This window comes from Harpia harpyja, chromosome 22, assembly GCF_026419915.1.
Source record: "Harpia harpyja isolate bHarHar1 chromosome 22, bHarHar1 primary haplotype, whole genome shotgun sequence".
Lineage (NCBI taxonomy): Eukaryota > Metazoa > Chordata > Aves > Accipitriformes > Accipitridae > Harpia > Harpia harpyja.
In genome coordinates, this window is record NC_068961.1 from 6,394,691 (window position 1) to 6,683,048 (window position 288,358).

General features: G+C 37.1%; 1 protein-coding gene across 8 annotated transcripts; it reads left to right on the top strand.

Moving 5' to 3' along the window:
* Nucleotides 1–29,724: 29,724 nt before the first annotated feature.
* On the top strand, nt 29,725–214,105 carry NLGN4X (neuroligin 4 X-linked). Of its 8 annotated transcripts, none has more exons than XM_052773956.1 (10): nt 33,223–33,533; nt 37,750–37,957; nt 58,666–58,827; nt 60,571–60,654; nt 85,848–86,693; nt 130,397–130,456; nt 134,040–134,192; nt 199,606–199,791; nt 201,694–202,483; nt 210,371–214,105. In XM_052773956.1, the coding sequence occupies exons 5-10, from the start codon at nt 86,222–86,224 to the stop codon at nt 211,218–211,220; spliced, it is 2,511 nt and encodes an 836-aa protein (XP_052629916.1). In that variant the 5' UTR covers nt 33,223–33,533; nt 37,750–37,957; nt 58,666–58,827; nt 60,571–60,654; nt 85,848–86,221; the 3' UTR covers nt 211,221–214,105. The 8 variants fall into 8 exon arrangements, with proteins under 8 accessions (XP_052629915.1, XP_052629914.1, XP_052629920.1 ...); XM_052773961.1 differs by lacking the exon at nt 37,750–37,957 and having other exon boundaries at nt 85,848–86,051; nt 86,149–86,693; XM_052773955.1 differs by lacking the exons at nt 33,223–33,533; nt 37,750–37,957 and adding an exon at nt 29,725–30,102.
* Nucleotides 214,106–288,358: the final 74,253 nt, after the last annotated feature.

The window sequence follows — 288,358 nt, forward strand, 5'->3', positions numbered from 1 at the left end:
TGAGTTTTGTAATGTTTTATTAAATATGGTTAATTCAGAGTCCTGTATGTTAGCATGCAAGATTAATTATGCAATGGCGACTGGACAAAAAAAAAGAAAAAAAAGGAAAAGAAGCAATTTTTCTGTGAGATCAGTCTTTGCAGAAAATTACAATGAACAATTACTGTAATGCAGATTTCTTGCAAATTCCTCACAGCAGGGAGTTAGTTTCTGAAAGGATACCAAAGTGGATAATGGAATCAAGACTGTGGAGAAAGAACTGCATTGTGTATTTTTACAGTTATCCCTTTTTATTTTGGCTTTTTTTCTAGCACCTAACTAAATATAGACACGTTTAGCTTGTGACAAACTTTTTCTCTACAGTGACTGCTCTAGCTGATCACAATATTCCACTTTCTTTCCTGAAGAGAAATTTGTCATCTATTTGAGGCAAGAACTTTAACATGAAATGTATCCTGCCGTAGAAATTTCCCTTCTATATTTCTATTTGACATCTAACATCCTCACTAGATAAGTGTGAAATCAATCCATCCTTCACTGTGGTTAGTATACCCCTCTTCCATCCACTAAAAGTTTTCCCTGATGTTAATGATTGTTTCAGCTTGTGATCATTTGCTTGATGGTGAACAGAGATGTATCTCCATTACTGTTATTTTTGCAGAGTAATTAAACTGTTGTCATGGTTTAACCCCAGCCAGCAACTAAGCACCACGCAGCCACTCACTCACTTACCCCCCACCCAGTAAGGAAGGGGGAGAGAATCGGGAAAAAAAAGTAAACTCGTGGTAAACTCGTGCGTTGAAATAAGAACAGTTTAATGGAACAGAAAGGAAGAAAATAATAATGATAAAAATAACAATAATAAAATGACAATAGTAATAAAAGAATTGGAATATACAAAACAAGTGATGCACAATGCAATTGCTCACCACTCACTGACCGATGCCCAGTTAGTTCCCGAGCAGCAATCCACCCCTAGGCCAACTCCCCCCAGTTTCTATACTGGACATGACGTCACATGGTATGGAATATCTCTTTGGCCAGTTTGGGTCAGCTGCCCTGGCTGTGTCCCCTCCCAACTTGTTGTGCCCCTCCAGCCTTCTTGCTGGCTGGGCAGGAGAAGCTGAAAAGTCCTTGACTTAGTCTAAACACTGCTTAGCAACACCTGAAAACATCAGTGTGTTATCAGCATTCTTCTCATACTAAATCCAAAACATAACACTATACCAGCTACTAGGAAGAAAATTCTCTCTATCCCAGCCAAAACCAGGACAACTGTCCACATTGGAAGGGAAAATCACACTAAACTGATGTCTTCACTATAAATCATCCCCATGCAGTCAAAAGAGCAGGAATATGCTCTTAAAATTCAGTGGGGTGGAGGGGGGGAATAGGGAGGAAGAGCCCTTCAATTTACCTATGATTTACAGTAAAACCTAATTCTATTTATAGAATCACGTTCTGGAAGTTAGAAGGGCTTACAATATTTTTTTTTGCTTTCCTATACAAGCCATCAGCCTCTGCCACCCAGTACACTAAAGAAAAGTACTAAAACCTGCTTGTAACATTCCTAGTGTTTCTTCAAATTCTGTCAAAAAGTCTAGGACTGCTTTTGCAGTTTCTACCAACGCTATTCACACCCCCCTAAAAATTTGTGGGTTGGTGTTTTATTTTCTTGAAGAGTGAGTTTTCAATGAGATTAACTATCAGGAACCTCTAAAGAGATTTTTGAAAGCTCTTGTTATGAGGACAGAATTCTGTTCACCTGTGATCCCTGATTGTGTCACTCACATTTTGCTTTTCTAGCTCAGATTTCTCAGGAAGGTGACTATAGGTGGTGAACAGAAGTTGGCTTCCCTCCCCCTATATTGTATAGTAACTTTGGTGTGCATATTTATGTGCATAAAAAATAAACCAAAATATATATTATACTAATATACACTTCTCAATTTTCTTGCTGTATACACATAGGTATAAAAAGAAAGAAGATATAGGGTTATTCACTTTTATGACACTGTTGTCTGTAATTGCTTATCTTGGTTCTCTGCCACGGTTTAATTGCATTATTGGTTTAACATCCCAAAAGAGAATATTCCCTAGTTGCTTGACATCAAATTTGTGTTTGCATAACATTTCAATTTAAGTTACTGTTTAAGCACATAATGAGCTCTGCATGTTTTAAGATATAAAACAATAAGATAAAAAAATATAACAATGTGCCTGTTTTGAATACTTTGCATAAGGAAGGAGGGTATGTACTTTGAGTTAATTTCCACAAGGTATACAGAGTATAAGACATACTAAAATGACCCTTTTGGTCTATATGAAAAAGCCACTGTTTTCTTGAAAGTGCCATAACCTCAAGCACATCTACAAACCTTTGAAAGGTCTCTTGTGGAATATAGGCATGAAGAAATTGTATTTATGTTGCATCTTCAAAGTTATCTTTGCTACAGAGACAATTGCAAATGGGTGAGTTGTTTTATTTCTAAATTGAAAGAGTAATTTTAGCTCCTTTTATGTATTGAAACAGCTGGAGACAATAACAAACAAAAATAGCAGAGGCTAACACCCATAGCTTTGCACTGCCCAGCAAGGCCTGATCAGAAGAGAAATCGTGAGGGCTGTGAGGTCTGCTCTTTGCAAAAACCAGGAGTTTGGAGCTGTTTGGTAAACTGCGTGAAGAAGATGTGCAGCAGAATTGCTTAGGTACAGAATATTTTGGAGAAATAGACTCAAAAATACAAATGAGGGAAGTGCCTGCTTTTGATAATTGTATATCTAGGGAAGCAGGGTTTATGTGTATGTTTTTTGCATGAGGTACTTTATCAGTTTCCCCTATTAGAACAATCCTGCTAGATGCCAAATACTGCTAATCATTATGGACAAAGGAACAGTCACGTGCAAAGGGTAAGTTAAAAAGGGCATTGGTAGTGGATGCCTTTTACTGCCCACTTTGCCATGCTAGCAGTGACATTAAACTGTTACAATAACAAACATGATACATTTGTATTGTAATCTGCCATTAGACGGTGATTGATTTCCTTATCCCTCTATGTATATGGCTTCTAGTGCAGTAGAGTCCTTACAAGCACTAGTAAGAACCTCTGTGAAAAGAATAACTATTGTCAATCTGTAGCTGACCTGAATGGCCGTTCATGAGCCTGATCCAGAACTCTTGTATATGATGGAGGCCGCCAGCTTCTCCTGTACCCATGTGATTAAGGACTCCAAGGTTCTTCTTGCATTTTCAACCTTTGATACAGGTAAAAGTTTGATCTCAGATATTGGCTTTATCTATTTCATGTACTATTTAGGAAAGAAAGGAAAATATTTAAAACTTTGTAAGTATATTTTAGAACATGTATGTTGAGAAACAGGCAGATTTAAAGCCTCCTGGGTACGCCTGGGGGCATAGCTGGAGCACTGTCTTCATGTTTTCCTTTTAGTAGCCTTTAAAACTAGGGCTGCTGACACATCATAAGACATTCATTCAGAGCAAACCCTCTTTATGTGTGGCTGATCAAGAATACACTATATGACATTAATAATAAGCTTGTGTAGGAATACTGTTCCTGGGCTTGTGAATCTGGTTATCCCAGCAAAAATTAGGGGAAAATAAATTATGACTTTCTTTAAGCACAGTTTTCATCTGACACTTAGGTCAGATAAACTAGCTGATTTTTGCTGGAGAAAATCTAGTGGTTTATTTACTTTTTCTTCAAGGATTTTATATGATTTAATATAGCTCTTAGGACAAAAAGAAACTGGCATGCTGTGTCACAGAGTGGCAAACTCTTTGAGCAATGCTTGGTAACTCACCAAATGCTTCATAATAAGTCATAAACCTCATCCCAAAATAGTAGTAGAGAAAGAATTAATAACTCTCTGCCTATCTCACTTTTCAATGAAAAAGAAGAAAAAAGATTGTAGGTCACTGCAGAACGTTTAATGTATGTGGCATTATTAACAAGTATTCTGTTAGGTTCAGAATTTATGGGGCAGGGGGGAGGGGGAGTAAAGCTGTGGAGCAAATACCTGCAAAAAGCATGAAGAGCAGGAATGAACTTTCAGAATGGGAATGAACTTTCAGGAGAAGCTGACTTGTATGCAGACTTCCCTTTGGCAGGATTTACGGATGAGCACTGAACAGGAGGACAAAATCAATCTGATTCCCAAAGAAAGCTCTACATAAAAAAATATCAGTTGCTCAATAAAGAAAAGGGAGAGAGTGATGGGGAGGAGTGGGGAGGGAAGCACTCTGCTATTCCTGTCAGTATCTCAAAAATCAGCTTTTATTTCTTCATTGTACCTTACGCTGACATGGGTAAAGGAAGCAAAAATCATCACGGCAAAGATTTCAAGAAACAGTCTACATCATTCAGCCTTCCTGTGAACAGGAACATGGACAGAATATTAAGAAGAAAAAATGCTGTCATTAATAAGCTACAAGGAAGTACATGCATACAGAGTACTTCTACATTCACTCTCCGACCATGAGGATGTAAAGACTTAAGTTACAATATTAAGGACGAAAGAATCTGTCCATAGAAGCTGCTCAGGAAGCATGAGACTCAACGGGGGAGGGAAGAGAGGAGAGGGTGATTTCTCTTGGGCGGGGGGTGGTGGTGGTGGTGGTGATAGTGTTAAGTTTTCAAGGCTGTTACAGCTTCATAACTGTGATCGGCGCTTTGAAAATATACCTGCTAATAACACAGTGTAATACTCAGGTGGATCTGTGGTGTCCCTAAGCTAATTGGTATGAAAAATAATACACATTTTGAGCCTGGAAGAATGAAGAAGTAGTGTAATGGCATAAATCATGTCACAGCAAGCCACCAAAATCATCTACTGTGAGCACAACTTAGAGTTTATTAACTTGAATACGAGTTTCATTTGGTTCCTGTGTCTGACTCCTAATACTAAGAAAAAATAGTCTTAAAAAAGAAAAAAACCCAAACCGCTTTTGGGCAGAGTTTGTCTGGAATTACTCAATTTGACAAGCTTAGCACCAGGTGACAACAGAGGAGCTACCTTGTAGCCATATGAACACCTAAACAAAGCTTACAGTAGCATGCCCCTGAGAGGAAGAAAATGGAGTTGCCTTGTTTTTTCTCCTGATTTTTTTTTCCCCTGTTTTGCTACATCTAGCTAAAAGATTAAATAAAAGAATTTTTAATATAATAAGGCCAATCATTGCAGTTTTAACAACATGGTCATGTGGAGAAAGATCTTTGAAGACATTTTTGTGATGAGTTTCAGAAATCTGTTCTTACTTTCTGAAGAAACAACACTAGTGTTAAGCATCCTGAACACTTTAGATTTTGTAGTAAAAATTATGTGACCTTAAATGGGTTCCCTCGTTGTATTAAAAAAGTGATAGCCTTTTCCCCTGGGGAGACTCTTTTAATTCACATGCAATTACTCTTATACCTGTTTATGTTACAGACTTAAAATGTTCACTGTGAAATCTGTATCAGCAAGGAAACCATTCTGGATTTACTGAACAGACACTAGTAATCCCACACTGCTTGTAAAATTGCTGTATCTGGCCAAAACCATTACAGCTGGCAAGATCAATGAATAGCATTTAGGCCAGACATAACTTAAGACTTTTTAAAGTAATAAATTCCTATTGTGTTTTCTAGCAGAGAAATTCAGGCCTATTGTTAAAGAAAAATCTGATGTATTTCTTATGTTTCTTCAATAGAGACATTGGTCTACGTGTTTAAGTGTTTGTCAGCACTATTCCCTGCTCTGTTGTGGTATGTCACTTAATTTTCTTTACACTCTTTTGCTTCAGTTCTCATAAGAGGCAATTCTCCTAAAAGAGCTGAATGAAATCCCTTGGTATGGCTCCCTGCTGATATTGATACTCTAATAGTCTAAAAGATGCTCTTCCCACATTACCACAGCTGGTGACAGGTCAGGGACTTGCCTTGCTTTTTACTGCTTTCAACAGAAGTCTAAGGCTGTCTCCAACCTGTCTCTTCCATTTTCTTATATTTCTTACATTCCAGTAAGAATGTGATTTATTTATTTACCTACTTAGTGAGTGGGGGAGGGAGGGAAAACGAGCATTCCTTGTGGAAAGAAAAAAAGTTTGGCCTTGAAGAAGATCTGTCTGTTTCACACTTTTCTCATGAACACTCCTTGAATGAAAGGCAATAGATCCACAAAACATTAATGGCCATTCTGGGGGCTTTGTTTCATCCCAGCCAAGCTGCCATGGAAAGACCTGAAGAGGAAATAACTCAGAGTTGTTATTTAGATGTATTTGTTGGGTTTTCACATGTAAGGGAAATGAGAAGAGATACTGCGGTAGGAGCTTAATGATATCTCATGTACCTGTTGATGAATACAACTCTCATGGGAAAATATTTTATCTTCTCTCTTCCTAGTGGAAAAAAAGAAAAAAGTTCAGGTTTTGTGGCTGCTAAAGAGGAAGTTTAGATACACATTTTGAACTGAATGAGACAGGAGAAGTATATATAAAATGTTGTCTTGTATGGGCATATTTTTAAACTTCATTTTCTCAGCCTAAGCAAGAGTAGGAAAGCAAAAAGGTGTGGTAGATAATATTTATGTTATTCATTTCACACATTTAGGGGATAACCTTTACTTGAAACCAAGGAAGCGGTAGGGTATGGTAAAACCTGTATTGATTTCCTTTGGCACTATTATATTGATATCTGATATGTCTGTTTAAATAGCCACACTCCTTGTACCCATACATTTGTTGTAAAGAAATCCAATAATGAAATTTTTTAATCAGTGCTTAGCATATCTTATGAAACAAAATGTGCTTTAATGCAAATTAATTTTATGTTCCACATAATGAGTTTCAAAGATAATAAGATATTAACATGGTTAGAGGACTTCAATGAGATTTACTTGTCAGTTAGAGTTTTCTGAATTTGCCTTATCATGGTATGGACCGGCTCTAGAAACGGTTTAGAAAACCCTGCCTGGATAACATTGGGTTGTTTCCGGATTTTCTTTCTATTAACAGTCTGTGAATAGGAAACATGACTCTAAAGTAAAACAAAGTACTGTGAGAATCTCAGAGCATCCATTGTCACTACAAACTCTAACTTTTAGGGTCTAGCACTGGGTTGGAGGAAAGGTCTGGATTTAAACAGCATTTTAGTCATAAAAATGTACTTTTCCAGATGTTTATTATCATCTCAGGACAATGAAATGAAGTAGCAGATGCTCTGCAAAGTCTCGTTTTGTGTCTGTTTAGATGAGGAAGCTGATGGTCTCAACTGGGAGACAGAGTTAATTCATTTTGCTAACTATAGCCTATGTAGCAGACAAAGTGCTGTAAACCTAGAAGAAACAAGGAAAGAAAAAAGAATGCATATCAGAGGTAACTTTTGTTGTTTATATATAGAAAATATCTCTATGAACATAACTGATGTTTATACTGTGATTTGTCTCTGCTGCTGATAAGAGCAGAGAAGCGACACAATATAAGGGAACCTCCAAATTTTTTTCTGTTTTTTTCTTCAGTTGCATTTGAAAGATTCATTACACAATCCTAGGTAAGCTGTAACAGAAGTGAGTATCTTCTTTCTTAATGCTGCAAATAACAAAACGGTGTGTTATGTGCGTCATCATCCTTTTAGAACTAAATACGCAGAAGAAACTGTTGAGTATATAAAGGCAGCATCAGAAAATGAAATATAATTGTATCGCAAATTGTTTGAAAGGAGGAAGAGTGAGTGGTGAATAGCTTCATCCTGAAAGTCTGTTACTTAGACTAAAACAAATAAAAAAGAAACCCTCACTTCCCAAAACAACCAAACACAAATTGACACATCTTTTATTTTGCTATGCCTGAAATTGCTGACCAGGAGGCAGTGTGGTGACCTCTGCTCTCAGCCGTGATCATGGCATTGAAAAGTGTCATTGTGAGAAATTGGAAAAGCACAGAAATTCCATCAATGACTGAGTGGACACACACAATACAGGATGTGCCTGTTATGGAAAAAATTGACATATTACTTATAAGATAAATGCAACAACAAGGCTGCCACCTGGTACCCTGCTTTTTTAGTTATAACTTTTTTTCTTTTTTTCTTCTGTTCAGATGTTGTATAACTTCTAGTCACCAAAATTTGAACAGTTTTAAACACTGAAAAGAATATATATATATATAAGCTAACACATATGAAGAAGCTAGCTGTATGTGCACTGCTAAGACAATGGCTTGTGGGCTGCACTGGGGTTGTGTAGCACTGTTGTTCATTTATTATTGGATAGTGTGCTGTAACAACAACTTAATTTACAAAGAATAACATATCAGGGACAGCCAGTGGTGGTACTGATAGTGGTGCACAAAGATTTCATTTACAACATTAAGACACAGTATAAATTGTTCATGTATTCCAGGAAAAAGGGTTGGACACATTCTTGTTTAGAACTACCTAAGAAAACCCAAGGGTTTTGAAATGGCATTTTTCAGTCCACATTAAGCTAATATTTGTCTTTTATTTCTGTTATACAACCACAACATTTTTAGATGATATCTAAATAAGAATAAGAATATCCTATTCTTTTTATCATTCATGTCTTGAATATTCTCTCTCAAAATGATAAATATGTTTGCGGTAGTGGTCTTTAATGATAATTACAGAAGACAGATGTTAAGTTTTTGAGATAGGATTATAAAATATGCTTTTCTTAAGAATGAAAGTATAACAAAAACACTTAAAGTACTCTAATCCCTATTAGAAGTAGTTTTCACTGCATCTCTACCTCTTATGGTCTGACACCACTTTTCTTAAGCCTTATAAGAAGTATAAGCTGACTTACTTTTTTACTAGTAGTGCATTTGAGGTGTGTAAGTACATTAAAAGCATGTGTATCTCAGAAGAGTGCTAGATGAGCTCACTTGTCACTCGCTGGTGAAACTCTTGTTCTGCAGCTTAAACCAGTGCTTAAGCAGCACTGCCAAGACTGAACCTCTCCAGTCACATATAATACAGGACAAGAAAATACTGAGGTCTACTTTTTGCAGATGTACCTCAGGCCGCTATCGCTCTGGTTAACTAGTAAAACCAAAGTGATTATAGCCGATTGAATAAAAACCTGACAGTTGTTCAGAACATCTTTCAGTTTATAAAAAGGTAGGAAAATACATGTTCCAGTGTATGGGAAGTCCTTAAAGAAAGGATCAGAGGTACTGATATCATGAATACTCTTTATCTGCCTTATTTTATAGAACTATATTACATGGTGTTTTGGGTTTCTGTGGCGGGGTTTTGGTATGGGGTGAGGGTCCGCAGGGCCGGCTCCTGTGAGAAGCTGCTGGAAGCTTCCCCGGCTCCAAGCCGGACCCGCCGCTGGCCCAGGCTGAGCCCCTCAGAGAACGGAGTTCAGAGGGGAAACCTGCGGTGAGCCTGGTGAGGCAGCAGGCTGTGTCCCCCCAGCCACGGAGGGGAGCGGGGGAGCAGAGGCCCCCAAGATGGCCGCCACTCCATGGAAAGCCCGCGCTGGAGCAGGCTGGGACTGAAGGACTGCAGCCCGCGGAAAGGACCCACGCCAGGGAAGATTGGGAAGAACTGCAGCCCGCGGGAAGGACCCACGTTGGAGAAGTTGGTGGAGGAAGAGTGTGCGGAGTCCTCCTCCCCCTGAGGAGGAAGGAGCGGCAGAGACAAGGTGTGGCGAGCTGACCCCAGCCCCCATTGCCGGGGGGAGGAGGGAGAGAGAACCGGGAGTGGGGCTGAGCCGGGCAGGAGGGAGGGATGGGGGGAAGGTGTTCTAAGATCTGGTTTTACTTCTCAGTATCCTTGTTTTGGTCTGATTGGTAGTAAGTTAAATTGATTATTTTTTCCCCAAGTTGAGTCAGTTTTTTGCTTGTGCCCGTAATTGGTGAGTGATCCCTCCCTGTCCTTGTCTTGACCCACAAGCATTTCTTTATATTTTCTCCTCATCCCACTGTGGCCGCGGGCAAGGAGTGAGCGAGCGGCTGCGTGGTGCTTTGTTACCGGCTGGGCTTAAACCATGATACATGGAGATACTTGGGAGAGCAGCATACCACACCACATACATGAGACAGATTTGGACCTTCAGTCATATTTGCAGGTCATCTCAATACAAGTGTACACAAATACGGTGTAGAAATGGCTTCAGTTCACAACATTGTGTTACTGTAGTCACTGTGCTCAGTTTCTGGAAAATTAATTGGACAGGGTTTGCTGTTATTTGATATGTTTAGTAGTATGAGAGAAATTGGAATACTTACCAAGGGAGGCACCATCCAGTCTGATGTAACATACATCCAGTGTATCATAACATATCATTTGCATTTGGATTCAAGATATCCTGTCTGTAATAACTTCAACTATCAGCTTCATGTTCCTATTCAATTTACTTGTCCTTTCTATTGTCCTACACACGTGGGAAGGTGATGAAAGTCTCTTGATGGAGAAGATACAGTTTAACTTGTCAGATTTCTGATAGGACATTAGTTGGAGGGGCATCACCAAGGAATTTTCCGATCTTGGTAACTCCGATATTGCAGAAATATTATTCCATCTAAAGAGAGGGAAAGCTTCCGACTGACTTGACGGATAATTTATTTCCAAATTGTTCCATTCAAGAGAATATGATTTCTAAAGATTACTTTCAGAGTGAAATATTACTCATTGTAGATTACAGCATGGGAATTTGGCCTATATTCTTAATATTTCTCCATTTTGAAGGGAGGGCGGGAAAGGCTGTAAAAATGGTAAACCTGACCACACCACTGTGATATGTCTCCCAGGAAATACTTTCTACAGACATGAATGTCTAAATGGTGAATCTAAAAAATTTCATTTTTCCTACCCAAACTTTTCAGCATTTGAGTGAGATACGATGCTGTTTGTCATATTTTGATGTATAATGTGACTTATTACACACTTAAATAGCTACATAGTCTGCCTTCAGGGCTCTATTTCACTCACATCAGGTGTTATGTCAAGTGATTCCAGAAGCAGTGAAATAAAAAGTACTAGAAAAAAAGCAGAAAGCTAGTCTGTTCCTCTGTTTTTTTTATAATCACGCACTAAATCTTTTTTGTAGTCAGATATACAAGAGAGCTATTGCTTCCATAGAAAAGCAGTGGAAGCTGAAGTACACACTGGGACAAGTGAGTGCTAGTCATCCACTTATCACTCTCTTGCTCTGTGACCTGAGGAACCCCCGTTCTGTACTTTTAATCTGCTGAATGAAAACCGTTTAACAGCTGATGACAGCTGTTCTGTGCTTCATCCTTGCACTTAAACAGTGAGAAATGCAACACTTCTGTTGTGGTTGCATGTTCTGGATATGAGTGTATAAAACCAAAACAAAGCAAAACAAAACAAAAAGTTTAAAAAGCCTCTGAGTGAACTGGCAAGAACTGATTATATTGTAAAACTGAAGTTTTCCTGCAAAACAAATTTAACTGTACTGGGAACTTCCATCAGAAGATTAAGTGATCCCTGAAAAGATAAAACTGGAATTAATCTGGGGTGAGCTAGTCAGATGGTTAGGCAGTAGCTTATTAAAGTTGTCAGATGACTAGAGATCAACATGTTGTGATGTCACACTCGGAAATACAGAAGAACATGCAGTGTTGGAAGTAACAATTTATTCCCAAATTTGTTGATATTTGCCTTTAAATAACATTGGTTTTGAAGTGGGATAGTTGTTTCAGGACAGATGTAATTTATCATTCCCCTCAGAGCTTCATATGCATAAATACTACCCCGCATGCCAGCCCAAATGGAGGTTCGTTTTTTTAATAACACTGATGTTTTGCAAAGGCAAGTTTCTGGAGAGACTTGGATTGAAACTCCGCAAAATTGAGGATAAGGATATTCCCATTAGTGAGCAAAGAAATTCAGATATTGAAGTTTCTGGACTCATGATGTTGACAATTGCTAGAATTGCCAGTGTAGTTTGTCAGGCATTATCTTGTGTTACAGGTGTGTCAAATATCTGACTAACAGATCTTAGTAGCAAACAGACTAGGAAGCTTCTAAACAGGAAAGTACAGGCATCTGGGATAGGATAGGTCACCAGCACCCTTATAAGTGTGCGACTGCAATTCTCAACCTTTTCAAACTATATTAGTCATCTAATTGTGTGTCCAAATTTAGTTGGTGCATTTTGCATGCATAATTAATTGATTTCCTGAAGATCTCTCCTAATTTTTAATTACTGCTGAAGCTAGCGTTAAATATGGAGCGAGCCAGTCTGCACACCAATTTCCTTTAGAAACTGGATGCAGACAGCTTGTGACAAGCATGAGTATTCGTGGAATACAGAAACTGGCTGCTGTCTAGGCTGGGATGTGTGAACTTGACCACGGGTTCAGGTTAATTCACTTACTGTCTGACTGAAGTGAAGTCATTCGGTCTTAATTGGTTCCTGAGGCATTGCTCAAATATTGGCATAGGAAGGTAACTTTTTACATTTGAAGAAACTCTTCTGAAGCTCTTGCCGTTTATACCTGTAATTATACGAAAATGAAAAAGGATAATACAGAGTGACAGAAACTCTTATCTAATCTGATTTTTGGTGCTGAAATCAGAAACTGGATGACAGTGTATATGCCTTGTTCTGGTGTATATTTCCGTACCTTGTTAATCAGATGAAAATCTTTGCATGCAACAATTATCTGAGCAGCAATACCACTGAGACAAACAGGAGCTTTGCCCAAGTAAGGACTTAGTGATTTGGCCCACCTCTTCCCTTTAATCCATGCTGCTTTGTGAATATGAGGAATTTTTCCTTTAGGTGTACATCCCAAAGCTCCACAGTTCAGTCAACACGCACTGAAAACATTAGTAGCACTAAACTGATGCTCTTTGTGAAAGAGCTTTGCATTTTGCTAACAAAAAGGTCACAAATTTGCTGAATATGTCCCTATTAGCAACACTCTATTTCATACCCCTTTCTCCATTGTCTAACAACAAATGGCTTTAATAATAGCTTTGCTGCTGTGTTCCAATTTTCATCTCAGTCTCTGTTCTTCTGTAGAGCAAATCTTAACAAACCAAAAATGGAGGTCCTACCTCTTTTGTTCTTTTTTGCCTTGTTAAGTTAAACTCTTAGTGCGTAAATTAACTTGAATACCTTCCACTAGCCTTTTCCAAAGCAAAGGAGTAGTGTTGGTCAAACAGGAGACCACAGGAAATAATATTTTTCACTTGTATGGCTGCTGCTTCTTTAACATCCCAAAGCGCTTCACAAAGTTTGACTGCTTTAAAGCTCCTGCATTGTAGGGGGTGAATGTTCAAATCCCAAGGAAGTAAAAATATGGAAAAGGAATAACTGATCTCATCATCTGCAGGAGAGCTGTAGGTAAGGTTTAGTCCATATAATTACCAAATTATTTACATATATTGTATATTCCCAAGACTGAGATTTCTGTACTGGGATGTACTTAAAACAGGCTTTTCTGTTATGCATTTTCTCACTATAATCAAACATGCATTTTGTTTTTCACCACTGTGGTGGTAGATGTTATCAGCAGGGTCATAAAGGGGCTAGACAAATTTGTGTGTAACAGATCAATAAATGGACATTGAAAGGACCAGTCTGGGGTGTCCTGTCTAGCTTTTCTAATATAACAGGTACAGATATTGGGTGAGTACAAAGGGAACGAAACACAGAAAGTGACCAAGCTCATGTGTTTAAATATGGTTTCCTATTGCTACTGCCAGACACAAATATTTGGCCACAGAGACTATTGGGCTGACCCAGTAAGGCATTTCCTCTGTTTTTATGGATAGTTTCTTCCTGATGATATGCCCAGCACCAATCCTTCTCTTCTAAGTAAAAAATCTGACTTAGGTATTACAAAAAGTATTAAAGGAATTTTCTTTCCATCTTCTTTCATGAATGTACCACATATGCTTGTCCTTTAAACTTATCAAATGTTCTAATTTGAACTTTGTTTTTAAAGAAACCATGAAAAGTGTTGAAACAAAAAGTTCAGTAAAGGCTTACACATTTTGTTTTGTTGTGGTTTTGTTTTTTAAACTACATCAGGTCTTCAACTGAAAGAAAATCCCAAGCTTTAAACTGAAAACTGATTCTGTTTTTTAGATGAATGCCTCATCATGGCTTAAAATGATTTTCTGTTCATACAGATGTGGCTAGTAAGTCTTTCCTTCCACTGATCTCTTGTGCTGGTCTGTTGTTTTCACTCTGCACCTCACTTGTACACTCTCCTGTCTTTAAAGAAAATCATATCCATTCACAGTTAATTATATTCTTCTAATAGAAGCCAACCTTTAAAACAATGGAGACTTCCTTTGAGCCACTTTTAACTTGTTCTTCAAACTGTTAAATCTCCTTTGTCCTCCCATGGAGTTTCAAAATTGCAGTAACAATTATTAACATACTCTTCTATAATTCAACCCTTACTCATGTGCACATTATCACATCTTTCTTTTTGATCTTCATTTTGTCGATTATTTACTATATTCAGCTACCATATCTATGCATTTGTTAATAATTTAGCAGAAAACACGTACAGGGTGTTATGTGCCCTTCTATGTTGTACCGATATTCCTCAGTTTTCCAGTACGACCAAGAATATTTACTATGCTATTAAGACCTGCAGTGTCAATTCTAACTGACATAAGAGTAAGACTGTTAATATATCTAGAGGATAGCATAGCAGTAGCTCCATTAGAAGAAGCTCAGTTAGTTCAATGTTAATAGTTTATTTAATAAATGCCTTAAGTAACGAAGTGTAAAAAGTCAGTTTCCTTGTGTCAAAAACCAATAGTATGACATGATTTTGATTGAACTTTCCAAATATTGTAGTAGAACTAACTTGAGAAAAGTTCATGAAGTCAAACTTTGCCTGCAAGGGTTGAAAGACTTTCCACATGTATAATAGATACAGCCATACTAATTTCATCATTGGCTTTAGATATTTGACTTTAACTGTGTAAGAATAGGGACTTGTCCAGGTGTTTTATGTGACTGTGGGGTTGTATGCTACAGACAATAAAGTTTGTCTTGCTGTCTTGTCTGACTTGCTCTCTTAAATTCCAGACAAATTCTAGTGCCATTTTTCACACGAAATACAATTTTACACCCAGCAGCATGTGAAATTTAAGTTGATGGGTCCATTTGGGCTTCCGCTCAGTGCAGTGATGAGATTTGGGATGTAGATCTCTATGATGACCAAAGAAAGGATACTGCATAAGAACCACCATTCTTCCGCATAACTATCTGTTACAATTTTCAAATATACAACCCTTGTTCCGAGTTTGCAGAGAATCCTTCTGGAATGAGATCATGTCTGACTGTTTCTGCTGCAATAAATACCATGCAATGTAAAAAGTAGGGAAATGTGATCGTTTTTAAACAGTTTTCAGTTATAATTTTTCTTTTTGTCTTCTAATTTCTGTTTCTAGCATATAAATCCATTAGTGTAGCATCATGGAAATGTTACTGAAGCGAAGTTTCAGAAACTAATTGCAAGATTTTCTTAACAGCTGCTGCTGGTTACACAACTCTGATTCTGCCAAATTAGGAGACAATTATATGTCCTGCTAATAATGCATCCCCAACCAGCTCTTTCCACATAGATTGGACCACCAGTTGCACACTGTGGTTGTGACAGGGTAAGGCATGAGGAGAGACTTACTTGGATACATTCCATGTCGTATTGGAATCTATAATATATGACAAAGATTTCTGAAATCAGATTCTGAAATCCTACTTAAAGTTTCTGAAAGCAGATTACTCTTCCTCCTCACTCAAGCACATCCATGAACAGAGGTTTCATGTCCTTAAGAAAAAATGCTGTATTGTACAACTGGGATGGCACATTTTGGACCCCCTGAAATTCCTTACTAGATATAAAATATAATTTCAGAATGAAAACCAATAGACATCATGTGCAAAATCAGTATTCAAAAGAACAGCTATTTAAAGACTGGAAGAAACATACTGCCCTTGCTATAGCTACGCTTTGTTCTTTTTTTGTGTGTGTGAAAAATATAAACTTAAGTGATCAATGGCAAACATATACCCACTGTTCAGGGTGAAATTACTACTCCACCTCCTAGACCCTCTCTCTCCTCAGCCAATAAGCATTAATTGTTTTTTTGTCTGGTTGATTTTCTGCAGCCATTTCTAATCCTTGAACACCAGGTAATCGAATTAAGTGACACAGACACAGCACTGTAAGAACTGATTCAGAATAGTTAGATTATCTTACAATCAAAAATTTAAACAAAATTTGGTGTGATTGTGAGTTCGTGTACATGTCCACACACACTCCTGCATATCTGTAACATGTATATAATTCCTTTTAATTATAGGACAATAGGTCACAAAGAAAAACTTTAAAATATTATTTTCATTTGAATTTCCTATCTTAATACTACTAAAATGTTAGATCTGTTCTTCGTATGAGATATAGAACAGTAAGAACAGGGACTACAAGTGTCCGTAATATTACTGGCACATAAGATTCATCAACAAGTATATGTGTATGTGTATATACACGCATATTTGTCTACACTTTTGCTTGTTCAATGCAGTAATAGAACATCTTTATGGGCAGAATCTGCTTGTTCTTAACCTAGCATGTTAAGGACTTCATTTTTGAGCTGGGTCCTCCTTGTGATAATGCAATATAACTAGGTGCAGTCTTGTCCCAAATAATGTTTTTCTTTACTTTCCACAATATTCTATCCATTATTTTGAGGGCTGGGCAGTATCAAGCCAACCTGTGCTGAACAAATGTGACTAAGAGAGAAGCCTCTGCTCTAAAGAGCTAGCTTATAATGTACATAGAGAAACAAAGAATATGTTCTGTTACCAAATAATGCAATGACTCACAAACATAGTATTTATTTCAGATGCATGACCTTAAAGAAGTCATTTGACTTCACAAAGATGTTTCCACGTACTTAAGCTGATGTGTCGGAGTGGAGGATTCACACTGACAGGAGGTTGCTGGCAACTTTAGGTTGATATTTCTGAATTAGGAATCAGAAACATGTTACGGATTCTCTAATCCATTTGGCAAATTGAAAAGTCAGCATTTTATCTTCTGATACACCTGTAAAAGAGAGAGAATGGAAACTGTCTTGTGTTTGCTTTTAATTTCTGCACATTCTAAACATTAACAATGTCCTGTACACTCTATGTAATAGGGAAGTATTGCAGTAAATGAGATTCTTTCATCGGTGAAAAACATCTATATTTGTCAAACAACTTCTGAAAGCTTCTAAGTGTTATGATTAGAAATGCAAATATTTCAGAGGATTTTATTTTTAATACAGTGTAAATATTTTTACACACACACAATTGTATACATATATATGATGCTGGATGATCATACACAAACAGTGCAACATTTTAATTTTAAGAAGAAATGTAGTACAGCCCTCTGATAATAAGCAGGCCAAATAACTGGAATTTTATTTTGTCTCAGTGTTTTAGAGACATGCACTGTGCTTTCGTCTGGAATGCCAGGGGTACTACAGAGATCAAAATTCTCAGTATCTAGTCAGCTAAAAAGGTCATTTGTATTTGCTTCAAGACTAAGATTAGGTGATGAAATATGTTTATTGGTTAAATCTGGACTCCAGAAGCATTTAGAGAAGGACATCACAAAATTCCCCATGGGTATATTTTGGCAATGAAAGCCTGCAGTATCGGAAACATATGTTGAATACTAGTAACAGTCATGAACCTTTCTCTATAATTTCCTCAATTTTAAGTATGTTGGCCAATTAGCAGAGACCAATCGCCAAAATTAAAGAAAGAAAAAAAAAAAGTATGTTTCTACAGCAGAAGGCAGTGGAAGACAGTACCTTGGTGATTTTTGATATTAAATTCGTGACAATCATTGGCCACAGCTGGGACCTACTGAATAGATCTGACCATGCTACTGTTTGTCTTCCTTTGTCAATACTTTATCTGAGCTTTTGGAAACTTCTCAGGAAAAGAGTACACCTGAAAACTAAAAGACTAAACTTGCTTTATATGAACAATAATTATAGAATTACCTTAGACTGATTAGAGGAACATCCCACAGAAAAGACCTATGGATCTGGGGACATATTTAGTTTCAGTATCACTGAATCCCAATTATGAATATTAGTTGATCATTATTGCTTTCAATTTTTATAAAATGAGTGATTCCCAAAATAAAAGGTTTTTTCAAAAGGTACGGAAATATGCCTGGTGGAAAATCATTTATTACATCCAGAATGAATGATAGTGCATTACAGATACTCATTTGTATATTGTTCCCCCCCCCCTTTTTTTTTGTGTAAAGAACTATTATATTTTTTGACAGTCACAACAAAAGAACAAGTGACAATATTTGAAGTGTTATAATTATTCATGACTTAGGAAGAAGAAAGCCCTCTTTCTCCCTCCATGTTCACAGGCCCTCCAAAGCATGCACGTTAAATGATCAAACATTCCAGTCATACTTAGGGAACAACTTAATGCGTTCTAAAGTCAATGGGAATCTTTCCACTACTCTTTGCATTAGCTTGTTAGATCATAGAGTTTTTAGGATAGGGATTGTCTTTTCATTAGGCACAAACCATGCAAAGCAAATATGATCTCAGTCTTGATTACTTAGTACAGATACAATTATCATACAAAATAGTAGCGGTTTTTCAATCCAATGTGTCAATGTGAGGCCTATGTAAGGGAAAAAAAAAAGAAATAGTAATCCTTTAAAATATTTCTTTTTTTTCTTCCTCTTTTCTGTGCTAGGTGAAATCCCAGCCTCCTTTACACTAACTTGCCTTTGGTACTGGCTTTAATAGTGCCAAGATTTTTCCCAAAATACCAGTTTAACAGATAATCCTACATGATTTTAAGGTAATTTCATACTATAACATATGACTATATATAACTATAACATATAGTTATATCTATATAACATGTAACTATAACTATAAACAGTCTTTGCTAATTGATTCCCAATGGCTGCTTCCTAACAAATATCTGACTAAAACACAATAATATAAATGTTAAATATTGAAACATAGATGAAATTAGATAAAGTCTTTTACAATACTTCAGACTTGCAAATAATCCATAGGATTCCTATAGGCTGGAGCTTGTTTACTGGCTAGCACCAAATGTTTACCATAAGGTATATTGTTAGTTTTCTTTTTTTTCCATACTCAGAAGAAGTATAACCTATCAAAAGAATATGCCTTTTGCCTGTAAGTCTAAATATTTTAGGTCAATTGATTCACACCTATTGCTTACTGTGTGTTATTAGGTTAGTCAGCTACTGACAAATGTAACACAGATTCCAAATAAGATTATTTTTATATCACTGTTTACAAATCTGAGTTCTCAGCTGGGATTAGGGAGATTAGAAAGCACAAACCATTAAAAAAAAATCATGAAGATGTGTTAGCTTGTGGCAAACCAGCAAATCTGTTATCATCTTTGGTTATCTTGTCTGTGTTTTGAACAGAAAAGTTGCCTATGGCTGAAATTACTCAGTGGAGACAAACAGTAGAGACACATGGCACGTCCATACCATGCACAATGTTCAACATACATAAAAATTGGATTTTGGGTGCTAGCTGGATCCAGCTGGCCTCTAGCACAGCCTTAGGACTTATGTCATCTGCACTGACAGACAGAAATGCCCAAGGAGCTGCTCTGCCAGAAAGAATCACTCAGTGCCCACTGCTCAAGTCCCTTCCGCCTCTGACATACCATCATGATGCCTGGAGTTGGCAAAAAGTCAATGTTTGCTTGCATCAGGGTACTCGTGCCTGAAGATATCGTTTAATTCCTTTATGTTGCCAGACTGATGCAAGTTGCATTTGTGAGGGGCAAAGCCTGGATTCCAAATGATTTAAAACATATCTACAATAAGAATGTAATGCTCCCCCAGCTAACTGAGTCAAGTCCAAAGGGATCCATAAATGGGACGTTTTTGCCTTATTCACTCACAGCCCGATGTATAAAGGTAAACTGTTGTTATAACAAAATTTGCCACTTATAATAGTGAATGCTAGTCTCAGTTAACAGAAAAATGGCAAACTCGGAAAATGGAGGAGCAGACGTGCTACCCATTCTGTTGACCTTTCTATGATACGGCAGCACCTCACAGAGTGGCAGGACAGACAGCTGTATGTAATAACCTCCTGAATAATCAGATCTTGTAAGCCAGAACACTTTGGAACCACCTTCTGAAGAGACCTAAACAGCTGCTTGTATTGTTCAAACGTATATCAGCTGCTATTTGAAAACTTTCTTCCTCCAAACCAAACTTGCAAGGAAACGCACATTCTTTTCAGTTTTCTGTGACCTTATCAAGTCACACCTCACTTCATGTAACCTCAGGGCTTCAACTTGACTGGGTTTGCTTATTTATTTATTTATTACCCCTATAGATACCTAAAAACTCAGCTACGCTGACTTCACTGCAGGTTAAGTAGGAGTAACAATGCAGTCCACTGAGAGCTAAGCCAGGGCTTTCTGTGGAGTCCTCTCAAATTATTTGATGATAATACCTATGCTAATGTAGAGTGCCACTACAGTATTACCGTATTCACTATGATCTCCCAAACTGCAAAGGTCAACCCATGTGCAGCCACAGCAGCAACAGTGTCAATGCTAGCTGTTATTTTACATTTCAAGGAATCCAAGTTTAAGAAAATATTTAGCTAAGTTACCATCTTTAAAAACAGCCATCCAAAAAAGCAGGAGACAAGCTTTTTAAAGTATTGAACCAACAATTATTCAAAATGTGTAGGAAAATTACATGCGCATTCTGTTAACTTTTGCCAGAATACAGCATTTCTTTCCCAGCCTGCTAGCTTAACTGAGTTGAAGTAAAGAGGCAAACTGCAATTTTTTCCACCTTTGTTCTTGATGAGTGCACTTTTAGAGGCAGGTTATAAAGTGTTTTGTGAGTCATGTCAAATAGCGATAAAAATCCACCACCTTCACCTTCCTTTTTTGAGTCAAGTGAGTGATCAAGGGGTGCTGAGAGACAGTAACTGCATTTGATCATAGCAGATTGTTTTCACTCACCCTGCCGGCTGCATGGAATTACTGACAACCACACGAGGAAATAATAAGTGCTAAAAGGGGCAATGGTATGTTGGGAGAAAGGAAAAGAGAGCGCCATAAATCACTCTTTCGTTAAAAATAAATTTGTAGGTGATGGTTGTGATAGTTGCTTACCACTTCTCAAAAGTGTTTTTACTGTAATCTTATGCAACTCTGCTTCTGCACCCGCCTGTTGCATCCTATACGAAATACATGTAATAAGGGCTTCAGGGTAGACATTGCCTGTTTTATGTAATTGTACTAAGCCTCATGGGATGAAACTGCAATAAATATAATTGTTAATGCAAATAAGATATCAATTAGTATTCAATTTTATTAACAGTATGAGGTCAGGAAGGGCAGGTCATGACCAGTTAAGCCTGTCATTAGGGATGGCATTTTTGACAGGTCACCTTTTTTAACAACATAATACAATGCATCTTTTTTTACAGTCCTGTAGAGCACACTGTCTGTGTTGCTGTTTGACAAAGAATTTGGAGACTTTTTTAGATTGTCTAGTCTTAGATGTATCCTTCCCCTTCCCTTTCCAGGGTGTCACATGTGTGTAGACATGTAAGACAAAGAAACTAAGAAGCCTGACTTTTCATTACTTGTCATGAATTCAACACAGCTTTAAGTCAAAGCAAGCAGCAGAGCCATAAATCTAATGCAACATATGGTTAAATAAGTGTGCTTAGTTCCATTTATTGCATATAGCCATATTAGTTTTAAACGTGTACTGTGTCCGAGGACCCCTTTCAAAGTTAGGACCTGAGTGGTGATAAGAAAATATCTCTCCCAGAGAGTTTATATTCTAAATGTCACACAAGATGAAGGCTGAAAAGGATATGACCTATAAATAAATGAACATGATGATGACTGACACAGTTTTATTTATTAAATATGTTTGTTGTTGCTGCTTTTCCCTAGACAACTCATCCTGAGGAATTATCTTACAAACTTGCTGAAAATAATTAGCAGAAAAAATACCCATGGCAGATGAGGCTTTGAAAGCTTTTGATAGATCCTGTCTAGGTCAGTGGAATATTTTGCCAATGAGGACTTTGATAGCGCTAATGGAAGTCCACCTGAGCCCCTACTGATGATAATACTACCAGCAGACACACTGATAAATTATAATGGGCACAGAAGCAGCAGCAGCCATTCCAGAAACATCCTTAAAGTGAATTTCCTTTAATGGCTGGGAAGACAAATGGCTCACATTTTATCATTGGATTCCTCCTCTTTCAGAAAATTGCCAATAAACTTCCTGTTCTTAGCTGAAGATTTGGCAGCAACTTGGACATAACAAATTTAACCCATTCAGTGGCTTTCATCTGTTTATTTATGTCAGTTGTTTGTTCAAACTGTTCTTCTTAAGCCAACCGATCTTCAGTCTTTTCATATCTGAAATTAAGATAATTTGTTTTTTAAATGGCTCACAAATGGACGTAGTGTTTCTGAGGTCAGACTCCTGTAAAGTTGTTATTCAGAAGTGATTGCCTGTACTGTAAGTACCTAAATTCATGAGGTACTTCCCATTTAGGTTTGGGAGTTTCTTCCTGGTCTTCCCAGACCCGCTTAGCATGAACAGCTTGTACCTGACTCTTCCTAAACCCAGCCAGAACCCCAGCGCATTAACTGTGGGCACACAAACAAATGTCACCAAATTTCCGTGGCTTAATGAGCTACCCCGCATTGGCTGCGCTTGTGTGCTCTGTTAGCACTCCGATTTTCTTTCACTTAGCAAACAGTTGCAACAGCCACAGTTTGAGACGTTCCCCCATCCCAAGTTGTTTGCCCTTGTTCTGCTGCTGAAGACTGTCCTTGCAGAACAAATATTCCTTTTCTTTTACAGGCTAAACTCCTATTCACTGCTCATTTAATCTAGTCTGTTGCCTTACACTAAGTGGTTAACACATATGCAAACTTTTCGTCTGATGATTTAATTTCAGGGAATGATGATCTCTGGCAGAGGTATGGTGCTAAAGCTGGAGCTAGTTTCACTAGTGCTTCACTATAAATGCCTTTAGCTCTTTTAATTACAAAGTAAAACACGTTACTTGGAATCTGTGTGAAGGAAATTGCCCCACATTTGGGATGGTCTGACAACGTGCTGATGAATAACTGGCTCAGCTGACAGGCAGAACTTGACAGTGTTCTCATAGCTTGGGGATCTCACACCCAGGTCTGGTAAGTGACTTGATACTTGAGGCATTTCAAAAAATATTTATGCATACCCAGATCTTCTTATGCAAGTCACTGTCACAGACACTAATGCGTCCGGAATTGCCTGGTCACTATATAACAGCTCTTTTTGCTCAAGCATTCAGTGAGAGAAGTTAGGAGACTTGGATTCAATGCCTTCATCAGTCTGCAGAGTTTCAAAAATATATTCTCAAAAGACTGCAGTACAATAAAGGTTAGTTTAGGTAGAAAGCACTCTCCACATTCAAGTTGAAACTGTATTTTGGGTAGCAAAAGAAACAGGATTATTTTGGCCAGGAAAGCATGAATGATATAATCCAGTGAGAAGGGCATTTGGAAATAGATATCGCTACCTACTACCGAGACCGTCTTTTATGTAATTATTTTGCAAAGAGGAAAATAATTCCAACACTTCTCATCTTCTAATTGTCTCTCTTTGTAGTCCAAAAGCAGGAGATTTTCTAACAACTTCCAGGAATGATTTTTGCAGAAAACTTGCTTGCCATTTGAAGCTTGCAGCTATAGTGTTCTTTTGAAGTCCACAGGTCTGTGAGCAACATCTTACAGACCACCAGTTGTCAAAAGAGTTACCTGCAGAGCTATTATGTTTGGTTTTGAACATCCAGACCCTTAACATTGTAGCTGTAGATGAAACCTGAGTTGCTGAAGAGAGCTGACTTGCGAATGAATGCGAGCTGTGACATTAGCATTAGGTATTTAGGGACTGCATTTCATTTCTCTTTGCTTTCATTTAATGATACCTCTGCTCTCCTTCCTGTGCTATTCAAGTGCAGTTAAAGATGCACATACATACTGGTAAACTGGTTTTTGTTTCTTGTGCGGTGTTAGGCATATGCTTTTCTGTAGTCCTTAAATTATGCTATAAATAATTCTTTCTAATATTAACAACTTACCAGCCTGCATAGCACTTTAAAATTTTACACAGAGCTTGTAAGATCTGACTCCAAGGCACTTTGTGTCTTTCTAATCTGAAAGAGAATGGAAGCAGGGGTGGATAACTAGCTTCTGGTTAGCTCAATCTTTCATATCAATGAAAGTTACAGACCACATTTGTCCAGATCAAATCAAGATTTCTATAGGTATGTAGGGCAAATTGCACTTTCAGCTTTTATGTGAATGGTACATGGATTTTCCCCAAAAGTATTAATCTGAATCAAAATCTAACCATATAAACCCTTAAAAATGGGCTGACCATATAGCACAGGGAATAATTAGGCCTGTTATTGAAGAAGACACAGTTTTGTCTGTTTGCCTGCGGTAGGAGCTTTTTTAATGCTATTAATCATATTAACTACTGTAGCACTCAAGGAGCCTGACTGCACTGTACCTGTATAGTGCCTAATACAGAAGATATAAGGGTCCATTCTCCAAAGATACAAGACCTAAATGGCAATAGGGACGTAGGCTGTGAGTATGCATAGGGATTGTCTTGACTCACTGTACTTATAAATATCACCTCAGGCCTTGTGCTGTGTTGATTAGATGCTGCAGTCTCTGGGCAAAACTGCACGGGTAGAGCAAGCTTTCAACTGTCCAGAATATATTGCACAGAAATACACTGTATATCCTTTTTGCATGTTTCCAAACATGCAAAATGAAAATAACCATTAAATTAATCTCATGATTAACTCATTTGTGTCTGAGTGATACTTTGAAGATTAAAGACACTATGCTACAGAAATGCTGGTGTTGTGGTGTTGTCAGATACTGATCAGGAGTTTGACTCCTTAATTAGGTCTAGTTTCAGATAAAAGGAAGAACCTTGTTTTGAATGATCATGAACGCAAAGAGAGGGTATGCAAGAACAGGAGTCAGTTTCCAGTTCAGACGAGCACATTGATAACCGAGGGAGGGTCTTCACACAACAAGCATTAGCTTTTTTCATTGTTATTCTCTTGTGGAAAAAATCAGCAAAGGCTAAGCATATAAGATCTTAGTAAGGATCTCAGTGAAAACATCAAATAATTGCAGGAAAAGTTTGCAAATGCTATCTGTAATGAAAAATATTGATAACAACCAAACAGTTTTCCATAGTTGTTAGGACATTTCTATGCATTGTAAATTGATGGCTTTATAGAATGATATCTGTATTAAAACTGAGAACATAGGCCACACTTTAAGATGAGAGAACGCATTTTTGTAAATCAGGGAAAAAAACGTTGAAATCATGATTAGTAACCAGGAAGACAAGTTCCCAGCTCACACTGAGGCCAAGACCAAATGTGATCCTTATAAAAATAAAAATGAGAGTTCGGAGTAAAATACTGCATTAGTATGACTCCAGTGACAATTCCATATCCTATTCCAGAGTTTACACTTTTAAAAGGATATTGATAAATGGTGAAGGTTGAGAAAAGCCTTGCAAGGATGAATCATAGTCTGGAAAGCCTGCCTTGTAGTAAGAGACTAATGAAACAGAATCTAATTATCTCAACAATAAGAAGGTTAGAAGGTTGACTAATCATGATCTGTAAAGTATGTAAGTTGAAAAGAGAAGTTAATACTAAAAGGCTTTTTAATTTAATAGACAAAGCCAAAGTGAAGTTCAATTTTGTAAGACTACAAGACAGGAATGTGATTTTGACAGTGAGAGTAATTATGTACCGGTAAAATTTACTCAGATGTTGTAGTATCTGCACAAGGTGAGATACTTACCTTTCTTTTTTTTAAAGAAAAACTCACTTTAGTTCAAGACTAACTAGATGGCTTTATGAAAAAAAAAAAAAAGCAACCAAAAAACCAAACCCACAAAACCCCAAACTTCTGAAGCACTTAGCCTAAGTGATATGAAAGATCTGCGTAGATAATTATTAATGGTTTCTTCTAGCTCTGACTTTACACAAGAAGTCCGGAGCCCAGCAACTGCTTCCACTCTTCCAGGATTGAAACATTGGCTCTGTTAAAGCCAATGTCTATACTCCCCGTAGGAAGTTTAAGGTTGCATCTCAGAAGTTGTATTAACTACAGATTCCTGTATTTTGCTCTCCAAAAAAGACCTAAATAGGTGAAGTGACCTTTCTGTGCTATTATCTATGTCTACAATATTTTGGGTTTGGACCTTTCTCAGGAGAAAACAACGCTGAAAGTTTTAGTAAAAAATGCTAAGGAGAATTCAGTTAGAATGTAACTAAAAAGTCAGGCACAGACCATCACAAACATCGTATCTTTGGGAAGCTCTAGTGAGCATTAGTTCTCACAGTACACTACTCTGAAATTATCAGATTGGCAATGCAGGTGGGACTCTACAGTATATTTCTGATTTATCTGGCATGTAGCATACACAGCAGTACAGTGAGCATTTCATTTCACTATAAATGAAAGATTTTGAATTTGAAAATATATATGTGATTTTTCTGGGTGGTATTTTTGTTAACCTGTGTAATTTTCTGTGAAAATAGTTACAGGTCAACTTTTTCTTTTATCAGCAAACCATAAGAAGATAAGCCACACAGGAAACAAATTTCTTTCTTGAAACTTAGTAAACAGCATTTGGGGGCTACTCAACTAGGAAAAATTTACTATTTCTCCCAAATCTTAATCTTCCACATGTCCATTTCAAAATCATCTCTGGATTTTTCCTGTTTACTTGGTGGACCTGGGGGACTCATTCTATTTCCTTTTAATTCCTTTCTGTTCTGCAGTTTGGCAGATTTGGCAGTTTCTTCTGCAGTTCTCATTTACTTGAAGTCTTACGAAGGACTATGCCTGCTATGTATCATCACCCTGGTACCCAGCAAGTGAGCTCATCCAGTGACCTGAAGCAGGAGATTCACCGTGGATTTCAGTCCACTGCAGATGAGCCTTTTGCACCATGAAACTAGTGAAATATCCCATTCCAACCGCATAAAGGGTATTAGGACCATACTGGCTCATCCTTGCACAAAAGGGAATGGAAGTCCTTTGGCATAATGCATATTTGATTAAGAAGACCAAGCAGACAGCAGGTAGGGGTAAAGACTCCGTTGCTGTTCATGCAATTTTAGAAAGCCCCTCTTGTCCTGCTTCAAGTTCACATTTTGAATATGAATTGTTTGGAATGAATAACTCACCAAACAAACAAAATTTGAGAAGCACTTTTTCTTTTTTCTTTTTTTTTTTTTTTAAAACAGTTATACTTTCTCGCTATTAATTTGAGCATCAGTATGCAACACACTCTATCTGATTTAGAAATGAACTCGTGGAAAATTTTACAGTGATTGGACATGGGAAACCAAATCATGCCTCAGTTTGACTGACACAAAAAGAGGTTGCATGAGATGGAACCCAGCAGAGTTTGGCCTGTCTTCAGTCAGACTGTCATGTACTGTGATTTCGTTACATTTCACTGTTTACAAGTAGAGTCAAGTTGGGTTAATACTAGAATACAATGCCTCCTTGTAAGAAGCGATGGTGTTACTTAGCAAGTGGCATTCTTCCCTCTGAATGATTGCTCCTGGACTCCTGCATAATTATGCAGTGGATTGCTGCAGATACGCTCCCAAATAAGCCACAGCTTCTAACTGTATCTTTAGCTTTTTGAAAGTTGTAAGGGGAGAAAAGTGCATTCCACTGTTCTGACCGAACACCTTTTACTTAAATCCTTTGATCATGTACTTGTGTAGAGTCTACGGAAAGTTTAGCTTTATTGCTGTGTTTGAGAATATTTGGGTCATAGTTGTAAACATTATTTGCAAACATTAGAGATGATCCTTTGGTAACCTGTAATAAATTGCCTCCTGGTATTACAACACAGGTGGGAGATCATTATTCAGATTAACTAGTGCATACTTTAATATCCTCCAAATTTATCTTGGAAAATGCATGACATACTCATCAAAATAAAGACTGTCCTGCAAAATTTGGGACAGATGGCAGTGCAAGATGACATCTTTTCTAAATGTGTCAAAATGTTCACTCAGTCAAGCAATATGATTGGTTGCACATTCTGGGTGCTTTATTAAAATAACAAAAGCAGTAAAATTCACTTGCATGAACACCTGCTACTAGAGTCACTTTAAGTAAGGCAAAACATATAATTAAGTAATAGAAAAATAATTATTTCACTGACAAATAAGTTAACAGTTTAATGTAGCTATTGCATTGCTTAAAGAGCTAGTCAGTGAATTACACCTGTACTTAGATTTGCAACATTCAAAACCAAAACATGCCTTCCTAAGTGATATTGAAGGAAGTATCCTTCATACCATGTAACAAAACACTATATAAGAACAGACACCCAACAGGCCTACTGTTGTCTGCTAGGTGGTATCTTTAAATAAGATAGCATATATTCCTTTACCGCTTGAAACAGGAGAGCATAGAAGTGATTGATAAGCCCAATATCACAGCCAGAATTCAGATTTGAGAAAACAAAGCACTATCTGCTCTCTTCTGAGGATCCAATGTGGTGGTAGAAACAAAACATCTAGAAAAGAAGAGCTGCTAATTTATTTTTTTCTTTTTTTTTTTCAGCATTTGAAAATGTCAAAGACTCAGCTTGTGAAGTCTAAGTCTTGTGGCAGGAAGTCTCATCAAGGCACGAGCACGATTTTTGTCTCAAATTATGGAAAGACCTTCGAGACTCCTTTATTTTGTTCTCTGCTTTGGCCTCGGAGAACTCGGGCAATCCTCACCCGCTGTCAGTACAGGGTCTCGCACTCTGGGTAACGTTAAGTGCTGTTATTAAACCCATCAAAGGAACAGGCTGTGGAGTGAAACCAGGCGTATCTGTTGGGGGCCCGAGCACGTATGTGCCGTACCACCCTCAGTCCGAAATTCCACCGAGGAAGCGACCCGGAGCCCCTGTGTTGTAGTACTTGGCAATAACCGCAGGGCCCCCAGTTCAGCCCTTACACCTGACCTTCACAGCAGCGGTTAGCTCACGGAGATATGGCCATTAAATAGCTGGTCTGCTTATGAAAAACAAATAAAACGAAATCTGGTTAAAACCATCGGGCACCGGCCAAATGTCTGCTCTGCTATTTTTGCACGGGAGGAAGGGGAACGGGAACAGAACGCTCCCGTGGTTGGTACGCAGTTCTCCCGTTCGCTCCATGGAAATGCATATGGGCGAATACGGTAACCACAGCCTGCCGGCGAAGGAACGGCGGCTTCCAAGGGTTAACGACGACTGCGCTTGCTGGGTGCGACCCTGGAGCCGGGAGAGCGGCGGCCAGAACTGCGCGATCCCCCCGACACACACACACAGACCCAGGACCCCCCCCCGTTCAAACGCCCACCTGTTCCGCCCCCCCCGGGCCGGCTCCTCGCAAGAGGCCGAGGCTGGAGCTGGGCTTGCGGTAGCGCTGGGGCTGACTGCGGAGAGCTATTGGCTGCCGGCTTGGGAAATTTCATTCAGTTTGCTCCAATAGCAGGAGGAGAGCGCCTGGTACAGCCTGGACCTCTCCCCCCCCCTCTCCCGCTGTCCCCCCCCCTCTCCCAGCTCCCCTTGCCTTGCAGAGCAGTCTCTCCCCGGCTCGCTCTCTCTGCATAGGCAATCACAGCTCCTACTCGCAGACCCAACTCTCCCTCGCACACCGATCGCAATGCTTTTTCTGCCTGAATGTAGGTCGCTTACAACCGAGAACACGAGTTTCCTTCAAATCCAGTCTTGTTGTCTTTCTTCTTGTTATTTTTAATTTTTTTTTTAATTTTTTTTTCCCACCCCTTCGTGGTCGTTGCATTCCTTTGGAGAAGCGAATCGCGTTGGATTCCAAAAAGGAGAGCAGGAGCCCTGTGTGAATAACCCCGGCTGCATGATAGCCCGAGAGGATTTCCTGAAAGAATCTGGCTGTGTAAAAAAGACCCCTATGCTTCTGCAGCTATTCCAGTGTTAAGGTAGGAGTACTGGATTTGCCGTTTGAGTGTTCATTTTCATTTTTTCTGTTGCTTTTTTTTTTTTCCCCCCACCTTTTTTTTTTTTTTCGGCGAGGGTGGGGGAGAGAGGGAGAGGTGTTGCAGTTGGTACTCTGGCAAAGGGCGAGCAGTTTGCTGCAGTCGTCTGTGCTTCTACTTTTCCCATCGTGATAAAGCGATACTTTCTTTCTGCCATCTCCACCATCATATGCGATCCCGTTGTCACATATGCATATTTATGCAAATTTATTTCTTTTCTCTCCGCTTCGGTCTCGTCCCCTCTATCCCCCTTGCACCATAATTTGTTTGGAGGCATTTTGCTGCAATCAGCTATTTGGAAAGGCTCTGGGGTTCTGTGTGAGATGTTTACAAAGTAGCTCTGCCTTACAGCCAAATAAACACAAGAGTGTGGAGCAGAGGAGGGAAAAATATCTGCAGTACAGGCGGAGAGAGAAAGAGCGAAGCCACAGTTTCCTGCAAGCGAGGAGAGGGGCAGGAGCGGTACCTCATGCTCTGTGTGCGCCTGTGGTTTTCAGGGAAACACAAACCCAACACGTAGGTTTTTGGTTAACCACTTCCCTCGCCGCCACCACAGCCACGAAAAAGCAAAAGGGGACGGGGACGGGGCGGGGGGGAGAACAAGGGAGGCGGCTGTTCAGAGCGAATCTGGGCTCTTCTTGGATGAAGCGGTTCACCCTCTTTGGCTTTAGCTATTCCGTGGTGGGTTTTTCGTCTTCCTTCCCCCCCCCCTTTTTCTTCTTTTTCTTTCTTTCTTCTTTTTCTTTCTTTCTTCTTTTTCTTTCTTTCTTCTTTTTCTTTCTTTCTTTCTTTCTTCTTTTTCTTTCTTTCTTTCTTTCTTTTCTTCTCTGGGCTTGGGTAAAATGCCCGCTTTTGTGATGGGCATGGGTTTCCGCACGTGATGGAGCGGGGACTGGCACTGGGGAGAGCCAGCGTGCGCGGAGCGGAGGCGGGGGGGGGGGCAAGAAAAGAAAAGAAAGAGAAAAAAAAAAAAAGACACGCACCACCACCACTCCCCCCCCCCCCCAAGCTCGGCAGTAAATCGGCTTCTCCGCAAAGCTGGGGCGGGGGCGGGCGAGGCGGGCGTGAGCCGCCTCCGCGGCTTTGCCCCCTTCCCGGGGGGGGGGGGGTGGGAACGGCGGCCGGCAGCCCCCCACCGCCCCGGGGAGCGGGGCCGGCTCCCCCCCCCGCAGCCGCTCTGATGGCCGCCCGTCAGACCGGGGGCGGGGGGGGGCGAGCGGGGACGCCCGCAGCCGCCGTTCGAACCCGCCCACCCTCACAGACGTTTCCGCCGGCGCGCAGGGTCGGGGCGGGCAGGGCGCGCAGCCGCTGCGGAGGGGCGCGGGAGTGGGTCGGAGGGGGGGTGGTGGTGGTGGTGGGGGGGGGGTGTGGGGGGGGGTGTGGGGGGGTGTCCCGCCGTGGTCCGGTTTGGGCGCTGGGCGCGGAGCCGGTGGCGGCGGCGGGGGGGGGGGGGGGGGCGAGAAGTTTGCGGGCGCGGCGGTGGCGCGGCGCGGCCGCCAGGTGGCGCTGCCGGCCCTTCCAGCCGCGCCGCAGCGCCGCGCGCCTCGCCGCGGGGCCGTCCCGCGCCCGCCGGCCCTCGGCGGCCGTGAGGGGCCGTGAGGGGCCGTGAGGGGCCGTGAGGGGAGCGCGGCCCGCCTCAGAGCGCTGCGGGAGCCCGGCGGGGCTGGAGAGGGAAGTTTGTCGTTACCGGTTTTTTGGTTTGAATCCGGATTGGGGGGGGGGGGGGGGGGAACGCGCGGGGTTGGAGGGAGGGGCGCAGAACTCCGTCAGGGGCGGACTGAGGGGGGCGAAGGAGCGCCTCAGTGGGCGGTGGGGCGGGCGAGTGTGCCGGTGCGGGCTGCGATGACCTCGGTAAGGCGGCCCGCAGAGGCGGGGGTGGCCGTTTAAACTGTGCTACCGGCTGCCCGTGTTCGGCTCTCTGCATCGGTAGGGTTTGTGGAGGTGCTGCTTGGCGTAGGGAGGGCAGAAAGGCGTATGCAAGTTCGGATGGTTCGTCGTTAAAAACGAGCCACCACCAAAACGAAAAAAAGGAGAAGGAAGAGCGAGCTCTGTAGCCGCGTTTGATCAGTGTTGAAACAAACGCCTGTAAAATTCTAGACTGATGGTTGCGTTGAAATGATTAATAATGTTAAGGGTCTATAGGCACATGTTTAGAAGTAGGTGATCAGAAAGCAAAGCTTAATTGGGTGAGTTTACAAGCAGTTATGCCAAAATGGAAATCTCTTGATATTTTTCTCCTCCTAAAACATAACTGCTGATTTAGGTACCTCATAAATGGAAGGGCAATAGTCTACATCCCACGGGACACAAATTAAGTTTATTAATTATTAGATGTATCAATCCTCTGTTAGCACTGAAGACATAAACTACTTTTCTGTCACCCTAAGAAAAGAAGTAATTATTTCCACTGATTTTAATTCCTAGATAAGAACACAAGTTTGCTTTGTAAAAAAGTGAGCTGATTTCGTATGACAAATGAACCCCGCATTTTATTATCATTTTACTTACAAAATGAGCATTTGATATCCTATCTATTAATACCACCTAGGTAGGCTTCTATATAGGTAGCCCCTATATAGTTGTGCGTTAAGGCAGGACATTCCAAATATTTTTTGCTTATACTACTGAGTAGAGGGCTGCATGCATTGTCTTATGAATCATATTCCAATGAATCATTAAAGGCTGAGAACATGAAAACATGCCGTGCAGTTTCTGGTAACTCAGAACAGCAAGATCTATGATGGCATGTAATTTTCTAAGAATAATAGAAAATGAAATTTAATTTTGACCTACTCATTTTTTTATCATCTTGAAATTATTACCCCTTTGTGTATAAATACAGCTGTTATTGCTCTCTCCTCTATTCATATGCCTGTATGTCATAGAGATGCAATTATTGTTGGTATGCTGTGTGCAAGTACAACCTATTAAGTTGTAGCAGATACTAAAACTGAAATTCAGTTTGGCATCCAAAACCCCTTGGTCCTCAAGAGGATTCTAATTCAAAGATACTTTAAATCCTCCCCCCCCCCCCCCCCCCCCTTTTTTTTTTCTTTTTCCATTGCATTTAATGTCCCCTAGGTCTGGTCTCTCCTGGAAAACATTCATGTAGACAAAATACATTTTCTTCCTTCTGCATTTCTGGAGGGAGTGATTACCTGCCTAGTATTGTTTTAAAATGCAGTGCTGTATCACAAACATGTAGACTGTAAATTCAAAGACTCCCGATGTTTTTTCTTGATCAGCAAAGTGCAGTGGTCAGTGATGAAGTGTCATTTCTTTTAAAGGCATCACAATGCAAGCAAACAAAAGCAAGCCTCATAGCATGAATGAAACAGGCCAACTGGATTAAATTAGGACAAGTGACAAAACCAGTAGGTTAACTGGAGACGCCGTGCTGTCCTATATATTCTTTATTCTTACAAAGACTTTATCTTTTTAGCTGATCCCGTGTTCTTGGACAGATCATTCACCTGACAATTTTTACATTTGATAAGAATGTCAATCTTAATAGGCATCCTTCAGCTGAAGACCTGTCATGTAGAGACGAAGGCAAGAGGCAGAAAGAAAAGCTGTTTAACTGAAGCTTTGCATTAAAGATATCGTATAGAAACAAGGATTTGTTTGGCTTTTTTTAAACAAAAGAGTGATTCAAGGAACATTTACTGACTGCTGCATAGAGGTTTGCACATTTGTTTTTGACAGGTTCTCAGTACAGCCTCCTCTTGGCCTTTCAGGCACGCACGCTGCTATTTGATGGCTGAATCACATAGCTCCACCTGGGTAGGACAGGAATAAGGATCATGCTATAACCAGCATATAATTTAGTCATTCTGTCACTTGAAGACCTGTCATCGAGATTCAAGATCTCTTCTGCATGAGTAAGATTGGTTAGTTATGTGCACTGAATTATAAGGCTGTGAGTCTTTAAAAAAGATAAAAAAATCTAATAAAACCAAAACATAAACATGAGCTGCGCAAATCAATATAAGTCTCTCATGTCCAACTGCGGCTATCCTCTGTCACAGTTCAACTCAGGTGCTCTCAAGCAATGTTTGTAAAGCATTTATGCTGTGAGCCATTTCGATCCTCACACCTGATAGGATTATGTACTCAACTCTGTCACCTTTTAATAGTTCTCTACTTCTCATTGTATTTGTTTTAGTAGTCCCCAGATTGGATTTGAAAGAAAGAAGGAAAAAAAAAGCACCAATAAAAGAACCCCAAACACCAAAGAAAAAAACCCACCTTGCTCTCTAGTGGAGGAAAACCAAGTTTTATTGACAATACTCTTGGAAATTTATTTGCAGTGAGATAGGGCACAATGCTCATCAACTTTTCACAACTTGAAAATGGATATAAGGGTAGAGAAAATTGGAAAATATAGACAATTTGCAGTGATTAAATTTAAAAGGTAGGAGATTATTCTGGAGATGTTACAGGCAAACTCATCCCTCTTTAACCCATGTAAACTAACGGGAATGAATTTTGACATTAAAAATAAACTGTATATGAAATAGGGTTACTTTACGGCTTGCATGCATAGTTTGCATGAGGATCTGAATAGAAGCAGCCTTCGTGGAACAGTGGCTTTTCCTGTGAGATCTGCAGTGGGGCTTTACCAGTGGCATGGCTAATTCAAACCGAATGCACGACCACATGCTGGAACGATCCCTAGCTAGGAATGCTCAGATTTGTACAGTAATAATCTAAAAATAAATTGTAGTCACTGATGTCACAATGTATGATTCTTTCTTTCGGCTGTCTTCTGTGCTGAGCCCACACACCACTCAGTGTCATAGGACGTGTTTCGGTAAGTGTATGCCAACTGACTAGCTTCAGTAGAGAGTTAGGATTTTCCATGCTTGTCTTTCTTCTGTTATTTATGTGCTCACTGAGATTTGCAACTTGATGGGGAGGCTGAGCCTTTCAAGAGAGGTAAGCTTTGAAAATGAATGGCACTCTTATTAGAAAAAAATATTTGAGACAGTATCACAGAGGACTGATTCAGTTCGCTCTGAAAACTAGAGGAGTGCATAGCTGTCATAATTTACTGTTATTCAAGTAACTTCCTTTAAAAGAATTCTTCATCATTGCTTATAGAGGGACTATTTTTAAATATTGTACAAATTGAGACAGAATCATACTAAAGAATTATTTTTTTGTTAGATAAAATGTAATATTTTCATAATAATGTAACTACAGAAGAGATTTGTAGAATAAAATTTTTGGTTTTCTTCCTAGATTAGCCAGCAGCCGATTATAGCTAATTCTGCAGTGGCTGTTATGATTTCATGTATAGAACAAATTAGCTTATTTTTATTTACTTGTATATGAATTTATTTTTAAATAAATAAAAAAATAATTTTGAGATTTAGTTACACAAATCATTGAGACTGAGCCAGTTCAGCATTTCACCATAATAGATGACAGATGAAATAGTAGTGGCATGATTTGATGGTCTCAAACTTCCATCTAACAGTATCTTTCAGATTTGCATCTATTGAATGCAGTAGACAAAAATACAGAGCCTACTGGTTCTCAGTGCAAATGAGTCCAGAGGTAAGACCTTTCCTTTGTCCTCCAAGTGGAGGCAGTCACTGTCATTTAGGAGAGGTCTAGTACAGCCAGAAATGGAAGAGGACGATCATGAATAAGATTTCTGTCCCAAAGTGTTGCTTGAAGTGGTCTAATGGCTTGATTATTTTGAAAATGCCTATTGCTGTAGTGTCTGGGTCGGTTACAGGTCCAGTACAGACCTGGAAGGAACAGATTTTTCAAACTCTTGCAACTGTGCTCTGTAGCGTTGCTGTCAAGTTAATGGTCTTGCCAAGTAAGACTGCCCAGCCATGTTGATCAGTGCCATCATGTGGTGATCTTGTGATATTGTTGCCAGACATCTCTGGGTTGGTGATCAAGCCTCTTTACGTTTTACAGTCGGTTTGGACCCTTAGTGAAAAAATAGTTTAATGGCAGCAAGTCTTCTTTCAAAAAAACTGTTTAGAAATACTATGGAGAGGGCTCAAATAAATCAGTTATATTTTCTGTAACAGGATTTCTTTTATGCTTTTGAGCTCTGGTGGAAAGTAAGCGAACGAACCTCAATAACTCTTCTGTTTGGTGTTTTTTTATTCCAAAACAGACTGTGCAGTAATCAGCTCCAAACACCTATTTGTTCTATTCCAATAAACAAATAGTACATTGTATGTCATACTTTTGACTTCTGATACATAAAAGCCCTACTTCCTATCCATCCAAATGTAATAAAACAAGGACAAAGCTGATAGCCTCATTTTGAAATCAAGAATTTGGAATGGAACGAGATTCTTAGTGTTTAATTCTGTATCTTCATTTTGTACGGACTTTTGCAGTCCTGATTTTAGACTTGATTTTTAAGATTTCCATAAATCTTAAGCTTGCAAAGTAGATGTGCTAGCCAGTTTTTCTTCTGTTAAATAAAGTTGTTTGCAGGCACTGCACAGAACTCCACTATTAAATAGAGCAGCATATTACTCAAAAATTATCAATAGTGTAATTATACATCTAAAAATTCTTCTGAAAACAAATAAAACTTTTTTTTCCTTTCTCTCTACTACTTTACTTACTTTACTCGCCAATCTATATCACTTAGCCATGAAATATCTCTTTTGAGCACTTGGGCGTATACAGAACAAATTACCTGAAAATTATACAGGGAATATATTTATGCTTTGAGATATGATTCTATCTCTTCTGATCTGCTGTGAATGGTTTCCAGATCTGTCTTTTCAAATAAACAAAATCAGTATGTTATTCATATGGGACCATATAAGACATAAGACATATGCTGTCTAAGGTACAATAAATTTTTACTCATTTTCTTATTGGATGTAGCATAAACCATTAATATTAACAGACTTATGTAATAGGACCGAGATTAACAGACTATTGGCAGATGAGTGTCATGGGACCAGGTCTTGTTGGATTCAGTGCAAAGATTCCTGTTAATTTCAAAGGGCTTTTGGTCAGGTCCTATAATTAAGTAGCATTTGAACAGAACTATATGGAGTATTTGCATAGAAGTGGCAATGTCATACAGCTTAAAAGTTTTCTCCCAACTTCATGTTAAGTTCTGCTAATGAAATTGCCTTCAAACCTTTGTTTGAAAAGTAAAAAAGAAAGCAGTAGGCTCTGAAAAATAATGCATCTCCGTCCCTTCCTTGAAGAGCTTGTTATAGGTGTGAATGATTATGCACACTAGAGTAGTATCCTAGATGATAGAGGAGCGTCTACTGTCTCAACTCATGTTCTGTTGGTGACTGTGTTTATAAAGACAAATGATTGTGCAGACTTGTTAATATCTGTGGTTTCTTCCTCAAGTTTCTTGGATTTGCTTTTCAACAGAAGCTGGGTACGTGTTAATAACCAAACTGATGGAGAACACACATCCAGTTTGTACACCTTTCCGTGCAGTCGTCTCGTTAGCTGTGGTTGTGCTGAAGAGACAGTTTTTGCCTTATCTCCACAGTAGCATTGTAATACTGTTATGTTATCCCCCTGGATGTTCAGCTGTACTGTTTTTAGATCATAGATGTAAATATTATTTTATAGGCAATTGTGACGAAAAAGGGCAAAAATCCTCTCCTGGATTCCAGAAGAGTTGTGGAAGAAGAGGTGAAGCCCATGTGAATCTTTGGTACATCTGCCATTACCAAAACTCTCTGAAGTTTGTAAAGGAGTAGGACTGTATCTGGATTTCATGGGATGTCTCAGACAAATGAGGAAAAAAGATTCCAGCAACAACCAGAGGAAGCAGCTAGTGAGTTATTGCTGTATGAAATGTACCCTTCACCCAAACTTTAGAGCAGATGGTTCAATGCAGTGCTTCAAGACAACATTCATCAGAGTGTTGCTTCTCAGTCAGGTACATAGTCACTGATTTGTTGGCGGGCGTCTCCCGAGCCAAATATATCTCTATCACTAATGTAGTTATTATAATGTCTGCCTACTGCATTTTACATCATCTACATGAAAGCAAAGATAAGTTCTCAGTACACGATGGTGTGAGGGGAAGTAGAACTTTTTGCAAATTATGCACAGCTGGACAGATGAGCTGTGGTGCCCGAGGCTGTGAATTTGTATTAACACAGCCAGCAGTAGGTCTGCTGCCTGAATTAGAAATGTTCAGTGTGTGTAGCTTCCAACATGCAGGTGGTGAATTGGGGGACAGATGATGGAGATCCACTGGTTTTGACAGATTAAATAATAGCAATTGGCATAACTGGAAATTAATCGTGGAGCTGGAGGAGATCTCCTTAGGGAAGAGCTAGCATATTAATTTCATGCTCATTGTGATAATACTTTGCTTTAGTTCAGGTGCACAAGCTATATCGCAGGATAGGTGGACTTATTGCTTCAATCTAAACAGTTTAACAATTATTAAGGAAATACATTACTTTGTTTAATCTTACATTTGTTATGTCTTTCTTTTTCTCAAGATCCTGTAGCTGAACTGTGTTTGAATTATGGTTTTTGAAGATAAGTGCTTAGTGTGTATATTGGTTTGATGTCATCTTTACATATAGATAATGTTTCAGATACAGTGCCTTAGCAATTTGATAATGCAGACCAGCTGGCACTTATATTTAAAGAAAAGAGTAAATTAGAAGGTCCAGAAAGATTTTTATACTACTGGGCTGTGAAAGGCATGCTGCATTGATTTGTCTGCCCTAATCTTGTACAAAGGTGAAGATGTTACTGAAATGCAGTGGGTTAATGGTGCAGGTAGGATGTGCCATTATTTTACATTGAGTTGTTAGGGTCATGGAATGGCATGTAAGCACAAGCAAAAGTAGTTCCCGGCTAGAAGAGCTGGCCCATCTTCATTTGCGTTGTAGTGTCGCAAATATTTATTTCTCCTTGGAATTGTCAGTCTGTATTTTCCTTTCCCTGTTTGCTCTGGAAATAAGATGATCTAGTGAACTGTTCTGCCCAAATCTGTCTTGTCCAAGTTTTGGCTTCAGAAAACTGAAATTAGAACATGTAGTTAGGATCTTTCATCTTCTCCATTTCTGCCTTTCCTGCAAGTTTTGTTTGTTTGTTGTTTGTCTGTTTGTAACTTCGTCATTTGTCTTAGCAACCCAGATCCTGTGAAATGCTTTCTTCCATTCATGACTTATTAAAGGTGTAATACTGGTCAGTATGATGATGATGGCTTCAATAGCTAAAGCAAGATGAGGTGGTCCAGTTCCATTCTGGAAGAACATTCATGAGTTTCTTAACAGCAATGATAGCATTTGTAACACCATTTCTCTTCAGCCCTGAGAGCTAAGCACTGCGCATAATTATGTCTAAGATGAGGAGACTGCATATTCCAGTCCTTACCTTTTCCTCTGTGCAAGATGAGGATGCTTCTTAAATGACCCAACCCCTCCTTCTCTTACTCATCATTCCTAACTTGGTGTGTGGTGTTTTCCTTCTCTTACTTCTCATTGCTGCAGGATGCCCATCCTAGTCAGAGACTGTAAACAGGCAGTGAGTTGCAGACAGATCACCAGTTTCAAAGGAAGGTTAACATGATTAACTTTCACAGAAAAAGAATAATAATGGAGAAGAGTGAGTGAGATGAGGTGGGAAGTCAGTTGCAGTTTTGGTAGAGTCTCAAAACAAATACAGGGTGCTCACTAAAGAAACAATATGAGAATGTAAGAAAATGATAGGAATGCGGGGATGACACATAGGGACAGTAGACATACTAGAGCATAGGGAGCAGAGTAATAAGAGGAGTGGCAGTTCAAATACTGGATTCTGGAGAGCTTATAATAGCGACATATGAGGCAAGGCACACTTACAAGAGGAGGTGATGCTTTTGGACATGAGAATTTGGTTGAGTCTGAGGGGGTGCAGTATATTAGAAGTAAGTTCAGTATATGGCTCAAGGTAAAAATATGATTCTTAGTATCATCATCACCCTGTAGGGATCTAGATTGTACTCTTTGAAATTGACTTGCTTTTCTTCTGAATAATCTTTAAAAATATTTTTTATCCAAATGAAGCTTTTATTAAAATATCACCATTGCTTTTTAAGGAAACCATATCCGGTGGTATCGTTGCTGAATGTATTTCTGTTTAGGATTGTTTGTTGGGGTTTTTTAATCCCATTTTTCCCCAGAATTATAATAAATCATCTTTTCTGTTTCATTTCAAATACATGGCTTTTTTGGGTGTTGTTTTTTTTTCTTTTTTAGTTTGTTGGTTTGGGGTTTTTTTTCCCCCAATATGGTAAATTTTACTATTAACCTGCAGTTCCTCAGAGAAATTAGTCTCACAGAGAAGTGCATGCAGAATGTGGAGAAATTTACCTGGGATTATATAAAGGCAGGCTTAACAAACTATGTGGGTTTTGATGGTTCTGTCACTGGTACATGGGGGGTGGGGGAGAAATTAGAGTAAAATGTATTTTCATCCTACTCATATACATCACTCAAAGATGTTAATGTAATAGTTGTTGAAGAGTCTGTGCAGGGGCTGCTATACCATTACTTCACATCTAAGTTATATTCCATAGTTACAAATTTTTTCTCTGATCACTTTTTAAGACAAAATAGAATTGATGTACCTCTGCCTAGCCCAAAATGTCATCTTTTAAAATAGTAGATCTTTGTTGAGAAATAAAGCAGCCAGAAGAAACCAGTTTTTCCTCAGAGTATGCAGAGTACTAGCCTTCCTTTCACATCTTTAACGAACAAGCTTCCCCTGTACACATAAATGGACATAATGCATACATCATCACTTTTAAGAGCCATTTTGCTTCACTCGTGTCTTTAAAAGATTACAATAATGACTAAGATCTCATTAACGCTGTTTTTATGTTGGTTCATATCATTGTCTTCAGTGGCACTGTGCCTAATATTTGAGTGTAGAAGTATTAATTTAGTGCTTAAAAATAGATAGTCAGGTTCCAGGACTTTTCTCCTCCTTTTGCAGCTAACATCATTTAATGTATTAATTTGGCAGAGGTCTCTTTTCAGCTAAGAAGAACTTGTTCTCTGTGGAGTAAATTGTTTACCAGCCAGCCATATATATTTGCCCTAGTGAATGTGAGCGAAATGGTCCATCACAAATTCATGTAACTGCATTAACCTTCTTGACACTGCGACTCTGAAAAGTTAAGACAAGGATAGAGGTGAATGACAGGAGGTGGTGAAAACAAGATTCTTGAACATGATACACATTTTACTATGTGTAAATAGGCTCAGAACTTAAGCAAGTGGTTTTTAGAGATAAAACTATCTTTTAAATTTATTTGGCCCCTTTAGATGATTCTTGTTAAACAGGAGGATTTTGTTTTATCAGAATTTAAAGTCAAGTGGAAATGTTTTAAATTCTGAATCCATGTGAATTTCTAGTATGTGCTCAGTTTTTGTGTTTAGACAGGTAGAAGTTTCATGTACAGAAGGATGAAAAATCAAATGGAAAAAGAAAAAAAAATCCACTACAACCTACTTTATTACCTTATACCAATTTCTTTTTCTGCTCTGACATGCACCAGGATTGATTATTTATAGTACATACTTTCTATGAATAAATAAGCACTGAATTTTATGTAAGGAGATATCTCAGCCCAGAAGTAGTTTTCTAGAGGAGATTGATAAAAAGTTTGGCCAAAGAACTCAGGTTTTTGTACAACAATATTTTGTCTTTATTTGCAAAAACATAAGCATTTTTCCACAAGAAATAAATGGAATATATTAGGAAAAGATAAAGAATCTAGACTTTGTCTGCACTGTTACATGCTTTCCAGAGTCTTTCATATATGTTTGAGAATAGTTTTTCTGGGGGGGGGAGAAAAGAGCAAAGGAATTAATTTATTGTTGTTTGGGGGGGAGGGGGGTGTTTGTTTAGTTTTGATTTGGCTTATGTTCTGGTGGGGGGGAAATGGTTTTCAGGTTTCTAGACTGAGAAAACCCCAAACGTGCAACACCACTCAATCCTGCTTCTGAAATGCACAAGATAGCCGCTTTGGGAAGAGAGGAGGAGGTGAAAATGTGAGCCTTGCCCAAAACAGAATCAGGATATAGCTCCAGCACTCAGACTGGGAAATGCTTTGGGGTGCTCTGATCTGGATGTAATTAAAGTCATGCCAGGAGTCGCTCTGGCCTATCCACCATGATTTTGAAAGTAGTACATTGACTTCAGCTCTTTTCTTTTTCCTGGGCTGGCAGCCTAGAGACATAGGAAATTCCTAAGTCTCATTCTGGATTTTCATAAGTATTGTTACAAAAAGGGTGTTGGGACAGACTTACATACACAGAGTTTTATTAGTGTGGTCTAATGATGGATGTTACTTTAGGCAGAAAATACAAGAAAAATAGGAACTGAATGGGACAGAGGAAAGAAAAGGGCAGACTCTCCCCAGCAGCAGGCCAGGAAAAGCAGTGGCAATGGTGGGGAGTCCCTGATGAGCACTTTTCCCTACGGTATTTCTCTGGTGCAGCAGGTGAAAGCAATGAAGATGACAAGGCTGATGGTTTTTTTTGCCATGCTTCTCCCCTCACACTGTATACTGAAGACCATGTGAAAATTCCCACTGGTTGTTTCACTTCTTGATGCTATTAGGCCTGATTGGAGTACCGTAATTCTTAGGTTCAAGTGTTGCATACTGGTTATTAAGATTTATTCTTGGACAATATTTATTAAGTATTTAAATGGCTATTATCTATTTTGCTGTACACTATATTTTGGTTTTCTCTATTATAAACTAGAATCTACAAAACAAAAGTTAAGGAAAGCTGATGGGGGAGGGTAGGCAAAAGAGGGACCATTCTCACTGTAGTGGTAGTTGTTTCCACGAGTGCCTAACATAGCAAAACTATTGGGATTTGCAGTTGCAAGACTGTAAGAATAACAACACAAGGCCTAGAGTTTGAGAACATCAAGGGAAAAAGAAAAATACTGCTAGGGAGGCTCTGGAAAACACTGCTTCGGTGGCTTAGGGAAAAGCTTACAGAGCTGTGAATTGCAGACCCTTGGCATTACTAAGGCTGAGGTGCTAGCATACTCAAGGCAAAACATGCCTTACCAGCAGTCAGGAATCAAAAATTCCTATTAGATCATTTACGCTTAACATCAGAGATACGAAAATCGGGATCATGTAGGCAGAGCTTACAATTTTTTCCTGAATATTGCCTTTTCCTCAAAAAGGGAGAGTAGAGAGAATTCCAAGAGTCTTTTTGCTTGTTTAGCTTGCTCTAGGCAAAGGAATAGCATAACAGTATAATACTTTAATTTGTAAGCTATTTCATGATCTTTTAAGGCAAAAAAAGTGAATTTACTTTATGTTTTGCTATACTTACATAAGTAGAACCAGGACTTGTTTGTACACTGTTTCAAAGTGTGAGGTGACTTTGTATCCCCTTGTAACTTCTAGTATTTGGTAATGCATCCTTTGGAAGGAAGGGTGTCCTCTCTTCCTCAGACTACATCATTTATCAAACAATAATTGTGATGGTACATTTAGATGCACTATGACTTTGTAAATCACCACAAGAATTGCCTGATATCCACATTACCCGATGCCTCAAGGTATTCCAAAATACAAAATCTAGCCACAGGCATTAACAACACATACAGTGATTGCTGTCATATCTTGGTGCTATTCCCAGAAATGTCACTTTCAGAAGGCTGTACTTTGAGGAATGATGTTGCAGGATCAGATGGCTAAATTCATTAGAAGCTGAGGTACTACAACAGGGAGTACAGAGTTCCCCTTGATGATCTTGGCTTTTATTGTGGCAAACAGCAATGCCCACGGAATTTCTTGAGCTGGATACCAACTGATTCAGTCTTCCAAACTAATCCCACCAGTGGCAGATTTTTTTCATCACATCTTTAAGCCTAGCTGCAGTTTTCTTTCCTGAAAAAGCTATGCATTGAAGGAATGCAAAAGTTTCTTAATAATCTAAGTAATTACTTCAGATCATGAGATCAGTTGGCCAGTGCCTGGATGTCTCAGACTAATTATTCTTAGAGGTTGGCTGATGCAAACTGAAGAAGCTGAGAATTTGTGACTGTGTAGATTCTGGGCTGTTCTGATACAACAACTGGGGAACACCTCACCTCCCAAAACAAAACAAAACACCCCTCCCCCCCAAAAAAAATCCAATAAAAACCCCCCTTTATTTTATCATATGCCTCACACACTTATTAGCAGCTGATGAAAGATCCTTGCAGGGCTGCTACTCTGTTTCCCACTGTGAACTGTGTATGTGTTCAGTAAGGCTGTGTTTAAAAATTTTTATCAAATACATATTGAATATATTACACAAACTAGGAGAGCTAGGAAGGGATGCATTATATTTTTAGATCCATGTATTTTAGTCAGTCAATTCATTCTAACATGTGCTGAGCTGTATGACAAAAATTTCATGCTGACTTTTTTTTTCTACACTTGATTCCATGAAGATGACTGGTGTGAGACACCAACAACCTCTGGATTTCAGTGATTTCCCTACTCTTGAATGAACATCTCTCTCTCCAAGATGTCTCTGTCAGATCAGTGAGAGCTCTATCTGTCTGACAGTGCTCTTTATTTCCTAAATCAGGCTTTTATACCAGTAGTTTAACTTAGATGCCACTGAAAACCAGTACCATAGTTCTGAATCTCTTGGAAGTGCGGTGGGTTTTGGTTGTAACTTAGAAAAGCTGTAACTAAACTTAACATTTGGTACTCTTCCTTCAGTCTAGGTACGATCAGGTGCTGACTAGATTAACTGTCTAGTAGGATCATTAAAAGTGTATGCAGACGATTGGTAAGATTTTTGTAAATTTTTTAAGGAAGGACCTTGCTTAAGTCCCCTGTGTGATGGTTCATCTTGCATTCCACAGAGGTCTACTTTCAAACTGTAGACAGTTGTGTGCAAACTAGTTATTCTGGGCTCTCATTGCAATTTCTGGGAAGAAACAAGAACTTTGGGATGCAATTAACCGTTTTTAAGGTCTTCTTTAGAATGAGATTAAGCACTTGTGATTAATGTTTGTAAGTAATAAATTCGTTCGATCAGGTGAAACCTGATCAATGAATGTAAATGTGAACTTGGTCAGCTTACATTGTTCCACAGACTATATGCTGTTGGCTTTCCTGTTCTAAGGCCTTGTTTGAGACACCCGTGTTATTTCTGGAGCAAAGGTCCCTTACAATTGTGCTTTATTGTTATTTCTGTTATATAAAGTTATGGGTCTCCTTTTAACATAAAGGACTGCTCTTTTCGTGGGAATATAGTTCTTGACGTTTGACCATTTGTATCATTTTCAAAAAAAATTTCCTTATGAAGATGTGGGATTGTTGGATGTCTGATATGGTTGAATGACACTGATAGTCTAGGCTCTAGCCTTAATTTGAGGTTATTACTGCACATACTACAGGTCTGAATGATCAGACTATTGTCCTTTTTGAACTTTTGCATGCCAGCAGGTTTTTCACAGTTTGTTGTGGGTTATTGGTGTCAAGAAACTTCATTCTTCCATCCAACATTGTCATTCAGTGGTTTTAGTCATATGTGAAAACCAGAAGTTACTCAGTTATGATGGATGCAGATCGTTATGGATGAAAGAAAGAATTTTATATGCTGGTTATCTACAAGTGCATTCTGTGTGAGACATATTCTTGAAAACATGTGGAGGCGTTTCACAGGGTTTTCAATTATTCTGAATTTAAAAGGGGTGAAAAAAATCTATAGTAGGCATAACTTCTATTGGAAATAACTATAATGGATGTATTTTACTGTGGCTGAGGTTTAAGGACTCAGACTACCATCTCTTAGTCCTTTGTGAGTTTTGCTAAGCAGAAAACAGTGGAGATATAGCTGAATTTTTGGGGGGTGGCAAAGTGCAATGTAGAACACTTACATTTAGAGGACTAAGTTCACAGTATAGTCACTAGCAATTTCATAGGTATTTCAGAAGGAAAATCTCCATGTGAGTTGCCTGCCTAAATGTACTTAACTCAAGACATAAAATTTAAACTTCCAAAAGCAGGAGTAAAAACAGCAGTTTCCATTTCGAGCCAATCCTGAATGTTTTAAACCCCAAACTGTTTTTGGCATTGTGAATTAATTGCAATATGAAAATTTGGAATCAGAAGACTAGCTTCATTATTTATAATCATGGTTCAGGACATTATATAACTCTAATTAATGACAAATACTTCAATTCTATTTTAAAATTTTACCAAAGGGTACCAATCAAGGGAATAGCTAATACTGTGGTTGTTGCAGCACAGGTCTCTCAATTCAGCAGCAACAGATAATATTTCTCACATGAAAAGGGCTAAAGGATTAGACATGTTTGGATTTTTTTAAACTGAAACTCATGTTAAAAAGTTACTTTTCAAATAAAAAATTTTCAAGTTCTAATGAAAAAATAGTATGTATATGTATACGTATATGTATTCTTCAGCTCTTTTAAATGTTTGGTGGTTTTTATTGCCAAACAAAAGATTGCATGTATCCACTTGATAATCTTGAATGGGTTTTGTGAATAGCTTTTTTTTTTAAATGAGTGATTTAAAAAATAAAAATTGAAACAAATGCAAACTCAAATTCTAAAAAAAAAAATGGCCATCTGTAGTGGTTCGTTTACTGTGAACATCTGTGTCTTGAATACCAGCTAGGGAGGTTTGTTTTGTGAGGGCATACGTTCTAGTCGGATTCTTGAATGAAGCAGTAGCTTTTCTTTGTGCATAGATAATCAGATAGTGACAATTTCTGTTTACTTGTTTGCAAGTGATTACATAACAAGAACTTAATTTCAAAAGAATATGATCTGTGTTTTCTATAGATAGGATTTTTTCTCAATATCTCAAGTTCAGTTTCAACTTCTGAGAATATTAGTAAAAAAATTTAAGGTCTTCCCTAAAATGATGCAAAGTTAAGAGCTCTACTGAAAAACAACAACAAGCTTTTGTCATGATGTCCTATTGTTTCCTGAGGAGATTTAATAATTGAATTAACTAAAACCAGCTGATGACTACAACAAAATCATTTATCACTTGTCCATCTGTGAGTCTCAATTGTATCTTAGACAGGTTAATAGAAAAGAAAGAATGAAAAAGAACTGCAAACTGCAGTACTTTTATGTGTTTGTAATATAGGTTATGTATTAGTGGAAGACCTAGTGTATTTGTAAAAACTTCAAAGGATTACTTGCATGCAGAATATCTTTGTTAGCATAGTTACCTATGGTGAGAACATTTTCTACAAATAGGCAATTACTTTTTGAAAAATAACATACACAACATTTGGAGTTTGCAGTGCTCAAGACAGAGAAGGATTTTATTGCTGCAGTGGTTTGACACCAGAGGGGTCTTTTGAGGTATTAGTTTTTCAAAGCTTTTGAAAATCAGGCCACTTAGCTGCCTTACGTGAGCTTACACTTTATCATTATCCTCCATAATATTGACCTCACATGCATGTTTCTGGAGTCTGTGTGTACTCAGAGTAGTACTTCAGCAAATATTTTGCAGCACTGTGCAACGTGTAAGTCCAAGTTACTTGGAGAACTGGACTCAGTACACATATCAGCGCAGTGACATGGCAGTGCTGTTCACCCCTCCAGATGCTGGGTGCTTTGCTCGGGCAGAAGGTCCTCTGACATTCAGCTTCTGGCACCTGTTGGCTTTGCACAGCACTATGATGTATTATGTGATAAACCAGTTTGGTCAGTTAGCTTTGTTTCAGTATATAACTCAGGGTATATCATCAGTTCTTACAGTTTTTTGAGGTAAAGTTTTTCTTGTGGTTTGCAAAATGGCAGTGATTTTGCTTTTGTGCAAGAGACTTCTAAAATATGTTTCTCTTTAATGCTGTACTTGAGACCTTGTGATAGTTATTGCTGTCACAACCATGCTCTTAGGTGTGATTTATAGTTTTCCAGTAGCAGCTACCCCTGAGTATAGTTATCTATGTCCTGTCAGAATTTCCTCCCAAAATTATGTGTCCAATAGGCTGCAGCCAAGTATGAGACAGCAAATATGAGACATGGATACTTGGACTGACTTCTGCAGTCTGCTGATCTCATGAGGACTTTTATTGACTTCAGAGGGCTCTGGATCAATCTCTTAGTTTCTGCTCAAAGCAACTGTAGCCTTTCTTCAATTTTGGGAACTAAACCACTAAAAGGCCAACATATTCATAACTCATGCGCTCCTGAATATCTCTATTCTTCCAAGTAACAGCAGGGCAGAGAAAAGCAATTGGCTTCTCAACCAGATAAATGGAAAGACAGTGGAGGTATTGGACTCATGACGATCATAAATTTGTTTTTGTTATGACCTGTAATCAACAGCATATGATATAACCTATTGCTATTGCAGGCAGGAGATCTAAAGATGACTGACAGCCTTGAGCAACCAAGGTCTAGCCGAAAACAGAATGTTCTAAATACAGAACAATGACTTTATATATAGCCCTACAGTGAGAGAAATCTTTTCATTTCTCGCTCTGATGGGAGACAAGAGAGGATTTATTAGACTTTTGGGAAGCTTTAGAATCTTCAGTAAATATTCCAAGACATGGGAAACATTTTAGGCAACTTACTTGGTTCATGTAATGGAGTTTAAATAAATTTACCAACATATTGATTTCCTGCCCTGAGGAAATTTAAGGGCTTTTATTATTACTGTGTTTGTTATTAGCTTGTTCAATTAATTATTCTGCACTGTCTGGTGCTAATTTTGGAGAATTCTAAATCTAATAGGTTCAGTTAGTACATGGAGTGGTTGATTAGCTGAGGATCAAGCTAATCCAATGTCAGGGGCTCATGCTTCTCTTGTGGGTGTTCCAGGAATCTATCATCACTCTTAACCTTTATCTTACATTTGCTGCATGGTTCATTCAACACAATAAAATTATAATGAATGATTAAGTTATAATTAATGAATTTAACTTTCTCCTTTTGACTTAATTCTTAGTAGAAACATTAAACAAAATGCGTTTATTGCACAAATATCTTTTGAATATGTCAGACTTACCAAAAAGATTTAGGGCCACATTCTCACCTGTTATATATGGTCTGAAGACAGCATCAAGTCACCAAGTAAAAGGAAGACACATAAAGTTCTCTACTAAATTCTTGCCTCAGTGGTTACTTGTCTAAGATTTGTTGAAGGAACTTGTAAATCAGTTTGCTACAATAAGAATATATAAGTGGGTATACATAAGTATAGATAGGGAGATATTAGTTTTAAAAGAGAAGATAATACTCAAAACCAGGAGAGGGCTATTACACCATTGCATACGTTCAGAAGGTTGATAGGCATATAGTAAACTTTTTTTTTTCCTCTTAACAAATCCAGCAAGTTAAGAAGATAAGGTGAGAGAGAAATAATCAAAAGAATTTGCACTGTAGAGGATGTATTGCAAATGGCAATAACGAGTTGAATGGTGATATGCTTTGTTTTTCATGTTATATTAGTCTGCAAGTATAATTCAGATGAAAAAGATAAAACACTCAGAAGTTTAAAAATAGCATGTTTAAGGTTGCTTGGGAAAAACACAAATTTGTCCAGTTTGTGCATCCAGAATGTTGTTAAAAAACCCAGGTAATTTAATTTCAAATTATATCCTTTAATAATGTCACATCATAAGGGGGTCAAATTAAGATTGCTTTGGTAAATACAGTTCAGCTTTTGAATTCAAAACTTTGCAAAAATGAATAATGTTCTTTCAACTTTATGACTGTTTTTCTGTTGATTTTTTGTATGGTCTTCACAGAATATTGTCAGTTACAGGAAAAGAAAAGAAAAACAAAACCCATATGATGCTAAATACAACATTTACCACACCTGCAAAACACCTTAAAGTCAAATGTTCAACCTCAACAGGATCCCTTCTCTTTTAGTCTCCTCATGCACTCCCAATACAATAGTAATGCTGGTAGCAGCTACCATCGTTGATGTTATGTCACATTTTGGCTGGAAAAAAGGATATGCATTTTAAAATATTTGCTTTTTTATATACTATGATTTTGGTAAACTGCCAAAACTTTCCTGAAAGCAGATAGCGAGAGAAGGGAAAACTGATAGTTTCAAGTACAGCCCAGATAAGCCAGAATGGAATTTAATTAGAGGAAGAAAGTTTCCAGCAAAAGACTTTTCTCCTCATTGAATTTGAGGGAAGAGAAATGGGAACCTTAGATATAAATTCTCCATAATTTGCTGTTGTTGCTCTTTGTTACTCAAGTAAATTCTGGCTCTATTCAGACTGCAAGCTGGGGTAGGATTTGGAACAGTTGGGGCAGACTGGGCTATGGGCAGGTTGAGCCATGATCTGGAACTGCTCTGTAGTCCCTTTTACTCCTTTCTTCCTGTTTACTCCTGCTTACAGTTATTTTATCTGTTGGAAGGAAGCCCCACGTACGTAAAAAGGAAAGGAATTGTGATTTTACTAGGAGGCCTTGTAATGTAGACAACTGTGGGAATGAAGCCTAGGGGAAGGCAGTAGAAACAGATCCATTAAGCTGCAAACATAGACGGGCTCTCATAAGTCACATGAACCACGGTCTTGTGGCTTTCAAATGTGTTTGTGTTTGCTCACAAGGCTGTCGTTGCCAGATAGAGACTTAAGTGCTTTTCTCTTCTTGGCAAGGAGGCTAAAGGAGTTGTAAGGGTGCCTGCATCCTGTTTCATGTCAGAGTTCTCTGTAGGGCTGGAAGAAGATGGAGCTGTTTCTTTCCCCTTGTTCTGACTCTGTGACTTTCCATTGGTAGGCAGGTGATTCTCTATCATGATTTAAATCAAATGGGAAAGAGTTAAAATATGTTTCTTCCCTTGTCTCTTTTGAGGACAGAACAACCCCTGGAGATACAGGACTATAGCAATTCCTGTTTGACTTGACTTGAGTCATGCTTTTGCTCAGTTTTACACAAAGATGCTCACTTGAGATGTGGGAGATTATAGTTCAAGCTGGTCTTCAGTTGCTAATACCAAATGACACTACTCCATAAGGAGAAATAATGATCTGAGTAATTGATGAAATGATTCACTGGCATGAATTAGACATAACCAAACACTGAACATCTGCTATAACCTTTGCAACAAGAATCTGGCTTCTTTGAGTCAGGCAAGACTCTCATTTTGATGGCATATTCTGTCTGTCTTGAAAAAGGTACATATATTTATGGATCACAGAAGCACAGAATGACTGACCGGTTGAGATTGGAAGGGACCTCTGGAGATCATCTTGTCCAATGCCTCTGCTCAAGCAGGGAAACCTACAGCTGGTTGCCCAGGGCTATGTCCAGACAACGTTTGAATATCTCAAAGGAGGGAAACTCTACAACCTCTCAGAGCAACCTGTGCCGGTGCTCAGTCACTCTCACAGTAAAAAAGTGGTTCCTGATGTTCAGAGGGAACATGTTTCAGTTTGTGCCCATTGCCTCTGGTCCTGTCACTGGGTATCGGTGAAAAGAGCCTGGCCCTGCTCTCTTTGCACCCTCCCTTCAGGTATTTATAAACATGAATCGGATCCCCCAGAGCCTTTGTCTCCTCATCCAGCCCAGATGCCATCAGCTTCTCTATGAGGATCTTACAGGAAACAGTGTGGAAAGCCTTACTGAAGTCCAGGTGGACAATAGCCACTGCTCTGCCCTCATCTACCAAGCCAGTTACTTCATTGTAGTTTGTCAAGTTGATCATGCATGACCTGCTCTTGATGAATCCATGCTGACGTCTCTTAATGATTACCTTGTCCTCCACGTGCCTGGAAATGGATTTCGGATTAGTTGTTTCATCACCCAAAGTTTTGAATTAAGAAAAGATGTCTAGAGAAATCTATTTAGTCAATACTTGAGTGTTTCCAGCCACACTGGTTGTTTTTAAAGACTGCTAATGTGATCCTGTCAGATTGCTGTTGTACCTTGGGTTTGTTGCTCTCTACTCCCCAACCCCCTCACAAGTTATTTTTGTGATAATATTGTTCATTCTTCTTCAACAATCATTTTGAGACAAGTAAGGAGGCGGGAAAAACCAATTCCTTGCAGTTTAGATTGTGTGGGTTTTAGTCTGTAGGTCTATGTGGGATGTGATTATGTCTGCCCCTAGGTTGTGATGATAATCTCTACACAGGTAAAAACTACTTAGAAGAAATAAATTATTAAATACCTTTTGGAAGGAGAAGGGGCAAGTGATAGGGAAGGAGATAAAATGTCAAGGTAAAGGAAAGGGAATTATGTCTAAATGGTATGAGGCTGTAGTCCAGTGATGACCACCTCTGTATATTTATTCCATTTTGAGACATTTATTTTTCACTTGATGATTTAATGCAAAATGCAGAGATGGAACCAGTAACCTCATTGCCCCTTCTTTATATAATGCTTTTTACTAGGATGAAAGCCGCTCTTCTTTTATTTCAGTTTTGATTGCTCAATTTTAAGACAAGTTCTTGTGTTAAAATTTCAGTTAGGTAATCTCAAAGTTTAGCAAGGTTAGTAAAGAGAGTTAGCATCACTCATTTTACTAACAGATATACTCGGAAAAAATGATGAGGTTTTGGATGCAGAAGACCATCTCCTAAGGGGCTGAAACCAAAGCAGCAAACTTCACACTGAACACTTGCCAGCAACAAATGTTCTGAGCATTACCTCCTAAGAAGGTAATGTAGATACAACCTTTTTCACAACATAATTATCGATTAGACAATTTGAGAGGCAGCACCTCTGTAGAAGGTATAGGTGCAAAGTAGGTGGCTCAGTCATGTAAAAAACCATGAAGATAGGCTATAACAAAAAATGAGGGCTACTCTAGAGAAGAGACGTAGAGACAATAGTAAGATTCATGTCTCTGTGGAGCCTGTAATTCTGAGTACTCATTGGAATTAAGGAATTTAGTGCTTAGGTTTATCTTGGAGGTTTTAGTCTGGGTGGAGAAATAGGAAAAGTTTCAGTTATAGAGGAATACTATAAAAAAATTACGTGGTAACTAGTTGTTTCTGTTCTTGACTGATTGTGTGAGTTCATTCTGCTACAGTGTGTGGTGTGGGTTTTTGTTTGTGTGTTTGTTTGCTTTTTTTCCACATAGTTTCCATGGAGGTGGCTGGGGAAAAATATATCACGGGCTTAGGAGGTGCGGATTTTGGTGATTCTGTTATGGGTGGAATGACAGCTGCCGCAAGAAGGATGTGCTCCTCGTTTGTCTCTCATTGTGGGTCTGGTTAAAGTAGGATTTTTTTGCTGCGTGAACATTGCCCTTGCAGTTCTGATCTTGGTAATGTTGCGTCATGGCATCACAAGGGCCAGGAGCCTCCAGGGCTCCCCGGGGCTGGGGGCTGAGGGCAGGGCCCGGCAGCCAGGGCCCGTCCCACCCCCCCAGGAGCCGGGGGCACCGGGGCAGCCCCAGCCCCGGGCATCGGGCACCTCCATGGGGACGGGGACGGGACGGGGACGGAATGGGACATGGGCCCGGCTCGGAGGGGCCCATGGCCGGGCCGGGCAGGGCTGGGGGGAGCCGGAGTGTTGCTGGGGCAGGGGCTGATGGCCCCTGACATGGGGTCCTGGGCCCTGGGTGGGGTGGGGGGAGCCCCGGGGGTCCTGGGCAGGGACAGCCGGGGTTGGTGGTGCTCTCAGGGACGTGCTATGCTGAAAAGTTTTCTGTGAATATTTGTTTTGGAGATGCAGTATAGGTGGGTCGCATTCTATGATTTGGTTTACTAACATTTTAATTTCATTCTGGAGAACCGGGAAACTCCATGAAGGTGAAAATGAGTAAAAGCTCCGTTTTCAAGAGACAGAAGTCTCAGAAATTCTGGTGATGTTGCTGTCAGTCGGGGCCCTCTGCCTTGTATCCCTGGCAACTTCTCAGTTATATTGACACTGAACTGCAATAGCCTCCCTGTGCATGTCCTATCCATCGGAAAGATGTTTAGATAGTATAGGAATGGAAATTTATGCAGCTAGATAGGCAAAGGCCTAAGTGCAGGCAGATTTTGATGCGCCGATTTCAGTTTGATGGCTGGGATTGCAATTTCTCTCACCTTACACTGCATTTTCGGGGGGAGGGTGTGTGAAAAACAGCTCAGTGGCTTATATTTTGACTGTGCCTTAACCAACAGTGGTAGTATCTGACACATCATTTGTGTGAAGTAAAGATAAAAACTTTTTTACTTATGTGAGGGTTTTCATGTATGAATTTTCACTGAATGAATTTTCAGTCATTCCAGTCTTTCTGGCTATGAAAATTTTAAGGTAATTTCTTCCTGAATTACCTAGGCTCTTAAAAAAAATCATATGGGAGAAAGGCAGATGTATTTATCAGAGCTTCCTCATGCACAAAGAGGCATACATGATTTCATCAAGGGTAATTGCTTTACTAGTAATAACTTGGAAGTGACACAGATAGTCAACATTACCTCGAGCATAGCTAGAGCCTTGCTGTAATGGCTGCTTAAGTGCCTTTTGGTACATTTCTTGCTGTTAGTTTCAGAAACACAGAAATAATAGTAGAAGGCCCAAGGAGACTTAACTATATACTTGAAGTGAGGACTGAATAGATGATTTGAACTTCATGCCACTGGGTGGATTATTCTGTCTTCTATTCATCTGATTCCTTACCTACTGTCTCTGAAAGCTGTACCTTGACAGGCTTGAGGGTTATTATGTGGAACTCTTGCTGTTCCAACTGATCTTTAATTTCAGTATGTCTCAGCATGGTCTTGAAGCTGTCTGGATTCTGTTCCTTTGACTTCGGGTTTGTCCTTAATCTTTTTTTTTTTTTTTTTCCCCCCCGATTGGTCTTTTCCCCTCCCCTTTCTGCCGTCTTTCTCCTTTAGCTGTGTCTTGTCCTCCTTTTCCTCCTCCTCCTTAATCTGAGGCTTGGCCTTTCTCTTATCCCTGACTTGAGAATCAACCTTTTCTTTTGACACAGGACTGGCACTCTCTCCCCTTCTCTTTGACCTTAGACTTAGCCTTTCTTTTGCCCTTCATTTTTACTATGTCTTATTCTACATGATTTCTTGGCATTGCTACTTTCTGGCCTGGAGTTCCCCTAAGGGGATTTATCGTTCCATTTACCATTCAGAATTTCTTAACACAGCAAATCACTCTCTTCTGCATCATCAGCATTTCTCTTGTGTGTGTTGCTGTTTTGGGCTCAGGCTTCATGAGTTTAATTCTTCTTGACTTCTCAGAGGAGTTTGCAAATTCTTCAGAAGATTTCTTTTGTTTTGTTTTGTTTTGATTCAAACTGAGTCTAACATCTTTGTTTCCAGCCTGCTTGTTGTGTTTGGGGTTTTTTTTGCTTTGGTTTTGGTTTTCAGGTGGGTTTTTTTCCCCATTTTTTTTTCTGGAGCTTTCAGGTTTTTGGCCTGTAGTATTAATTATTAGGTTTTTTTTGGAACCTCATTGTACTGATATCATCATCTTTTCATCCTTCAGATATCCATTTGTTGCTGTTGCAAAAACCTTCAAATTTTCTAATGAAATGTGTATTATATGCTATTCAAATATTTACCCTCATTCATTCTTCTGATGAGGAGTTTTTAATCTGTCTTATCTGCTGTAACACACATGATATCTTTGTTTTGATAGGTAGTTCATGGTGATTCTGATGTAGCCCACATGAGAAATGAACCTGTGTTTTGCCAGTCTTATTAGCAAAGATTCATATCTAAATAGTTTTGAAGGCAAGAAGATTTTTCAGGAGATGTTGGTATTTTTTGAAAAAAATAGGGACCTCTGCAAATTCACATCACTTGTTCCTAGCTGCCATCATGCCTTACAAACTGCTTCGTTCCTCCTCCCCACTGTGCATCCTGTGGAGGTGACCTCAGCCTTTCTGTTTCTGTGTTACCGTTCCTCTGCTGCTGCAGTTGTATGTTTGGTAGCGCTGTATTTTCTCTGAAGAGCAGTCTCTGGTTGTCATAGAATCATAGAATCATTTCGGTTGGAAAAGACCTTCAAGATCATCAAGTCCAACCATTAACCATGCCCCCTAAGCCATGCCCTGGAGTACCCTGTCCACTCGCTTTCGTTTATGTTAGGCTGTTCTGCCTGCTTTCTCTGTTCATCTCTGGTCTCTGCTAGGGTTTTTCCTGACCTTGTAGACCTTGCTGCAGATTCATACATTCCTGTTCTTTATTTTTCTTGTAGTTTCTCTCTGAAGCCTCCTACCTGTTCTGTAGGATATTCTAGTTGCTTGTGGCTGAGGATACAGTCCCTCACCTCTGACTTCAGAGGAGTGTCAGTCTCTTTTTTGTGCTTTCTCTGAGTATGCTACCACAAGGGGATCCTTATGGGACAGGCAGGAATCAAGACCAGAAGCACAGGTAGGTTCATAGGTTTAACTATGTAAAGCGGAAAGAGATGAGCAGAGAATTGTGAGGAAACTACTATGTCAGAGGGAGAAAGAAGCAACACAGGTTCCACCATATCATTCTGATCTGCTTGAAGACAAGGAATACAACTCGGTAGATGTTCATTTAGAGGGAGTGTGTGGATGAGAAGCTTCCTGTCTTCTTCTGGTGTGCTGCTTTTGATTAAAGTTGAAAAATGGGTCCCCAGAATGGGAGTTTCTTCTTGGTGAATTTCCTTTCTCTATGCAAAGAGAGAATTACTGCACATTTAGCAAAGGAGAAGTTACATTTCACTGCCTTTGCATTGTTTGATACTTACTTAGATTTGTTATAAGTGAAGAAGATAAGATACCACCAGTCATTTCTTAGATATCTGTAAGTCAACAATACCTCAGTTGGTATATGTGAAGAGTGAGTTGGTTGGTTGTTTTCTTACTTAAAGCCCACACTCTTTGACTTATGGAGGCAAATAAGTCTTCTACCATTCAGGATGCCTATTTTTTCCCACTAAATACAAAGGAAGCCTGAGGTCAGATTTAGTTATTTAGCTTTCAAATACCTAAATTAGGGAAAAAGTTGATTTCATTTGCATATCTCTGATACTCCTCCAGCTGGTCTGTGTCCATTTCCTGGTGTGAGATCTACCTCTAGCTAGCTTTCTTCTTCTGAACACCTCCCTCCTCCCAAACTGCCCAGGCTATAAACAGTTGAAAAAGCATCATCTGCGCATCTGATATTCTGACTTCTGGGCTACTGATGCTGAGGGAACATCGCAGAACTGCCCACATGCATTTACCCATTGTTTAGTCAGTGATTTTCTATTTATAGTTCAAATAATTTGAAAATTTAATTGCTATGGAATGTGTTGCTATGTATGAAATTCTTGAATTTAGCAGTGGGGAGAGCTTGTTATTGAAATGTTCAAAAGAAAGAACTTGATATAAAACTGAATCAATGGGGAAAAATATGTAAACACTGTAAAAGATGCAGATTTAAAGATGTATTTAAAGGTGCTAAGATTGCATTTAAAGTGGTACATTTTCTCAGAGAGACTTCATGAACCTGTCTGCTCAAACTGAAGTTAATAACAATAGTCCAGTCATTGTGATGAATAAAATTGAGCATCAAAGAATAAACGAATACTTTTAGCCTATATCTGGGTATTGCCAAGAGCTGTCAAAGGTTTTGGGGATAGCTGGAGAGAGTGGGTCATCACATTCAAAACAAAACAAAACAAAATTGTTATGAGACAAGAGATTTTATTTCTCAGGTAAAGACTAAGATAACTGTGTAAATATAATGACAGAGCATCAGTCGTAGTTGCTTGTTGTTATATCACCTATAAAATCAGAGACTGTTGTGATAATTCTGAGAAACGAGCCAATTAACTAAGCTTAAACTGAGTAACATTAAAACTAGGGTCATTGTAGTACCATTAGATTTAAGTTACCTGTGAGTCTGTGGACTGTTTTAGACTTCAGGAAAATATTCTTAGAAGGACTGCCAGATTCCCCTAATATTTTTTTTTAAATTTTATATTTATGGGGAAATAGTTGTCACAAATATGGAGATAAAATGACACTTTAAAAAAGAAAAATATATGTAGATAATGTCTATATTTTATCTTAGAATTTGACTACTAGTTTTTTAACATGTGTGCCCATGCTTCCTGATGCAAAGGAAGTGCAGTATTTTCAGTTGTTTTTTTGAGAGCAATTGCCTATTACAGAGATAGTCTAAACATGATCTGTAAATGGACAAGGGAGGACAGTGTGGTTTACTAGAATATATAAAGTCTAAACTATAATCTAGTCATCTACAATTAAAATCAGTCTGGCAATGACAATTAGAAGATCTGTAAGACAAACTAAAGGAGAAAAGGATAAACACATAGGTACCAAGATAAACTTGGGAAACCTCGTTCACAAATAGCACTTTCTTCATTCATTTTTATGCTTTAAAGCTGAAGGCTATTTTGGTGCTATGGAGAGAGAGTAAATGTAATCCTGGTGTTTACCAGTAAGCCGAGGTGAGTTTTGTCTCTTCCTGTAGCAGGAATTAAGCTATAAAGGCTGCCAAAATAAAGAAATGCAAGTTTAAAATAACTGAGAAGGGAAGCTGTGTTAGCCTTAGTGGATTTTCACTGTCCAGCCATTCTTTAAATCCTTCCTTATTTCTTATATCCTAGGTTTAATCACCTACTACTGTTGCAGAATTGGAATGGCTGTCAAAGTCTACGTGAGCAGTGAAATCTCCAGTAAAAGTGCCACTGTCATGTGGAGAGATTTAAGACATTACCGTAGCTTGGAATAAAGATTACCCTAAACTTCAACATCTGATTCCTCAACGGGTGTGTATGAAAAGTTGCAGTATTGCCAGGTTTCCCCTGCAGCAAGTGTCCAGATGGAGACTTTCACAGTTTAGCTGGAGTGTTTCACATGTTCCTTATTCATAAGGAATTTTCCTTTGCTTCCATATTCCTGAATTTCTCCTTTTCAGACATATATTCAGATAGCCATCCACTGGTATTTATTTCCAATTTATAGAAATAATCACTGTATTTACACAGAATTGAGGCCTGTGTTTGCAGCTGTTATCATGAATTGCACTTACAGGGAGTGGTTGGGCTGTAGTGAGTCAGAGCATTAATGAGAAAGAGTTATTCGGTATGATTAAGATTGCAGAATCTGCCGGTAGCAAGTAAGTGTTAAAGCCTGATTTCATTTACACCATTGATTTTGGTCAAAAGTGAAGTCTAAAATCTGATGGTTTTTTCTTTAAATGGTATGAGAAGATTTTCTGAAATACGAGATGGAAACTCAGTGCCATGATCCTCAGGATCTTTATTGCTAAAAGCTAATTTATTTCTGAAAATACAGTATAAATACATGCACATACTTAGAGAGAATGTGTTCGTATGCATGTGTATAGATACATTGTTTGTGATGATAGTCCATACTTTATCAGTTATCTGGAACTTACGAATAACATGCAGATGGACCCTGAAAACCATATAAGTTTGTGGAACATATTTGTCAGCTTATTGCAGAAGTGTTTCTACAGTGTTAATAGGCACTATACTGTGGCCAAATGCATAGTGTGATTTTTCAGAAATGATAGGTTTGCTTGATGTATTAGCAAGCTAATAGGAATACTCGATGGCCTCACCCTTGCTCCTGTAATTTGTTTTGAAATGGTATTTTTCACACAAAGTGCTTCTCTGTGTTGATCAACTTAATGAAAATAAGAATAAATCATATGAAGTGCCTTGGTACTTTAAGAGAGATACAGAAACAAATACACAAGCAGTGAATTAATTACCCCCGCAAAATGAGTGCAGCTATAAATGCCATAAAATCAACTCTGCTGGCCTTTGAGGGAAGAGAAGTATTTCAGCTAATACAGCCTTGGAACCTATGCAAATCACCTGAAATAACTTTCTTAACACTATTCAGGTTTGAGTTTTAAATTGCAGTGCCTGAATATAGTCCTGACAGAAGAGACTGTTGGTAAATATTGGTATTTAGTCTATCTAAAATGGATAGACTGTTGGTAAATAGTCTATCCATTGAATTGTTATTTGAAGTATAAGCTACAGTTTTGAATTACCCATAGGAAAGAATAAATAATAGTCAAATGGCTTTTAAAAAATATTTGAATGTTTATATTTTAACATATTGGCATATTTGAATTTTTATATTTTAATATGTGTAATATGTGTTTACAGAAATATTTAAAACCCAAGGGCTTTGTGGTGATTTTTTTTTTTCTTCTTTTATTCTGAAGTACTTGCCTTAGCTTTTTTCCCCAAAATGTATACTTTAGTGGTATATAGGTTTAAAGACAATTCTATTTTTGTAGCAGTGATCTGCAAAGAAAAAATATTGCTAATAATTTTTATGACAGAAATCAATACACTATGATCAAGGTATTTATTCTCTGGGTAACAATATTATGATTTTTCTTTTTTTCTAATCTTGAAAAACAGCATTACAGGTGATTTAATAAGTAACTTTTTTCCACCATTTGTGATTCATAAGCATGCTTTTGTTTTCTTCATTTACTGAAGAGCACTATATATTTTTCCTAACAGGAAAAACTTCTGCTGTAACTAAAATGACATCATGCTGCCTCCTGTGGGGGAATTCTGAAGCCTTCTCAAAGATACGACACAGTGGTAAGTACTAAAAGTATGTTCAGAACAGCTCTGTTTCCTGTAAAAATATATAAAAGAAATGAGAGCAAGTCTGTTGCTGGTGTTCTTAAATGTGTTTGAAATATATCTTTGCAATATATACATCCAGTTGAAATGCTTGTTTGCCTTGTGTTCATACAATGAGACATAGAATACAATCCATTGTAAACATTACTGCTGTTTACATGCTTGTTCATGATAAGCATGAATTTTTGTTATTTTCCAGTTCTGTAAATATTAACTGACAGCAGTAAGTTTGTAGTTAAAAGACATGGGATTAAACCTGGCTATCATGACACTGCTACTCAGTAAGGTTTGGGGCTTCCAGGCTACACTGTACCAGATAAAGCTGACAGTCTTCGGTTTGCAAAACAAGGTTGGGTTCCAAAGTTCTTATGGGGCCATATAAATAAAGGGGCTTGGTTGCTGTTTCATATTGTTGCATAAAGACCTATCTTTTCTTCTCATTTTATTAGCAAAATATGAGATAACATACTTTAATACACAGTGTACATACAGACACACACACAGATAGATACGTGTATATGTATATCTATACACACATATATAAACACTTATGATATCAATATGAAACGTGACAAGGGTTTAGTTTATAAATCTATGCATAGAATATATCCTATTTATAAAACACCTTAGATTAATCTAATTACCATTCTTTCATACTGTGCCTGACACACTGATGAATGAGAAGGGAAAGACATGTACAAATGACCAGAAAAGTTTCTCTGATGCATAGTTCTTTCTTCTCACTTTATATGATCTATGAACTTTGAAGCAGAAGTGACTTTTTCTGTAATCATTGCGCTAGCTGCAGTACAATGACGTTTCAATTTAGTGTTATCATTGGGTCCTAAATTCAAGGAGAAGGAATAGTAATATATCTGATGTGATAATAAAGCTGTGAATAAGCAATAATTCAAAGTATGACAGGTTAGTTATGAGATCCGAGGGTACCATTATGTGAAGTGTAAAAATCAGACAAAGAAAATAACAGCTTTGAAAACTCCTGTGATTTTTGCATCACTGAACCATGTTTATTCTAATTTGTAGCAATTTAAATGTAATTGAATAAAACCCACTTTATGAACAGGAGCCTGTTTAATACTTTAGCATCCGTGCCGATCATGGTCATAGCTGAACTCTTACTGGTTACTATAGTGAGTAGTACACATATGCATGAATACCATACATAGGATTCAATTCTTACTCTCCTTAGAGAACTCATGACATTTTTTCAGGAAAGAGGCAAGTAACTGATATAAAGGATACAAGGCTGATATAAAGAATACAAAGCTGAAGTCAAAGTCAAAATAATCACTTAATTTCTTTGGAACTAACAATTTGTGGTAGCTTTACATTGTCTTGCACTAGAATTAGCCACAGCCATGTTCCAAAAAGGGAGAGACAGTCTCAAGATCTATCGCAGCACTGAGATAAACCACAGAAGCTGGGGAGAGGAGTCTGAAGGGAAAACTGAGGGATGGTGCAATTTTAGTTTTCGCTGTTTTCTCAGCATTTTGTTTGTTCTTATTCATAATGCACAGAGGGAAAGTCAGGGAGAAGGAGAAGAAAGGAAAGCAAACAACATTAAAACAGAAAAGTGAGATAGAGCCGATTGATGTCTGGCTTTTAACTCCCACTGCAAGTTAGTGGACATCAGAAGCCAGCTGTGCCTTTTGAAAATTTCCTTGTTCATGTGAAGTGATAATTGGACTATACTTAAAAAACACCAGGAGAGTAGAAAATGAATTTGTAAATCTACGTCAAATTTATTTCAGCTTCTCTGCTTGCTAATTTCCTGAAGTATATGTAGCCACAAACATGCATGTTCAACTGCCAACCCCAAGGTTTTCAGAAAATACACAACAGAAACATGGCAATGTATGTTAAGGCATTTGTTATTTTGTCTGGAAAAATGTTACATTCTTATGAGAAGTTTTTCAAGACACAAACTGAAATGGATCTGAAGGCTTTCAGTAAAATGTACAACTCAAGCCAAATTAACTTTGAAGATATATTTGCAGCGGACCATAGGGATCCATTTGGATGAACAGAACTCTGAGAGTGGTGTGTATATCAGTGTTGGTTCAAAAAATAACTAGATATGGTAGCTCGGGCAGATGGTAACTGTGACTTTTGCTATATTGTACTCTTACATTTAAGAGAAATACAGAAAGAAATCCCCACGCCTTGATCACTTTTACTTTTTCCTTGCTATCATTCTCATCTAGAACTCCAGCTAAAATTCTTTAACATAAACCAATGATATTTCTCAAGAAGAGAAAAATGCAATTTATGTTTAAAGCATGTAAAAAGTGCTTGCTGGCAATGCACAATATAGTAATAAAAATGAAAGCACACAAATGGCCCATGCTTTGTCCTCAGATTTTGATAGTACATCACAGGTGTAAGCTAGTTTAAATGGTGGGATTTCATTCTAAAATCCCCACCTGACAGCTGAGTGTGCAGATGGAGCCCTGTGGTAGTTTGTGGGGTGCTGTGTAGTTTCTTTGATGTAGCCACATACTGTCAGATTCTTGATCATGTTCTCAGACTCTGATCAAGCCTTCTGTCTTGTATCATTTATGATAACAAATGTGAAGGAATAATAAAGCCTTCATATTAGAAGGCAGGAATAAATAGTTCCAGCTCTAGTCTTGGGAGTTTTGGGAAATGGATCAGCTCTTAATTCTCTGAGGAAAATCAGGGCACAATATAGCTCTCATTCTTAGAGCTGTCAGCCCTCCTCAGCCTACTTTTCAGCTCTTGGGATTCGGTGTTGTTGATCACAATCTTTGCTTTGGCTCCTCTTGTCAGGGTTTAAGGCTGTAAATGGAAGTGCGTTCAGCTGAGTGGTCCAACCTCTGGTTAAGCAGTGCCTTCAACTCTTGTTTCTAGTTTTCTTTTCGGGTTCTCGCTTTATTTTACACTCTTGGAAGAAAAATACTCCCCACATTTTTTCTCTCTTGGTGAAGTATTAACATAATTATAGCATGGAAATCCATCATTTAAGTAGGCTCCTAAGACCTGTACTATGATATAGAGGCTGCGCTGGCATTGTCTATAGTGTACACTCTTCCCACCAATTCTCTTAATTTTGAAACAGAAAGAAGGAAAGAACTGAATTTTAAGTTCTTCCGTTTATAAAGATAGCAGGTGTGTTTTCCATACTGAAACATAATTGATAAGCAGGAGCAGCTAATGAAGTTATCAGCTGAACATCGCAGAACTGATGAACACGTTAATTAATTGAGGCTGATACTCAACATTTCAGTAGGTTTCCAAATTGGAAACTGCATCTTCTTCAAGAAATTCAGGTAGTGTAAATTGCGTTGATCACCTACTGTCTGGGAATTTAACCAGGATTTAACCAGAGTATGTCTAGATGTGGTTGCAGGATGTTCCACATCTTTCTATGCATCTATAAATTTCTGTCCAGGGAGAGTATTCTGAAATCCTAAATCCAGTGCAGTTAGCTGTGACTCCGTTGATCTAGAAAAAATAAATTAAGTTGCATCAGCTGCTTTGCTCTGAGATGTTACTGGTAAATCTAACCTTAGCAAATTCGTTACATCGCTGATGTTGTGGTGTGTTTGCCAGTAAAGGTAGAGACACGCAGCATTAGACCTTCTGTGAGTACTGGAATCAAAACATTCAGATTCTTTTATGAATATAAAAGATTTCTTAACCTCCATTTGAATTAGAAGTGATGTATCCATTCATTTTTTATTGCAATATTTAGTTATATGTTTCCGTATGACTGACCTAAAGTACTTAAGTGGAGGTAAGTACTTAAGTGGAGGTAAACTCTAATGATCTCCATCAATATGTGGATTTCTGAAGAACCCAAGTGAGAAATGGAAATATGATGCATTTTCAAATATTACTCAAATATGAAAAAACAAACACCAAAACTTCCCAGGTTGTTAAATTTACTTTCAGGTGGCAATGTAATTGAATAATTTTAACACTTTTACCTAAAATCATTAGATTTACTAAAAGTTTTTGGGAGATAGTTTAACAGTTTTTTAGTTATTTTTTTTTGTTAAAGTACAATTTCAGTGGTGAGGGCCATTGGAAAATAAAAGTATGAGTCATGATTGCCTTAAATTGTTAAGAAGCATAAACTATTCTTATCTAAGTAACAATTCCATGAATACAATTGATTTTGCAGAAAATTAATTTGAAAGTTGCATTACGTAAAGCATTGTACAACAATAACAAAGAACTGTTAAAATTGTGTGATTTCAATGTTGTGCAGACTGGTTGGCTAACTGAATCATAACACTGTGAGTAAGCAAGTGAAAGCGAAATAGGAAATAATCACACTGGGTTTTGCATAGGCAGCTCATTTGATTGATTAAAGGTGTTTTTTAAAGTTGAGTCACGTTCAAATTCAAAGAACTGGAGTGCAAATTTTACTACTATCTGCAATGCTTGAACTTGAAAATGTTTTATCACTGTGATTCATATAATTTAAATCTACTGTACTGAACAAGTAGCAGTGTTATATCAGTTTCTACAGGGAACTTTTAACTCCTAAAAAAAAAAAGAGTTCAAAAAACCTTAGTGTTGTTTTTTTCTTAGAGCAACAGTAAAGCTTTTGAACATAAGGTTCCAGTGTAAGTGAATGACATGTAAGCAGTTGTCCTCATCCTGTCAAGGTTCAAAATACATTGCGTCTTCATTATTAACCACAAGACTGAGATATGTTATGTTCGTTTTGTTTGGACAGCTCAGTAGTATGGCAAGGGAAGAGCATCGTTTAGTAAATTGCCCTTTACCATATCTTTTAGTAAATATACCTTTGCCTTCCCATTAGCCATTCAGCAGCTACCTTCCTCAGTATTTATATAAAAGGAATAGCTCTGTGTAAGAGCAAAATCTTGTGTCCCCCTGGAGTCCCCATGACTTAATTTGAGCTCTGCACACTGCAGTTTTCAGTTTCTTTTAGAAACAACTGACAGAAGATGATACCAGGGGTCATCAACTCCAGTTTCTAGAACAGGAGATAACCATATCACGTAATCCTTTTTATACAGCTTATAATGTAGGTTATGAAACCAAGGGCTACATTGGTTACTGGTGGAAACCAGTAATGAGTGGTGTCCCTCAAGGGTCCATACTGGAACAATACTATTTAATATGTTAATCAATGACATAGTGGGAATGAGTACACCCTCAGCAAGTCTGTGGCAGACACCAAGATGAGTGATGCAATTGATTCACTTGAGAGAAGGGATGCCATCCAGGGGGACCTTGACGGGCTTGAGAAGTGGGTCCATGAGAATGTCATGAAGTTCAACAAGGCCAAGTGCAAGGTCCTGCACCTGGGTCACGGCATACCCCAATATCAGTACAGGCTGCGTGATGAATGGATTGAGAGCAGCTTTGCAAAGAAGGACTTGGGACCACTGGTGGATGAAAAAGTGATTATGGGCCAGCAATGTGCACTTGCAGCCCAGAAAGTGAATCGTATCCCAGGCTGCATAAAAAGAAGCGTGTCCAGCAGGTTGAGGAAGGTGGTTCTCCTCCTCTACTCTGCTCTTGTGAGACTCCACCTGGAGTATTGTGTCCAGCTCTGGGGTCCCCAGCACAAGAAGGACATGGACCTGCTTGAGCAGGTCCAGAGGAGGGCCACGAAGATGATCAGGGGGCTGGAACACCTGCCCTGTAAAGAAAGGCTGAGAGAGTTGGGGTTGTTCAGCCTAGAGAAGAGAAGGCTCCAGGGAGACCTTACTGCAGCCTTTCAATGTATAAAGGGGGCTTGTAAGAAATGTGGAGAGTGCCTTTTTACCAGGGCCTGTAATGACAGGACAAGGGGCAATGGTTTTAAACTGAAAGAGGGTAGATTTAAGAGTGGATATAAGGAAGAATTTTTTTACGATGAGGGTGGTGAGGCACTGAAACAGGTTACCCAGAGAGGTTGCCCAGGATGCCCCATCCTTGGCAGTGTTCAAGGCCAGGTTGGATGGGGCTTTGAGCAACCTGGTCTAGTGGAAGGCGTCCCTGCCCATGGCAGGGGGGTTGGAACTAGATGATCTTTAAGGTCCCTTCCCACCCAAACTATTCTATGATTCTATGATTCGTCTGTCTAATATCATGCAGTGATTATCTATGCATGCTTATAAAACATGCAAGATCATTGAAGGAAATGGCCTAGTACATACATAACTGATTACTTTTAACACATCTGTAGCACTATAGGTAGCACTACAGGCAACTCAGCATTGGAATTGGAATCTGGGGATAAAACAGGTGGAAAATCAGTAATGATAGAATCACAAAGTTATTTTTATTTTTTTCTGAATTTTTAAGAAATTATATAAAGCTGAAACCCTTTTGAATAATGCTCTTGTACCTATTTTCAGCTAATTTTATGGATGTGTGCACTAGCTATGGTGTGAGGTTGTTTATCAAACAGCAAATCAGAATTAAGGTTTTTGGTTCTTTGAGAGAGATTTGGGTTCTTAAAAACAGGCTTCTAGTACAGTTTTAGGAATAAAACTTCCAGCACCACTCCAGAGGGCCTGGATACCCTGTAAGTCCTATGTCATATCTGCTAGCTCTATGTAGAAGGGTTGCATACTTAGACTTATGCGCCTGTATTTCCATGTTCTGGGTATGTTTCTGGATTGCATTAACTAAAATGTCTAGATCCCTATTGATTTGCTAGACACCTAGCTCACAGGTAGACTACTTCATTTATCAAAAAAATATGCGTCTAGTATCTACAACTGAAAGTTGCCCTGAGTTTTTGTTCTGAGAACAAATGTGTGAGATGCTGGACATCTGGGCAGGTACAGAAGTGTATTTTTGTGTGTCTAGAGAAAACTGTGGTTTCAGTGAGCTTTACAGGTGCCTAGAATATTTACTGGGATTTTGAGTGTTACATCTAAAAGTTTACCTGGAAATTACTGTGGCTCTGGACCCCAGAGAGCATTAGAATTCAAAAGAGAGGGACTCTGTGAGTTTATGCACTTCTGAGGCTAACTAGTATGTCATATGCAGGCTATTTGGATAGCATTCTGAATATAAATCTTGCATTCAATACCCAGGATTTTTTGGATTTAACCTCAACCCTCTGGAGGTGCATCTCATGGGAAGCAGAGGGCTGAAGAGGTCTTCAGAGGTCTTTTAGTCTTCTAAGTGAAGCGAATGCTGACAATATGAGACACAGTTTTTCCGTAGTGCTGAGAATGAATTGGGAATGCCAGTGTTGCAGAGAAGGCTGCAGGAGAGTAAAATAGTCTGGGTTTTGTTTTTGAGAAGCTGACTGTGTGCTTCATTTGATTTAAGTACCTTTAAAAATCCTAGTATTGCATAGCTTGGGGAAACAATGCAGCACAGTGTCCAAAGAAGAGCAATGAAGCTGGTGAGGGGCCTGGAGCACAAGTCTGATGAGGAGCGGCTGAGGGAGCTGGGGTTGTTTGGTCTGGAGAAAAGGAGGCTGAGGGGAGACCTCATCGCTCTCTACAACTACCTGAAAGGAGGTTGTAGCGAGGTGAGTGTTAGGTTTACAGTTGGACTTGATAATCTTAAAGGTCTTTTCCAACCTAAATGATTTTATGATTCTATAGTTCTTTAGTGATGAAAAATACTGAATTATTTCTGTTCTGTGCCAAATGCAAGTAATCCACCACAATTATGCTAATCACTGCCCTGAAAACAAATTGATACAGCTGTTGAGTGACTAGGGAAGATGATGGCATATTTCTTTCTTTTTTAAAAGAAAAAAATAAAGTGCTTTTGCCAGCATGAAGCCAAACTGCTTGTAAAAATGTCTTGGAATTGAAAATCACTGTTTGTTTCAGAAGGTAAATGTGCTTGTTTGTATATGTGAATATAAAATACATTTAGCTTTAACTGCATGCCAATTTAGACCCAGATACTTGGTATTGCACATTTTAGAGCAGCACTTTGTTTTGATTTTCTATTGACATTGTGCACAAAATACATATATACAGCATTTTTCTATTGAATCTTAAATACGGAAGCTGAAAGTATCTAAAATACTCTTTCTACAAGGTTCATTATCAAAAAAAATACATTTCCTTTCATATATACTGCTTTGCATGCTGTTGTTCTTTCCCAAGGAAAAAGCCAAAGAAAGGGAACACAACACAAATATGGTAATTTTGTTATCCAGTACTTGAAAAAAAGTTCAGAATTATTTGTGTGTAGGTGAAAATACTCAGGTCAAGTAAAATGCAGATTCTGTCTGTTTTCAGGCATTATAGTCTCTACTTCTCCTGAACAGGTATGAACTAAGACTATTCTCTTTTTCACCTGGTTGCAGCTGCATTGATAGTGATGGAGATTTGCCCATCTGCGCTCACAGCATGAACATGGATTTAAAGCTTACACAACTATTCACAGAATGTTAGCAAAACCAGCTTAAATTTTTATGTTTTAATATGACTTTAGCAAATAACTGTTAAAATGCTTAGTTACAATCTTAAAAATCTGCAATTTTTGTTGGTGTAAGAAATTAATAATCTGCAACCAAATATCTATTAAAATTGTGTTCTAGCTCTCCATGCTGGAAGCAAAACTCTTTTATCTGGAACTAAATCATGCATTTAATTCTAATCTAGTTTGCAGTCAGTGGAGTTAATTGTACTGAAAAATTGTGTCGCTTCTATCATTTGAGGCTTTGTGCTTTGCTTTAAAGGTACGTAGGTGGTATTTCCTATGCTATGTCATATCACTATGACTAATCTTATGGGTAGACATATGTCATGAATTTGGTTCATAAAAATAAGGTGCAAATCCTTGAAAATTATTTATGAATAATGAGCAATCTAACTGTTACGCTGATTTGCAGTCTACGCTTACTTAAATAACGTTACTAAAATAGGATGTTAGACTGAAAGACATATATTTGGACTGCTTGTAGATAGCCTTTAAGATTAATATCTTTTGCATGTAAAAGTATAGTGCAAGAGTCCTTGCAAAGAGCATAACTGTCTTAATTATGAAATATTACTAAAGTGTTTCAGTAATCTGAATTCCCTTCTTTCATTGTAGCAATTTCTAATTTAATAATTTTTTTTAATATAAAATACACAAAGCTCTGTGTAAAGCTCTAAAAACTCTTTTTCCATTTGTCATGCATCCCTCCAAAAAAGATACAGATATACATAGAATGACCTGAAATGTAAACCCAAGAAAAGGATGGAAAGAGCTCCCAGATATAACACATTAGTAGGCAAATGAAGCACACCTACTTTTAACGAGTGGCATAACAAAAAAATAACTTTTACTGTAACTAATTTCCAATTAAAGTTACCAGTAAGTTTTCACTGCGTAGAAAAACACGTGCACCATATTTATAGATTATTAATTCAAGGAGTAAAAAAGAGGGGTTTTTTAAAAGTAAAAGTTCTCTCCATGTCCAGGTTTTCTTTCTGAAGCTGATCTTAATGCTATCCAAACTCATGTAATGGCATTTCTGTCCTTTTACACTGAGATGCTTTTGTCAAGGTGAGTGGATGCACATTGCAAAAATTCTTTGGGGAAATTAAGTTGCGTGTACATACGAAATTCATGTTATTCTGATCCAACTACTTTGGTTCTGTTGATTTTAGAGAATTAAAAAACCCCCAAACCTCAGATTCAAGACTTCTGACAGAATTACGAAGAACTATTAGGATAATTATTAAAATTGGGAAAGCTATAAATATAACAAAACTTATAAAGAAATTTTTCTATTCTGCAATGCATGCTAATTAAAATCACATCACAGCACAAACTGATCATAAACTAACTTTAATTTAGCTATAATTCGGTTTTCAAAAGATTTATTTCAAATGCTGTATTTCTATGTCATTTTGTTTTAAAAATGCAAGCTATCCTTGGGGAATTATAATTCTTTTATTTTTCATTTGAATGATATTTGATTGGCTTGTTTCAATGACATTTTATTTTAAGAACTGTCTGATATTGTATTCTTGTAAGAAGATAACATATGTATTCAACAAATTGATTGGAAGGCTATTGTTTGTTAGCAAAAATATTCATGTGAATGTTGTGTCTAGTGATTATGGTACACTAATTGTGAGTGAAAAATACTATTTATTGCATATGTCCCAATCTTTTCAATATATTTACGTTTAAAGGAAGTAGTAGTTTATCTGGGTAACTGTGTTACATATTGATTTTTTTTTTTTTGTCTTGACATCAGAAGCTACTTTTTTACTGTGAGGGTGACTGAGCACTGGCACAGGTTGCCCAGAGATGTTGTGGAGTCTCCCTCCTTGGAGATACTCAAAAAAGGTCTAGACGTGGTCCTGGGCAACAATTTTTAGACGTCCCTGCTTGAGCAGAGGGGTTGGACCAGATGACCTCCAGAGGTCCCTTCCAACCTCAACCAATCTATGATCCTGTGATCTTAATTTAAGAGCAATTCAATTTTTCTTCCCATGGATTTAAAGTAACAGTATGTCCCTTTCACTTTCGTTACCTGGAAGTATCAAAAAGGAGGGAAAAACAAACAAACAAAAGGTTATATTAAGTTCATATAATGATGATTAGTCACTTGAAAAGTTAGGGGATAGATAATTAAAGACCGAGAGCCTCTATTGTTACTACAGTTCTGTTTAAAGGAAGGTGGTTGCAAGAAAAATACTTTATTTGGCCAAATGAAATGGAAATAAATATTTTACAGGCTACTGAAATAATTTTTATTTCAGATTTTTTATTAAGTGAAGTAGAACTGATTGAGTGCAATGGTGTGAGGCTACAATACAAAGCTCAACCAATGCCAGAACTAGAATCTGTTTTCCGTACACTTAGAAGCCATCACAACTGAAAACAAAAGTGTAAACAGTGAGGTAATAAGCTACATTAGGGTACAAGAAATTCAGCTCTGCTATTTTCAGCGTAAACTGTAAATTAATTTGAAAGTAGAATTAATTAAAGAACACGTATCTGAAAGACAAAGCTTTGATTCTTGATAGTGCAGAAACCAAGTAATCCGAGTTTATTAGTTTACAAAGGAAGAGTTTTCAATAGATGAGGTTGACAAAGAAAATGAATGTCTTAGAATTTCCACTATGGAAATTGGAGCTGGGACAGAGCAATCACAGCAATAACACTAAAAGATCACTGTCTTGGCAGCTTCATTGTCTTTTAGAGTGTGGACTTTTCAGTGCTTTTAAATATTAGCAAAGTATTAGTGAAACAGTGTTCTGAGCTTGTTAACTTTGAAATATTACCACAATATGTTATGAGTTAATTTTAAAAAAAGGAGTTAAAGAATTATCAAAACTTTTGTGCTTCTTCTGATTATGATGTTCTGGACTAAAACATCAGACTTTTTTTTTTTTTTTTCAAATGACCTGCAGTTAAAAACAAATTGGGGTTAATTTGGTGCAGAGTTTTTTTGTGAAAAATTATCTCATGGAGAATTTACTTTAAATCCTTAGCTGAACAATTTTTACCTATGGTTGTTCATGGTTTAGCATTTGAAATGTATTGGCAGGAAATCAGCAAAATCAGGAAAAAAAAAGAAGTAACTCAGAGTTTCTGGTAGTGCACAGCTTTTTGTTTGAAATATGAAATATGTAATCAATATTGCCAGAATATGACAAGGGCACTTAGAGTTTTTAGTATCAGCAGTGTAAATCTGATGTCCAGAAATACAACTATCTTGGTGCAAGAATTTAGGAAAGGTAATTGTTACAAATATGCTGAAATTGTTACAAGATTTCAATATGCCAGGAAATCAGAGGCAGAGAAATAATGAATCAGAACTCCTGGATGGTTATCTCCTGTGCACGTGGGAAACAATATTAAATTCTGAAAAGAAAGTGGTTAGCAACTTGCCAAGGTGATACTTATATCATCCTTTTGGGGGGCAGACTTCAAGGAGAGTAGCAGCTGTCTAAACAAAAGCAAAAAGGGTATTTGATTTTCTTGTTCTAGGAATCAGTAAAAATACTCCTGATAAAATATATGTGCACTTTCCCACCACTTTAAAAATAAATAATTATATACAGCAGCAAGCAAGACCTTTAGATGATGGATCTTTCTCTTTCATGCCAAAGAAGGCATTATGGAAGGAATTATTTTGAAGAATAAAAGTGTAAGTCAGATCAGACAGGAATTACTGACATATCTCCAATATGAGGTAGAATAATCTTCTCCTCTGTCAAAGGGATTTAATTGTCTGCCCTGACCTCCATCTGTTCTATTAATTGACTGCATTAGTTTGTGGTAGATATTTTTGGTTGGTATTATGTTTTATTAGTAAGATTTCTTAAGATGATACAATAGAAGCACACAGGAAGCCGTTACTCCTGCCATGTGACAAGGTGTATTTTTTTCAATCCTGACCTAAATCAGTTGACCGAGGGCAGGAAAAAATAGATCAGTTCTTCCCAGTTAATGTGGCAGCTGCAAATTGTCTTCTATTCTAATTTTTCTGCAATATCATCCCATATGGATATGATAAAAGGAAAAAAAAAAACCAAACAAAAAACCAGAAATCCTTTAAAAAATAAATAAATTCCCTTTACAAAATAAAAATCAATTTGACATTGATTGAATTGATGGGCATATATCTTTCTCTAAATATCTTACATAGATGTATAAAGAGACAAGGGAAGCTAGAAAGAAATGACCAGGGAGAAGAAAAGATTGTAAGAAAGAACTATGATTTGGAAAAAAGAACAAGCTAGTGGTGTGCACTCTGTGAGAAAGATTTCAGAATTAGACAGGATTGAGAAGGCCATGTGCAAAAGAGGAAGAGGATGGAAGATAGAGGACACCTTTTCAAGCAGGGGAGAACAAGAATAAGACAGGTCTTGGAAAGGTACTGAGGCATAATGTTTTTTCACGAAATCATATTGGTAAAAGTCGTTTCTCCTCATTATGAGAGGTGCTACTGTATTTGCTTACCTTCTCCTGTTCTTTTTTCAACTTTGATCAGAAATTTATACCATGTATGAATCCATAGTGCAGTTAGTGTGAGTATTGCTGTATGTATGTGTTACACAGTGAAAGAAATTTGTGAAAAATCGTATGATTCATTTCTCTATCTGTTTGCAATTTTGAAAGTGCCCATGTAGTTTTGCAGTCCTGTGAAAACAGGTAGAGTGTGCTAAATTATATGATAATAATAGTGTTGCATGCGTCCTGTTAGAAAGTCATTCATGAACTGCATTCATTGCATCAAAACAGTCATGGGAAACGTGTTTTCTGTCAAGTTGAGATACAGAAGCAAAATAGCCGTACATTTCTAACATAATACTGTTTCTCCACAAACCTATCAGTTCTATGTTAGTAAAGACTAATGTTAGGTGTAGATGGTGAAAATGGATAAACTTGTTCACTGAGATACGATTTTGCTTCAAGGAAGATACCATGCAGCAGAGTTTTCAAAATAACACAGAGATGGCTATGGGAATAATAATAATAAATTGGAGGATAAAAAGAATAGAATGGTAAGTAAGCAAATACCTGAAGTTTAGTCTAAACTCTGTATACTGAATTTCTTACCAATGGGTGCTGCATCATCTTTAATCAACCATCAGCAGAACTAATGAAGAACAGACAAAAAATATTAGAAACTTATAGCAGAATATGCTCTTCCTGATTTTAGTCATGAGGACCGGGTTCATGTATGAAACTAACAGGAAGATGACAAGTTTCTTAACTTTGTGTATCATGGTTATAGAGATAATTCTGTATATATTGGTAAGAGGTGAGAGAAGGAATCATCTTGCTGTACTTCAGCTATTGGACAGTTAGCTGTCTAATCTATGCTAATGACGTGGGCTCCTTAAACATAATCTTCAGGATGTTTTCATGGTGGCTGGCTTCAACTTACAATGTCAAATACCTATGTTACAGTGGGAAGAATTGCTGCCTGAAGTGTATGCTTCTGGTTTAGACAGAATATCTAACTTTTTCACACAAAGTTAGTGCGACAAACATGAGCTTTAGTGATGGGTCCAAAGTGGAGAAGGTACCTTTTCATTATGCTAGGCAAAGATAGAAACTTTCCAAAAATGGGAGTGGAAGGGTGAGCAGGAGGAGAAATGACAATTTCTACATTTGTTATTGACTTTCCTTTTCTAATTGGTTACCAGTTCTATACACTACAAAGCAAATACGACGTACTACGTTAGAGTCCTGAAAAGCCTTTGATGCAAGAAAATACGGTTAAGTAAGTGTGAGATGGCTTTGAAGTTATGCATGTAGTAGAATGATAGGGGCTGTCATGCAGATCATTTTTAGGAATTTATTTTATTTTTTTCACCCAAGAGAAAAGCGTTCACTTAGTAATTCTGAGATTTCTTTTGGAATTGTTAAAAAAACATGAAAGATGATCTGATTTTTATCACTTGGGGAGGGTGTGGTTGGAAATGGAGGACCCTTTTAACTGAATAGAAAATTACCTACAAAACATTTGATTTTTATACCCTTTTCTTTTCCCATCCCACTCTAGTTTTCTGTTCTTTTCCTGCTGCCCTTTTTGGCAACAAATAGATTAATCTGTAACAACAGTGATTAAAAAAAACAACCCAAAACTCAAGTAACTGATAGTGAGACATCTTTTTCAAGCTTGTGTGTGTATGGAATTATTCTTTGTAGTATATCTTCTTGCTACTTTGTGTAACAATTCTAGAATTTGCATTTCCAAAGGAATGGAAATTCAGAAGTCTGTTTCTTACATTTCTAGATCATGTTGTTGGATTCTGCTTAATATTTACTCAGCTTTTATTGTTGTTTTACAGATTAATCCCACTTTTGCTGTTGTTCTTGTTGTGTACATCCTAACATATATCTGATGTAAGATGACAGCCATATTTCATTAATTTTGGGGGGGAAACATAACCTCATTTTCTGTATTTAAGCAAAAAATGTACACTATGTAAAAGCAGGCACAGTTAACCTTGGACTTCAGGCATCCATCAGTGGGGAGGAAAGACGTGTCTGGTTCTGCCCATGAGGGTATGTCTCTTAGTAAATAAAATGGTCCAGGTCCTGTTCTCTGCCCCTGTGGCCACATAGTATAGCACAGCTTGCATCTCTCTAGTGATAATCTTTGTTATGAAAAAAAAAAAGAAAAGAAAAGAAAAATAAGAAAAATATTTGCCTTGTTTGTACTGTCTGTGGAGGAAAACCTCCGGCTTGTCCTATTCCCTGGTCATGACTGTGCCTTGGCTAGAAGGTATGAATACTGTGACAGCTCAGTGCTGGAGCCCATGCTCTAGCCCTACTCAGTTTACTGCTTAGACCCAACTTCCAGTGCTTACTGCACTGGCCTAAAAACAGACTAAGATCTGGATCCATAATGGGACTTCTCGTCATGGTTTAGGCCCAGCTGGTAACAAAGCGCCACGAATCCGCTCGCTCCCTCCCCCCTGCCCCTGGCCACGTTGGGATGAGGAGGAGGAAATGTAAAGAAACGCTCATGGGTTGACACAAAGATAGGGATTGTGGTCACGGGCAAAAACCAGACTCAACTTCAGGAAAAACCAAAATCAATTTAATTTACTACCAACCAAACCAAAACAAGGATAATGAGAAGTAAACCCCAACCTTAGAACACCTTCCCCCCATCCCTCCCTCCCGCCCGGCTCAGCCCCACTCCCGGTTCTCTCTCCCTCCTCCCCCCGGCAATGGGGGCTGGGGTCAGCTCGCCACACCTTGTCTCTGCCGCTCCTTCCTCCTCAGGGGGAGGAGGACTCCGCACACTCTTCCTCCACCAACTTCTCCAAGGTGAGTCCTTCCCGCGGGCTGCAGTTCCTCACAAACTGCTCCAGCGCAGGTCCCTCCCACAGGCTGCAGTCCTTCAGTCCCAGCCTGCTCCAGCGCGGGCTTTCCCACGGAGTGGCGGCCATCTTGGGGGCCTCCGCTCCCCGCTCCCCTCCATGGCTGGGGACACACAGCCTGCCGCCTCACCGCGGGCTGCGGGGGCATCCCCTCCTGCCCCGCTCCTCCTCCCCTCCTTCCTCCCTGACCTCGGTACCCGCAGAGGGGTTCCTCTCCCATCCCAATCCCCGACTCTCCGCAGGTTTCCCCTCTTCACTCCGCTCTCCCAGCGGCGCTACCGCCGTCGCTGAGGGGCTCGGCCTGGGCCAGCGGCGGGTCCGGCTTGGAGCCGGCTGGCACTGGCTCTGTCGGACATAGGGGAAGCTTCTAGAACCTTCTCACAGAAGCCACCTCTGTAGCCCCCCCCGCTACCAAAACCTTGCCATGCAAACCCAATATGGTTGCTGTATGGTAATATTCTGCTTAGCTTTTTGGGGTCCACAGTATATAATGTAATTCACAGCTCCCAGTACTTATGTCAACTAGAAGGTTAAGAATTTCACACTTCATTATGAATTCAGCATGACAGTAAGCAGAGTATATGACACAGACTCTCTTCTAGGCAGGCTTTTAAGCTCAGTGTTTGGTGGGGAGAGGGGAAGGCAGTAGGCAGCGTAAGAATGCCTGCCTTGTTATTGTCTCCTAAGATCTAGTGAGTGATTCAGGTGATCCTACCCTTCATAACATTTTGTGGAGACTTGTCTTGCTGAGACAAGCTCGCTCTCCTCTCAAATGTAAGGGGTTCAAGCCAATATTTAGCAGGAGAAAACCCACTAAGTTAGAAGGAGAGCAGCACAGGAACAGAAGTTGGAGGACATTCTTCCCTTCTGCTGGTGAAGCTGTCCACTTTCTAGCAAAGAAAGAAAACTTAAGGGGAAGAGTAAGTTGGAAAAAGTTCGATGATGTGATAGCATAGTAAAGATAATCCCCAGTCCCAGTTTGTATTTCGTGAAGTGATTCTCCTACAAACTGCATAAGGCTGGCTTGAAAATAAGACTACCTGTCCATGGGAGTTTCAGCTTTATGGGGCTGCAAAGCTACAGTTTTTTCGTAGTCCAAAAGTGAGAATCTTGGAGCAAAAGTCTTTCGGTTTACGATTGACGGTGCTGCACACAGTCCTTATAGCCATCCCAACCTTATTTGAAATCTAATGTTTGTAACTTGAAAGAGGGTAAGTGTGGGTTTACACTTATTCAGGTTAATGAGGGTAGTCACTCAACTCTCTGATTTCCAGGATGAGTGCATACTTGTGACATTATCATATGAATGAAGGCGGTATCACCATCTTGTAACTGAACTAGGTAATGCAATGAAAATGTCATGCCTGTGTCTCATTTGTAATTTGGTTCTTGGAATTTGTGTAATAGAGCAGCAATTGGGTTTTTTGGCCATATAATATGTTGGGGTGGGGGGGCTACATGCCCGGCTGGTTTAAATTGCTTTTCCCACCCTGTTTTTTGTTATTATAACATTTGTAATGTTTCCTCTTCTTAGACTGGAATGCCAACAGGAAGATTTCAAATTCTTATCATTAAATAGCCTCAAGAGATCAAATTGCCTAACAATCAGTCCCTCAGACAGTTTCTCAGTTGGTACAGACAAGACTTCTAGTTTCTTCCATCCTTGAGGAGGGCTTAATGGTGAAGAGAGAAAGAGAGGAATGAGATCTGTGAGTTTCCCTGTTTAATATTTAGACAAAACCTAATAGATTCCCTGAAGAATCTCCCTTTTCAGTCATTTGACCTTTCTTACTGGAGAGAAGTTAGACCCATTCCATGTTGAAATGTTTATTTTTTATGTCTTGCAGTGGTAATAGATAATGAACTTTGATATTTTTGAAGGTTTGTTCAAAGTATAAAGGTCTACTCTGCAAACCTAAAAAAATTTATAAAGTAGTGATTTTTGTTTGTGTGTTTTAATTTTTTTAATATCCATAAATTATTTTTTTACTCCAGGCATAATATAATTTTTACTATACAGGAGCTTTTGCCTTACAGAAACTCAGGGCTGAACATCCTTTTTCAGATCATAACCTCTTTTGGAGTAACACATCTGAATTTAAGAAAACAGAGATGTAGAAAAGAAATAGAGAGAGACCCAGAGAGTGTTACATTTCTTTTACAAGGTCATATCAGAAGTAAAAGCTGGAAATGAAGTCAGCAGTTGTGCTAGACTGTACTGATGCTATTTTTTGTACATTTCTCTAAAATATGTACTTGAAGAGTAGTATTTTCTTAAGACTTGGCAGGCACAGTTAAACAAAGACTATCAAATAAATGTACCTTGTGATCATTGTCCTTTTTAGGCTTTGGACTCTTTCTGAACAAAGAAGACTTAGTACCCTGTCACACTGCCTTGCCATCAAAGTTAATTGCTGCTTTATTATTTGAGAGTGTGTCATGACCACTCTTGTATTCTAGCTTCAGACATTTGAATGGCTACAGTGTCCATTCAGTCATAAGAAGATATCATGAATGGTCAAATTTTGATCTGAGTGGAACACAGCTGGCATTTTGGGATAATCAGTAATTTAAAGTTTACGTTTGTAAACAGCTTATGCCATGTTTTTCCCTCCTAATATTGACACCTCATATTTATTTGCAATCTTCATCAATTTATCTCAGGAAGCAAAAAGTATCATGAAAATTGTCTAACCACTGAAATTTTTCCATGCTTCTTATGTGCAATATCCGTTGAAATTAGAGTTCAAAGTCAGTGAGATAAGTGCAAATGTCTTAACAGAGCATTTCCAGTTAGACTTGGGTCCTCCTGGCCATAATTTCTTTTAGCATTTTAAATACAGGAAAAAAATAATGGAAACTATATCTGTGATTGTTCAACAACAGCTTTTTACAATTAGAGCCAAACACCTGATTTGTTACAGAATTCTTAAGAAGTATATTCCTTTGTTTTTTTCTTGAAAAGGAGTGATGATCACACTTTTTCTTTCCCTCCACTTGCTTTTCAAATTGTTTTCATTATTGAGAGAACTGCAGCTTTCAAAAACAATGTAGGGACCACACAGCTTTTTCTTATAATCCCATTGTTCTTTTTGATAGTGTATGAGACTGAGAAATTCAGAATAAGCGTGGTAGCTGCAGGCAAGAAGCAATGATAGGAAATAAATGTGTGTCCATTTTCTGAAAAGTAAGTGGTGATTGTAGTTTCTAACCTGAGGGACCTACTGACATTGTCCGAGCCTATCTGAGAGACTCACTGGAGAAATTTATAGGAGGGTAAATGCAGCATGTTATTTGAAAGAAAATAAAGCTGGTTAATTTAATGTTATCATATAATTTGTGTTGCTTTTCAGGCTTTATTTCCATATTTTAAAAAAAATTATATAAATTATCTACTTTTGTCCTGTTGTTTTTAACCATCTATCTTAAGACCAACTTCAAGATTCATAGGAGCATAGTGATGTTTGTGTAGTTGGCATTTATTTTCGCTTTAAGAAAGGATACATCATAGTTATTAAATTTGTGTCACTGATATTTTACTTTTCATTTCTATTTTTTAAATCTTCAAGAGGTTATTAACTGTGAATTAATGAGATACATTAGAATGTGATGTAAAAAACAAATGACAGTATTCTGAATCACTAAAAGCCCCTCCAGTCCCTATTACCTGCTGAGCTGCTGTGACTGAACAGCAGTGTACTACCACAGAAATCATACTTATGACATATATGACATGTAACTTGGTTAATCCATTAATAATGTAGATATGTAGTTCAGCTACTTATCCCTAGTGAAGTTTATAATGCTAAGTTAGGGTTATTGTACGTCTATCTGGATTTGGGTTTTGTTTGTTTGGGTTTGGGGATTTTTGTTGGTTTTGTTTCTTTTTTTAATAATTATTTAATAATACATTGTTGAAATCTATTCTTACTGGGAAAATGCTTACAAAAATCCAACAAAATAAACATACAGCTTCTATCAGGAAAAAGAGTTTCTCATAAGACTCTACTGCGTGTTAGTTTGAAGCCAGGCATTGCTATAGTTACAGTTTTGAGATTTAAAAATATCTGTGATTGGCCAATTTCAGTTAATAACCTTCCCACCAACCTTCTAAGTAATCCAGTCCAGAAGCTGCACATTAGTTCAAGATTGATGTTCCTTTGTGTTGTTCACTATGACTTTGTCTGACTTTTCTGAATGACTTTATGTAGCATTGAGGAAGAATGAAGCTTAGCTCATTTCAATGTATCAAGAAAATAGCCCTAGAAACTGGGAAAAAAATCCTAAAGAAATTATAACTGTTTTTTTATTTGAAAGATGGTAGACAAAAATAGTATGCATTTACTGATATTTGGAAGAAGTGTTCTTTTGTTATTGAGCAAACATTTTGAATACAGTGATGATTAAGAGATTGCAGTGCTGAATTTGAGGTAGAGGAGCATTTAAACCTGCTTTGGGAAGAGCTGTTACAGAAAACAACTGCATGATTAGTTTTCTGCTAAAGTCCCAAATGATATATATGTATTGCTAAAATTAATACTGTAGGCATATTCACAAATTACTATGCCTTGGGTAGTTCTCATTTACAGTCTCCTGCCACTACATTAATTTATTATAGTTTTATGTATGTTTAAAACAAGATAATATTTTTTAATTACTTCTATTAAAAAACCCTCAACAAACAACCCCCCCCCCAAAAAAACCAAACCGAAAAAACAAACCACTGTAAAACCACTTTACTTCGTAATTTTCAAAATTATATCTTTCAAGGGGAGGAAGTGAAGGGAAAGAAGAAAAGCCACAATGCATATTCTTGGTAAATGAAATATTTTTGAAATCCGCATATTCTGTGAAATGCATTAAAGGCTGTACAAAATATCACTATGAAGAGAATCTGAAGTTTTATTGATTACATTATTTGTTATTTTTGTTCTGGTGACTAGCCAGTGTCTCTTAGGGTTCAGCTAATCAAGCTGACTGTATGCTCTCAGAGCGTATGTCTGAAGAGGGGGATGTGGGTGTTTAATCCTGATTCTGTATTGAGATGAGACCTATGTACACATCAAAACCCTTGGGCCAGGGCATTTGAGCAGAAGGGAGGGATGGAGACTGAAGGTGGTCAGCGAGTGAAAGCAGAGGTGCACAGTAGTGCACTAGTTGGTTTAGATAAAGCCTGAGAAACCCTAGGAAATCTGTGCAGTCCTGAGTCTCGTGTGCTCATATAATTTAGATTTGTGTTTGGTTTTCTTGTGACCGTCCATGACCTGAACAAGCAGGTCCAAAAAACTGGATATCACTTTAGAGTTTGCTTTTCTACCCTGGAGCAAAGAGGACTTTTAAGCCATGTCTCATGTTTCCCCAGCAGGTACAGAATTAGCATAGAGCTACTGACATACTCATCTGCTCAAGTTGAAAAAGTGCTAACTGCAGATCCTGGAAACCATCAGGTTAGTCCTGAAGGCCTCATTCATAGACTATTTGAGCATCTCGAAGTGTGGCTCAGGGCATAGATTTATAATAGAGTACAAGTGGTGGTTCTAGTAGATGCACATCTGTGTTAACTTCAATCTGCATTTACTTCAAAGGCCATTAATGTCCCATTAGCCTCAAATTATACTCCTCTGCCAATAAAGAAGTCATGTATGAATGTATGTGATTTCAGATCTTCTTTGACTTCTCTTTGTGTGTTGTGTTGCCAGAAGTTGCCATTTTAATCTGAATATTTTGATTTGGATTGATTGTTTTTGATTGTTTGAGTGGGTGGTGCTGCCAACTAGCAAGTTTTTGCAAGAAAGTTTGTACACATTTTTCTAAAACTTAAGCAGTTAAAAAAAAAGTCGTGGAAAAAATATAACACTATTAGTGATAATAAATACACATGGCAAGTACATTTCTTCCTGTAGACTCAAGTATGGAAAGGTGTATTAAATGGCTGACTGGATACATATAGATGTGCATCAAACTGCACATTGTTTTGGTATAATATCTAAAAACATTCTAAAATGCATACAGTTTTCTGTATAAGATTAATCTCTCATTGCAATCTGTGACTCTCTGTTTACATCTTCCAGCCTTTTTAACGATGCACATAGCAAAATCAGCTAGTTCGTGAACATATAGCTAGCATGCCTTCTTCCTTATCTCTTGATACTCTTACTGAAAATTATTCCATGTATCTTTGTGTATGAATGTGTATGTATTTCATGTGTGAAGCTAACCTTATGAAAATGGTAATTTCTCTAGTAATGAATCAATAAACTGAAAAGTGGGATATTTTCTGCCTAATACTGCTTGCAAAATAATTTTCTTCATGAGACTTCTGTTTAAAGACTTACTGTATACAGTGGTCATACATGATTTATTACTTATGTAAACTTTTTGAAAAGACCTGTTTAATAAGAAATTATTAAAAACTTTGCTTCTGGTGGCACTTAACTAACAGTAAGTTTTAATAACTAGAACATATTACAATAAATAGTGGTTTTATTCTGACTTATCATCATAGAATTGCTCTTTTATGGTATATACCTTGCCTGTGTTAATGCACTTGTCACTCTCTGCTGTTTGTTTATGCCTTTGCACTGGTTGGCAAAGGTTGCAGGTCTGTTATAGGTCAGGTAGTGGGGCTGAGAGAGCTGGCTATATTCTGTGTGTTAGCCAACGGTTTGTTTCCTTATGGATTCAAGATCCTTAAAATATAAATGTCTATATGTGCATGAATCAGAAATGCAAACTTTGTGTATACTCCTGTTAAGATACAGGGGAAAATAAAACTCATTGTATAAGTGGATTTAATACCCACAAAACTAACTTTTGTTGGTCTTACTTCCTTGATAAGGAATCAGATAGCAAATTCAGTTCCAGGTCTATAATGAATGTTTCCCTTTTCCTGTCCTTTCACCTTATTCAAAATAACGGCATATAATCAGATATTTGATCCAAAGACACCCTGTAATTAGTATGGGTAAATATTATTCAAGTCACATTTTTGACAGTTGTATAGTATCTCCAGTGTGTGTATCAACTGAGGATTTCCACTTTCCTTCATGGTGTCATTTTTCATTCTCTCCATGCTGGTAATGTGTTTACTGTTGTTTATTTGTCATTCCCATTTTGTTTTCTTGTTCTGTTTCCTCATTTTTTCATTTGCTGTTTGCCCAGACATCTTTCCATTTTTCGTCATATGGATCACTGTCTTTCCTTCCACCTTGTCAATTTTCTCAATGCTTTATTCCACATTTCTTTTTCTTATAATGTTATTACAAACTTTGGCAGTGTGGGTATCAGGGGAATGGGATCTGTTGCTCTTCCCTGAGCACAGAGTAAATCCTCAGTTGGCTACGACTAGAAAATCTGCTTTGTGCTTCATGGTAAGAAAAGGGTACCAAAGTCAGGATGGGAGAGAGCATGAGGGAACACTACCCAAAATGAACTGCCTGCTGCTGACTTCTGTTGTTAAAGACGGTAGCAGAAATCAGAAGGGAAGGCGGTACTTGAGGAGGAATTTTGCATGGCTGGTAGCCGGCTGACCACTCTGAGTGCCCGGGAGCAGCCGGACTCTGTCTGCCCCAGGGGGGAGGATGAGCCAGGAGCTGCGGGCACTGCAGAGCTGGCAGGGCAACACTCACTGACGGGGCATCCTCCTAAAGCACCCCACCGAGGCTGGGCTGGGGACAGGGACAGGACCCTGCCACTGCCCAATGATCGTCAGGCCAGGCAGGGTGAGGAGACAGGTCCAGAGTCAGCCTGGGGACCCAGTCGGGGCAAGATCCAGGCTGGGCATGGGGCTGGGCATGGGGCTGGGCATGGGGCTTCCTGCAGCATAGCTCAGGCAGGGTCCGATGGCCCTGGTGGGGTCCCTGGGGACATGACACTTGGAGCTGTTACTGATTTGTCCTTCAGAAATTGCGCTTAAATTGCAAGTCGTTTGGAGGCAGCATCTAAGCCTATTATCTACCAGTGAAAATATCATTAGAAATTTTTGCTCACCATAAATAATATGTATCTGATATTTTTCTGGCCTCTGGTGTTCAGGTGTTTCAATATTTTTGCGGTAGGAGTGCTAAAATGAAGTCATTGAAGAATTGCAGGGGTTTTGAGAGAATGAAATATCTTTCTTTAAATGCCTTTCCTTGTCTCAAAGAATCAGCATAGATGTCTCCTGTGGTTATTTTTGGGTTGTTTGGGGGGGGGGTTGTGGGTTTTGTTTTGGGGGTTTTTTTGTAATTTGAAATCACTGTCAATAGCTACTTAACTTGGTTTTTTCTGCTCTTGAAAACTGACTTTATATCTTCATGAGATAGAGTCCTGACTGAAAACGGGACCTGGTAGTCCACTTATACAAGTTTTATATATAATTTTGTGTTCTTCCTATCAAATGTAAAGTATCAGGATCAGTTTCATATAACAAGGATTTTTTAGCTGCGGAATTGCTATCTGTGGTTTTGAGTTGAATAGTGGGTAAAAAGGAACTCCTTTGTTTCTTTGGGCAGGGAGAAGAATGTAAGTATTAACAAGTGCTATGTGTTTGTTTGTACTACTTGTAATGGTTAGTGTATATATATGTGACTTGTATTTCATTAAAAACTAACAATTATTGTATGAATTGCCTTCTGTCTAAAAATTAAGAGTAGGAGCATGCAAGAAGGTAATGTTACATAGTTATAACACTATGTAGGTCAAAATCTGACTTCTGAGAGATTGTATCACTTTTTTTTCTTTTCAGTTTCCATTGTTCCTGTTTGTCAGACATAGAGCAAAGAAAACAGATATGAAAACCAATAACTTTGTATCTAATTTTGATTAACCGTTCTCACACTGGATTTGAACTAATCTAATGCTATTACATTAATTGGAATTTCTGAATTAAATGGCGGTAAATTAGGTTGTCATACAGAAGAGTGGGCATACCTGTGAAAAATACTATATAGAAGACATATCATAACAAAGATTATCCAATGCAGCAAAAGCTTTAATGAATGTTTCCTGTGGGAGTGCAAATATGCTTAAAAAGGAGAAGCTGTTTATTTAGGGCAGAAAATACCCTGGAGGTAGCACTTAAATGTGATACCCTCCTGAAAGCAGCGATGTTTGGGCTGTGGTTTGGTTTGGAAGCATATACAGAAGCAGAAATGTTTGGTTTGCGGCATAACCTCTGACAAGCTTGTGGCTTCAGTTTTCAGCTCTCTTACCTTATGTATCTTTGGAAACACATAACTAACCATGGTGCCTAAAGTTCATAAACCATTTGTGGGCCTTGGCATGGAAGTAGTGTGTGAATTTAATTAGAGTGTTTTTAATTTTTTTTTTTATTTATGCCAATATGAATGTGTCTGTTGATTTGAATTGCTTGTTTTTTCTTGGTCACAGGCTGACTGAGTGGGCTGAACTTCACTGGAAGGAACCATTTCGCTGGGGAAGTGGAATAACTGCAGATCTCTCCCCACACTACTTGCTGGGAAGTGCTGTGTGTTGCTAGGATTAAGCCAACGCTGAAATCTGGGATGGGCCTTAGGGGCAAACACTCCCTTGTTTCTTCTGACGTTGGGATTTGTCTACGGCCAGTCAGCTGAGGTACCTACCACACATCAGCTTTTGGTTTTTTGCTGCCTGAACAAGGTTACGTTTTCCCTCACTTCATTTCCTTTTGACTACTTTTTTATTTTATTAGTTTTCATCTTCCTTGACTGATTAATTTTCTCCTGGCTGTGGAAAAAAGAGCCCTGCTGATGTTGATTTAAATAATGTCGAAACCAATGGGACTTCTATGGCTGCCTTTGATCTTCACCCCAGTGTGTGTCATGTTGAATTCTAACTTCCTCCTGTGGATAACTGCACTGGCTATAAGATTTACTCTCATTGATGGCCAAGCACAATACCCAGTTGTTACCACGAATTATGGCAAAATACGTGGTTTAAGAACACCTTTGCCTAATGAGATCCTTGGTCCAGTGGAGCAGTACCTGGGTGTACCTTATGCCTCTCCTCCGACTGGAGAAAGGCGATTTCAGCCCCCGGAGCCACCGTCGTCTTGGACGGGTGTCCGCAATGCCACACAGTTTGCTGCCGTCTGCCCGCAGTACCTGGATGAGAGGTCACTGCTCAACGACATGCTGCCAGTCTGGTTTACAGCCAATCTGGATACTGTGGTGACATATGTTCAAGATCAAAATGAAGATTGTCTGTATTTGAATATCTATGTGCCCACAGAGGATGGTAAGTACTCTTAAGGACCACACTGCAGTGCACTCACCAGTTCTGCATATGAGTAGTAGCCAGGTCTTTAAAGCATCTTGCTCAGTTTCCTCCATATTTTATCTGTGGAAATAGCTCATGCCTCTGAACACGCATTATAAGTAATACTTGGTAGATTAAACATGCTTGCATGATTTCTGTCTCATGTTTCAGTGTAACACCAAACCGCAATTTCATTTGCAGGCAGTGGCCAAGGTGCGTAAGCCAGCCTTATATTTACATCTGAACTACAGCTGAGCATCATTCACAAAAGAGGAAAGGGGAAATAAACATTAACCCGAAGTAACATATTTTCGCATGCATGAATGGTAGAAATACTGCCACATACTAATTTTTAAAGGAGAATTTCCCTAATTATTTTTTCTTTAGTTTTATTATAATATCTCTGAGCCTACTGTTAACTCTGCTTGGTTTTAATAGATAACAGAAAATGGTTATAGTAGTTCAGTCTGCAGTTTTTTTCCAAGTTTTTTACCTATAAAACTTTTCAGTCCAACTTATTTTTCTTCATTCACTAAATTTAACATGAAGTAAACATGATTTTATTATGCAGAGCTGAACAGGTGGCCTTAAACTTTCATCTGTTTTCTGCAATCCTTCTTTCTCAGGAGGGCTACTTAAAACCACCTTCTGTAGACAAAAAGGATGAACACAATTGGTAACACACAACTCTTTGAACGTTTTCGTGATCTCAATCTTAAAAATTCCAGCTTTATGGCATGCTGAATGTATCTTTTGTCGTTCTGAATGGTATTGCTTCCTACAGACAAGAAGACCTGTTTTCATCAGGCCCCAAATGAGTTAAGTTTATTGTGTATCACAAGGAAATAAAAAATTGTGCTGGCAATTATATTTAACATTCTGCTAAAAGCCAGTCCTTTCAGCCACTTAGAAAGTAGTTACCGATGCATAACGTGACAGATTTCTCCCAGATATGCAAATCCCTTCATTTTAGCTGAGGGTTTGATTTGCATAACCAAGGCATTGTTATTTCTCAGTAACCATACTCTAAATATGCAAATTTTGTACTTTGATTATTATAATCCTTCTGCCTTGATTGGCTTCTTTACTCAGAATTTCCAAGCTGTTTGCCAGCAATAAACATACCACCTTCTTTTCCTGTTCCTTCGGCTGCAGCAAAAACTTGAAAGCTAAAAATAAAGGAGTAAGGGTTGGGAATACTGGGAGCTCTGCAAACATAAATACTACCAAACTGCTTAAATGAAAAGTGCTCTGAAATAAAAGCCGTGTTTATGGGGGCTGCTCTGTGTGCATGTGTGTGTGTGCGCACGCGCGCATCCCTGTAGATGAAGGAGCAGATCTTTCCACTCAGTTCTTTCCCTCTTCCAGTCTCATTGCACTGCATCTCACTCCTTGGATAATAACGTAGATAATTCTTTCCCAAATTTGTTTATGTTCTGGATTTTATCCTGCAGCTTTTAATTAGTCACTAGGGTAAGCTTGCCCTAAGAAAGCATTTCAGGTTAAGATTTTATTTGTTCTCACTGAAGGAATATCAGCTCTGCTAACTCAGTCTTATTTTAAAGCCCAGTGTTAATAAATTCATATATTCCTTCAATCTAGTAATAGTAAGTTTTGTCCATTAATTAAGGAAGACAGGAAATTAGACATGGAAAAATATATACAAATGTCTAGGGAAAGAATAGTTGATATCAAATGGGTAATAATAAAATACCGTGTGCTGAATGGCTAACAACCTATAGAATTCCTCATCTTGCATGCAATAGCTAATGGCATTTGCCATTAGATTTCGAATAGAAAGGACTGATAAATTTAATTTTACTTGTTGTAGACCTTTTTGTCCACTTAATTCTGCAAAAAGTGTATCTTACTCTTCCTCCTGGTTTTAGATTATTATTTTTACACTAAATAGCATGTAAATGGAATCTATTTTGTTTTGATATATCCTCTTCAGAATATAAACCCATGCATAAAAGAATATGAATAATGAGAGACAAGGTATGGTGTCAGTGATGGGCTGAAGGCAAGATTGTTCCTGTACAATATGACAAGCATTTTTAACAGGTTCTAATGGGGAACAAGAAACTTAAAAATGAATAAATGGAGTACATGGTGTTTTAATTGTATGCTGTATATCTTATCACTAGTTAAATATAACTCAGTGTGGATTTTTTGGTGAGGAAAATATGCAACCTTCTGCTCATAAAGATGATAAAGGAGAACTGACCTACAAATCACATGTCCTAAGTTAGTGTGTCTCCAAATCAGACTGAACATAAATAGCCTTAAATTGTAGTCCATACAATCTGATTAAACACATTATGCTTCATTATATGAGTCTTAGTTGGCAAAAATAAGCTATGTTGTTATGGAGACAGACCGTGAAATTAGTTTTTGAAGCAAGATCTCAAAGCGAGTGACTTTGAGTTAAATTCACATTTTCAATTCTTTCTCCAGTACAGATTTATTTAAAAGAGCTTTGAAACTGTTTTGTGTCTGGAAGAAAAGGTAGATGGAATCATCTAAACCTAATTAATGTTCTGACTGTGAAAGTTAATCTGAATAATTTTATATTATCTTTTTTTTTTTTTAAACTTTGGTGGAGAGCATTGATGAGCAACTCTAATGAATTAACTGTGGTCACATGCAGTGCTTACTTCAAATCAATTCTAGTGAATAACTAATCAAAATGCAGCTCAGGTTTGGTGGTTTTTTTCATTTTGTTTTGTTGGGGGTTTTTTTTGCACTATGTAGCATGACCTGTTTCTTATCACTTGTGTGGTTTGATCAAAGGGAACCAAATTTTGATCATGTACTTTGAATAAAGAATTGAAGAATATATGTACAGATGCATTCATCTGATTTCAGAATTGCTTCACTGGAATTCTGCCAGTATAAACTAATGGAAATAAGAGTAGAATACAGTCCCTTTAACTGGGTAGACAAGATTAGTTATTTAAAATAAAATAGTTTGACATGTTGCTGCTTCTGTCTGAAGAAGTACATTGAAATTAAATGACATAAAATTCTATAGTTCCCTAAAATAGTTGGAGCATCTAGGTAAAGAAATTAATATGCCCTGTTACACAGTTTATATCTGTATTAATCATAGCCTTTCTTTTGACCAATAAGATTCTGGATTTCAAATGTCAAATAGCAGCAGTATCCTGTCAGAATTGTCCATGTTAAAATGTTCTTGTAAAGCAAAAAGTATGTTTGGTTTTAGGGCTTTGTTTTTTCATTTCAGGTGAAAATATTATTTATGATAGAAATCAAACCACATATCTAAACGAATATTTCTGCAATTCTGTCCATGTGGATTTTTATTCTTTTGCTGTTGTTCATTGGACAAATGGTTTGTACTGACACTTTCCTTAGAGTAACACTTATATTTCAGACAATCTAGGGTAGCTGGAGATTTACAATGTTTGTTTTCCTTTGCCTTTGGAAGGGAAAGAATTGCAACCACTATAAACCATCAAGAATTTTCTTTTTGGTCATAATAAGTATAAATAATAATGCAGTTATTTTAAAGATACACAGTACAAGCAATAAGGATAAAATTTAGCAAACTGCTCTTATTATAAGTCAAATCTATAATCATAAGAAATTACTCAGAACTGAAGCAAATAAAATATTTATAGTAAAATTACAATTTTATCCAAATTGGTTTCTAAACATTTGGCTTGATCTTCAGAATCATTTGTGTGGGTATATGTTGTCTTGTCTGCTTCTCCAGTTACTATCAACTGTAATTTTCCACAAGAATAGTTGAATGTCAGTTTTGAGGAGGTCATCTAGGGAAATGATATTGAGGACAGTCTGTTTATTATAACTTTGGTCTGAATATGGGTTTATCTACAGTGGAAATGCTAGATTGAAGAGGACACAGACTGTTAATCGGCTGTGCTTAATCCCTGGCCTTTATCATTTGAATCTGTGGATGCTGAAGGAGATTGCTAACTCCTATCATAACTGGGGGAAAAAATATAACAAAAAACAAAGAGAAAAGACCCTTAATCTGGATTTCTTTCATGATAAACTTCAAAACTGTGTTAATAGCAAGGCAAGATAAAAAAAAAAGAAAAAACAAACCAAAAAACAACACGAACAAATCTTTTTTTTTTCTTTGTTTAAAACCTGCTCTGTTCAGATCTAAACAGAAAATAAAATGAAAAAGATGACTTTTTGTTGTCTTTGCATGATCAATAGTAAGCGTATATACTTTACTTATTTTGGTATATGGATAGAGGGTACATTTTACACAAGTGGGTAGCTACTCAATGACTATATCTCTGTTAGGGATTAACTAATGAAGTATTTAGCAACTTCAGAGGTTTGCTCACTAAAAATGCTCTGTGAGCTCGTCTCATTTGCATCACAATAAATACAGCTGAATTAACGACAAAAAGTGGTAGGCCATGATACTCATTAAGGCTGAATGGGTAGGTCATAATTTGTTCATTAGATTAGGGAAACTGAGAATATTGTCCAGGATTAGTGGTATATTTACCTGTGGGCTACCAGCAAGAAAAAAGTCTTGGGCAAGAGCAAAGAGATCAACCATGTTCCTTCTCTGGGCAGTGACATCAAGGAAAAGTATCTGCATCTTCAGACTCTGTGTCTATTTGACTAAGAAATAAAGAAATGAAAAACTTGAACAAAGCTGATAAACAAGATATGCCGTAGGTGATTTCTATAGCTTGTATACCATACCACTTTTTCATATTAGTCAAATGTCTGCTTACTATGTAACTGAGCATTTGCAGCCTTCTCCTTGTCATTGCTGTTGAATTGCAGTGTCTGTTCAACTTGGAAAAAGTCTTTTAATCAAAATTACACTGATAATTGATAAAAAATTGGGTTTTTTCCCTTTTTTTGGGGGGGGGGGGAGAAAAAGATGGTAGAAAGATGAGTCCCATCTTTACAATTATTTGATGGCATGGAATTAAAAAAGGTAAGCTATTCAATGGCTTCTTTATTAATATGAGAAATCAGGGTCTGTACATAAAAAAAGTAACAGTGCACAAGATAGGTACAATATGGTACAACATTATTTTTGTTGAATTGTTAGTAGGAGATATTAGTAATAGTAACTTTTATTTTCCAAATAAACCTGAATTTCTATACAATAGATGTTTCTAAACTGTATGTAGTTTCAATTCTCAGTATATGCATATCTGACATTTATCAGGTAATCTCAAAATTGCAATTGTTCTATTATTTCTTCACTACTTCTGTAAATTTAAGTAGCTACTTAAGAAATCAAATCCAGGACTTAAGTATATAGCTTCAAGAAATTAAGAATCCAATATCTCTTGTTTACATGTTTATAGTTTTGATTTTTCCTCAAAATCTTTATTATGTGTTTTTTAAAGTCAGTTATGATTTCTGTAAATGGTATAGCAACATAGAGTTTTACTTCTATTTTATGAGGTATTTTTAAAAGCAAACTAATTAAATTCAGTTATATTTTTAAAAAATATTTTAAAACTGTTTTAAAACATATTTAGGCATTTTTTTAATAGATGATAATGTTTGAACAGTTTCGTATTAAAAATAATGTTTGTCTGAGACACAAAAGAATGTAACAAGAGTTTGTTCTCAGTTTCAAGATTGTCACAGGTTTTGTCAATGACTGGTTTATGTTTAACCTCTACCCTCTCAGTCAATTCTTTGTCATCTTTGAAAAAATACAAATTCATTATTAAAATTCCCTTGTTATTTAAATGCATTTCAGTTTATACTGTACAAAAATTATACACAATAAGACATATCCTTTTGTAAAATGCTTGCATTGCTTTCGAAATTGAGAGGGAGTATTAATAGATAACAATTACAATACGAAATGATAGCATTGGAATTATTGCATATAATCCCAGTTGAACATAAACTTTTTAGCGTCAGAGAGAAAATCGCTCTCCATTGTGAAAGATAAACTCCCCATTGTGTCAGAGCGCCTCAAGCCAATTCTTTCACTCTTAGGGTCCGATATATCCCCTCCTCCTAATCCAGAAATATTGCAGCATCTGTGAGAAAGAAGAAGGCATATGTCTGACTATCCTCTGCCTACCAGGATAAAGCTGTGGGTAATCCAGGCCCTTATTTTACATTCTTGCTTTTAACAGTCACAAATACCTTCTGACACCAAAGAACAGGACTCTAATCTAGATGAAATAAAGTTCTTAAATCCTTAGAGCTAAATTCAGATTTAGTTGCTGATTTCAAAATGCTGTCCTTCCCTCCAGGAGTTGCCCATTCCACAGGCACTTTACAGGATTGCACCCAAATGGCCTTTTCAGGAATTGATGTGCAGTGAAGCCTAGCGAGAAGACTCGTCATTCGATATGACATTATCTAATCTGAACAGGATTTTTGGCATGGTGACCTAGAGTCTCATCATTGCCTCATATTGAAAAACCTGCTAGGATGGGGGGAATGTTCTTTAAAACATGATGAATTAATGTTTCTTCCGCAAAGACAAATTAATGTTATCATCCTTTTAGTCAAAGAACAGTGCCTTTGGAGTTGCAGAGGCTGTGCCATTTGGCTCAGTGACGCAAAAGAAACAGTCCTTAGTCCTGTGGGTCGTGAGACAGATCAGATAGATAGGCAATTTTACTTTATTCTGCCCATTGACTCCCACTTGTCTCTTCAGGGTGTTTTGGGGGTTTTTTAGGTGTGTTTTGGTTTTTGTTGGTTTTTTTTTTAAATGTAGTTTTCCTCTGCGCTCCTGCAAAACATGTCTTTGTACGCTGCTGCTTTTCACTATGCGTTGTCTTGTTTTCTGACAAAACACAAATCAACAGGACACCTACTAACAGGGAGGCAGTGCCTCTCCTCTGTCCTAGGGCAGCGCAGTGGGTCCTCGGCAGACTTCTGAGTAGTGGATAGTGTGGAATATGGTTGGATCTTAGCAGTGTCATGGCTATACCATTTGTATTAGCTTTGATTTCCTGTTAAGGCTTTGTGATCTCACTGATCTTCCTTCAGGGTTTTTTTACATAGGTCAGAAGGTTTTGAAAGTTATTTGTATCTTTTTGTTCAAATTTGGTTCAGTTTCCCTTCCTTAGCACATTAATTGCAGCTTCAGACAAAATCGACACTGAGTAGCTCAACTAACTCACAAGGCTCATGAATCAGTCCGCATCTGTGGAAACACTTAAAGGAATTGTCCCCACATCAATGTCATAGTCATAGGTAGTATGTGAACCAGGCAAATTTGCCATTCTGTTCTAGAAATGTTTAGGTATTTAAAAAATAAAGGTACACAAATTTGAAATAAGGCAAATGCTCATCATTTGCTCCTCAGAATTCCTGACAAAATTGTTGACAACTGAAATGAAGACAAAAATTTCTCCTGAACATAATAGCTTTTTGCACAGCACTTTGGTTTGTCATCCTTTTTAAAGTACAAGAATATCTCCAGCATTTAAGTCTTTACGTCAGTGCTTCTTGCTTATGATACCAGATAAAATTCTCAGAATGGCATATAATCAATTACATATGCTCACATTTTGTGATAGTATTAGTTGAATATATTAGTTGTTATCCAAATAGAAAAAAGAATGTTAAAGATAGCATATTTAATTTGTGTTGGTGATATTGTCATCACCTGAGGGAATATGGATGAACGATGAACTTATATTCTTAGGGTTTAGGGCTTTTTTAATCTGGACGTGGCTCCTGGTACCCAAAGAGACAAACAATAAGAAATAATTATTATAAAACCATGAAAATGAACTAATGCTTACAGCTATCTGGTGCTGATGTGTTAAAAATGCATTACAGAAGTGTTATAATAAAAGGGAAATTTGTCTTTTACAGTTCTTGCTGTAGGCAAACTTATAGTGAAGAATAAATTTACTTGCAATGCTAAGCCAAATTCCTACACTATATATAGGGAATTTTAGTCACAAATAGAATTTCTGGTGCCTCGTTCCAAAATGCTTATTATTGCTGGGTTGGTGTTAAATGGATTTTTAATTGACAGGGTGTGACATATTTAATCTAATGGAGAGAAATTACTTTGTGCTGACTCAAATGACTATCCGGTTAATCACTGGTAATGTTTACAAGCCATCATAGCTGGGAATCATGGATACATTGTTTGATTTATTAAATATGCAGTAGGGCAAATGAAAATCCAATCCAAATATATACATTTCATCCTCTTGCAAATAAATTAGAATCAAATTACCTTTTATGTGGTATTTTTAGTGTAGCTGGGAAATTTCAAAGAATAATTCTGCATTTGTAATACTACCCCAATGGTTATGCTTTCGCTTGCTCTTCATGCTTTATTCAGCCAGAAGAGGGAGCACAAGTTACCAGCAAACTAATTTTTTCTGTCTCGACATCGAGAGCGCCGCAAATGATGCTGGTGAATAGAGTAGTAATACATGCCAACAGGTGCTGGTTTATGCCCTTTAAACAGGTAGGAAGGGATCCCATCCACCTTTCCCAAGCTGAAAATTAATAACGTTGTAAGTGTTGGTTCTGGTTTGGTGGATTGAGGAATTTTTATATGGAATAAAACCTATCCAAGCAAAACATGCACTCACACTGACAAATTTACAGAAAACTGATTTATTATTATAAAATAATAAAGGTTCAGATGAGAAGCACACTGAGAATGCACCAGTTTGTAATTGAATAGCAAATAATAATGCTTGCTTTGAACTTCTTACAAGGCATTTGATGGCAGAATTGATTCTAAAGTAGAGAATTTGATCTGTTTGGCTATGGTGAGTTAGTAGAAACATTCCTCTGTAAAAAGGAATAATTTTGTCCTTCTAATTTATAACCTCAACTTAAGACAGAGGCAGATTTTTTTTTTGGTGAATGCCATTGACTCTCCATTTTCTGTATTACAGAGCTGAATCATGCAAAATGCCAAATACGTTTTGCATCCTCTTCTTTCACGGAGACAAGAATGTTAAGCATGCTGAAATTTCATCCTCGCTGACAGTACAGAGTGTTTAAAGTTTTTGTTATCATCATGTTGGAGTAACAGTATAACTAAGTTGTATTAAGTCATCCAAAGTGCCAAATTACAAAAATTTTGGAGGGCTTCTCCTCCAAAATAGCTTGCTTCCAGTCATAATGTGTCTCATTCAAAAGGACTGGTACGTTTATGGTCTTGCTGATTTGAGATGCTTTTATCATCAGGACTCCCTCTACCTAAACAGTAGGTCTTGTGCTGCCTTCAGGGAATAGGTGCAATAGGCTGAGTTGCAGTTGATGACTAGGGTGTGTCCTTGGGACTTGTATCAAATCAGACGTTTACTGATGATGGGTAAACCCACCCATATGGAATAATTGCTCTGCTTTGTCACTAACTTTTACCTTTACATTTAGTCAAAGAACATGACACAAACTTTGTACAGAAAAAACCAGCTTAGTATGACAGTCAGTGGGAATATTTTAATGAAAACAGATCGAAGGACTGAATACAAGTAAATGCAGTAATGTGAACTTAAAAAACAGGATAAGTTTCTAAAAAGCATGCTGGATGGTTTATTCTTTATTTTTATTATCAAGGGTTTATCTATAATACCTTCAGTCTTATTCCTGGAACTAAAACATGGTAGATGGATTGAATAGGTAAACTTTTATTCTTAACGGTAGCCATTTTCACAATAAACTGCTAAGGGATGTTCAAGCCATATTTCTTTTCTATTTATTCAGGTTCACTATTCATTGCAACCACTTGTAGTTACTGAGTTTTGCCACCGTCTCTGCTCATGTTGTAAGTGAATACCTTTGCTCACCTTACAAGTGAATATCATAAAATAGATGTAGCCTCGGTTTCCATCTCCACAGAAGGTATTATCCAGATATTTTTCATTATCTCTTGTTTTACCAGAGTTACACACAAGAAACAGAAAAAGGTGAGGAAACAGTAGCTATGGCTCTTAAATAATTTTTGGAAGGGAGACAGCTAAGGAATAGCCGGACCAGAAAATTAGCTATGCAGTGGGTGTGAATGGATCGGATGAAGAGAGAAAGCCTGATTCTCTCTCATGTCTGAGTCCTTCTGTACTGGATTCGTTCAGTGGGCCACTCAGCCTGGCAAGCTGCATTTGGCCTCTAGGGTGGTACATGAACATCTTATGAAGTCTACAGTGCTGCGTTAGAGTTTTCTTTAATTTAGTTTTTGTTGTTGTTTTCATTTTTCGCTGAACAGCTCTTGCTTGCATTTTTGTTGTCATTGTGAAATGCTTGTCCCACACCCCATTGTATAAATACACTCAGCAGGTATTTGGGATATTGCAAGACTCGGGGGGGGATAAAGTTCAGATATTGAAAGTGTCAGTTTTCTAAATGCATACAGTGACCTGCAAAAATGCCTGAGCATCTAGGAAGACAGTGAAAGATCTTCATCATGTAACACTTCTCTTGCTTTAGTTCAACCAGTCATTTTTATCTTTTAGCACCTTTGAAAATGTGGCCTGTAATAATAAAGATAATTTTCTATTATTCTTAAATAATTGAAGAAGTTAGTGAGTGATGGTAAGTTTAGAAGGTACTAGCATGTATCAGGTTTTAAAAATGTTATGAAATTAATAGTTTATGCCATTTGTGAGTGCTGCTTCCAGATGTGTTATTTCTTAATATTGTATCAAGCTTCTAAATGCATGCTATTTTACCATGCTTGTTTTGCATAATATCTAACACAGTAAATAAGGATGGTGTAGTGTTGGGATTAACTGACTTCTTTCAAAATACAAATAAATAGGTTTTGGATTTGCTTGTCTGTATTAGTTTTTTTCTCTTGTGATCTTTTTCCCGCTTTGCCTCAATAGAAATGATAAGATAGTCACTGTTAGCTCCTAAAACCAGATGATGAAACAGTTATTTCTGTATTATAAGTGGAGCTAGTTTAACAGATGTTTTTCTTCATGGGGTACTTAGTGAATGTGTTATTTTACCACAAGTAGCCTTTTTTATTTTCTGTTTTGTAACTGTTTCTTTTATAAGCATTACTTGACACCACAAGCACCTACTAAATTACCTTCCAATTTCTCCATTTCATGTACAGGTTTACTACAGATTTCTTGTTTAATACAGAGATGTGAAGCAAAATTGCCTGGGTTTTTGTTCCTTTTATTATCTACCAAAAGTATTTTATTGATAAGGTACGTGGTGGTCTGAGGGCATTTCTTAACAGAAAGATATGTGAGAGAGACTATCTGCTGCCTTTGTGCCTTGGTTGTCCATTTAGAAAATGAGGATCATATTGATCTTCTCTGATAGGGTTAGAAACAACCGCAAGAAGGAAATGCCTCTGTGTGGTAAAAGGCTCAAGTTACTTCCTATATAGTTACAACCTAAAAGACTATATTCTTACCTTTATTTGTATGCATAGTTTTTTCTAGGCTCTATCTTCCTCACCTCTGTGACCCATTTACTGGCAACACTTTGCATGTTATTGCATTGTATTGTAACCTCTAAGCAAAACTCTGGAAGGTCTAAAGGGCAATAGATTTGGGAGCCATTGTACCAGGATCATTTTAAGGGATTCAGTACAGAAGTTTAAAACTAGGGCATCTAAAAGATGACCTGACTAATTTGCTGATAGAACAGTGAAGCCTTGCTATCAAAATTTACATTCAATTCTTTACTCTCATTTTTCACAAAGTAGTCAGAAATGAGATGGCAGATAGAATTTTTCCAAGAGATAAAAGACATATAGAAAATAAGACTTATGCCAGAAGAGGATCCTGAGGCATTCAAATACTGAAAGATGGGAAAAAATTCGTGTTTGGATAAGGCATATAAGCTGCCAATGTAAAGTATTTAAACTCAGAAGGGATCAGATAAATTACTGATGAATGAAAAAAAGCTGTTACTAATATGTGATGCATAGTTAATAGGTTTCTCTCATAAAGCTTACCAAAAGCATGAAGTCAGAAATGGATTTTGGAAGAAAGTACGCTGTTTGCAGATGCAACATAATGGCCTGGAATGTTTCTGTGAGTCCTTTAATTTTCTTCATTACCACTCAACTAATAAGGAAATTACTCCTGAGTACAGTATAAAGTGTTTGCTCTAGCAGATCTGCCAGCTGGCTGTGACCTAGTTGGCATAACCCTTGTAGATCATTCTGAAATGAATACTTTGCATGACCTATAAACACCCTTCTGAGACTGGACCTGATGGGATATGTACTTGTACGCTGGGTCCAGCACTTCAGGACTGCCAGATGCATTCTTTATGCACAGAACTTGTTTAGTGCCCACAGTCAGCGAAGACTGTGTAGCCCAAAGACCCTAACCTGTGCTGACTATTTTCACTTTCTTGTGGCTGTTAAACAACCCTTACAGGGAGCAACCAACTACTTTTGTTTTCAGAGCTTAATTCATCAAAGGCATTGTATTCTTTTTGCAGGCAGCACACTTACTTTGTGTAGAACTAGAAAATGTTGGTTTTTACATAATCCAAGAGGTGTTTATTGCTAGAAAATACCATACCTTTCCCAGGTTCCCATTCCCTTAGTACAGCATTTGGGCATGTATTCCCTAGCTTGCTTTCTCTGACCAGTTAGATCTAACCTTGTCTGTAACCTTGATTTAATTTCAAAGTCTAAATGGTTCCATGGCGCACATGTTCCTTCTCTACTGACAGGCGCATTGCTCTGTCTTCCCCACAACTAAGAATGACTGAAAAGAGTTCAGACACAACTGGGCTATTGCAGTATAAGACATAGCTACTTGAGTTAACTATGCTCACATTCTTAGTCTACTACAAATGCTCTGACTTTTAACCTAGATGAAAAAAGAGTTAATGAAGGATGCTTAAGCTAATGCATTTTTTCCTATGTTTGTTGTGAGTTTAAGGGCACATGCTATGAACAGCCACAGTTTATCTAATGTGTTGTAATGGTAATGATTCACACCCTGAGAATTTAAACACGTCAGTTCCAATAATCAAGATGACATATGAATACGTAATTGGTAATTTTATCCTAGTTGTATCTGAAGGTAATGTGAACTTCAGCTGAAAAATAATAAAATAGCAAGGGCTAGCACCCTGTAAGTTCATCAGCATAAAACAAGGGTGATTCCTCCCGCTCTCACATGACATATTATAGATCAAGTGAATTAACAAATTTTTCTATTTTTTTATCAATAATGTGAATTTGGTCGTTTGGAAATCACAGATAGATTGTAACTGTGATTTGCTATGTGTTTTTTGGTGGGAATTTTGAGACCAGAATTTATTAGCACATTTTTAGTAACACAAAGAGTGACATACTCCTGCAGTCTTGATGTCATTCACATATAGCCTGCTATAGTTCCTGCAGCTTATGAAGAAAGATTTTTAGGAGCCTTTTGTATTGTTTTCCAACAGTTGTTTCAAAAGTTGTTGGCTTGCCTATAGCCCAGGAAGTATGTACACTCTTGTGAATTTTTCATAAACAATGAAAAAGCACTAACCTATTTGCCTGATAATTGCTTGGAAAATTACTTTCATTTTTGATTGGTATTTCCTGCAAAATTACCTGTATACTCTGATAATTTGCATTACACTTCAGTACTCCCTATTGTGCAATTGAATTGGGTAAAGGAGCTAAGGACAAACTACATTTTTGCTGAAATTTACATTTCATAGATATAGTTGCTGGCCACAGAAATGAGTAAAGAAATATAAAGTGTTCCTTTATTCTCTGAACAGAGCTGTCAGTGCTGTAGGTTGGATGAAATTAGTTTTAGGAAGCTGGTAGACCTCTCGATTTTCCCCTGAAACTAAAACTATTGAGCACAACCTTATCATTTTAGGGAGGAGTTGTATGCTCTGTTAGATATGATAGAAGCACTGTATTTGTTTTCTTAAGTTCAGCAGGCAGTAGGTTGGATCTTGCCCAGTCTGCTGTCAGAACACCCATTAAAGGAATATCTGATAGCAGCCAAGTCACACAGTGTGCTCAAGTTAAATACTTGGGCTTAACTATGGAGAAAGCTGAGTACCTTTGGGGAGCAATCCAGAGCTCTATCAAAGTGGGGAACTGCCAACAGTTAGCAAATGGCCATGACAGTACATTTCTCTAGTTTGGACCTCCCTGAGCAGGACTGACTTGCTAGACATGGTTGCTGAAGGAGGAAGCAGCAGCTGCTGCCAAAAAAGTCACTAATTTTTACAGTCACTGGGATGCCTGGCCTGAATTCCTACCAGACCAAAGAGTGCACAGAGATCATTGTTCATCCTCTCTGGTGAGACTGGGCCGTGGCAAAGTAGATCTAAGCTGGTATAGACAACCTACATTTTCCCAGAAATAACAGTACAGATACCAAAGGATAAATGGTTAAAAAAAGTTGTGATGCGATACAGACATTTCATTGTGATCTTTCCTACTTTCTTTTTTTTCCTAAATAGCACAGCATCTTCACTATTTCTTAGCTATGCTCCCTTTAATATATCTATCTTCTGCTTTCTCTGCAAAGAAGGTACTTTTCTATATCAACCTTTAGATTTTTATTTTCTCCTTTTGGACTTTTATTCACAGGTCTGAATAGGCTTATTTGGTAGTTCTTTTTTCATCTTTTAGTGTAGGCCAAAAGCAGTCCTTTGTTTAGTCATAAGTGTATTCGTCTTTTCTAGAAAACTCCTAATCTGTACTATGATTATGTTGAGATGTCTTCTCAGGGTTTTATGAGCACAGAGACTGGTTTTGGAGCAAGCTGTGCCACAGGCCAACATAGACTTGTAAAGAATTTGCATCATACTTTAGAAGTTTAATTATACTGCAATAACTGGAAATGAGGTCCAAGCAGTTTTTTCTATTAGGTTAAATGTATTAATTTCAAGAGCAGTTAAAATGAAAATAATACTGCTGTACTTTGTTGCACACAATGGCTGCCTGCCTATCAGTTGCACATCAGCAGCCACCTATTCATCCTTTTCTCTACTGTTTCTAACTATCCAGATGGATGTTCCTGTTTAAAAAAAGAAAAAAAAAAACAAGAAAGACTTATCAAGTTTTTTTCATTATCACTTCTAATTGCCTACTTACCTATTGCACAATTACAGCACTGCCTTCACTGGAGGTTTTGATACGAGCCTGTATGCCTGAGCCTTCACTGGACTGCTAAAGAAACACAAACTTACGCCCTTACAAAACTGATAAATTCCTTAGTTAACATCAGTTAGCTTAGTAATTCTTTGTTTATTTCTTTTACCTCCATTTCTTCAAGCACAGGCATGTAAGTAACTGGAAATAAGTATTTGGAAATAAAATGCACGTGTCATTTTATTGTTTCAAGTATCTTCACTATAAGAAAGAAATTCCACTCTTTGATCTGACTCAGTACAGTCATACTTATGTTCTTTTGCTGTACCCATCCTGTGGATAAATAGAATATTTCTGTCTTTAGAGCTGTCAGCATAGCACATTCATTAAATAAATAGGTTTAAGCCTTTTAAATTAGCAGACTAACAGCCTCAAAGCCTGCAGAGCGGCATCCAAGTTGTATGGCAATTTAGCTGGCTTTTAGGAAGACTTTTCTATAATTTAATTTATTCTGTCATTTTTTAATGAATTCTTCAATTTGCTGTGTTTGGATATAAATAAAATTTCTCTTTTTAACCCCCCCGACCCCGATTATTTGCTGCTTAACCAACCACAGAGCATACAATGCTGGTACTGATCTTTTTTGTTGACAACGGTAGGTCTAAATTTAGCTTCACAATAAGCAGAATAAACTCCAGGTAGGAAGTCCTTGTTTTAAGTATACATACTGACAATAATTAGTATGTTCCAATAATTAGTAAATTAGTAGCCATGTGACTTGTCAGATATATGTTCCAATTTGCTATACTTGGAAGCTATTGCATTTATTTAAAAATTATTCTTTTATTTTCTAGTCATCATTATTTTAGTATTTTATTATTGTGAAATACAATAACAATTGTTTCAGTTGGTATTTTCAATCTCAATATTTTTTAGGACACTGACAGAGCTCACATTTTTAAAAATTATGTAAGACTGAAGAATGCAGAAAAGGGCTACTTAAGAGCCAGAGACAATGCCTCACAGCAAAAGATTTAAAGTACTCAATCTGTTTAGGTTATCAAAAAGAAGATTGCTAGTGACTTGATTACAGTGTTTAAGTACCTTCATGGGGAGAAAATAGCAAGTACTAAGAGACTCTTTAATGTAACAGAAAAGGCATAACAAGAACCAAGGGCTGAGATTTTGAAGTAAGACTACTTCAAATATTTCAAGCATCTCAATTTTATATTATATTATATTATATTATATTATATTATATTATATTATATTTTTTATCAGTAAGGGCAATTCAATCTTGCAAAAAAATCCTAATGAAAGTCAAAAGTTGTTATTCATATCAGGAATGTATCTGTCTATGGTGTGCATTAGTGTAATGCAAGTCATTGGGTTCACAGGGTTTCGTAATGTAAAATATAAAAGTAAAGACTTCATGAATATGTTGAGTTAGATTTTTTGTTAAAAATGTGAAGAAGCTTTAGAAGCACGTTTTTAGTATCCTTTTTTCTATGATTTGGAAAATGTTTGTTAGATGGCTAACATCACCTTCCTGTTACCAGTCTGGCTAGACAATTTATTCCTACCAGAAGGTTTTCAGTCGGGCTGTGAGAAGTGTGTGTGGGACTGCACAGTTGGCATTTGGCAGGCTCAGAGGGGAAATCTACCTGTGACCATACATTATTGTTGTTGCTGTTGCTTTGTCCACTCAGCTTCATTTCTTGGAAATACATGCAATGTATTTCTTTTACTGACAGGGTCAAAGCAGCATGTGTGGAATTAATTGAAATTAATAATATCAGAGTAGAAGAAAAGGCAGTGTTGTACAGAGTGAAGTTTTATTCTATGCTAAGACCATATTGTTTCAAAGTATATCAAATAAATCCTAAGTCTAATGGATCCTAGAAATGGTGATTTAATTGTGTTATTATTGATGCATATGCAGATTCCAGAGGTATTTTGCCAATGGTGTGGGTTTGCCTAAGGAAACCTGTTTTTTAGAAGTTAAATAGTAGACTTGTAAAACGGGAGAAATAATTTTTGGTTTGTATTTTATTTACAGCTTTGCCACCAAGGGGCAAAGTCCCTTTGTTGCATTGTGCACATTTATAATATGAACTATGTTGTAGCCTTTAGGCTAATAGGAAGTTTAAAAGCAAATACTCTCAGACTTTTAACATTTTTTCTGGGGTGGATTCAGGTAAGAGGAGAACAGAAGTGGATTCTCTTTCATTCACTATCAACATTTAAGGTGTTTATCTAGAGTATGGCAGGCAATCCATCTGTTTTCTCTGCTAAGGGAACATGAAGCCACATGTTCCTCTCAAGAGGAATGTGCTTCAGCCACCATACAATGGGGTATTCTAGAGTGGCTTTTCTTAGCCATTTCCATCTTGAGGGCATCAGATTGTTGAATGTTTGTTGGTCTAGACAGTATCATAGAAAGGGTTGTTCAGGTGCTGTTGAGGGAGGAAGACATCTGGTTTCTAATTCTTTCTTCTGTAATACTTGACCTATTGTTAGCTCTAGGTGTGGGAAATGAATCTACCTCAACCAGAAAGTTTGAAGTTTTGAAGAAATAGAGTAAATACTTCAATATAAAGCATATTGGTCACAAAAGCAGCTAAAATCAATTTCTCTTTCTTTTAAACTTCTTTTGACACTGTCAAATTCTTCCTCAAGTCCTCTATTTTTTTCTGTCTTGTGACTTTTAAGATTGAATCTCTTTCTTGACACCTTTGTTGGAATGCAAGTAAATTTCACTGCATTCAGTTTCACTGGATTTCTCATTAAATCTTGGTTCCTTTTTTTTTTTTTTAATAATAAGTAATACTTCCTTTCTTCCCTGGCAATTTTCATTGTGCAAGTTTTATGCTTTACTCCAGCCTAATACAAATATTTAATGCATTTTCACCCCTCCATTTTGTGGACAGTATTGTTTCTTTGCTGCCAACAGCTTTCGTGTGGGCCACCAATGCTGAACTGTGTGACCAAAACACTACTACCACTGTGTATAATAAGAAAAACATAAACCCAAAAGAAAATCACAAGAAGGTTTTCATAATATAAGTTAGAACTAGCTTTTAATTTGGTCCTGTGGAATCACCATATCTTAATTTGTATATATTACAGATGAAATTCATAAGAACAGAGAACTGGACCCTTTTCCCTGCCTCTGCCCTGCCTTCTCTGGTATTTAGTGATGAAAGAGCTCTCACGTAGTAATAATAAATAATAATCATTTGGACGCAAAAAAATTAATACTTGTTTCTTAAGCGTTTGTACCTTTGGTCTCCTATTAAATCCCTCTGACTCCCTGCCTTTCACAATATTCCCAGATCTTTCCATGTCCCGTGTGGCAATTCAAGGCAGCAAGAGTTGGCATCATTTTGGGTAGTCCTGCCTTAGACGCCAGCGGGGCTGGACTGGTTAATATGGTCATGCTGGTTGGGCTGCTAGTTGTTGCAGTAGACAAGGTATAGTTCCTGAGTCAAGCCTTGCTTTTCTCAGAGGCAACGTTAGTTTGGATCTCTGCTATTGAGACTGCAGATGTTTTTTGCAAAACTTTTAGCAACATAAGGCATTGAAATTAAAGCTGAAATTAATTAACAGTGTAATTATTTGTAGAGAAGGAGAGACATAATTCCAGGAGGCTCATTGGCCTACGAAACCAAGTGAAAAATGTAATTGCAAAATAAATCTTACAGTCTTTCTCAGAAAAATTCTAGGTCAGCTATGCATATGGCAGTCACAAAAACGAAGACCTTCCATCCTGGTTGTCATGGGATGTTTCAAACCAATTTGTGTAATTAATAAGCTTGATAAAAGAGTTGTTATTTGTAAATAACATATGTACTCTATTATAAAAAAAATACCAGGAAATTGTCAATATGCATGGAATACAGGGTAGTATAGGTTAGCACTAATAACGTAACAGAGAGCAGCAAAACTCCCATAAGACCAAATTTACTGTTTGACTGTGAAGTAAGAACAGCAGTATCATATGAATAACAACATGAGATAAGGGAAGAGAGCCAAAGGGACCCTTGCTTTCTCTTCTAGAACCTTAATTAAAGCAGCAGAGTAAAATATTTTGCATAGAAAGGAGATTTAATGGTGTAATTAGAATAAGAAAATAGTTCATGACTTACTTTCTGTATGAGAAATCTACTCTGATCTAAGGATAAATCCTTGTTAAATTTTGGACTGAAATTTTGTTTACCATTACCTATTTCAGTACAAAGGTATGACATAACCAGTGTTTTCTTATTATTATGTTGTTCTTGACCAAACTGAGCACAGCGATAGTCCTAATGATGTAACTATATGTCAGATGCTTTGGAAAATTCATTTTAGCTATATTGCATTTTCAGAGATCTTTTTGTAGCAAGTACCCAGCATTACCAAAAGAAAAAAAAACGAAAAACATTGTGGGGATACCAACTTCCTTTAAAGCTTGTCAGGATGGTAACTGTACAAATGTTCATCTCAATTGTTGCAGGTGTTTCCACAGAAATCAATGCTGGTCAAAGTTGGATGAAGCAGGACACTCTGGATTTATAGGAGGGTATACTGAAGGTGTGTCCTTCATGCCTGTGTGGCACTCTTCCCTGTTCTTTAATTGTATCTCTCTAACTGGATGTAGAATTCGCTTTTTTGTTGTTACCCAAGAATATATATCAGAAAGTCTGCAATTTCCTCAGACTTCGCAACATTAGAAATTAAGAACCTGTGAGACCCCACATGAAGCCTGCACGTGAAGTCCTAAAGACAAGTCAGCTGTGGTGGAAAGCTTCACGACAGCAGACGTGGTCGTTGCAAAGTGTGGACGTGTAGTTCAGGGCAGGAGGCAGTGGACGTGCACCCCGGGTGGGAGCCTTTCACCACAGACCACCTTGCAGATTCATTTCCTAGGTACAGCTCGGTGCCGGTGGTGTGTGAGGTTATAATTACAGCAAGGGATTGTGAGGCCAGGATGATTGTCACCGACAGTTATCGGAAGGGCACGGCATTTGGGACTTCACTGGGCTGGAGCTGTCTGAAAATAATACAGATAAATAAATGGTATGTTTACTCTGAGGATCAGGAGTAGAACAGTACAGATGAGGAGAATTCAAATGCATTAGCTGATATTTTAGTAGGGCCTTTTCAGTCACGTTGAATTATTTTAGCTGAGTTTGCACAACTATATATTTTTTTTTTTTTTACCTTTGAAGACAATTCAAGTAAAAGGTACCTAAAGTAGAGTTTATCAATTTTTATTTGGAAATCTAAATTGTAGTGCAAGTTTAGGCTTCTGAACTATATTTGTCTATGACTAAATTTTTGTAATAATGCAGCTTGTTTTTACAAGGGAAAGAGAGGAACTAACCTGCTTTAATTTGGATTTTTCTTCTTCATAATAATTAGAAAAAATAATATTTCATTTAATGAAATAAACCAAATGATAGCTTAATTTCTTGTAAATAGTAGTCATTAACTTGGGCAGTATTGGAGAGTCATTAGAAACAGATTACTCTGTGTGCAGGTATTCATTTAAACTAATACTACATTTACCTCAGTTGTACCTGACAAAGAAAGCCATTATTGCACCACTGTATTGTTTCATTAAACTGTAAAAAAAATTGTACATTTTTAATGCTGTGATAAAAAGGGGTTTTTCTCCCACAATTTTTTTTTTTGCCTATGTAAACATTGCTATTGCTAGTACCAAATTCCTGATAAATGTTCAAAGCAGATGCCATCAAAAAGAAAAGGATCTGTTTGTAAGTTGGAGAATTTAAATGTCTTAATTTTGTTTAAAGAGGCTACTTTAATAATCAAGTGAAATTATATATATATATGTAAAAAGCAGCCCTTAGACATACAAGGTGTTTCAGAGAGTGAATATAATACAGATGAGGTTCAGCTACTAGAGGCAAAACCTTGAGAGAATATTGTCACTATAAAATTCAATACTGTTTTACATATTCCTATGCTTACCCTAAGCTTACCCCAAGCTTACCCCAAATAAACTCATATATATCTACAGTGTGTAGTGCTGTGTGGGGAACGTACTGAGTTGCTCCACCTAAACTAAGTGTTCTTGCCACTTACCAGAGCTAATTAGCTTGAGTAGGAAGAATGTGATACAGTTTTTCTGCTTCTAGTTGCCAGTAAGCCTGTTTGGTGCTAGCTCAGGGATCTCTCTACACTGCTACTTCACACACTGCAGACAATCTCTTAGGGACTCATTAAAGCCATTTTATTTTTCCCCGTATTTGAAACTTCTGTGTGTTGCCTGGATTATGTATTTATTAATGGAAACTTCTTTATTTTACATGTACGTTACTCTTCTGAAAGCTGCATTTTAGTATTACATTTCAAAGTTTTTTTCAGTTTTCTATCTAATCAATGCTTTACCACTTGGTGATGTAATCTGTAGGGTTGGGTTTTTTTCTTTAAGCAATATGCTGGACAGTAGAAACTGTGTTTACAAGAGAATTGTAGACACACATTTTAGAACCAAACTACTTTGTGAGGGCTCATAAATCCTGCCTATCACTGGTGGCATAAATTGTTTCCTGGAGAGGCATGCTTCTTCTCTCTAGTACCCACTGAGGCTCAGTTTTGGGTTTTTTTAGGGGCCTAATTTAGGTTTTGAATGTCAAATTTTTTACAGCCTCTAAGTATATGTAGATAACTAGGGCTTAGTTCTCTGCTCCCTAGTTCTCTGTTCTTTTTCTAGTATTGCACAATAAGTATTTACTTCTGTGAGCATTACATTGATTTCAGGCTATTCCTAGTAATTTAACATGTAGTGCATGGAAGGACAGCAGAAATCTCACTTTGAGTTTAATTAGGGATTAAACCATCTTCACAGAGTCATTGATGCGTGCAGGAAAAAAACTACAAAAGAGTTGAGGATGTGAAATCTGGAGCCTGGGCTTGGAGCTGCTCCTGGTTGTCACATTTGTTACATTAGCTATAAACGGGAGAAGGCAAACACAATTTCCTTAACTGGGGATTGACATGCATCACAGGATCTACAAGATCTAACGATATGCAGTTTACTTTCTCTGAGCAAATTTAAACCTCACATCTGGATTTTGGTCAGAAGCTGTATAGCTGTTCAGGATGCTTTGAAAAAATGATGAAAGTGTCATTATGTATGCTCTGCTTGTTATTTTAATTAATCTGTTTCTTTGCTGATATTCTTCATTTCTTCTCGTGAAATTAGTATTTTGCAGGTTTCCCGTTCATTTAAATGAGTAGTTCATGTACTTGTGCGTGGATTTCTGACTTTTGTTGCTCTCTGACTCTTTCTGATGCCTTTGAACATAGTATAAAGCACCTAAAATATTCCACTATGACCATTTATTCTGAAGTTTACTTGAATGGTTACCTTTCTTGTTCCTCTAGTGTTTCTGATAGGCTATTGGATTCCTGTTCAATTCCTGCCCCCCAGGCAATACAACTACGTTATATGATATTAGATGTAGCCAGGTTATTCAATCGTGTGTGCCACATGTGGACTTTGATTAAGTTGTCCTGGATTTTCGAAAGTAAACTTGACAGCAGCTTCTGGCCCGTAGCCACCACACTGTTTCCAGAATGACTTCCCAAGGGAACAGGATTGAAGCTAGTGTCTTGCAGTGTGGTCTGAGCTCACTAGGCAATAAAGGAAGGTAGTTAAGAACAAGCATTTCTTTCTTTGTACACCACATCAGGGAGTAATAAAGGCCTCATCGGAAGTTTTATGTAAACATGGTTCTTTTTTTTATTACCTGAACTGTTAATTAAGCTCCTGTTGGTAGGACTTGCTGTCTGCTTTCTGCACATTCTCTTCCAGTCATGTATGGCAACTTTGGAAAGGGACTTTAATGCTGGAACTGTTACATGAGCAACATGGTATAGCTTGTCATGGATTTTTGGGAATATGTTTTGCTGTTAAAACAGCTTCTTCAAAATTCAGTCCCGAGAAAATAATTTCTATTTATCTATAGGTATCCCATTTATTTGGATGGACTACCAGAAGTAGTGAGTTAGCAGCACAAGTTGTTCAGTTTCTTCTTGTAGAAATTTAATATTTTTATTTCTCTTTTAAATTGCAGGTGGACTTGAGATTATAGTTCTCTGTTAAACTCATGCTTTCCTTTGTATCGTTTCCAGGTTTCCATTTGCAATATGTGTATAAGCAATGGAACAAGCAATACCTGGATACATACTTATGGTTTGTCATTCTAGCAATGTTTTTAGAATAAATGTGACAGTCACCCTAACAGATCTTATGGAAAAGCTCACGTTATGCTTGGTTGTACTGAGGGTAAAGCAAGGACCAAAAACTAAATAACTTATTTGCCTCTCTGCTACCTGTTGACCCTTTCAGAACTTTTAGGATCCACAAACACACACTCCTGTGCACATAAAATAGAATCCATTTCAGAAAAGAGAAGATGCTAAATTTAATGAGGGCTGAGGAGGCAGGATTTTAATGTACTAACTTCGTCATTTTCTAGTTCATTTTTCCTAAGCTGCTGAAGGCCTACTTTTCCCCCGATACTGTCTTATTACAGCAAATAGATATGATAAAATAATCTTCATCTCACTCCATCTACACAAAATAATAATGGAATTTTATATGGAAACAGACATATTGTTTCATAATGTTAATGAATGTAATCTGTGCCTATCCTAAAGTCAGTAGTTGTTTTTGCCGCTTATATGAAGATGCATTTCTACAAGTGCAGTAAACAGTAAGATTGTCATGTTTAAAATAGGGATTAGGACTTCAGTATTACAGCAGTAAAAATACTGACAATGTAATGACTTAGGATAAATAATTTTCAGTGTTCTATTCAGAGTACGAAGTGAAAAGAGTATATCTACAGCATTCAAGATAGTAAATCATGTTACGCAAAAAAATTTGGGGTCAAAACTCCATGAGACTGGAACTTTTAAAGGCATTATGAGGTTCCACACGGCCCTGCTGTATCTCAACAAGTTATTTGAAATTTAAAATGAAGTACATAAATTTGACATTGTGGTTAGTTTGCAAATATGTGAATGTGAGTATTATCTCTGAAGCTGTACATCAGTAAAAAAAAAAATACACTTATCTACTCAGAATTTATTTTCTTATGCCAAGGTGCATTTTTGCAACTTCTGCATCAGAGTCTAGTCTCAGACTGTATATTCCACCTGTTTTTTTCCATTGCAAATGTGAAATACAATGCCACGAACTTCATAAACCAAGACTTCATTTTGCCAATGACTTCCCTTGTGGGTGACAAACTGCTGAAGTTTTCATTCTGCTAGACCCTACTTATTCCTCATTAGCAGAAGCCTGATTATTATAACTGAGCTTGTCATGTTACGAATTCTTGCTGCTTGGGTGCAGGAAGGACATAGTACTTTTCACTAAGGTGATAGAAGATTCCAGAATAAATCTTCCTACTAATTATAAGGAAATGCAGATGTTTTAGCGTAAGCCTTAGAGCAGGTTCATCCATAAACCTAAATTTTTCCTTTAAAGGCTTTACATAATCTACAAAGGAAGACTTTTCAGCTTATTTAATGTTTATGGGATTCTGACTTGATTCAGAGTTTAACATTCTTACTTTAGAAAAAATGAGTCTTTGCTGGAGTCAATGATATGAATAATTATTTATGGCCAGATTGTGCCTTTAGGCAAAGTCTTGAGTGAAAGCTGATGCATAATTAGCATCGTTCCAGAAGGAGCCCCGGAAGGTATAGTGCCTTAGGGACAACCTTCAAGCTCAGTTCCCTTTTTCTTCCCTTCTTGCTTCAGGGCTTCAGTTATTTTAACACAGCAGAGTTAAAAACTGATTGCTGTTCAAACACAGCATCTAAAGATTGTATCCTCCATGTAGACCTACCCATATTAATACAATTACTCTGCCTGCACCACTGTATTTACATTACTTTTTTTTTTCCTTTAGAATGGGTCATTTGAGATGTAACCCTTTACTCTTTCAGTAAAACTGACTCCAGATTGACCTGATGTCAGAGGGGCTATATGCTTGATACATATATAGACTTTTCCAGAGTACCAGAATCAAGACCCCATTCCAGAAATGTGTTTGTCTTTCTTTTGGCAATCATAGTCACTTTGACTGTGTCGTGATCTGATTCCAGGCATTTCATTAGTACTTTTTTAAGATGGGGCTATTAGATTTATGTATAGCATGTCTTGTCATTTAAGGAGAAGGACTAGGAAGAATATGAACAGAAATCAGATGAAATATTTCTTTTGTAACTTGGAGTCACATATTTCTGAGAATCAGCTGCGTTGAGTGTCTTGAGGCTTGTCATTTGTTGGCGTCTACTCTTTTATCAATTGTAGCTCCTGCTTCCTGATGACATAATACCACTCTGCTTTCTGACTCCATTCTTAAAGATTGAATTAGTGTTTTATCTTTCTCCAGCAAATTCGTAATCCTTCCTTCTCTGCTAATGACTTCTCACCTACTTAAATATTTCGGAGAAGCGGATACATCCTTTTCCTATTGCAGCTGTACCAGCAAACAAAGTCACTGCTTGTCACTCTTCAAGATAGCAATTGCTGCCTTTGCTAGTGAAGCTACTCAGATGATTGTCTCGTAACCCATTTCAGTCAGAGTGTTTTAGCTTAATCAGTTTAAAGAGTCGTTCTTTGTTAACTTGACACATTTTTGTCTGAGATGAGCTCTGAAGAAATCACATATGCGGTTGAGTTAGTTAGCTTCTAGCAACAAGACAGTAACAAGCAGATGACAGAAGGTTCAGAAACGGTGGGATTTAGTCAGGAAATGGTAAATGCTTTCATGACTATAACTGCCAATGGAAGAGGATGCATATTCATGTTTAAATTGAAGACCAACCTTAAAAAATACTCCATTTACAATCAGTTCTTCAAGAGAAAGTGATATTATCCATTTGTGTGTGTGTGTTTGTGCAAGCTATGAGCAAAGTGTGCAAGGTGGACAGCAGAGCAGAAAATTGGCAAGACTCTATACACCCTCTGTGTATACCTTTTGCAAAGATGGGCAGAATGGGAGAAACATTAACTGAACATAAACAAAAACAACAGTGAAAATGCAGTGTGTTCAGTAGATTAGACATAATTTATGCTCACATCTGGGAGCAGAAAAAGCAAAAGCATACTGGCATATGACATCAGACTCCTTGCCAGTTTTTTTGCATCCTATGCTAATGGCCATTCCGCCATCTAAACTTTAGTATTAAGGAGTATGGGATTAATAAAAAAGTTAATGGTTTTGTGAATATGCCATTCATCTCTTCTATGTTTAAACATTTAGAAAAAACAGTGCTTCCCAAGGGACAGTATGGAAAACAAAGTGGGAAATAACAAACTTACTGTGGTCTATGACAGGGAAAATTTACAACCGTGCATTCAGATATCACATTGTCAAATAGAAGATACCTGGAAAAATTGCCCATAGCTAAATTCAAATGCTTCTGCTCAAGCACTAGGGACTGGCATCAAGGCTAGACTAAGGAAAGGAAAGAAAAGAAGGGTCAAGGTGAGACAACAATTAGGCTTGCTTGGGTTTAGTCTTATCAATTAGGCAAATGATTACAGTTGGTGTGCAATATTAGGCTCTAATCACAGTTGCTGCCGCTTCCCCAGCTATCTGAATATCCAGCTGGGCACCACCTCCACCATCAACCACAGTTTAGCTGCTGCAGACTCCAGCATGTGCATTGGAGACACTGGCGATGGGGCTGTTTTGATACCTTCAGCAGCCTGCTGCTGCATGGAAATCATTTCTTCACCTGGAGCCGAAGCCTGGTTTGGTAGTACAAGAGCATTACACACATGACACATAGGAAAAGCTTACCCTAAAACCCTACCTTAAAGTTCTGTTCAACACATTCCATAAAAAAAAAACCAAACAAACCTCTGACTGAACAGAAAGATGTGTTTTATCCTTAAAGAGGAAACATGCTTATAGTGACAGTGAAGCATCTGATACTTCTCCCCTGATTTACTTGCTTCTGAGTTTACTATATAATATATTCACATGGGTGGCTTTTCATATTGTCATTAGATCAAGCTATCTGCATGTTCTACACATTTGTTTTACATATTTAGAACACATTTTAGTTCTATTTGCCTGCCTTATTTTTCTTAAAACAAGGACATTTCTATTCATGAACAACCAGAAATACCATAGAAATACAGTAATTTTAATTAACACAACCAAACCTCTCTTGGCCACGGTGATCATGTGGACAAGCTGAAAAAGTGCTGACTGAATGCGATGTGTGCATTGCATTGCGACGGGTTACATCACTAGTCGTAACATGATGTAACCCAACGCAGCATGATGTAAGCGTCGTGATACATTGGAGATTTAAAGAAACATCAGCATTCCCTTGTGTCCCTCTGCTCCTTTCCAGGAATGTGCTCTCATTCTTCGTCTAGTAATTAATAACCCATACCCGTTGCCAGTCTGTGAATGCTCATGTCTTATTCTTACTTACATTAGTAGTCTCCCTTCTAATTACGGGCAATGCAGCCTTAATCCTTAAAAGGCAGATTTTTATTTTTTTCTATGTACATATAGGTACAGTTGCTCTCTGTCAGTTGTCGTAGATTTCTGATGAAAATTTAAAAAAAATAATCATGCTATGTTTAAAAATGTTTCACAGATATGAAGGGTACAAATAAATTATTCCAATTTTTTAATTGTGTAGCTAAGTGCACAGAGTTGAAATACTTTTGATTTGCGTTGCCAGTTACATGTGGGAAGAAGTGCCAGGCTCACAGCTTTTCTTTTTTTTTTTTAATGCAACTTGATGCGTTTTTTACAATGCCATTGCAACTCTGAATCAGTTCAGTCTGTCTTCTGTGTGGATGTTAGGGTGATTTGCCTTATGCTTCTTATTGCCATTGCTTCTTTCAGGACAGATCCTTGTGTATTCCTTTTATACTGTGTCCATTCTGAAAGTAAGTTAGCAGGCACATACACTGCAAATTTGAATTAATCTTAGAAGCTAAGATGCACTTCTTTTGTGTACTTGTGTACAAGTAATTGTGTGCTTGGCTTTTATATTTTGAGAAAGTCTATTTTAAGACAACTGTGAAGCACACATAATTTTCTAAAGATGAACAGAGGCCCACATTTTATCCCCTAACAAAACAGTATTTCTTTTATGATGCTAAAGGTGGAAGAGAATATGATCAAATAGCACAGTAAGTTTTAAAGGCAGAATAAAAACAAAACAACAACAACAAAAAATCAGGAAACTTTATTCTGTGATTCTGTATGATTCCAGGTAAGGACTAGGGACAGTAACAAGTCCTGTCTTCAATCTTAATATCACTCTAGCACCTGCTTTTGATTTCACTACTGTCACATCTTGAATAACTACATTGCTATAAAAGCCATTTTACTCCATGACACCATTAAAAACTGAAGTTGAAAGTGTTGTATGAGACCACACCAAAAATTTTTACCCTTTTCCTTTCTCTCAAACTGGCAGCTCTCTCATCCAAGGAATCCTGATAGTGCAAGAGACTCTGTTTCATCTAAACTTCACTGGCATTTTCTTCCCAGATAGTTTGGTGGCTGATCTATGCTGTGAAACACACAATTCATGATCTCTGCCCCATAAGCTTAATTTTGAATATAAAGCAGTCCCGCTTACTTCAAGAAAATTAGACATAACTGTCTGTTTTGTCTTTGGTGAGTTATTGGTGTCAGTTATATGGTGTAACATGCTTAAAAGTGAGTATAAAATGTTAATAAATGTTTGGTATTTCTGTGCATTATGACTTCATTGCTTTTTTTAAGCATCTACCATTGTTGTTGGGCTACTGAAGATTAATAGCTTTTAAATATATTCAATTATTTAGAGGAATTCAACACTCCCTGTATTCACAGAAAAGTTAGTCTCAATTGATACATGCTATAAGTGAACAATACAATAATGGTATCCCTTTCATTTTTCTGTTCTCTAGTTCTAATTGAGGGCTTTAATTGAATCTCTTTTCATACAAAACCATTTTTGTCTTCTGGCAATACATAGTACTGATGGAAGACTTTCTATTTTTGCTATGTTCTGTGTGAAAATGAAAATGGATGTGAATGTATTATTCCTGATAAGACCTGCCATACCTGGTTATTATACACTGATGTACAAAATTAGTGTATTTTCAGAATTACTTCATGACACGCTTTTACATTGAGTGTTGTATTTGGCTATTTTTTTACGGTTGTCATTGCTATGACTGGAGTAATGCCCAAGCCTTTTTCTATGGAAGTTATGGATAATTTGGAATCTAACAATTGTGTATCTGCTCAAGTTATTGTTTCCACTGTGCATGACTATTAGGTTTTAAACATACTACCGTATAGGTACCTCCATCTCTGTGCTAGGCTTACTTTTTATTCAGAGAGAAAAAAGAGAAAAAAGCACACCTTGTTTGCAGTGCATCTTAACCTGGGGCAGACATTCTTTATCTCTGTTGACTGCGGAGTGAATAGGTCATATTTCGTAGGCATTTAGATGTATGTTTGTCTTCAGTTCAAAAAGTAGCACCTTAAGTGTCATCCATAATTTATGTAGCTTTATAAACTCTCTTTGAAGATATTCATATTCTCTCTAGCCTTGGCTCATGTAGTTTGTGTTACTTGAAAATTGTACAATATCATAATTCATCCCTTTTTCCAGATCATTAACAGAATGTTAAACAACATCAGATTAATATAGAGAATATTTCACTACACCATTAATCTTTTGCGATGTTGAAAATTGACCTCTGGTTACAACTTAACATACTCTGTGTAGCTTGTTTTTAATCCATGACATTACTTCACCTCTTTCTCTGTGAATAATTACGTTCTCAACATCTTACCACGGAAAAGGGTTTATCAAAGGCTTTTTGAAAACCCAAATAAATTTTATTGACAAGTTTCTTTCGTCAAGTATTCTATGGAGTGGCCTAAAGATTTCTAGCAGATCAAAGAGTGATGCTTTTTCTTTAAAGACAGCTGTGGGTTATTTTCTATCTATGTATCTAAATGCTTTATGATGCTTTTAATTGCTCTTTTCCTTAGGCTATAGTAATGTTATTTTTCTTGATTTTAATATGCACATTATCTGTTCCTACTGATCTTCTATTATAGTAGCCTATTTTAATTAGACACTGAAGTATTTCACTGGCAGTTCAATAATTTTATCCTCAAATCCTTTTTGAGGATAAAATACTGGTTTATCCTTAATGGATCTAGGGATATAGGTGCTAGTGTTCACTCTTCTGACACTTCAGTTTATCAAAATATGGCTTGTTGTAACTCTCTTTTGCGTATCTTTAATTCCTGGGTACTCTTAAGAGAAGTGCATATTATCTTGTTGCCTCTTGTAAAACTAGATATCTAGAGAGGAAAAAGAGTAAATGTAGAACAAAGGAAGATTAACAAACATGAAATCAGAGAAACAGAAATAGCTTTCAGTTATTACTGAATGCTGAAGATGAGCAATAACTGAAGACAGCATGGGGTTGAATTAATTTCAATAGTCTAGGGTAGCAGAGTATGTATTATGGGTATTTATGCATGACCCTCGGGTAAAGTTAACTGAAAAAATAGAACATCATGAAATCAAAGAATGAGGGAAAAGAAGGATCAAAGTCTTGTAAGGAAGAAGTAAGAGCATCATTTCAGAAAGCTAACCAGTGTGAAGAAAAGAATGGTGCTAGAGGATGCAGTAACATGTAAAGGAATGAAGAAAGAGTTGGAAGAAAATAATTTGTCAGATGATGTCATTTTCTTGGTGTGGAAATCTGTGAGCTACTCTTGAGAGAGGGAAGATTATCAATTATTTTAATGGTCTGTTTTGCACCATACTGCTGATATTAATGGATTTGGAACCTATTTTCGAAGTCAAGAGTCTGAATCACAAATTAAGGGTTGTTACTGGAATTGCTGCTTTTTACAACAGAAATTCATAATAAAGGGAAGAGGGAAGCCATGTAGAGACCTGTGAAATGAGATACTAAAATGAAATGTGGTAAAGCCAATATGGGACAGAGAAGGGCAATGCACTTTGATCGCTAGGAAAATTATATCATCAGAGTTAAAATGTGGGTGACAGCAAAGGTTTATTTAAATGCTAAAATGTAGAAAGATGTTTGCACTGAACTCTAGATGCAAATTTTGCAGAATGTCCCATTATAATTTTGTTACAGGAATTATTAAACGTAGCCAAAACTAATGTGTCACAGATTTTAGAAAACATGCAAAATAAGAACACACCCCTCAGTAATGCTGGCCACGCTTCTTTTTATGCAGCCAAGGCTACAATGGGCTTTCTGGGCTGCAAGCGCACATTGCCATCTCATGTTCAGTATTTTCATACACCAGTATCCCCCAGTCCTTCTCTGTAGGGCTGTTCCCAATCCATTCATCCCCAGTCTGTATTGATACTCGGAGTTGCCCAGACCCAGGTGCAGGACCTTGCACTTGGTCTTGTTGAATGTCATGAGGTTCACGTGGGCCCACTTTTCAAGGCTGCCAATGTCCCTCTGGATGGAATCCCTTCCCTCAAGCGTATCAACTGCACCACTCAGCTTGATGTCATCTGCAAACTTGCTGAGGGTGCACTGAATCCTGCTGTGTTGTTGATGAAGATATTAAATAGTATTGGTCCCAGTATGGACCCTTGAGGAACACCACTGGTTACTGGTTTCCACTTGGACATTGAGCTGTTGACTGTAACCCTTTGGATAGCAGCCATGCAGCCAGTTCCTTATCCATCTAATAGTCCATCCATCATATGCATATCTCTCCAATTTAGCAGCAAGAATGTTGTGGGGAACCATACCAAAGACTTTACAGAAGTCTAGGTAGATGACATCCATAGCTTTTCCCTTATCCAATGATGCAGTTACTCCATAACAGAGGGCCACTGGATTAGTCAGGCATGATTTGCCTCATTTGATTTTCTTTCTTTTCCTTCCTCCACTTTCTATGGCCAATTTTATCGGGGTTTGCGGGTAAGAAGTATGAAGTTACCCACTGTGGTGCCTGAAAAGCAAAACACAACACAATGGACATTGTCAGCCTTTTCAGGCATGGAAGGTTAAAAAGAGTGTGAGAACATGACAAATGTTCCACAGACAACACACATGTACAACCACATACACACACAGTGAAACTAATGAAATTTGCCTTTTGGCAGTTTCCCAGCTGAGCAACTACTACTACAAAAATCACCATTTACCTGGTGCTTTTTTTTTTTCAGATTTTGCTTCAGGTGAGAAACAGTTGGCAGAAATTGGGTATTCTTTAGAGTGGAGGGGAGAGTTCAAGGGCACAGTGTAAGTTCGTTCTGCTACACCACATAGTCTTTGTTAGAAGGCTTTGAGCTTGGACAGGAGCTGTCATCAATGCCAGGAGAAAAGTGAAGTATCACCCTGAGAGATTTGATCACAGCAATCTTTTTTGCTGTGCTTTTAAGTCTGATACCTTCTTCTTGCTGCTGTCAGTGGTAGAGAAGTTGGCTGTGGTGCCAGTATTTCCGTTTTGTTCCTGTAAGTGAAGTACATAGGACAACAGATAACATCAGCACACATAAAATAATATTGCTTAAAAAAAACAAAAGGAAAAAAGCTTGACTTGTTCCTTTTCACAAGAACTGTTCATATTTAGCCAAAGATGACTGGAATTTGATTTCTTAGAAGTAATTGCATACATAAGCTGTATTATTTCCCATACGATTCTATATAGTTCATATACGATTCCCTTTAAATGCAAAATTCAACTTGTCTTTCTTCAGGTGGAATAGGAAAATCATATTATATTATATTGATATTATATCATTATATAATATTGTATGGTACCAAATGGCACATGCCATGTAGTAACTATATCATACAGAACTTTTTATTTGCTTCTCATTTCCTACTTCTGTCCCATAATGGCAATTTACAAGCTACTGTTGTTCCTTTCTAAATTTTGAGTAAAGCATGAACCCCAAAATTGAAAGTGCTAAGCTTAGATTATGCTTGGAACACTGCAAAATGGAAAACCAAAATAAGACATGAATTCTCCTTATCTTTGGTCAATAGAGAAAACATTATTCTACCAGAACAGATATATATAACCACAAACATAGTATGCAGCAAAACTAGCTAACTGATATTATCAAGTAATGGCGATTACGTGGATCAGATACTACTGAGATCAGTGCTGTGGTGTTGAAGTCTGTAAGTTCAAATCATGATTCTGACTAGCTGTTTTGATGCTAGCTTAATATAATTAATAATTATATAGAATGTAAGAATCAAAAGGATCCTTGTTCAGCTTTAACATTTGTAGATAAAATTTCACAGTTTCATAATATGCTCAGAACTTACACTTTGAAGCAGTTAGAATGTAAATAATATGGAATGCTGCAATATTGGTCTGTGCTTTCCCCCCTCTTCAACCCTCTTCCCTAATATTTTTCTGTGAAAACATCTAAAAATCTTGACAAGTTGAGGACAGAAAAGTACTGCCAGAAAATTGTGTTTTCAAGCTCCAACTATACAGACTTGTCACAACCCGGGCTGGACAGACCAGGGAGTTGTGCTGAGTTCAGAATTCCCTTGGGCTAAATTAAGGTGAAATGACACCAAATGATCAGTTAAACATTTTCTTCATGACAGACGCAAACTGAACTGGGGAGGCATAACAGCATGTGGTGGGGTTTCTTACAACAGGAGTTGGCATGAAACTACCTCAGTAACCCGTGTAATCCATGGTAACCATATACATCAATTCAGGGAAGAAAATAAGGAGAGCCCTCCCGTTGGGTCAGGGGGTTCAGAGCGGACCCCCTTGCTTTCCAGACACCTTCTCACAGAGGAGCCGAGGGGCGGCTGGATCCGCTCTTAGTCCCAGACTTGGTCAACGGTTTTATGTCTAAAGGGATGAGTTGTAGGGATTATGGAAAAGGAGAGAGAATGAGAGAGCGAGACAGAAAGAAGAAAAGAGAAAGATTTCACTGGTTCTGGGTCCAGCGTTGGTCCAGTCAGCCGAGGGGTCCGGTTCCAGTGGGCGCGCGCGCACGTGGGGCTTCAGTTTGTGTCCTTTTATCATCCTTGCCCCTCCTTCGGGCGGGTGCTCGACCTCATTAGGCTAATTAGGTGTCATGCACGGTTTGTGCTTTCAGAACCTTCTGGGAAATGGGTCGGTGGGCTTGGGGGTCGTCTGGGGAGTCGCTTCTCCTTCCCTGCAGACACGACCCTTGTTTGATCTTTGGCCATGCACGGCGAGCTGCCCTGCTCAGCATATCAGAACAGCATATCCCAACACGGAGCTGCGCACCCTGCAGGATGGCCTCCCTGTCCCGTTGCTGATGTCCTGGGCTGATCTGGGCTCATCAGCTTCTTTTCACCTGTGGTTCCTTCCTATGCAGGGCTCGTTGTTATGTAGAGTTCGTCGTTAGGCAGAACTTGCCCCACCACAATGTTTGAGACATGAACTCTTTCGGTCTCTCACAGGACTGAATGTTTTTTTTAAAGTTGTGGCTAGTGTAGATTAATGAAAATCAAAATCCTATGATGACTTTATGCATAAAGTCCTACAACCTCATTAATGCTGCATGCACTAACGTTGCGTGCCACAAGCTAAAACCTCACAAACAATAATGTGAACATAAAAGAAATTTCTGTTCTCTTTCTAGGTTTTTTTTTCTAAGTCTAGGTCTGCTCCATTTAATTTCTGGGATCTTAGTGAGACTGGGAAGTGGTCTGCTCATGAAGTCCTTGCTTGTTACCCTCTAAATCGATCTCCTGACATTTGGATAGAGTTGCACTTTCTTTAAGTAGCCTGATTCTGATACCTTGTCGTCTTCAACTATCCTTCTGTGGAAATAATGAAAAATAGAATGCGAGATTTTCTTCTTTAAAAGTATGGTTTCTCTGTGTTTTATTTAGAAGTGCTGGCAGTCAGTATTTCCCTTGGTATCTTATCACAGTGTAAGTTTTTTGCAATAAAGACATTAATTTTTGTTTGGCAAAGTCATGTATGTTTTCAGTACTGAGTAATAATGAATAAAATGTGTAAATGAACTTTTCTTTCCAGTTTCTATCTTATTTCCTAGGCATCTGCTATGCAATCCTAGGGAGAATCTTTTCTGTACATGTACTATTTTGGAAGTATTAGAATAATTAAATATTCATATTTCAGATTATAAAGCTCTTCATCATATCCACCTTACATCTGGTTTTCCATGAAACAGCTATAGTATATTCTATCCCATCTTTTCTTTTAATTTTTAATTTTTAACTCCTTTTTATTAACATTTTAGGTTTTGATAGTCTAATTGTTTAGTTGGTTTGATGTTGCTAATTCCAGTAGGAGCTACTACATTGTTGTGTGTAGATGAAGATGCCATTGAAATCTAGTAGAGAAAAAATGGAAAACACTAGGGTATGTGCTAAAAAAACCTAAAAAACCCCACTGAATGGTGTTTTGCATGTACCTCCTTTGGATGTCTTATAACTGTAACTAACACTTCCATGATTCCCAAGTAAAAACTAAGATGTCAGAGATCCAGTAAACATCAAAATTAGAATTGAATGTGGTGCCAAAATATTATATTATCTATTACAACAGAATAAAATTACATTCTCACAGGATCCACTGAAATAACAAACACAATTATTTCCTGAATTCTCCAAAGGCAACTGCAAATTGAGCTTGTGTTCAAAATGAAGAATTAAAATAGCTGCATCAAATAATTAGAGGTATTCTTAAGAGTTGATTATTCAGCTCACAGCTTCCAGTGGTGCCTACAAATACCCAAAGGGAGGGTTTGCACAAACAACTTCACCAGCAGTTGTTAAATGCAGAATATGTGCTTGCGTTGTTCAGCTGTCTGCAGAGAGGGTGTAACAGTTACCTTTAGTTATTAAAACTGGATGTTAATTCATGGGGTTTTTTACACATTCATTCACATTCATTTTAAATGGGACATAGGTACTTATGTCTCTTAAGCTTATTTGAAAGTACTCACCCTTTAGTTATAGGTAGTGTTAGGTCAACATTAGTCAATTCTTTCTGCAGTCTGGTTACCTAGATTACCTAGAGGGTAGTTACATCCAGGCTTGGGAATAACAAATGTTGATTTGTGCCTTCTAATTCAGAAGTCCTATACATTCTTGGAAACTTAATTGTAGTATAATCATCATGTTAACAACCTTATGCCCCTCTGCAGCTAATTGTACTCTACCCATATCTTACACCTGCTGACTTGCCAGTGCAGTGTATTACATATGCTTCTGGACAAACTTTGCAGTGGGATTTATATATCCTACAGGGGCTCTCATGTTCTTGGATCTTTACTGTGGTATTTACTGTAGACTTACTCATGTTCTCAGTCCTCAGACAGGACTGAAGCCAGCTCCATCACAGTGCTGAAGCTTATGCATACTGGTATTTTATTTGAAGTCAACAGGACTTCTCATATGCTTAAAACTGTGCGTGCGCCTAAGAGCTTTGCCAGCACTGAGCCAGCATAAGTAACACAGAGGAAAAGAGTGTGTTTTTAAACATTTCAGTATATCAAACTGATTGTTGTGTTTTGGACGTTGTAATTCAAGAAAGTAGCATGTAGGTGTCTTTTCCAAATTTCAAAATGGTTTCGCTGATGAGAGAGGTGAGATGGGTGAAAGCAACTGCTGTGCTTCTACGTAGCAGTACTGTGCACTCAGACATGTTAGCATTTTTACATTCACACCTCATCAAGTGCACCAATTTAGCAGAGAAATGTAAGCTATTTGAGGTCACTGCCACACTTTCATACTGACAGTGTTCCTCCTGATGCTTGTACAGAAAAATATGTGCTTCCCTCTGAATTATTTTAAATAACTATGTGGTAGATTTATGCTTTTTAATGAGTCTTTCATTATTCAATCAATAAGCATTGCAGGCTCAGTCCAGTCCTCCATCAAATAGAGTAGATTCAGTTACACTCAAAGTACAAGAAACACTCCCCGTATCTGTTGGAGGTCACTGAAAGGATAGGCTGCACAATGCCTTCTTTCTTTTGAGCCATTATAGATGGTTATGTCAAAGCAATGTACTGTATTTAGAAGACTTTAAGTTCTAGATGTGGCGTAACTTGCATAACAAAAATCCTTATAAAAAAAAAATTACTGAATTTATGTAGCTACCTCATTTCTATATTAGTTATTAATCCTCAAAAATAATAATGATTTATCTATTAATAATTATCAATAAAAGCAATCCGTTAAACCTTAATTTAATATTTTTAAAAATTATTATTCTCAGTAATTTTTATTCAAACCAATTTTTAGGGGGGTAAAAAATGTACCAAAATGGATTAACACAGGATGAAAGATAAAACATATTAGGCTTATAATTTTTTCCAGGATGAATAAACACAATCTAAATAAGAATTTCAGAATAAGAAATATTTTTCAGGTGTGTTTCTTTTAGTAACTATGACAAGCGACCAGTGTCAATGCCAGTGTTTATCTTCTTCATAGACCTATATTTAACAATCTTCTTAAAACGAATGGCTCACTTTCCAAAAATTAGATATATAGGAAGCTTTGAAAACTTTGACAAAAGGGAAGAGATACCCCATTTGCCCAAAGTTACATAAGTTAAGGTTTTATCTTTTGCATCTTACTTGGAATAAGAGTCAATAGCATTTAGCTGCTGAATACAGAATATTATAATCAGAATGTAGACAGGCCAAAACTTCATGTAACAACATAGCTCCTAAGTGATAACTGTTGTTGCTATTTTCTATAACCTCTTCTTGGTCCTAATCAGTGATCAGGATCACATATCATCTATACAGATAGTTTGAAGATTTTCCCTGCCCTGGAATCTGTGTGAATATTATGTTTTCTTCGTTGAGATGAATCTCTGTCAACATACTGGTGTGGAATAAACTTGTAAGGAAAGGAACTCCCGTATCAGTCACAGAACTAATAACTCTTATTAAATGGTAGTAAATAATTATTTCCACAACATCCCTTGTAGTGCTTGTATCCTTCTGTGGAACTATATAGGACAGCACAGTCACACTGTGTGACAATTAATATATTCCATTGCCCTGTATTAACTTGTTGGAAGATATAACCTCATTTAAAGCATGTGAAATTGAGTGACGGACTGATTTAATGCACTTCTTGTTGTCCGGGAAAACAGCTTGTGGGAAGCATACAATTTAGGGCATGGAGTAGTCATTATTTCTGTCTTTATTTGGGAGGAACAGTATACAGAATACTACCATTTGTAAAATGTTAAGAATTTCATCCTGCTTTCATTCTCTGTACACGGAACAGTTAATGCACAGAGATGCGAGCAATTTTTCTGAAAACAAAGGTATGTGTAATCAAGTAATCGAAAACTATAGGCAACGTAGAGTGCAGAGCTGAGGTAATTTTAGAATTTCATATTTTTTATGCAACCCCTTTTTCAACCTTAGAATTTTTCGTTTGCAATAGAAGTGTCTATGTAGATTTTTAAATTAGTTTTCTAAAACTAAAAAAGCCTGTGAAATAGCATTTTCTTTTTGTTTTAAACCTTACTAATGCATGGAACAAAAAACTCTGTAGGGATTTTTGCTGCATTTTCTTACAGTCCATCCAATTTGAAATATGACACAAAATTGTCATTTAATTATCTTTTCTTGAAAATAAACATTTCCTGGTGATATAGCAGCATCTACACATTTACTGTGGTCTGGAATTCTAGCGATTTTGTGTGTGTGTGTGTGTGTGTTGCAGCTGGAGTCATTAAAAACACAAATTCAATTATGTTACACGTTCCTTAGTTAAATGCTGTTCCTATACAGAGATAGCAGTTACAACTCAAATGTTTTTTTTTGTTGTTGTTGTTAATGGTATTCGAATAATGGCCACTGTAATTGTGTGTCTTCTGCTATTCAGTGATAATATAGGAATTAAAAAAAAAAAAAAGCAAAAAACCCCCAAATCTAATTCAGGCAAATTTAAGTGAAATTCTGAGCTTTCATTGGCTTCCGTGTTAAAAACTACCTAGAACAGTAGGAATCTAACTCTTCATATTATTTAGGAGAGAGATGGAAAGCATCTAATTTATGGCTAAGGACTGCTTTGAAATTGAATGTGACTGTTTGCTGGAGTTATGCACACTGTTGACAGATTATAATTTCATTTTAACACCATTACGGGAAGGGAGTGCCAGAGAATAAACCTGTGTTCTTTCTGGACAAGTATTGACTGTATAGAGCATTTTCATGTACATATATGTGTATATGCACATATGTATACACCCACACACAATTCCACACACATGTTGCCAGTATTCAGTAAATAATTAAGAAATAATGGTTATTTAAATCTAGACAATATGCATATATTTCTCTTTCTCCAATTCAAAGCAACAGGCTTCTAAAAATACAGATATATGGATAGATACGTTGACTTTCTTTGTGATCTCTCCTAACGTAGATGATCCGCGGCCAACTTCTAAGACACTCTGACAAGCTATAATTCTCAATAATCATTTTCCTCCACTTTTGTTTGAAATGCCAAATGCCTCTTTTGATCTTTCTTCAAGCTGCTGGATGAGAACTTCTTGGTACAGCTATAAAGGTAGCTGGAGAGCCTTGGCCATAGCCGTGAGCCAGGGACAGTGTTATGACAGCCAAACTCCCCCACTGATAGACCCATCTTTCTGGACATAAAATGACATAAGACTTGTGCACTAAATGAGACTCAAAGTAAAGCTAACCCACCAGTCTTGGGAGAAATGCAGAAAGTACAGTACAGTTCTGCTTTCCCTAATACTCCCTTGAGACTGTAATGAACTGTTGACTTGAGCTGATTGTAAAATTGTAATAGTTCTCATGGGATGGGAAACCAAGAGCTTTAGAGATCTATTGAAATGGCTGTATAAATAAGACATATCACTGAGAAAATGACTATTAAATCCTGTATTAATCTGGTTTGAGCTGGAAGTTTCCAGAAGGTTGAGCATGCTCTATGTGAAACTCGGAGGTCATACAACTAATAATGTGCTCTGTGATTTCTGAAAACTGAGCGCTTTCCCAAAATTAAATGGGGTCAAAAGGTACACTGTGTGACAGATGGAGCAATTACATATAAAATGCAAAGAAATGGCATCAGCTTAAGCAGTAGTTGATAATTTTTTGCTGCCGTTAGAGGCTTCAGAATGGATACCTAAAGTGCAAGCACTGGTAAACTGCATGCATGGGAGCTGACTACATTGCATATATACGATACGTATTATCTGAATAGAGGAAGATGTAGCATAAATTGTGAATACATCTGGCAAGACTTGCAACCACAGAAAATCTGTTTCTGAATGAGATTTTTATTCATTATCAAAGGAGATGTGAGCCAGAGGATGTGCGTACAGTGGGTCTAGAGCACAAGTCCTATGAGGAGCAGCTGAGGGAACTGGGGCTGTTTAGCCTGGAGAAAAGGAGGCTGAGGGGAGACCTGATCGCTCTCTACAACTGCCTGAAGGGGGGTTGTAGTGAGGTGGGTGCTGGTCTCTTCTGTCAGGTGGCTGGAGATAGGACGAGAGGAAATGGCCTCAAGTTGCGCCAGGGGAGGTTTAGGTTGGATATTAGGAAAAATTTCTTTACCGGAAGGGTTGTCGAGCATTGGAACAGGCTGCCCAGGGAAGTGGTGGTGTCACCATCCCTGGAGGTGTTAAAAAAACATGTAGAGGTGGCACTTAGTGACATGGTTTAGTGGTGGACTTGGCAGTCCAACTGTGCGTTAACAGTTGGACTCGATGATCTTAAAGGTCTTTTCCAACCTAAGTGATTTTATGATTCTATGATTATATGGCTAGTACCCACAGTATGAAAAAAATCCAATGTGGCAGGAACACAGAAACCCCGTTTGAGAACTCATTGATGTAATCCATTTTATCAGATCTCAAAATGAATTTAAAACCCCCTTAAACCGAAGAACTTAGTTATAAAAATGTATTTCAGTTACCAATAGAAAAATGAAAAATTTTTCCACAGCACGTAGGAGAAACAGCATTCCCACTCACATTGTAATTAAATACACTTTAGAATTCTATTAAGTTGTTCTGAAAATTGGTTACTCCATGATTTCTTCAAGCTGTGAAGAATTAAAAAAGAAATAAAGAATGTTTCAAATATTGCAGATAACCTTATGTCACATACCTGTGTTACGTGTTATCTGTGTCTCATCACATCTAGTACCAAGGTGCGGTGACAGTTTCTAAATTCTCATTACACTTGTGGTGTTCTTTCCGAAGCACACTGAACCAGAGTCACTTCAGGAAGCATATTAGAGAGAAAATCCTTGCAATATGTTACTGATATATATATTGATGATTTTGGGAGGGGTGGTAGCTGAACTAAAATGCTTTGGGACACATCTACTTCTTTCACTCAAATTACTTTAAATATGGATTACAGTCTAAATAATTGCACATACAGTTTTTGTCTACAGGCACTATATATATAGGGTCACACTGATTTTGTTATTTTTTAATTCATAGGAATATTATGTGGTAGTTGATTTTATATTTCACATATGATTATCATATCTTTTTAATTAAACAATTAGAAAACTACCTCACTGGGTAAAATAAGATCAAAATTTCTTCTGTTATGTGCTTTCAAACTTGTGTCTAGGTGTATTTATTATCTATGAATAATTACTTCTCATTAGTTTTTTACATGAATCCAAAACAGTTTAAGGGCAATTTATAGGTGGAGTACTTGGTTTATCTAAATACAAAACTAATTTTATTTGGGTAGCACTTGAGAAAGGATTCAACCTTTATTGGGCTACAGCTAATTCGGAAAAGTATTTTAAAAAAAGGGCAAAACTTGGATGGTGATTGAGACTTAGAGCCTGTATCTAACATTTCTCAAAGAAATTGATAGATTAGAGAGCATCTGTATTTCACTGACAGTGATATTTTACCTAGTTAATTATGTACTGAATGCATATAATTGTATAACTGAAGGCACTCGTGTACCACATAACACAATAATTTGTGTACAACTGCATTGAAGATGCAGGCTTTGTGTGGAGGTGGAGTCTCAGCCACTGCTTTTCACATTTTGACTCACTAATCACTGTCACTACATATAAAATGGTGATGTTTCCAGAAAATTTCTATAGAAAATCTGTATTCTGTCTGTATCAAGAAGACAAGCAAACCAATGCACAGAACCCTAAACTGTATTAACAAATCTTAAGCACTTTAGTAACAATTAACCACATTCTGTCTTACAATCATGGACTGAGGTTTACTTGAAACCTTAAATTTTGGGAGATAGAGGGACATTTTAAATAGTAGAATAAAAGAAAGTAATAAAATAATTATTTTATTTTAGCTAAATATGATGTCTCTGTGACATATTCAGACTTCATATACAAACTCATACATAAACAAGTTAAAACAAGTATAGTGTTCTTTTTCAGTATGTCTTACAAAGACACTTCCAAATAAAGACAATTCAGGAAAAAAATTGTTACGTCTGGTGACTTAGACCATTTTATTTGTTTAGCAGCCATATTTCATTTCTGAACTAAATTAGAAATTGAGTTTCCTATTCATGTTTCACTCTTTTATCAAGTAACCTTTTACATTACAGAGGGCTACTCGCTACAGGAGCAAGCACAGTATAATGAAATGTTGGTTGCAAGGATAACTTGGTGTCATTTTTTTTTTCAGTCGGAAAACAAGTATTGCCCAAGGAGAGGGGTGGGGAAAACTATGTTTATTTCCTCTTGCTCCCATAAGCACAGGCTATGGCATGTATGGACATGTGCGTGTATGTGTGTGTGTCTGCGCATGTGTACACCTCAAAAGTATTTTGAGAAAGCATACTGAATACAAATTAAAATATATTCTTTACTAAATCTTCTAATAAATAAGTGCAAGTTCTTTATCATGGTAAGTAACTGTTTTCAGTAAATTTCTAGGTTTTTCTAAAGAGCGTGAAATGTGGTATAATAGGAACCAAGGCTACTTTTGGACCAATTTCATGTCTGCGATTGACTCAACTCTGTTTCACCTTTGTTTACAGTCTGTTATTTTACATATCTTTTTGCTCATATTGGAAGCAAGTTTAAATTTTAAGGAGGTCTTTATGGTTTGTCTTGGTCCATTCAAGTTGTGTAAGACTCAAAGATAATTTTATTTGCATTGGTTCCATTTAAAATTCAGGTTGTGGCTAATTCTTAATAAATCCTAATGAGGATGAATAAAATGTTAAGTCATTGAAAATAGTGACTGAAGGCATTAGTTCTTCAAGGTTGCAGAACAGAATGAAATAAATTGCATTTCTTGTGTAGAAACATAATTTGGTAAATTTTTTAATATACTTTTTTGGTTTATATTATTCTTTTTTAATAGCACATTAATTTTGTTTTTGCAGAAATCACTTTTAACTGAAGTAACTGCATTGTCACAGAATACGATACATTTTTTCAAATATTTTCAATTTGTTCTTCTTGACATTTTATGTTTATGTGCAGTTTGCATCTTTTTTGTTTTTCAATTTCCAATGTAACAGATTTTGACATTTTTGTTACATTTTTTTTGTACTAGTGTTTTTTTTTTATTTTTGAGAACCTGCTGTTTTTGAATTCTCTTTTTTCCCTTTATTCTCCTCCTCACTATGATCCCAGGAGCCAACACAAAGAAAAGCGCAGATGATATAACCAGTAATGATCGTGGTGAAGATGAAGGTATTTTTTGTTTTTTCAAAGCTCAACCCTGATGCATGAACATAAACTTTTTAATTTTTATTATAATAATAATTGTTATTGTTATTGCTATTATTTCAACATGATTTTTAGTCCCTTATTTGCAGAAGCACACTTCAGTGTGCTGCTTCATTTTCTTCTTTAGAAATTACTCTCATTGTTTTTCTTTTTAAAATCCAAATTAGCATATAGATGACTGCAGTTCCTCTGTGACATAGTTGTAAAGGTTATTCCTAAATGTGTGTGAAGTGAGTAACATAAATATTATTTGAAACCACATACTTTTTCCCCCTATTCTTTCTTAGGTTGAGAAAACGGAATTTAAAAACATGCATGTGCTCTTTTCCATCCTACACATTTTGTAAATTCACCTGTTTGAAATTCATGAAAAAACTCACATATATCCTTCCTTTCATTTCCACTGTTTCCCCAGTGCACATGCTGTACATTGATGCAGTTGAATTGTGCTTTGTCTTTGCTATTTTTATTTACTTATTTATTTTTTTCTCACAGGATGTGGTTTATTTCAGGACACAAAAATAAAGGAAGCTGTTGATGTTGCTTTATTTTTTTTTTCCTGTAATCAGCTAGCCTCTGAGATACATTCGTTCTGACTCTGACCACATTCCCACTGAAATCAATGACAATCATTTTCATTGACTTCTTTCAGAGTTGGACTGGATTCCCTGAAAGGAAATGTTAAAGTTCACAGTGAAGTACCCCAAAAAATTTTTACAAGGAAATAATACTTTTTTCTTGCCTTGGCACAGCAAAGCTATTTAGGATGCACTGAAATAGAAAGAAGTCATGAAATCTTCCTCTATTCTCACCCTTCCTTTTCATTAAAGTGACACTGACAGTTTATTTTACTTTAAATATTTACCAAATTAAGAAAAATATTTTCAAATTAATTGAGAAGATAACAACCTTGGGTAGTTTATTGGTCTGTTTTTGAAGCAATGTGTTTCTTAATCCTCTCATGCTTGGCCAATCTGAAGTGCTATTCCATGTCTTTTTTCCTGTTTCCTTCTATCCGACATCAGTTCAAATAACTTTGAAAAATTCGTCCTCTCTGTTCCCCTTAGAATCACGTATACTGCAGCGAGGACACTGTCTCCTCTTTTCCTAGGAGTTCAGCTCAATTGTAGCTACTCTATCTAAATATAAAATACCGTAATAAAAATCTCTGGTCTTTGATTCACACTGGTTGCCCTCTACTGTACCACATTCATTGCTGAATTACACTATTTCTTATAACACAAAAATGCTGTGCGGAATACTCCAAAATTACTCTGTTATTTTCTGAATGTCACCTTCCTATTTCTGTGCAATATATGCTTTTTTTAAAATGATGGCATCATCATTTTCTATACCAAATTCTGTAGTTAATTTTAAAGCAAAAGATAAGTAACAAGCAAAACCAAAATTGCTTTAAAAATTTAAGATAGATATTGAATACATTATTATTCAGGCTTCTTAAAAAGTTGTAAAATGTTAGGGTTTCATGATTAACAAGGGCATCCATTTTAGATGTACGCACATAAAGCATGGAGCTCATTTCCTTTATGTTGAAGCTAATCATGTTCCCATTGAAGGGGAAGAGGAAACCTCCCATTGACTTCAGCAGTGAAAGATTCAACCCTGAGGTAGAACTATGTAATAAGGAAAGATTAAATACAACAAATCATGCCATGTGACTTTGGAGAGAGAAGGGAAAGGTAATTCAGTAACACAAATAATTGTGTTAAATAATTGTTGCTTTCATTTTTTGAGGGCTTAGCGGTGCCTTCACAGAAGAAACACTTTCATGTACTTTGCTGAAAATGCTGAGAATAAAAAAAAAATACATCCACTAGAATGCACCTCATTGCTTTATATGATGTTTAATGGCTGCATTACTCTTATAGTCACAACAATTAAAAAGATCTTATCACAAAAACGTTTGTTCTGCTGCTCAAGTAAAACACATAAAATACAATATGTAAAGTATATATCTTTTTATGTAAATAAGGCAGATTCTATGACAAGCCTTAAACTCTGACAACGAAACAGGTGTACATTGGAGCCTGGACATACATTCCTTGCACTTCCCTGACAATTTTTGATATTTAGGGTAGTGCATACACATGAGTAAAGTAAAAGTAGGCCATACGAATATAACCAGTCAAAATCTACCTTTAAATATGCTGAGATTAGTTCCACATATACAAGATAATATTATATATGTGGTACCTGATTGCTGATCATGTTTTGGGTATCTTTGAGTATTTCCTAACGAACCTGAGAAGGAAGAGTTTTGGAAGGCTTTCAAACCCAGGTGCCCTACTTCTAGGTATTTAGCTCAGATTTTTCTTCCTCCAGTTCCCTTTTCCACTGTTCAATATATGCCTATCCTACCCAAAAGAGAACATTGCTTTTTGTTTGTTTGTTTAATCCTGATTGAATAGTCAGAGATTCTGCTCTCCCTTGGGTGTTGTACTATATGATTGAAAGAAGTGCTCCTATTCCACATGCAGATACACTGAATTATTTTTAAAAGGTGTGTATATCTAACGGCAGCTTGCTGAATTGCCCTCTGCTTTTTAAAGGAGCTTAGCCCCTGTTCCCACTGTTTCTGTAGAGAACATAAGTTCCTAACTGAGGTAGTCTGAACCATCTCTGGGATCAGGAGCCTAACTTTTTGGTTATTAGAGGAAGAGAGATTAATCCGGTCCTAAATATACCCCAAATCATTGATTAATGCATCTTATAACTCACTCTGAAGTATGAAAATATTACTGTCAACTTCATTTAACTTTCTTTTAGAAATAAAGACCCAACTATTTACCTGTTTGAAAGTAGTCAAGAGCTTTTCTGTGTATACAAAAGATCAGCCATACCATTACGAAGCATTAATTCATGGCTGTTCTTTAAGCCTTAGCTACCATGACAAGGAAAAGTACAACACAAAAGACATCATTTGATTTAAATACAAAAAATCTGGGCCATGAGTTCACATAAATTCTCTTTGTTTGTTAATTCCTAAGCTCTTTGAAAGAAGGGACAGTTTACTATGTTTACTTCTATCAGAACAATTTGATTTTGTGATATTATCTCTTACTGAACTATTGGGAATATAATTTCAACAATTATGTCTCAGTGAGGAATGGGAAAGTATGGATCATTATTGTAATTTTATTATTAGATGTACAGATATTTCTAAATTGGCCTATACTTGAATCAGAATATTCTAAAAAAAGGCAAGATTATTCCATAATTGGATTTTTCTCTTCAGGCTTTTAGATGTTTATATTCAAATTAAATTCCTTGTAATATTGAAAGCATTTCAAGTGTTCTGAGAATATTTCAGAGGAAATAGTATTTGAAGTAACCAAAAGAAATATTCAAACTATAAATATTAGCCTTGTAGGATCATCCTGAAATGTGTAAGCTAGCTGATTAAAGTGGTGGTGATGACATTGAAAACATAGGAAATAATTAAGAATATTTTTAGCACTGTTATAAATTGCCATATTTCCTTATTTTTTATTACTTTATTATGTTTTCCTTACTTGACTTTTTTCAGACATTCATGATCAGAACAGCAAGAAACCCGTTATGGTCTACATCCATGGTGGATCTTACATGGAGGGTACTGGCAATATGATTGATGGCAGCATTCTCGCAAGTTATGGAAATGTCATTGTTGTCACTCTCAATTACAGGCTGGGGGTTTTAGGTAAGTGACTCTTTCCTTCATCACCAATTGCATAGAAACATTTGATTGCTTAATTTATCTACTGATCGATCATAGGTCCTTGGACCAGTTTTGTTTCTAAACCAGAACATTCTTGCTGGTGGATTTTGAATTCTGTTCAATGTTTTATGGAAACTGGGCTAGGCTACATTCTTTTTGACAGCTGTCTTCACCTTAGACAAAAAAGACTGGATATTTATAATGATGTTAGTGCTGGTTTATGTTAAATTTGTCATCAGCTCATATTTTCTTTTGGCTCAGTGATATAATAAGTTTAGAGAACTTGTATTTTTTCTTATGAAAATTTTCTCGATTCCATGTGAAAAAAAAAAAAAGAAAATTAATCAAGAAGTGAGTACTCACCAGTTTCTAAACAGTTGGTAATGGTAAAAAGAGGGAAAATGTTACTATTTATCTGTATTTATTATTTCTGTGTGCAAATTGTTTTTTAGGGCAGAAGATGTAGAGGTAATATAGACAAAACAGGCTATATACACTGATGGAATTTATGTTGCAGGTAATACGGAGTCAAGGGGTTTCAAGGAGTAATGTAAAATTATCTTCCTAAATACAAGGAACTAATCCGTAATCATGAATTATAATATTGAGAGAAATTAATACTTCCGTCTTTCAAACAGAACAAGAGCTGCATCTTCTTAACATTATAAATATTCCTCTGTCAACATTAGATTGAATAAAAAATGTCAGGGGGATTGAAACCCCAAACCAGGACCAGAGCCTGCGAGTGTGATGCTTCCCGTAGCTGAAGTAAGAACGCTTCATCGACATCTTCCCCTTGGTTGGGCGGCCTGTAGTGAACACCAACCACAAGGTTTCTGTGTTGGCTTGGCCTCTAATTTTCATCCGTAAGCTCTCAACCTGTTCATCGCTGTTTTTCAAAGATGGCTGTGTACAGTCAATCCATTTTTTTATATAGAAGGCAACCCCTCACCGCTGCCTCTCCTTCCTTGCATGTCTCTTCTGAACAGTTTACAGCCATTGATTACAGTGCTCCAGCCGTGTGATTTGTCCCACCACATTTCAGTGACAGTGATTAGTTCGTAGCTTTCTAGCTGCACAGTGCCTTCTAGCTCCTTTTGTTTGTTACCCATGCTGCATGCATTGGTATAGAGACACTTCAGTTGGGCTATCGACCATGTCACCTTTTTAGAGGAAAATGCCCTAATTCCTTTGGGGCATTTCATGGGTGTTTCCCTGTTGGTTCCTAATATATCAGCAGCCCCCGGCTCTTCTCTGGTACCCCAAACTCCATCCCCTTCCCCTGCTAAATCTAGTTTAAAGCTCTCCCTGTAAATCTGGCCAGCTTGTTGGCAGAGAGGCTGTTGCCTCACTTGGTCGGATGGATCCCGGCAGAGCAGGCAGCAGCCCCATCACTGGCAGAGCGGGCAGTACTACCCGTGCGCCCTGCCTTCGCCGCATGAACTGCCACACAAACTGCCGATGCTGCTCCCAACCCACACCGTCCCTGTTCGCAGAGCCTGTTGGCAGCGCTCCTGGTAGCTGGCGTTCCCCAAAGGCCGGTTTTATGCAGCTTCCCGTGGTTTGAACCGGCCCCAGGGACCACCAGCACTGTCCCACTCTCTCCTGACCATCTCGCAAGACCAGTCTCCTACTGGCTGGTACCTCCCCCACCAGCAGCCCAAGGGTGCTGGGGGCCCAGAGACCCCCTCAGACATCTCCTGGGGACCTGGCAACCCTCACACCGCTCTCGGCAGGAGGTAACTGCTGCTCCTGCCACTGCTAGCAGCAGCTTCCCAAGGTTTAACTGTGGGAACAAATCCCAGTTTGAGATCCTGGGAACAAATCGATAATGGAGGTTACATATGTTTAAGAAAGCCTGGATTTTGGAAATGCATCTTCATAGATGAGGGAAAATGAAAATTGTTAGGGACCACTTATTTACCTGACTATCCTTTACTGAGTTCGGCCTCAAGAAATATCTATACGGCCATGCCAGATTGTCAAGGTAGTAGAACATAAACTATATGGGTTTCTTTTACTGCCTTGTGATATAATTTTAATTATGTTTAATGGAATCTGTGATCATCCTATAACTTAGTAAAAGTCTTATGATTTGAAAAGACCTGGTTTTAACACACAACACTGCACCCTTTGAATTTTAAAACCAGGTTTTAGCAGGCACCATAAAGACAAGGTTTCTCCATCTTTTATAGGCTGAAGTCTGGTTGCCTGTTGGCTATAACTGAGATGATAACTGAAAATTCTAGTCTCATGTTAACCAGAAAACAGGCATCCTACACAGAAGAAAGGCTTTACTTGCAGTAGCTGTAACATGGTGATCTTCAGGGCTATAAAACATTTTAACTGGGTGATAGAGACAAATATCTTCATCGCTATCTTTTCTTCTTGCATCTGGCTAAAACATAAGCCTTTAGATTGTGCACTGAACAATTGATATTTATCTCTAACTCCAGAATACAGAAGAACCACGTTTGGTCTCCGTCTTGGAGGACTGTGGAGCTGCTCTGGGAATAAGTACCTCATCTCTCTCTCTCTCTGTGTTCAAGTAGCATGGTGGCAAAATAGCAGACAGCTGGTCCCAAGACTTTCAAACTTTTTAGTTGTCCCTCTCTATACTTTGAATAAAAGTATTTCTGGAATTACTCTTCCTGAGATTTCTAGACCCCCAAGAATGCATGCAGCAATAATATGGGTTGTTGATGTTATTTAGAAGGCCATATTTTCCCTGTGAGTATAAGTTTGCATTTATCAAAATATATTCCATGGATAGGATGCTTTTGGGACAATAAAAGAGAAAGATTTAGCTTTTCCTTTTAATTATTGTAGTGGGTGCTCTTCAAAAAGTGGAGTGCTGCGGTGCTGTGTTTAGTTTCTTGTGCACTTTAGGGTTTGGGAGGATCATGCCTCTGCCCAGCTCAGCAGTTTCTGTTCCTACTCATGTGTCACCCTGGTGATGACTGAAGACACTGCTGGAGCTAGAGAAAATTGCTAACTTGTCCCAGTGCAAGGCAGTGCTCCCATACCTTGATAAATTCAATATAGTGACACACTGAAATACTAAATTCTGCTGCCTCCCCACCCCATGGTTTGAGCACTGTGTAGAATGATAGTATTTTTTATAAGAAGTTGAAATTATTCAACAGTTGAGTTGAATTTTCAAAATTCCCAAACTATTTATGGAATTATTTACCTGAAATAATGAAAATTCAGCAGAATGGGAGGATTAGGCAAAATAGGTACCCTAATTCAAAGACTGTTCTAGTATTACAAAAAATGGGATGGTTTGAATGACATGACTCACTCAGTCTAGATACTGCTCAATTCTTCTTCATTATCTATGTTCTTAGTCTTCATAGATATGCTTTAAGAAGAAGTAACATCTTTCCAACCTAGCTATAAACACTGTTTTAGTGCCTTTTTCAGGATTATGTTGGCAGGAAAAATACAGAAGAGGGATTTATGTTTATTGTTGTTTTACAGTGACATGACCTGAATTGTCTGTCTCATGGTGAGACTTTGATATGCTGAATCCCTGTTTAGTTTGTGTAACAGTAAAAATTAAATCTGACAAATCACCTTCCCTGCAAAAAAAAAACCCCAAACCAAAACAATAAAACCAAAGTCCCAAAGCACTAGCACAATGGTTTTTATGCAGTTAAAATCAGTCATGGTGTTATACACTTTGAAGAAAAAAATCTTAAGCAATCTTCAAAAATCATATTTTATATGATTATCATATTCAAATATGAACTTGGTGTTCTTGTGTGAGCTGTTAAAGGCAAAACCAGAGTTGAATTCCAGAAACATGAATCAGGCATTTTGGAAACCAGGGCATTATTACAGAAAAAAAGGAAAAGGCAAAACCTGAGATGAATTCTGGAAATATAAATCAGTTATTTTGAAAGCCAGATTTAAATGAAACATGTACTGCAGTAAATGAGACGCACTCGGAGTTCAAAACTGTAAAATTGACTTAGCATTTCCGAGACCACTTGCAATTTAACATTTTCTTCCTCTTAGAATTTCAAATCATGCAGATAAGAATAGTCTATCTCTTATCTATCTCCCTTTTTGGCAATAAGCATCCATTTTAAGTACTCTATCTGAAAAGGCTGGACTTCCTTTTAGTAGAAATTATATCCACATGCAATTATAGCTCTGTATAAGTGATCATATTAGGCACTAATATAAATCAGAGTTCGGTTTACAAGGAGTCTCAGTACTTCTGGAAGTTACTGAGAACCTTAGCTTTCTCTACTTCACCGAGTGCCTGGTTTGCAAGTTAAACATCACCGCACTGAAACAGTGTATGTTGTAAATGAACTGCTTAGGATTTGACTGACCATTGTAGGTCCCTTCCGACTGAACTATATTCTGTTCTATTCTATTCTATGCAGCAGTAATAGAAGCAAGCAAGTAGTATATGACCTCGTGAGCCAGATTCTTTCATATTGGCAGTGTACAATAGTCTACAATATGTTAACTTTTATCTTTACTAGTGTACTTGAATGACTCTGTATTTTAAATTCAGACATGCAGATACCTGTTCCCTTTGTGCCTCCAGACAGCCCTCCTCTACCTCCAGTGCGTGTGATTCCACTAGTACAGAAAACTTAAAGATGATCTCCTGGTAGAAAAGGCCAGAGGTAGATTAGTACACATGGGAGTGACCCAGGAGCTGGAGTGTGCTAAGTAAATCACAGTTTCATGCTTACACAAGAAAGGAGTTTTATTTAAGCTCAATTTAGCTTATAGTGACTGCATGGCTGAAGCCAATGCAAACTTCACTACATTGCCCCACCTACATCTCTAAGCTTCATGCAGAAGATTTCCTGGCCAGTTTGGTCCCTGGCCTGTCTTCTTAGTTAGCCAATAATTGTGTCAGCTAATGTCAGTTGTCATAGCTGATTTTCTATGTCAGTGGAACTAAATTCCCAGCAATGACACAGAAGTGTTAATTCCATTGCTATCAACACATTTTTGTAGACATCAGAATTACGCTCTTCATTATTTATTTTTTGTAAATCTTATCTTTTTCTCTTATTTTAAATCTATTGTTAAGTCACAGAAATTGTGTTTGTGCAAATGCAGCTGATAAACTCCATCCATATCCCATTGGTTTTGGATGTCATGCCACTACATCTTCTGTTTCAAACATCAGAAGCAACAAGTACGTAAGTTACAGTGTCATCAGAAGCTATTTGTACATTCATAGTGTTCCTAACATTAGGTTTGTTCCCTTCATAGAGTGAGTACACGGTCCACTGTGATTGTGTCTTACAATCACATATGCACTTAATAGCTTGTTCTGCTCTCTTATGGCTTGCTTTTATAGCATCTGAACTCCCAATAAGCTTAGATAACTTTAATATAATTCTGTAGTCAAGGGGCAAGAATGGACTTTCTTGAAATGTGATTGTCAAAACTGGAATTTAGCAAGAACCTTTTGAAAGAGAGTTCCTCTTACCTAAATGCAACAAATTCTGCTTCCTCCAGGCTTGATGGCTTGACCCAGCTGACGAAGCTAGTAAAGCATGCTGTCAGAAAATAATTTTTATCATAGCCTATATAGTCAAACAGAACAAAAAGCTACAAGACAATGTAAGAGAAGTAAAAGAGATACGATTTTTAGGTAATTCACTGAGTTTTGGTAATTCACTGAGTAAGCTGATGCTTGTTCATCACTCTGAGCATATCTTTAATAACATTTTGTGTTAACTAAGATTTCTAATATATTCTTTTAACAAGTGTGTCCCTACTGTGTGTGAAAGAATTAGAGGTTTGGTTTTTGAAATTATATACTTATGCTGGTATTTGGGCAGTGCAAGAAGAGGAGTGTCCTGATTTGATAAACATCTTCAGAAATTATGAGTAACCGTTAGGTGTTCTGTCTCTATTTGAGACAACTTTTTCTATTGATGTTCAAATATGGATGGAGTACCTGAACTTTAGATGGACAACAGTGAGGACTTCTATATCTTTATAATAAATATGTGAAGGAAACCCAGTCAAATGTTGATACTTTAAAAAACCAGTCTGATCTCATGCATTAGCTACTTCCAAAGGAAGAATCAAATGCACAAAATGCTGCATGTATTGATATAAGCGTGCGTTACCTGCAATTTAGAAAATGAGAAAGTAATTTAGGGTCTTCCAAACTAAAAAGCTATCTTTTGAAAACATTCTATGAGGGTGCCTGTGCACATAAACTACAGTGAAAACATTAAACATGCTTGTAGAGTAAATATAACTCATTCAAATCTCTATAACTCATTTGAAACTCACAAACATTTAGACACATTTTTGTGAGGTATATTTTTATGTAATTGAAAGCTTATTTGATAAGATTTCTGAACATGATAAAATGTATATGTATAGTGAATTGTTGTCACATTGATGGTCAAGATTCTGTTTTCATGATATATTTTAGTATTAAAGTGTTTTTTTTATATAATCCATGTAAATTTTGTGGAGATTCCATAGTTAATCAGTTTATACAAAAGACATGTTTTTATAAAATGTAAAGGACATTTTTTCTGAATCTTATGTAAGGAAATGTTGAATCTGTATTCCCTATTTTTTCCTTTGATATTTTGAATTCCTAATATCATTATTGATACTCTAAAATATTTATATTAATCAGTGACCTATTGGCACTAAACGTTAACATACTATGAGGTAGTTCTAGTTTACTTTAAATTTCCTGGTATTGCATACATGTGGAAGCACGTCAGTCATCACTTGAACGTTTCTGGCAACATCAAGGTAAGTGTGACTCTATCTAGATTAATGTAAAACAATATTATGAGTTGACATGTGACTATGAAAATGTGACAATTTTTTCATAGTATTTATTAATTTAGTTATTAATTCAGTAATTTCCTTTTTTTTCTCTGTAATAACACTGACAAGTAAGAATTTCCTGCAGAGCGTCATTTATTTTTCAAGTATCATGCTTTTAGATGATTCATCTATATTTTTCTATGAATTCCTAATTCCTTCCTTGAAACTGTGTGGTTTTGTACTTATTTGGGCAGTAATCATTCCATATTAGCAATATGCCTTTTAAAAAAGATTTGAAGAAAAACAAACAGGAATTATTATTTCAGAATTTGCAGAAAGGCAATAATGAAAATTTGTACTTTAAAAGTAGCAAGTCTTGACCATATTAGTACTTTTTTTTTTTTTTTTTTCAGACTGGAACCATATTTCAGTGTAGTTGCAACTCATTAGTACTGAGTGGAGCTTTTGCCTGAAAGTTTGCAAGAAGAGATCAAAGTTAGGGTCAGATTCCATCCTCACGTATACCTATAAAGTAGGCTGAGTGAATTAAAAGCTTGGAGTATAGCCTGGCACCTATTGTTCATTTTTTTGTATTTAACTCGTGGATTTTATGTTACTATGACAAAATGCAGAAATTAACTCAATGACAGTGATAACCTGGTATAAAACTGAAAGTAATGCCTTACTGTTATTGTCCTAATTAGTGATAAAAGAAGGGTAAAAAGCTATTGAAATAACCTGAGATTAAGCAACTGTCACTATAAAATAATAGTAAAAAAAGAAAGTGATTTTAAAGTTCAAGTGAAGTTCAAATTTCCTTCAACAACTAATACAGTATGTAGTGATCCAGGAAAAAAACTCCTCTTGCTATAAAACCTTCCATTTCATCTTTGTTATTGGCAAATTGTTTAAATCTGGAGTTACAGTTCTTCTCACAACTGCAGAATTTCAGTATAAATTCTAAGGGGAGAAAATGAAAGTTACTGATTGCTCATGCTTCCAAGCATCTGCTGGCCTGCTCTGCAGTTTCTCTCAAAAATATAATCTTGCAGAAATGAATGACTTAATAAATTATCTAGTTGATTTTTCTTTCACGATTATCTAAGCCTGTGATGGCCAGCAGGCAGTTGTGCAGGACAATTTGTGGTAAGGGCATAGAACTTACTGACCACGCTGTTGTTCTTTTTCTTCCCTATGCAACTATACTCCTTTTTGCAGGAGTTAATCTGATTAAAGTTTGCAGTTTTGGGAACTCCAAAAGGAGTTGGAAGCCGCAACACAGCACAGACTGGAGTGCATACCATAAGGCATGTAGAGCTGAGCTTGCATTTGAAAGTGATAAGTTGCTCTTAGCAACTTGCATGAAAGCCCATTTCCAGCTACAGTTTGTAAAGGCTTACTGGCAGCTGTCATTCTTCTTATTGAGGCTCTTACTGAAATCAGATGCTGCTTAGGTTTGCTTGGTATTTTCATTTGTTTATACCTTGTGAACAGTGATAAAAACTCTTACAAAAAAGCACAAATTATATCAATCTTCTAGCAGTTAAGGAATTATAATGTCCACCAGAGAAATGAAAAAATGGTGGAAAGAGACTGTGGGAAATCTGAAACACTCTTGAATCTGTGCAAGAAACCTTTGAGTGGAAAGGCAGGACTTCTTCATTGTTTTCTTTTCTTTTCCTTCATATTCTGGCAAACCAGGCCAGTCAGAACGTTGGACTTCCTTTATAACGCTGTTCACATCTATGGGCTAGATTCTGTGGTGGGATAAAGCGTAAGAACTCTACTGGATATTGCTCATAATGCCCATTTCTCACTTTTTTTCTTTTTAAAATTTGTTATGCAATATACGTAAGTTCTCTTGTCAGCTTGGATCATAAGGATTTTATTCATTGAAATCTGAAACTTTACACTTGACTTCGTGTCAGTCAAAATAAGGTGAAAAGTTTGGAATGCTTTTATATGATAGAACAAACATAGGGGAGAGGAAGAGTCCACCTGTAATTTAAAACATTGTCTTAATATGGATGTAAAATATTTTCACAATATTTTTTAGATTCTGAGACTTTAACAACTCTAATTTAGAGCATCAGGCTGAAATGCAATGATGATATATTGATAATACATACATTGCTTGTATTGTAGCTTACTATAGAAAAAAACTGTGGATGAAGTTTTAAGTGCATTTAAGTCAATAAGAAATTTACTAGTCAACTCAAATGGGTTAAGATTTCATTGTATTTAATCCCTTTATTTCATAAGAAGCCAACAACATGATAGTCTGTGTTTTTAAACAGAGTTTTGTATAGTTTCCTCAAAAGTGTAAATGCATGGGTTTAATACTATTGTAAAGATTCTGGCCGACTAAAAGAAATACATGTTAAATCTTTCATTTTGTGTGAAATCTTCCATAACTGCAGGGGCTTGCAATGTTTTATACAGAAATCAGAAGGAAAAAAATGTAAAGTGTAACTCAGTCTAACCATCCCTTGGAAATGAGCCTGATAAGAAAAGCGGAATGGCAAAAATGCACGTGAGATACCTGGTAATGTCAGTATGCGGCTCATGAGGAGGCAGGGGAGCATTGCGCAATGGTTTGTAGAGTTAAAGTTGCCTGATTGCACCAGCCAATGAGACGTACTCTTGGAAGGATAGCACAAAACAAATGCATTTTTTCCTGAATTATTTCAGACCTCCATATCATTCCTTGCAATCACAGACTGACTGGCACTGAAGGCTCAAAATATGTTTGCTGCTTTACAATACCCTATCAAGTCTCAGCTCTGTTGTACTAGCCACTATATGAATTTAGGGTATACAGAGCTAAAAATATGTTCCCAGTGTGTTTTGGGGGCTTCCATGTCAGAACAGAAAATTTTTTGCTTTAATAGCTCTGAAAGCCTGTATCAGGTATCTGAGAATATTCAATGAATTAAGCTTTTCCTGGTGATGGATGTTAAGTGTGTTCTTCAACAGATATCTGCAGGTTAAGGTTAGCAGCTGAGACAGGCCATCAATTTTCATCTTTTCACTTCTGCTTTCTAATTGAAAATGATGACTTCCATTTAGGGGATCAAAATAATGTGTTCTTTTGGCATTCATTAGTGCCAGGTCTCCTGCAATAGCACTGGTTCATTTAGAGCTTCCATTGATTAGGAGAATTTATAGCAATGTGAGTTGTAATAAAATTACTGGTGGAAAAGTGGGAAGGCTTATAACAGGCAAAAAAATGGTTTCATAATTTTCCATTTTTATTTTTTTCCCCATTCCCCACACCATATGTAGATTGTATTATGTATTTTGCCTAAAACTAAGTAACCCCTTTGGGATCTTGGAAAGGGTAAAATAAATACTTATACTTTGGCAGAACTTAAGAGAAGAGAATAAAACCGGAAGGAACATAGGTTTCTTCACTGATACAATCTTCATTTGCATAAAATCAGATCTTAGACATGTAAAGAAAATCAAAACCAGTCTCTGTAAGTATGCTGCATAAGTTTGTCTTTTCATTTCTGCTAGAAATGTTAAACCAATGTTTAACATTTACTCAGGTATGTGACTCTATTTTTGAAATAGTATCATAAGTATGCTTTTTCACATTTCATTTGTGTTCCATGTATAACAAATATGTCTGATTGTAAATATTTGTACTCTGTGAAAATATTTTTACGTTTGAATAGCAAGTAGCTGCCTAACTCCCTCATGTCTCTGTTATAATCTCATCCATAACTAATTGAGTTTCTATCAGAATGTATTTCAAACCAGTAGAAAGGTATCAAATAATACATGGATTTGCACAGAAGATTGTCTAGCCCACAACCAGTACCAGTTTGAGACTAATTAATCATGACAAAAATTTCATGCCCTTATACTTTCAGTGGGATTGTGATTGTCTTAGCAAGACTTAATCAGTGAAACTTCTGTTCTGCTGAGGATCTTTTAGGGAGAAATATTGCCATTAAAGCTTTATGTCTTTGGTACAGATGACTTAGTTGCTGTAAACTTTTAGGAGATTTGACTGTGAAGCTTCTTAACTTCTGTATCATTTTCCTTTTACCAAAGAAATACCACTTGAATTCCTGTTTCTTGGACAGAGGGGAAAAAAACCAAAACCAACCAACCGAAAAACCCCCACGCTCTCTACCTATCATTTTTATTTTACTGTGGGAAATAGGAGGAATCAAAAACACATTCTGCCCTAGACTCGCAATTGTTTTATATCAAGGACTTGGATTAGTCCTTGATAAAAATACAAGGAATTCAATTGTGAATATCCTTGAATAAAGGGTAGCTTACAGATGTTGTGCTCCCAAAATAGGAGAGAGAACAAGCTATGACTCATAAGGTCCTAATTTCGTCTCTACTTTTCCCTTGCTCTTGGGAGGAATTACATTGCTTCCTTTGATGACTTCTCAAAGAGGCGCAAGATTTCTCTTTTCCTCTAACCTGGATTACAGGTTGATAAATGGAGCAAAGCTGTTTGTTCAATAGTAGTAGAGTGGTAGGAGGATAATTGCTTTTCTCCATACAACCATAACCAGGATCTCTGAGCGTGATTATCCAATTTACATCATAAAGTCTCTGAGGAAGGAACCGTCTTCCTGATGGTTGGTTTATCCAAGGCAGCGACTGTCCTTGTCTGTGACTGCAGCTCCTACCTGTTAATGGCACAGAAATTATTAAAGTAGGATGAAAAAAGAGCTTCCCTTCTGTTGTACATGAGACTAAGAGCTGTCAGAGTATCATCAGTCAGATTGGCACCGACAGATCCAGGGACTTCTGAATGGCTTTACTCTCACACCTCATAATGAAGGTACAGTACAGCTTCCAGTTTGCAATCTTCCTGCTCAGAGCTCGTGACTGTTTGCATCTGTTTATGTAGATGCAGTCTCTGTGATGCCAGGCTCACCATTTTTTTTCTTTCAGAAATGGTCTCATCTTCATTTGCAAAAGCTAAAAATCTGTTTTTAAAGGACAGACATTTTGATCACTTATCCTGGTGCGTGGAACTTTCTGCTGCTTGTCAGAAGTGCAGAGTTTAAATCGCCTGGTTATTTTATCAGGAAAGAAAAATGGGGCTTTTGTGAAAAACCTGTGGACTCTCATTTATTTGGTAGAATAGAATAGAATAGAATAGAATAGAATAGAATAGAATAGAATAGAATAGAATAGAATAGAATATTTCAGTTGGCAGGGACCTACAACGATCATCTAGTCCAACTGCCTGACCAATTCAGGGCTGACCAAAAGTTAAAGCATACTGTTAAGGGCCTCTTAAAACACTGACAGGCTTGGGACATCGATCACCTCTCTAGCAATCCTGTTCCAGTGTTTGACCACTGTCTCAGTAAAGAAATGCTTCCTGATGTCCAGTCTAAACCTCCCCTGGCTCAGCTTTGAACCATTCCCATGAGTCCTCTCACTGGATCCCAGGGAGCAGAGCTCAGCACCTCCCTCTCCACGTCCCCTCCTCAGGAAGCTGTACAGAGCCATGAGGTCGCCCCTCAGCCTCCTTCTCTCCAAACTAGACAACCCCAGAGTCCTCAGCTGCTCCTCACAGGACATTCCTTCTAGCCCTTCCACCAACTTTGGTCCCTCCTCTGGACGCATTCAAGGACCTTCCCATCCTTCTGAAATTGTGGGGCCCAGAACCGCACACAGTACTCGGGGTGAGGCCGCACCAGTGCTGAATACAGCGGGATAATCCCCTCTTTTGACTGACTGGTCATGCTGGGTTTGATGCCCCCCAGGGTGCGGGTTGCCCTCTTGGCTGCCCCGGCACACGGCTGACTGGTACTGAGCCTGCTGCCGACCAGCACCCCCAGATCCCTTTCTGCAGGGCTGCTCTCCAGCCACTCGTCTCCCCATTTGTACTTGTGATTTTTCTTGTGATTTTAGTCAAGGCTTAGTTGAAATGCAAGCTAATTTTACTGACATCTTTATAGTGTGTACTGAAGCCAGCTAGTCATGCCTATGTCTGGGAAGAGAGACTCAAACCTAGCTAACCTTCTACTTTTCAATGAGTGTTGCTGATTTCTTTTATCTCTTAGGCCCCTTTTTGAAGTTATTTAATAAAAATCTATCTTCATAAGGGATATTTTTATTAAAACTCAGTAGTTTACCTCCCTCTTATGACCTTCATAGAGGATAGGTACATGGACAACATCTATGAGAAAATATTCTAGAGATTTACTTCAAATACAGTCTTCTGAAAAAGAAAATTTATAGAGAAGATCCATTGTGCATGCCTGCTAAAATAACAGAGAGCTTGAATTATTATTTCTTCTTCATAACTGCATGCAATATATTCAATAACCTGTGGGACAAATTTTTCTCACATTCATGATGAAATCCTCCTGCTGTTTAAATCAATAGGACTTTCACCTTTCAATTTAAGGCATCCAGTTGTCACCTTCAGATTCCTTTCCTTAAAAGGCAACATCTTCTCTTACTGCAGAGAAAGTCTTCCTTTCATTTTAATAACTTAACTCTGTCATTTGCAAAGATAATAACAGGAAGCAAATCACTCAGACAAAGAAGTATCTCAGTCTGGTAATCAGCTACCTATACAGCTGACTCATCAAGGACAAATTGCCTGCATCTTGGTATCTGTCAAAAGATGGTACCTATAAGAAGAATATATTAAAATTCCCATATCTGGAAACATCTTCTATGTCATCTCAATGAGGAGAATTTACATTTAGAAACCTAAAATGACAAGTTACTACAGAAGTTCTAAATTAGCGACATTTTAGCCTCTCCACTTTTTTTTTTCTGAAGGCAGTACTCAGTGTGCATGACTTTGATATACCCTGCCTAAGGGAAATTAAATTGATGGCTTAGGGAAATGATATATAGAGAGATACTACTTTAGAAATTCTAATGAATCATCTATGCAATTTTCTGTTTATAAGAAGTAAATAGAAAACAGGATCAGAAAAATGAGAAATAGCAATGTTGGTCAGATATTAATATAGTTAATATGTATACAATATCATATATTTTACTTAGGAAACAACTGAGCATCTTCCCTTCATAGGTAAAATGAAACATGCTCACTGTTGTTTACAGGAAAAGCAAGACTGCATAAAAAATTTCTGAACAGGGTCTTTGGTTAGTCTAACCGATCACTACCACATGGCATTGGTTAACAATGTAAGTAAGTGAAGCAGGCTGGTTCAGCAGAAAGTTTCTGTACTCAAGAGTACGATAATAGAAGTTAGACTCTACTCAGCACGCTGGTAAGCAAGTTGGGATTTTCTAACTTTCTGGTTTTTTAATTTGTAAGGACAACTGCAGGATCATCTTGAACTATACCAATATTCAAAGAACTACATCCAATTCAGTGTGCTGTAAGTTTGTATTCTAAGTAATTGTTTTCTATGTTTCCTGTTTTTTTTTTCTTGATACTTTCCAGAAATAGAATAATCAATCAAAAATAGTTGACAAGAATGACATCCTACAAGTGGCAAGGCTGACCTGCAGATGTTAAATAAACTCAGTTAAGTTGTCTGTAAGCAACTACTTGTACTTTAGTTGTTGGGACATTTCACAAAATCTTACAAAATACCCAAAAATATATTGGTTTAAGGTAGGGCTTTTGTCCGTGTAACTTGACTCCTGAATACATAGATTCTTTTAAAGGATAGGGAATAGCTCAGTTCCCTTCATGTCTAGGCATGCAAGAAAACAGTCCATAATATTTACAAAATGTATGGGAGATGTACTGGAAGGGCTATCAGAACTTCAACTTAAAAAAAAATTGATCAGGGAAGCAGTGCTTGCAGATAAAAATTACTTTTTAGTTTTTTTGAATGCCTTGTGAGCTACAGTTTAGAGGGTAACCATAACCCAGAACTCTGAACATTAGACACTCCAAAAGTTATCCCATAGTTACTTCTATTGCTTTATAGTGATTGTGAGGTGGAATATTATTAAATAGCGTCAAATAAAATTTACTCTTCAAGACAAAAAAGTGTTTAAAGAAGTTTATTTAAGCCAAACTCTGTGAACTTTGTACTTAACTCAGGAGATTAGAAATCAGAGTACATCATCTTAGATAAAACTGTTCATTTACTGACCTTCCTCACAAAGAAATATATATACTCACGTTGAAAGTAAGCAGAAGTAGTGAATACGTAGCAAGAGGCAGTAACTTCATAAAGACATTCAGAAGATCAATGGTGAATTCAAGAATATAAGTCCCATTCTTTGAATCCTAGGCTAGTACATTCTGTAACAGGCAATGACTATTTAGAAACAGCTGCTATAGAAACCTTCAACATGATCAGCACGTATGGACAGAGTCAATTTGACCAAAAAAAACCATTTCAGTATATTTATTTTGCGTTTATTGAAAGGATCTCTAGGTGACCTTTTCTGTCATATGGCAATATTTAATTCAACAGGAAACTAGTTTAAGAGGGTTCTAATTTTTCTCAAGAAAAGAAAATATACTCTTTTAATTTAATACAAATGGAAATTTTTTTAATCTTTCTCTACCTTTTCCCCTTACTGTTTGGTTACTGAATAGAAAATGAAGTATTTGCTTGAACCTACCCAGTTTATTTTTCAGTGTTATGCATAAGACTGGTGCTTATCTGAATCTGAGAAATTTGTTTACAAAAGTAATAAAAAATGTGTAAATATTGCCACACTTTTAAATAATAAACCTTCATTACTTTGAAAAATCAAACTTTTCTTAATTAAGAAAATCCACAGTTTTGGAGAAATTGCAGGTGTGACCATTATGTAATTTTTTAATAAATATCCTCTAATACATATAAAGAGCACATTGCTTCTGGAAAATATGGACTAGTTAAAAAAAACCCAGCATTTGGCATATTACTTCTGGGCCTAAGTTGTAACATCTTTTACATTTTTATCTTTCAGAATAGGATAATGTTGCCAAACAGAATGTATGGTTTGCAGATACAGTGATTATTAAAATATGATGATCTTGATAGCCAAAATAACAGAGAAGTAGTGAAGAACCTATTGACTGGAATGTTAATTTCTGCCTATAGTCCTTTTACACTTTTTTTTTTTTTTTCAGTTTTACACAGTTCCCTAATTTTGGCTACAGTCAGAATAAGGTCAAACACTTGTAATAGCAGCTGTTACAAGAAATTTCTTCTTACATGGACATTTCCCTAGGGCACTGACTCTTTTCTGTGTCCTATAAAATAGGAGATCTCCTGATTAAAGTAACACTTTAAATATTGAAGCATCTGGCACTAGTGCTGAAGATAACAATTTGTTATATTGTAAGGCCAAGAAATTACTGAATGCCAAAAAGTATTTCCTATTTGGAATCAAAAATATGAGTACTCAAACTTAACACTATTTACTGTTTAGCTTAGGGAAAAAAAAATCTGGTTCCCCCACCCTCAAGTGTGAGATTTTGTGTAAAGCCATAACTCCTGATTCCTGATTCTTTCAACATACAGTAATTGCTGTTATTCTGTATTTTATTTTTTGTTATATGCAGCTTTAGTTAAAAGTTGTAGCTTGGTCATGATTTTGTCTGAAAATTTCAGACCATATGAAGTGCTTGCTGCCTTGAAACCCCTGTAACAGTCTTTGAACACTGTGTTTTTTCCTGCTCCCATTTCCCTTTTAATGATAGATTAGGACACAGGATGGGGATCTGGGAGGACTTGCCTTGAACTGTATAACGAGTAAATCAGAGGTAAAGTTCCTTCGTTTAACCTGTTCTAGCAAACATGCAGTTGTGGGCTGAGAGACAGCATTTCACAGGTCTGATTGAAAACAGTTTCTGCAAATGATACTTGCAGATTTCAGCAAACTCATCCATTTTACCTATGGCCACATAAGCATTAGAGCTGGCATAAGCAAGAGAACAGGAACGTGAGCTGGTGTATTGCAGCCTGAAGTTGAAAACAGTCATGAAAGTAGTAGATCAGAGTTCAATTCTCAGATGTTTTCAGTACAATAAATATAAATTCACAGTATCTCTAAAAATAATGATGACTGTATCAGAAACTGCAACCCAGGTGTGTGAAACAGTAGCCCTTTGATACAGAACTGGGCTTAAATGCGTTCATCAGACTCTTTCATCACCTGCTTCTTTTCTTCTGAAAGATACTGCTTTAACTTTGTCATATTCCTTATAATGCTCTCTGTCTTCTCATGGTGCCAAGTGGGTTGTACATAACATCCCTGAAAAGGCAGTTACTCAACTGCAGTCAAAGTGATCATGAATATAAAGCTTGCAAAAAATTAAAAGACACCTTTGAAACAGTAGGCTTTTTTTTTTTTTCTGTAGACTTGGCCATGCTTGGGTCTGTCTTATTACATATTTTTGTTGTGTGTAGTGGTTTTTGGGTAGTACTCAGACCATGTAAAAGGGTGCATATACCAGTTGCAATGCAAAAAAGAAAACAAAATTTAAAAAGCCTTTCTGGTTCAAGCCACTGATATTTTTATTCTTTAACTCTACAGGGTGTATTCTATCACCTATGCCACATAAAGCAGTAATCTTTGACCCATTGATGCAGGGACATAAAATGTCATATTTCCTTAAGTTGATTGCTTTCATGTATTCCTCCTATTTATACTGTGTATTTTTGTTCTTCCTGGTAACCTAGGAATCACATTCAAATCCTCTTAGTGAGAGCTGACTCTTTTTCGTATGTATGAGCATCAGACGTTTCTTGAATACTGCCTAAGGACGATAAGGCTGAAGGTTACCTTTGACATGGTTTCAAGGTCTGATTGCACATTGTGCCATAATCATTTTCTGAAGCATGCTGTGTATTTTGCACATGGACTGCCTGGACAGTTATGTTCAAGGGGATGATTGGCTTCTAAAAAAAGAAAAATTAAAAATCAAAAGGGAAAGGGCAAAACTGAATGCCAGAAGCAGGGAAAATACTCAGATGCCAGGTGAAAGAAAAGGCAGATACAACCAAATCAGAACTAGATAATTATTCTGTTGAATTCAGGCTGGATTTGGTGATGAGGCTTAAGACAAAAAGACCTCCAATTGTTAGAGCAGTTATTAAGTATTTATAATTTTTTAAATGTATTGTTTTAGTATCATGCCCTTTTAGTTACTATGCAGATTGCCTCCTACTGCATTTTTTGTAACTGATTATCTAAAGCTTCAATGCTTTTATATGACAGAGGCCGAGCAGCAAGAATAACTGAATGAATGCTGTAAGTGTACGCTGAAGGGAGGGCTTATCATCTGTGACAGAAGTATTGTGTTCTGTGGCTATCACTAAGTAGTATGATTGACAGGCTCATGTATTTAGAAAATAGTCTGATCTGGAAAACCTAGCTTAAGCCAAGAACAAAGAACCAATTAAAAATATATAAATACTATTTACTTTCAAAAACAGCTTTCTTAAAGGAAGGCATAAATAAATAACACATTATACATGCATATATTTTCATCTGTATTAACTTTTCTGAAGTCATGCCTGTACTAGTGCTCAATTATGTTTGAGAGCTTTGCTTATTTTTCATATTCTAATTACATTGTGTTATAAATTGTAATTATCTTTTTCTATAAATGATCTGTTTTGAGATCCTCTGAATTTGAGTAAGGATATTCATACTTAATTTGTGATAGTGGAAATCTAGGTTTCATGTAAGCAAGTTCTAGACTTTGTATGAATGCGGAAAATAGAACAGGTGTATTTTTATGTAGACTTTTCAGCAGTAACATCTTCTTTTCTTAAGTGATTCTAATCCTCATCTACCCAATTTGTTGGGCTCAAATTTCACTTGTTTATTTCTCTGCCTATCTTCCGTTCATAGATAGGTATGTGACTTTTTACAAATGCCATGATCATTATTGTGGAATAGGTTGAAATAACATACACTTATTTCCTCATGGAGAGAAAAATCTTATCAAAGACCTTGACAGAAATAGAAGAAAAACAATTACCTGTTTCTGAAGAGCAGTGTCTGGTGCAGTGGGAATCATGACATTCCCTACTGGTATTAACAAGTAGCCTTTTTGATGAAAAACAGTTCTATATATTGGTTCTTGCATGGTGTACAAAAGATCAGTGCACTAATACGTTGTAGTCATTCTAAAATGCATTCTAAGCACATTCTGAATTGTTCTGTGTTTTTTGCCATAAACTACTTTCTCTTCTGACTTCTGTTTTCTCCCACTTAAATGTTAACACAAAGTTGAAGGATCAAAATCTGCAATTTAAGTTTTCCCATGTAAGATTTTCAGTGAAAAAGTAGGGATTTCAGTGGTAGCTTTAGAAGACAGAACTTTTTTATGGTCATGGAACAGACAAACAAAAACTATTGCAGCCATGTCTATACCAAGCTCTGGCTATTCAAAGTAATGGCTCCTTAAGCATGAATAAGAACTTGAATATATGTTTGTTTGTTCACGAATGTCTTCGTGATCAAATTAAAGTGAATTGCATTTGAGTATCTTGAAGAAATGCCCTTTTCACAATCAATATATACTTAATTTATGTGTTGAATTTTCTTATTAAATTCTTGTCTAATGTTTATTGATCATTACTTACTTAGTGGAGATTATGTCCTAATATCTAATCCCAGCCTTCAAATAGAGCAGAAAAGACTACACTAAATAATTACCAGTGAGAACACATGCTGTATAAACACAAAGGGGAAAGCTGGTTATTTGAGTCCTCTTCAGTGCTATGAATACCAGCTGTGTTTGTTAGTATATTATAGCTTAATAACAAAAAGTGCTATGACATATGTTTCTTATAATTTCCATTCATTTAGTTAGGACATAAAATTTATCCTTTTATCTTGCCCGGAAGAATGTACTCAGTTGTGTATATGAGATGATGTGTTCACATAGATAAAATCATGAGCCGATCTGCACACTAACCAAGAATAGGGAAGGACTGGTCATGTACTGGGTGGAACTAACCACAGAAGAGTAATCTAACTGAATCTGTAGAGAATTGCCATGCTAAAGATACTTAATGGCACCTTTAAAATAAAGGAGACTATAGGTGTGAATGAAGTTTGGCTGAGGCCTGAGGTCTCACAACTTAAGTCAGGAACAAGACTACATGGAAGGGGTTCTGCATAAAAGGGAGACCTTGCTGCCAGGACAAAGTACATGTGGGTTATATGTGGGTCCTGGGCCCTCAGATGGATGCTGAGTATATAGAAAAGCTCTGAAACACATGTTTTTATTTTTACTTTCTCTGTGGATATATCAAAGGTTCCTCTGGAAAGTATTTATTTTCTTTATGGTTCCCAAACTGTTAAACAATAGTAGCGCCATAAAATTAGACATCTTGGTCTTTCCATTAACATATTTGTACTGCTAGCATGACTGATGGACCATCATGATTCATATTGAAATCCCCCTTTACGGCTTTCAGCAACTTTATATCCAGGGGCTGACTGGAAAACAGTGAGGGTGTGAAGTAAGCAGAAGCCTAGTCTCAGCAGGGTCTGTACACACTCAGCAAGGGAAAGAGGCTCCTGCAAGGGAGTGCTCCAGAGCAGGAGCCTGGTACAGCTGAATCACCCTCTAGGACAGCCCTCAAATCTCACTATGTTCCTTATATAAAGTACTTAAATTCAGTTGCTTCACTTAAAAGAAATCAAACACCTTCCTTTTGAAAAGATTTTTTTTCCTCCCTTCTGCTTTTAATAATTGCTGTAAAAGAAATCTTCATTTGTGATTGTGGTTTTTGGGGGTTTTTTTTTTTTTTGGTAAGAGCTAAAAGAACTCTTAAAAGAGACCGGGGAACAAAGTTTATAGGACATAATGCAGGGAGAGATACTGACAACATTTATATAGGCTTATTTATTTTTCTTGCAGCTATGGCGGACACAAACCACAAAAAAAGGAAATGAAGAAAACAGGGAGAATACAGTGAGATGATTACAGAAAAATATTTTAAGTTAGTACCTGAAAGGAAAACTCCTGTCCAAACAATAATGACTTGGTCTAAAATACACTGAACTTTTAAGGTTGTATTAAGATTTTGATTTATTTCTTTTAAATCCTGAAAAGTGTCAACAACTCTGTAAGAATTTAATTGAATGGGGAAAAATCAACACTATCAATTAAAGATTGGTGTCACACAGAAATTGGAAGTGGCTGTCGGGCTTGGCGGGGCCCAAGAAATGTGTGGTATTGTAGATACAAAACTAGACATAAGGAGAACTGATGGAAAATGTTGTCTGGAGGCCGCAGGGTCCGGGAGCGTTGGGGGCTCCCCACGGTGGGTCAGGGCAGGGCCTGGCAGCCAGGGCCCATCTCACCCCCCCAGGAGCCGGGGGCACCGGGGCAGCCCCAGCCCCGGGCATCGGGCACCTCCATGGGGACGGGGACGGGACGGGGACGGAATGGGACATGGGCCCGGCTCGGAGGGGCCCATGGCCAGGCCGGGCAGGGCTGGGGGGAGCCGGAGTGTTGCTGGGGCAGGGGCTGACGGCCCCTGACATGGGGTCCTGTGTTGACGCGGAAGTCCCGGACACTGCACACAATCAATATGATCAAGCAGATGCCACTTTATTGCCAAGATAGCTCGGTTTATATGTTCATTCTAATTACTGTTCACGCATAAGCAAATTAGAGATTGGTTAGCATGAGCTGTCCACGCGCCTAGTTACACCTAGTGATTGGTTATATCAACACTGTACACACGCATAAACATAAGGCATAATTGGTTGTATTAACTAAAACATACGAAACTTGTCTCAGTCTAATTGGTCAAGATAAGCTGTGGAATTGAGGTTCTTTGCCAAGTTCCCTTTATCGTGGAATGCGCACCTGTGTTCTTCTAATTGGCATCTTTCTTTTTTTGTCTTCTTGTTTATTCTGTTCAAGGCCTTCTAAAGGCGTCTGAAATGCTCTTACTACCGTTAGCTAAATATGTGTCCACAAGCAAAGCATCCTTGAAGTCTGCTGCCTACAAAACATCCTTGGCTCACAAATTGATCAATTCTATCGAGTCTGGATTGTTCACTGTGTGCCCATTACTTTCCAAGTATCCCACAGTCCTGGGCCCTGGGCAGGGTGGGGGGAGCCCCGGGGGTCCTGGGCAGGGACAGCCGGGGCTGTTGGTGCCCTCATGGGCCTGACAGGCAAATTTCAATGTAAAACAGCAGAGTGGCAAATAGAGAAAAATTATGGAAATAGTAAGATTACTTTAGTCCTCTTGTTCCCTCCAAGGCTGTTTCATAGTCAGCTGTGTCAGAGAATATTACCAGATAATCTGCACATAAAGATATATACAAAGTTTTTCTTTTCAAAATGACAGGCTCAGTCGCCAAATAAATTAACTTGACACTTGATTCTGTAAGGTGCTGAGCGGTTGGCTCTGATCCAGCACAATGTTTCACATCTACTTCAATCTCATAAATACTTCTGTTCATCTAAAATGCACTGGAAATTCATTGTTAGAAAAAAGGAAAAAAAAAACGAAACAACCTGTAAACCCAACGACGCAATTGTAGCAGATTGATTCATCCAGTGAGGCATTTTAGTGTTTTGTAAAGATCTGCTTTTAAACCTGCACAGGATTGCTGAAAATTTGATTTGAAATATTATGTTTATTGTGAAAGCATTATTATTTCTTTCCCAGAGTAATTTTTTTTTTTGTTTTGGTAGAGTAGGTAGGAAGGTATTTTCTCTTCTTGCATGCTTTTTCTTTTATTTTAATTGGTGTTATCGGGAATAGGCTTGGTCTTACCTAATATTTTTTAAAGATCACAAGAGGATCACTCTGTTAAAAAGATACACAGCATATCTGTATTATCATCATTATTTTATTGAAACACGTTAATGTGAAACATAAAATATTTAATGAAGTATTCTCTGGTTTAGAATATTTGGCTGGTTTGAGTCTATCTAGACTCAAGGTAGGAAAGGGTCAGAAAAGGAAGGACTAAGTCTCTAAAGGTCAAGTAGCCCTAAATAGAACAGTATTTTTATATTTTCAGTGCTTGGGAAGATGAGAGGTTATATGAAAAACAGAAGCTGAAAAATAAACCAAACAAGCAAAACATTAAATAATAATTAACCACCAGCCCTGAGCGAGCTTGAACTCACAGCAGCTGTTTTTCTGACTGTAAAAAAGACAGCTTTTGAGAAAAAACAGAAAGAAAGAACCACCACAAAACCTAAGATTAATTGGGGGTTGAGGGGGTGGGGGGGATGTCACCTCCTTACCTACCTGCTGCACTTAGATCCAATACAGGCAGGTTTTGGATAAGGACCTGAGGATCTAAATCTCTTTGGGAAACCTTAGAAGCTAGACAATGTCAGGACTATAACTATCTTCTTTTGACCTGGTGTTTGTGGTGGATAATAGTCTGGTGGTTACAGTACTCACTTCAGTATAGCGAAACCGGACATAAAAAAATTATTTCAGGATATTTTAGTATGAGGAAAAGTTTAAGACTTCTGTTGATGGTGGGAACCATTCACAAAATGTTCTGCTGGGTAATCTAGTGTCCACTTACAACAGTTGTGGGTTTTTGAAGTTACTTTCACTTTTTTTGTGTGCATGCTTTTTAATAATTGAAACTTTAATAATAATAGTGTACCACAAGATTGTTTATTCCTTCGCAGGCCTGTCATTTCTACATGAATTAATGTTAACAATATAATTATTTTAATTGCTTTAGTACAGTCAAATACATTCTATAAAGCAGTTTGTTGTTCCATTTTATGTATGTTATTTTAAAGAGACATTTAAGTATAGCTTACATGAAATCAGCAGTAGAAGGTGAGGTGTGCATAGCATTATAAAATTTGTAGTGAAAAAGATATGCCTTTACTGTTGGTTGTAAAAAAATACTTAGAATGCTTTAGAACCAATGAGATTTCTAAAATAATGTTCTCTATACTCCTGCCACATGTACAAATGTCTTCCTAGAGTAACTCTACCATCTGCAGGGTGTAAGAGAAAAAAACAAAACAAACAAACAAAACCGAAGCAGTCCTCCAGGTTTCTGGCTATCTTTTTGATAGGAGACAGTGATCTAAAAAGTGACCTTTCACAACGAGATAATAGCTTAAGAAAAATATTTGAAGCTTTTCTGTCATTAATTCAAAACATGGTCTCAGTTCTAATAAGGTTTTGTTTCCTGAAGGGTTTTAAAAAAATTAATAGGAATGAAAAGAGTACCATTTAAAAAACAAAAACAAAACCAAACCCCCTGACCTTTTTAATCTGAAGGAATTCAAAAGCAGTTAAAATTATATCAACTGACTTCTAAGGGGAATAATGTTCTTACAGAAACTTATTAAGAAATTGATAATTACAGTAAAGCTGGTTATATTGAGAGAGTAGTCAGAAAGGCTATTTAAAAAAAGAGGATTTTTTTCATGTGCTAAATGGAGTACAAAAATAATAACAAGCTTGCAAGCTACAGCTGTTGAAAAAGAGTAAAAAATTCCTTTTTTCAGCACTGTCACTTCCAAGTAATGGCAAGCAACAATTTCACTCAACATTCAAGTAAGGGTAACAACTATTTGCAGTATGAAAAACCTTACTCTGTAGAACTCCAAAAGACCTGAAATGTTTAGAGGATTACAGTTTGTGTGTAATGGGATTCAAAACACCGTCTTGTCACTGGAGACGATAGCTCTTTTCAGTTTCTTTGTACGGGGTAGCCAGCAAGACAAGGGTAAGGACTGCAGATGATTCAGAATCACCTGTCAAGGTGATGATTTTGAAAAGAAATAGTTTCTTCGGGATACAGGATGGAGGTGAGATTTCTTGCACTATTTCCTGCACTATTAAAATAATATTTCAGACTGAAGTTATCTGTTGTTTGGGGGATTTCGGCAACCTGTTGGTTTTAGTTGTGCTTTTTTTCCCCCTGTAACAGTCGTGTTTTGCTGGATTTTAGAATATGAAAACTTTGAGAAAAAAACATAATTTGCCTCGTGGAATATTTGTTTTGTCTATGATGTGAAGTGAGCCATGTCACTACTTGACACTGCAGTGTATGTACAGACACATTTCTTCTGTTAGATTTTTGTTATGAGGTAATCTTATAACTCAGAGAATACCTTTTGCATTCTTTCTTTATACTGTGTGTTTATTTTCTGTGGGGAACTGTTTAGAGAATTCCTTGAATAAGAAACCTGGAAATGTAGTCTTTCTTAACATTTGGAGCTCTGTAAAGGATTTGGTTTCATCTTCTTAATCAGATAATGGCTCAGCAACAAAGGTAGAATCAAAACTTACATTTATTTCTCATGCATGTGGAGGCAGTCTCTGGAATGAGTTGTTGTTCATTATCATAGTAAGTAATTTTGTTCCTGCAAAATAATTTGTCATTTTCAAATAGAAGACAAACCAAAACAGCAAAATATGCAAATATATTAAACAAACTTTGTAAGTTATATTGGAGCAAAGTTATCCTTTCCATGCTTGGCAATCTAGTAAGCACTAATTAAACGGGATTCCCAGGAATATGGAATCTTATTATATGACACTTATCCAATATCCTTAGCCAGTCTTCTCAACTATGTATTCTTCCCTGAATTGGTTGAATGAATAGTGTTAACAAGTTGTGTAAACTTTGGAGATAAATTGACATTATATGTGTGAAACACCAAATAGAAGTGTCATAACAACACACACACTGGTGTTGCTTACAATGCAAGACATGCTGAATGAAAGGAAGCCTGACACAATTTCCAGAGGGGACAATGTACACAGTATATAATGGGAACACTGCACCTCAGTTCAGAAACATGGAGAAGACCTGACAGCACTAACAGCTTTGACAGCGGAAGATGTAGCTCCAGTGTATGGCATCTGACCTTTAAGAAAAAATCTGTCTCCCTAGTTATTAAATGCAAAGGATAAAAAGGATTTGTCAGAATGGGGTGACTGAGTCACCATTTCCTTCAGCATGACTAAATCCAGGACAGAACAGGACACAAATATGTGCATATACTGGGTTTTCATTTTCTTCTGTCCAAAGTTGGCAATTGACATTATTACATGACAAATAAACATTATACCAGAGGAACAGAATATTGAAAAATATCGTAATATTTCATATACTTTGAAAACAACAAATTGAAATGAGTTTATTTTTTACATGACCCCACAAGCAGCTATGTCTTATTCACATAATGGTCTTGTAGACAGTTGGATTCATGGCAATAAAACCAATGAATAGGAGAGCTCTTTCTATGGCAGAGGAGAGTATCTTCATTGTAACCGAAAGGTCCTGAAAAGATATCTAAGGGCAATAAGACAAATTAATAGAATTATGTATGTAAGGCATAATTTTCCTATTTTGTCATTGTGTAGCAATTTTCAGTTTGTAATTGAGATGTTACATGCATGAATTTCAGATGACATTAGATATTCTAGTGTAAGCCACCTCAAAAATGTTTTTATGTAAAAAGTAGTTCAAGTATTACATTCAGTTGGTGCATAAGATATTGGAGCAGCTCAAGAAACGAGAAAGGAGCAGACAATCAAAGTGAAAAATGAAACATGGACTAAAAAGGAATCAGAACATTTATTTCTGTCTCATGGCTTGTTCAACAACCTGCATTCTACATACAGCAGGTTGTACTTGCTGCTGTTGTTTCATTCATATAATGAATAATGATCTTCCCTAGAGAAACAAAGTCTTCTAGCTCATCATGTGCTTTGTAATAATGATGTGAAGTTACATTGAGCACCTATGTCCAGTTTTTAATTACTGAAGTTACTAAAACTCATACATCTTCTAATGGCCCAGTGGGGAAAAAGATGGAGTTACTGGTGAAAATAACAATTTACAGTCATGAAAAGGAGACAACATTTTGCCATCCCTTTTGTTCTTCAAATGCAAGGCAGTATTTCAAATAAATAAAAGTAGAATCTATGGTAAATAACAGTGCTGAAATAATGTGAAATTTCTCTAACAGACGTAATTTTAGTTTTCACAGAAATTTTTGATTGTTTCAGTTATCAAATACCTAGATATTTAAAATAGTTTCTTCAAGAAAAGCTACTGTGATACTGTCATGAGATTTAATATGCTTGACTTTTGATCCCGTTCTCCTCAGTTCTTCTAATAGACTTCATCTACTATAGACTGAACTCAAACTCTACCCATACACTGTCTCCTTTCTCCAAGTGGGAGTTTATTTTGAATTCTAGCACACACGCAGACCAAGGCAACTGGCCTTAAAAAGGGAAGGAAGCTATGGACAACAATCACAACAATTTGCTTTCCAAAAAACCCACCCCATAAATATAGTTTTGGCTGAAATTAACAACTAACATAGAATTTGGATTGATAAACCTCTGTGTGTTTTTCTGTATAAAGATGGATAATCAGCTAGATTTATTGAAATGTATACACAGTTGTAAGACAATTATTTTTTACCCGCAAGATTCCTGGAGGAAAGATATGTAAGTGCATGATACTCATGGAGAAAACAGGGGGTGTTCTGCATTTCCAGAACAATGAGATTTACAGCTTCACTGCCACTTAATTTGCTCAAACTAGAAACAGCGTTGCTATGCAAAGTATTTAATGCAGAGATACTCTTGAGACAGTCAACAAATGGGAAAGAAATGAAAAAAAGCTTCAGTGTACCCATCAGCTACTTATGTAAAGGGCATGTTAATGAGTTTTTGAATTTTCCTGATTTTGAAGACATCCTCATCTTTGTCTACAAGTACAGGACATATGGCAGAGGCAACCATCTGCACCATCAGTCCTTGTCTGCAGGAATGACTTTTTTCAACATTGTAAGCAGCCAACGTGATTTACAGGAGTTCAACAACTGCTTATACAGGGTATGAGCGTGCTGAATGCGATATCTCCATGAACAAGCCTTTAAAGACTGAATTCAAGCTCTACTTTGCATCATTATTACGTTTCTTTGTATCTTCTACCTGATTATGCATGTGGCCTGCCCAGTTTGTAGCAATACTCTGACAATGCACCTCACTTACCTCCTTTGTTTTCATACCAAAACACCAGCAGGCCGCCTTACTGTCCTTCAGGTTTTCAGTCAATGCCTGTACAAGAAATGTCCTATACTGGTATTAGCTTGGACTAGGGAAAAGAATGTATATAATTTGCAACTATTTATACTCTTGCCTCTCTCTGCAATCTCCTTATCCCCTTGTTTTGCCTATGTACAGTTGGCATGTTCACCTGTCTTTCACATAGGATCAACAAGATCAGGGGATAGTCCTGCTCTGGGCTCAAGCCCACCATACGTTGTATAGGGCTACAGTCCTCTCCCTGAACACTAGCCCAGCAGTAATCCTGGAGGGTCAGAGCTTGACGACTGGATAATTTTTAATAAGTGAACCTGTAATTGCAAGGACAAGCCATTTTAAGGTGCTTTGGGAATTTTGACTATGGCTTAAGTTGTCTCTATATATGTAGCCACTGTTTATATAGCACAATACTCAAAGAAATACATGTGATTTAAAGCTACGGTTTTTTATGCAACTATTGTCTGATGAGGGTACCTTCATAATATGGGTGGAGTGTACAGAGTTTGCTATGTATGTTTTCAAGGTAGTTTAGTTGGACAGTTTTTGAAATTTTCATCTGTGTTTAAAGATAAAAGGTTATAAGGTGAAAGGTGTCATCTTCTGGGCTGTATAAAACTATACAGTAATGTACTACAGAAAGGACAACGTGTCTATATGTATTTCTGATATGCACAAGTTAGTCTGTTGATATAAATAGTTGTGAACTGTGTTCTGTGCCTTTTCCATTACATATTATAAGTGGGAATTGGCTAATGTTTCAGATTTCCATTTGAAATTTGTATTCAAATTAGAAAGGAAAGAAGGACTGTGAAAGAAAAGAGAACAAAAATATGATATAGCTTCTTCATGTCTTGGCTGAGCTTTTGTTTTAGGCAATGATATATATAACTTCTTAAGTTGAATTATTTTACCACCTTTGAATTAATTAATATTTCACACACAGTGAAACTTCTTTTACATGAACAAATTGCATATAAAGAAATAAAAATATTGAATAGTCTTTAATTATGGAAAAACTAAAAATCATTGTAGCAGACAGCCTAGTGTTACTGGGAGAAGGGGGAATTCAGGGCTTGATTCAAGTAGCGAAATTAGATGTCTTCAGTGTGCATTTTTGAATGTGAGTTAGGTCCAATCAGTGAAATCAAGGGAGCCGTTCAGTCCTCACTAATGTAGATGTCTACATTTGGCCAACCGATAACACTTAATTCTATTGGCTGCATTGTTTAGAGCTCTGTTGCTTTCAATGGGAGTGTAGACATCTTAGATGTTAACCTCTACCCTGAAGACATCTGAATTTAGATTTTTTTTATATGAAATGAATGAAGTACTGAAAATGTAAATACTCCGTGATATTACTGGAGTGAACATATTAATGGGATTATTATTAATATCCAGGGATAGGATACTGACTGTTCTAAAGATGGCATCAAGTTAAATAACTGATTTGGTCCTTGCAATAACAGAGTGAAATAAATGGAAAGAGAATCACTGTGTGGTAAAGAAATTCACTGCTGAGCCTTTTTCTTACTCTCTGACCAGATCATCATTTTCCCGCCAAAATGCAAAGATGCAGTCTAGACAGAAAAGGATTCAGATATAATAAAGATTCAGATAGCCTTCATAAACATTATAGATTGACAGGATCTTAAATAATAGCTGATTTCAAAATCATGTAGCAATAACCTTCAAAAATTTTCAAACTTGGCCTCTGCTGATAGCACTGGGGGTGATGTTTTTATTTTCTTTTTGATCCTATGTGATTATTTTTTAGGAATAAATTTGAGACTTCTGTTGATTGGTCTACTTAGAATCCAAATCTTATTTGTGGGAAAATGTACCAGCCACAGTGATGTGAACAAATCTTTCTGTTTCGCAGCTAAAAATGTTCATCAGTGGGTTTTAAGTACTTTAATTCCTAGATAGAAATATAATCCGATGGTTTAGACACCTCAGCTCCTTAGAACATTTTTTGTTTATTGCCTTCTCTGGCTCTAGTTAGTCTCCTTTGCTGCCTCATGCCTCTTGAATTCCTGTTTGCTCAGCTTGGTGTCAGTAGGAAAACGAATTCTGTAAGAAGGATTTTGCGTGGAATACTCTGTTGCCTAATGTTTGGAACACTCTTCTGGGGTGTAGGAAATGTGATTTCAGTTCCTGTGTGGTTGAGCAGAACCAAGAATTGGAGAGAGAGAGAGATTATCTTAATTTTCTGACATCCATCTCAGCTTCCACTGATAACCTAAAGATGACTAAAGAGGTTCATCCACTAGATTATAGAGGATGGATTAGAAGGATGGAATACAGACTATGTGGTAGAGGTATTGGGTTTGTTAAATTTTGCATGGCTTGTCCCAAAAAGGCAATCTAGTTAAATGACTGGCATTTTCTTGGAAATACCAGGAAAATACAGAAATCCAATCCTTCACTTTGTATGCTAGAGACGTGGCTCTCTATCTCCTGGGTTTTGCTGTTTGGGATTTTTGGTTTTGGTTTTTTTGGTAGAAGATTATTTTTGACTCCCCTTTATGTGAATATAGAGGTCCCATTATGTCATTTCACAGTCCACATATTATTTACTTTGCTTTGAAAAGATCTCTGACTCAAATATTGCTACCAGGTTCTAGCCCAATTAACCCCTACACACTAGCCTTATTTTCTGCATTAGTACTACATTACGTTGGCACTGGTATACTGGGCTTGTCTTTGGATTTTGCCTTACGATATTGCAAAAAGAGCAACATTCTCTGCCAATGTAAAATAAAACAGCTACACTGATGTAGCTGAAATGTTGCCTATTTACATCAGCAGACAATTTGGGCAAATTTTTAGCCATTTATATCAGAAGATTTATTAAGGAATGCAAGGTTATTGCCTCTTTTGCTTTATCAGAATGCAGAATTAAAGCCCCAATATACTTAATAATTACATTAGTCACTAATTTACCTACACAGAGTGTTGGTCTGATCCCTTGAATCCATGAAGAATACCTGCTGGCAATATTCATCAAAATGGTATTTCCTAATAGAGGGATTTCCCACCAGAGTAGTTTCTCAGTGCTACTGTTCATCATTATGTACAGTCAGCTACTCTATTGCCACCATCTTTCACATAAAAGGAAATGTATATTTCTCCCCCTCAGAGACAGCACTGCACATCAACAAAGTCTTTACACCTTCTAGAAATTCTTTATGAACATGTGAATCATTGTTAAGGATTTCTCTTTTATTAAAAAAATACTAGGAATTTTCTTATATAAAATCATATGAAATATACCCATTGCAATAAGTCAGCATATGAACTTTAAACTCTGCTTAAACTTAAAGTGGATGTGTATTTGGTTGTAGAAAAATTGTTTCTTCTCCTTCCTTAAAATAAAGACATTAAGCACTATGAAGAAGAAATGCTCAACTTACACCTCATTTTTGCACTTATATTCCATTTTTATTGCACAAAATTGTTGAACTTTTAAGTATGGCTTTGGAATTTGACTCATAAGTATTTATTATTCTGCTCAGCTTTTGGACAATATACCTACTCACAACAGTTTTGAATATTTTACTTTTGTGATTCATTGAGAAGAAATGACACAATATATTAAGATGATCAAATAATTAATTTGGAAACTGAAAATGGGCTCTTTCAATCTAAAGGACTGTCTGTGCTGTGACATGAAAGAATTGCAGGATTAGAGTAATACCTAATACTGATACTGCATTTTTTTAAATTTTTATTTTTCACTTCTGGAAGATTTCACATAAACAGATCTTCCTTTGAGTGGTAGAGTGCATAAAATGCCTTCCTAATCTTATAAAAATATTCTGAATGTCTAAGTCAAACAGATTGCGTGTATTTTGTATAAACATTGTGGGTAAAATCCTGACCTAACGGAAAAGAGTAACAAAATGTTTTCCTGAATAAAAGAAAGCCTACTTAAAATCTATTGAAGTTTACTATTGCTATTGCTATTACTATTGCTACTAATACTAATGCTATTAGTATTATTTGCCAGGCAATATTTTGGTGCTAGGTACACAGATTTCCACTCATAATCTCTGAAAATCGAGTCTGATTTTATATAGATGCAAGATGCATGCACAATACGTTCTAGCCATAGGCAGGAATACATCTTGCTGTTTCTCACAGACACTAAACATCATGAAACTCTGCTGATTTTCAAGGATTGTCCCTTGCTGTAAATGCTATTTTTACATATTTTTAAATAAAATTTGGAAGTGCAATTCTGTCCTTTGTGTTTGCTTATGAACTTGATAAAGATAAACTTTTCCGTATGTATTAATTGCCCTAATAATCCTGTGAGAGATTCGTCCTTTATATGATTTATTTTCCAAAGACTGAAACTACTATTTTCTTGTTCTGCTTTGTGTTTGTTTCTTTCTATATAAGCCTTTGACCCACAATATTTTTAGGGATGACTGCCAGTATCATGTTTCATAGCTACTACAGAACTGATTTGGGAATCTTTTGGAAGAATGGCAAGGGACTGATTTTTCCCTCTTTAATTTCACTACGAAAGGATTGTTGTTGGGTTTTGGCTTTGGGTTTGGTTGGGGGGGGGCGTAATCCTAGTATGTAGGCTGAATATATGCTATGAAATATGAGTAACCTTTGGTGGTGTCAGGGGAGATATTTGTGCTCCCTTTAGGCAGCACTTGCCCTTAGGATTAATCATGTTTTTTTCCTGTGGGACTTACAAGAATGATACCTGTCCCAGTTAAAGAATGCACAGACACAGAGCAGTAGGCAGTCTCTCTCCTAAATTCTTATTTTAGACAGGCAGTCACAGGCTAATGAAAGGAGGATAACAGAGGCACATAGAGAATATGGTGGTGGGAGAAGTAATGGATGATAATTTATTTGAAGAGAAGGCATTCTTAGGAGGATAATCTAATGGAAAGAAACAGGAAATAGGCAGAGACGAAGGAAGATAAGCTGAGGTGAATATGCTAAAGAAAGGACAGCTAAGAAAAATGAAAATGGGGTAGAAAATTTAGAAAAATGTAGACAAATCTCATGCAAAAACTGCTTATTATTTACATGTCCAAATTAGGCTTCTACATAGCTGCTTCTACTAGTCTGATTTCATTGTTGGCTTGTCTCTGCTGTCTTGTACCAAGTGTAGGACTGAGGAGAAATGTTCCATTTAATATCTTTGCTTCTGGCGACAGCTTCCTCCAGTAGTTTGCATCAAGAGAATGTCAAATGGGAGGAGAGTCTCTAGGCAGTGCAGCCTTTGGTTTGGTTGCTTGTGCTCTTACCAGTTTCAACTAGTTCTTGTCTGCAGTCTTTTTCTATGTCTGCTTTGACTTATTTGTTGACATACCCAATGATTATCATTCCTAAATAGCATAGGAATGTAGTGGAATAATGTAACATGGAAAGGTGAGCCAGCTACTGTATGTTACCAAAACAAACAAACCAAAAAATTCTGATTTTCAAGGATTTTCTGGTTTGATTTTCTGATTTGCTGTTTTGATTCAAATGATTTATCAATTTATTTACAGTGTTATAATAAATTTTTGCTATTCAGTTGTTTTCAAAACATTGCTTCCAGTGAAACTGACTCAGTGCTGCTTGCACATAATAGTACTTGAAAAAGTAAAAGTAACAAAGAACAAGGAGATACTGTTTTGAAAACACACCACAAAAAACCAAGAGGTAAAGAAAGATAAATCAGATGACAAAGATTACAAAGGCAAAGATACTATTTGTTTATCTGTACTTATAACAGTAAGAGCTGTACTTTTTTTTTTTTTCACTTATGAATGATTTAATCACATTTAAGTTTTTCTCATTTGGTAATTTTTCTTCTCTGTTGAAAAGATACTCTTCTTTTCCTTGTAGAGTTCCAAGTAATTCATTTTTGACAAGAAGTCCACAGTGAAAGAGGCTGAAAGACTTTGCTATTTCTCTCATTTGCACACATTTATTCAGACAAGTATTCATAAATTCTGTACTCTACAGAACTAAAACTGGAAGGAAAGCCATAAAGCAAATACAGTTTATTTTATGCAATGAAACATGTAAGAGTAGGATCTGAAGAACTGATTTTCTGACCAAAATCTCTCTCACTACCAAGTCTGATGGTATAGTTTTCTTATTCACTTATAATTCAGTTGGTACCTGTACGAAGGTTGGGTCCTAGCAAAGAATACAAATAAGGCAAATAAGTTACATTGAACTGATCACATATTACTCTGTCTAATCTCTTCTTCTCATAACAAAATGGTGTCATTCTGTCAATTGCAGTCTTTCATAACCTACTATCAAACAGCACACTGAATTTTATCCTTGATTTGGTAGGGATTTTTTAACTCATCCTTTCCTATCAGAACATTGTATTGAGGGAACTGATCTGATCTCTTGCTGTTCTTATGTCTGTTGAAAAATTTACAGTAAAGTTTCATTTTATGGAAGTAGTAAAAATGGGAATGATGTTTTCACTTGTAATCTGCAATGAATATTTTATTATAAGTTAGCATTTTCTTTCAATGTTTGGGTATCCAGCCACTGTAACATCCATTGGTAATACTTAACTGTCAGAAAGACTGATTTACCAAAGCAGGTTTTGGTGGTGGTTCTGGGAATTTGGAAGAGTTATTGAACAACAGGAGACAAAGCCTGTAGTTTACCAGAGGCTTTTAAGAGTCTTCTGTGGAAAAGATGTTTTAGAAAGATACTGTAAGAATAAAACAATTATCTGTTCCACCACATGTTGTTTTTTAAAAGTCATGCCCATTTTATGTTTATTTAATCATTGAAATAATCTAGGTTTGCGTAACGGCTTCACTGTGAGAGCCACAATATTAAAATTCATCAGAGGGCATTGGTATTATTTTCTGTGAAGTAGTAAGTGAAATATAGAAATAAACTGACCATAAGTGTTTATGAGGGATTAAGTAGCAAATAAAGTGGGAATTGAAATAAGTATTTTTACCCAAGAAAATAAGTTGAGCAAGAACAAAATGACTTCTGAGCTTAAAGACCACCAGTAGTGGAAATGGAATAGACATCTGAATATGTCATCATTGTTAAGTGTATATGTTATTCTTCTGTAGTGTCGGTTTAGACTTGAACTAGAAATGTGGCTGATAATGATCTGGGTACATAGTATAAATATTTGTCTAGCCTTGAGCACAGCAGATTTATTGGCAATCTCACAAAATCGTCTTTTTCTTGCAGTAAAATTTATTTCCAGGTTTAAAAGGCATGAACGATTTTTTTGACAAGTTTATATTCCCATCTTCATAAATGAGACAGCTTATGTTGATTTGAGAAGAGTAAATCTAAAGTGAAGTAAAAAAGACCCCACAACTAGAAAGACATAGCCCCACTCCCATCTCAGGGTAAATGTGTCTGCAGAGGGAGCTATTTTGAAAGAGATACTGAAGAATACTTTATAACTAGCATCCAGTCGATCTTTGTGCAGGGATACTTGGCTTCTTGCTTCTTAGCTATTTAGATGATACAAAGAACCTCAATTGTCCTCAAGATTTTTATGGTTTTTTTGCTTGTGCTTGCATTTGTTCTTTTCTCCTTTTCCCAGACACCTTATGGACACTCTGGAATTCCTAGGTACACAGTCATGATGATAAGAACATGTTATCTTTTTATAGCACTGATTATACTGCATGCCACTCTACCACTGAGTTGCTTGAGTAATAGGACAAGAATATGAAAGGTAGATTATTCAGAACATATTGATATCAATTACAAATGCCAATCCTTTGGCTGTACTGTCCAGTGCAGGATTATGTGAGAGCTCTGCAGATCCTATATAAAACCTGTCATAAAAATTCTGCATTTATAACCGTGTAGGTGCTCATACAGCATTCATGTGTATGTAGCGACTGTAGAATTTAGCATAAAATAAGTGATTATATTTTACTTAACTATCCATTTCAGAAATTCTGAGTGTGATAGTAATCCCTTACTATTAACTGCAGCACAGGAGGACTAAAACAAAGGCTTTTAACTCTTAGCCTATGTAAAAAATGGGCAGAGTTGCCATTAGGCATTTCTGTTGTCTGAAAGAACCCTGATGATAAGATTCAGCAAGGTCCTTAACCGTTGTAAAGTTAGCTGAAGAGGAAGCCTACTCTTAAATGCTTCCCTGAAGTCTCTAAGTTTGGTTAAGCTTCTTTAATACCTTAATACGTTCAGTTGAGCTTAGGTAGACATGTCATTTTCATCACTACCTAAGTGAGTATTTTGAGGCCCACTGTAGAGAATAAAATTCAGCTCTGTATTCCCTTTGCTCTCTGCTGTGTATGTGTTCAGACTGTATGCATAAAAGAAGTCTTACAAGGAGAGCGGTATGGTAGAAATCTGAAAGGAAGACAACAATCTAAGACTTAATGTTTCCAATTTGATTTTCACTTGCTATGTTAAAAAATACTTGAATTAAAACAAAAAAGACTTCCCCAAATGACTGAGAACACATCAAAAATGTATTGAAAGTTTGAACTGACTGATGTTTTCCAGTAGTCAAGGCAAAAAAATGACTTTTCCTGTGCTAATGGGGCTTCAAACTGACATTGACATTTTAATGTATAAAGTGTAGCTTTTTTCACTCCTGTGTCTTCTGTCGATGGCTGAACAGACATTTAACATATTTAATGCTCTACATAATGCCACAGAACAGAGTCTGTTAAAGCTCTAATTTCATATTTTTAAAGATTACTGTTGTGCTAATTGTATGGTAACTCTTTATAGATAGATAACTCCTGTAGTCCCTGTGCATAGTTCAGATTACTAGTACTTAATGGTCCTTAATTATTTATTCAGAGTTTTAAATGAAACTCTCATTGATTTTAAGGAGGTTTATCCTGAATGAAAACTGCTGCATCTCTTATTATGGTTTTTTTTCCAAACCTGATTTAGTCAATGGGCATCTTCATATGGAGTTGCATGGATTTGGGACTTACACTGTTGAAAAGGAAGGGTGCTCTTTCAGTTGAGCTTGAGAGAATGGGACTCACTTCCAAAGATTTGCAGACTCCATACCTGATCTTGGATTTATTCTCAAAAGAATTTAAGCACCCAACATTCAGTTTTGTTGTGTTAAACAATTCTGCCTCATTGCCCTTTCTGTAATAGAGGGATGATAACACATTCTCTCACCAATTGTTTGACTTACCTGTCTGAAGCTTAGGGATGCAATTTAAAGCAGGTGAGTACAGATGTTAACGGCTAACTGGTATTTTTGAAACCCCTATTCAGATACTGCCTAATCCTTTAAGAAGTAAGATCTCTATGTTCTCAATCTAAAGTTATTCACAGAAAGGGTTTCCTAGATCTTAGTAATACTCAGAAAATTTTTCTTCATTTTTTCCCCCTTTCATCCTTTTTCTCAAACCTTTCTTTAAGCAGTCTTAAAAGACAGTGAGGATAGTGGCATAAACAAGTATTTTACTTCATTAATTTAGCCTGCTTATTGCAAAATTTATTATTGAAATAACAAGCCTTTTTTTTTTAATAACTATCAAGCTGACTTTATGCTGACCATATAATAGTAAAGAAATATTCTTAAAATAGCTATGGTCTGATTCTCATCTCTACCACAGTACATTACAGTGTCAGAACTAGCAAAACATGGCTTCAAAAGCCGAGTAAAACATGCAAACATGGATATGGAACCTGTTTTGAGATGTGAAAAGAAATAAAAAATATTTAAGCATAAGAATTGAAATTATTCAAAGCCCTCAGTTATACATAAACACATAACCTGCAGTATTCCAATCTGTCATAAATGCTATCATTTTAAAGCAGTAACATGAAATTCTTTAGCTGATGTTCATAAATCCATCTATATCTGATCATACACTAGAAAGATCCAAACCTGATCTTCGTGCGTGTTTCACTTGACCATAAATCAGGAATTATCTTTTGTTTGGGCTGTTACACCATTCATTTTCTGTGTTTGTTATTTCATTGAAAGAAGCAAAATTTTTTATATGCTATCGGAAAGAATATGAAGACAAACATAAAATGCAAAAGTATAGATGAGGTGAGTGGGAAAGAAAATCAAAAGCAGAACTCAATATATCATAAATATTTCTTGTTATCTTGTTTCCTGATTTGCAAACAGCCAGCTTTATCTTGTTGGAAAGTTCTGGTCTGTCAAAAGCAAATGTTTCCATTAAAATCCATTTATTTAGAATACAGTTTGCTAGCAAATCAAGGACAGAATGACTGTTCGGGAGAGAGTCACTCAACAGTGCAGCTGAAACACACATAGCAAGGTATCATTTTTCTTGGGGGTGGAAGAAGTGGGAAGATTACATAAGGGAGCCAGTTTGAAATCCCTGCTCAGCCTAATTTGGAGAAGAGAGGTAAACTTGGGACTACCCTTTCCCAGAGGAGTACTCCTAACTATCAGTCCTAACATAAAATGACATGAAAGAAATCCTGTGTCCAGGGACTAAATTGTATTCAAAAGTGTCTAGAGAAACATCTGAAGCAGCAATGGTCATTCTAGCTTGAGGAGAAAACTGTTTCTCAGTTGATTGTATGGCTTCCCTAACAGAAGTTAGGCAGCACTGTTTATATTGAAGTCTATAAGGACAGAGGGAAAAGCTCTCCCTAATATTTTTAATTCCTTTGTCACTGTTGACAATTGGGAAAATAGGTATTTTTCAATTGCCATCCAGTTCTTACTAATCACCAGTGTTTCATGGGAATAACAAGGAGGAGAGGTATGTGAAAAAGGACACATGAAAGGCCACTAAAAGCTGTCCAATGACAGGGCATGTTGCCTCAAAGCCCAGTATGTAGTATTCCACCTATTCTTTCCTGCTGCGTTGTTTTGAGAGCAACATCGAGGACTAAAATGAAATCATAATAGTTAAAATTACAAATTATGTGTACTAAGTGATATTTTACTACTGCTGTGGACAAGAGGAAGTTCTTACAGGTTCTAACCTTTGTCTGTAACACTTAGATCTGAAATGTTCATAATTTATTGCTGTTTCACATTAATATGTAGTAGTTTTGCGAGGGTATTTTGCAAGTATTTTGAGGGATACAGTCCTTATCTGTAATGGGATCTGCACAACCCCTCAATGTGGTGTTAATAATATTTCTGCATGATTTATTTATACTATTATTTCTCTGTCTCAGACTTCTCTTTCAAATTGTTGCTTTTATATTAACCTTTCCCATTGACTCTCCTCTATCTAGGGCGTCTTCCTTCATGCTATTACAACTTAATATTGCAAATATCTTCATATCGAATGTAAAATACATCCTATATAAGAGATAATAATATATCTTACTATATTCTGTGTCATTGTATCATGTTTCCAATATTTCTTTAGAATTTTCATCTAATACTAACTTATTCTTTTTTATAAAGTTTCAAGTTTGGGTCATTTTCTTAGCAATATTTTTCATTCTTTAACTCCTATGATCTCATTTACTTACCCGTGAAACTTCTTATACTGGCAAAGTTTACTGTGAAAGGGATGTTGTGCTATGGTGCTTCTCCTGAGGTCTGATAGATTTGGTTACTGCTGGAGGAGCCATGCTTCTTAACTTTGCCTTTTGGTTTGATAAACAGGCTGCCATTTGGTGGAGTTGTTCCTCCTGTAATAAGAGGTGATTGCAACTGGAGAAGACAGTTTCACATAATTTAGCTTTAGATTAATCAGGGAAATAAGTAATAGAAAAAACTCTTCTCTAGTGGAAAGTGCATCACAGTCTGGTATTTTTAGATAAAACCTAGTTTGCTGGCAGATGGTAAACATTAAATTTACAGCTACTGGGTTTTGCATTTGGGAAATGGTTCCTACAGGACATACAGTCTGATTTTGCAAACAGTTGAGAATGTGAGTGGGTCCATTGATTTCAGAAGACCTAATCATGTGTGCAAAGCTATCCTTGTCCATAAGTATTTGTAAGACTGGGATTTAAGCAGGTTTTCTGCCTTAAAACAAAAATAAATTAAAAAAAAACAAAACCAAAACCATGTTATCATGGCCGTGTTAGGCTAGAAAGTTTAGGGTAATTCTTCATTTCAGCATTTTATTTTGCTTTACACAGGAGGCCTCTTGAGTCACCAGTGAATCTGTTGTTTGTTTTGGGCTCTGTTTTAATTTAATTTCTTTGCATTCTCACGGCAATGTCCCTTTTACAAACATTGTAAGGCATTTAATAAGTAGGCAAATGTGTGTAAGTTCCACTATGAACTGCTCAGCTTAAAAGATACAATAAATTAGTCTGTGCTGTTGTGTTAAAATTAAATAACTAGATACTGAAAATGCTGGTTACAAATTCATTCTTTTTTCTCTGTTGTTCTTTCCGTGACATTTCTCCACATCCCTTGGTTCCTTGTAACCGATTAGTTAAAATCCAATTTAAGATGCAGATTTGAACCATATTTTTTCAGTGATTTACACTTGTGGTCTAACCAGTTACTGTCTTCATAATTGTGTCTTACATTTAAATGTAATGATTATTTTTATTTTTCCAGTTCTCTTTCTCAAATAATCTTCTAGGAAAGGGCCAATTTCTGTGTAAAATCTTTTTATCTTTTTTTGTGTAATTCATTGACAGGAAGAACATATAAATGTGAACATTTATGGCATAGCAACAACATAATTATGTAGTCTTATATTCATGGCACAGTAGTAATATAGTGAGATTGTGTTACATTGTTTCTATTATTAAAACCTATTAATTTTAAAGGAATATGGGTCTCTTTACTAGGCATCAGTTTAAACCCTGAATTCCTCCCCCTGAATCCTCCTGAAATATGTTACAAACTTAGTCTATTAATTTTTCTCTTTATTTCCCAGAACATTGACTCATTTTATATAAAAAATTGACTCACCATTAGAAGAAAATAATCCTCAGCTACAGTTGTAATAAGTTCACACAGGATCCCCATAAAAGACACCAGGAAAACTGGGTTATCTGTAGCATGTATTCAGAGGAAATCATAGGCAAAGCTAATATCCACTTTGTTATGCAACTTAACACCTTTCATTTTAAATGGAATTACCAGTTTGTGTTGCTGTAATGAAAGGCAACATCTCTCAGAGATTCTGAGAGAAGCACAATTTCTTATAGAACTGTTGATTTAATGCCATGGTGGAAAGCAGCTGAACTGCCATCCTAAACAAACTGTGCAGGACAAGATGAAGGGACAAATTGTTCCCTGATTGTTATATAGGTGATCAGAAGTTACCACATGAAAATCACTTATCACAGAGTGACAGCGATACACATTCACAACATTGTGATTACCTCCCTCTGTTTAGGACATTGTCCTGGTTTCGGCTGGGATAGAGTTAATTTTCTTCCTAGTAGCTGGTATAGTGTTGTTTTGGATTTAGTATGAGAAGAATGTCGATAACACACTGATGTTTTCAGTTGTTGCTAAGCAGTGTTTAGACTAAGTCAAGGATTTTTCAGCTTCTCCTGCCCAGCCAGCGAGAAGGCTGGAGGGGCACAAGAAGTTGGGAGGGGACACAGCCAGGGCAGCTGACCCAAACTGGCCAAAGGGGTATTCCATACCATGTGATGTCATGTCCGGTATGTAAACTGGGGGGAGTTGGCCTGGGAGGGGATTGCTGCTCGGGAACTAACTGGGCATCGGTCAGCGAGTGGTGAGAAATTGCACTGTGCATCACTTGTTTTGTATATTCCAATTCTTTTATTATTATTATTGTCATTTTATTACTGTTATTATTATCATTATTAGTTTCTTCCTTTCTGTTCCATTAAACTGTTCTTATCTCAACCCACAAGTTTTACCTTTTTCCTTCCAATTCTCTCCCCCTTCCCACTGGGTGGGGGGAACTGAGCGAGCGGCTGCATGGTGCTTAATTGCTGGCTGGAGTTAAACCATGACAGACATGCAATTCAGGGAGCTGAACTGAATACATCCCAGTGCCTGGCCTCCAGCATAATTAATAGTGTAAGGGAAGGAAAATTTTGTCAGGAAAAACTTAGCTACAAAATAAAGTAATTGCATACTAAAAGAAAAGGAGCTTCCACCCATCTATGAAATTGAAATACTTAATGAAAAGGTCAAATCTGATCTGTGGTTTCTTATGCTAGTACTTTGCTTAGTGCTGCCAGTTTAGTTCTCAGTCTATAAGGATATTATATTCCCCAGTAACTGCTACTCATGGGTTCATAGTTAGCTATACCATTCACTTGTACATAGGAGCTTATATGTAATTTTTAATGGGTATGCAGAAATTTAAAATGAGTCATCTCTTGGTCCTAGACTGGAACATAAACTTCAGTTCCTTTCTCTATTGACAGACTGAAATTTAATCTGTGTCCATTGAAATTGTAATAATATAGCTACACAGCATCTTCAGAGTTGCCTTTCAGTAGGCAAAGGTGTGTTTTGTGAAATAAAATAATCTACTTCTCAGTGGGGCTGTATCAACATCATGCACTAATCATTAGATTAAAGCGTCATCATTACTTGCTCATTTTAAAAAAACCGGCATGATTTATCTCTCATTTGAATTTGTCTCACTTTAGCTTATAGCCTTTTTGTTGTTGTTGTTTCTATGACTCCTCCTTGCTAAATAAGTGAGGTTTTGTGATCTGAGGGGTATTTTACATTGCAGTTAAGTCATGTCTCAATCTTCTTTTTGCAAAACCACAGTAGACTTGGGCTCCAAAGTCTAAAGAATAGGATTACTTCATTAAATGTGTATGCCTAAAACGTAGTGGATATTTATTACCATTGACATTAAAGGGAGACCTGGGGGACTAATTCAGCTGTCTACACCGACAACATTTGAAAGTAGGAGAGATGAATCCTATTGTTTTTTCTCTGTCATTTTCCTGAGTTGCTACATTTTTTGGCTTATCCCTCATTCACACTGATAATCGTGTAAAATAAAAACCTTAGAATGGATTGCAGTGTTCTTAATAGGGGTGAAGTCATCCCCCTTTTCTTACAAACTGCTTCCTCCTTATTTATCCAAAGATAGCATCAGTCTGTCACACTGGAGTCTTCTCTTCAGTTGCTCTAAAAAAACCCCAAACCCCTAGGGCTTTTTTAGTCATTGATTTGTAGGGTACTGCCCATTGCTCTGCTCACATTCACAAGCATTCTGTAGCTATGGCTTCCATTCCTTGTTCCTGTATAAATCTGTGCTTTGCTTTGGATAAAGAATTTCTGTTTGAAGAAAAAAAGAACAGAATACTAAGTGGATTTGTATCGTGCTGCCTGGGTGTTTTATCCTCCTTGGATCAGTCATCTGTAAGATTTATTATCAGTGATTTTCTATTTACTCTCAGATCGTTGATGAAAACATTCACTTTACAGCATGCTGAGCTTAGGACTGGAAGCTATGTACTTCTTTATTCTATTATTAATTCTAAAAGTGGTCTTCTCTGTGTCTTGGGTTTTCAGTTTCTCTGCTCCAGTTTCTTCATTTGTAAAATAACGATAATTCTACTTTCTAACTCTCAAAGGCATGGTACCAGTAAAGTACCATGAGCTGGCACCAAAAAAAAAAAAGCCATTGGAAAGAGAGAAGAGCTGAAGAGAAGGCAGGAGGGAGTGAGATAAAAGTAATTCTACCACAGAAATTACTATGTAGGCCTATATTCAACAGAGGGTAGTTATGGTGTGGCTAGAGAGCATTTATATATGCTTGTATGTCTCTCCCATAGCCACCTTTTCCATCAGTCCCTTTTCCAGAATAGCAAAGCAGTAGGGGTTCATGCACTTACTGTACTTACTGCAATATTAATTATCTGTGTGATACCAGAAGAAACACTGACATAGACTTGTAGTAATCTCAGATAGAGTCCCTTGGTATTAAACTGTCAAAAAAAGATCTGGGTTTTTTTAACCCAAATTCACACCACTTATTTCACTGAATTTGAATAGAGTCTTAGGTTCTTCAAAATTCTGTGTAAACAGGTTTTCTTTTAAATCCAGATTATGAAGTGAGAGAGTTGGGAACCTGGAAGTACAAGAGAACTTGGAACCTGACACTTTCAGGTTTTCATCTCTCTGTGTAGCTGAAAATTTCTGCCAAATGGCATGGATATGACCTAAAGTTTAAGACCCTGGAAGCAATAGATACAGTGCACTAACAAGGAACTAAAAAGTCTCAAATCAGTCTATGAAAATTAAAATCCTTTTATGCCTCTGTCTTTTCACTGGAAAGGAGATTACGTATATTTAGATTTATGCTTTTTTGTGTGTGTGTGTGTGTGTCTGTGTGTGTCTGTGTATTTAAATACTTCAGGTGAAGCAAACTTATTAAAAATACACCGAGCTTCTGTCCAGGAGGTTGGGTATTTTCGTATTGTAATTTTCATTCTCAGACACTGTGCTCTGGTTTTAGACAACACAGATAAATATATCCATGCAGTGATGATAGGTGTCTGCAGCTCTTTCTCAGGAGGCTATTAATGCGATGAAAAATCTTGGATAAAAATAAGGAAAAAAAGAAAAACTGTGAATGGGCTCAATGACCCACTTACAAAAATATTTGGTGACCTGCCATGAAATAGTTAGAGAATGAAAAAAGCACCATAAAAATTCTGCATCCTGTTGGGAGCTCTGATATCTTCAGTAAGAATATTGGTACAAAGACTTGTTGTCACAAACAGACAAATAGTGCTTGTGAGTCATTGCTTTGATCCCAAAGTAGCATGCAAGCAAAAATTGTCTCTTTACATAATGCAACAAATTCAGCAAATGATGACAAACAACTCACCAACTCACATAAAAGAACACTTACAATATCCAGGCTGCTTTAAAAGTTCCACTAATTGTTAGACAAATACTAATTACCACTAGCTGTTTTACCACTACTCATGTATTCTGTATATATTTGCAATGCAAAAGCAAAGCCCTCTCTGTCTTACAGATGTGAGGATCTAAAATGGGGAGCTTTCTAAAAGCACTCAGTAAGTTCGGGTTTTTTTTAAATGTTTAGTAAGCAGTGCTGGAAATTATTTCTGGAGAGATTATTTTATATGTTTGTAGAGATGTTGAGATGTTTCTTTGCAGCCCTGCCTTTTAGCTACTTGTACTTGATTAGGTGCTCAATCCAGACACTATCTCCATGGACCTTGCAGATGCCTGCCTCCACAGTTAGGGGCTATTCTACAAAAATTAAATGTTTAAGTTAGTGCAGTCAATAGAGAAAGATAGGCCTCTCTGAAGACCTTAGGAAAGACTTTTTCTAATACAGGTTTCTTCTAAGTTAAGACAAAGCAACCGTCCTACAGAAAGGGGAGTCTTCCCCTTAGGAACCAGTCTGACTTGCATTCAGGAGCAGGCAGTGTATAGAACCAGCTATTTCGCATCTTACCCTGGTAGTATTCACTCAAGATGTGGGAAACCTATTTTACAGACTTACTCAGCCCCAAAAGAGATATTCTCAGTGACGATAGACTCTAATCTTTCTGGTAAACTGGGTAACTATTTCAGGCTAGAAAAATCATGGGGCCATAAAATGGAAGAGGCAAAAGGAAGCTGTGTGCATGAATGATGAAAACATTTAGAGAAGGGAAAATGGTGGGATCTGAGTAAATTTTTTTATTTTTTTTTTTAGATTTCATTTGTATTACTGTTTAAATTCCCATGGGAAAAAAAACAACAAACAAAACCAAAACAAAGTAACCACAGTCCAGAGAGTAGGTTCTGCAACCTTCTCCCAGTTTAGCAATTTGTTTTTCTTACATTTCCTTTTCTAGCAATAAATACCACTCAATGGGTTGAAGTGTTTGACAGAAGACAGATTTTTTTTTTTTTGTTACTTATGAATACTAAGTACACACACACACATACCTATTATACATATATATACATATATATGTATATAAAAATTCCACTGGAGACCAATATGTACAGAAAACATACGTAGGGCAAAAAAGTACAGTTCCAATTAAAAACAAGAAAGGGAATTACAATTTCTGCATAATAACAGTAAGAAGTTATGCAGTTCTGCAAACACATATTTGAAATAACGTATTCTTCTATTCTTTTTCATTTCATGATGACCATTTTGAATGAGAATAGACTTAGAGAAACAGTACTACTTTAAAATTGTCCCATGATGTAAGTTGGAAAATACAATTTAAGATAATCTTACGGGTTTTTCAAGAAAGACACTTCGCATCATATTTACATCCAAATAAAACTAGAGCAGTAAGTAAAGCTAGGAATGTTGAATGCCATAGCTTATCTTCCTCTTTGTGCCAGCAATCTAGTGAACGGGTGCAATAATCCATTTACAAAATTAGCTGGTGAAATGCTTTGAATGTGAAAGAAAGACCATAAAATCGTGCTAGAGTTCGTAGGTATCTTCAGTAAGAATGTTTTTATTGTCACAATATATGAAACGATGGTAACAAAAAAGGGCAAAGAAAATAGTAGAATAATTTTTATCTGTGATTGCTTTGTTTGTTCATGTGTGTTAGTTATATAAAGTAGCCTTCTGTTCTGTATCTAGGCAACACAATATTGTTCCATTTTAATAGTAAAGTATGGGAGTAAATAATCATTTTAATAGGCACATACTGCAAAAGAAATAAATGACTGGTTTACCCTTCTGTTAAGGGTAAAGAGAAGCAAAAAATGTGTTTTTTGAATAAAAGATCAAAAATAATTAGATTTACTAAAAACTTTCAACAAAGTACAAGCATAAATATGAAAATGTCCTTTAATATTGTCTCTAATAGCATATCATGAAGAGACTTTTGTACAGTTACCCTCACTTTTGCTTCTCTTCATTGGGAAGAATAATTTCATTTCTGAATGCTATATGTAGACAGATCAGAAATAACTACTTCTGGGGATCCAAATACGAAAACGAATTCACAACTTTTTTTTCCCCAGATTATTTAATACTTAACACTTTATCGTCAGTATCCTTTCCAAGCAGGGTAGAGTGGAGTAAAAAAAAAAAATGTTCTGTCTAGTCATTCCTAGATACTCTTCCTTCTGCTGAGCAACGATCTAGGGACCGATAACATGCAGTGAAAGTGCTTTTAGTGTGGTTAATGGTAACTTTTTTTGTTAAATTTCAGAGGACTGACAGTCTCTCAATTTTAGGATTATGTTCTTGAATACATACATGATAGTAGGGAGAAATACGAAGTATGACGATGGTTTAATTTTGTGCAAGCACTTTTCCTCTCTTTTCTTTAAGCATATGAATTCCTGGAATCAAAGGATAGGAGCAACCAATCATCTTTGGCTTTCTGTAGAAACCAGCACAAATTGATTAGCCCAAACTGCGGAATGTGAACTCCTAGTCTTCAGAACTGGTTTCTAAAGAACAATTATTTCTGTTACATACTTTGCTTGACAATAACAAATAGAAAATTATCAGGTTTATATTACTATTTTGAAACATTCAAAACATGCATATTGAACAGTTTCTAACCCTTTTTTTCCTCTCCAAAATAATATCTGTTTCATAACCAGAAGAATACAGGACAGAAACAACAAAGTCCATGTACTCAACATTTACATTTCATAAAATAAGATGTATATGTGCAAATCCAGAAGCAATTTCAGCTTTTCTGTATATTTAGTACATCTTCTAGGTCTCTCTGTCTTAATCTTTAACTATCTTAAAGAATCTGAAAGCATCAGAATGGTTCCAGGAAATAAATATTTTTGTTTTTATAACCAAATTTAATCAAAGTTTCTCAGGCTTCTCAGATACATTTTCTGCTATGGAGAATCATTTCAGAAGATCTGACTTTATCATACATCATAAAATACTTCCTTATTTTCTTTTGCTGCAGATAGATTTCTTTCTTCATTTATGCATGGTACTGTTGGGTCATAATTATGATATTCTCACAACTATTTTGCTAAATTTTGAGCCCTACAACCTCTTAGCTTTGCTTGTTTTGTAGAGGATCTGAGTTAACTTCAACACACTGAGGATCATTTGGAGTAGAAATTAGCACAGGCTCTCATCTTTTACTAGTGATACATCGAGTGTGGGTGTATCAAGAGCATTTGCTGCTTTAATGCATGCCAGTTAATGCCAGAAGGAGAGCTGGATCGATTCTGCAGGAATAACATTCATGTGGGAGATTCTGATAGCATGTTTCATTTTTTGTAAAAGAAGTGGTAGTACAAATTAGAATGTGAAACACCATAGATTTGAGAAGCACGTTAACTGCTGTCACAACCTTGCCTGGCCCCAACAGGCGGCAGAAGTCGTTCCAGCCATCCCTCTGACCTGCGCTGCTTCCCAAGAGGAATCTCTGTAATTTCCATCTTCCTCCAAGTTTCTTTAGAGAGCAGTAAGTGATCACCTCCTTCCCTGCTCTTTCAACACCACTTTGCTGGATTGGAAGATGAGTCCCGTCTGATCCCACCTGATACACTTCTGTGGGTGCTTCGCTTGCTTGCCCCTGGTGGCACGTATCAGGAGGTGCTGAGGTTGTGCTTGCTGTGCCCTTAGACATTAGTCCCATTGAACTCCTCTTGTCGGTGTGAAGAGTAATTACTTCAGGGCAGTTCAGAGCAGGAGTGCAATTCAGTGTTTTAATTTGCCCTTTAGAAAAGGTAAGGATTTTTTCTCGCTCTCCACCCAATAACTATAGATGATTTTATGAAGATTAATCTTCTTTTGCAAAAATTTGCCCCTGTGAGTAGGATCCTCCTACTATTCCTATCTCTGTCTGAGAAGCCAAATTCTCGATACTGTTGTGAGTATTTTCTAGCAACTGATCAAGGATTTGTGCTATTTTTTTTTTTTAAATGTGTTGTTTTAACAGCAGTATGCCTTGGGGGGAAGAGGGGGAGGGTATCCCCAAAAATCACCTCTGGGAGTAGGGGATTGTCACTGCACAGATTTCCAGGGGTCTCTCAGAAATCAGCAAAACAGAATCCATCCGGAAGAAAAAATGAAGAGCTAGAGCATAATTTGGAGATATTTAGATACCCCAGAATGTGTTCTAAAGCCAATTCTAGTTCAATTTCTTTATTCCAGTATTTCTAGCTTTCTCACGTGGGACTGAAATCACTACATGGATATGTAAACATAAACAGTGTAATAACTAAAACCGTCAGGCTGAACAAAGTAAGTTTATCCTGAGATTCATAAAAAAAAAAGATTTTTTTAAAGCTAGAGAATAATAATTCATTATTGTTAGGCTTTATAATGATTTAGTGCTATAAAACATCTATTATTAATTACAGAAGTAAGCACAGAAAAAAGCACCCAAACTCAAGTACAAATATACATATACTAGTGGGGAAAATCCCACATTACCTGGAAGATTAAATTAAACAAATCTAATTGTCATTTCCTTTTCTAAATTATGAATGTAATAATTGAAAATCTAATTTCTCCCTAAGGCCCAGAGTAATTCTATTAGGAAGCCATTATATACCACTTAAGAGGAGGAAGTTTATGTGATGCCGATGAAATGATGGCTATTGTAGCATGAACTCAGCTACCAACAGGTAACTTTTATATTAAAATCTCCAGAATTTACATGTTGGTTCTTTCATCTGATTTTTTATAATAAGCTTTACCTTACCTGTTATTACAACTTTAATAAGGACAAAAAAATCAAAGAAAAGCACCAAAGACATGAATAATTAGATGTGAAGACAAAAATACTGCTGGATAAGTAAAAAGTGAACAATGAGTAGGACAATCTCCCATCACGACCACGTGTCATAGAATAGTTGACTTAACAAGTTCCTTCCTCCCTCTAATTTATTTTTATGGTATGTTGTTATTTATATATTATGTTTTTATGATCATATATTTGTGATTTGTGCTTATATATAGTATGATTGAGAGTAAGCCTAACTGAATGCCATGTAAAATCTTCAAAGGGATACTTAATTTAAAACTAAGAACTGCAAAGTTGAATGAGGAGTATATATATCTTCCAAATCATCAGTTATTGGTCAAGACTGGTGGAAAACAACAAAAATATTTCACCTGTTATGATCATGTGGTAGGGCAAGACTGATCATGACCTTCCAAAGTTATTCAGAGCTTTATGAAATAATGTGTTAAAACAAAGAAGCAACTCCATATTTTCATTGATTTGAGCATATTATTATCTTAAAATCTCTTTTTTTTTCAAGTTGAAGAAATGCCTCAGATTACCAAAAAAGCCCACCTAATTTATGACTCCACTTTATGAAAGTTGTTTGGCAAACATCATAGTTACAGATCGTTAGCCTGATGTTTCTCTAGGAATGCTCTAACTTAGAATTGTCAAAGTATACTTTAAAATATTTAGGATCTCTGTGTGTCTAGATGATTGGATTACTGAGGCTGTGGCAGTGATAAAAGGGGTTTATACTTGCTTTTTTCTTTTTAAGAAGAGTAATTGTGGCACATAATAGTTCTACTGTCATGGTAAACTCCTCCTTAGAAACACTAATTCAGAATATTCCGTGTGTTTGAATGTGCAGCAGGATTGATTTGGTTCACTTTGTTAGGACTGTGAATGCTGAGGCACATTATTTAAATCCATTTATTTCTCACAGGGGATTCATGATGTGCAAAACCAATCTGAGACAATCTATTTTAATACATTCTGTGGACTTCAATGTCAAAGACTTAGGAAAGGTATTTTTTTCAAAAACTTCTTTTTTAAAAAAAAAGAAAGTAAATTCAAGTATAGGACTGTTTCCTATCAGCAGAAGTCACCAAAAAAAAAAAGTGTATTATTACTAGGAGTTCTATAAATCTGTTCATGTGGTTCCTGAAATATTACCTTATCTTATTCAAGTCTTCTAAAGCTCTGCATTGAATAGTAGATGGAGGCAGAAGTGCATGAACACTTTTATCTTTCTAAAAATTTCATTTTAGCCCTTTCTGAAGCTGCTTAGTAGGCTACTCGGCACAAGCAACACGCACGAGATGTGAGGGATGGGAGACGCAGTGGCAATGTTGCTCTCATCTGTGGCTTCTGGCATTGGGATGGTTCCCGAGGGCCCTGTAAATGAGCAAAATAATGAAGTTTAAACTTTATCACAGCCTAGTTAGCTCACCTATAGCTGCAGGGTCGTAGGGTCTAACTTTGGATGCTAACCAGACTTGTGGTGAAAAAGATTAAAGTACACCCACATGTGATCCTCCTGAACACTGCTGTTTTGGTAAATTCAGCAACAAAACTCACAACCTTTGCAGTCTTGTTTACCAATTGTCTTTGATTAAACACAAAATAAGTTTAACTATTTATCAAACATTAAGAAGGAACAAAAACTAGAACACCAGAAGATACTGTATTTTTCTTCAAGCCTTTCTTAAAAACTGATGCCAGAGGAAATTTGATATTGGCATATGCCAATATTCTCCAATGTACAAAAATGATACATGTTCTATGCAATCTGCTGCTTTAATACATCATGATTTTTTTTAAGAAGTGAGATACTTTGCCTGCATCCACTGACAGGGTTCTTCAGCAGGCATTTTAGATGTTGCATAGGAAATTTCATTTTAAGGGAGCACTTAGAACAAAACCCCTAGTGGATCAAGATAAAGAATTATGAAACATTTACTCTGATTGAAAACAATTTCTGCTATGCCTTTCTCAAAGGGGTCTGTATAATATAATTATTAATCATTTTTAGAAGAAATATACAGAGTATGTAGTGTTAAAAGACTTTTAATAATAGTCTCACTTTTTGACTTTATTTTTGGCTCCCAGGAATTTTATTAAAGGTTCTGTCAGTGATTAGTCACTGTCAGACTAGCGAGTGGTAAGGTTCATTTCTCCCCAGTCCCCTTCCTTAGTGCTTTGTCAAGGAGCTGAGCAGTTTTCAGATTATTAAGGATATTATCAGCAGAGCTGATTTGTCTAATTTCTCAGAAAATCCTACTGCATGTTACATGAGCTTTCAGAACAGCATGCTACTTAGTTTATAGGTTATTGACACCATACTCCATAATGGTATGCACCACAAATAAATAAGGCAAGGGCATTATCAGCTTTTTTCAATAAAGAAGTCAGAATGTAATTAGCTTCTCAGAACAACCATTTGTTAAGATTAAAATAATGCAAAATTCCTGCTCATTTACAGTCTGATGATTTAAAAATCCACTGCTCTCCACATCATGAACAGCTCAACTCTTACAGGAGCCTAAACATAGTATTATTTATGATGCAAAATAAATGGTTTTGATTTTTGTTTCACTTACTAGTAGAAATTTTTTGGAAATTAAAATCATAATGGAAGGTAGAGAAATTGTGCAAGTGCTTTATTTGGGCAGAGTCAGTTTAGCTTTTCTCTCAGTACCATATGTGCTTGTTTTCTGTGCTTATCAACAACGAGCATTTTGCTTCACCAGTGTTCAAAGTACGTTTTTGGAGGCAATGTCTAGAATTGATCCATAACCAACTGATGGCTCCCACACAGGGCGCTGATGAGCGTCCAGGCTTCAATCCAGCCGAGTATTACCAACACAAAATCTCTTTCCTGAAAGAAGAAGGGTCAACTTGGATGCTTTTTTCATCATAGATTAGGTGGCACTGATGCAGTAGCTTCTGGCTTTCAGATGCTGCAGAGTGAATAATAGCTGGTGCGTTGGGCCAGGTGCAGTGACTGTATTCCAGTTCTGTGCCTGTAAGCATGCTCTTCTTCTGTAAGCATAAGAAAGGAAGCAGCAGCAGCCACAAATAACTGAACTGAAGTTTGTGGACATACAATGAGGTGCTCTGTTTGTGACCAATGTCTTTCTCTCAAGTTAATGGTTAAAAAGAACTCGCTCTTTAAGTGTATATATTTGCTGTTGTTATAGATGGCAATACAGTTGTTCCCCCTTAAAGCCCTAAACTCTGGAACATGACATTATGAAAAAAAAAATTTCTAACTGGAAAATGAGGAGTTTGTTCTTTTCATCTGCTTAGTTACATAGTTATTTCCATTCTAACTAAAAAAGGATCACTTTAATTTTAAATTTTAATAGGCTTTTAATTCTGAAGCTAGTATTCTGTATTCCAGATGCGTGATATTTTGCTTTTAATATTTGTAGCTTAAAAAAAAAGAAAAAAACCACAGTTGATTTTCAGTTTTATAGTCTAAGCTGTCTAAATGTTATGTACTGTTTGCTAGTTTAGGGGAATGGAGTTTATACCTGAGAACAGGAAGCAACACAACCCAATAAGGTAACTCAGTATGTCTGCTTCTTGCAACAGAGAATAGTACTTAAGAGGATAAGACAGTTGTCCATGGAGCAGAAGACAAGTGAGACCATTGCTAATGATCACTTGTTAACCACTGCTCTCTTCAAAGTGGTCAGTCCTCATAAGAAGTCTGCCATTTGAAATCACACAGCCTTTTATAATAGATTAATGATGTCTGGCTACCTAGTAGGAAAATAACTTTTATTAGATGCTGCATTCTCTTCCTTGCATTGTCCTACTTTTTGCATTTAAAAGTGCTTACCTCTTCAAGTAGTCCATTCAAAATAAACAAATATTTTCTTTTTTTTTTTTCTTTATGATGTTTCTTATGTGCTATATTAGTTGTTCAATATGTGGTACTCCACTGCTTTCTGATATTTTGCTGCATTCATTCTTCCAACTATGCATGCAGTCTTAAGCTCGAAATGAGACACACAAGAAAAATGTGAACAGAGGCACAAAAATTCAGCTTCCTTTGAGGGACATGCATTGCAGCTTGGGGACGAGATCATGACTGACCTGTTTTCCTGTTTTCCTGATTTCCTATCAGACCAGCTCACTAGAAGTCACAATTTGTGCAAGCTACCTGCATGTCACTGAGACATTTCTGAGGCTTTTTTGATCACTGAAGATTTTTCTTAGATCATCTGTTCTGCACCTTCCAAGGACGATGAATGGTGCTGATCTGTAAATGCCTAGGACAGTGTTACTGGTGTTACAGACCCAGCTGCAAGAGGCCATAATCAATCCCAAACTGGAGTGAGCCTTGCCACAGTTTTTTGTTCTTCATGACTCTTCTCCCACTATAGGGCCAATGCAGAGAATGAGCATTAACCTACTTCCATTTCTTTGCAATCCATTGAACCCTTACACTTAGCTCATCTCCCTTGCAAGAAGCTCTATGAGCTGGATGTTACCTGTAGGGTATCTGTTGAACCAGTATGCATCTGTCTTGACTTCACTGAATTCCCAGAATCAAGGTCACTCTGCTGTGTTTATTAGATAACATAACAGTGCTATTCTATTTTTTCAGTTATTTAGTTTGTTTTTTTACAGAAACATACAATTCTAAGCGTCTTTCCATTGGAGGTAGTGGGTGTGTATCTAATTCATGTTTCAGGTCAAAAAAAGTTGAGTCAAAAGGATTGTAAGCAATGGGAATAATGCACTCCGATTGGCATGCTAATGGCCCTTATCTAATGTGTACAAAACGCTAATTCTATGCAAAACCTCATTTTCTAATAATTTCATTCATTGAAGACAAAGTGATTAGTTTTGGTGCTGCTTGTTGCCATCCAGTTCTTACATAAGACAGCAAAGAGCAGTATTCTTACTGGAGAAGAGGTGGTTATGGCATAAGAAGATAATACGGGAAGTCAGAAGATGTATGTCGGTGCTGGTGATGACTTCCTAAACTGCCAACAGGATTCACTGGAAGGCCACTTGGGGTGACTTGTAATTTGGGTGAATACTAAACTGAATATTTGGCTTAAGAGGACACCTGCCTTTTTTCAGAGGTAATAGTACCATTATACTAACAGCCTATTGACCAGTAGAGAAATTTATGTTTCGGTGAGCTTCTTTACAGTTCAATGGAAACTTATGGGTTTACAGTGCAATTGTATTTCTCTTAAAAATAACATTATATAAAACCACCAAAAACTGTTGGGTAACTTTGTTTTAAATACTAAGCAAAAAATAACCCAAAGAAGTACTTAACGTTGTGAGTTCTTATTTATCATTTTCACAGCAACTTGCAAGCACTTGGTTTTTGACACCAGTATATTAATGTAATAATATTGTCTGCTTGGTCATTTGGTGTTTTTCCTAGCAAGAAAAAATTACGCCTAATCTTCAATAACCCTTTTATTCAAAAGATTCCAATCTTTTGAAGCTGATAATTAAAGATAAAAATCCACTTCTTGTTTTTACAGCTGGTTGCCATTTATGTCATGCAGGTTAACTTTCTTGTCATTTGTAGGGGTAAACCTAATGTCTTTGCTTGTATTTAAAATATGTAACTTTTTTCTGTGTCCTATTAGGTTTTCTCTATTATGGAGACCAGCTAAAGATGTTGTCTCTTCATCATAATATTGATCATTTAGTTGAAAAAATCAAAAGTATATTGATTTCATCTTAGTTTCATGTAGGTTTCATCTATATTTTATAATAATAATAAAAATTATTTCCAGCTTTCATAGACCCACAGCACACCTCTTCTTGATGAAATAGGCACTTCTAAAAAGCGGAAATTGTGCCATAGCTGTGGAATAATGTACTGGGTCTGGCTGGATTGGAGTTAAATTTCTTCAGAGCAGCCCATATGGTGCTGTGTTTTGGGTTTATGGCTAAATCGGTGTTGGTAACGCACCAATGTTTTGGCCGTTGCTGAACAGTGCTTGCGCAGGGCCAAAGCTTTTTAGTTTTCCCACTCTACCCCAGAGCCAGTAGGCTGGAGGTGGGCAAGAGGTTGGGAGGGTGAGCAGGAGTCAGGATGGCTGACCCAGATTGGCCAAGGGGATATCCCGTGCCACGTAACATCACGCTCAGAGGACGTAACATCAGCGGAAGAGGTGGGTGGGTTTGGCTTCCAAGTAGCTGCTGTTCAGAGACTGGCTAGGCATCGGTCTGCCTGTGGGAGGTGGCGAGTGAGGTCCTTTCTTTTTCTTTCACCTGTTATACCGTATCTCAACCCACCAGTTTTCTTGTGTTTGTTCTTCGCATTTTCTCCTCGTGTATTTCTGGTGGGGCGGGTGACTGCATTGCAGCTTTCTGGGTGCTTGGCTGCTGGCCAGGGTCAGCGTACCACCAAAACGTAGTGGCTCATTCAGTTGTTTTTCTATACTCATAGTGCATTTCTCCTGTTAAATGCCTTTGGATTTGACCATCTAGGTGAGTGATATCAGAGAATATTTTCAAAGCATGGGCTGATTGAGTACACCAGGTATTTGTCAGTCTCTTCTCCAACACACACAACTTTTTTTTTTTTTCCCCCTTTTTTTTCCTGGCGATGACCTTAGAGCAATTGATTGATTTTAGCTTGTTTTGGTTTGGTTTTAATCAGGCTGTTTATAATGCATTCAACAGCAATCTTTTTATTGGACCTGCTGTTTATTGATTGCATTTTGTGTAATGGCAGGTTTAACCTGTGAATATTTGGATAAATAGTAAGAAGACAATAGATCAATGAATGTGTTCTGCAGTGTTTGTTGCTGTCATCTTTCTTCACTATTTTTAAAAAAATCTACATTCATAACAATTGGCAAAAGCTTCTTCAGTGACACTTCATATAGTGTTATGTGCTACTCATCATGAGTAATGATGATAGAATTGAATGTTGAGAATGTCTTCAACCTCTAATGTGTTAGATAACATTCATTGGCCTAACCTCATTACACAACGGTTTCAGAGCATTTTACAATGGACAAGGCAAATTTAAAAGCAGTTAAGGTGTCATGTACAAATTTCAGTTGGATTCATTAAAACTATTTCGTTGTAGAAATACCATAATGGCTTAACTGAAGGAAACTTGTTGACGTTCCTAGAGCTCTGATAAATTTATGCTCTCTAAGAAGCTTTTCACTGTTTAGAAATGTGTACGAAAAGAGGTTTTGAATCTTGTTAAAATGTATCCTATTGTCTTTTCTCATTCTTTTCCCCCTAAGTGTTCTTATAAACATATGCTATCCAGGACATTTTCAAAAGGCTTTTATGTATTTAAGACTAGGTATTCTCCTGAATTGTAAAGAACACACTTTATATTTCAGTACTGAAGCAATATAGAAACAAATAAAAATACTCTCACTTCACCCTCTCTCTGACCTATTCTTTTGTACTGCATGTGGTAATGAGATGTTCGTTCTAGACAAGCAGATTCAGGTTTTGTCTTCACAATAGAAGTAATTTGAAATAATCCATTAAGGTAGAATCATAAGAGACTGTTTTCTTGCGTAAGTCTGAGTTAGAAAATTGGATTAAAGGCATCACTACCCTTTATATTTTAAGGTAATCTATTAACTCATATGAAAATGGTAAGCTGAGTTGTCTTCACTACATTTTTCTCTTCACTTACTATATCTTGAGTTAAAATTTAAATGAGTGTTATCTGGAGCTGGATAGGGTAAGTAGCCACAGCAGGCAGAAATTTCTTTTTGTGACCACTACTTTAGAATACCAAGCCATACCACTGCTTGAGGTGCTGAATATTAAAAAATTTGCTTTGACAGTAACACCTGCAAATTTCAAACGATTTTGCAGCTGAAACAAAAGCATTATTGTTTTGTTTTCAGGATGAAGAAGTATCTGTGTAACATTATTTCTGCACAGACCTGTACATGGCCACTCCAGTCCTCCCATTTGTCTTAGTTACTAGATAGCTGTCTCAGACTCTCTCTGTGCAGAGCGAGTCTGTGCAGCAGTGATGCTTACTCAGCTTTGAGTGGGCCATTCATGTGGCAGGAAAAATTCAGCAATGTTTTTCTTTCTGCTAAACATGTGCCAAGGACACCATCACTCCATCTTGCATCCCACCATCTTTGCAGTAAACGGTACTGTTAAAGTTACGCATAGAGTCAGACCAAAAAGGAATATATAGTTATATTGATTCCAACCAAAATTTCATCTAGCCAAGCATCCAGTCTCCAAACACTGTGGGGGATGTTTGGAGACGGTTAGGGAAGGGTGAGCATAGGACAAACTTACATAATAATTCCCTCTAATACTCCTCTATCCTCCAACTATTTATATCTCAGGGACTTCCTGAACCAACTGTGGTCTTTATGTACTCAGTAATCCCCAATGGATTTCATTGCACATTTGAGTACTTTAACATTTGAGTTCAGCAGGTACACTTTTACAGTGGTAAATGTGGTATGTACAGACAAAAGCTATTAGAAAATATGAAGACTCTGCTGTATGCTTGCTGTTTGCTCTTTGCTTTAAAAAGGCCCTACTTTGGCATTTCACAAATGAAAATAGAAAAGACGTGATTATGCTTCGAAGCATAGTCTCTTGTATCTTATTTATATTGCTTATGTCATATTTCTGATCAGATGCTGTACAAATCAATCTTATTTGTGAGAATTTTGCCTGACAAACAAATTGCAGCAGGCTATACAGGTCTGGGCAGCAGTCGTGAAGAGGCATGAAGACAAAAGAAATGTGAAGCCAGACAATGCAGCAGAAGCTTAAAAAGGAGGAGCCAAATAGATCAACATGCACTAGCTTGTTGATTTTGTACAGATTCCCTGATGATTAATTTCTCATGATATCTTGGCTATTCAATGTGTCTTACTAAGTTTGGCATTAGTTTTTACGTAAGGGCTATGTCTCAGAAATTAAATATTTTGGTTTTAAGAAAACCTGTGAAGGGCAAAAGAGGAAGCAAAAGTACTTCATGTGCAGTGAAGAGTGTACCTCATCTCAAGATGCACTTTTAAAATTGATTGTAGTAGCTACTAAAATGTATGATAGAATGAGGTTTAATCTTTTATTATTTACATTTTCCCCTTTAAATGGGGGGGGGGGGGGAATCAAATGTAACTGGTTAACTTTCTGCTTTGTGGTTTTATTTAAATCTCAAAGTCAGTGCAATTTACCAGTACCAAATTGTGTTTGTAATTCTGATACTGTTTTGAACCAGTAAGAAAATACTGGCTTTCACACACCAGATCAACCTTGTCTGTTTCAACTGGGAGATTTTATACTATCTACTGCAGTATAAACTTTTAGAACAAAACCCCCCTGTCCTAAGAGTTATTAGAGTAGTGAAAAATACTCTTCCTTGAGAAAAGGAAATACTTTTTTATTTGTTTGTTTGTTACTATTGAAAAAAATTACTGAAGTACCCCACCTGCAAAAAATCACAACATGGGAATCTTTTGCATTTTTAGCTTTCCTAACTTCCCCTTAAGGTTCCAATAACATAATCTATTACAGCCTGGCATGGACTACAGAGAATGATGTTTGCACCCATGTGACTCTACATATCAAATGGCAAATTTTAAGATTAGAATTAAATAAGCATACAGTAGCTCATATTTAAACTGAGAAAGTAAAAGAAATTAAGTAAATATTTTTTAAAAATATAATGTAGTACAAGTGGTTTTGATCATTGTTACCGCTGTTCCACTCTTCACCTAGAGGAGGCAACTTACTTCCATCACACATGTCTTTGTTACACAAGCTTTCCTTTACACATGGTGTTGATACAGGAGTTCAGATGTTGTTGCTAACCAATGTGGAAGGGATAAGTAAGGAAGCAGTAGAACAAAATCTGAAGGCAGAAGTGTAGCTCAGTGTCTAGTCTCCTGCTTCCACTGCTTTGGGAGCAAACAAACACAAAAAAAGAAAGAAAGGAAGAGGGGGGGAAGAGAGAGAAGGAGAGAGGAAAGAAAGAATAGGAAAAGAAAAGAAAGGCACAAAGCAATGGAGGAACACTCACAGTTGAAATCTAGGCTTTCAGCCAGCCATCAAATTGATTTGATAAGGATTAGGCCCAGGGGCCAAAATATGAAGATAAAGAATGGGCTTTTCCTGCAGTGATGTAATACTGGGTATTACTGTGTGTGAAATGGCAAAGGAAAGTTGTCACAGTATTTTATTTTTTGAATAATTTAAAAAGAATGAGAAATCAGTACATAGGAGTAAAATAAATGCAAATTGCTACAAGATTGCAGTTATCTTGGTGATTGTATTTATCTCTAAGGCTGAAGCCGCAGTTCTCAGGTCATAATTTACTGTATTTAACTTAATGGTGTTGGTTTTTTTTAAATTTGTTTTTGTTTTTTTCCTGAGTGTATGTATTTTAATTATTTTTTCTGTTCTTTTTAAAGTGAATTTAGTATTCATGCCAATAGCTAAGTTAGTAATTCCTGAAAGATAGAACCTCCCTTTTTCTGCACAGCTACTTCAGAGCAAAAAAGAGCAATGAAACATGTTCTCAAATGGAAAAAAATTCCTCTTCGCTTTCTACTGGTTAAATACAGGAAAACTGGAGTGAAGTTAGGGGAGTCATTCAGTTTTTTCATCTCAATAGCAGACAGAGTAGAGTCTGCCCTTTTGCCAGTCTTATCTGTCCTGAGCAACAGGGCCACAAGTGCCTAGAGATGACTTTATTCTCTAGATAGGGACTGATTTCACCTAAACTTGCCAAAAAGGTAGGTGTCGGGTCTAAGCTGGTCATCTACATTTGTCTATTTTCTGCAGAGAAAGAAAATTACTTTGATGGGAATTCAACTAATCCAAAGCTAGATGTCTAAAAAGCTGAAACTACTTTTGGAGGGGGTTTTTGTCTCTCCAGAGCAGTTGTCAGGTTAGTACAAAAAATGTTAGACAAGACACAGTTTTTAGGTGGCTAAAGTTAACAGTGATCCATACATCCTTCCATACGTCCTCTGATCTGGAGCTCTACGTGACACAAAGATGTCAATTATGATTGATGTTGCTTCTTGACAAACTCATGCTATTCTCCTCAAACTATCTATTCAGTGCCCATAAATCACTGCATAACTTTCAGTTGAAAGTGAGACAAGGGGAGAAAGTACCTTTTTCTAAGTATTAGCATAGATTATATTTCAATATCATATTTAGTATAAGTGAAACGCTTTATAGTTGTTAAGCAGCGTACTGAGTTATTCGGATATCTGCACAAAGTCCACAGCTGAAATGTGGCTGCACCTGAGCCTGCTCCTTGCAAATTGAAATTCCATGGTTGGAAGAATATAATTTTGATCCTGAGCATGTCCACACTAGCGTTTTAATTCAGATCAAGAGTGCATTTCCACAGAAAACCTCAGTATTGTCACCACCTCCTTGCACATTGTTTCACATTGCAGAGGGGTTCTGTAAAGTACAGCCTGGACCCTTCCAGGTGAACCTCAGCTGGAAGATGCACGATGTCCACCAGTGCTCATTCACGCAGCCCATGGCACTGGACAAGAGTTAGGCTGTAGTAAAAAACAGCATGTGAAATGGGTACAGTGTGGACTTGAGGTCCAGCTGTTCTGTTCCAGACTCACTCTTGCAGGTCTGCACGGCATGCTAATGTAGGGATGGCCTTCAGCCACAAGACAAGGCTGGAGCTGGACAGAAGTAAACTGTCTGGGTGGATTTTGTAGATATTGGCCCCTGCTATTTGTCACTGTGGGTCCCCACATAAGTTTTTAGTAGTAAAGGGGAAATACCACCACTGGTTTGTTGGGGTTTGTTTAGTCTCTCAGTAAGATTTCTGTGGCATAGTGGGAAAACCAACTCTAAAGATAGACCTAGGGATTTCCTCTTGAGTAAGTGGGATCTAAAGAAGCTCTGTGTGTAGCTTTGTGTCTTCAGTACATTATCAAAACAGTGGAAGTGACAGCATGTAGCTTACGAGTCCATTCATTTTTAAAGGCTGTGGAAAAGGACAATTCCCAGTAATTTCCATTTGTAGCCTTCTTCCTCCTTGACTGTAGCTGATCTAGTAGGTTAAAACTAAAGCATTCATCTAGAATGCTTCCATTAATAGAATCGGAGAAGAATAAATAAAACTGTTATTTCAGAAACCTCAATTTAAAGAAGTACTATTTTTCTCTACATGAAAGAATGTAGAAAAAATGAGGTGCAAGATTAATTACAAGTAATACAGCAAAACAAATTAAGAATGCTTTGTGTTTCCTCTTATAAAACTATGCATTTTAATTTATTTTTAAAGAACATACTGTCATAGGGAAAAGCTGGTCAATTCATGTGTTTTAAATGAAATCAGTATTAAAGCAGTTTATTAATTTATTAATTACATATAACTAGCCAGCAGTCGGTGAGCTATACTTTCAGGATCAATATCAGCAATACAAAAGATAAACTACAACACTACCCACTTAAGAAAGGTTAGTAAACAGTTGCAAATTTCTAAACACCCTTCTATAACTAATCCCCCAAAGTTCTAATCACATACACAAACGCACAGAGCTAGGTGTGCACCAAACCACCCCCAGGCTGCGTGGGTCACCAGCAGCCCCATCGGGGGGAGTGGAAGTTCCCCCATTTTCTGTGTGGGACATACGGTTGTTCCAGCATCAGGTGAGCTCCTGCCACTCCCGACCACCCACTGACCCACATCGGGAAATAAAACACCCCACAAGGCCCCACACACGCCAAGAGGATCCCTGTGTACGAGCCCACGTGGACAGCCCCTGGCTGGGTGCAGGCACCCCACAGGAGGGTGCTCTGTCCAGGCTGGAGGGAGTCTGCGATGTCAGTGGCCACTTCTCGCAATGTCAAACCATGTCCAGCTGCTGCCCTCTTCCCACCTCCCTCTCTCTACTTTTACAAATTGTCATGCGTCTTTTGCCCTTCTTTTCAAGCTGACCTTTGCTTCTGAAGACTCTGATTCCCTGGTTACTACTGAGTCCAGCTGGCGGTTATCTTTTCGTCTGGCACAATAAGTTTGGAGCAAATGTCCCCTAAGACAATTTGGGGTATTTCACTCAACACAGATGGGATGCACTCACATTCCAAATAGCTTTTTCAGCTGTTGCTGTCCATGGCATTTTGCAGTGGGAGAGCCATGTGGTCAACCTTCCAAATCATTATTTAAGGGAAGGCAGATTTGTGAAGTCATGAACTGAATATTACTGTTAATGCATTTCTGTATCATTATGTGGAAAAAAACCCCCACAAACCTCTTTGTTTTCCATATTCAACTATTGCCATTCCTTCTTCTGTTGCATTAGGCTAGTGAGAACTTCCAGGTTCTATCAAAACCCCAACCCAAGAATTTTCAGGTTACAGAATGCCCTTCAAATCGCGCCAAACCGTAAAATGGGAAATACTCTTAACTGCACTTAGGAACATAGGTAAAAGGCACAGAGTATAAATCTCTATCTCAGAAAAAAAGCTGCATTCCTCTTTGTTCGAGATTTTAGAGTGATACATGAAGATACTGTTTTGAAATCTTCACAGTGGTCACAGAAGAAAAAAAAAAATCTCTTAGTGTTGTGTATTTCTGGACAAATAGTTACCCTTGCCTGAATTTCTTGAAATGGCTTTGAACAAATATTTTGATCTGGTATTCAGAGCATGAAAGAAAATATATTCTCATCAAGAAAAGACAGACTTATGAATTCAGTTTGTGTCACGTAGGGCTGACACTTTGCCATGATGATTAGTTTTTAAATTAAGAAAATTTGTTCTTGCAATTAATGAGAATCAGCAGAGAACTGTGGAAACAAAAAATCTTCATTTGTCTAACATCAGATATTCATTGACTGCAGTTTTACTCAGTCACCTTTTAGTAAATTTGGAAAGAATTCAAAATCACAAAGATCAACCAGCTTTAGCTTGATGCTGCTAGAAGAGCTAAAACGTGTTTAGGCTCTGAATATTAATTACCATGCTGCTTTAAAGGTTACAACAGTCACTTTCTCCCAGGGAGGTCATAGTTCTGATTGAATAAAGGCTTAATTATAGAATATTGTAGAATATTGCAGTGAGCTGCAGCAACAAAGCCAGCAAGTGGGTTATTCTTTCTTTGACAGTCCTAAAAAGATAATAAAGGCATGTGAAAAAGAGAAAAACACATCTCTTAAAAAAATTGAGGCAATTATATATTAATAGTGTGTTTGTTTCTTCCCCATTGATACAGAAGAGAAAAAAAGATGTTACTACTGTGCTTGCCATTATTAGAGACTTTTTTATGAGAAAACTGTATCAAATGCTATTTAGCAATAAGGATATGATTCGTATTACTGCAACTGAAGCAACTGTTTTGTGAAAAATACAAGGACTCATCAGACACTTGCTGTCATTAAATACCTATTAATAATTACTAATTAAACATGAAAAAGATTCTTTGAGGTGCAAGGTAATACATTCCATTCAATCATGCCTAACCTTGCATGCAGAAATTTATGCCATCATAACGTAGGCCATATAGCATTCCATATTTAGTTTAGTCCTTCTGTGATCTTGCTTTTAAACCTTGAGGCTGGATTTTGCATCTCATTGTAGGAATTTTACCACAGAAAACAGTACGGTGAAAGTCCAACAGGTGTGAATGTCCAACACATCTGATTTCTTTTTCTTTTCTCTTGCCTTTCCTTCTCTTCCGCTTCCACCATGTTGTGAATCCTTTCCACCTTGTGAATTTTCATTCTTCCTATCACTAAAAAAATAACTACAGCCAGTGCAAAGAGATCTGTTCCCCTCTGCTAAAGCAGGTAAAATGTACTGCAAGGCCTTTTTTTCCCTAGGGACGTCGGGCTTCCCTTGCAGTCCTTCCTAGGAACATGAAGGTCTTGTCACACCAGACTAAGGTGGCTCAAGATTACAGACTGACTCATCTCAAACTGCTCCAGGACTGCAGATCTCCTGAGTCCTGGGGCCCTCTTCTGGCAAGTTTGTCTGAACTGATAATTAGCTTGGAAACACCAGCCAAGTGATTGCCTTGTTTTGTCTTGATAAGCAGCTGTCAGCAGTGCCTAAATCAGTAATGTCCATCTGAAAACTTCCATATGCTGTAAGGTATTTCTAATAGACTTCTGACTTCCATTCATCTGACAGCAAAAGGTCTGTGGGAGTTAAAAAGAGGAGTGTTGAGTACATGGCTCGATGTGGTAATTTGGATGTAGCACAAGGTCTTAACTGTGAATGATAGGCAGCGCAGCTAACTGCAATGTTTCACCTTAGCTGGTTTCAGAAAAACAAAATTAATCTCAGTCCTAGTCTTTCGGTCATTTTGTTCTCAGTTGCAAGACAAGCAGCAAACGTGTCATGCTTTGTTTCTAAAATCTGATAACCACAGTACAGGAACAAAAAATAGCAGCGCAGCTTTCCCTGCAATTTCCAAGGAAAGAGACAAAACCTGATTTGTTCAGATAAAATCTCCCTACCAAAGGCTGAATTGCTGAGGATTTACCTGCTATCTTCCTAACAAATATCCTCTGTGAAATTGGAGTGTAATTTTTTTCCTAGGCTTTTTCCTGTTCCTTTTACTATTTTCTTCATCCTTCTTTTTCTATTTCTGAGTATGTCTATCCATATCACAAGTACAATAATTTAAAGAGCTGTGTACTTCAGGACAATTTTTGTCCATGGCAAGAAGCATTTAAATGAATGTGTTGGGGAGCCTTGTTCTCAGTGGAAGACTGGATATCTCACTTCTTCATTGCACAAAAATGATTTCCTAGGTTTTTGTACCTTACTCACATACAGTTATCAAATGTTTAAAATCTTCAGTCTGTATTGTTGCATTGATATAGAATTATTTCAAAAAGAAAATAATAATTTTTCACAAACGTGACCTCTGCAGTAGGGAAAAACAAACCAAAGCCAAACAGCATACAGAATGAGTTCCACTGCCTGCACTGGAGACATTTAACTAGGACTGTGACCTTTAAAAAAAGAAGAAAAAAAAACCCCAGCAGATGAAAAGATGGGAAGATGTATTGTGAATATGTGGATACCCTGTAGCTAACTCTGTATCTGGTGAACTAAAATTATCTTTTTTTGCCTTATAGGTTTTTTAAGTACTGGGGACCAAGCTGCAAAAGGCAATTATGGATTGCTTGACCAAATCCAAGCTTTACGTTGGATTGAAGAAAATATTGGATCTTTCGGAGGAGACCCAAAAAGAGTTACTATTTTTGGATCTGGGGCAGGAGCTTCCTGTGTCAGTCTCCTGACACTCTCTCACTATTCAGAAGGTAACAATCTTCTGAGCAAAGCACTTTTTTTTTAGACATTATAGTGTAACGAAAATGGCCATATTGAGTAGGCTGAATTAGAATTACATGAGGTCTATAATTTTTGTAAAATACCTACTAGCTAGTGTTCTGGGTTTGTATTAGTCAAAATAAATATTTTTATATGAAGAATTAAATGCTATTATAGCAGAAATTTCATGCAACAAATGCCATAGGCAATATACTTTTTCTAGCTGTATCAACAGTCGCCACTGGCTCTTCTATCAAAGAATTTGCCGTAATTAAAATAGAGAAGGGCAGTGACCTTCATTTCTTACAAACTCTTGTCTGCACTTCCAACATGCATTTAGATACTTTCCTTGCTTAATAATAACATAACTCAACCTTATTAAAAAATGTATTTAACTCCCATAAGTACTCTGTGATCCCACACAGAGTTTTTAAGATTTTGGTAACTGTTTGAGCTGTGGGATTTCTACCCTCAACACCTCACCCCCCACTCCCCACCTGCCCCCCCCTCAAAAAGAAAACCCAACAAGAATCTACAGCACCAGTACTGAACCATAGATATTCCTGGTGATAAGACCAAATCTACAAAGAATTTATAAAAGAAGACAAGACTAAAATATCTATTGTATTTATAACTGCATGCTACTTCTACCCCATTAAAATAGACAGAAATCTCTGACAGAAGGCTAAGCCCTAGCAAGCAGTTGCAGTAGGGTGGCTGGTAAATACACCCTACTTGGAAATACATAGAATTATGCCTGACAATTCAGTCTATTGATACAAATAGGGTGCAGTGAGTAACTGTTGAGTAAGCCATGCCAAAATCAAGCAGATGGAACCATGAAAAACTTAAGTAATCGCATCATTGAAATTTTGTAGTGTGTGCGGTAGGTAATCATCACAAAGGTGTATCAGCCACAGCCAGTTTTCCCATAAATGCTTCAAGGTCTTTAACTGGTTTTGGAGCTGTTGCTGTCTTTGACATTTCAAGAGCTTGACAGTAGAAGCCATGTGCAGAAGAGGCCCAGGCATTTTAGTTTAAGTAGAAACCAGGCCATTTTAGTGATCTTACCAGGAAAAAACAGATGGGGCAGATTCACCAGTAAGCTCCAGTTGCTTTTCAGTGCTCTGACACAAAGAAGCTCTTCAGACTGGGTCTTTCATCTCTCTTTATATTAGTACATAGAAAACAACCAGAAAGCACTATTGAATCTCTTACTCTCTTCCGAAAAACATAAATATATTTTAATTCAACATATAGGCAGTGCTAACACACACGCACACAAAAAATAATAATAATAATTAAAAAAAAAAAAGGTAGAGAAAAAATTATGTCAGAGTAGAAGACTCAACCTATTAAATTGATTTTAGCAGGGCAGATTTTTTCAAATTATATGATGCATGGCTTCTGTGACGGAAATGAGAGTGTGTAATTTTCATTTGACCTTTAAACTACTGAAGAGCACATTTATGAGACTCATTTACATGGTGAAGAGGATATGATTGCTTGTAGCTGCCACTCCTTTAAAGAAATTTTTACAGGACTACCACTGTGCTAAAGCCAAGGGACTTCCATTAAAGATGCAAGAAAACTGCAGTACAAGCATGAGTTTTGTTCTTGAAACAGTAACCTGAAACCTTCATGCTTTTTGTGTGTAAGCATCAAGAACAAGAGAGGTTTCAATTAGTAGCCTATTAGAGATACTATAAAAAGGGAGGAGTGAGTAGATTATATGGAAATTGAATTGAAATTTATTTGAAATTTAGGTATATGCATCCTTTAGTTATTGTATAATCAAAGCTTTCTTCACTTAGTGAAAGCTGCTTTTAATTTTTTTTTTATTTTTTTGAAATATATAATTGGATTTGCATTTAAAAAATTTGCACCTGCAGGTTTGTTCCAAAAGGCAATCATACAGAGTGGAACAGCCCTGTCCAGCTGGGCAGTGAACTATCAGCCTGCCAAGTACACTCGGATATTGGCAGATAAAGTGGGCTGCGACATGCTGGATACCACTGATTTGGTTGAATGTCTTCGAAATAAGAATTACAAAGAACTCATTCAACAGACCATCACTCCAGCCACGTACCACATTGCCTTTGGGCCTGTGATAGATGGAGATGTGATTCCAGATGACCCTCAGATTCTCATGGAGCAAGGGGAATTCCTTAACTATGATATAATGCTGGGCGTGAATCAAGGGGAAGGTTTAAAATTTGTGGACGGCATTGTAGACAATGAAGATGGTGTTTCCCCCAATGATTTTGACTTCTCCGTCTCCAATTTTGTGGACAATCTGTATGGTTATCCAGAAGGGAAAGATACACTGAGAGAGACCATTAAATTCATGTACACCGATTGGGCAGACAAAGAAAACCCTGAAACAAGACGGAAGACCCTGGTTGCTCTTTTTACAGACCACCAGTGGGTTGCTCCAGCTGTTGCTACCGCTGATCTGCATGCCCAGTATGGATCTCCAACATATTTCTATGCATTTTATCACCATTGCCAAAGTGAAATGAAACCCAGCTGGGCTGATTCAGCTCATGGTGATGAAGTCCCTTATGTGTTTGGGATTCCTATGATTGGCCCCACAGAACTGTTCAACTGCAACTTTTCCAAGAATGATGTCATGCTCAGTGCGGTAGTTATGACGTACTGGACTAACTTTGCCAAAACTGGGTAAGTTTGACCCCCAGCATTCCTTTTTGTTGATAGCATACTTCTAAAATAGTCAGTATCCCATTGCAGTGGCTTCAAACCCTGATCTTGCAGTAGTATTACAGCACTATTTGCGTAAGACAGAGGGTAACTGGGGCTTATTCATATTTAATAGATTTTCAATTAGTGTGTTCCCTCAAACTATTTTCTTTCAGTAGCTCAGTGAGAATAATAATGCACTGTATTTTTGATTCAAAAAATAGGGCAATTATTAAGACAAAGCATGTCTCAGAGAAAAGGCAGCTCACTAAGATACTGAAAAATCAGAAGCAACATGTCTGCTACTCGAGGAAGGAACTGTCAGGCAGATAGCACTTATCTGCTACAAAAGAAAGGAAGTTCTTGTTTTTAGCGACCTTCACAGGGATGGGGACTCAGGGAGGAATTGGAACAGAAAGGCAGACACTGGAAAGATTTTTCCCTCTGAGTGCTATAATAGCAATAATAAGTACTTGACTGGAATGAAGAAGAGACTCAGATACAAATTTTCCTTTGAGAAGGTTAAAAATTTAAATTAATTCTGCTTACGAAACAAAGACATCAATGTTTTGCTGAAATAGAGTGGTAAACATCAAGGAAAGAACCCTCAAAGCAGCTTAATCTGTGAGTGCTATTAATAATTTCTGTCCTCTTCCTATAGCATTCCTTTAAAGAGTATTGCAGTGTTTTACTTGAGCAGCAAGGGCTTTTTTGTTAACCTTGAGTCTCCAGTACTGAATTAAAACAAAGATACTTGTGGCACAAAAGAGCTGTAAATCTTTCCAATGAATGTTTAATGGCAGGATTGGGCTCTGGAAACTGCAGCTTTACTGCACTGCAGTGAATGGTATGCAGCTATATAAGAAAAATTCAGAGATGCCTAGTGCGAAACACTCAGAGGCTTCAGCAGCTCTTGCAGTCTTTAATGAATCCAAATGACGTTCAACGGAGGGAGATTTTGCAGTCTTAACAAAAACCTCAAGCATGAATTGAGTAAAAAACAATCAAATGCTTCAGGATAATTTACAGAAAAGAAAGCTTTTGTTGCACTGCACTTTAGGCAAACAGGTACTTTTGCATGCAGAAATCCCACAGTACTGCAATAATAGTGAATGAACTGTGGAATATTTAGATGTATTTGGCAACAAGAAGTCATCAGTACTAGGGTGGGCAAACTTTGGGATTAAAGCTTGGTTTATGGACAGAGAATGCCACATGCTGGCTGTACCGCACACTCAGAGAGTGTTTATACCATCAGTCTGTCTTTATTTTTATAGATGAAGTACCACATATACATAGAGGACTCCAGATCCTCACAAATATACATCATTGGAATTATTATGGAGATGCAAGTTCTCTACAGTCTCACTAGTATTTACAATTACTTTATGACTATTCCCTGTAGACTAAGAAGTCATATTTAAGAAATTTTTTAAGGCTGACAGGAGCATGTCCCAGTCCCAGCTGCCACCATTACTCAGAATTGCAAGCACTTTCCAGCTGTTGCTACTTGAAAGCTAATTTCAGCAGGCTATACATGCCATCACCCAGTTCTCTGGTTATAAACCCATTGTTATACTACACCTAAAGACACAACAGGTGCTTTGGGAGAGCCATTAGTCATTTCTGAAACTTCAGCATTGCTGATGAGACAGGAATGGGCTATATCTTCTATTACAAACTTGCCCCTTTATAGACTGTCTGAAAGGTATGTCATTAAAAATAACCTCTAGCTGTAAAATTTCAGTTTTTACAATGAAGGGAAAAGAACAACACAAGATGCATTACCTTGCTGTTTTTTTTCTTTGTTTATATAAACAATGATTAATTGTTCTGGATAGTACAAGAGAATATTTGGAGGAAAATAATATTTTAAGATTACATTTGCTCTGCATGTCTGATGTCCCCAGTGGAAAAGGGAAGGTTGTAGCACCTCAAGCCCAAAGAAACAGGGGATGTATCTGGGGTGACTATTCTCCTCTCTACCCTCCCACATGCAATCTGGAATCCATGTGTCCACTCAGGTCCTCCAACTCTCAAAAAATTGATAAGGTTCAAGACTGCATTGTTGGGTGCTTTGTTTGGGGTTTTTTTTTTCCCCACCCTTTTTTAAATTGATCATTTCCCATCCTTATTCTGATAGAACTTGGTTTGCTTTGTGTTTGTACCCATGGCAACACATATGAAAAACCTGTTAACTGAAAGATTTTATTATTCCATGTTTCCCTGTAGGTGATCCTCAAACATTAAAACTGCAGATTTATTTATTTAATTTTAATGTCTCTGAGACTTTTCCAGTCTTGATGACTCTCCCACAGAGGCTGCATCCAGGTACTTATTGTGTAATTACAGCTCAGGTGGTGCATCGTTCTGATGGACTGTGCTGGGCTTTTGACCCACAGGCCACCCGCTGCTAAAAACCACCCATTGTTTAATGGGCCTACTGCCAAGGCTGGGTTGGGAGGGCAGGTCAATCTTGTAAAATCACTAAGTGTCAAAGACACAGTACAAGGCACAGTGCTTTTATTGTGTTTTACTTCGAAGTCAGTTACTGAAGCTAGCAAATAGGAGGTGACAATTAAAGTGTTTAATGACAGATGAATCGTGCTTGAAATGAATACCTGGAAGTTGCGTTTTGCTAATCCTCCATTTTCTACCTTGCTATGATTTTTTTTTTTTTTTATTGCATTAACAGTCATTTTGGCCTTTTCAAAACTATGTTTCTAACGTGCCTTAGAAATAGGAAAGCAATTTGTTACAGAGTAGGTGTGAGAAACTACATTTGGGATACAAAAATGACATGAAAATACAGCTTCTGATTCCACTATGTGCAAAATTATATGTGAGAGCTTCATTAAGAGGTGCATTTAAAGCTTCAGTCTGCTGCCAGTAGTACTATCCTAACTGTAATGGTAATTTTATGTGCTCAAATGTTCTGTTAGTTAGGGCCATGTCACATCCTTTGCAGATACATTAACAGGAGGAGAGTGAACGACATGAGGGGACGTGTGCCAGTCCTTCACAGATACTCTGACAGCTACACTCTTGTGAAGAAGGATTTGAAGTTTCATAGAGTAGATACGAAGCCATACTTTCATAAGAGGCATCTATTGGGTTTCTAAAAATTACCCTCTTTTGAGGAGTTACAATACTCTATTTTTGCTCCCATTCATCCAGCTCTACCTAAGTCGGTGATGGGAAAGATAAAGGCCTAAAGGATATATCCTTGTTTTCTTTGTAATTCAGATAAATACTCCTGAATTATTTTACTACCATTGATTCTGAAGCAAAAACCTAAATGAGTTATGAAGGATATCTATGTTTTATATTCAGTTTGGCTTTCCAATAGAAGACACAATTAAACTTACAGTGATTAAAGTGTATTTTCAAATCAATTCTCTGTGAACTCCTTTATGAGGCTGTTGCATTTCTTTTTGATATTTTTGTCTGAAGAAATAACTGTCTCCAATGGCCAATCTGTGTTAGTCAAACATAACAGTGTACTTATGGTTTGCTTTCCTTAGTAGTTATAATAGCTGACTGGGAGCATGGCAACAGTGGGACCTGGTGATAATTGAGGAAAGGAGGTAAGGGAAAATATGCTTGTGTACCAGTGCTTCAGGCAGGAACGGCTATACCATTGTTAATGTTGTGACACCATGAAAAATCAGTGGAAGCATGAAGAAATGCCACACAGTTTTTCTCTCTCTTTTTTTTTCCATATGGAAAAAAGAGGACTGCTGAAACAAAATAAATGATCAAGGGGCCTTTCAGTGTCTTGGAGACAGATTCAATATGTAACTGTTAAGACATTTTGCTTTCCAATGAAGTTAGAGAATGACACAGAAGAATAAAACACTTTAAGTGCGTTAACATAACAGTTCCATTGTCCTGAGTGATAGTTAATGCTGTTGCAGAAATAGTTAAAAAATGAATGGTATTTCAACATGTTATATGGAATTCAGGATAAGAGAAAACTTCTTAAGATTCCCCATCATTCTTCCCATGCCAGTATCACCAAATATGAAATACTCATATGCCCTCCAGGTCAGCTACTGATTCACCTTGTGAACAGGAATGTGTGTTGCTCTGCAGTCAGCATCCATCGCAGACACATTTACTTTATATTACCTGAGAAAAAAAATCAATGCTTTGAATGTACATTTGTAGCCCATGAGGTGTGAATTAAATGACAATAAACAGCAACATGATAAATTGAGCAAAATCAGTGCAGACTGAAAGTGGGGAAAAAAAGTGATAGGTGAAATCAGATGATTCTGCACATTAATAAAAAAATACCTTAGTTAAGACAAGACAGACCATCATATGACCTTCTGTCATATGGAAGACAAGTTCAGGCATTTCATGATGGGGCTATTTTTTGATGGAGACGCTGTTTAAATTGAATTCTAGAGGTGGTGAAAATAAATAATCAGAGCAAAATGAACAACAATAATCATCAATTTTGTTCTAGCAATAGAATGAAGCAAAAAAGGTCTCCCTCCCGACTAGTAGGTTTGGGAAACAAGTTATCTAGTACCTATGAGAGCCATTACTGGAAGAAGTACAGAACCGAAAATACATTATTCAGATGACATTTTTATCATCATGATTGCAGTGTGTGTTTAAAGGAAGGTTTTCTAGCGGCCTTTTGTTCCATAATTACACACTTGAGCCTCAAGAATGTCCACAAACATAAAGGTGATATGAGAGGCTAAAAAAAGCAAAAGGAAATTTGAAGGTAAAGTAACAGATCAAAACATTTGTCAAACAGCTGATTCGACAGAAGAAATGATTGTATGTATATCTATATTTTATGCCTATCTGTAATACTGGAAAAGTGTTCATAATAGGATAAACTGCCCAACTACCCAAGAAAAAGACTTAACGTCATAAGTTTTGTAACCTTACGATACTATGAATTGTCTCCAATGTACATAGGAGGAGGGCCAAGGAAAGTAAAAATCCTCTTATTTATATCCACTGAATATTTTTGGTAAATTATCATTAGTCTGTAAAACCTAGATCCATGCATTAATAGATCCTCTATTTAGGACTGGACTTAGTTATTCCATTTTTTGGTGAAAAAAGAATCATTTAGATACCTAACCTCCAAATTCAGAGAGAATATTCAGACCGTGTATTCAGTTATTAAGTGATCAACCCTGGAGTAGATGCCAATGGTAGCGTTCTGATACCCTCAGCAAAAAAAATGACTTGTCTGTAGGACTGGCTGATTTTTTTTTCTGTTCCTTGTTTCAATGGACAGCTTCGTGCCCACACACAGCCATGTAAACAAATCCTGAAATACAAGACTAGCCTCATGTATTGTAATTTTCTCTCTTGTGTTTGGAGGAGGTGGCAGCATAATTGCCTATTCTTAATAGGTATAGTTAAAAAGGAGAGATGGAGGTAGAGAATGGAATAAGGGGAAAGGAAAGGGAGGTTGATATGTACTTGTTTTGTAGGCTGTTTGTAGGGGAAGGGAATGCTAATTTAAAAAATGTTTAGTTGCTAAAATCATCATCTGCTGTCATTTTTATAGGGCCAATAAAAAAAAAAAAGAATTTTAAAATAGTGCATGTCCAGCTTGGCTCATTGAAATGAGTGCTCAGCTTCTTCATCTCCTGTACTGTGTATCAAGCGCAACTCGTTTACATGAGCTAGCTTAATTTATACATTTTCTGTAGGACCCTCTCCAGAGTCTTTTGTGCTGTGAATCAGAACAGCAAGTGGAGAGAACACAAGATGGATTTTGTGCTGTAACTCTTGCAGGATTTTGAGCTTCTGACAAGAAAAATGCTTTGCATTTTGATAATCTTGCTGATTTTTAATTTGCTTTAGAATTTATGTATTGAACCCTAAAGTACTGTAGTAGCAGATATATTGAATTGGGCCAATATCTTCTTGTCTGGATTTGCCAAATCTTTCAGTCTGTTCTTTAAAAACAAAAGAAATACTTATTTCCTTCTTGAACGCATGTTAGAATCCTTCAAAGTAACAGCATACTTCTGCTGCTGTACTACCTGGAAGTGGATATTACTCCTCTAGCTTCAACTAGGATGAACAATTACTAAGCAATTATCTTTTTGTTCAGAATTAATACAATTTGGCTAGCTATTACTACATAAAATGAAAAATAAATTGATAAATAGATAGATAGATAGATAAATGAAATAGCCACAGTTCTGGAACCCCTAGTTTATATCTGATTGAGATGGGAAAGATTTGATACAGTATAATATAAAAAAAACCCCAAAACCAAAGCACCCAAAAAACCCACAAACAGATAAAACCACAAGCATAAGTAAACCAAAGTACCAGAATTATATAGAAAAAGAATTCTTCCTTTCACTCAAAAAAAGGTAAGATAAATTGTTTCAGGTAAACAGATGAATAAAGGAATCATAAGATTATTAAAGTCAAATTACCAGTCTGGTTTAAGAACTAAGGACTAGCTCTTTATGAACAGCAAAGGAATGCTAAACTAGGCAATCATGTTCTTGAGCTTTTGAAAATGGAAAAAGAAAACAACTAAGATGCTTTAAAATCTGTAGTGGTGGGTCTTGGTATTCCCGTAACATACATAACAGTACATTGGAAGAAAAGGAAAACATTAGAATAATTTTCTCAGGAAATAAACTAATGCATATGGGAATGGAAAGCAGAATGGAAAGTTCTCAGGGTAATGCATAGAAAATGAATCACGTACTCTCAGTATAATATATCACAGAGTCCCAGGAAATATTCTTTGCTGCAAAAGAGGATTCAAACTTATGCACAGCAAAATATTAAGTTCAGTATTAGTAATTTTAAATTTCTGTGTTTTTTCATGCCAAAAGGAAGTCATATTTATGTAAAGTTTACCAAAATTATAAGGATACATAGATATTAACCACATTTAAATGCATTTTGTGCCATTGGTTTGTCTTTATTCTGAACCTATAAGAAGAAAAGAAAAAAGAAAATATGGGAAAAGCATAATATCATTAAATATTTGGGTTACCAGTTTTGAAATTATCTCTCATTAGTGTACTGCTCTTATCTCTACTACTACTTAACTACTATAAGACTTGTTGATCTCAGCTAATATATTTCTCATCCCTACAAACTGGGACAGAATTAAGGCTCACTGTCCTACGGACATTAAAAGTAGTTATTTAGTAGCAATGAGCACATGGAACTTTCAAGTAGTAATCTGCTAATGCAAACGATGGAAAGATTTGCGACATACAAATACTTCAAAGGCTTTTCCCTAAAGCAGATATTTGAACAAAGAGGGACTAATAGCTCAGTAAAGGAACACATAGAGGAATAGTTCCTGGTTACATGTATTAGCCCTGCTGCTTCATGTTTTGAAGTTTTTTATGTAATATACACAGCTGGTGTAAAGTCTTATGGTCACTCGGACTTCCAACGTTGCCATGGGGATTAGATGCCCATAGTTACTACTTAGAGCAGTGGAAATAGTAGCAGCTTAAATGAGAAAGTTAATGTCAAACCTTGAGAAGAGCTGAACCTACAATTTCCTATGGGGAAAGGTAGGTAGTACCTCTCTTACGACAGCTTTGGAGTATGATGCTGAATCACAGAACTTTAGATGAGCTTTTGGGAGCCGAAACACAACCCTTTCTCCGATTTCATGTAAAAAAACATTACAATGTCTGAGATGCACTGTACAGTAAGTAATTTTTCTTTTGTTTATTTATTAACATCTGTTTTTAAGTTACGGAGGTTTTCTTAGCTTCTGTTTTTAGGTTATGTTAATTATCAGATAAACCGTTAACTAAAGGATGGGGGGGGTGTGTTTTTTGCTTTTGTTTGTTTTTTTTTTAATGACTATAATACTGCCTGTTTTTATTTTTGTAGAGATCCAAACCAGCCTGTTCCACAGGACACAAAGTTTATCCACACAAAACCCAACCGCTTTGAAGAAGTTGCCTGGTCCAAATACAATCCTAAAGACCAGCTTTATCTGCATATTGGCCTGAAACCCCGAGTTCGTGATCACTACCGAGCAACAAAAGTTGCTTTCTGGTTGGAGCTCGTACCGCACCTTCATAACCTGAATGAAATATTTCAGTATGTTTCCACAACAACTAAAGTCCCCCCTCCTGACATGACATCATTTCCCTACGTGACGCGTCGTTCTCCTGGTAAATTGTGGCCGGCCACCAAACGCCCAGCAATGACACCTGCCAACAATCCCAAACATTCAAAAGACACCCATAAAACGGCTCCGGAGGATACGACAGTTCTGATAGAAAACAAGCGAGATTACTCCACAGAGCTGAGCGTCACCATTGCTGTGGGGGCATCCTTGCTGTTCCTCAATATTTTAGCTTTTGCTGCGTTATATTACAAGAAGGACAAGCGGCGTCATGAGACTCACAGGCGCCCTAGTCCCCAGAGGAACACAACCAATGATATCGCGCACATACAAAATGAAGAGATTATGTCGTTGCAGATGAAACAGCTAGAACATGACCACGAGTGTGAATCACTGCAGGCCCATGACACACTGAGACTAACCTGTCCGCCTGACTACACGCTTACGTTGAGAAGGTCCCCAGACGACATCCCGCTAATGACACCCAACACCATAACCATGATTCCAAATACATTAACAGGAATGCAGCCTTTGCATACTTTCAACACCTTCAGTGGAGGACAAAACAGTACAAATTTGCCCCATGGACATTCGACCACTAGGGTATAGCTCAGCCCTTCCCCCTCTACCCTCACAAGCCACTTGGAAGAAAGAAAAAACAAAAAACAAAAAAAGAAGAGGAAAAAGTTATAATACCATCCATTGAACACCTTGTCAAAATCTAAAGTAAAAACAAGTAAAAGAGAAGGACAGTCATTATTTTCTTACTGATCCTTCCTACAGAAACTCTGATGTTAAAGATCAACTACAAACCCTGTGAAATGTGAAAAGTGTACATTGCTGTTACGATACTGCTTTAAGATCTCAGCCACTTTGATTGAAAGTTGAGGCCAGAAGAAGTCACTTAAAATGGTGTTTTGAGTGTAACAAGCAAAGCAGAGTCTTCTGGAACACAGAGCCAGTGACTGTACAGGTGTTTTGTTTTTTTTTTTAATAAATAAAATAATAAAAAAAATTCTTTATGTGCCATACCATGAATGGCCCTTGTTAAAACAAAGACATCACCATGGGCTTTTACCCAGCATATGAAGCTGTAATCCAGATGGGGGAAATAGAATTTTATTATTAAAAACAAAAATGAAAAAAAAGAGGAGGACTGACTATGCAGTAAAATACGTATAGTTCTGTGCAAAGAGATGACTTGCCAGCCTGAACTATATTTAAAGGAACTTTGTAAAAATGTACATAGCTGTGAGTTTAAAAACAAACAAACAAAAAAAGAAGCTTTTATTGATGTTTTCAGTTTGAAAAGAGCTTTTAGAAAGATTGTGCATTCGGTTGTGACCTATGTGTATATACATTAGTCATATCACCTCTGTTTCCTCCAAGCCCAAAGGAGGAATTTCTTCTTAATTACTAGTGGTAAACAAAAACCATGAGTTTTTTCTAACATGTTTCATTTATATGAGGCCATGGTGTCATGCAGAGGATACAGTTGTCTGTGTGACCTGCGTATTTTCTCTTACAGGTTACACTAGTGCATGTTAAAGTATTCATAGGAGATTGTTGTTCTTTTCTGAAACTTTTTTTTTCTATAATTTAATTTTGTGTTAGCCTTTGTTAAATTGCAACACAGCAATGGATTGGAAAATGGAGAAAAAAGAAAAACACAAAAGAAAATAACTACTATTTTAAGCTTGTTGAACTGAACCAAGAAACATCCAATAATATATATTCAGAGTCCAGTTTGTAGTTCTTGGTTATTGTGATACATTAGGAAGAGTTTTGTGCCCTGACAAAGCAAAGAAAGCCTGTGTTTTGGTCAGCCTTTTCTGAGGAAAACTAGCTCTGTATTCACCAGCAGTTGCAGTGGAATCTCAGCTGAGAAAGCACCTTCTTAGCTTTGCTAAACAAAATAAAACTACAATTTGAAAGTGGGGAAATGGTGGGTTGGTTGGCTGGCTGTTCTTCAAAGTGTTCAGAAATGATCAGTGTGTAAAGAACTTCTCTGCCCAGTGTCCTGTTTTGTGCTTGAGAGCATACCTGTCAGAAAATACTTTTTTTGCTGATTTTTTACACAGCAGTCCCATAGTCTGTGAACATTATGGAGAGAGACACAGAGATGTCATGAGCTGTTCTGCATCTGAATAATACTGAAAATCCCAGAGTGCATCACTCTCAGGAAGGGCAAAATTCTTAGCCGATTATTCCCTTCTTCCCTTCCTTCAGTAGGAAACCAGGGGCCAGGCAGAGCTATCAAACAAAGGAACTTAGCAGTTTGATTCAAACAACTGATTTGAATGTGAAAAGCTAGGAATAAGTTATCGCAGATGAAGATTGCTTTATATTTTGTCTTTGAAAGTTACTCCATCATTGAGAGATAGTAACCAAAGATATTTGAACAAATTCATCTGCACTTGAACGTGATTATCCCAGATGTATTTTTTATTGTTAATTCACAACTAAGCTACATCAATATCATATGTCCCATAAGTATCTAACACAAGATGCCTTGTACTTCTTCTTGTTTTCTATGCTTTTTGTTTTCTAATAAAATGTCTCGGAATAGTCACCCCTACAAATAAAATCAAAGACAAGGTGATTCCCTGAGGTCTATTCAACTGCACAACTCCTTGTTGTAGCAGGCAGTAAAAAAGATTCTGAAGGAAAGAAATAAAAAGAAAGTTAATGACGTGATAAAAATGCAACATGTGGCTGATATAATCCTTTATCTGTAATAAATGTGCTATAAACCTGACCTGGATGCTCAGGTTGGAATGTGACAAAGCAACAACCCCAAAGTACAGCTAGTAGCAAATGGAAAACTGGTTTTTTTTTCACTGATCCATCACATAATGTTGATTAATGCTGACTCTATACCAGGCCATTTCCACCACCTATGTAATGCCTCAGCTGAGATGCAGCAGTTCATAACTCTTAAAAAAAGGTTTAAAAAAGAAAAAAAAAAAGAAAAAAAAAGAAAAAAGTAAAAAAAGGTAATGATGCTTGGCATCCTAATCAGTTGGGTATGTTTGTAATGTGAATTACAGTATTTGTTTAGTACTTCCAATTGTCTTCTGCTAGCAATATGTACAGTACTGTGTCAGGCTTGTGACATTTGGGTAAAAAAAAAGTTCCTGTAAGTGAATGATTTTAGCTTTTAAAAGGAATTACAATCAAGTTGATTTAATAATTTGATACATCTGGACTGATGTATGATTTATAGAGGGAACAGATTTATAGGGTCTTCATAGAATTCTATAACAATGATATCAAAATATACTTTGCAAACTGTAAAAGAAAAACAAAAGTACTTTCCCAGGCTTATATTCTTGACCTTAAGAGGCACACAGGGTTTAATGGTTTCTTCTGTTATTGTTTTGCAATTTTTTGTTTTTTGCCTTAAGTAATGATAGAAGATATATATGGCTGGACACATATGTATAAACTTTTCAGCAGCATTTTTAATAATAAAATATCACAGTATTTTCTAATGCTTTGTGCAAAGAACTACGTGTTCATCCTTTTGTGTAGAAAGTCTTTCAGAGGTGTGTTTTCTGCCCCATCTCCATTTCATTATGTAATGTAAACAATGCCTTGATACACAGTACAAAAATATTAAAGTAACAGAGGTTGCACTTTTAAGTTAGCATTGAGTTTTCATGGCTTTTGTAGTTCTATAAGCCTGCCAGTAAAAGGAAAAAAACTCAGACAATGAAGATATAAGAGAATAAGCTCCATATATTTATTACCCGTACGCGCTGCAACTCCCATTGAAGCAATGGTTTAATTGTTCTGTTGATATTTTCTGTGGCACTGGAAAAAAGCTTAGGTAAGCAGCTTCCCATATTAAGTGTATAGCTTAGCAGTTGAAAAATGTATCTTCCAAATTAAGGATCAGAATAATTCAGATAAATCTAATACATCCAGCCTCTACAAGTAAATATAGTTTCATTTTATATTTAAAATTCAGATAAACAATGAGTTTTGTTAGAAAAAAATATGTAAGAGTAGCCATATAAGTTACTCATATATATTTAAGGGATTTACATATATTGCAGGTATGTTAATATCATTCTTCCTTCAAAAGCTGAGTAAGTAAATAAGTTTGTTCTTTTATGCTGTTAAATTCCATTTATCAACCAGGTTTCCTTTCACTGGAAAGGTACATAGACATTTTAGTAATTTGAGCTGGGTATTGTTTGCTTTCTGTAACTATTCTGCTGAATAGAGGTACTAACAATAATGTTTGATGAATTTTGAGCATATTATTGAAGAGTATTTGCAAAAAGCAAATTCTGAATGATTCGTATCAGATTTCTGATACGAAGAATCAAGATTCTGAGATAGAAACATATTATGTGCCTACTGACCTAATCAAGCATCTTGAATTTTGAATATTGAATTTGTATATAAAGCTTTTGCAAATAAACTGCAGATTTAGAATTGTTCAGCAAATATGTTTTAATTACAGGTACACATTGAAATTCCACAGCTTGCTCTGAGATAATTCATACACAAGAAAGGGGTTACAGTTGTGTCATTTCTGTGAATTGTTCACCTTAAATTGCTGGGTGAACTCAATAAATTACCACCTTTTCAGTTAATCAATTTCACATTAAAAAAAAAGAAAAGCTTCAGAAGTTTGTTCATGCCAACTAAATATTGTGTTGTTTTATTTCTTTACTGTCTGAAATATAAATCTGCAGATTAGTATGTTCCTATTTTGACTTTGCTAAGAGTATGACAATTTAATGGTATTTAATATCACATAAAAATCATATGAAATAATACCATGACAATTACGTGCTTGTCTCAGATTTGTAGTTTTACATTTGTATTATTTAATTATTGTCAACTGTTTCTCGTATTTTCATCTACAGCTGTTTGACATCACAAACCTCATCAGCCTGAATCTCTCCAGAGGCCATTAGCAGCTGGTAAAAACTGGGATTTTCATCCCACTAAAAATTATGATATTATGTATTTAATATCATAATATGTTAAAATGCTTCTCAGCACCTCAAATGAGCCTGAAAAGCAACATATTAACCTTTTATTAATGCAAATGAAAAATAAGGAAGGGGTTTGGAAATGTCTAAACATCTTGTTTGAGCTGTAGCATAATAAATAACATTTCACTTTGGGGTGAAGTTTTGATTCAAACCATTTTGTTTGGTGTTCCACTGTGGCCACCAAGGTCCTCACTGTGTCTTCTAAAAGTTATGTTTTAAGGAAGTTATGCTTTCTCCGTCTTTTATAGCCCATCCAGACTACGTTATCCAAATTTTACTGTGGTAAAGAAACCCAGATCACTCAGGCATGATGTAGACACAATCCAGTCACAAAGTCCAGAGCAGAGAAAGAATTTTTTGTAAACCAAGTGAACTGCAGCTCCCCTGAGACATAGTGGTAATTAAGGAGAATATGCATTAATATTCCAACAATCCAAATGTAAACTAGGCATGTAATAAATCAGGTCTATTCTATTTTTTTCAATGGAAATTTGACAAATTTTTGCAATACCTACATTTTCCTAACTTCATTTTCCACCTGTTCCCCACAAAGAACAGCAAAACATTTTCAGCCAGTTCTAGTCATTTCTGCAATATCCACTTATGTAAATGAGAAATGAAATAGATGACATCTTTTTGTTTTCCCTCCTACATGAAGACCCTCAAGTACTGAAACCATAAGAAGTTCTTCCTCTACTGCCTTTTATCGGATATTGTAGGTTATCCAGATGCTTCAGAGTCGTCCCATTCTCGAGAGCCCAGATTTAAATAAAAGGGAAAAGCCAAACACAGAACTGGCATATACTAACTTGGACTCAGACTGGACAGCAGAGTTATGTTTCTCTGCAACAGCCAAAGATACGGCACAAAAATGTAGTGAACTTTATCTACATTTTATTTAAAAAATGCTGTATTTCTAGAGAACGCTTTCTCTTTCTTCAGCTTTTGATGTCTGATGTCATGCTTTCTGCTGTACCTAACTCACAGCCCTCACTCATTTCATGTCATCTCGTATCTTTTATCGCTGGTTCATCAGATACTTCCTCGAGAGGTACAGATGTGTTTTCATGTGGGTTTTTTTTCTGTCATAACAGTTAAGTTTGGCCCCAGATTTGTTCCATTCCGTGCTGTATGACTGTGAGAGTGTATTCTTCATCTGACATTTTCCTTGCTGCTTTTAGTGTTAAAAAAGTTCCACTGAAGTAGTATTTACATGACAGTATTCATCATCCTTGAAATGCATCAATCTCTATGGCTGTCGGCACTTTGTGCCAGCCCAACAGCTTTGGTTTGATGTAGTGTATGTCTTAGTGGGAAGTGTCAGCTTGGAGCCAGGTTCTCCTGTTACTCTGCAGTTTATATTATTGTTATTACTCACTGTTGGCATTTGTTTCTTTTCTATATTGATCTTTAATCAAGGATAAATTAAATTAGTCATTCTATTCCACAGCAAGATTTCTCAAACTCTAAAAGGTCATTGTTCTTAATTCTTGTTTTGATACAGCTAATTACACTGTACCATCAAAACATAAAACCCTTTTAAGCCATTCATATTTCCTGATTCTCCCATCAGTGCAAACTAATAGTGGGCTGGCAGTTAGCCTTGTATGACAAGAATTCATGGTATACTGCCTTCCATTTGGTGGGGACTTGTTTCACATATCTGGGGAAAAAAGGACAAATACCGTTTTCATGCATCAAAAATTCATTACATCATGTGAAAGGTAAGCAGGACCTAAGGTAAAATTCATAGAAGCTGCCAATAGTGAGGAGCACGTTGTAGTATCCTGCACTGGTGGTTATTTTGTAAAGGCAACAATTTGCAGGTCGATAGAGAGCAGCTGCGTGAGTGCTTAGTACACTTCAGTCACTGGATATCTGACTTCAGAAGCTAGAGTGGAATTTGTGGGTTTCAGGAAATGAAGATGATATTGCAAAAGTATTTTTAATGGAGTTTGTGCTTTCAAGAATGCCTATAAGCAGCAGCAAAGAAACTGCAGAAGAATGGTTTAAAATAAATAGGGGTCAAGTGCAAATTGTTTCTAAATGAATTCGACAGAAGAAATATGATACAGTGTGATATGATACGACCTTAAAATAATGTGATGGATTTCTTCTGTGTGAAGGGCCAACAGAAAAAAGGACAAGTATCTCAAAGGATACATTTTTACAGGGACTAGTCAAATGAAATCACTGCAGATAATGAGATTATAATAGGACTTTGAACAGAAATGTTGTGTCATAATGCTATACCATATGGATTTAGATATGTTGAACATAATCTACAGTGCTCATCTGGGTATTGAGAAGTATAAAATTAGATCCCAAGATGCCCTACTTTAGCCAGACAACAGTGCTGCCATGGTAGATAATACAGCAAAGTGAAATGTGCATTTGTGTCAGGGAATGACAAAAGAAACATTCAACTCATTTTATTCCAAGAAAGGCAAAGTGCCAGACTCAATAAATAGGGAATAATGACAGTACAAGCCAGGCACAGGGCCTGCCTGGAGAACCATCTTGCATGTTTTGGCCAACAGAGGGATTGTGCTCTAAATCTGTTTTTTTCCTCACTTTCCTGGTGGGGGGGGACATGGAAAGGGAAGGTCCCTGGAATATACCGTGTTCCAGTAACCACTGGCCCTTGAGCTCTCAAACATCACTGACAACTGATCCATGTTAGAAGTCCCTCTAAGCTGGAGCTGGGACCAACAAACAAAGAATAGGAACTGTTTGCTTATTACTAGCTTTTTTTTCTCTTCTCAGTGAAGGACAGTCAGGAAGAAGTAAGGTAAGAAGAGCATGTGCTGCCAGCTTTCCCCAGTACTCGGGGAGAGCCAGCCGAGCTCCTTACTCAGTTTTCAGTAGGGCTGCCAGCTGCAAACAAGGCACTGGAGGCACTGGAGGAGCAGTGGTCAGTGAGAGAATTGCTGAAGATGGGACAACAGTCGCTTGCTGAGTTGATTTGTGAGGCTTGAATGCCTCTCTCTGCCCCATTATAATGGGCTTATTAAAAAATTTCTATGCCGCTCCCCAGACTGTAGATTCTGTACCATTAATTTAGCAGAAAGTAAGAACGTGATTAAAAATTAATCAAATAAAAATTTCATTACCAAGAATTAAATCTCCAGCATGTGTAAGAGAAGTAATAATCAGTGTTGCTTGAATCTTGTGATCTAACTGCAGATGTGTCGTTATATCTGCAAATCAGACTTACAATACGAGAGTTTTGATGGAGGCACTAGGATAAATCATCAAGTGTATATGCACATAGTTAGGATGTGGTGTTTCGTTTGCAACAGCTCTATAAATTGCTGCTTCAATAAATAATATGTTTGAAGTTACTTACCTTTTCTTGCTGAATCTATGGGATGTGAAATAATAAATGCCAAGGACACATGGAACAACTGTCAGCAGCTCTCAGACCTGCAGCACACAGCTAAAGAAAAATGAAGACATAAGTTGCTGGAACTTCGGACAGCTGAGACCTATATTAGGAACCTGATCTTCTTCAGCTCCTGCTACCAGCACACCATCCAGATCTTACGTGTAATGAATTTTCCTGTGGCAAAGTGTTTCTTCCTCCAGAAGGCTGCCATGTAACTAGGGACTAACATGGATTGAAAACAAAAAATATTTCCTCAGGGTGGTGATAACATCTCGGTGACTGCCCTGACCTTTACAGAGCAGGTTTACAAACTTCCTTGGCACTCAGCAGTTTACCAATAAGAAATGTAAAAATTTATTCAGTCAGTACCATGTGAGAGAGAATACCAATCACAAAACAGAAATGCAGATAACTTCTGCTAGTAAGATCACTGCAGTTTAGAAGCACTTCAGCAATTCCCCAAAATCCTTATGAATCTGGCATATCACAATAACCTGGAGACCGCAGGTAATCCTGGAGGAATAGGTTAACGCTAAAAGCCACACATGTGTGCATTTGTGCTAAACTGACCGTAATTCTCCATTTTAAACTCAAGATCTGATCTCATCTTTATTTGTCACTTGGAATTATGTGGGTTTATGCCTTTTTGCGTAGTTGGGGAGTTTACATATTCTGAATTTGTAGAGTTTTACTGTCATCTTTGCTTTCCTTAAAAATAGAGTAATTAACAATGGGAAAATTAACACATTTTAGTCATCTCAATGACTGACTGAAGGACACAGTAAAGTTGTTGGAGAAACAACATGTTTGAACACACAGCTTTTAACAACTGTCAAATTCTTACTGATCTTTATCACTGTAAGTCAATTATTTCACATTTTCCAAATGATACCTTTATGAGGAAGTAAGATGGCAATGTCCCATTCAATTTCATGGGAACCGTTGCTTTAAGACTGAAGCAGGTGACTAATTATTACTTTCTGTATAGTTTTCTTTTCCAGCTGTTAAGAAAACAAAGTTAAGGTAGAATAGCATTTTTCTCCTTCTTGATGGGGTGGAGTCTCATCCAACTTGACATTTCTTAAGACTCTATTTTTTTTCCTCAGGAAGAATTTAGGAACTTATATGCAAACTGACTGAAAGAGGTAAACAAGAACATTTATCTTTTTTTTTAAAAAGTAGAAAATTTTAATTTATTAAAAAAACCCCAAACTAAACTGTATTGCTTTTACTTCTGGGATTATTATATGCCTCCACAACTTCAGCATTTGATTTCAGAGCAGTTTCTGCATTGCAAGCTTTGAAATGTTGTGAAAATATGAAAACAATATGATTTTATATGATATTTAGTTTGGGCAAAGAAGGTTTTTTGTAGATAGACCATTTCAGTTATTTTCATAGGCAATATGATGATTTATGTGCAAACATAGAAACTTTGTAGGAACTCTTGCTAACTGAGGGGTTTTTTTGGGTCTAGAAGTCTACATATTTAGATATCTGGGGTGTATTTCCACATCTATCTATATGTGCAGATATAATTATGAGATATATATATGTGGTTATTATCTGCTTCCTCGCTGCCAGTTTTCAGTGTCAGAAGATAAAAGCTATTTTCAATTAGTTACAAGTCACAGAATATGAAAAATACCAATGCATTTCACAGGTATTTTGGAACTGGTCCTTTTAAACACATTTTTTTTCCAGAGATAACACAAGCTTTTGCACAGAAGATGCACACACAAATGTAACTGAGGGAAAGGTGAGAAGATAACTTATCTTGTCTATTTTCACTCACTTGGTGAAAATAACTCTTCAGCTGCAATAGTTTTGTTGCAGAATCTAGTCCTCAGTTGTTTCTCAGAGAAAAAGAATGAATCCCATTCATCTGTGAAAAATGAGGTTAAGGAAATGTGGGTAAAAGTGAGTGATGCAGAATGGACAAAGCCGAGTCAGGAGGATGGCAGAAGCTGCAGAAGAAATGTGGCTGTTAACCAAGGACGCGTCAGGAGGAGCTGGGAAGTGATCGGAGCCTGGATCGACTGAACTCAGAGGGAGTTCAGAAGAAGAAAAGTATAAATCAGGAACCACGAAGAGAAAAGAATCAGAAAGCACATAATACTGAGAATAAAAGTTCAGAAAGTAGTGCACTGGACAAAGAAGTAATACTGGACTGCCAAGGTGTGTTTGCATTAATATATTTGTTTGGATCAGGAATATACTGTTAAAGGAAATCTCCTGATCCCCATTTATCAAACTTTCCTCACAAATTGCACTTTGGTGTGCATTACAAGCTATCTTGGAGCAGATGAGCTGGATTCCTTTTGCAGGTATATGCTGAAAGATATGATCTAGGAGTGCACCCCACGCCTCCAAGCAAACCACTGAGGTTTGTGGATGCGAACCCTTCTCTGACTCTTCCCCACAGCCCTGGCACCAGTCCTTGTCCCTCTTGTATTTAACAGGCTAGCAATTTAGCAATATGGCCTGGGGGTATAAAATGATAGACTTTTCCCACTGCATCAAGGCTAATTCATCCATTTACAAAACACTAATTTTTAAATTCTGCTCAACACTATGAAAAAAGAAGACAGCAGGTCCCACCATTGACTTTGCATAGCAGATTCTACTGACAAAACGGGTTTTTTTTTTCTCTTTTCCTTTAAATAAAGCAGGCACACATTTAATGCTAAATCTAACTCTGCTCCTGGTGGTTTAAGGATTCAGCAGTGCACTGAAATTTACTTGTTGTCCACTTTAGAACCTGAAATCTTTTGTTAAATGTGGGAAAATATGCACCCTTTGTATTACAGAGTACGTTCCTAACACTGACCTAAGATGCCAGCCACCTGCAGATGTTGGGAGCGGATGTATGCAACAAAATGTAAAAAAAAAAAAGTTTCACAACTTTAAAGGGCTTTTATTTTTTTGAATGCCTCATTTTATTGTAATCATTTTGCATTATCAAATCTAGGCACTGCCTAGCATAATTTTTTTATAAGCATTATTTTACTCACTTTGGTAGTTATTTCCATTACAAGATCTGGGAGGGAATGAATTATGAATTTCAGTGTTAGATTGCATGGTTCTTCCCTGCTTACATCTAAGTAAATATTACAGCCATTTATCACTCCACTCTGCAAAAAGAACAGATAAGTATGTTTTCTGGTCTCTTTTCTGTACCAGACATAGTGAGGATTTTCATGTCAGAGCTGGGCTTTTTATTATTTTAGTCATGGATATTCCAGTTACAAGCCGCTGTGTTAACTAAGAAGGGGACAGAGAAGAACACATGCTTTCCATACTTCCATGACAATTCTCATATCAGATCAAATGAGAGAACTCCTAGGATATCTCATCATGGACTGCAAAGGCTAAACTTTGAGATTTTCTCAATTTAAAGATATGCAGAAACATACCTTTTTCAATCCATAATTAACTTGCAACAGTCTCTTTCTGCAAGAACAAACGAAACAAAAAAACCCAACCCCAAATATGTACATATTTATGAAGGACAAAGCTATAGACAGCATCTTATATACTTGCACCTAATACTGAATCTGATCCACATCACGTGGTAGTCACTAGCCTAAAGACAGGTCTTCTGTGGTCTTCAGAAGTAAAACTTAACAGAACCATGTTTAAAATAGATTCTCCATGTTGAGTAAGATATAGATTAAGTTTGATTAAATTCAAAGTTTTTAAAGATGGTACTTTAAAATCTCATTTAATTTCTATTTTCCTCTTTGTTATCTATTGAATAATCATTAGCTTAAACTTTTAAAGGCTTTCAAGATTTCGTATACATGTGAAATCTTTAAAGACAGAATTTATGTAAAATCACCCATCAGTCTAAAGAATCAAAGTAAAACAGCTGTTTACATAGAGTTATCATGTTTTATATTCTTGGTGAAATTGCATGAATTAAAAAAAAAAAAACAAATCTATTGGCATTTGATAGAAAAGGGAATTTTAACCTAAAGTAATCGAGCTGCATTGAGGTTTTAATGCATTGTGAATGAGGGAGTCAGAACATCAAATTGTCTTGATTAAGGAAAGTGTTCTTTGTTTCATTTTAGCAAATCTATCTCTCCAGGCAAAATTTTAGGATTAAAGGGGCTAAAAGTGCAATTTGTATAGAGTAATTTCAAATCAAGCAACAAAATTAAACAGGAATATCCTCAAAACTGAGGAAAATATTTTCTTTATTGAACAGTTGAGTTATGTCGACTTGATCATTATTTCATTCTGAATATCTGAATCTCCCATGCATGCATAAAATTGTTTACTGCAATGCTTTGATCAGACTAATTTTCTCAAAACTGATTTTGAGGTATATTTAATAAAATAATTAGAAATGGTAATCAAATCAAAATAAGAACTGAGCAAGGTGGTTAGCAAAAATAAGAAATACTTGATGGTTTTTATCATGGGTATATGTGAAAAGTGTGAAGTATTGTAATACCTCACATAAAAGCTGAAATCATGAAAATTATTGTATGTTGGTAAAGAAGATTTGACCCTCAAACAGCAAAGTTTCTGCTGTGGAGATATTTTATTTTCTGAAGTTCTTTAAACATATCTGAGATATCTTATTTGTAGCCCCTGCGAACATATTAGCCATAGTAGAATAAGAATCAAAAGTATTTATATTGCATCTACATGTATAAAAAAACCCCCTCTAATAAAAAGGTAATATTTAGTTAACTAGAAGAAAAGCAAACCTATTTAGTTATTATACAACCTTCCAAGAAAATCAGAACTTCTGTATCTGGATGTCAACATAGTTGTTAGGTCTGCTTTTCATAACCCAATGCCCTATCACAATAAGATAATCTGAAATGATTAAAGCTCCTTATCTTTTAATCATTATGAATGGGAAGCAGATAATAACATTGTTTTAAAGAAGGCAGTGAAAAGAGTCTTTGTAAACTGAAAGTGGAGTTTGCAAACATGAAATGCAAAAGCATTCTCAACAGATGTTCAGAAATGTATGGTCCCATAAAGAAAATGCTTTTATTGCTGTTGAAGCATTTGGAAAACAGCTATTCTTTAATTCTCTCTATTCATAGCTTTTTCCATAGCACTTAATACCAACAAATCAGATGATCTGCACACTCAAATAGCTGATACTTAAATACTTCAGAGCACAGTGATTTGCAGAATTAGGAAACATAGATATTAGTATGACAGTCTTAGTGGTTTAGGAAATTGCCCCTTACTGACTGCTTCCTCGTTTAAAAATGAGCAAGATTATTGCACCAGGCAAGTGGAGTCCCTTCTTCCTGTTCCGCTGCTCAGGCTGGGAATAAGGAGGAAGACTAGAAAGCATTCAGCAGCTCAGGACTGCTCCATTCTGGTTCAACTGCAACCATCCTTCAAGCTATCTACACCTGTGAATAAAGAAATAGTTTTCCGATTTGTGCTCTATGTACCTTACTAACACCTAGCCTAAGAATCTAGAGTAATGGCAGAGAGAATGGAGAGTGTCACTGCAGGTCTGTCACTCTGCAGTCATTCAGCTGTCAGGAAGAAAAGGAAGAATGGAAAGACGTAAAAGGAGAGGGAACCCCAGGGAGAAGGAGCACCTATGGAGGAGGTAGGAGCAGAACACATATGGCACTGTGCTTGGAGAAAGAGATGCTGGAGCAGAAAAGATGAAGGGCTGTGGTCTAGATTTTGTAGAGCCAGAGATAAAACTGATGGAGAAATTGAGAAATGATTGACTTGGTGCTTAGGTAAAGAATTAATTTTCAATAATGAAAATTGAATTGTTAATGTAGATGTCCAATATTTTTTTCAGACTACTGTAAGCACAAAAATTTATGTACTTGCAGAAGGTTAAAAAAATCATATTTATGCCCAGCTCTGATTAAAACAGTGTGTTGCATCATTAAAGTCTGGAGGCTTTAAGACATAAGTGTATGCAGAGTGGGGCAAGAACCGCACCAACACCTGGACAGTTCCATGGCATTACAGCTCTAGTGGTTTTCCCCAGCATCAAGCAAAAAGAGTGATCCAGCAATGCACAGACTTCATCTGTCAGACCAGTCTGAGTGTGCACGGTCTTCAGCAGAGCAGGCTAGGCAGGCCAGTAGCCTTTCTCTATGATTTTCATACTCGGTAAATCAGTTTTCTAGTGGCCCATTCCACCAACAGTAACTAAAATAACCACAAGCACTTTTGGGAGAGGAATTGAAACTGGAAGTTACAGTCATGGACTGCCTGTATCAAGTATCTCTGAAGCAGCGTTGGGTGAGCTCAGTATTTGTGCTGAGATTTCACAATGAAAAAGAAACTGCTGTTGGGACAAGGGGTGAAGATACAAAAGAGCTATGACATAAAAACTCAGAATAGGTGAAAGCAGGGTTTATATTTACAGGGGTGCGATGATGGCCATGCATAACAAAGCAGAAGAATGAAATATAGTGTATGAGAGAGATCATGAGGGACATAAGTTAGAAAATATATACAACAAGATGACAAGACTAGAAATAAATAAAATAGCAACAGATAAACAATGGGGCTGAAAAAAGTTCTGCATTCTTTCTCTTATGTTTAGGTACTTGTAGAAATATTATGCAGAGGTGTGTAATCTCTGTGTTGTAAATCTGTATAATGTGTACATAATAGCTATAGCAGTAATGGGCAACAGAGGCTGGTGAAATGTAGATATTGTGAGAAGGTGCAAATGTAATAATATTGTGCAAAATGCATGCATTCTCACATTATAAATGATATAGTCATGTCAGTTCTGGCATTTTCTAGAACATACAGACTGTTTTGATTCTTTCTTCTTATATCTTCTGGTAGCATGTGGGCTGTAGTGGCATATGGGTAAGGTTGGTGAGTCCACAACTGCACAGTCTGAGTTTTCCATGGAAAAGGTGAGTGACTGCAACTAGAAGATGAGAAAGTAATTTTTTGTTCATTCTAGAAAATAAGGTACTGTGTTCTGCTCAGAGTTTTTCTTCTAAACATACAGAAGAATACCTTAATGTGTCTTCATCATCACAGTCCATTCTTTACTCAAGCTGTAGAACATTATAGTGTCTTCTACATTATCCACTACTGAAAGCCAGCTATTCCAGCACAGACTTTGTGAATAATAAAATTAGCATTCCCATTTCAAATATTTTTTTTTCCTTTCTAATACTTAGTTGTGGACTGTTTAGGTGGAAGAGGAAATACCCGGTTCCTGTTTCCTGTACTATATTTCATTTTGTCACTCTTCCGAGATCAAAAAAACCCCAAGATGCCAGATTCCTATCTTGCAAAGTGCTTCACCCACTAAGCTGTGCTATGTAACTAGTATTTAACTGTTCTGCCCTTCTTCCTCCTCTGCCATGCACACACATAGAGTTACGCATTTCACCTGAGCCTCGGGGGAGCCAGATAGAGATGTTGATAGATGTAGACTTAGGAATACATCCAGTGGCAGTTTGGACATAATGTACGTGACCTGGTTTGTCCTGGCTTGCTCGCTGTCTTCCCACCACTACTTCAAGGGACCTACTGGATGGGTCCTCAGGTGCTCCTTGGCCCAGTGCCAGGCCATGACCTGTGAGGTGCAAAAGCAACCCTTCCCTCTCACAACCATTTCTGGGAGAATTCATTGCCCTGCAATCACAGCTCTCATTTCAGTCACCTGGACGAGCATTCTCAAGCAGTCGAAGGTCTAACAGCCAGTGGAACAGTGAAACACTACCAGAGAGAAAGGACTGAATAAAGAATAACAGCCTCAAGTATGAAGAGGCACCTTTTGCTATGAAGACATGCCAATAACCCTGTGGTGGGCTGTCAGGTGTTCTCCTGGCCACAGTCTGTAGTTGAGAAAATTCCCCCCTAGCTCCCTAAGAGGATGAAAGCCATAATTCTTTAAATTGGGCTACTTTGAAAGTACCTTATTCTTCTCAGCCCCCCTCTTTTTATATTACATTTAAATATGTAATTCAGAATTAGAGTTAATTAGAGTTAACATGAAAAGACTGCAAGCATTCACATCAAAATTCACTCTTGAAGACAACTGATGTGGAAAGCGTTTCCCTTTGTTCACTCAGCTATCGTAACAGGTTTTCTCATACAAGGTCAAATGAGCACATAACATTTAGATATAAAGCCTGCAAGAGCTAGGTGCCCATCTGTGACTTTGGAAAGCACTATGCAATCTTCTGCAAAATTTTAATTCCACTAGTTCTTTAATCACACGTGTGCATATTGGTCTAAATCTCTTCCCTCTGAAACCAATAGCAACATTTCCACTGAATTCAACACTGCTGAACCAAGAATAATACTCATGCTTTCTTAAAAATAAGACAAATGCGTAGCAGTTGCTTTTTCATTTGTACACTGAGATCTTTTCTGTGTGTTTTTCCTCTCTGTTAGAAGCTGAAAAAAAAATTGCTGGTGTCATATTCTTAATACATTTGAACTTTACATTATCCATAGCAAGAAATTTACAGTTAAGATAGTATTTATCATGTATTTGCAGGATTTAGCTGCATGTGTCTAAAAAACATTCAGCAGTCAAGTTGTTTATTAAAAATATCACTAGAAGTGGTACTCACATACTAAGTCTCCAATTTTAAGTCATGTAATAGTTTGGGTCATAATTCATCACTGAAGATTGGGAGCAATGTTAATTATTACAAAACAACACCCAGTTTTACGAGCACCTCGCTAGATAAAGTACTAAAGGAATACCACATTCAGAAAAGGAAATGAAGCCCCAGGAAAAATTTTCTTTCTCAACGAGCTGTTCAGATTATTTCACTGACATCAAAGAATAATTTATTCCAGTGATAGCAAAATATTTTTTGTTGTTGTTAATTCATCAAAGTTTTTCTATTTATATAAGAAAGACTTCCTATTTAAACAGAACAGTTTTCCTATTTATACAGGAAGTCTCTTAGTTGGGTACCTATTCATAATTCTGACTTTTTCTAATTCATGGTAAAATGGGGTGACTGACGTAAGGGAAATAACAAAAATCACAACATTAGACAAAATACAAATCAAATGTCACTTTAGATTTTAAAATATACCTGCTTCTGTCAGTGTGTACATTTCACCATTTAGATTCAATTCACATATAAATAACATATAATTGTCTGTAAGAATTTCCTACTCTATTTTTTAAAAAAATTGATGGAAGGGGGAATGATAACATGATTGAATTTTTATTATACTAGAAAATTTTCACTGAATTGTATTCATATTGAAATTTTTAGTATATTTTTCCAGAAATAAAACAATAAAACTTGGTTATCTTTGAAAAATATGAAATCAGAGTGACTTTGATTTTTTATATTTTGTAAAATCAGCTTTCTATTTTTTAAACAACATAAGACATAAAGAAGGCCAAGATAAATGAACTAGCAATTTACTCAATTTACCCTGGGGATTGTACACAATCAGTAAATCATGCTCATTTGGCCCAAAGAGTTAAGCAACATAAATAAAAGAGTAGAATGTTGTACCAAAGAAACACAATTACACTCATAACAAGATTATTAACAAACCCACATTGTACCATGACTTACACACAAGTGCATTCTTAAAAGCTTCAATACAACTCACAAAAGAATAAAGGGGAAAAGACATGCAGCAGTTGGTGTATCACATCAAATTGTAGTTGAAAAATAAATTAGTTTAAGCCTCAAAATGGAAAAAAGAAAAATCATATATGAGATTATATTAATCTGAGAGTTGTATGTTTGCTTCAAAGTGAGCAAGGTGAGATTTTATTATTATTACTATTATTATTATTTAAATCTGCAATAAATAAATAATTGTCAGCGAAACAAGAATTTGAGTGTTTCCTATGTGACACTGGTGACACGTCTAGAAAAGTAATTGTCCTCATTAACTCGAGTACATTTTCACTTTATGCTTCTTATTTCACAGAAGAGGTTAAAAGGTGGGTTTGTTTTGATATGGACATTTATGCTGCAATATCATTTAATATACAAGCAGACAAAAGGAGCAAAGTAAAACCAGTTTGTGCAAGCAAGAGCACTATATCTTTTCTGATAGTGATATTGAAATGAATAAATCACTTCATTGAATTGAATGGAGCTTTGTCTAGTTATGGCAGATGAAGGTTTGTCACAGCAAGTCTTCCTTGCATGTTTTTATTACAGGTATCTTTTTCATTGTTGTTGTTATCTACTTACTGTTAATGAAGATAATAAAATTGCTTGTACTCTACTCAGTGCTTTGAAAGCAGTATAAACAAATGATTGAAAATGCTAGTTCCCATAGTACTGCAATTCTCAGATCAGTTTTTGCCCCTGTGTCATCACTGCCACCACATTTGTCTTAATTTAAAGATAATTTGGGATACTTGAGACAATTTTAGCTAGGCTACTTTCTCAGAAATGTATAGTTTACTGAAGCATAATAATCCATAAAAGTAACATGAAACTCAATTGACAGCTTGCATAGCTTTCAACAAGGATTTTTTTTTTCTTCCTTTTTTTTTTCCCTTCCTTTTTCATGGTACAAAGTCAGCCTGACCAGACATAAGGGCTACATTTGCCACATGTTTTTCTCTTCAGTTCAGCAGCAGTGCTGATATTATTTTGTATTTCTGGGGGTTTTTTACCTTTTCACTGTTACATAGCTATTCCTCTGTACTGTAATTGGCACCATGCATGATATAGTATTGTTTTGTGGGGTTTTTTTGTTTGGGCTTTGTTGGGGTTTTGTTTGCCCCCCCCCCTTTTCCTTAAGGGGGCTGTTTCCCGTTTTGTTATTTTAGTGTTATTTCAGCAAGTTTTCAGTGAATTTTCACCCTTTAAAGTCAGCTTCTCTCAGGAGTAAAACACATCATCTCTTCCCTGAGCCCTTCAATTGCCTTGATGTTTGCCTTCAAATTAAGTTGCCAGCAAGATATAAAATCACAGCAGGGAACAAACAAATGGTCATGACTTTTATCATATCAAGCTATAGGAAAAAGTGGCAAACACTGCTAAATAACCATCCATTCCCCAAGCAACCTGTTTTGAGGGTGTAAGGAGATGAAATATTTGTATCTGGATGGAAGTAATTGCTCTGCTTGTTCTCCAGTCCTTCTCCACATCTAAGTTTCAGGTCTTGAACCTAATCTTAGGGACAATCCCCAAAGCAGAACACTGTTTCTTAATAAAATACTCATACTCCGCATTTTGGGGGAAGAGTATACTCTATTCTTTGCTACAAACTCTTGCTGTGGACTTCACGGAATCACAGGATCATAGAATGGTTGAGGTTAACGACTTGGTTAACCTGGCAACTTCATTTTTTTATAAAAGCCAAAGCTTCACAGGAACATTTCCCCTTTCCCATCTCTACTGAGAAGTTTTTCTTCAGAGACAAAACAGAATAAATTCCCATATGGGACCTACAGGGTGTTTTGAAAGTTATCAGCTCTCCTGGATTTCTTGATCCTTTTGAAAGGAGAAAGAAGACTTCCTGGCTTGCCTTTGGGATCTTTATGTTTTGTAGCAGAATACAGAGAAAATGTATGAATGAACAACAGGTAGAAAAATTTGTTTGTTTCTATAGAAATCTCTTTCAGTTTTCTTCACCCAGACTTTTAATTCATCTTCCCCAGAAGGGAAGAGACCAAACTACTTTACCTCCTACTGCTAAATAACTGAGTTACTATACTGTACTTTGATCCTATGGCTGAGCAAAAAGAACAGCAAAAAGAGTGAAAAAAAGAACATAAGGAAGAACGTGAATTTCAGTGTATCCTCCTTGATTTGTGTCCATCATGTTCCTCTGTCCTGTACTACAGGATTTTGTCCATTACTTATAAAGGATATATCCCTTTCCTCTCCAGAGCTTGTTTTGCAGTCTCTGAAGAAAAGTGACGACCTTTCATTCTCTCAAAGGGCTTTTCAAGAACCTGAACAAATAAAGTCTGTACTACGTTACAGTGCTGCTAATTTTTACTAAGGCCAGGTTCATTGGCAGACAGAATTTGGGAAAGGAATGCCTTAACCCATAGTTCTCAAGCTTTGTCCTGTGCTTTTTCCTTAAGAATTTGCAGTGACTTCTTTTTATGTTATTACTAGAGCCTACTACAAGTTAGAGATCTCTTAGCTCTAATTCCTAGCAGGGAATTGAGTTTTCTTGGACCATTAAAACTTTTAACTTAAGATAAGGCCATGAATCAAGTAAAGCCATGCAATCTAACCTGAGCATCATTATATTAAACTGTATAATTTTGTAATCCCCCCCAAAAAAACATTGTTAGTTGTCCTTATTAAAGGACAAAAATAAAGTTATGATAATTGGGAAGGAAGCAAATAAAAGGATTACTATATTTACTGCATTCTTTTTAATTTTTTTTTTCCTCAAATAATTCAAATTAACATTACCATCATCTACATGCTTCTAGCCTCACATGCCATGTTACATTAATGAAATTTGCTAAACTGATGCAATGCCCTGACAATAACAGCTTGGCAGATCAGTTGTGATGGCAATAATAACAGCAAAACCAGCTTCCTGCCTTCAACTGACTAATGCTGTTAATTCTGTGACTCAACATTCCTCATATTTGAACAGGACAGAAAATCTTCACAACCTTAATGTCATCATTTACTGATAGATGAAAAACAGTCATTTAGATAATGGGAAACTGTTTTCTTTTTCTTCCCCATCACCATGTCCCTCAGCTCCTTAACTTTCTCTAAAGACTTTAAGTCAACCTTTTCTATATGACTTCCATGTCTACAAGTGATGTTGGGTTACTTCGATGAAAATAATGCCTGAATCGTCTCAACGAGATCTCTAAAGTCATCTATCACTTGTCAGTATTGCTGAAAAGCTAAAATATGTAAAAAGCAAGTAGCACTTCTGGAAGTATATTGATGTTACAGGTCTGTAACTGAAACATTTGATGAATTTTACAGGTATTATAAACTCATCTATGCATCTATCTCAGAAACCCTTACTTTTTTGTCTTCATATTTGTTCTCTAAAATAATGTCAGAGGTTAAAACAAATGGCTTTCCTGATTTGAAAATGCAAACTGTATCTTTGTTTTACAGTAATACAAGATATTCCATATAATGTGAATTGAGGTTTTGAATTTAAATAGACTGGACATGAACCTTGCTTCTGTGGAACTAGCTAGTGATAGCCCTAGAATTTTAATATACATTTACAGAGTATCTTTCAACTACACAGACATACAAGATGATATTATTAAGAAATTGTGTGTAAACTGAGCAATTAGAAGGATTTTCCTCTCTTGCTGTTTATTGTGTTCTTCAAATGAAAAGAAAAGAAGCAAGCAATCCCAATGTTTTAGCTTTTGCAGAAACCAAAAATATTCTGATTGTTTCTCCCTCTGATTTTATCTGTTTTAAGGATTTGATAGGCAAAAGCAACACAAAGATAAGGAAAATTCTCAGTGATATTGCCAAACTTGTCATTTCTGTTTCTGTCTTTTGCATGAGGAAGAACCATTTTAAAAGTAGAGGAACCTTCATAGATTGTAAGGAGAAAATGTTCTCCCATTATTCTGCTAGCCAAATAATTTATAATGAGTGTCCCATATGCAAAACATCAAAGTATTCAAGAGAAAACAAAACCAAAAATCACCTTATCAGATCCTCTAAGGAATCCATCCTGCATTATTTCTCATAGAGTATTTACTAGTGTACTGTCAAATTGAACATCATGTGGCTTGATCAATGAGACTGTAGTCACTTCCCTCAGGAATTCAAAGATTAACAATAGATCTTATCAGTAGGGTGTCTTTCTTCGTCATTTCCCTTGCACATAATTATATTTCATCATTTTACTTGTCAGTGCAGTTTCTCATAATTTGTCCTTATTCAGTGATGAATACCTCTGTTGCTTCTGCAAAAGCAATCCAAAACTGTGTTGGGTTTCTGCTGCTGAATTGTGCCACTTTACATTGCAAGCTACTACCATTATATAATATAAGCTTCACTACTGTTGCTCAGGGTAAAGAAATCAGAAGAAACTTTACTGAAACAAATAAAGTAGACACCTTCTACTGAGTAAAGATACAAATCAGTCAACCTATTGCTTTCTATGAAAAGTTGTCTTTGGGACTGAGTCTGTAATAATTAAAAATTTTAGAAGTGTTCTGAATGAAATGGATGAACACCTTCCCCCTCATCTTCTCCCTCATCTCATTCCAGACTGACTGATTTTTTTCTGAGTGTTAAGATGGAAAGATAAAAAGTAGCAAACAAAAGTTTCGAAGTACAGGATTTCTTTTTTTTTTTTTTTGGTTTGCTATTTTGAAATCGACATATAGCAATTGTTAACATAATGTACTTCTGATTAAAAAAGAAAGACCTTCCAAGTAAAAGACACTATCTTGTACTGCTTCAGAAAGAGCATTCAATAGAGCTTTACTAATATTCCTGGGTAAATCAAAAGTATTTTAATATATTTTTGTTCAGCAGAAGTACCAAAAAATATTAACTGCTCATACAGCATTGATTCAGTGCTATGTGGCATACTTATATAACGCCCCAATGTCATATTTTTTTTAGTTGCTTTCCTTTTTTTTTGGGGGGGTGTCCTATTAAATATATACTTCCCTGACACAGCAGCTTAGTTTTTGTTTAATACTTAATCATGTTATCCTTGTTACTAATCTTTGTGTAAGAAAAATATTGCTAGGATATCAGCTGCATGTTGAAAACATGCAACTCTCCTAGTGAAGTACTACTCTTAAATTGTATTTACCTGACATTCACTTTTCTTATTTTTACCTTTCAGACTGTCATGTATGTTAGGGATCAGTCTGTCACTTACCCCCAAAATATGTCCAAACCCAGGTCTCCCATTCAGACATGATTCATACTTGCTACTTTTTCATGATGTAAGGTGATCAGGCATTGCATGAGCAATGCAAGGAAAGGACTGCCAATTTTTCCAACCTGTTTCCACTCCAGCAAACCCTTCCTACTACATTTGGCTAGTCATGCTTGCAGGAACATTAATTTCTGTGCAACATTCTTTATCTCCCAGCAGACAGGTAGTAAGATGAAGTCATCACCTGAGAGTCAATAGCAACAGGACTATTAACCTTGAGAGAAAAGCACAGGGAAAACCTATGCTTTTAATAAAAATTCTAAAAAACATGCAGAAAACTGCTCTGTATGGATGAGATGAGCATTTGGATGTACTATAGGCAAGGATGATAACAAGCTGTTTTAAAGCACTGCTTTTTATAAATTCAGGAAATGGAGCCTTGGGATGGAGCTGTGACTTTTTGAATGTATTTTTGCCAAACTGCAACTATCTGAAAACAGACATTTTCCTGGCAAAATTTTCCTCGTGCTTGTCTTACACTGATTTATTCTCATTCATCTTTCTGTTCCCACAAACAGGTTCCCCTTTATATTTTAAGTTTCTCACACGGAAACGAGTCTAAGCTTCCATATTGCTTTGTGATTATTGCAGGTCATATACCTACAGTGGGAACAGGGACAAAATGCAAAAAAAGCCTGTATGAGGGAAGAAAAATGAATTTTGCTATGGTTTGGAGGAGAAAATGGAAACAACATTAGGTGGACTGGTTAAAGATGGAAGGGACAGCTAGGATTCAAACAAGGGGAAAATCATGTCCAAACCGCAGCAGAACATGTTCTCTCCAGATCCCACTGAAGAGCCCTAGAAAGCTGAGTTACGTGCTCCTCTGGGGAAAGCGGACAGCAAAGAGCTGTGCCTTCTTTTCTGCCATTAAAAAGGGTTTCAGCAAAAAGCCAGTGTATTTTTTTAACCATGTGGGATGTTCTCCATTCTGGAGGTGTGAAGGTTTCCAATAGATCTTGTCTTATGTACACCAGCCTCATGGACACAGAGATATATTAAGTATCAAAAGGCATTAAGCAGGAATGTTAAGGAAATAGAATCCAGTCATGTGTTTTTGTGATCTGCTACATCAAGGCTACTGTTAACAGTATTGCATGTTCTTCTGCACGTCTACTGAGAACAAGTGGTAAATGGGAGAGAAATTCCCCTTCAGATTCAGATGCTTAAATGTAGGTGCTTGTAATATCGGGGTCTACAGAACACTTTAGATTGTGCGTCTACGCTATTGTCTAGTCCATAGTCAGCTGAATTTACAGAACTAGTGCATTCACCCTAAAATAGAAGCTTGCTGGTCAGCTGAAGAGCTTTTTAGCCTTTGGTGATAGTGTTGCCTAGACCTTTGATTATAACGACACTTTACAGAGCCATCTTACCTGTAAATTTGGATTCCAACAGCTCTGAGTCTCATCCCTGGTGTCCATAATGATGCGGAGCCAGACTCCCAGCAGCTCAGAACATCCCAAGTATTTCCAACATTTATAGTAAATAGGAAGCCATAGTGCTATCTCAGCAACGTACCTTAAAATGAGATCTTACATTCTACTGTATCATGGGGGCAATCAATTTATATATTGTTATTTTGTCTCTATTTAATTTATCTTTTCTTTTTAATTCCCAACTGAAATATTTATTTATTCTTGTTTAATCCCTATTTCACGTTGCTTCTCCTTTTAGTTCTCTTTCTTCATCTAATTAACATTTCACATCTCTTAATTTCTTTCCTGGATTTGAGCAATTTAGTCATATTAGCACTTCAAAAATCAGAGTGAGAACTTTGAGCAGATTGCTTAATTATGTGAGTAGTTAATTTGCCATTACGTAGAAATTCATACATAGTAAGCGGTCTTTAACCTTTTAAAATTTCATATGAAGATTACAGTATCAAAGAATCAAAAATCTTTTTTTTACTGATTGTTCTTACGCTGTTTTGAAATGAGTTATAAGAAGGAGTTAAATAATGTATTTCAGTACTTGTTTTTATCAAAGCTTTGTGTAAAACTAGTAATACACCACAGGTCCCTTAACACTTTATCTCTTCATCTAATACACTCTGAAATCATAGCTATCTATCAGAGTCTTAGCTTGAAAAGAGAGAATCTCTGTAAGGATGTTCCAAGTCAATTCATAAACTTGGCAGTATCTTTTTTTATACCCCCTGGGAAAAGCCTTGTCAAATGTCTAACCTAAATCTGTATAACAAATTACAGATAGTGTTTTGTCGTCTTCTTTTAGAGTTTTTACTTCGTAGTTGACTGATTTTAATTTTACAAGGAGACTGCGATAAGGTCCTGGGCATCCAGATACAAGCTCTCTCTTCTTTCATCTTTCAAAGGAGTAATATATGAGTGCAGCTACCAAGCAAGAAGTGGCAGAGGTGACTTTAAGTCATAAAAAGGCTTTACTCCTGTAAATTAACCCATCCAGTCTGGCGAAGAGTTGCAAGCTCTGATTTTTTCCTACACAAGCAACTAGGAGAGGGAGGAGAGGCAGACAATTCTAAGCTAGAACAAAATACTTAGTTCAACTACAGTCCAAAATTTTTAAGGTATTTATTTAAAGTACAAGACTGCTTAGACTTGTGCTGTCTGAAGACCAGACTGTGGATGGATGTAGGTACATCCCACTGTAATCAATGGGAATAATTCATTAAATATCTTTAAAATGCCTGTCCAATGGCTCTGACTCACAAAAAAAGTGCTGTTCAAAATCCAGCCGGAGTACAAGTCACTGTGTCTCCAGTTCGTCCTCTCTTCTCCTGGGTTCTTCCACCTCTCATTTGCTGTATAGCCTGTTCAGTTTTCTCTGAAACAGATCCTGAATGAGCACAGTTTACAGCCTGATGTATTAATTAAGACAAAGTTTGTGCATGTTTCTTTTTAAAAAGGCAGGATGATTCAGTAAGGTCTTCAGAAGTCAGCTATGTGGTAAGGATAGGAATCTCTGAGGGAAGAGACTACACTGGAAGAAGAACAAAATCCTTCCTCAAAGCAAGTCATCTCCACTAAGGAAACAAAACTGCACATCCCAACTTGATAATCTAGTATGAAGCGTTTGAGTAATACATTTTTCTGTAAATTATTTATTTTAAAAAGATGAAATCTGGAAAGACTGAAACTATTTGTGAACAGACTCAGTGAAAAAAGACATTTTATTTTAACTGAAGGTTTCATATCAATGTTTTCAAAGTGAAATATTTATATTGTTTTTTTTCTGAAACATCTTTTTCCATTTTGAAACTTTTTTAAAATAATAAAAACATAACATTTTCCTTTCCCCCTATAAAAGGAGAATTTTATCTAGGGCAAATTCAATGCTTTGTTTGACCTTTGATAGTTCTGCAAAAATTAACACAGATATGTTTCTAATCATCCCACTTTTTTCTCTTTCAAACCTAATTAAAAAATTCAGTGCCACAGCCAAAGAATCAGTTTCTTGTACAGCTCTGCTTAGGATTCTAAGTCCTGTTGATTTTCAATGAGTCTTTGTGTTTGATACTGTCCCACTGAAGTCAATGGGTGCAGGATGAATCCCTTTATCCCTCATACACTTTGTAAATGCATGAGTCACAGACCATGCAGCTAGGGAAGTGAGGCTATCAGCCAGAATTGTCAGGACTGAAGCCAACACTGCTTTGTTGATCTGCTCGTAGGAAGAGCCATAGAAGAATGCAAATTAGTCCTTGCCCTTTGCTGAAACGAAAAGCACTACTTAATATTTCTAGATGCCTCAGTTCCAAACATCCCCAAAATGCTGCTACATTCTAATTTCCCAGACTATGTTTTATAATAACTGTAAAACCACTTCAGTGGGAGTTCTGCTTTATTTTTATTAGCATCTTTAGCAGCTAATAAAAATATTTCTCATTCTATATATATACTGCAGCTTTGATATACATATTTATATGACGCCTTCATTGGTTCCCCACTAGTTTAGAGATAAAATTTAATAATTCTTGATAAATAAAACACACAGACAAAAAACATCACCTATCAATGTATTAGGATTGAAATTTATGATAGTACTTGACAGAAGCTAATTATACTGACAGGTGCTATTACAGTGCTTTTTGAAGTATTACTGAAAACAAGTGGAATCGCATCACAGCTGCTCATCTACTTCAAGATATATTCATCCTCTCCTTGTGCAGACAGAATACATAGAGGACCTTTGAAAACAAAAAACTTGACTAAAAATTATAGTGCTGCAGATAGTGCTATTGTAGAAGTATTTATCAATAAAAAAAAGCAGCAATAAAAAATTATGAGATCAAACCTGTGCAATCAAAAGGAATAATTTAAGAAGAGCATGGCCTGTTTGTACAAGGTTCAGTTTCCATGTACCATGTTTCAGCAAACCAAGAAGGGAGGAACACTTCCTTATAATGAGCATCTCCATTGCCATGGAGCATTTTCCTCAACTCTGTTGGATCAAAAATGAGCCTTTTAGTGACAGAGGAGTATTATGTTCAGTGTTTAGAATTAATCCAGCTCTGAGCTGGATTAACTGGTCTACAGATTCTTTGGGCAGACCACCAGAGCGCAGAGGACAATGTATATAATGGAACTTTCTAAAATTATTTCCGGTCCAGATATATTCTCTTGTCTCTTCACACTTATGAACTACAAAAGGGAGGGCTTGAAGCCTGCTGGCAAGTTAGCAAGTTCTTTGCCAAGAGTCATGAGTGCCAAATAATGACGAAGTTACATGGGCATCTTGCTTTTGCATTTAGAATTACCTGTTTCTCAAAGCTAATCATTTATCCCTTCCAGCTCTATAAAACTGCCAGATCACGAACTCCTGTAACCAAATACTTCATTAATCCCTTTAAGCCAATTAAAGACAGAAAACTAAATGACAAGTAAATAAAGAGGCTGGAGGAAATTCCTTTTTTCCTACATTTTCAGTCCAATTTTATACTTCAGATAGTGGCATGCACTAGGACACTTGATCAGCATTTTACAGGTAGACAAGAGGGTGATGCCATCGCGACCTTACCTTTTTAGTGCCAGCCTTCTACTCTGCCTTCACAGAATAAGGAAGGTAGCATTAAATGAATTCTGTCTTGCAAATTGGCAAAGACAGCACTTCATTCTTTACCATCCTCTTCTTAGACCCACTGAATCCCCCAAGGGGCTGAGAGGAGGATCACCATGCCTGACACTAGTGAGACAGCTAAAGACACTGCATGACAACCCTCCCGTGGGGTAGGTAGATTAATACTGTCAGTGCATATTTACATTCATTTCCCCCTGCTATTTGAAAACTTCTTTTTAAGTAAGAGACATGTAGAAAAACAGTTTTAAAGATGCTTCTGACAGCCTGGTTCCCACTAGAGAGATACTGAAAGAAACCAGAGTCGTATGCAGGCCCTGAAATAGTCAACCCCATTTTGTCATGAACCCTTGTGGCAGAGTGGGTGATTCCTTGCATGGGACATTTTGACATCTGATGTAGTGCCAAAATTAGAGGTCCTGTATATTGGTGTAGAAGCCAGCTGCAAAAACCAGTGCAACATTAATCTATTACTGAATAAAAAAACCACACCAGTGCTAAGTGGTAGTTTTTGCACAGAACTCTAGCTTGCTAGTGGTTTGGTTTCAGTGGAAGACAGGAATAAAGGAAAAATTTTTCTTATTCACTCTTCTAGGCTTCATGCAAGTGGATTAAAACTTTTAAAATGGTGCACAAAAAAGGGTTCAAAATGAGTTAACTGAGGAAAAGCAGCACTTACTAAACTGTAACACCATTTTCTGGTTGGTAAATGGGTTGATGGAGTAGGTTCTGTTAACTCCAATAGAAGACATCTGATTGATAGATGGAAGAAATAATGGAAAGCATCCCCAGTCAGTCTGAATTCTTTAGTATTTCTTGGCACCATAGTAATAAATGACCCTGTTCAAATAGAGGGGGGTTGTATGCATTGTCCTGACTGCACTCCAAATTCATATGCACAGATTTTTTTTTTTCTACTGCTCTTTCATTAAGATTTCCTGACAACAGGGAAAAACAAATCTTGAACTAGAAGCTGAGTTATGTCAGCACCTAAATTTTTTGCTTGCACCAACACAATGTATAACATGTGTGTTATTTATTCTAACCACTTACTTTGCTTGTCCACTTTAGCCCAGTGTAATTTTAGAACTGTAAGTAAAACCATGTCAGTCAGGCTTATTCAGGTATATATTAAAGAGAAATCATCTGAGAAAAGAACAAAAAAATAAATAAATGAAACCTTAAATGATTAGCATTAGTTTTTTGATTTCCAGCTGTATCAAAGACTGCAAGTGGCGACACTATTAATGTTGAAGTCTGTTTCTGAGCTACAATTAATTGTACAAAATGCAAATGCTACTTGACAGACCAGTGCAATAGAAAAGTTGTTTCTCAATCTTCCACTGAAATCTGTTTTCTTTTTAAGACACCTTTATGTCTAGAGAACAAGTACAAACATACAATATACTTGTAATAAATATCAGATTTATCTGGTTTTCCAATGAAATATCTATTTTAAAATCAAAATAAAGTTATTAAATCCAAACTACAGCTTATGAATAAAAAGTGGCCATGCAGGAGGAAGGAGCACTGACAGAGAATTCTAGTGCTTTCATTACCAAAAGTTCTAATGCATTTCTGAGATAAGAGTTTAGCTTGAGAGCTTCATACAGTTCTGATCATTAAATAGTAAGCAGAAGGAAGCTATTTTCATAATAACAACTTGATGAACCTTCCTGCTTTTGAGAAAAAGAACATTAGATGATGTCTCCAGTAATCAAATCCAACCAAAAATTTCTTAAAAGGGCATGCATAAACTGATCTAAATTGAAAACACGCTATGTTATATCCCAGAGTCCTTGTTGTACTGATTTCCTAGATTCAGGTCTTGGTTCACAGGCACTTTTTAATCTTCCTAGTTGCATACACAAATTCCATGCATACCCAGCAACCATGTGGTAAAGGCTATGTAGAGACCAGGGGCCTGGAGGTGGCTGTGGTATTTACCTGGAGTTACAGCCCCTGTCCCTAGTATTTCTTTGAAACTTACAAAAAACAAAAACAAACCAAAACAACAAAATCTATCACAAGTCATCCTGTATAAAAAGGAAATCATAAAAACACTAAAAAGGAAAGAAATTGAAGAAAAACATAAGCATTTAAAATAATGCAAGAAATAATTGAGAGTTGCAATCAAACTTTCGACACATTTTAAACATAAGGTTTTGAGACAATTAGATTAATTTTAGGCTACTATACAAAGTATTTTGCAAGAACCATCAGAAGAGAAATGAAAGATTAAACTGTGTAACAGATTTGTAACACGCCTAGATATAAACAGAAGAAATAAAGGAGAAAAAAAACCAACCCCCCCCCCCCCAAATTTAGGAAGAAATCTTAATGGATTTAGCACTTGTGAAATGTAATTTAACAAGCCTCTATCATAAAAAGGCAAAGCACTATGGATCTAAAATCAGTAAACAGTGTAATGCATTTGTTACTAAATGAAGATGGGAATAAATTCATTAGAGAAAAATGAAACTCTAAGAAAAACAGTGTAGCAAGAGTACAGTCCTTCCTCTGAGTTGGGAAGAAAGAGATATACAATATATTTTCCTTATCTGATCCCCTTCTGTGTTAAGAAACATGAAAAAACCAGAAATAAGCCATATAAAACTGCTCTTTCAGGCAGTCCATAGGTCCGTGTAATGTCTTGCAGTTGAATTATTTGCAGTGAAACAATGATGGCTGATAGCTAGCCAACTGGCACAAAGAAACACCACTCTCTCACTTTATCAAAAGCTGGTAGGCAAAGCAAAGTCTCATGTATTGTTTTGCACATCTAAAGAGGGAATACTTGAGCATCCATTCATTGTCAAAAGTTTCAATCACTTTCTCTGCTCCAAGTGGCATCACAGGTTAAACACATCTAAAAAAATCTTTCCCTCCTTTCCTTCTTTCTTTCCTTCCTTCCTTCCTCTCTCTGTCTCCCTCTCTTTTTCAGGTTCTACATCTTTTTTCCTATTACTTATAATTACTTATTAATTAACAATGATTAATTACTTATAATAACTTATTAGTAATATTTCAGTGGAGTGTGTGTGCTGAGAGGGGAAAAAAACAACCCTGAAACTTATTAATACATACAGCATTCAGTGCATGTAAATACCATAATTATATTGTCCATAGGCCAAAAAAAAAGAAAAGATATGCAACTTCTGCATTAACAAAACAGCAAATGTTTAGTCTGTGTATTGGGACTCAACTACATCCACAAACCCACTATGTATATTCATGTTGCTAAATATAAAAGCTAAAGGATGCCCAGCTGGGAGGCCAAGCAGCACTAGCGAATTCATGCTGATGCTGCATTGACCTTGTACTTCCAATACCAGACCTGGTTTGGAGAAACTAAGTTTCGCAGCAAAGCTGAGGAGTGGTCTAAGAATTGCACAGCATGGTCAGCTTGGGACCGAAGGTTTGAGTTTGGTCCTCATATTCTTAGCAGCACACATACTCCTACCGTACTGCTAGTTAAAGGGCTGGCCATCACTTGAGGGGCACCTGAGGACAGCTTTGAGCACATAAGTAAAGCACAATCCTTCATATAGGGGAAGGAATAGATCCCTGTGGATAAAATCCTACCGATATGAAGGAAAGAGACTTGTATTAGTTGAAAGGGCAACAGAGTCCTTAATGACGAGAAAGCACTCTTCTAAGAAGAAAGCTATTATTTAACAGAAGCAATTGGCATAAGGCTGTTTAATTATGAGTGCACAATATGTTGCTTCCACTTACTTTGTGCAGCTATGAACCAAAAAATGCTCAGCAGTAGAGCAAGACAGTTTAGCTGATTATTATCCATGTGCCTGCAAGTAAACCATAGTATCTCTTAATAAACTCATTATTTACATTTTAGTAATAGAACAAAAATTGTCATAAATATTTAAAAACTTATCTGAGACACTAATCAATCCATGTTATTTTAAACAGATTGAAAGGGCATCCTCTTTTCGAGAAGTACTTAAGCAATTTGTGATGGTATGTAATTGTGCTCCCTCTCAGTGTTGCGGCGCTGATGAACTGAATGGGTGAATTAGTGCTCCAAGGGGAAAAGCACATAATAAGCCCCTTTGAAACAACTTGAGAACTGAATAAATTTTAGTTAACTGAATAAGTTTTAGTTATGTTAATGAGACTTTGAGGGGACAGTGCAGCTAGGAATCACAAAGATCCTACAACAATGCTGGTTTGCAGTAGCTAGTTGGAAATCCCTTTCATAACTCTCAAAGGCATGGCATCATTTTCTTATGATCGAGAGTGCCAAGACCTATCATTTTGTTTCAAAGGCAGAGTATTGTTTGCCTTATGGCAACAGGGGGCATGACTTTATCTGGCACAGAAAAAAACCAAACCAAAACAAAGCAAACTGAAAAAAAAAAAAATAGTAATTCTCTAACACAGTTACCTTGAACATGAGAGTTTTATTCTGGTCATATGGCAAAACAAAATATTCTGCCATGGAAGCCTATTGTCTCTCTATTAGCCTGTCTGTGTAAGTCAAGTTCATAAGATACGATTTCTCCTGTGAAAGCTTCTTCATTTGCCATTTGTTCCAGTAACTCTTCTTTGTGCTTATTCAATTTCGAGCTTTATTTTCTTTAATATGTCTGCTGGGAGTTGTGCACAGAATGGTATTAATAGATGAATTCCTGACAGTAGCAGTTACATTTAAAACCACCCATTCACTATTACATGATATGTCCTGAGTTTCATAAGATTTCCCAACTCCACTCCACCCCCAGTGTTGCACTGTACAGGAGGTTCAGTAATCTGTAGTTCTGTCCCCTCTTCCATCTTGCTTTTATTTTGGGACTACTTTCACTGCAACACCCACCCCCATCAGCTGAATGAAACCACCAGTCTTAGGACCCAGAGGAGCACAAAAAGCAAAAACATAACACCAGGAAAAGAGGTAGAAACTAAGCATGTATATAATAATTTTAACTGCATTATTATTTTTTTCTTTTTTTTAAATAACAATTAGATATAGACTAATAATGATACTTGGATTAGACTATTTCAGTTATAGTAACAATAAATTCTTGGCTAGATACAGGGTGTACTTCTTTGCCCATAAACAAGATTTTGAGCTCAGCCTACACATCTTTTGGGATCCCAACTATGAATTGTGCTGCAGTAAAATATATGGTTGCAAGAGTCTGGGAAGGATATAACTTGGCTGTTCTTGCGTACTTGTCTGAAGTATGGTATAGACATTTCTTAACTGTCCTAAGTTATGTTAGGTGTCTTCTGTGAAAAAAAACCCCAATCCAACAACCCACACCAACCTCCCCCCCCCCAAAGAAACAAAACAACCCTCCCCCAACTTCCTTCTTCCCAAGAGAAAAATTCTTGTGTCTAGAAAACTGATGGCTATCTGATCCCTCATGTCTTGAAAGCTGATGGTCTGATTCCTTTTTGATTTATGTCAAGTTACTGCCTGAATGACATCTAAGAGCAAGCAGAATTCTACAAACCATTTCTGGAATAGACAAAAAGTATGTCCTTTCCCCATTTTAAAGTGTGCTGCCTTCTCAAATATATTGGATATTCTTCATTTAAAACAGTGTAATTAGAACTGCTCAAGTCCCTTTTAATCTTTGTCTTTTTAAACTTAATTTTTTGCGGTTTGATTTGGTCCCTGCTGAGAGAAAAGTTCTAACCACATCGTCATTTTTGTCACGCAATTTTTACTTCTTGTCAAAGAAGCCCATATTATAATTCTTTGTGTTCTCTTACAGTTTGACGTGTATGAATACAAATTTGACTGTATAATCCTTTTACTGGAGGATGTGATGCCTTTAACACTATTTAGTTCTATTTTAAATGCCACTTCTCTGACAAGATGTATCTGTAGTGAGTAGATTATACCTGGTAAAGCTAGTTACTACTATCTTACTGATGTATCATTTATCATGTATCAGAAATAGATTTTCTAACAAGATATAATTTGCTAGGCATTCTAGTAGCAGTAAACATTTTTATTCACACTGCTCCCACAGTCGCACAGGTTTTCAATAGCAAAGGGTAATAGCGGCACAACTGGGACACTGCTTGTTTATTTTATTGGTGTTTGCTTTTATTTTGGTCTTCTCTGTTATTATAACGATATCTGAAAGATTAATATTTGGATGTCTCCCTAGTGTTGCATAATTCCCTGATGCATATTCAGATTTTACCTTAAAGATCTCAGCTCATTCCTCCTCCAGTTTAACTGTCCCATTCTTCAAAAGACATTTTCAGGTGCTAAAAATGTAAAACCAATTTCAATAAGCATGTGCTTCTCTGTATCCAAGGAATTTTTTGACATGGACATACCCTCTTTATAGAAAAAGGACATAAAATTATTCAGAGAAAAGCTTGTGATAAAGTTTTGAGTTTGTGTGGTGGGGTTTTGGGTATGGGGTGAGGGTCCGCAGGGCCGGCTCCTGTGAGAAGCTGCTGGAAGCTTCCCCGGCCCCAAGCCGGACCCGCCGCTGGCCCAGGCCGAGCCCCTCAGCGACGGCGGTAGCGCCGCTGGGAGAGCGGAGTGAAGAGGGGAAACCTGCGGAGAGTCGGGGATTGGGATGGGAGAGGAACCCCTCTGCGGGTACCGAGGTCAGGGAGGAAGGAGGGGAGGAGGAGCGGGGCAGGAGGGGATGCCCCCGCAGCCCGCGGTGAGGCGGCAGGCTGTGTGTCCCCAGCCATGGAGGGGAGCGGGGGAGCGGAGGCCCCCAAGATGGCCGCCACTCCATGGACAGCCTGTGCTGGAGCAGGCTGGGACTGAAGGACTGCAGCCCGTGGGAAGGGCCCACCCCAGGGGAGTTTGTGAGGAACTGCAGCCCGCGGGAAGGACTCACCTTGGAGAAGTTGGTGGAGGAAGAGTGTGCGGAGTCCTCCTCCCCCTGAGGAGGAAGGAGCGGCAGAGACAAGGTGTGGCGAGCTGACCCCAGCCCCCATTGCCGGGGGGAGGAGGGAGAGAGAACCGGGAGTGGGGCTGAGCCGGGCGGGAGGGAGGGATGGGGGGAAGGTGTTCTAAGATCTGGTTTTACTTCTCAGTATCCTTGTTTTGATCTGATTGGTAGTAAATGAAATTGATTTTGTTTCTACCTCAAGTCAAGCCTGTCTTTTGCCAGTGACCATAAGTGGTGAGTGATCCCTCCCTGTCCTTGTCTCAACCCACAAGCCTGCCTTTATATTTTCTCCTCATCCCGCCGGGGCCGGGGGGGAGGAGTGAGCGAGCAGCAACCACAACAAGTAATTACTAATAAAAAAACCCTGCCCAGATACATTTTTCAAAGTGTTTAGAAATCTAGAGCAAGACCATAAAACCCTCACACAAACAGCTACCTAAAAACCCCAGAACTCAACCATTTTGTAAACATTTTCTACTCCATGTGAAGCATGTAAACATTTTGTACTTTACACATCTGACAACATTAATGAACAGAAAAATCATTCTGGTGTCAATGCTCTCAAAATCAGAATACTTAAAGCCCACAAGTCACTCCAGTAAACAGGAAAACAAGAGTTTCTCAGTGCAGAACAAATAGTCGTAGACTGGAAAGAGTACAATTGCAGAGTTTTTTTGGTTTTAGTGGGTTTTAGGTGTTTTTATTAGGTAACTGATCCCTACAGGTTCTATTTTGCTGTTTCCTCTAAGTGACAGTTGTGCCATGTCTAGCCATGAAGTACAAACCAAAAAATTCAAGTAGCTTTGAAGCAAGAAATTGCCTTTTTAGGTTATTGCTGGTGTCTCAGAAATTTTTAAAACAGATAGGTGAGAAATGCCAAAAGTGAAAGTGAAAGGTATGTTTAAGGCTAGTATTTGCACAGTTAAATTAAATGTTAGTTTCTAGCTCAGCTTGATGAAAGATATTACTAAGCCCTGTGTAGCAGCTCTTGAAATAAGACTTCGAATAGCTGTGGATAAAAGCTTAATTATAACAACAAGTTATACAGCTTAGCTTAAAAAGGATTTGAAGGAAGAATATTAGGTCAGTTTAAGATGAATTTGGGAGACAAGTTCTTAAGGAAGTTAAGGATCTCACTAACAAGATCAAATTCATTAAATTTAATTATGTGAAGCAGTATAAATACAGCAGAAGTAGAAAAGAAGTAGAAAAATGTAAACAATTCACAAAGCTGAAGATCTTAGAATTTATAAAGCTTGACATAGCGTCCATTTTGTGCAGACAGAATGGAAAAGGAATATAATTGATGTCATCAAACAAGAATGCAATGCTATTCTTAAAAAGCAGTGCAAAAGAACACTAGGCCTGATTTTTGGATGAGAAAAATTTCCTCCAGCATTGATACAGAGGATATCCAGCCAGAAAGCTACCTCTTGAATTTCTCTACAGTGTCTCTATGACCTCACCCTCCATTTCTTTTCTGTGGCTTTTCGGTCCTATTAACTTTGCCAGATCTGACCCCCTTTTCTAACTCTGTTCTTCTAAATTAAATACGTGGTGTTCCTTTTTGTCTCCCACTCCTACTCCTAGTTTCTATATTAGTGCCCTGGCTCCTGCAGACACCCTTCATCTCTTAATGATTAATACAAAAAGGGTTCTTGTAGTCCTAGAATAGATTATGTTCAATGAGACAGAGCCTCAGGGCATTTTTTGTTGCAGTTCAGCGAGTCTCTGCTGAGACATTTTTGGAAGCATATCATCTAGCCAGATTTTTCTGTTTTCATTTGCAACAGACCTTCCGTACATCTTTGCTGAATTTCATGCCACTACGTTGAGGGAATGGAAAAACTTCATAACATAATGCCCCTTATCTGTGCTGCTACTGATCCTGCAAATCAAGATCTGGAGTCAGCACCATACATCCTGAATATCATAACGTGTAAAGAAGGTGTAGTTCCTTCCTGAGTTTTTCTGTGAGAAATAAAACCTTGCCCCAACATGCTATTACCTTCTGGTGAGAAATTCTCTTCTAGAAGGCATTTTTGCTTTGTCAGATAGTTTGTACTGGTTGAGTTGAAAGATTTCATAGAAATGCAACAGTTTTAATTAAATTCTGCTGGAACTTCAGAAGTGGCAATGTTGCTGTAAGAAGAAAAGACAAATATATCTCTGTTTTCTTTTAAGTCAGAGGCTCCCGATTCCTCTCCAAGACAAAGCATGGATGGCAGAGAAGGAGCAAATGAGGAGTCTCAGAACAGGTAAAAAAGGTTATTATAAAAAGAACAAGGAATGGAACTGGGTTAGTATCAGGAAGGAGGCATTTGGGTCTGGTACGAGCAAGAAAAGAGGGGAGCTGATTCCTACAAATACTTCAGAAATACCAGTCTCAGTTCTCTGCCTTGGGCAGATCTTACCAATGTATAGAAACACCTGGAGGGAGGGTGCAAAGAGGACAGAGCCAGGCTTTTTTCAGTGGAGCCCAGTAACAGGACAAGAGGCAGTGGGCACAAACCGAAACAGGGGAAGTTACCTTGAACATCTGGAAACATTTTTTTTGCTGTGAGGGTGACTGAGCACTGGCACAGGCTGCCCAGAGAGGTTGTGGAATCTCCCTCCTTGGAGACACTCAAAAGCTGTCTGGACATTCTCCTGTGTAATGGTCTAGGTGGCCTTGCTTGAGCCAGGGGGGTTAGACCACATGTGCTCCAGAGGTCCCTTCCAACCTCAATCATTCTGTGATTCTGTGATTTAGCTGCTTACAAATAGGTGTCCAGTGCAGGCTGAGGTGTCCCAGAATATCCCACTGTAGAGCCTTGTAAAACAAATATTAAGATTGCTCTGAATTACCTATGAATTAACCATGTGTATGTAAAAGTGTGCATATCTATAGTGAAGCACCAGAAGAAAAAACAAAACAAGGACCAGAAGATATATGTTAGCATTCTATGTGTGATTTCATTCAAATGAAGAGGACAAGAAAACTGTCATAAAAAATGAGGTATAAATATGATGAAGAATGGGACTGAAGTGGCAAAAAGCCAGAATCAGCCACGGCACGGGAGTTGGACTAGATAATCTTTAAAGCACTCTTCTGACCCAAACTATTTTGTGATTCTATGATTCTCTAAGGGAATTAAGAATTGTGAAGCTCAGGAATTTTGCATGAAACCTAGGAAGAGTGAAACAAAATAATGATGCAAAAGATCCCAAGCAGCATCCACTCAAACAATATTGAAGAAGTTGAAAATCAGTTTGTTGTCACCAAGGAAGAAGGACTCCAGAGATGTAGTGAGGTCTTAACAGGTAGCTTGCCTCATCCTGTTTTGCATATAAACAAGAGGGTGCACACAGCATCTTCTGCATTGATCCTGGCCAGACCACTTTCACACACACATCTCGATGCTTTCCGTATGTGGATGTGAGAGCACGAAGAGGTAAAATTAAATTAAAGGTAAAAAAAAAACAAACAAAAAACCAACCTACCTTTCCTTCCATAAGAAGTCTCATTGAATTTTTTTATACTACTTTTCAAATGCCATCCCTAATTCAGAACCGGTTTTTTCTTGTGTGGCGTGTCTGCATAGCCCAACCTTTGTAAAATGGTGTGGATAACAACAGCTGCTAAATAGGAATGTGAGTGCAACCAGTGTGTGAATGAAATACCTAAAGATATCTGAGAGTATGTTTGCCTCAGACTGACAGGTTAGTGCTAGAGATGAAGATGATAACCATTTTTATTGAACAGGAACCAGGGAATTACAAAAAGACTTTTGAAATAAAGGAATCAGCTTGCAAAAAAATATTTAACAAAGCATGAACATTTGTAACAGGAGGACAGACATTGGAGTGGGAAGAAGGCAGCAGCCAAACAGGGTTTGACACGGTGGGAAGTCCAGCCTGGACGGAGCTGGACAATGTGGGGTACCTGCGCCCAGCCAGGGGCTGCTCACACAGGGCAGCATGTGGGGACCCCTTCAGGGTGTGTGGGGCTTTAAGGGATGTTTCCCCCCTCTGCAGGTCAGTGGTGAGTGGTGGGGGCTCACCTGACACTGGAGCAACCACCTCTCCCACAGGGAGAATGGGGGAACCCCTTGGGGGGAGGGTGGTGCACACCTACCTCTGTGTGTGTGTGTCTGTATGTGATTAGAACTGCTTGGGATTAATTATAGAAGGGTGGTTTGAAATTTGTAGCCGTTTCTGGGTCAGTAGTTTAGGAGAAAAGGGGTTGTGTGGCTTTAAAGACTTCTTGTGCTCAACCAGAAGGATAGTGGGGACAGGAAGGAGGTGGATGCCCCTGACGCCCAAAATGCCTTTGTGGTACCCAGCTGGTCCAGACCATGGAAAGAATTGGCTGTGAAAATCCATAGTCCTCTTGCTGGGGATGAAGATCTGATAGGTCTGATATCATATCGCTGTGGAAGATGTCTCATAAAATAAGAGTGGAATAGTATGAGGAAAACAGATGATCAGTGTATCCATTTGTGTTGCCTATTAATGACTGCACTTCAAAAAGGACAGGAGGCTGATCTTCAGAAGTTGAAAGAATGTTTAGATGGTTACAAACAGAGGAAAACCTATTTGCTGCTGAGAGTGCTGCCAGGAGGGACGCTCAGCAGGCTCCAGGGTTAATGGAGATTGCAGGGATGATGGCTCCACAAAGGACTGAGCACACTGAGGGGTGAAAGCACAAAGGGAAACAGGACTGGGAAGCCTTAATGGCAGTCCTGAGTGAGGACTGGGATCTGGAAACAGGACGTGGAGGTACTTGGGCATCAAGCGGAGATGAAATGAGACACAAGCCCCATCACCATGCCCTGTGGTGGGGTGGGGGTGCTCTTGGGGCATGACATCTCCCACTTCAGAAAGTTGTTCTTGCTTTAATTCTGCTGTTGTTGCAGTATTCCAATTAGGTGATACCAGACAGTAGTGCTTTCATATCCAATAAAATGCAGAGGAGCCTATGAGATTTTTCTTGGGAATAGTTTTATACCCTTGGATTTTCATGTAGGGTTTTTTTTCCCATTAGCCCTTTTTTCATCTTCACTACTATTTTGGAATTTCAGTGACTTTTTTTCATGGTACAGCCTTGTTATTTTTTGAGTGGGTGCTTAGAAAATAGATGTTCCATATGACTTCTTCCATCTGTACATGCTTTTTCTAAAAAAACAACAGATTGCATTGATGGTGATATTCAGGGAAAAAAAATCATCCACTAATGACATTGTTTTTCTTTGCATGTTCTCCGATATGATTTTCTTTTATCTGTTCATACTTACCCAACAACTTTCATGCATGATGCTTTATATTTTTGCACTTTCAAAAATATATAGAATCTCATTTGGTTAAAAAAAAAGGAACCTTTATAGCAACCTTTTTAAGATTTTCCCTTCAAATGATTAAATAATGCCACAGGCCTATTTCATGATGATAGCTAAGTATTTACATCTTTTTGAGAGAATTCTTAGAAAAAAATATAATTGGAGAAGTGCAAAGTATTCCAAAAGAATCTGAATAATCAACAAATTGGTTTTCAATGGTCCATGAAATAAATGAATTATTCAGTCTTCACAGCAAATCTAAAATCTTCAGATTTAGATAAGACAAATGCTCTCCAAAAGTACAGGACCAAATCTTCTTGAATTAGAAGTATATTCTACTTCAGATGAGCGGGGATTGTGGAATGTATCTTGAATTTTCATTGCATGGTAAGATGTCAAAAATGCAAATGTTGAAAAATACTTAAAAAAAACCCAACTTTTTTCCTCTCTTCTTTCAGATCTGGAAGCTGATAACTGAGTTGTTATTCTGTTGGGGATTTTGCAAATCAACTGTGTAAAAAATGGGATGAGGACTTGCATATCTATTAGCTAAAACAAAACTTTCTTTCACAGAACCTTAGTGAAGAAAGTGAAAATATTTTCATTTCACTGTTTAGTCATTTAGTGTAAAAGGGCCTGTTAGCAAAAAGAGAATGTATGGCCACGTTTATTCCACTGCATTTTGATATTGCAGTATTGAAATCTAAGCACCTGATCCCAGCAAGGCAGAGACCTTAAATTGAATATAGAGGCTTTCTATCCAGTAAGCAGATAATTTCTTCTGGAGAGAGATCCAGATGGCTCAAACAAGAAACCTCAATTTTGTGTAGAGAAACCCTCTATCTTATGGGCTTGTTTTTGAGTCCTGTGGGGTTTTCACAGCTTGTATATATATTGAATGAGACACAATCAAAATATAGCCAATATAATTGTACAGAAGATCAGTCACAGCAGTATGTCTGAAGGAATGCCTGTCTTCCTTGTGGAGTTCCCTTCTGAAAGTGTATGCCTAACAGAGGAGGAAGAGCACACCTTTGGATAAAAACCTATTGATGGCAGAATCATGGAAGAAATACCTGGGTTGCCCATAATTCTCAGTGAGAATTTCTGCAGAATTTCTACTCCTCAGGCTCTAACCACAGGCAGGATGCAAGACTGGACTCTTCTCCACTTGTCCTTTTGGAAGACTAAAACAAATGGGAACCTGACTTGGTAATGTGATGACAAGGACAACTCCAATGCAATCTGTTCTTTCACGCTAGTGTGGATCACACTAAATCCAGCGACCCTTAAAGCAAAAACACAAGAGCTTTACTTGTAGAAAAAGTAATGGAAGATGCAACATTTATCAATGACTATTACCTGGCTTAGACATATCTTCATGTATAAATATCTCACAAAACTTTATAGCCATATTTGAAGGGTTTCATCTCACATTTACATTCAGACCCCTACAGTGAAACTGTGTCAGTGTTTTCAGACTCTCTGAAGGAAGGCATTTTAAAAGCAGTTTCTCTTAGATGCTCACATTACAGTAGATCAATCTTTGGGATCCTCTCCAAAAGCAACTTTACTACATCTAAATAGGCATCTCAAGGAAAACACTGACACTGGGTATGGTTACGCTTGGTCCTACAATTTCGAAGTATTGCCACTGAAGTTAGTGCTTCACTTTCCTTATTTTCTTATTTTTTTAATGTATTTTTGAATGCTATAAGTTTGTCGGTGTCTTGGAGAACACTCATCCAATTTTAAAGCTAGGAAATAAAATTGATCTGTTAGCACTTTTAGCTTGTCTTTCTGCCAAATGACAAATTGTTTCCTACCTGACTTGAGGCCATCTTCATCCTGCTGCACTTTTAAAAATCTCAAATAATTAGGTGTCTTACCACTACCTTCTGTGACAAGTTCAATGCTTGGCATATTTGATTTGTCCATTTTGCCATCTACACTCATTTCTAATAATGTTCTTTATAGTAAAAAAATAAATCCTTTCATTCTTTGATATTTATGTTCTTTAAATAACTGTAGATTCATTATCTACATAATAATTTCTGCATGATCTTTGCTCATCCATAGTGCTATTTAATATTATTACTATTAAAATATGGACATTTTCCAACAGTTGCTTAAGAGATCCAATTCACACAAGGTCATTTTGAGGGAAAACAACTTACTTTAACATGTATGATGAAGTCATTCCTAGCTGCGTTAAAAAATAGCAGTCCTGTTCCAGACTTGCCATAATGGCAAATATGTCAAGTCTGTTAACATGGATTGACAGAGTAGCACCGAAATCTAGATACTTTGCTGCTTTGGCATTGTGCTGTCTCTGACCAAGAGTCTCACAGAGCACAGCAAATGTTAATGAAGATTCTGTGTAATTGTCAATATTTCTCTGAAATATTTCATCTAGCTTGAAACAAAATTAAATGTGCAAGCACAGTCTTCAACACTGTTCAGGCTTTGATATTCAACAAGTTAAAATAACTGTATCTAATATCTTAGTTCTATATGCACTATCTCTCTTCTCTTCTTAGGCTGACAGGCTAAAAGCACAAACCACACTGGTAATTCACAGCACAGATGGTACTGAAGACTGTGCTGGAACTACAACAAACTATACATATAGTTTGGGGATTATGTAAAAACTGGGACAAATTATCTTGAAAGTTGCAACCAAAGCTGGGTTCTCTCGTGTTGAATTGGTGGGAATTGCCAGCATTATTTGCATCTTGGAGTGACATAAGATGCTGAGACGTAATTAATCAAATGGAACAAGTTTGAATTTGCCTGCAGGTATTTAAGTAGATCCTCTATAGACAATGGCCAGATATTGGATCACATTCAGGAGGCATGTGTTGTGACTATTTTAATATTCTTTAGGAGAACATAAAATGAATAAAAAAGCAAAAGTGTATTTGAAAAGGATTCTGAGACACCTAGGTTGGTCAGGCAAAGATATTATTGCTTAGAAACTTGGACTTACATTTTTACTCATCTAAAGAGAAAAATGAAAATATAACATGGACTTAGGGATTTTTTTCTGATTATCAAAGAAAAGTAAGTTGTGGAGGCTGGGTTAGGACAATATTCATTTTCTCCAGCAGGAGAATGGAAGGAGGCATTGCAAGGCAAATTTTTTTCTGCATTCCACATGCTGATGTACTTAGGAAAAGGTAAAAATTTAAGGCTACTGGACATAGTAGCTTTCTGTTGTAGAATAGAGTACAACAGATTCTTTCATCAGTCATAATTTCAATCAAAGATCTTTTAAAGATAGGAACCAACTTTAACAAACTACAATAAATTCCTAAAAAAATATGTACACATATAGACAGGATTTATTTCTGACATAAAACCAAAGCATAAGTTGAAACTAATCCATTTAATTTTTTTGTTTAGGCTATAGCATGATCTTTGTCTATATATGGCTCTCTATACCTATTCCTGCAGCTATTAAAAAAGTTTGTGGCTAGCTTTATGTTTCAAATACTGCTTAATTGGGGTGGGGCTTACTATTTTAATCAAAGCAATCACGCTTTTATCAGCAAAAGGAAACTTGTCTTAATTAACATTCTAACATAAAACCCCATGTATTTCCTTTCACTTCAGGTATAATTTTTTGAAATTTTGTAAACATGTAATTAAACACATTCATGATACTTAGTAAAGAACAGTCTTCCAGGTAGGTTATTTACATATCATATATGCTTATTATTTTCTGTACCTGTTTGAAAAAAAAAAAAGTTTTATGTTTGAAAAAAAGAAAAGTTTTATTTTGTTATTTATGACCTACTTTCAAAAGCATTCTTTAGAAACTGTTGCTTTACCCTCATTCTCGATTGTAGCTGAATTGAACATACTTCAATGCATTTAAGTAGGACTTGCACAAAAGGACAGAAAATAGTCACACAATCTTTAAATTCAGCCAATTTTAGTCAATGGTTTTCTTAAGTTAATACATCAGACAAATACTAGTTTTAGTGCCCTGGCTAAAAATCAGAATGGTTTTAAAGGATACTTTAATTTTTATTTTAAAAATATAGATGAGATTTTTGTAATCTAGAGAGATCACAAAATACTTCACATTTCATCAGTGGTCAGGGAGGACATTCAAAAGAGACTTACACCTTTCGTGTTAGTGCCTTAATCAATGGGTTGTCTCTTGCTTTCATTTGTGTATAAAGATATTAATTAGCTACCAAATATTATGTAGAATTATGTATAATGCATTGATATTCACAACAGTATTAAAAAGATTGGTGTTCTTATATGTAATTTTGTGTTCTTTATGTAATTTTATTTGCTCAGCAATCATTTGGCTCAGTTTTGTTCCTTGGCCTGGTGAGAAAATTGAGTTATAGCAGAATTGCAGTTACATCTCTAGACTAGAATCCTACCTGAAAGAGAATCCAAATATCAACTAATATGAATTGTTAAAATTTTTGCAATTCTAAATTGAAGTGTTAGAACAGCTAGGCATGAATGTTGTATTTTTTGGTGCATATAGCCACTGTTGAAAAAACATGCTAAGATTGAATGAAATATGTTTTATAATTAAATTCATTGCTCTGCACTGAAAGAGGTCACTTATAATAACATGAGCCAGCAGTCTATGCACATTGGCACTAACAAGTTAAATCATTCAGACATAATGATGGGATTGTATCCTTCCTAGAGAAAATGGAGGCACCACAATAGTCCATTTAAAAACCCTATTCAGTGAACAAGACTGATTGAAAGCATGAACAGGATGTTGACACTGTTAAAAAAGAGACAAACGTCATACAGTAATAAGAAAAATGTTACAGTTTCATTATTATGTCAGTAATTCATCCATACGTTAAATGCTGCATCTAATGTTTTAAAGTGCTATTTCAGAACAAGACAAAATTTAGATAATAAATCAAATTTTCACTGGTGAGGAGGATGAGGTAAAGGGCTTTATTCAGTGAAATGATGGAAAGACTTAGATTATTTGATTTGGAGAAGGAAGGATGGAGAGTAAATGTGATAGTATAACATTAAAGTAAGGCTAATAGAACTGAAGGATCAATTGTGTCAAATCTCTTTATCTGATGTTAACGTAATAATGCTTTATTTGATTTCAATAGTGGTTCATATAACATTTATAGCACTGAATGGTTGAAAAGAAAATAAAATCTGGTTCTGCCATTCTCTAGAAAAAAAGGAACATAAGAATGTATATAAGGGGGAATGAAGATAAACATATATCTTGCCTGGATTCTTGTCAGCATAGATAGCTACACAGAAAAAAGTGATGATTGGCATAATTTCTGTTATTTTGTAAGAAATGTATATTAATAAATTGATACAACCAAGAATCTTCATAATAAATTCCTCTTATCATGTGAGCTAATGTAAAATCAGGTAAAGACTTGATAAAACCCCCTCCCTCTTAAATTAAAGATAACCAAACTGCCAACTGACCTTGGTTCTTGCCTTTCCCAATTGCGAAACCATTTCCAAAGGAAAAAGAGCACTTGAAATTGTTATATTGCAAGAAAGAAAAACAATTTATTGAATATGTTTCTACTCATGATCTTTACTAAAGGAAGCTTTTTCCTTCAGCTTCATGACATGTGGCATCTAGTAGATTTGCTTCCTTAAGGCAGGCTTTATTAAATCATGTTGATGACGAATCCAAAAGTGAACTGCAGATTATCTAATTTGTAACACCTCAGGGATGTGGGCTAGCCAATGGATGTATTCTGTTTTGTTATATTCCATGAGTAATTTTTTCACATGTTGAAATAGCAGTAGTCCTTCTTCAATACAATTACATCTAGGAATAATGTAATGAAAGTGACTACATTTCTTAAACCAAGAGAGTTACACAATAGGGTATAAATTAATAGTGCGCTGCCTTCTGTCCACTGTGTGTCTGAGTGAATAGATAAGCTACATAATGTCTACTATACAGTAAAACATGCACCCAGGTATTTAGGCGTAAATTCATACTTAAGGATTTTGTAGACGAAGTTACTGATGCATGCTGTAAGGGTATGTGGAAGGACACTGACTGCTCCTTTAAGGGTATCTGGTCAAAGTCTTTCTCAATGGCCAAGGGTCTTTTCAATACAAAAAGCTGTGATAAGAAATGGAGGAAGCTGTAAACAAGACCGTACAGAAGCACAAACCTGACCAAGAGATGGTAAGAGTAATGATGAGAACATACCTGGTCAAACGCACTAATTGGTAAGGATATGTGGAGTGTGGAAATGTTTATTTTTTTCAATAAGGTTATCTGACTAAGGACCTTGTCAAATTGTGATGATGAGGAAAGGGAGGGGGACAAACACCCAGAGACATAAAACGGGACCATGCCAGTACTTGGGGCATGCACAAGTGTGTGTGTGCTTGTGACCGGAGAGCACGCATGTGTGTATGTGCGCGCGTGCGTGCATGTGTACATGTGTGTGCCTGCACTAGTGACCTCCTGTCTCTATCAGCCAAAGAGAAGGAGATGGGAGGTGGCTGGCTGTGCTTGTGTCTGGTGTGAGTCCTATCTGTAGCGGCGGTTTGTGTGACTGGCTGTGTCAATGTCCTTGGTGTGTCTCTGTGTGTGTGTGTGTGTGTGTCCATGCCAGTGTGCGTGTCTCTGGGTTATGTGCTCAACTTTGTTACCGGTTGAAACTGCAAAGGGGAAAGTGGCAGCCACGTCCCCCAGCCTGGGCAGAGACCCTGGGCTCCAGCAGCCAGGCAGGAGGGGTCCCGGGCTGCTGGAGAAGGATATGTGACTTCAGAACATATCTTCAGAAGAACATGAGCCATGCTGTTCAATCACTTAACAGATGCCATAGAGAAAAATGTTCAGAAAATTAGTATTTCTTAGCTTTTATCAAAATAAATTTGTTTGATTTGTGCTTCTATGGTTTATGTTTCCACTGTAAAGTTATGAGGTAAATGCCTCTTCTATAATAATGAAAACACTGTTGTCTTTAATTTGTTTGCATTTGGTTTCATCTGAGTGGCATTTAGCACCTGCAGAATAGATGGTTGGTGACATGTTTTCTAATTGCTCTCTTTTCCTATACAGTTTGCTAGATTTTGTAGTTATTTTCACGTATTTTCACCAGCTGATCCACAAAGTTAAAAGACTGGCTCTGCATCAGAAGTGCCCATTAAGTATGTTCCAGGTTTGCAGGGTGCCCTCTAAATAAAATTGTAGGCATCAATAGATATGCTGCATCTGAGTTTACAACATTTTTCAGTAGATTGCAATTAAGAAAAAGAATAGGTTTATCTCTACTTGATAGAAAGTTACCAAAGCTGAATATTTCTGTTTGTTTGTTTGTTTATTTCGTTGCTCATGTGAAAATTTAATTTCAAGGTGCTTTTTGTGTGAGAGGTTAGAACGCCCGCATGATAGTGCACCAAATAAATACCTAGCCTTATTTCAGAGAGGACATTTCATCTTTCCCCCTCAGGTCTTATATCCATTTCTGTGGCAAGAACATTTCATCATGACATTTTGAGGACTAAATTTATTTCTCAAAGTGCACCAGCAAAGCTCAACTGATTGTCTCCTATTGAGGACTATATGTTCCTTCTAGAGGATATTAGAAAAAGTACACTATAGGTTTCCTATGAAGGAAAAAGCCTTAGAGTTGCTGGAGTGGTTTGTCAAGGACTGACCGCATGGTGAGAACACCTTTCTCCATCTAGCTAAACATCTGTTTTTCTCTGATAAGACTAGGCATCTGGACAGGCCAGCCAACTCACTCTGAGTGAAAACAGTGCACTACAGTTCATCCCTTTGCTGTAGGGCTGCTTTTAGAAGCATTTTGGGAGGCATTTTTCTGACTGGAATATCAATTCTTAACATGGATCGCTTAGTCTGGAGCTCCAGGCTGGATCACCTTTTCCCAGGATCAAACCAAAATGGTCACTAACCAAATCTGTTCTAAAGTCACACCTTTTCCTTTTAAAAGAAATGGGATTATCACTGATCTCTTACCTTTGCTTTGCAGTAATATTCATTTATCCTGTTGGAATTGTATTGCATGCTGTTAGTCAAACTCTATGTCCTGCTGTGCTCCAAAAAAGGAGGTGGGCAGGACCACAAAGCTATGGAGTGATGTTCTTGTGGCTCTTACAGTCAGAGCTTCCTCGGAAAGGGGAAGAAAAATCACAGAATTAACATAGTAAATGTTAGTCGACCATCCAGTTCATCTCACATTCCAGTCATTATGATATTTCTTTTCTTCTTTTTTTTTTTAATTATGCTTTAAACACCTTTAGAAACTGTGGATTCACCACTAAATTAATTTTTAAAAATAAGCTAAAAGAAGACCGTGTAGAATATTTGCTCACAAGGGAAACATAAATGTCTGTTTTCCTTAAGCATCTTCATAAAAAATTCTTATATATATTGAAGAGAACTAATTAGAGCCATTCTGTTAAAAGAAAACTCTCCATGAAAACAACCCTAGGCACTGATTGCCAGCATGGATATACCTTTAATTATTATTCCCTAAGTGCAAATATTTTTACTGGAATTTTCCAATTTACTGGCTACAGCAAGAAATTAAAAAGAAGCTGTTTTGTGGAATGGGGGGGGGGGATCAGGCGATGCAAATGTGTCACCAGTTAAAACCAGACTGAAATTAATCCTACATTATCTAGAGTTACACCCTAGGAAATCTAGCTCTGAATTGTTTCTTTGTTCGTTTTGTTGCACCTTTTAAATGATCTAAGAAAAAATAGTTTTGTGTACGTGTTTTATGAGAAATGGATTAACATAACCTGCCAATTAAGGATGCCATCTTTTCAGAAGGTAAGTGGGTAATTAGAACTGGTCATTTTTGTCATTTGATGCCAAAGCATAAAATTCAACAATTCATTCCACCAAGGGGATTTACCATTCTGCACAGATAGTTATGTCTTTGAAGAAGATGAGGGCAAAGATTCTCTGAAGGAAATTTATGAATCACTCAATATCTTTTAGAGAGACAGCATAAGCTGTATAATATGTGCACTCACACGGCAGCTCCAGGATAAGAGGGGGATCAGGCCCAGTCAGCATGGGTTTACGAAAGGCAGGTCCTGCTTGACCAACCTGATCTCCTTCTATGACCGGGTGACCCGCCTAGTGGATGAGGGAAAGGCTGTCGATGTTATTTTCCTAGACTTCAGCAAGGCCTTTGATACTGTCTCTCATGGCATACTCCTGGAGAAGCTGGCATCTTGTGGCCTGGATAAGTGCACTATTCACTGGGTGAAAAACTGGCTGGATGGACGAGCCCAGAGGGTCGTGGTGAATGGGGTGAAATCCAGCTGGCGGCGGGTCACGAGTGGTGTTCCCCAGGGCTCGGTGTTGGGCCCTGTTCTGTTTAATATCTTTATTGATGATTTGGATGAGGGGATCGAGTGCACCCTCAGCAAGTTTGCAGACGACACCAAGTTGGGAGGCAGGGTCGATCTGCTTGAGGGTAGGGAGGCTCTACAAAGAGATCTGGACAGGCTGGATCGATGGGCTGAGGCCAATTGTATGAAGTTTAACACGGCCAAGTGCCGGGTCCTGCACTTCGGTCACGGCAACCCCACGCAGCGCTACAGGCTTGGGGAAGAGTGGCTGGAAAGCTGCCCGGCAGAGAAAGACCTGGGGGTGCTGGTTGACAGCCGGCTGAATATGAGCCAGCAGTGTGCCCAGGTGGCCAAGAAGGCCAACGGCATCCTGGCCTGTATCAGGAACAGTGTGGCCAGCAGGAACAGGGAGGTGGTTGTTCCCCTGTACTCGGCACTGGTGAGGCCGCACCTCGAGTCCTGTGTTCAGTTTTGGGCCCCTCACTACAGGAAAGACATTGAGCTGCTTGAGCGTGTCCAGAGAAGGGCAACCAAGTTGGTGAGGGGCCTTGAGCACAAGTCTGATGAGGAGCGGCTGAGGGATCTGGGGTTGTTCAGTCTAGAAAAGAGGAGGCTGAGGGGAGACCTTATCGCTCTCTACAACTACCTGAAAGGGGGTTGTAGTGAGGTGGGTGTTGGTCTCTTCTGTCAGGTGTCTGGAGATAGGACAAGAGGAAATGGCCTCAAGTTGAGGCAAGGGAGATTTAGGTTAGATATTAGGAAAAATTTTTTTACTGAGAGGGTTGTCAAACATTGGAATGGGCTGCCCAGGGAAGTGGTTGAGTCACCATCCCTGGAGGTATTGAAAAAGCGAGTGGACAGGGTACTCCAGGGCATGGTTTAGGGGGCATGGTTAATGGTTGGACTTGATGATCTTGAAGGTCTTTTCCAACCGAAATGATTCTATGATTCTATGATTCTAATATAGGTCAACAACAAAAGACATATAAAGCCCAAGCTTGTCTAAAACAAATTCTCTGGCTCTCCATGTTAGGATTTATACTCGGGTTGGTCTTCAATTCAATTTAAGAAGGGAAGAATTTCTACTAATGTAGAAAGCCAGCTCAAGTACTGTCCCCTGTTGATGTCCTGTATTAGCCCAAATTTGAAGGCTTAATATAAAGCCTGTCTCCTTAACTGATTCTGTGCATAAAAATAGACTTCCTCCAGGGAAACAAATACAGTATTTTCTTTTGTCAGTCCCTTGGAGGAGAAAAAACCCAAACAGATGATCACCCCATTCCAAAAAGGATAAGCTTGTCTATCCCTTATGTTTTAAGACCATGAGAACAGATAAAAAGTTACCCACGTACTCAGATTTTGTTCTGTTTTCTGCCTGTCAAGAATTTGTGTTCCTCTTAGAACACATTGCATAGGACACTCAAAGCTTCCTATAGGAGACGACCAATTCACTGTTACATGTAAGTGCATTTAACCCTATAGAATCAGGACTGTGTGTTCCCTTATCTGTATTGTTCTGCTCTTAGCTATGAATTCATGATTCACGATTAACAACACTGAGAAAGCTTTCAGGACTGGGAGGAAATAGAAATATCAAGGGGTGATCTAACCCATTTCACAAAGACAATGTAAAAATGTTAGGGTTTTTTGAAGATCTTCAGCCTGCTGCAAAGTCTGATAATATAAATTAAAATTCTTTTCCTTTTGAGTTCCATGCAACGTGTAAGACAGACTATACAGTAAAGAGGAAGGCCAAACTTAATTGTATTCAATGCCCTAACATAATGGTAATTTCTCAAGGTACAAAATTTATGGGAAAAATCACTTGAAAAAGTGTGTATGAATATGGAGTCTAAACACAAGATTGTGTGTTTATATGCTATCATATTGGGGGTTTATATCCCCCAATATGTCAGGGGATTGATTTTGCTTATATGAAATTGAAATGACTATTAGTTATTTTCTTCCTTCTTCTGAGTGGCCAGCCCACATTACAGTAGTGCCAAGTTTTTTTCCTATTCATAAACTGAGCTATATTCAGTTCCTGCTTATGGATACATTTGCAAAGGTCATTATTCAGCAACAGTCTTAACTGTGCATTAAAGCACTTAAGTAGTCCATTAAAGCATTCTTCTGAGACTCTCTGTTTTTATTTTGAAGCGTGTTTTCTCTACATATTTTTCACATGCTCTCTCTAGAGGGCACAACCTATCAATATGTCATACTGCTGCTGGATTTCATGAGTTGACCCCGGCCGAATACTTCTGAGCTATTTGGTAGGAAGCACTCTGTTGCATTGAGAGCACTGCATTCCCATGGATTTGATAGGGACTCCAGTCCAACTTCTGTTCTTTCGTTGCACAAAACTGCTTTTCATGCCTCTCAGGCAGAATCACTCCTTCCTACTAGAAGTGCTTTCACCACTTGATGTTAACAAACTCAGTGCTTCCCGCTGCAATGACTGTAGGAATGTAATGAGCTCCTGGCATTGTACGGTGCCACCATGCACTCTGTTAAGGGAGTTACAGCTAGTTGCTCAAGACGACAACATTATTATGCCTGAGATTTTGTTTCCCTGTTAAATAATCTAATTAGGTTCATGAAGGAAACAAGTCTGCTTTGCAATGGAACATTGGCTAAATGAATGTCTGAACAAAGATATATCCTTCATAAATACTATTTAGTATTATTAAATAAGCCCTTGACCAATCTGCTCTGAGCAGAACATCTTACTTTCAAGTAATGCATATGCAGAAATCATTAGTACTTTGAGCATTCATAATACTATAATACACATAATGAAATGAAAAATTACTCAAAATTCAACATTACTTCCTCTCATTCTTATCTTATAAAAATAAAATAGAAGCCAATTTCATAGAAATCTTTGCTCACAGTTGCAAATAATCTGATAAATGATCTTTTTTCTTTAAGTGCAGATGAGTTTTACAAAGGGATATGCACAAATTCAAGATTTACAAGATGGTTTTAAAGTAATTCCTCACAGAAAATGAGGCCCAGACAGTTTTGATTGGCGGAGTTAAAATGATTAAACCATGAAAGCACTAAGCAGCATAATAGTCTAGGTGTTTCTCAGAAAATGTATGAAAATGTGATTTTTATGCAGCTCTGGAGATACAGGAAGAAAATGTAGAAAGAAAGAGAGGTTTGATATTTTTAATACTTCACTTGCCATCATTCTATTCCAAATTTGTCCTTTTTTTCACATTTTGCTACAGCTCTTTTTCAGACACCTGAATTTTTTCTGACTCCTAACTATTTTACAGAAATCTTTCTCTGAGTCCTGAAATCCACTGAAGGCTAAGCTTGTCTTCTTATAATTCATATGGAAGGTGACAGAAATACTGCTACACCACTGTCTTATGAAGCTCAGGTCTGAAGTAAATAGATATGAAGTAGATATTCTTCCTCAGCAGGGGAATGAAAAAATACGTTTAAAATATTGGAAAGCAGATTCAATCTCTAACATCAGAGAATGAATCCCATTATAACCTGACATTATTTTGTGGGGTTTCTCATTAGGGAAAGCTTATATCATGTAAGAATATACACGAATCAGCACAATGCTAAACAGTCAGGATCAGATTCACTAGTTAGATAAGGTCCCTACATATTTCTCTGAAGTACACAGGGATAGGAAACTGGATTAAAATTATCATCAGAGTATTCTCTTTATATTAGATAATTCCCTCTGATTTCACATGTGGCAGATTGAGGCCATCCACCTGCTGTCTAGGAAAACATCCAAGTTTAAAACAAAAAAAAAAAAAAGAGGAGTTTCAGATTGCTCTGCTTTGTATTTCCACAGCTAAGAAGAACATTTCATCACTGGTAGAGTAGAATTTCCATGAAGGCTATCTGTTTCCGTGGGTTCTTAGTGACCATTCCAAAGAGCTCATGGAGAAGCACGAAGGCACTCTTGCCTGTTGTTTGGAAAGAAGGGAACCACCATCAAGACAGGAACATTTTATTTTAAGGATTATGTACTACCTCTCTGTGGTTACTAACAAGAATTTTCACACAAGATTTTTAACATATTGAAAAGAGAGGAAAAAAGAAAGAATTCCATGCATATTTTAAAAATTAAGAAATACTTCAAGTTTTAATATTAATGTTAAAGACTTTTTTATGTATATACCATGTTATTAGACCAAGGAGCTAAGACTGAGAAAATTAACCCTTGTCACTCTGATCATAGTTGGACCTAAACTGAACCATAATTTGGAGTCTTTCCTGATTTGGTAGTACTTGATTTGGGCATTATTACAACATCCTCATTAAAGTTTTTCTATAAAATTAGTAATGTGCACTCAGCTTTGAAGAAAGCTTTTGCTAGGAACTATTAATAAGATATATGCTGTTCTGCATCTCCTGCCACATTTATCTTTTCCTCAGCCCTCTCTTTATGTCTTAATAGTTGCTTAGGAGAGGGAATATGTGTTCTCTTATCCCTTTCATTTTTATCTTTCATTCACATTTCGACTTTCCTCTTATTTATTCTAAATCCTTGTATTCAGTAAATATTTAAAAATTCGTTGACGTAGTAGTGAGGGGAGACTAACTTTCTAGTGTTGCTATTTGTGAAATGTACAGTTACTCTGTAGGCTGAAATCTGATAGTCATAGAAGAGCTATTTCCTACCATACTGTACTAGTAAGTCTCCTTCACAACATGAGAAAGTAATTAGCTGGCAGCATAAAGCACGAGCACTGCTGAAGGCGTAGCTTTGTGATATGGGATTTTTTTTTTGTATTGCTTCTTCCTTGTAATTAAGTTAAAGGTGATAGACATTTCTATAAATATGAAATAGTAAATCTTTTTCTACTATAGATGAACAAAAATGCTGGACTACTGAGTCAAAGATAAAATACAAAAGTTTTGTACTTAGTACTATAAAGCATTTACAGACCTAAAATGACTACTGTGAGTAGCAATTCAAGATATTCAAAAAGGTCTTGCTTCATTCCTGCAGTTGCTTTTGTGCTTGCTTTCTTTATCGCTTGATAATATTGCATCCAGCTGCCTGTAGTTTCTTTGTTAACTCATTTGGAGCTGCTTCTAAGACCAAAGACACATTAAGAAATGAAAGGGGATACAGCACTTCTCTTTCTGTTTTTACCTCCTCAGAGCTGTCCTCTTTAGTCAGCTTAGGCTGAGAAAAGCTTCATTTTTTTCAGGGTGTGTACCTCAGGTAAAATTTTGTTCCTACCCATCATACTTATTTGCTGTCAGCCTTGCAAAAATATCTTCCAATTATCTGAACTAACTCCTGTTGGTTATGCTCTTATATTTCATACCTTCACCGTATAGGCACAGATGTGAAATGACTGCTTCCAAAGCATTTATTCTTCCCTCTCCTCTTTTTCTAAGCATTTTGGTGAAACAAAGCAAATGAGTGGTGAGATTCTAGCATTAAGAGTAGCATTCAGGCTGAATTTCCCAATCTAATCTTTATCATGTCAGAATAGAGGTTAAACTTTTCATCATTTCCTGAGCTATTTATGTTATTTATAGAAGATCCAAACTGATACATCTCATGTGTATTTTATTCAGAATCAGGTTTCTTTTCAAATGCTTGGAGTATTTTTTTTTCCTTGAAATGGTTTGGATTTTCTTTTGAATATCCTTTTATCTCTTACTTCATATCTTACATGGAAAATCTCTTGATCTATTTTCAAGGGCATTCTAGGACAATAGCACTGCTCAGAGAGAAGAATGAGTTTCTAAGGAGCTCATTCAGTTTTGTATATATGGTACATATATCAAATGCATGTGTACGTAGTATATATGCTCATGTGTACATTTAAGTGCATCTGTGTACACCTGTATACATATGTACGTGTGCAACACATATATATTAAGTTATATGGTTTGTATTTTAGACATATTTAAAAATAAAACTGAATCCATTTTTTTATAGATTTCTTGTATGCTCCTAGAAACAGACCCAAGCATGCATGTATGCATGAATATTTATGAATAGAAACTCTGGGTTGAAAATACTGCATGTTATGTGAAATACATACAGTAACATCTACTCATGTATTTTCTTCATCTGCTTGAGATTTAGATAACTGTTTCTTAGAGTATAATTATTTTTCCTCTCTTTCAAAGAAACATACAACTGATTAGTCTAATGCCCTGTTGAAGTCCACTTCAACCCTTCAGTTAAGCTGGCTGATGTAACCTGAAATACAGTCTCAACAGTTAAGTACATAGCTCAAAAATGATATTTGGGTAACTGCAAATCCATTGAAGAAGTTATTAAAAGAAAATATGGTGACACAGGCTATAAATTCAGGAACCAAAAGGATATATCACGGGCAGTTGGTATTTGAGCTAAGGTACGTGCTGAAATCCATTCTAATAACAATGGTAGTCTTCATCCATTACACATGAGTAAACAGAAGAAGGTCAAGTACAGCTTGGAGGAACACTTCAAATGTATCCAGCTCCAAATTATTCTCTTTTATCTTTTTGATCCAAATTCCTTTGCTAAATTACAAATAATACTTCTTCTAGCTAAAAAAATAATAATAAACCAATCTATAGTATTGTTCAATACAAGAAAATTCCTGCCTCTCCCTCAAAAAATTAAACTTAACAAAATGTAAGGAAAAGACTGAATATTCTTCTGTGTGTATTCTGTGTAGTCAGCAAAGTACTTCCTAACACAAAATATATAATGGCCAGACATTCTTATTTGGAGTATATGCTGATTCAAAAGCAGCCAGAGAAGTGGTCCTAGAATGACCCGTGTATTGTGCCCACCCTTGAGGAGTAGACCCGTGAGAACTTCATGAAGTTCAATAAGGCCAAGTGCAAGGTCCTGCACCTGGGTCGGGGCAATCCCCATATCAATACAGGCTGGGGATGAAGGGATTGAGAGCAGCCCTACAGAGAAGGACTGGGGGATAGTGGGGGGTGAAAACTTGGACATGAGACAGTAATGTGTGCTTGCAGCCCAGAAAGCCAATCGTACCCTGGGCTGCATCAAAAGAAGCGTGGCCAGCAGGTCGGGGGAGGTGATTCTCCCCCTCTACTCCCCTCTCATGAGAGCCCACCTGCAGTACTGCGTCCAGCTCTGGGGCCCCCAGTACAAGAAAGACATGGACCTGTTGGAGCAGGTCCAGAGGAGGGCCATAGGAATGGTCAGAAGGCTGGAACACCTTTCCTCCGCAGAAAGGCTGAGTGAGTTGGAGCTTTTCAGCCTGGGGAAGACCTTATTGGGGCCTTTCAATACATAAAGGGGGCTTATAAGAAAGCTGGGGACAGACATTTTACCAGGGCCTGTAGTGACAGGACAAGGAGCAGTGGTTTTAAACTGAAAGAAGGTAGGTTTAGATTGGATATAAGGATGACCTTTTTTATGACGAGGGTGGTGAGAAACTGGAACAGATTGTCCAGAGAAGTAATAGAAGGCCCAACACTGGAAGTGTCCAAGGTCAGGTTGTATGGGTCTTTGAGCAACCTGTTCTTGTGAAAGATGTCCTTGGCCATGGCAGGTGGGTTGGACTAGATGATCTCTGAATGTCCCTTCTGACCCAAACCATTCTGTAATTATATGATTCTATGATTCTTTAACAAACTAATTAGCTAATAATAGAAAGTCTATTTAAGATAATGTTTCTATAATTACTCCAAAGGTCTTTTACCCTGTATTGCCATTTAAGAGTGCCCATGGAATTTTTCATAATCTTTGTACTAGGAAATTATTTTTAAAAGTTTTTTTATTAGTTTACCAAACTCAATAATAGGAGGGATTTGTGTCACACAATGCTAATATAATGAATACTGCTGACTGTATTACAGCTGAACATCATAAGTTTTTTATTATAGATTAATGGATAATAAAGCTAGCTACCAGATTCCAGAAGAGGCTGGGTTTTCAAACATATGAAAACTCATATATTGTATTGGCATACAATAAACTATAAATAAATAACCTTACACTTAAGTAAAAATAATGTGATGGTGGAGAAAAGTTTGATGGTACTGTTACAGGAAAAATATCTTTATATCAAGCTAAAACTGGCATATTTACTTTTGATGCATTGAGAAATGGAAAAGCTTTGCTGGTTTGTTATTTCATGTTTTTTAATTGCATAGCCAATAAAAATTACCTCAATAGGAATTTACTTTCACATATTAGAAGAAAATGAGTGTAGTGATCATTCAATAGACACATTTTTTAAATCTTTTTATTTTGGGGGACAACTGATGTCTGCAAAGAGTGAAACTTTATATTTTTCTTTTTCTCCTCAAAGTAGTAATATTTCAAAAGTAGAAAAAGATTTCCTTGTGTCAAGTTCTTTTGCTTAACCTAGGCTATATGGAGAAGTACTTCAACATTTTTTTGTCACTTTCTCTTCTTTTAAAAATACTTTTCCCTGATGAAGACTCCAGAGATTAGAATGGAGAGTCACAAACTAAAACCCAATTAACTTACTTGAACAGAATTAACAAAAATATACTGATAATATACCTAGTAAAGAATAGGTGGTACATGATGACCTAAACTGTTCTTAGTTATTACTAACACTTGTGATTCAATCCCTGTTCTCTTTTTTCTGTTCACACACATCAACGTTCAGAGTTTCCCTAGTCATTACGGTTTTATCCCGATTCTTGAGACACAGCAGGTCAGTGTTCTTAGGCTGCTATTTAGTAGCTTTTTTTTTAATAAAAATCGGTTAAGTTTTCAATGTTTTATAAAATACTTAAGTATTTTGGAGTGTTGTATTTGTTGGGCCGCAACTGCCACTGAACACCAGTCAGAGAATCAGTTTCTCACTGTTTCCCATTCTGGGCAAGAGAGCACTTGAGCATGTAATACAAACTAGTGCAGCTTTAGCAGCAAATATTAAGTGATACAGAGTCACTGCTCACTATCTGATCAATGGCAAGAACACTCCCCTTTGAAAGAACAAATTCATAGGAAACTCAAGTCCTTGTTTTTAATCATTTAAAGAAGAATTTTACCCGTATCTTCCACTTCCCTGTGGGAGCTGTTTCACCATTAAGATATGAGCAAACTGAGTATCTACTGCACAGTCCTGAAAGATCTTCTCTTATACTTAGGTGCCTTTGGAAATTCTTACACCTAAAGCAAGTCTCCTAAAGTTAGAATGTGGCATCAAAGGCAGTTCAGATATCCCTTCAACTGTCATTCCTCCATCCAAAAATAATGTGAAGCAAATGTTGACTTTAGTAATGAAAAGCAAAATACATAGAATATCCTAAAAACAAAAGGGAAGTCATAAAAGGAAAAAAAATCTTATGTAATCAAATTGAAGATTGGAAAATGAAGAAAGGTCATTCAATTTCTCTCTTAATTTTGTATCTGAATGTTGTATCATGGTACATTAGAAATGCCAAAGAGAAAGAAATAATTCCTTTCCTTGCAGCACTGCCATCGGAGTGGAACGGATTAAGATTTTTGTGTGGTAAACTTGCTAAATGTAACATTTGATCTTTGAACCTTTTAGGATTAAGCAAAAGATACCAACAATGAAAAACCTGCAAAAAAGTCTGGTAAGAGATATCCATTGGTCTGATACAAGAAGAAGAGTTCCACAGTCTTTTACTTCAGAGCCTTAAAGGGTTTAAAACAGAGATAAATACTGTTAGATTCCTATTATGTGCTAGCTATTTACTGATTAAATATAGTGAAGATAAAGTGCTTGTGTAGATCAGTGCTCTTCAAATATGGTTTAAAGACTTACCCAGATAGAGCATGCCTAGAGGCCTTCAGATGTTCACCATGTAATCCATTATCTTCCATAGTACACACTCACCTGAATTCAAAGACAGAATCTGTTGTAATGTTTTTAATGACAACAGTACTATTATACAGCATGATGAAAGGGGGTTGGAATTAAAAACGATATCTAAGATGACCTGCAGAATTGGAAGGAATTAATGAAGAGGCAATGTCCACATTTTAAAAGGTCATGTTCACTCATTCATCAACAAATAGTTCCAGAACTACGCCCACACTGAATTTCGCTCTCTGCTCATCTAAATAGTATGTCCCAGCTTTTGTTCTGTGTGGACAGCTGGCTGCCTCTTCTTCACCAATACATTGTCTAATATATAGCATTAAGATTCTTAAATACATTCCAGATAAATTAAGATGTGATCACTATAACAATACTTACTCATATGAAATCTAATCTTGAGTTCAATTATTTATATTGTTTGTGTGTAGATATCTAAATACATATGTGTAAATACATATGCACATGGGTATAAAGAAGTAGACATTTTTTTGTTTGTTTCTTCTATTTTTTCTGTTGTCAGGCTGTTGTATCTAGCATATCTCAAGATGAACAGGTTTTATTTGCCAGGATGCTATCAACTATGTATTTTTTATGAACACTTTTCTCTCTATAGAGCAACAAAAGTAACCACAGTTAAATCACATCAAGGTGTGTAAAAACTGAAAATATTTTCTGGATCTTTAGGTTCACATTCATGTGTTTCTCTGAAAAATATGGGGATAGTATCAGTAATGTCGCACTGCTATGCCTTGTTATCCTTGTTATCTTCCTCTGTGAAGCAGAAATATTTAAAGAGGTGAAAAATTGATGTTAATGTTCTGCATCTGCTTAATTATAGAAAAAAAAAGTGCCTTTTGACATTTTATCCTCATAGAATCAAGGCTATATTTGAGGGGTTCACTATTCATAAATATATGTAGTTTTTACTTCTACTAAGTGGAAAAAACCAGTAACAATGCCCACTATGTAAGGAGATTTGGGTGAAAGCACTAAGGATGATATGAATATAGCAGCACAACAAGCTGTAAGCAGTCCAGGAGTGCATCGAGGATAATTTCTTAATCCAGGTGATAGACAGCCCAACTAGAGAAGAAGCATTACTAGAGCTCTTGATTACCAACACAGATGAACTAATTAGAAAGGTCAAGATCGGTGGCAGCCTGTGCTGCAGTGATCATGTCCTGGTGGAATTCGCAAAACTGAGGAATATGGGCCAAGTGAAGAGTAGGGTCAGGATGCTAAATTTTAGGAAAAGGAGCTTTCAGGTTTTTAAGAAATTAGTGGCTGGGACCCCCTGGGAAACTGCCCTCAGGGATAAAAGAGCAGAACAGAGCTGGCAGCTCTTGAAGGACATCTTTTTTAGAGCCTGGGAACTCTCGATTCCCACATGTAAGAAATCAAGCAGAGAAGGCAGGAGATCAGCGTGGTTGAGTAAGGACCTTCTGGCCAAACTAAAGTGTAAGAATGAAATGCACAGGCAGTGGAACCAGGGACATGTATCCTAGGAAGGATACTGGAACACTGCCTAGATGTGTAGGGATGGGATCAGGAAAGCTAAGGCAAAGTTGGAGCTGAATTTGGCAAGGAACATGAAGAATGGTAAAGTGGGTTTCTACAGGTACGTTGCTCAGAAAAGGAAGCTGTACCCCCCAATAAATAAGACAGTCAAACTAGCAAAAACTAGCATGGAGAAGGCTGAGGTACTCAACAATTTTTTTTGCGTCAGTTTTCACTGGTACTCTCTCTTCCCACATCTGTCAAATCCCTGAATGTCAAGGCAGAGATTAGGGGGATGAAGTCCCTCCCACTGTAGGAGAAGATCAGGTTTGAGACCACCTGAGGAGCCTGAACATATACAAGTCCATGGGACCCAATAAGACACATCCCAGGGTCCTGAGGGAATGATGTAGTCACTAAGACACTTGCCAGCATGTTTGAAAAATCATGGCAGTCAGGGGAAATCCCCAGTGACTGAAGAAAAGGGAATATCACACCCATTTTTAAAAAGGGTAATAAGGAGGACTCTGTTGACCAGTCAGCCTCACCTCCATGCTTGGTAAGATCATGGAACAGATCCTTCTGGAAGACATGTCAAAACGTATGGGAGACAAGGAGGAGATGACAGCATGGCTTCACCAAGGGCAAGTCATGCCTAACTAATAAAGTGGCCTTCTATATTGAAGTGATTGCGTCAGTGGACAAGGGAACAGCAACTGATGCCATCTACCTGGAATTCTGTAAGGCCTTTGATATGGTCCCCCACAACATTTTTACCTCTAAATTGGAGAGGTATGTGTTTGATGGATGGACTGTTAGATGGTTAAGAAATTGGCTGCATGGCTGCATCCAAAGGCTTACTGCCAATGGCTCAATGTCCAAGTGAAAACCAGTAACCAGTGGTGTCCCTCAAGGGTCCATACTGGGACCAAAACTGTTTAATATCTTAATCAGCGACATAGTGGGATTGAGCGCACCCTCAGCTAGTTTGCAGACAAAAACCAAGATGATTGGTGCAGCTGATATGCTAGAGGGAAGGGATGCCACCCAGAAGGACCTTGACAGCCTTGAGGAGTGGGCATGTAAGAACCTCATGAAGTTCAATAAGGCCAAGTGCAAGGTCCTGCACCTGGGTCGGGGCAATCCCCATATCAATACAGGCTGGGGGATGAAGGGATTGAGAGCAGCCCTACAGAGAAGGACTGGGGGATAGTGGGGGGTGAAAACTTGGACATGAGACAGTAATGTGTGCTTGCAGCCCAGAAAGCCAATCGTACCCTGGGCTGCATCAAAAGAAGCGTGGCCAGCAGGTCGGGGGAGGTGATTCTCCCCCTCTACTCCCCTCTCATGAGAGCCCACCTGCAGTACTGCGTCCAGCTCTGGGGCCCCCAGTACAAGAAAGACATGGACCTGTTGGAGCAGGTCCAGAGGAGGGCCATAGGAATGGTCAGAAGGCTGGAACACCTTTCCTCCGCAGAAAGGCTGAGTGAGTTGGAGCTTTTCAGCCTGGGGAAGACCTTATTGGGGCCTTTCAATATATAAAGGGGGCTTATAAGAAAGCTGGGGACAGACATTTTACCAGGGCCTGTAGTGACAGGACAAGGAGCAGTGGTTTTAAACTGAAAGAAGGTAGGTTTAGATTGGATATAAGGATGACCTTTTTTATGACGAGGGTGGTGAGAAACTGGAACAGATTGTCCAGAGAAGTAATAGAAGGCCCAACACTGGAAGTGTCCAAGGTCAGGTTGTATGGGTCTTTGAGCAACCTGTTCTTGTAAAAGATGTCCTTGGCCATGGCAGGTGGTTTGTACTAGATGATCTCTGAATGACCCTTCCAACCCAAACCATTCTATGATTCTATGAATATTGCATTTGATTGTGCCTATTTGCCATCATAATCTATTACTGCAGAATCCGAGAATGGGAGTGGTAATCAGATACTGTGAAAGCAGAAGAGTGTGTTGTGCATCTTGTTAGTGACATCAAAGATTATAAAGATTGAAATATTACGGGACAAACATATAGAAATATATACAGATAGTTTTATGCAGCAAAGCAATGGTATGTATTTCAGCTAAAGTTAACAAATTATGTTTATCTCCTAACTAAGTGTAGCTATCTGGGTAACATTTTACATTAGGCTTTTAATCTTAGTCTATTCTTTCTCCGTAGTCAATAAGGACCACTCATCTTTCTAAAATAGGTGCTCAGTGTAGGCTGGATGAATAACTCTTTCCATGAACCAAAGAGAAAACCTAGGTGATAACAGTAGTCACTTTAACTTTTTCACAAGCTACGGAGAAGTTGAATGAATCCAACACGAGAGAAATATTTTGCTGAAGTGGGGATTTAGATGAAGTATTATTTATTACTATCTCATAAAGCTGTTAAACAACCTAAATAAATACACTTCATTGATTCAGCATATGGTCAAACTAAGCAAGTTAAGGTAAATCACGGAAAAGTGAGTGTGGCACCAACTTTATTTTTTCAAAGCATTGTGAAGAGAAAGAGAAAGGAAAAGCTTTCTCATGCACCAGATGCATTTTCTTAATTCCTCTCTCTAGATATTAATGCCTCCATCAGCCTAAGTAAGATGAAATATTTAAAGCAGTCAGTGCCTCTAAACTGATGAAGAAATTATTCAGCTACTTTACTGATAAATATTTCTGCACTATTTCAGTGGTAGAAGTTAGCTTCTAGCACTTTCAGAAGTCTTTGTAAAATAGCATATATTTTATTTCTCTGGCATGTAGTTTCCTAGGAATTTCACGGAATACCTCTTTAAAAGCACACGGGAAATAATCCTGAATAAAATGAAAAGTTATGATTCACCACTCGCTGTATTGTTTGTCCATTATTCATCTTTGTAGTAACAGAGATGAAACAAAGTCTTCTTTCAACATCCTCTTATCTCAAAAGTCCTTTTGAAGGAAGTCTTACATATATAAGTTGGCAATAATTTTGCCAAAAAACCAAGTGATGATAACATCCCTGTTTATAAAAGTTTCAGAGCACCAGGATGGTTGGCATTCTTTAGAATTCTGCTCCAGGACAGATTTCCTCAGCTCCCATGTTTTTAATATCTTTTTGATCTCTTCAGAAGCTAACCTTATCATATAGATCACATAACTGTTCTTTGAATTAAGAGTTCCTGTTTGATTACCTACCATCGCATCATCTAGTCAGACTGCCATGACTTGGGAGTTAGTGCTTGAAATCCTTTGGTGTGATCGAGATCACTGAAACCAGTGAGGCAAAGCACGTCACTTGTATGGTCCTATCTGTCATTTGTTTCTGAGACACATTCTCTCTGTGATTTCAACTTTCAGTGCTTACTGTAGTGACTTACCTAATTGCATATTTTATTCTAGCTTTCCTAGGGCACTTGCTGATACCTCTGCATTAACTGAGTCTTTGATGTCTATTTTAAGTTATTAAGATTTGCTTATAGAAAACAAATCATGTTCTTGACAGTTGCTTCCCCCTTCCTTCCTTAATATAGTGCCATCTGTATTTATGCACGTACTCAGAGCACTTATTCATTTTAAGTATAGAAAAGCCATAGCATAATTATATTTGCAAATTAACTAGAGTATTTTCTGTTACTATTTCTTTTCTGTTCAAGATGATACAATAACAGAATAGACCAAAGGTAGAATACAGACATTTTTCTGCTAATTAGAGTCCTTTTTTTTTTCTATTGTGCCTTTCAATATTTAGACCTGTGGGTTTTTATATTATTCAAATTTTTTTGAACCAATAACTGAGTTAGTACAAATAATAAAATATATAGATACATATGTACAAAGTAAAATTCAGTATTTCCCAAACCTTTAATTACAGAGAAATCTATGTTAGAAATTCACTCATTTTCAAAGTAGCTGAAATTAGGTATAATCTTGATAATATATCCTTTCATTCCTTAAATTTACATGAACATTTGATTTACTCAGTATCCAAAGAAAATTTAGGGACTTGTTCATGTCATAGCTTTTGCTTGCTGGATTTCTTTTAAGGTTATCTGTTAATCATAATTTAATTTTTTAAAAAGAAAATATATTCGGAGATAATATATTACTACTATATACACTACTATATACTATATATATACTACTATTCAGAGTAATATATTACTACTATAAAAGAGTTAACTTTCCAAAAATAATGGTAGCAAATGAACTTCTTATAAAACTTCTTAGTGCTATCACAATGCACAAAATGCTGATGAATAGCACACATTTTGAAATGCCCACTGTAGTTTATAACATCATCACACTTATATCTGTGATTTTCAAATTAACCTGTACCATAAGATTTTAAAGGCATATAAATGAGTAGTAGAAAGCAGCCTATTCACATTGTTTATACTGTATGATCAGTGGGTGTCATAAATCATGAACAAAATGTGATTCTGTTATTTGCAAGAATAGTTTTTTGCGGGAATAGGGTGGGAGATTCATTTAAAGCAAATACAGAAAGGGAAATATAGAAACTTAATTTTAAAGGAAGTTTATCCATGTTAAACATTGCACCTCTGCTCCCTAAATATTTATTCACATAAAAATCAAGTAATTCAGGCTAAAAATACTTTTAAAAGAGAATTTTTAACAGATGACACAAACCAAATAGAACTTTCTGTCTTTAAATATTTTTGGAAGAGTGGAGAAGAGAAAATATTATAAACAAGGATGCTGGGTAAATTATATGTATAAAAAGCAATAGCAAAAGACGTACATTTAAATACATTTTTTTCAGTAGATTTCAAACACAAATTCATCTGTAGACATAAGGTCCATTCATAATGTCACAGTGTCATGGGGTGAAGCTTACCCAAAATCACTTTCCCGATGAAGACGACCTTAACTACATCTGACCAGCTCTAATGGACTAGATTAATCTAGATGATCTGAAAAACAAAGATGCATCAGACAAATTGTGCAATGCATAACCTCACACTTTTGTAGGAAATTTGGGAAGGGAAACCAGAGAGGTGACAGAAAGCCTGGTGATAATTGCTCTTTGGCTTTAGATACAGAGAAAGTAAAAGAGGTTAGCCTGGGGCTACATGATTGGAAAAGCCATTGGAGGCTAATATAGAAAGTGAAAAATAGTTTAAAAACCCAGTCCCTTGGTGTAGGGCAGAAACACATCCCCGTACGTCAGACACAGTGCAGCGGGCTGAGTCTGCAGTGGAGTCATTACACAAAGGTGCTGGACCCCCAGCTGGGCTCGGCACATCAAGCAGTCGGAGCCCATGGGTGGCAGAGGGGCAGGGGCCATCACTGGGGTATGTGGGAGTGAGCACGTGTGTGTTGTACAGTAGAAATCCTGATGTGTGGATATAAATCCCTATAGAAAACAAATAACTCCATAAAGAAAGACAAGACCAGTGAATAATGAAAGAAATGATGGGAATATGCTTTTAAATTTTTTTTGACATCCATTATTTTTGTATACAATCACTTACCTACAATTCAAAATTCATTGTTCTTTTCTTCCTTGAATGTCTTTTCCCTCCACTATACCATTTCATGTGAACCATTAACATCTGGACTATAATTATTGTGTTCATAGTTTTACCCCAGAGAAATTCCATTGACTCCATGCAGTTTCTTCTGATTTATATCAGGATGAGGAAGATGAAATTCAAACTGTTTGTTTTCCATTGTAACAGAATGAGGAAAACTACGTTATAGCCTTTTGACATAGTCTATTGTGTTATAGCTTCAGGAAATGAATGCTGTAAAAAACCCCTCTCTGTTCCATTTTTTAATGTCTGTTTTAACCTTTCCAGCCACATTAACCTTTGTATTACTATTAGTGGTTCAATTATTCATAAATTCCTTATTCCAAAAATGTTTGATATTAGGCATATTTTACAGCTTCCATGACTTGAAATTTCTTATTAATTTACTTTTCCAAATTCTTGATCCTAATAGAAAAGGTGATTTCCATCAGTGGGACTGTGCTTATGTCACTCAGTATTGACATGCAGAATTGCATTTTGTCTACTTGTTTGCCAGGATTAACAGGCTAACTGATTTGGAGCTCTCTATACTAGTGATAGCTACTACCATGGTAGGCCGAATATATCCCATGATGGAAAATAGTTCCAGTACGGTGGTTGGATGGTTTCTTTGTTTCTGTTGGACAGTTAGTAAACCTTAGCTATTCCATGGTCAGTGAGTAATAATTCAACAATTTAAAAGTATCTTTTTCTAATAAGAGAAGAATAAAATGCAACAAAACCAGCAAACATAAAGAACCATGTATTGCTTTGACTATAGTATAAACCAAATGCACTACTAAACATATTACAGATTTCTATGATCCACAAATGTTTTTATCTGGATAACATTTTCCAGCACTTACACAGAGCAGGACAGAGATATGGGCACTGGAGTCACCTGGTATATATACAAGGCACAATATGCCACTGGTAGTTTTATGGCTTTCTAGTGGGAATAGGAGAAAAAAAAAAGTAGAGGTGAGTGGGAACTGAAGAAGAGAGAAGCTTTCTCCTTTGATGTCTTGTCCTATCACAGTACTATTGGAGGAATGGGAGGTAGGACAACTTTTTTCTCTGTCACTTCTTCTACTGGCCTTATTATGGTAATTTCAGGCACTGTCGATGAAGGACTATTTGCTTGGCTCTGACTGCAATGACTAATTTGCTGGCCACTGCTACCTTGGGTGGGGTGATTAAAAGGAAGGAGAGACCATGGGATGTGAATGGACTACTGCCTCCTACTTCTTTCTGCAATTCTGTTCTTTATCCAGTGAGCTGGGCAGATGAGAAAGCACTTTACTAGGGACTCTGAAATGTCAGGGCAGATGAAATCAAGCTGTTTGCGACAAGTATTTCTCATACACAAAACCAGAATATGCTTTGGTTGAGTGAAAGCCTATAATTTTATTGATCTATGATTTCCTTGAGTAATAGCTTGTGATTGGCTTGTTGTTATTTTCTTTCCCACATTCTTCTTTCTCATTTTCCAGCTCTTTCTAGTTATTAATATTTCACCTCTAGAAAGACTGAAAGAAGTTTCTGTCATTGTTTGCACTGAAAGGGAGACATAGAAGCTGGACAAATCATGGAAGATGTGTTGTAAAGATGCATAATAACAGATATATATAATAGGGAATACATATGAAAACTTTTTTATCCCATACACAATGGTAAGAGATGCTTCAAGATAGGAAATTCAAAATCACTAGAAATAAATTCATGTTCCATTCATATAATTTAACCCAGGGAGTGCACAAGAAACTGGGAAGGGACACAGTCAGGACAGCTGATCCAAACGAGCCAAAGGGATATTCCATACCATATTATGTCATGCCCAGTATATAAACTGGGGGGAGTTGGCCTGGGGGCACCGTGGCTCAAGGATTGGCTGAGCATCGGTCAGCAGGTGGTGAGCAATTCTATTGTGCATCACTTGTTTTGTATATTATTATTATTGTTATTATTATTATTATTATTAATTTCCCCTTCCTTTTTGTCCTATTAAACTGCCTTTATCTCAACCCACAAGTTTTCCTTTTTTTTCAGTTCTCTTCCACGTCCCACTGGGGGGGAGTGAGCGAGCAAGCGGCTGCGTGGTGCTTAATTGCCAGCTGGGGTTAAACCACGATGAATAGACAGGGTAGCACAGTGCAAATCTTCACTTTGTGGAATAGGTTTCCTGTGCTAAGTGCAAAAAGGTATTTGTATGACCGCGTTAAGACTTAAGAATGATAACGTTCTTGCAGGCACAATGTACACAGTGAATTTTATCTGTTGTACATCATATGACAAATACGTTACATGATTATACATGATTATTTCATTGCTACTCCTTTAGTCATAAGAGATAAGATTTAGTTTCCTTTGGGATTTTGTTACTTGGTGTTGTATTAATACTGTACCAGAATTCTAGCTTATTATAGCAATTTGTGGGCTTAGGAAGAAAGCCCCAAGATAGATGTAGAAGCAATTCATTTCTTAAATACAAACAATAATTATTTCAAAGCAAAATAAAAAACAAAACAGGGCTTGTCTTTGTGTAAATTTTAAATAAATATATATTTAATATTTTTAATAAGAAGAAAATCAACAGTTTTTGTTTCCAAAAATTAGTTTTTCAATTAATTCAACTATAGTCCTATAGGGTCAATATCTTATTATCTATTTGACACTTATGCTTATAAAATTAGCATTTAAATGCTTGATTGCTAGTTCACATCCCACATTTCAAAATACAGATATTTAAAAACAAGTCGCTCAACATACATTCCAGTTCTTACATAGTTTAGAGTTGTTAGACATGGATAAGAACAGGTACACTACCTTTCAGAACTACGAGTTTTAAATATAAGGCATGAAAAAACATCCTGCTTTTTTTGTTTATAAAACTGTTTTTTATATTTTAAAAATAATTTCTTTAGGGTTTTTGTTTTAATCTCCTTGATAGCATTAATCTATTCCAACATATCAACAAAAAATACACGTTAAAAGAGCAACTTCAGATATGAACACCTCTTGTGATAGTGCACTTGGCATGTCAAAGCTAAAGACACGTTTTCTGCCTATGAGCCAGTAACCTTTTAATATAACCAAGTAACTACTGAATTTTCTACCCCATATGTCTTGAGACTTCATTTGAATCTTACAAAATACTCTGACTCTGACCTTTTCATGCAAGATAAATCAAATGTGGTGACATTATCAAAATCTGTATTTTATTATTTTTATATTCATCAATTCTTAACACTGTATGGTAAATTATGTCATCTTTTTTCTTCAACTGCAATAAAATGTTGTTATATAAGACTCTTCAAACATTTATTAAGACTCTACAAGGCATGTCAGTGTAGAAAAGAATGTTTTAAATATTTTTTCAACTGTTCTGTATTTCTACTTCACTAATACAAACCTAGTTCCCAAGTAACTGAGGTTACTGCAGATTTTTATCTGAATTTCATGTACTGAATTTCAGAGTTACTAAAACTAGGCGAATCCTACTAATTTAAGATTTTCCCATATAAATATTGTATCAGACATGCATTTTTTAAAATTGAATTGAAGTTGAATCTATGTAATTTCCTGACTGATAACATTTTCAGATGAAGTGATTTGGCAGAAGAAAGACCATATGAAAAGAGATTCCTAGACTGACATAAGGTAATTAGGAAATTTAAAAGCCTGAAAAAACTTAGAACAGAAATATTTAGATGCAAGTACATGTAATAGTGATTTCCAAGAGATTTCTAAGATCATCTGCAATGCAGTAAAAAAAGAAATATATTAATAAAATTCCTTTGCTTTCAGTTAGGCTATGATGTTTTTTCCTTTGTTCTCCTTTAACATGTACATACTCTGTCCACTGTGGATGAAGGTCACAAGGTAGTTGTTCTTGTATTTCAAAGAAATAGAGTGAAAAATAATCCTATTAACTGAATTATAAATCAATATCCTTGTACTGTGATTTTACTTTCTTGTCTGGTCCAGTCCTGTTCTGCTCTCCCCCTTCGCATGTATACAGAAATAAATACCAGGAAGTAACAGGGATTAATTAATTTAGTTGTTTAATATCAAGATTAGACAGTCTATGTGTCATAATCTAATTTCATTTGCAATGTTGACTATGAAATTTTGTATAAAAGAACATGAATGAGAGATCTTTGGAATATTTCAGTGAAGTTAGAACAGAACATAAACACTACCATAATCATTATATTGTTGTTTCAGTCTTACTTTTGCTTTTTCATTCACTCTCACTCTTATTTAGTCAAATTCAAGTTTAACTTGAATTGTAGAGAGTATTCTTCATAGACAACACATTTTTTAGTTTTTTTCTAAATTTGAGGGGTTTTTGTAAACCAGTTATATAAGAGATTAAAAAAAAATTCAAAGTAATTTAGCTAAGAAATAGCAAAAATTCCTATTTGTATAAAAAGTACACAAAATTGTCTTATAATTATTACACTGTTTTTCAATTCTGTATAGTTTTTAGGCTCATAGATCATTAATGTGGTCAATGACATTGATAGGTGACGCTTGTATAGTTATTTTAGAGGTCTGACCCAGTGATTGCAGCTACGTCAGTCTTTTGAACATTAAAATTCTCGAGATATTTCTTATTTTGTGAAACCTGTATCTACATACCAGTTAGGTCTATTTATTCATCTCACTGTATTCCTTAGAGAAATACCAGTGTTTGGTATAGAGAACTCATTCATTTAATTGTTCTAGAACATTGCAAAAATATCTTGCCATCTAAAGTATTTTCTTATTTCTAACATTCTTATTTCTCATATTTCTCTTTCTACTTTCTAAAGGTACAGCTGTTACTTTCCTTTGTGGGGTGAGATGATCTGAAAAGAAAAATTTTAAGCTAAAAATTGCAATTAATACAAACATTAGCGAAGTAACAGGCTTTGACCTTTGGAATATATGTTGGTTTGAGGCGATAAAGAATGTGATGACTAGAATTGTAAACAGCTAAACATTTAAATTTTGAATAGAAATTTTTATGCAGTATACTTGCATCTTTTCTTTTGGATTAAAATCTCTCTCTGCTTTTGGAAAGCTACACCATGCCATGAACACATATTGGGAGTGTGCATAGAGGAAATTCAAATCTCAGAGTTTCCATATTCTAGCCAGTCTGTAAAATACTGAAAGTTTGGGGGTTTGGTTCAGGTTTGGTTTTTTGGTTATTTTTTTTTTAATAGGGGGATTGTTTTTAATTCAGGGGCTTGCTATAATCTGCTTACTACATTCCCATCATTGGTTGCCCATCGAGCTTGTGTAGGAAGCTTTTGTTCTAATCGTGACTCACCAAATTTACCTTTTACCTCTGTGCATGTCTATTTCTAAATTCAGTATTTGTTTCAAAGAATGTGAGGAATTAAAATTTTCCCTAAATCTTGATTTTGATGGAAAAAAGTACAATTAAACAGTTTTTCATGCTACCATACCACAAACCCCACTACTTTCAAATATTTATCTTATAGAATTCTATTTGTGACAAAGACAAGGTTATAGTGTAGGTTTGTCTTTGGAAGCAGCCTGATGCTGGATCAAGAGGCATGATTATGAGACAGTATTAACCCATATCTGTGTGGTTAGCTGAGCCCAAAAGATCAGGAAGATGCAGATCTGAAAAAGGGCAAGTATTTTTTACACTTCTTGCCCTTTAAGAAGTATATTGTGGAGAGAGTGATGGTTTTTACTGTAACTTAACTTGGTGGAATATGTTGTGAAAATACACATCTCAAGGTCTTTGATCACACGTCTTTTCTGGGTTGATACCACATTTCTGACAATGCATTTGACAACCATCCCTTCAGGCAGCAGAGTTATAGGCATTTTCCACTGTTGGCAATCCTCCTCTTCGGGCTGATCTCCTACGATCAGCTTCTTCTGTGATACTTTAAGGTTACGTCACTAAGGGCTAATCACAGCACACACAGAGACCCAGGGGGACTGAAGGAGCAGCGACCGGCAGAGGAAACCCTGTAATCTGGTGAGGGCATGCGGGGCACCCAAATCTGCGACTCTTCAGATGGTCAAAGACTGAGCAGCTCCTTGCCCTGATGTGGAACCCACTGCGGGGAGCCAACCAACTCTCCAGAAAGCCTTGCAGGCTGAAGGGGGCTACTGACAAAAGGGGGATAGGGCTTCTTATGGGATGCAGGGGAAAAGCATTTGGGGACTGTGCAAAGGTTATTATGTGCGTGGAGTGCTTGGAGGAAAAGCCAAAAGGAGGGAAAAGGAGGGATCAAGGTGGATCAGGGAGGAACAAGTGTGGGAAAATAGAGAGAAAAGTGGATAAAAGTAGCTGACTGTATGTAAAAAGGGGTGTCAGTAGACTTTAATTAACTGTCCCTAAACTCAGGATGGCTTTGCAGAAGTAGTTTCAGAAAATAATCCCATCTCTTGTATTTCTGCTTATGAAATGTTTGATACACTTCCGGTAAAATTTTTTATCAACTACAAAATTAGCAGGTTTTCTATTGAGTTTGAACTAAACAGACCTTTCCTGGGAATAAGAAATGGAATGAGGGAAACTAAGGTCTTCCCATAACACTTCTTGGCTTGGAAAGTTTTATACTCTGGAAAAAATCTGGTACGAAATTACATTGGTTTATGTTGTTATAGTGTTAACTCCAGCAGTGTTTTTACCTTATAGACTCAGGTTGCGTGTCAAAAGAAAGTTTGATGCTATCAAGTACTATGTATTCTTTCTAGCTATTTCATCAATAATTCTTTTTTTGCTGCCCATCAGTAATTTTTCAATTTTTTGTTTCCTTTCTACATGTTAAAGATCACAACCCTTTCACAGCAATCACTAGCAGGAAACCTTACAGAAAATGTCCCTTTGAAGTCAGTAAGGCTCAAAGAGGATCGTCAGTGTATGTGTACATATATTTGCAAGTCTTGCTTCAAACTACTTCATATGCTTGGTATGTATGATTGAAGCCAGAAAATATTTTCTAGACATTGATCTTAATTATTAGCCACCTAAGTGTGGGAAAAAAACCAACCAACCAAACGCTCATTTGGAGGACATATTCTTTGCTTCCCTGCCTAATCTGAATTTACATGTTGCCTGTGTATTTTCTTGAACATTGGTTCCTTTCCTCCTTGCATTGCCTTGTAATCCTAAGATGTACTTGCAAGAAACTTACATCATGTTCTGTCATTCAGAAACATACTAGAAATGGAAAGTGTAATAGATAATAATCATTATAATGATTATAATAATTTTATACTTTATTGCATAAAAGGTACTCCTAGTACCTTAAAACTGCTGGTGTTTAGTGCTCTATCCATAGAAAGCATAGTTTACATTCTGTGAAATAACTGGCAAAAGAAGAGACTTAAGGAACTCCAACCCTTTTGACTAGCTCCAAACTCCCTGATCCCTCAGGCAAGCTTTGAGGAGCCAGAAGAAATCTGTGAAATGCTTCAGGATCTTTTTTCTCATCTGTGTTTTCCATTTGATTTACTCTGTTGCCTACTAAAAAGAAAAGATGCGATATGCAGTGTTCTACCATTAAATGTTCAGTACTGAAGAAGAGAAGGAACACATTCCCTTGTTCCTAGTGTGTATATGTGTGCTCGTTGAACATAGTTATTAAAGAAGGTCACATGATTTTAAAGAATGTTAAAAGTATTATTAGAGGTATTAGACAGTGAGAAATGTTGACTACTTCTGGGGAAAAACTGCATTAAGTCTGAGGCTTTTGAAGGTTTTCCTTCACACTGGAAACACAGACTATAGACTTTTACCATATAAATTACTTCAGTAGCTTTATTTTTCTTCCCAGGTGTATGAAACTCTCAGGACTCATGCCAAAACTAACATTAACAAAATACAAGCAGTGTGCTAAATTATTGACACAGTTGACTCCATCTGTAGTAGACTCAAAAGCTGTGTAAAAGCTGGATGAACAAGATTTCATATTTTGAAAGTGAAAGCTATAAATTAACTATGATACTTCCTTCCAGGAATGAGAGGACACTGTATAATATTTTCCCACTGAGGGTATCTTTCAGCTGATAAAACAAACTTTTTTTTTTCTAGTACTGGTTGTGAAAATTGGATACTTCATCATTATTTATATTTTGTAACTAAAAGGTAAAGAAATCTTTCTAGGAAATTAATGAGTTCTTTTTTTCTCTCAAAAATGTTCAGCCTATTAAACTTTAAACTTAAGCTTCATTCATATTGATATTTATTATAACCCCAATGAGTATCCTTCAGTTATGAGGAAGATTATGTCAACTTCTCAGACATTAACAGTATTTAATATCTATGGAAATCAGTAAATCTGGTACAAATGTTCTAAGAAGATCATTTTTTTCCATATATACAAAACCTGAATATGGGGGTTTTTGGGGGGGGGGGTGAAGGAGGGAAGGGAACAAGGTAAAATTTTTATTTTATTGTCTATTACCTATCACTCCAATTTGAGTCAACAGAGCAAAAGAAGCATTATTAAAATACTTTAGAAGATGTGATTGAGTTATTTAACCAGGAATTGTCAGCAACATGCGTATAAGGTTAGATAAGATTAATTTCATTAACATAAATTTAAAATATCTCATCTTGAAAACCTTATGTGTCATAAACTGTTCTAAATCTTATCTGAGGATTTATGTAGAAATGTCTTCCAATCAATATATTTGTTTTAAAATTTGAGATAGTTCCTGTTAATTAAATGAACTATAGCTAAAAGTAAATACTTTATCACATTGCTGAATCTGACAAAATGATTTATACCTCTCTGAGTGTTAACAAAGTGCTAGCACCCAGGAACAACTGCTTTGGATACTCAGTCCATTAACGTTCTTTATGGTGGTGGATGGATAGCATTTCCTGGCCCTTAGCCACCGTTCTCATGCCAGGAGGTGTTTCACAGAATCACAGGATGGCTGAGGCTGGAAGGGACCTCTTGAGATCATCTAGTCCAACTCCCTGCTCAAGCAGTGTCAGCTAGAGAAGGTTGCTCAGGATTGTGCCCAGCTGGAGTTTGATTACCCCCAAGGAGGGAGACTCCATCGCCTCTCTGGGCAACCTCTGCCAGGGCTGACTCACCCTCACGGTAAAAAAGTGTTTCCTGATGTTCAGAGGGAACCTCCTGTGTTTCAATTTGTGCCCCCTGCCTCTGGTTCTGTCACTGGGCACCACTGAGAAGAGCCCGGCTTCCTCTTCTTCACCCCCCACACCTGCTATACTGGGAATTGATATACATTGATAAGACCCCTCCCCCATCAAGTCTTCTCCTCTCCAGACTAGACAATCCCAGTTCTTGCAGCCTCTCCTCATGTGAAAGATGCTCCAGACCTTAATCATCTTCGGGGCCTGTTTTGGGTTCGTGTGGCAGGGTTTTGGTAGCAGGGGAGGGTCCGCAGGGCCGGCTCCTGTGAGAAGCTGCTGGAAGCTTCCCCGGCCCCAAGCCGGACCCGCCGCTGGCCCAGGCCGAGCCCCTCAGCGACGGCGGTAGCGCCGCTGGGAGAGCGGAGTGAAGAGGGGAAACCTGCGGAGAGTCGGGGATTGGGATGGGAGAGGAACCCCTCTGCGGGTACCGAGGTCAGGGAGGAAGGAGGGGAGGAGGAGCGGGGCAGGAGGGGATGCCCCCGCAGCCCGCGGTGAGGCGGCAGGCTGTGTGTCCCCAGCCATGGAGGGGAGCGGGGGAGCGGAGGCCCACCTGCAGCCTGGGGAGAGAGGAGCCCACGCCGGAGCAGGAGGATGGATGCCCCCCAAGATGGCCGCTGCTCCCTGGGGAAGCCCGTGGAGGACCAGGACTGAAGGACTGCCGCCTGCGGGAGGGACAGTTTGTGAGGAACTGCAGCCCGCGGGAAGGACTCGCCTTGGAGGGGGGAGGAGGGAGAGAGAACCGGGAGTGGGGTTGAGCCAGGCAGGAGGGAGGGATGGGGGGAAGGCCTTCTAAGATTCGGTTTTACTTCTCAGTGTCCTTGTTTTGATTTGATTGGTAGTAAATGAAATTGATTTTGTTCCTTCCCCAAGTTGAGCCTGTCTTTTGCCCGTGCCCATAAGTGGTGAGTGATCCCTCCCAGTCCTTGTCTTGACCCACGAGCTTTTTTTTATATTTTCTCCTCATCCTACTGGAGCTGGGGGGGAGGAGTGAGCGACCGGCTGCGTGGTGCTTTGTTACCAGCTGGGCTTAAACCACAACCGGGCCCTAATTTCACCAACTTCCTGTGGACTCATTCTAGCAATATACTACAATAGATTTTTTTACCCATTTCTTCTGTTGTTATAGTGGGTCTTCAATTAATTTCTGCAGTGCTTAGTCCTTTCAGTTTTTTTCAATAGTGGACTATGTGTTTTTTTACCTGAACTTTGATCAGTTACCCAGCTTGGAATACAAAGGAATAGATGTCAGTCAATAGTTTCTGAAATCTGACCAAGCTCAAAATGCTTATATTTTTAAAACAGGTTTTAAAGATACAATAAGAAGGAGATTAAAGTAAAAAAGCGTAGAAGACAACTAAATAAATACAAAGAAAGAGTTAATCCTGAAATTTTTTTAATCTTTTTTTTCAGCTATGAAGAAGTAACATCAATTTTTTTCAAAAGGATGGTTTTTTATTAACATTTCTCAAGACCAGAATGTCTTTCAAAGAAAGCTTCCTAACATCCCTGGGAACCTGAAGCCTTTAAGCACTATATTTTTTATACACTAAACAAGTTATTCTAAATTGTTCCATTAAAAAAAAAAAAAGAATCTCTGCTGTTAATCCAGATTCATATGAGAAAGTCTGTCTACCACCAAAATAAATGCTTTTCCTTGCAAAGTGTCACTATATAATATTTCATGAAACATGGAGGTAAGAGTGAGTGGGTTTTTGCTATGGAAAATTTAGGAACTAATTCCTAACAAGATAAATCAAAAGATTTAGTTCATGTACTTGGATAGTCTCATTGGATAGTCAATTGGATAGTAACTTCAGGGTGTTTCAGCCTTTCAGCTTCACTCTGATAGGAAGGCAGCAGCAGTGCTTTAAAGACAACTGTGAGGACAGGTATCAGTGATTTATAACATACAAGATGTTGTTATTCCTGAATTCA

What these genes read in the sequence shown, in the direction of transcription:
- NLGN4X (XM_052773955.1), top strand. Translation starts at nt 86,222, where the DNA reads ATGTCGAAACCAATGGGACTTCTATGGCTGCCTTTGATCTTCACCCCA. An exon ending in CTATGTGCCCACAGAGGATG is followed by an intron (nt 86,694 to 130,396) that starts GTAAGTACTCTT and finishes CTATGATCCCAG; the next exon opens with GAGCCAACACAAAGAAAAGC. An exon ending in ACTAACTTTGCCAAAACTGG is followed by an intron (nt 202,484 to 210,370) that starts GTAAGTTTGACC and finishes TTATTTTTGTAG; the next exon opens with AGATCCAAACCAGCCTGTTC.